We start from the raw sequence: 244,214 nt of genomic DNA, 5'->3' as shown, positions 1-244,214 counted from the left end.
TTTCATCTTCATCCCTTCTCTCGGGGTTCAGATCTTCGCATATTCACCATTTAAATTGCCTGTTGTCTGTTTGTAACCCCATTTTATGGCTGTCAAGCTCAATAGCAAGATTTTATTGTGTTCATGAAAATTCAAACCTAAAAAGAAAAATGTCAAAAGAGTTGAAATATTCACAGCACTTTTAGAACGGTCCTAAAGTGTGTGTGCATCTCCTGTGCCTTTAATGTATGCACAAGATTGCGTGTTTAAGTCCTTTCTGAGCTGGAGGGCAGATATTATAACAGCTCTCTCAGGGCTGCTTGTCTGGCTCTGGAAAAACACTGAATTACAGGGAACCACTTCAGGAAGCATCACTCGCTCCATGGCAAGGTGGAATGTTTATTACCTATCAGTCAAAAAACCTCTGAAAAACCAGCCTGTGGAGCGAGTAAACAGCTGAAGCCTCTTTGTTTGTTGTCCCGCACCTCAGTGAGTCCCACTCCGATTGTTTCACCTGGAAACCCTCTCTAATGGATGCTGGGGAAGCGTGTGCATGTAGCTGCAGGCTGAGGTTGGTTGTTTGGTATCGTCCCTGTTTCTGCAGCACTCTGCTCCTGTAAGGGTTCACATGAGTTGACTGCAGACTTTTCTTTTTCTTTTTTTTTTAACAGGCTTTCGCCTTGTTCTGGAACTCGGCACGCAAAAAACAAACCCGTTACCCCCTGAGCAAGTTCTGCACAACTGTGTGTGTGTGTGTGTGTGTGTGTGTGTGTGTGTGTAGATGAGTATGCCTAGCGAGGATCTGATCTGTGCTGATCTGATCTGAGTTATCTGTCTCAGTGTTGCATGAAATGCACAAGTGCTTTGGTGTATGTATGTATGATTAGCAGTGTCAGACCACTTGTATTTTTCCATTTCTTGAATTGTCTGATTATGTCAGTAATCACAGTACGGTCGGCTGGTCTAGAGTTTTGAGACTATTGTCTCTTCCGTATCCTGCAGTAGTTTCTTTGTCAGCCAGAGTCGAGGGAGTCTCACGTGTCGCTTTAGGTGGCGAGCATTAGCCTGTTGTGATTCCTCATGTTGACAACTTGACTTTCTGTCCACGTTACCTTCTCAGTTAACCAGTTGCACACATTTTGCAATAGATATAGTATTATAGTTTTAATATGGAATTTAACTGAGTTTACCTGGCTTACTTCCTACCCCAATGTAAGCCAAACCGGAAGTCCTAAAGATGTCATAGAAGGGCCAAAAGATGATGGGAACTTTTTAATGCATGCCACGCTTGAAGCTTGAAACAAGCTGCAATCCAGAGTAGCTGCCTGTCCAAGCCCTTTTTTTGTGTTCTTCTTGCTATTAAAGCCTATTTTCAGTATTATTAAACCTGGGAGGAGTTTGCTTTGTTTGAGTAATGTTAGGAAATAAAGTCCTGCTAGCAGTTCCTCTATGTACACAACAAACACAACCGGCGTTTCCTGCAACAACTCGCCTTTCACGAGATTTCAGAGCGAGAATTGTCCTTGAGCGGGACTTCTGTTTCTGGTTCAAAACAAGGGGTGTCACTGGGATCCTTTCCGTGATGTTGTTAGAAACCTGGTATAACAGTCTTAGCCTGTCGGTATCAAAAAGAGGCTTTTTGTCAACGTAGTTTTAATGGGCGTAATTTCCCCCCCGAAGGAAAATGTTGCAGCCGCTGCAGCTGGTTTGCAGCTGAATCCATCTACAGCACGGAAAACTTTAATTGCCTACTAGTCATTTCGACTCCAAAATATGTGAAAATAGGACCAAGGTTTATAAAAATACCAAAATGATCCTTTAAGTATTTGTTAGGGTTTCTCAATTCATCAATTAGTTGTTTTGTCTATAAAAAAACGTTGATCAGTGTTTCCCAACGCCCAAGATGATGTCCTCAAATATGTTGTTTTGTCCACAACCCCAAGATATTCAGATTACTGTCATGGAGGAGTAAAGAAACCAGAAAATAATCACATTTAAAAAGCTGGAATCAGTGGATTATTATTTTTTTTTGCTTAAGAAATTACTCAAACTGATTAATCAGTTCAAAAATAGTTGGTAGTAGCAGTAACTGTTTGTCAAAATAGTCATAATGAATAAACTTGGTAGTCCTGTAGCTCTGGGTCATCTTCTATCCCTATAAAACACATGACATTCTTCACCAGATTTCTTCGTGTTGTCCAGACTTTAGGTTCAGCAGCTGTTCAGTGGAAACGGAAGACATGCTCATAACTTTGATTTCCTCTGTGTGTGCTCTCATGTCTCCTTCAGTGACCGGCAGTGTGGTGTGTCAGTGTTGGACGGAGACCACCAGCAGCAGCAGGTCAGCACCATGAATATTTACGGCGCCAGTGCCAGCGGAAGTTGCAGCGGAAGTGCCGTCGGTGGTGCTGCCGGTGGTGCCGTGGGTGGTGCCGTGGGTGGGACAAGAGAAAGAGGAGGAGCAGAACATCACCGGGAGCAATGGCGGCGCTCCAGCGACCGTTCACGTGACTCCTCCCATGAGAGGGGAGAGAGTCAGCTGACGCCCTGCATCAGGAATGTCACCTCTCCCACTCGGCAGCATGGTGAGGAGAAAACAAATGATTAGACTTGATCACAAAGCCTGAGAGTTTAGTTGCCCAGCAGCTGTTTTTTGTTGTCCCCAAGTCTTAGCGACATGAAAGCTTGCTTCACTGGTCCCCATGTGTCCTGCCCTCTCCAACAGACCGTGAACGTGGCGACGGAGGCTCGTCCTCCAGGTCCTCCAGTCCACGCCCGCCCAGGGTTTCTCTTCCCTATTCCCACGTTGGAGGGGCCCTGATCGGGGGGCACATACCTCGGTCCCTGGGTCTTCCTGGAGCAGACCACCACTCCAAGACTGTAGGCCAAGGACTGTGCGATATGATCTACGTGTATGACCTCAGCGGTAAAGAGGGGCATCGCAGTGGGCTGAGACTGGGAGAAAGAGTAACGCTCATTGTAGACAATACAAGATTTGTGGTGGACCCCGCCATCTTCACAGCTCAACCTAACACCATGCTGGGCAGGTAATGTCTGAGAAATGGATCCGATGTAGGTGAATGTACCCTCTGTGGCGTCTGTTCAAAGGAGGATTTATGTTTTATTGGTGCCTTACAGTTCCCTATAGATGCACCACCTGACAGTTTATTTATTGTGAGACGTGAGTTTTCAAATCGTGCTATGCTGCAGGGTAGAACCTGTCCAGCATAATTCTGCAGGACACAGTTCGTACGGTATTATTATTGTTATTTCCCTTTTGGCTTTACTAAAGAGGATAGATATTTTGGACGTTTTTTTCAGTTCACCTTTCACCCAGCCCACCATCTGCCATTCCCAGAAACTGAAAAAAGCTTTAACTGTATTGGTGCTGAAAGAACAGCGCCCTCCTGTTTTGTGCCACATTCTCCTTTCATGTCCCAAAGCTGTTCCAGCCGACGTCTCGTTAAATTTGACCTGGTTGGTGTGGTATTTATACAGATGTGTGAATGTTGGTTATTAATGATTTGTTTAAATCATATCACCTTTTTATAATGAACAAATTATAAAGCAGTTGTGACTTTTATTTTTTCTATTCAAAATTACATCCATTTAAATGAGATTTGAAGAAACAACGTATTTGTCTTTTGTGATTGCAAAGAAGTAGTGAAGCCCCGTCATTAATGTGCCGTTCCAGCTTTGCAGCTGATAGCAGAGCAGATAGACGCCCGCAGCTGTCCTTTCGAATTTGATCTGAAACTTAATTTGTTCACCCACGATCACAAGTTAAAGAAATGCTTGTTTGTTGTTTTTCCCTCACCTGTTGTTTGTTTTCAGGATGTTCGGTTCTGGGCGGGACAACAACTTCACAAGACCCAATGAAAAAGGAGAGTTTGAGGTGGCTGACGGCATCAGCTCCACTGTCTTCAGAGCCATTCTGGTGAGAATGAGTTTTCACCCTGTCGTTGTCTCAGTATTGTTTTCTCTCTTGTGTGCTGTCCATCCCTGCTTTTCCCCTCTTCCCACGTTCCTACACTCTTTCTCTTCTTCCATTTCTCTCCCCCTCTCCCCGTCACCCCTACTCCCTTACCTCTCCCCACACCTTCTTTCTTCTTCCCTCACCTCTCTTCTTATTTCTCAGATCACTTCATCACCCTTCTTTTCTCCATCCCCTCTCTTTGGCCCAGTGAGTTCAGAACCCTTTTAAAACACAGACTGCATCTCTCAAAGTTTTATTCACTTTCTAATTCTCCTCCCACCCGTCTCCCTCCATCCATCCATTTGCATTACACACAAAATATTTCTTATTCTCTGTCCCTGGTCCTGTTCTGCCAGTCGTCTCTCCCGCTCTACTCCCTCCAGTCCATTGGTCCGTCGTTGCTGGTCGTACTGACGGGGATGTTTAGCTCAGACTTGCATGGAAGTTCTCCTTTTGTTTGGATTCTTCTGTTCAGCTATGTAAAGAAAAATATACAGGTGATTTGCCTCGTGTGTCCCTGACAGCAGTACTGGTTGGTTTGTCTGCATCTTGAAAAGGCTTTGGCAATAATTCACATGAACAGTTTTGCCAGACTAGAGCCCAACTTTTTTTTCTTTTCTCTTCACTTACATACTTGCATATCTTCTCATCACACATCCAAGTTTGGAGTTTAATCAGTATCCAGGGGGAAGGTAATTGTACACGATGATGTGTTTACCAGAGAAAATAACAGAAAATGGAACAAATGATCCCAAAAGAAAAATGTAGTCACTATAGAAAGAACACAAAGCCTCCCAGAGCTGCTGGTAACCCACAAGCTACACCATCTTTTTGTTTTAAGAAACACTGTTCAATTGATGTGAGATAAGAGTAAATAAGAGATCTGATATGAGAACTGCTCCATTAAAGATAATTTTTTGTGTCACTTACCAATGCGTGAAAGGTGGCTGTATAGAGGACAGCAGCTGTAGAAATCATATCCGTGAAAATAGATACTTTTTAAACCACTTTTCTATCGTCCTTCCTTATGACCAGAAAAACAGAAACTCCCGTACACTGCAGCCCAATCTAATCCCACAACAGTCCCGTAATAAGTACTACCTTCGCTTAAAAAAACAAAAAAAACAATAACAAAAAGGAGATTTGATTAAACCCCATGCTCATTTTTCAAGCTTTAGTTAGTGGAGTTGTATTGAGTTGCTTTATATTGTAAGATGTTTATAATCTTTGCTTCAAATGAAAAACTCTCAGTTGAAGCCACCACTGTTAGATTTAGAGTTGGAACTTTTTGGAACGCCCTGCCTGAGGAGGTGACGCTCACAGAGTCAGTAACCTCCTTTAAAACCCATCTTTATAGACCTGCTTTCATGTGATGTCGTCTCTTCATTAGTATTTATTTCTGTAGTGTAAGTGGTTTAATTTGACCCTCACTTTATCTTGCTTTATCTTGGCCTTACTAACTGGCTTCCTGCTGTTATACTCCCTTCTGGGTATCCTGCTAGGCGAAATGGCCATAAATGTTATCACAATAAAAAATGTGATCTATAATCATCACGAAATTTCAAATCAAAATCAAAATTAGTTCTTTCACGTTTATAGGCTAATTTGTGCTCGTGAGTGAAAGCTGAAGAAACCAGACGGTTAATTGTGGTTTTAAATTTAAATTTTTTTATTTTTCTTTATGGTCAGAACAAACATGTGAGGACAAACAGTGGATCACTTCACATATCTGAGGTAGAACATTCCAAACAATTATGATAAAGATCTTTTTCATTAAATATGCTAGAGTAAAATAACTTTTCACTGCCTTTTTCTTCAACAAAGTAAATATCTTAATAGAAAAATGAAGTGCTAATTTGTTTGCGATCCGGATGAATTAAAACAAACATTTATTGAACATTTGTTATATTGTTACTGAAATTATATTGTGATAATTATCATTATTGTTTTATTGCCCAGTCCTAGGTGCTATAACAAAATGTAATTAAAATATATAAAAGTTATTACTACAAAGTACGGCCTTGTAATGTAACATAGAAGTGAGTCAAAGGGTACCACTGTAAATCAGTGGTCTAGGATGACTTCACCAGGATACCCTCCCTGGTTCAAATGCTGCTGGAAGCCTTTGCTGCATCCTTTCCATACAGCACTTGACCGATAGCAAATAAATGAGTCCCAACTTAAAATTTCGTCATGCAATGCTTGCACACTGCTGAACTTTATAAAACAGACAGCTGAATTTGTGATGGAATTGACTAGAAAATGTGTTGGAGGGTTCGCTGGAAGAGAGGTGGGGCAAGCATCCCTCACGCTTAAGATAACCAATGAAGGTCGTCGCATTCTTTTTTAAAAATCCATCAGTGATGCACAACAGAAAACAGTCACATAACTTTTTAAACATTTTTTCCTCCCAGTAGTGTGAGTGTCACCCCTTCCTCGTGTTCACCAGGGGCAAAATATCGCTCCAAACAGATGAAGCCAGTTGAGTCAACACACAAACAGCTACAATATTTGAGCTGCTGTGGCGCTTTCAATCATATCATGTTTGCACAGTTGTCGTGGAAAGCCAACACGCATGAGTCTGTAAAGTGCTAAAAAGAAAATGGAAGTGATGCTGATAATGCTCATGAGATAGGATTGAAAGCTTCACAGCTACTTAATGGACCTTGCGGTGACATATCTTTCTCAACTGCTGTTCCCAAGGTCAAGACTAAACGTCGAATAGAGTGTTCGTTTAAAGCAGGGCATCTTACATTAGATTGTATTATGTGCAGTGTGCACAGTATTGTGTTACAAGGTCAAAGTCCTTCTATTTTTGTGCTCACTTATTTTCTGTTTCTTAGAAATATTTCTATTCCGTTTGACAGCGTGACTCAGAGAGGGACTCTTCAGTCAGACCCTGTGTAGCTTAAATATCTCCGATTGAATGCACAGAGGCCGCTTGCCAACACGTTCGCCCATTAGTGCTGACAGGAAGTTGCAGCAGCATGTCGTGGTGTTCATGGGAAAACAGACAGGTAGTGAGTGGAAATGCCTGTACAGGTCTGACGCTCAAATAAGCCCTCGCCTCCAGCACCGCATCATCTACTGTAAACTAAGGTTGTTTCTGGAGGCAAGCAGACAAAATATTATCTAATCACCACTTGGTCCGCAGTCCTCCGGCGTGATGCGAAAATGTTCCTGAAAGCATTCCTGGTCGGCCTTTTGTTGACACGTGGCTTCCAAAATGTTTCTGGCTCTCCGTTTGCCTCCACTCTTTGTGAGTGAATTACTGAAGGGCTAATAATGGTTGTGCCCTAATGGATCCTGGGATGAGCGTGTGCGCGCCCGCGAGCATTAAACAAAACCCAGGGACATGAGAAAGTGAGAGAAGTGCAGGCTGGGAGTTGAGAGGAGCCCGAACTGCTTGTCTCCGTCGCAGGCTGCGGTGTTTTGAGTAGAAGCTCTCCTGGGAAACGGCAGAGGCAGCGAGAGGAGGGAGAGTGACGTTCGCTTTTGCTTTCATCACCCTTTGCTCTCCACCCCCTCCTCCTCTTACCCCATGTCGCTCTCTCTCTCGCCTGTGACGTCCACTGGATTATACTTTCATCACTGCTCCCTCTCCACCCCCTCCTCCTCATCCATCTTGCTCGCTCTCTCTCGCTCTCTCTCTCTTTCTCTCTGCCGCCGTGTGAGTCAAGCAGCATCAATAATGGCGTCTTGTGTTTTCTCCCATGCTTGTGTGTGTGCGTGATTGCCCGCCATTCTGTCTTGGGTTTTTTGGGGTTTTTTTTTTTCAATTTGTGTGTGTGTGTGTGTGTGTGTGTGTGTGTGTGTGTGTGTGCTGCTGAAAATGGCAGGATTACTACAAGTCGGGGATAATCCGCTGCCCTGACGGCGTTTCCATTCCGGAGCTGAGGGAGGCATGTGACTACCTCTGTATCTCCTTCAACTACAGCACCATCAAGTGCAGAGACCTCAGTGAGTACACAGCCCCTGATGTGCGGCTTGCTTAGCTGTCAGGTTAACTGTCTGTAAGTGTGTAGAGCTGCTGACCGATGTAGCTGCTGGACTTTGGTGAGTGTGTGTGGCGCGGACCGTTTTTTTTTTTTATGGATGGATTTCTGCATCAGAACTCAACTGTTCTGGTTTTATTACTAAATGTGGGCATCGTTGCATATTTGATGGACGTAGACGTCTCCAAACTTCTTTTCATTTAGAATAAGTGAAAAGAAGTTAGTAATATTGTTGATAGACAGATATACGACATATACTGCAATGTAACCCTTCAGTCAGAACTAAAAGTATTAAATCAGTGTTTATCTGAATAGTGTAGTGGCAGGCTGATGTAGCGGTTTGTTTGCTTAACTTCGTATTTGACGCACCTGTGATGTGGCAAAACCCTTTTTATCAATCCTGCACATCACACCGTGATATAAGTGTTGTTATTGTGCATGGTCGTGCCTCTTGTTTGTTTCTCTGAGTGTGTCTGTGTGGGAGGAGCAGCTTCAGCTCACAGTGGCTGCTGTGTGTGTGTGTGTGTGTGTGTGTGTGTGTGTGTGTGTGTGTGTGTGTGTGTGTGTGTGTGTGTGTGTGTGTGTGTGTGTGTGTGTGTGTGTGTGTGTGTGTGTGTGTGTGTGTGTGTGTGTGTGTGTGTGTTAGGCTGTAAGTAGGTCATGATTAGCTGTGAGATTTAATGCTTGTTATGCAAGCACACAACCAACCAAGGCGAGCCGGTCTCCTTCTGGCACCAGCAGGATGTGGTTTTCGTGGGTTTTCATCATTAGTCGCAGCTTTATAGTGTGGTTCTTGTGGTTAATTTGAGTCGAATTTAAATCGGTTTCTGTTCTGGAGAGACCCACATCATGGCTCCACATATAAACCATGTTTTCTGTTTGTGTATTTTAAGAGTTTGCATTCAGGAGTTCATGATATCCGCATTTATTATGTTTAAGCAGCTCTGCACGGGCAGAATGTAGGTCATAAATGGTGCAGTGCTGCCTGAATATCATCAACTGTAGAGCCTTTCCACAAGTATACAGCCTTGCTGAGAAGGAGACTGCTAGTACATTGTAGAAGAAGAAAGGAGGTAAATTGGTGAGATTACTGCTTACAGGAAGCAAGAGCAGGGCAGACTGTGGATAGTTTCTATTTACTTCCAGAGCCCTGCTACCTTACTTGGTCACAATAAGGAATAAAAAATAATAAAACCAGTACCATTTTATGGTTTGCCCTGTGTTTCTTGGAAGTTGACAGTATGCAGTAATCAGTGATTTGGCTTGCTCAGAGCAGATTCACTCAACGTGCTCTACAGGTTTTTATTTTTTTTTATAAACAAAGTTTCTGTTTATACTTACTGACTCTCACTCTCTAACAAACACACTGAATGCATTTCCTTCCTCAGAAAACATTTTCAAAGCCTTGTTTTCTTTAAAAGTCCCCGTCTACTGGCTTTTTTGACACATTCCTCCATATCTTGGTGCATTAATGCCACTTGTCGATCAGTGCCCGTTGGCAGAACTGTGTGTTCACGTGACCCGCAGGCACGTGCACGAGAGCGAACATAACAGGGACCCACATGTAAAAGAATTGCACCGTAGTGCTGCTAGTGGTCAAAACATTATCAGAAGCCCCAGAACCTAAAATAGTACGTGGCTATCCTGGCTGAGGAAAAAGTAAACGGTGCAGCACCGTGTCCTACATCACTTGTCCTCTCCTCCCCAGGCGCCCTGATGCACGAGCTGTCTAACGACGGGGCCCGGCGTCAGTTTGAGTGCTACCTGGAGGAGATGGTGCTGCCGCTGATGGTGGCCAGCGCTCAGAGCGGAGAGAGGGAGTGTCACGTGGTGGTGCTGACTGATGACGACGTGGTGGACTGGGATGAAGAGTACCCTCCACAGATGGGAGAGGAGTATTCTCAGAGTAAGATTCTGTCATCATCACTGATGCTAGATCTGTTTATACAGCTCAGGAGACCTGTTTTGCTGGCAGCATGTCAAGCCTCCTGGCTGGGGGAGAGCCACCAGGAGCCACGTTAAAATGCCTTCTTTTATGAAAACCGGTTACAGTGGCAGGAACACGCCCCACAGCTGCTGCATTCTTCACACTTTGGCTTTCAGAATAGTTCTAACAAACTTGAAGGTGGAGTGATAAGATGTCTTGAATCACTTCTGAGTCCTCCAGCTGCACAGAGAAAATTCTCTCCAGGCTGTGTGAGCTGTAATAGTAACATCTGTGAATTAAATACAGAGAGCAAAGAAGAAGACACAAGAGCAGAGCTTTTTAGAGCTGGTTCAAAGGATATGTCTGCTGATATTGTGTATTTTTACTGACAACAAATCCCATGAAAAGTCCCAAACCATTGATTTTGTTAACAAGGTGTCTGTCACAGAGCTCCTTTGTTGTGAACAAACTATTAAAACTCACATCAGTGAGTCACACTGTTGCACCGGATGACATGCTTCTTTTATTACTGCAAAAACACACACACTAGTTAATTTTAAGTCAGTCCCATATATGTTGTCTGACTGCTGTAAAAAAAAAAAAAAATAATAATAAAAAAAATTTTTTTAAAACTCACTGGAGCACCAAATGTGAATTAATCCGCAGCTGAAAGTAGTCCCTAACAAATGCAGTATTTCTTCCTGTTTGAGTAGCGTTTCCAAAAAGCTACAGTGGCCTCCTGGTTTAGGAAATGACAAAACTTTTTTTTTTTTTTTCTTCAAACCAAGTGAAAATAAATATTTGTGTTTTTTTTCCAAGATGAATATCTTCAGTAGGAACAAATGGGCTTGACATCCACAGTGTTTTGAAGTCAAACAGTATAGTGTTAAGTATAAGTAACAGCATTATTGGTCTTATTATTGGGATTCGTTGCCAATCACAAATCCTGCTCTTCAAGACCGTGCTCACTTCAGATCACTTGTTGAAGGCCATGTGATGGGTTCATTGTTCAGTACTGAATGTCCCTCTTCTCCTCAACAGTCATCTACAGCACCAAACTGTACCGCTTCTTCAAGTACATAGAGAACAGAGATGTGGCCAAGTCTGTGCTGAAGGACAGAGGACTGAAAAAGATCCGACTGGGAATTGAAGGTACTCAGTCAAAGTGTTTTCTTCTGTTACTTAGTCTCCAAACCTGAAAGAAGTGTTAACAATCTGAATAATGTATGTAATAGTTACTGGGGGCTTTTGGTAGAGCTTTCTCTCTGCAGACAAGGACTGCATGTATTTAACAGTCTGGTCCTGGAATTTAAAGTCAGGAGATTTGGTTAATTCTCTGGGGCAATAATAATTGTGCAAATGGGTCATTTTACAAGAATAAAGCTTGGAGCACAATATTTCACAACTTGACACTTTTCATTTCTATAGAGGTTTGCCTTCAGCTGTATTCCTCCTCAGCAGCCCAGTGAACACAACACTGTCAGCCCCTGAGAACTTGAGTTGAAAAACAAAAACAAACCTAGAATGAAAAACATATTTAGGTCATGGAAGCAGTTTCACTTGTTAAAGGAAAAACACTGGAACTTTCCCACAGGGCCACTGCAGGAAACCTTTACTAAGCCTTTAAATATGATTTGGCAGCATTACATGTCTACACACAGGGGACGTCAACTCACTGTAAAAGTCCAATAGCTGAACCTGAGGCCAGAGTTTCCACAACACCACCAACAAAATCTTATTAATAAAATTTCAAATCCAAACACTTACAGGAATAGTTCGCCATTTTTGCTGGCTCCTGCAGATGTATCAGTCTGCCCTGTTTCTAGTCTTTATGCTAAGCTAAGCGGCTGCTGGCTCCTGCAGATGTATCAGTCTGCCCTGTTTCTAGTCTTTATGCTAAGCTAAGCGGCTGCTGGCTCCTGCAGATGTATCAGTCTGACCTGTTTCTAGTCTTTATGCTAAGCTAAGCGGCTGCTGGCTCCTGCAGATGTATCAGTCTGCCCTGTTTCTAGTCTTTATGCTAAGCTAAGCGGCTGCTGGCTCCTGCAGATGTATCAGTCTGACCTGTTTCTAGTCTTTATGCTAAGCTAAGCGGCTGCTGGCTCCTGCAGATGTATCAGTCTGCCCTGTTTCTAGTCTTTATGCTAAGCTAAGCTAACCGGCTGCTGGCTCCTGCAGATGTATCAGTCTGACCTGTTTCTAGTCTTTATGCTAAGCTAAGCGGCTGCTGGCTCCTGCAGATGTATCAGTCTGACCTGTTTCTAGTCTTTATGCTAAGCTAAGCGGCTGCTGGCTCCTGCAGATGTATCAGTCTGACCTGTTTCTAGTCTTTATGCTAAGCTAAGCGGCTGCTGGCTCCTGCAGATGTATCAGTCTGCCCTGTTTCTAGTCTTTATGCTAAGCTAAGCTAACCAGCTGCTGGCTCCTGCAGATGTATCAGTCTGCCCTGTTTCTAGTCTTTATGCTAAGCTAACCAGCTGCTGGCTCCTGCAGATTTTCACATCTTAATTAGCAAACAAGTGTATTTCCAAACCTGTCATATTATTCCTTAAACTCCAACAAGGAAGCTGCAGTTCTCCTTAAATGTTGTTCTGATCAAGGTTTGTTTTCTCCAGGCTACCCGACCTATAAAGAGAAGGTGAAACGGCGTCCTGGAGGTCGCCCGGAGGTCATCTACAACTACGTCCAGCGTCCCTTCATCCGCATGTCCTGGGAGAAGGAGGAAGGGAAGAGCCGCCACGTGGACTTCCAGTGTGTCAAGTCAAAGTCCACCACCAACCTGGCTGCAGCCGCTGCAGATATTCCCCAGGACCAGTTGGTGGTCATGCAGCCTCCAGGGCCGCAGGTGGACGAGCTGGACACTCTGCCACAGCCGCCGGGCGTCAACGACCCCCACCAGCCGCCGTTCGGGCAGGGTCCGGAGAACAACGCGGCCCCCCACTTGGCGCAGGGCTATGAGGGCCCCAACCAGCAGGCTCAGGACAGTCCGAGCCAGGCCGCGCACAGCCTGGCCCACAGTAACCAGCAGCACGGCAGCAGCCACACTCAGGCTACTTACCACTACGAGCCGGACCCAGACACACCGTCACCCTCGGCATGAGACTGGCTGCACACTTTATCCCCCACCCAACACCACCACCGCTGTGTTCACACTGACGGCAACTCGTGCTTTTATTGACACCGTCACACTGAGATAAATTCAGAGCTGGGAAATGCTAATGAACTAAAAAAATAACCAACCTTGACATAATTCTTCTCTGAGGGTTCTCCAGAGTGAGGTTGGTAGGGAAGGCGAGAAGCACAGAAACCAACAGCCAATAAGCACACAAAGTTCAGCCTTCCTCAGCTGACATTAAAACACGTCTGACCACTTGTTGCTTTCAGTGTGAACGCAGACCTTGTTCCCCCTCACCCCTTCTCGTTCTCCTGGTCCTCCTCCTCCTGAGTGGCAAAACACCACTTTGCCTTCTGTTGCACCTCTGCTGCAGCCATTCTCAGTCAGCACAGTGTCCGAATGAACCAATGAACTGTCCAGCAGCCAGGGATGGATGATGCACATCAGCAGGCTTCCTCACCCACCTCTGTTCACTCTGTTTTTATTTATCTGACCAAAGGAGACTTGAGTTACGTTCTGTATGCATGTGAAAAGAGCACTGTATTACATCATAATGAAGCGCGCGTGTTTGTGAGTGTTGCTGCTGGGATACTGTACCTCACTGGGAAAGTGGATTTCAGTGCCTCTTCAAATTCTTTTATTTGCGGGCTAGTTAGTAAGTCGGATGTGAAGATTCACTTTTTCCAGCGCATGTGAAGCCCTTGATGTAAGGGTTTTTGTTTTACACAGCAGTTTTTAAGAAAATGTTCCACTCCACTTTTGTTCTTTAAACCAGTCGGTTCAGTTCCTAGTTTACGTTGAGTCCACGTTCTGCTCCACTCCGTTTGCGTCCTGGCTGACCTGGTCTGAAAACTCTGCACAGGTTCTGTGAGCACACAGGATGTCAAGAGATGTTGAACACAATGGTTTTCTAATAAATCCTATTCACAATACTCTCTTCTTGAATGACTTTTACTTGGGGGGGGGGGGGGTCCTCTGGTGTCAGTCTGTCTTCAAAATGAGTGTGACTATTTATGGATGTGTCACTGTAAATCTTCTATAAATACACATTCTCACAACTGACACACTTTTCAGCAAGCCAGGAAGTTTTTCTTCAGGGACAAACATAATTTCATCATGTTTAGCAATAACCAACCAAATAGTTCTAAATGAATATGGCCTATACTGAGATTTAATTTTTTATGGCACTAATGTAATTTATTTCCACCTGAGCAGTTCCATTATTTTGTGTTGCTTGAGACATTCCTCCTCTCATTCCTCTTTATTACTACCATGTAGCAGGCATCATTTTGCTATTTGTCTAAATACTGGTAATGCACTGTGCTTTTAAGCGGTTATTGGTGAGAAGATGTGTGATAGATGGTGCGAGCCTGCACACAGCAGAATGACTCAGCTGTCTCTGCATCCCCGCTGGTGCAGCATTACTCGGATTACTGTTCTGTCCTGTCATCACATAAGGATGGAAGACATTCCTTTGTAGGACAATACTGTAACCAGATGTAGAAATATACACACAGCCAGCCAGGAGTCCAGTGCTCTGGCCTTCAGCAAGTTGATGTGGAATTTAATTTCATAGGAAGATTAAACAGATTACTACACAGTAGTAGGCCTTACCAAGAGGTGGAATTGAACCAAGGAACCGCTGGGAGTTTTAACTTTCAAACTGATGTGGGAGGTTTTCTAAAGGTTTGGCAACAAAAGAAAGAAATGTTCAGTAGCTGGAGATGACCTGACACAGGAATGGAGATGGGAGATTAAGTATGCATGAGCTTTTCACAAGTTCAAAGTGTATGCTCACGCTTTCAATAACTTTCTGACCCACAAAAATCAAAGCTTAAAAATTCTGAGACTGAATATTAAGCCACTCTGTAAGACTTTTCATCCTCTCGGTTCTTTGAGCATCAGGCACGTGTACACCCAGCTGCCTGGTTGGCGTCTTGTTAAAGCATCTGCAACATTTCCTTCAGCCTTTCACTGGGTGCTGACTCCAGCAGCTGGGTGGCAACATCATACAAAAATACCAACGGGCTGCACGGATTGGCTGGGAGAACAAATGAGGTTTAAACCTGAGTCATGAATCAGCATGTGGGGGAAACCTTCACCCACTGTAGAAAGTATTATGTGGAGCAGATTTGTATATGCCTGAAAAAGAAAAAACATCGTGGCACAGTGTATTGACAGAGACCAGGTCCATAATGACAGAAACAAATAATTTTATTTTAAAAATATTTCACTGCTGATACATACAATACACTCATCATACTCATATATATATTTGCATAAAGTATACTCTTAACATGATAATATTTAAAGATTTGATACATTATTGTCAGATGGGGAGGGGTATATCAACAGGGGGAACACTTTTGTAGTGTAGCGTAAAAACACTGAAACAGAAAACCACTAGAACAGATACAGAGGGAACCTTGCCAGCTGCTGCCTGATTGGAGGAAGACTGGAGAGGGGGCGGGGCCTGAGTCTGGCAGGTATTTTAATGTCAACAGTCCCGTTTCAATCCACCCGTGTACACTTCCCGTGCAATTTACACAGAGGTGAGACGGGAACTGCTGCAGCTCTTTGGCTTGCAACATTTTGCATCCCTGATTGGATAGGGCTGCCAAATGTTCAGCCACAACTGGTAGATTCAAGCCAGAGATTGAAAACGTTCTGCCCGCATCCAAAGAAAATGTGTTTGCCCAGTTTGTGCCTCATGTATGAACTTCACATTCAAGTCACACAGCCAAGCATCTATATTTCTGAAACATAAAACCCTGGCGACCTCTGGAAAACTTAGAAAGCAGCATATACTGCTGCTGAGATGTTTCCAGACTCCTCTAACTATAGGTATATAAATATCTATGCCTCTAACCATCTGGATAAAATAAATATCCTGGTTCCCAACCTGGACAGCATGCAGCCGCCTGGCCTTCCTTCCTTTTTTCCTGAAAAATTACCCATAAAGCATTTTCCCCATAGGTCACAATAATAAAAGAGACTCTTTCCTGAACTTTTTCCTAATTCAAGCTGGAAATTATGTCATTGCTCAATTTGTATGACGTAAACCAAAATGATAAGGTTTTATTATCAGTTACATTTGTCTATTTTAACCCTGCTGAAAACTTGAGCATGAAACAGTCAAAACTACAATCAAAATTTAAATTAGGAAAAAACATTTTCCTATGAGATCAGCAATTAAAACTAATCTGCATCAAACGGCACCCACACCCCTGAGGGTGCAGTTTGATCACTTGATTGATAGTGACCAAATAAACGCTGCTAAATCCTGATTGGTGCATGGGAGTATTTGACATGACCTTTTCCCAGTTGAGTACCACCCACTTCAAATAAGTAAGAAAAGCAATTTCTCATGTTATATACCCAAAACTGTAATAAGCTGATTAAGAAATTTACTATTTTCTTTTCATTGAAAACTGATTTTTTAAAGATGGATTAGGAAATTGTTGGAAATTATTTGTAATTTATTATTTACTCATCCAGATAGTTAGAAGAGTCTTTGAAGATTCTGGAAATACCTTCATAACACTGGGGAGTGTTTACACTGTAACTTGAACGTAAGGGTAATACAGGAGGCGGCACAAACTATGAAGTGCGTGTTTAATGTATGTAAAGTTCCTCTGTTAAACCTGCAGTGCGGAACTTTTGTTTCCCCCTTCTGACAGTCAGAATAATTATACAACACTGTCTACGAGCGCTAATGACATATACACTCTCTGCTGTTACTTAAAAATGTATTTACAATGCATATAGAATGCATTTTCAGTATATTTCTTATGTGTTTGCAAAATGCACTGCCTTTAGCAAGAGCGGTTTAGAAATGCAAAGTAAATCTTTGTCCTTTCTATTTTTATATACTTGAGGCTAATTTATATATATATATATATATATATATATATATATATATATATATATATATATATATATATATATTTACTATATTTGAAATGTTATATATATATATATAAACATTTCAAATAGGTTTAGTAAAATGTCTTTCAGGCAGGATCTTTGCTGGAGTACTTTTCTCAGACTTGCATTATTTACGAATGCAGTGTTGAAATGTACTATGGCCAAGTTCATTTTCTTTCCATACAGGCAGGACCCCTCTCAACATGTCCACCTCTAATCCAACTCTGACAACAAAAAGTCTGAGAGCAAGCAGAGAGCTGGCGAGGTGAAGAGGTCGTGTTGAGGATATTCATTATCATGGAGGAGAAAAAGGGACACTGAAATGAAGAATTCCATTCAGACGCTCCTGGCTGTCCCTCCTTGACCTGGTAGCTGTCACAGGACATGATTAGAGAATGTCGATCAGCTCTATCCCCGTTACAAAGTCCTAGTCTGCTGGATTACTGTCGTCTCAATCTCTACGACATTTATCTGTTTCTATACTCGCCCCGTTTACATTATAGCCCTCTCTGCTAACAAGGTAGTTTGCATTGACAGTGACGTGTAGCACAGTACATCTGTGTATTATTAAGTGCTAAACAGACCGGTGTTCAGACGACATATGCTGCCCTATCGAAAGATGCTACCTCATGTTCCCATTTCCAATCCCATAAAGTCATTACTCTCACAGTATTATGACAGTTTTTTTTAATTATAACATAATTTCAGGGGTAGCGTATTCTAATATACCCCCTATCAAATAATGCTCCCACTACAGAATCCTTTTATATACTGCCCCACTACTCACTCCATGTGTGCTGTAAGGAGATGGGGGGGGGGGGGGATACTATATTATGCCGTCTTAGACCACCTCTTGTGGGCTCATACACATGCGCAAGTAGCACATCTCGATAGGTAGCATTAACGGCCCTGGGCAGCATAAATCGACAGAACACCGGATTAAACAACTATACGTTCTCAGGACCTGTGCTGAACCAGAACACTGATCCAGAGTCAGCCCTCCTGTTGAGGGAGTAGCGTTAAGTGACTGACAGTCTGACTGCATCTTATTAAGTGCTTCATATGGGTGTCGAGGGAAGATGAGCAGGTGGAGACCCTGTGACCCAGACCACCATTTTTTTTTTTTACCTTAGCTGATGCTAACTAGCCTGCCAGCATGTGTTCACCTGTAGAAAGCCGCGTGTGAGGAGCAGACCTCAGTAAAATGGCAGTGAAGAACGTTTCCTCGTGGAGGAGCACTTGAATTGTCTTGGTTCGCAGTATAATTGCTCTCTTTTGAGACTGGAAAATGTCTGCAGAGACATCGAGCGCGCCGTAACAGCCACGATCGCACACCTGCACACTGAGCTGCTGCTCCCGCGAGATTCAATTAACCGCCTTTCCCCCCCAATAACAGTCCGCCTCTAAAGCCGTCAGCGCTTCATTATTTTTTTTTTGCTCCTGCTGAGTGATCGCCATCAACAGGGTTTTGCTGCTAAAATGTGTAGAACACACACACACACACACACACACACTGTAGAACAAAGCAGTAGAGGTCTTCACGGGTCCAGACAGTTTCCTATAACTGAACCGGGTCCAAATGATAATCATTGTGCTGTGAAGGGGTCCATTGTATAGCCTATGTGGATCTGAGCAGACACCACTGATCACATGGTGCATCAAATTATCAAGTACATCCAAAGGATAAAACGGCCTGGACACCCTGGACTTGTCTATCACAGGGCAGACACTGTGTACAGTATGTACTATGTTAGTCTGATTTCTTATATACTAAAAAACTAAAAAACTAAAGTAGTATACTACAGAAATAATAAATTAAAGTAGTAAGCCATTTTATACTAGCAGGAAATTATACAATAATTAAGCTGTTGGATGTCAAACTACAAGTGTTCTTTTTTGCTTTTTGAAGTGTTCCTGGAGCTGTTTCACCATCTACAATTAATTTAGATTTCTTTCTAGTTGTCAACTGTTCTTCCATTTCCTTTGTGCATTGCACTGTTGGAGAACAGTGTACATCAACAGCACACTGGGGGAAAAAAACGCCGGAGGGGATGATCCAAAATAAATTGGAGACAAATCAGTAAACTTTTTCGTGCCATTCATGCGTGCAGGAAGTGAGTTGGATCAGTGCTCTCCGTGGGTTGATGTTCTCTCTATTTGAGTATCAGGTCGCAGCGGGTCGGAGTGTCTTCATGTCCCTTTCAGCTCAGGTCTATGTGTTTTTTTTAAATTAATTTACGCACATCAGGTTAGGTCATCATTCTGGACGCGTGAAGACCTCTACCTAGCAGGTCATATGCATCACCGGCTGCAACAGCAAGAGCTTTATGAGTATTCTTTTTGGACAGCTTTAATTGATCGCAGCTTACTTCTTACAGATGTACTGCAGTAGTTTTACGCAGATCCGTTGTGTTTAAAATTAATGGAAAAATACAGAATCTGCTCTACACTTCTGGGAAAATATCATTTGGTGAGGAAAACATTCAAGTTAGTTAAGGAAACAGCAGCTAGGTGGCTTTTGTCATTACCTAAATGAACTGAAATACACCTGTGGAATTTTGCGGCTTGGGAATAAAGAACCTCTAAGAATCTTCCAAGCAAATCTTCGGAGGATAACTGTTGTGTGTGTCGCGTCCCATGTTAGAGGTCAGCTGGCTAAAACAGCCACATCCTACGATGAGACTTGAACGTACAGTTAAGAGATGCTGAGAAGGCTGCAGCAGGAGCCGGAAATCAAGTGCTCTCCGCCCAACACCATCCCACATCAAACTTCAACCACTGTCTGTGAACGCCTCAGGAGTTCTTTGTTGGTTCGGGGTCGGCCGTTGATGTGGCAATGACCGGGCCCAGAGCCACCGTTAGACAGAGTTCAGTCCGTCAGCAGACACTTTAGCACCGCAATCCTGTAACTTAAGATCCCATTCGCTGCACTACTGTTGGAGTAATGGTCTCTCACCGTGGCAATGTTAGGGAACGCCTCGTCTGCAGGCAACTAACACTGCAAAAAGAATCATCTTAACACATCACTGGGAGCAGGGTTTTTATATAAAAATCCTTCTGTCTGCTCCAGTGAAATTGAGGGTCACTTGTCCACCTACAGGGAATGATGAATCAAAAAGTAGGAGTGTAATCCGAACAGCAGTGAGAGCCTCGTCTCCCCTTGTGTGTGGTACTTTAAGGAAAAATCTTCAGTATTTGCAGCCTTCTCGATTAAAAAAAATCATTTGTTAAGATTGACATGTTTTTTCAGTGTAGTTGTGTACAGAGGGCAGGAAACATGGCAGCCAGAATTCCCCTTGACTGAACTCTCTCCATCAGTGGCTCTTGAGGGAGTCTACACTCCCTCCCTCCGCTTCCTCCCTTCAAACTTCCTCACAAAGGCCAAGGCAGGTCGCTGAAGTCGACGGGGCCGCCCAGGCCAGCGTCCGCCTCCAGCAGGGACATGATGACCGCCATGGCCGCCTCGTCGTTGCTGGGGCTGCTGGAACCGGGATCGTCCATGATGTCTATGCTCAGGTGGGAGTTGTCACCTGAATGAAGGACGAGTCGTTGAGAAAACGATGTTTGGGATGGAGAAGCCACCCAAACAAACATAAATATTCTGTGTTTGTGTCTGACTCACTCATGATGGACTGGTTGGAGTAGGGATAGCCCACAGAATCAGGTCCAGGAATGATCCCTGTGCTCGGCAGTTCGGGTGTGCCTCCGTTCTGAATCTAGGGACGTGACACATATATCAGTTTACTTTGAACACAGATCAGTGTCAGCCTGAGCCGAGCTTCACAAAGAACGGACCCTGAGGCACATGAGAAGGACATGTCAGTGTTACACGTAGATGCATCAGATTCTCTCAACACCAGCCAACACTAGCCTTCACAACCTTGTTGGGTTGTTGTTGTTGTTCTGGTAAAAACAAACCTGTCGTCTTTACACTACGGCTTTTTCAAAGATTAAAAGGACATTAAAAGACATATTATTGTGTTGATTAGTGAGCTTATACAATTAGTTACCTTTACACAGAGCCGGGCTTGCTGTTTAAGCTATTTAACATAGCAGTTTTGAGTTGGGAGCTCCAGTATTTGAAGCAAGATGTTCATGAATAACAAGGTGCGCAAAGTAATAAGGCTACACCTGTTATTCCAGTGTGTCAGCTACATTTTTAATCAGCCTTTCATATCTTCTGCTGCTAATCTCATTTTCAGTGAACACTAATTAGGCTGCTGCTCAAAACTGCAGTGTTTCTGCCTTTCTCAGCAGACAAAAGTGGATACTGAAGTCACATTCGATAAATTGCTATTGAACCCCAACCTTATGAAGGAAAACAGTGTGTGTGTGTGTGTGTTACCTTCTTGCCCCCTGGAGAGCAGGTGTCAGGTGGAGGGGTGCTGGTGATGTTCAGAGGGCTGGAGCCACAGCTGGAGGGGGAGGACCCTCGGATCCTGATAGACACACACAGATGGTTGCGGTGATTCCCAAATACATTTTGCATTTCCCCAACCGGGTCGTGGTTTTGCATTCCGACTTGGATAAGAGGTTCGAACATCCAGATCCTTAGACATGTGACCTACATGCAACTTATTTTTAACACTTGTGCAGGAATTTGTCAGTGTTGCCATGACAATGAGCAGATATTACATCTACCAGTGGAGAGAACTGGTTTACTTTTGGCACCACAGCAGCTGTCTGAGTAATCCTTAGCCTGGAGGATTCAGAGCTGAGCCGGAGCGCCTGCAGTGTGAACACCCTGTCCTATTTTACACTGAACTATTTATTTGTTTTGTCATGATTAGAAGTGATTTGATACAGAAAATGTCAAATATTCCCATAAAAGGCTACGTCCTGCACAATTTATGTCATGCAAGCCTTCTATTTCTGATATCTATCTATCTATCTCCTAAATTTTACCGTAGCGTCTCTCTGTCACCTCTTACACCATCATTCACATTAAACACTAGGCCATGGGGACTGTCCAGTTGAGGGTGAACAGACTTCTTCCTACCTTCCTTCCTTCACCAGTTCTGGGATTTAAAAAAAATAAAACAAGTCAATTTCATCTGCTCTCACCTCTGAATCTCCATCACTTCCTCTGCAATCATGCGTCCAATCTTGCCGGCTCCCGCTCTTGTGCCACCGGGGATGCCGGGGACCGTCTGCAGCGGCCTCCTTCCTCCGCCCACTAAATCAGGAAAAGGAGATTTTATTTATAGTGAAGAATAAATGCTGTTTTTGGATCGATCACACGTAAGGGTCTGGTGTGCATCGGTTTAAAGTAGTGTTTTACCCTCTGAGGTGAGAACACTGTCCATACTCTGCGGTGAGGCAGCAGACTGAGGGTAGTCTGATCCTTCCATCATGGGACACCTGGAGAGATCAACACACGTGGGAATGTTCTGATATTTCACAGTGGAGCGTCATCAGTTATAGAAGTTGTGAGCGCCCATGGCTACTTACGAGACAACAGTGTTGGTGGAGACGATGTACTCCACATCCTTGGTCCAGGGGTTCATGAAGCTGAACCATCGGCTCCTCAGCGTGATGAAGGAGCCGTCTTTGATCTTGAATTTGTAACAGTTGGTGTTGATCTTCTCTCTCATCTGCAGCACTGTGGACAGACCCATCAACACGGTGAGTAAAAACACAGACATATTGAAAACTTGCAGCGGCAGCCACTAGCCAGCAGGTACCTTGTCTGTGGCACTCTGCCAGGTGGCCGATGTCGTCTTGGTGGAAATACTCGTAGAAGGACGTTCCCAGCAGCTCCTGGGGCAGGTAGGCTAGGATGGCTGTGGCCCTGGAGGGACAGAAAGACAGAAGAAAGGCTGTGTTTACTTACAGCTGCTCGTGTGGGGCTCCTCAAAACAGTGGAAGAAAGCGAACATATTGATCTGCAGCAATTTATTTTTTACGGTCAGCATACATTAAAGCTCAGCTACATCCTCCAATTTTAGGACATGGTGTTGCCTTTAGGTCATTTAGAACAGACAGCGACTTCAAACCCCCAGTATACGCCACAGCACATAAACCCGTTTTTTCGGCCCACAACAAATCCTGACTACTTATTTTCAATAACACTGTGGTAAATTTATCAAAGCCAACTATAATTGCAACGGTAGAAGCGCTCCAGTGGCAGTGGGTGGAAAGATAAAATATCTAGCTAATTAGAACTGCCCTTTAAATGCAGAATTCCTAACACAAACAAGTAGTACATCTGTAGGGGACTAATCTAATCAGTTCTGATTAACAGATGATTAGCAGCATTTCATTTTCTGCATTAATGAATTGCCAGATGGTACATTTGTCATTTGAATGTCATCCAATAACACTGAACTGTCAGAGGTCTGCGTGAAAGCTTGTTGTTCCACTCTGGAAATTAAGTCAATGAGACATGAAAGGGTGGAGGGGGAATAAATAAAGTAATGATGTACACCGACAGTGGGTTTTTGTTTTTCCTTCTGCAGCATCAGGAGAAATGGACAGCTGATGCAGGGGAGAGTCAGAGTAAACCTGTTATGGAGTTTGTGGAGTCTTTGACAGGAGTAAAGCCCATGTCACCAACAAGGAGGAATAGTACTTGTCAAAGTCGAGGTACTAAACCAGTTCAGCACCAACAGCTCCTTATTTTAGCCTCTGTGTCCTTCAGTCCTAATGACACCTTTCTTATGTACAATAAATACAGCCGGATCCACTTGTGGTCACTTGTGGACCTGGTTGAACTATGATCTGGATGAGAATCTTCACAGAAACCTTAGTCTCACTTTGATAAACCCTGCTGAATGCTCCCCCGTGCATTTGTTGTTGTTTTTTTTGCATCTCACCTCTGGTCAACGAAGACGAATTTGCCGTCGATGGCGTGCCGGGAGACGTACTCTGTGGGCTTTACCCTGATGTCTGCCAGGCTGGGTTGGGGGACTATGTGGGGGTGCAGGCGGCCAATGGCCACCAGGCAGCTCAGGTTACAGCCCTCGTTGTCGGGCTCGTTGTCCTCGTCGAGACCCATCTTGGTGGGCGGCCAGCTCTTCAAGTAGCCCGTGCTGTGGATGGTGCAGAAGCTCTTGCGGTCCGCTGCAGAGAGGAGGAGTGGGGAGAGAGTCATTGTTAGAGGGTATAATTGGAAATGGACTGGGACCATTTTAGCGGGATGCCACCCCCATGCTGGGGGGATGATGATAGATTCTTACGGTTCAGTAAACTGAATCTGACAGGGGTTTCTTCATGACTATAAAACCAGCTCTGATTGGTTGACCACATCTAAAACTTTTGTAAAACAAGACCCAGAAAGCCACATATAAAAAAAATTGATGCTGTTTAAATCTACTGAGACATTTCCCCATTTAAAATCATTGAAAACAGATGAGATGAAAACACAAAATGCATGAACATGAAAGACAGCAAATACAGGCCCAGTCACTTCTGTTTAGTGCATTCTGACATTATAGGAACCCATCCTTAATCCATAAACACGTGACGGCTCAATTGTTCATTCCACTAAATAAGATATTCATGATTCATGTGTCACTTCACAACCACTGTACTGTGGAGAGTAACAATCTTCCCTGGTGGAAAAGGCTGCCTTCACAAAGGAAATAACCTTCACCATGTGCTGAGGTAAACAGGAAGTCAATAGGAAAATGCTCAGATTAGGCTCAACTCCAATGTACCAATAAATTACTGTCTTTACAGTCAGTAATTAAAGGGACCGTTTTAGGGCCGATAGTTTAATCTCCTTCATTTTCTTTAAAAAAGGCATGACTTGCTACATTTACGCCTAGCATGTGCAACACTTTTGGAAATGCTGCTGACCGTGTTTTAGCATTTGGTTTAAATGTGGATGGGCGGAAACTGACACATTTGAAAACAATGATAAAGACACCCACGTTGGCTTCCCCTTTGGTTCCCATCAGTCACTATGTGTGTTCTTCCCAGATTTGTCACGCCCCTATCACGTGACCCCTGCATCAGCCTCAACACGTCCGCCTTTTGTTCAAGTGTTACTTTCAGTAACAGGCCCACCTCGTCGTCAGTCCGAGCAAAGAAACCTCTGGTCTTACTTTTTTCGCCATTAGAGCAGACAATCTGCTTCCTGTTCACACTGGCACGTACATGCCCAGTGCAGGTGAATGGTCATGTGATAAACGTTTTCAGGCATGTTAATATGGACGGAGATTATTTCTTAAACAGTGCTCAAAGAATGTGTGTGTAAAGAGATAGTTTTGGTTTTAAAACATGGTTTTAAAATAAAACGTATTAGTGTGGACGTAGCCTTAGAGAACTTCATGGGCTTCATTGCATCAGCTGCGAGTTGGTATAATTTTTCTTCAGGAATAGAGAAAAACTTGTCTAAGATGCAGGAATCTGGGCACCCGGCGCTGGAGGATTTCTCTTTGACAGCCATATTGGTGGTTCTGCAGGACTGAAGTATAGCAGCTAATCAAGCTGGGGCTGTGGTCTTTCCTAAATAGCTTTCTCTTTAAATAACACTTTTCATAACTGGACGCACTTTCATTTTTTATACCGCATGAAATGAAGTAAATTTTTCCCCACTTTGAAACATGAAGCCTGACATCAGAGGGAGAATGTCTGTATGAAATATTTAGCTAAACACTAAAAAATTCAACATGAGCGGTGACACAGCTGATCTGGGTTGCGTGACTGTGCTTGAATGGCCTGCAAATGTTCTTCTGACTATAAAGACACTGATGGGGGGGAACTGGAGTGTAAACAAAGCAGGACGACATGCAGCCATATGTTTCATCTGCTCTCAGGCCACTGCAGTACGGATGACGCAATCCGCTGGACTGAAAGAGGAAGTGCTCCCGAACAGTCATAGCAGACCATGAGTTCACGATCTGAATAATTCAGGATGGAGCCGAACGCATAATGGCTCAACTGACACTTCAGTCGTGTACAGAGTAACTACAAGAGACGTCTGATTGCTGTTTAAATAACCGAAGTAGTTCAAACACTATGAAGCTGTACTACTGCAACAGAGGAAATTTACTGTTGACTGTGTTTAATTCAGAATTCCCTGTATGTTACCATTTGCCAGGACAGTCCATCAATGCATTGAGACGGCGTGAAGGCTTTCTTTCAATGCACCCAGAATCTTTAACTTTCAATCTTCCGACATGTTGTGTCCCCATCCCAAAATCAGTGTTTCTGCTACATTCATCACTGCTGAAAATCATCGTGTGCAGAGCTGACTCTGGGTGCTTACTCGGGGTGTGATGAGATCTCGTGCTGATATTTCTCATTGTCTCATAATATAGCATGGTGGAGTGTGAGGGTGAAATTAGCATAGAAGATGCCTACGCCACTTTTAAATCATTTGTTTTGCAGCATTTTAGGTACCCGGTGTAAACAATTAACGGCGACAGAGTGACAGACAAGACACGAACTATATGTAAGCCAGTGTTTCCCCACATGCAGACCCTACTTGAGTGGGCCCCGAAGTATATTTGGCGACCCATTTCAGGATTTTGAAGAGAAACACAGAGCGAGTTGTTATCTGGTATTGCATCACAACAAGTGGACACGATGCATATTTTATGGATAAGTACGGACCAGGTAAAGCAACAGTGAACACAGCAGTGCAGATGTCATTCGGTGCCACGTTGGTTTTGATCGACACATACAGGGAGGGAGAAACAGAGTCAAGGTGAGGTGTTTGCTGTTAAGAGACCAGAGGTGTAGGTGTGTGAGAACTGAAGGGAAAAGCAATGTTAGCAGATTTAAGTAGGGAGTAAACACTAAAATAAGGTGGAGAATGAAGTAGAATTAAAATGGTTAAATAAGAAATAACCTACTAGAAATAGAAATACCACTGATCATTCATTTTATTTGACATCACAGGATAGGATGTAAGCCGTTACCTTTTAAAATGCCTGCTTTGACGTCACAGTTTGGCTCCAGTCAGAAGAGCGAAGTCAAAACATTCAATGGCTTAACAGCCATAAATAGCGTGACTGGCGGTACTGTGTGAAATATTTTGTTTTTGACAGGCCAGCTTACTCAAATAAACGGTGAGTAAATAAATGTATAAATACATGCACTAGAGAGGTCAACTTCCTTGGTTGTGTAATGGTGATGCTTTCATGCTAACTGAGGTGTGAGTCCGGGTTCTAATAAGGATGTGCCTCTAAAAACAGAAAGAGGAACGCCAGGAAATAAGGACTAGAGGTAGAGAATAGCCCTTGATTGACACTCAAAGCTGAAATGGGGTGAAAGAACAAAACGAGATGCTTTGAGCAGCACAGAGCTGTTTCATGAGGGGCTGACGGGAGAGGCAGGGAAAGGGGGGGATTGTTGGTGCCATTTATTGGAAGATGTTTTAAGAGAACACTACTGTACCTTTTTTCTTAGAGCAGGTGGAGGGAAAGTCTTTATCCTCTACTTTGACAGAGGGCCTGTTGCACTTCATCCTGCAGAAAAACGACCGTCTGGCTCCAGAACAGAGTCTAGATGGGCCGGGGGTGATGTCTGTCTTCACTGGAAGACCAGCTGCACATGCACACATACAAACAGTTGACATAGCATCAATACTATATAACATTTGGTTACAATTTAAATAATTTCTCGTCAGAAGCCTTCAAAATAATATTTTTACTGTTGCAATGTTGGAAACTAAAACTGTCTAAAATTCTATTAATTCATCAGCCTAATAATCCATCCATCAGCCTGACACTGCAGCAGCCAAATTCAAGCGTTCTTTCTATGCCTCTATTTTAAGTCTTGAATGATGCCCATTTCACCAATTTTTCCATTAAGAAAATGTACCACTGTTGGTCCTCTATACAGAGGGCTACATATTGCACCATTCCCTTGACAAATTTAAAGCTCGTTTATCCCAGCGGAAAATCGTATCTTCATCATTATACATCTCTTGTACCAGAAGGTGAATCTTTGGCTACACTAGCAGAGGTATTTTTTGACACAAAATGTAAATTCAAATCACAACAACAGTTATCTCAAAACTGTGCTAACATTGCTTTAAGTCTTGTAAACAAAACAGCGCTATAGCATTTTAAAAAGACACCATTCAACCAACAGACAACACAAGCAGGTGCTGAAATTCACTCTAAGTATTTTTGCTGAAGTCATAAGGCAGCCTTGAGTTTGCTGTCAGCTACAGTTTCCCCGGTATCATAATGACACAACAGATTAAGATGAAGAAAACAACATCAGCCAGACTCCTGATTCTTTCACAGTGGATAAAGTTTATTTGGACTTGCTTACTTTTAGCGTCAATGAGCCGCTCTCGTGGGGCCGTATCGGAAGAGGACAGCTGCTCTTTGACCTTGGCAATGTCCTTGGGGTGAAGGTAGTCAAACAGGCTCTGACCTATAAGGTCGTTCTGGAGACAGCGAGTGACATGTGAGTGTGAGATAAAGAGAGAATAGAGGCAGAAAACCTAAAACTGCTATTACTACTTCTAATCCTCCTTTAATAATTTCATCTGGCAGCTTTTCTGGAAAACTGCAAAGTAACTTAAATCTTTAATTTAAAACTGAACAGCTGACACAGACAGAATTTCTAACTCAAGTAACAACGTTTTGAATTAAATTATTCATGTTGCTGAAATTCTGCTGACTTGTGAGAATCCTTCTCTTCTTTTCAGGAAATAAAAAGGTCACCACTGTGAGCTGCTTAATTTGCAGAGTGACTAACAAAAAAAACAGAAAACGTGTAAAATATGAAACACACTGTAAGTCCTTTGTGGACTGAGTGGCTTTAACTAGAACCTAAAATGCCTCAAATTCAGATAAACACCAGCCTTTTGTGTCCCTTTTTTCGCCAAAGCACAAATGCTGTCAGCATACCTGGCTGTAGTTGAGAATCTTGTAGACTGATTCAGAAACAAAGAGGATCTTTCCACGGTCACAACCAACCACAAACAGGAAACCATCAGCAGCCTGCATATCAAACACAGAAAACAAACACTGGAATAAATATGGGGCCTTCTTAAGAAATATGATGACTAAAATATGAATTATTTAGAAATTAGGATGTTCTATTAGGTAATAGAGAATGATTGAGCTCTATAATATATAGCTTGATGATTTCAGTACCAAAATTAGTAGACAAGACCTGGGGATTAAGGATAAAAATGAGTACTAAGTGTATGTACCCCTGACACTGTGTATTATTAAGTGTTGAACACCTAATAACACTCACCCTTAGTATCAAGTGCTTCAGTTCATCATCTGAGAGAAAGGAAGGCTTGTAGTTGGCCTCTGTGTACGGGTTGGCTGCACCTGCACACAGCAGTAAACACACTACTTACACCTGCAGGTATTCAGACTGCACCTGTACATGTAACAGCTCACACAGCTTGTAGTCCTCCTTGAGTGAAAGCAACTACATCTCTTTCCAAAGATCAAGCGATCACAACATATTATCTTCTCCAACTAACAAAAAAAAAAAAATTACAGGAGAACAGGGCTTTGTTATAATCGTTCTGTCAGTCAATTCTCAATCCATAGTGAAGATGACACATTTAAATGTTCTTGTTTTTGTTAATCCACTCCCTGATTCATCTCTAGCTCTGATCCAGTTTGTATTTACAGTAGCACATTACACAGCCTAACTATACCCTCATCCACTGAGCCACTCTCGTAGTTCATCCTAACCTCTGAGTGTCTTCATGTGCTGGACAGCCATGCGGAGGACCGTCAGCTTGTCTAGCTTGCGGGACATGGCGTTACAGGTGGGCACGAGTGACGCCAGCTCGTCGATGAAACTGTTCATCTTGTCCCTGCGACGCTTCTCGATCTGGCTGTGAGCCTCTCTGTGGAAGAAGAAGCACCAGACATTAACGGACCGTGATGTTGACGCTGATTATTCTCTCCCTTTTCCCATCTTGCTGGCATCAATCCTAATAAAAAGAAATATTGGCAAAAATCATTTCACCACAAAAACGGAACCCTGAACCGGCCCGCAGCAGGAATGCAAGATCAGGCATGTTATCCTTCAATGGGCTGCATTCTTGCGCTGCGGATTAGGTCTTATCTAACATGGTATAAATCAGCTAGCTCACCGCTACGAAAACACTGCTCTCTAAAGATGAAATGCCATTTTTTACCCCTTCAGGGCTGTAAGAACACATCCGAGGGTCTATCCAACTCATCTGTACTGCCCTCACTAGCTGCTTCTAAAAGGGAGAATTCTTTCCACGTAAGAGAAAGAGAGCTCGTCATTAGCCATTAGGGATGCTCTTACAGTCTCTTAGTCTCCCATAATGCTCGGATGTATACACTTCAATGTATAAAGTTTCTTATTATCAACGTACACAAAGCTCTCTCTGTCCCCAATCAGACAGAGCGACATTTAATTCATGTAAGAGAGATTAGAAGGCAGGGGGAGAGGGGGGAGAGAGAGAGAGAGAGTTTTGTACCTGGCATTCTTAATCCGGCCCTGTTGGTCACTGTAAAGACAAACAGAAATATTAGAGACTAAAAGGGAATGTTTCAGACAGAATTACCTTCGAGGTTTGAGGTTAAACTTTATGGAACAGGAGGTATTTTAAAGAGCGAGGAAGGGAAAGGGAGGCTAACCTCCCAGGTTCTATAACCAACCTCATTTGCTGGTTTACACAGCAACAAAGCTTATGCAACAAGGGTAATGCTCTGGGGTTATATCTGACTGTTCAATCTGATGACTGATGTAATACAAATATGACGTCGTTTAGATTAGACCTCTTCACACTCTCTCACACACACAGTTATGTAAAAGTGTAACAATGAGGAGAATTTCCACCCCACCCACAAACATGTACTTCTTGATTTTCCTGATCTGACCACATTAAAAGAAGAATTACATTTACAGAATTGATAATTCCAGTTCCTCTTTTTAGCTCAACTTTAAGTCTTGGTTCATCCAAATTTAATTTACCTCTAGACAGAATAAAAACAGGTCCAGTGGTTGACAGTGAGGTCTATTAATTAATCAGGCTACACCCACACTGCTACCTTTTTGTTTTAAAATGGAGGAGTTTTAAATCAAAAGCGATCTCCGTCCACACCAGCATTTTAGCTGCAGAATGGATATTTTCGCTATATTACAATATATATGTATAATATATTGTTTGCATGGACCGACAAAGACTGACCAGGAAAGAGATTTTCTAGAAAGAGATGCTGCTGTCAAAAAGTTTAAATGCCATTTTCCAATCCTGTGAGCACCACAAACAAAATAACCTTCACTGTATTGGTGTGCTGTCAGACATCTCAAGAGATGGACATTGGAAAAATAAAACCAAAACTATTTGCTTTGATAGATATCAGATGTATGTGAGAAATATGTGGTGAACCAACACTTTAAACAGGGAAATAAAAAGGGAAAACTGGATCATGTCAGCAGCAGGAAACAAGATCCGACTACAGTAAATACAACAATGCTGAAGATTAAAGAGGCTCGGTGGTAATGATGCCTGCTTACCTTCCTAGTTTATCTTTGTCTGGGTCCATGTCACTGAGGAGGAAAAGACCGGAGATATTCATTTCAACAGGAACATCAGAGAACATTCAAATAACTGCAACACTTCAGACTGCTTTTATGCACAAGGGTTGACTGGGTTCAGGAGATTTATTTCTGTTCAATATTTCATGCTGCAAAATCAATTGCGGGTCATTGACATTTCAGATTTTGATAAATTAAAAGTTGTGCTAAATCCATTAACATCGAGTCATGTTTGAACTTACTCAAATGAGAAGCCATCAATTCTGCAAAGAAACACAAATTAATTAAATTAGTTTCTGTCACCTAGGTATTGATGAATGTTCATTTCTAATGTGTCGTGTGTAAAAAGCAACACTGACTCTGTTTAAATAGTACACACATTCTTATTGGGACTGTGACTGTCAAAACTATTACAGGAGTCATTAACAGATTGTAAACTTTGGTTCTCTACAATCAGCCGTGAGGTTAATGAGGCCAGAAATGCTGCGTAGTCTGCCTTCCTTTTAATTTCTGTTGTTTTCTTTCTCTTTCCTCGCTGCATTCCGTGTCCCCTACTTTCTTTCTTTGTCATTTGCTTGTTGCCCTTTTCTTCTTCACTTTCCTTTCTTGGTTTTCATCCTCATTCACATGTCAATATTTCTTCCCCTCCTTCCTTATTTTTTTTCTCTCTATAGAGAGCCTACATTCCTCCTCTTCCAGTGGACCACCATGGGACCTTACTTTGGAAAAAATATGTACGGTAATCAAAGGCAAGAGACAACTAATTTTTTGATACTGATCTCTGACTCACACATACGATGATAGTCAATTTAATGTGATGTGAACACTTAAACAACACAATGTAACTCCAAGTCAATCACACTCCTGTGAAACTGTCCACTTAGAAAGCAACACTGACTGACAGTCAGTTTCACATGCTGTTGTGCAAATGGAATAGACAACAGGTGGAAATTATAGGCAATTAGCAAGACACCCCCAATAAAGGAGTGGTTCTGCAGGTGGTGACCACAGACCCCTTCTCAGTTCCTATGCTTCCTGGCTGATGTTTTGGTCACTTTTGAATGCTGGCGGTGCTTTCACTCTAGTGGTAGCATGAGACGGAGTCTACAACCCACACAAGTGGCTCAGGTAGTGCAGCTCATCCAGGATGGCACATCAATGCGAGCTGTGGCCAGAAGGTTTGCTGTGTCTGTCAGCGTAGTGTCCAGAGCATGGAGGCGCTACCAGGAGACAGGCCAGTACATCAGGAGACGTGGAGGAGGCCGTAGGAGGGCAACAACCCAGCAGCAGGACCGCTACCTCCGCCTTTGTGCAAGGAGGAGCAGGAGGAGCACTGCCAGAGCCCTGCAAAATGACCTCCAGCAGGCCACAAATGTGCATGTGTCTGCTCAAACGGTCAGAAACAGACTCCATGAGGGTGGTACGAGGGCCCGACGTCCACAGGTGGGGGTTGTGCTTACAGCCCAACACCATGCAGGACGTTTGGCAAATTCGCCACTGGCGCCCTGTGCTCTTTACAGATGAAAGCAGGTTCACACTGAGCACATGTGACAGACGTGACAGAGTCTGGAGACGCTGTGGAGAACGTTCTGCTGCCTGCAACATCCTCCAGCATGACCGGTTTGGCGGTGGGTCAGTAATGGTGAGGGGTGGCATTTCTTTTGGGGGCCGCACAGCCCTCCACATGTCCCCAGACCTGAATCCAATTGAGCACATCTGGGACATCATGTCTCGCTCCATCTACCAACGCCACGTTGCACCACAGACTGTCCAGGTCTGGGAGGAGATCCCTCAGGAGACCATCCGCCACCTCATCAGGAGCATGCCCAGGTGTTGTAGGGAGGCCACACACACACTACTGAGCCTCATTTTGACTTGTTTTAAGGACATTACATCAAAGTTGGATCGGCCTGTAGTGTGGTTTTCCACTTTGATTTTGAGTGTGACTCCAAATCCAGACCTCCATGGGTTGATAGATTTGATTTCCATTGATAATTTATGTGTGATTTTGTTGTCAGCACATTCAACTATGTAAAGAAAGGAGTATTTAATGAGATTATTTCATTCATTCAGATCTAGGATGTGTTATTTTAGTGTTCCCTTTATTTTTTTGAGCAGCGTATTTCTGCGTGGAACATAGCTAAGCTATCTAACAAGCAGCAACCAAGCAATGAACGTTAGCTAGCATTACCGCGTTAACATATTGGTGACGTTTATTGTGCGAGACGAGAGCTGTAGTTCACTGAACGGTTTTCACACAAAACTAAATGTACCTTTACTGTTTTATGACAAACGTAAACTTTCTTGAAGGACAAAATTATCTTTTAAATTGACGATCATATGTGTACAGGGCACAGTTCAAACAGGATCAAAAAACAAGTTGTCTCCCGCCATTAACTACCTTACATAATTCTTCCAAAATAAGGTCCCATGAGCTGGAAGTGAGTGACTTAGGCACTCTATTTTTGTCTTCCCTTCTATCGCTCCTTCCTTCCTGGTGTGCTTACTGGTAGTCGGTGGTGCTGCCCTTCCTCTTGCGGGTGTAGTCCATGCCAGGCGTGCTGATGGAGCTGGAGATGAGGTCGGTAGAGCCGGGGGACATGAAGTCAGTCATTGTAGACGAGATGTCCATCCTTTGGTCTGCCATCAGGTCATCTGCAGAGCAAAGACCAAAACCTCTCTTATCCTTACTATCTTAACTGTTCCCAAATGACTGGTCTGAATACAGTGGGAAAGAAATGGGTGGGGTACAGGTGTTCAGTAATAACTTACCATGGGCAGGTAGAAAACACCGTTTCTTTACATGGCCACAAAACGTTAGGTTTGCAGGCTTCTATGGCAACAGGTAAAGGAGACTCAAAAAGGACTGTCTCTCTAAATAAGTCAGCTAGACCCGATAGCACTCCGGTATTAATCATGAGGGTGCAAGTTCAAATATGTAAATAAACTGCCAACTAATCACCAAGTGTTTAAAGGCACAATATTATTTAGTCACACTCACCACAGATGTTCATCACAGCCTCTGTGTTAAAATCATCTCCTTCCATCCACTCTCGAGCCCTCAACTGTGAACACACAAAAACACCACGTTTTACAATTAACTGTCAGTCCCAGCGGGACGGGAGTCATTCTGAAACTGTGCAAAGAGTTTTGTTTTTTTTAAACACTGAAAGAAAACACAGACACACAGTTACAGTTGCCTGGACAACATGCAGCAAACATCATGCCATCTAGGTCAAATGTGGAGGCAGAATAAACAGGAAGCCACTATTGTTTCAGTTACTGCACGTATAGAAGTACAGTATGCCAGATATTATTTTCCAAAGAGATTTAGGCCATAGCATATCAGCTACATAAAAAACTTCAATCTAAATCAGTGTCAACATTTCAATTCATGTGGTATTTTCTCCACTGAACTTTATGAGAGAATGACAAGTAGGGCTGAGCATTAATATCTTAATTGTTGTTTTAACGATGCGTGAGCAGACATTATCAAGCAGGCTACGTCACTTACTTTGTCCGCGCAGTCACTGCGTCATGCAGGCAGCACACGTGTACTAAAGTTAAACAAGCCGAAAAATTCATGACTGAAGTTAAGCATGAGTGAACAAACAGCGCCAGCAGATAAAACACTGACACCGCCAGCCTCGCAATCTATGTCTTTAGATTGAATCGCTAGGCGTGGATCAACCTCACTCGCACGGAGGTGGTCTAGCTTTTGAAAAGACGGATGTTGCTCAAAAGATGACAATCTGCAAACTATGTTGAAAATCATGTTTTTACTTGAATGCTTCTGTTTCCATTAATGTCATTAGTAAGGAACAATTAATATCCTATTATCAAGAGTGAGCTAGTACAATATTAGACCGTACTAAACACATTTTTGAAGGATGCCAAATAACGTCTAATTATTGTTATTGACAAAAAAAATTCAGTTAATATCGCACACACCTAATGACACTGTGATCTTACTTAATGAAACCTTAAACCCAAAATGTACCTTTACCAAGATATCTAGTTTAAACACTGAATAACTTGACACCAGGCTGAAAAGTGGTGTTTCGCTGCCCTCTCTGGTTGAACATTTTAAGACGGTTTCATCTCTGACCAAGGCGTGTGCTCTGTTGTGCCTGTAACCAAACCCAAAAGTGATGTCAGTGTACTGACACACCCTGGAGAACACTTTACATCACTGGGCCAAGATGAGAAATCAGCAAAAATAAGAATTTTAGGAGGTATAAACAAAATTATTTAGTCCTTAACCTGTGCATGCATATAACTAAACTGGTGTATTAAAGCAATACATAACACGTTTGTTGTTTAGTAAAAGTAATCAGGACACAAAATATTTGCTTAAATTCCAGCAGACCTTTCCCTAGCACCAACATACTGCTGATTAAACTAATATGCAGAGTCAGTTGCCTCGTAGATCAGTCCCCAGTGTTGGTAAAAACTAGCCAGCAGCAAGGATTACCAATGGACTTTCATGGCTCGTCAGACTCAGATATATGACCGTATAATGGAAATGTACTACCAAAGTCCCTAGAGGCCATTATTGTGCAAACTTGTTAACGCTGCAAATACAACTAGCTGCCACCATGTTGTTTCCTTCTCAATCTTCTGTCCAGTTATGAGCAAAAAACTGCACAGCAGTTTAAGTGAATTTTTTTTTTTTAAAGTACAAAAGTTTTAAAAACATCTACAACGACAGTCTAGCTTCTGATATCAGTTACTCAGAATCAACAGATCGGATTGCAATGGTGCCAGAGGACATTATTCGTCTTCAGGAAGGCTAGGTCTCATTATTTGAACTTGGATGAGTAAGTACCAGAAATCTCTGTATTTTCTGTTAATGTATTCAACTCTCTGGCAGTTCTCATATGACTCAGACTGATGCATAAGATCAGTGGGCAGCCTTCCTTGGTTCAGCTGTCTGAAATCTGAGTAGGAATTGGGAACAGCCTGCACATGGAGAACAGAGCAGCTTTAGTTACCTGGATAGGAAACTGGAACAGGTCTCCTGGACGGGCCTGGTATAGTCTGGATCAGTCAGGTCTGCTCTGTTCTGATCTGGTCTCAGTCTGGTTTGATTCAGCCTGACCTAGTTTCATCCAGTTTGATGTGGTCAGTCTGGCCCGATATGATCTGATCCTTAAGCAGCCGGTGCAAGCCCTCTAGCCCTGGAAAGAGACAAAGAGAAAAGTCTGTTAAAGTCAAGCGCAAATCTAATCTTTCACACAAATGAAAAATAAAATCCATCACAAAATATGTATGCAACATCACAAAACTTGATTCAAAGCTAAATATGGAACACAAAAAACAAGAGAACTCCTTGTGTTCACTACTGCCGACCTGAAAAATGTCCTAAGTGAATCTGGGCTAATTGGATCATTTCCTGAATCTCCATTAATGTACAGATGAAAGCTAAAAGCAGAGGTTAAGTACCCCCGATTTTGGAAGTGTGTGAATGTGTTTTATAACCTCACAACCTGAAGTAGCGCTAAACGATTTAGGGAAAAAACCTAATTGCGATTTTTCTGACAGATATTGCGATTAGGATTCGATTTGCTTTTTAAATAAAAGTTTAATTAAAGTTCAATATTCACTGCCAGTCTCTTTTTTTTACGGAAGCCGCATCAAGACAAAGAATATGGGTGAAAGAATGGATTAGCACACGCTGTAGCAGGGATTGTCTGTGCTACAGAGAGAGCCGGAGGGCAGTGTTTTGCGGTGAAAAGTAGCTGCCTCTGCTCTCATTGGCTGGACGTGGATGTCGAGTCGGCCGACTCCTCCAGATATTTGGCATGCTAGATATCTGGCAGACGTCTGCAATGTGTCAGAAATGTGTCAGGGAGCCGTTTTCATGCGTCGTCGTGTAGTTCACACATAAGAATTGGCAGCCTGACGGTCGCCGAGCTGGGTGAAAAATGTTCAAGTAACACAAAGTTTAACAAACTATTTATTATATACTGTACATATTTGAAGACCCTTATATCTGTACACTCGGTATTGGCCTTAAAATATTGTCAAAGCCTTGTAAAATATTGAATCAGATGTTTTGACACATTGAAAACAGCTTTTAAAACACTGATCACAAAAAACTTTACTGTGATTGGTGCTTGTGTAGTTTTTGAACCAGGGATGGATTCACAATACACCAGCAGCACCCACACAACCCACACCTAATGTAAACAAGACTACTGAACAGTATAACTAGTAAAACAGAACAAGGGGTACGTGTTGTTCTCAGGAGGCTAGAAGGAGCACATATTGGCACACCTGTGCAGTGGATATATGCATCTTTCCACTGCAGAGGCTCCTTTACACAACATGGAGAAACTAGTTTAAGTAAGTGTATTGGTATTTATATTGTTATAATGACATTAGATAAAAAGTTACATTGTATACTGTTAGTGTGTTAATAATTATATAATTTTACTAAATGCATTGTCATTTTACGTAGTAGTATACTATATGGCTCACCACTAGTCTAACATTAATACCAGTTGGACAAAACAGCAGCTTCATTTTCATTCATTAAATTTGTGCAAGAAGAATGGCCTACATTGGTCTCTTAATTTGTTAATGCTACTATCTTGTCAATAATCAGAACCATTCATGCAGGAGGAGTTCAACATTTAAAAAGTTTACTATAGCACACCAAATAATTTTTATGTCCTGCCCAATCCAGTCTGTGATTTGTCAGTTGACAAAAAGAGCACATCGATTTTATGAAAAGTTGAACATGTTTCAACCATAAGACTGGTTTCAACAAAAAATCACCTGATATGGCTGAATATCCAGCTAGCCAAACCCACAACCTCCTTATCTTCTCCCTACTGTCTTCTGTCTCCCCTCTCCAGCTGCTGACATCTCTGTCTTTGTTTTGAACAAGTTGCTCAAGCGGCCACCGAGCAACCCGCCCACCGGGATTTGTCCCGGTGTTCCGGTAACTAGCTGGCTTTTTTTCCCTGTCAGAGTTTCAACAAATGATTGAAACCAGCTTCGCATTGCTTCCTGCCCGCTACACAGGGTGGGAGTGTTTTGAACAATTAACGTCGCGGTGCACAGCGGTCGGCGAGGGAATTATGGTAGGTTGTAGTTACTAGCATTGTGCACATCCACATTGTGCTAGTAAATCATATTTCCGGTTTGCACGTAACTATTTTTAGGGGCATAAATGGTCGCACTGTTGAGCCCTGGGGCGACAACGGAATTAAGTTGTAGCTGCACGAGTGTTTAAAAAGGGACCTACTACACTTTCTTCCACATTCTCTGGCATTTCAATAATGTTACAATGTCAGATGTTCATACATGGCCAAAGCCTCAAATAATGAGGTAAAAGTATTTAAAAGAAATCCCTGTGAGCCAAAACCTCAGATATCCCCTGTTCTGAATGATCTGTTTTAAACTGTTTTTTCTAAGGACTCGGTATGATGTCATTCCCAGCCAGATTTCCATATGGTCATTTGCTCCAGGCAGAGAATGCTGACCACGCCCACAAAGGAACATGCAGCCCCATCCCTGCAGACACCTGGTAAACACATAAGACAACAGCCAAACAGAAGACAGTGGGGTTTGGAGGGGGGGTCCCAAAGAGACAGGAGCACCTACAGCTTGTTTCAGACAGATACTGAAATTATTACCTGTATAAAGTGCCAGTATAAGAGAGAAAATTCTTCTTTTGAACTTTGAATCATGCAAAGCTGCCATAGAGGAGTCGCATAGCTACAATAAAGGGCTGGAAATGCAGTATAATAGGTCTCCTTTAAAACGGGACAGATGCAATACTTAACATACATTTTAATTGCCGTCTTCACGATTAGCTAATCGCGTTCTTTCAAAACGCAATTTCGATTTGAAAATGATTAATAGTTCAGCCCTAACCTGAAGTCGCTCCAACTCAGCCTAAACTTTTTTCCTTATTCGCTTTTTAATTTTTGAAGATTGCTGAGAAGACTAGAAGCCCATAATTGCCTCAGACAGCACTTCAGATGATTCTGACAACAGTGTCGGCCATAATACGGCCATATTACGGCTGTCAAGCTTTCCATTTTCGCATTCCATTTTCTATACTGTAGCTGTGTGTGTTTGATTTTATTACTGTATTATTGTGTTATTGTATTATTATATAAGTAAGCACATCGTGAGAATTGTACAACCCAGAGTCAAATCCCTCGTATGTGTACACATACCTGGCAATACCTGGAAGGAGCAGCACTGTTCTGCAGTGTAGAGCCAGTTAGCGTTAGTGTTATGTATGAAAAGGAAAAATGTAACAATCGGTTATTCCCTGTTTGCAAAGATAGAAGAGGAAAGTAAGGCGGACAGTTAGGATGAAAGACTAACTGATGTGTTTGCTTGGGTTCTGATAATTCTGTACCTTTTTCATGCCACTGGTGTGAATTTTACTGTCCTAAGCCATTTGTTTATTTATTGTGAAAATGTGTGGTTGTATCTAAAGTATTCTTGACTGTCTGCAGATGAAAATCTAGTAGCAGCAGCAATAGTATTAGTACACAGTGTGCAGCCATAGTTATCAGGTGCATGCATCTGTTTTCTAGTCAGACTAATTAGAGGCTAACTAATAAATATATAAGTACACAGTCTTGCATTCTTAATTATGTAAGACAACACAATAAAAACTAGTCAGAAGCTGTTACTGATTCCCCTCAGCGTCCTGAAAAAATACTTTGGTGGGCCACCTAAATGTTTAATATGCAGCCCCAACAAAAAGCAAAGCTGAAGAAGCACTGCTGTGGTAGCGGGAGGCAGAGTACTCGGTCAGGACAGGGTCAGTGAGCTCTTTTACTGGGACAAAGTTTTGGGCTAGAGGGGAAAAAACCACTATGTCATGATTGAACACTGAAAGGAACTGGTGCTAGAGTGGAAAGTGGGTCAGCCAGTCTCTATGGTCTCAGAACCAGCCAGCCTCAATTTCCATCCACCACCTACTTCATCAGTGAGTCAGCAAGCCATTCAATAGTTTCCCTGTTCTACACTCTGCACCCACTCACACAGCCATTAAGCAGGCAGCAAGCCTGTTCATGAACCAGGGAAACATTCAGGCAGCACGTCAGCCATTCAAGCTCCCAAATCACAAGCACTTCCACGCTGACCAGTGATGGAAATGAAAGGTGGGAAAAGATTTTTACTGATATAAGTGTCCATACCAATGAATACTCTCAGAGACTATTCTGACATTTTGAGAATAATGGAGCGATTTTGTGAAATCAAAGAACTGCTCCTTGTTTTTTCATTGGCAGAAAATATTAACAAACATAGTCCCATATGGATAAGGCTCCAAGCTTGTGCGACTATCCGACTGACTTCCTAGAGGTTTTGAGAACATTTTCAACGTCTCTTCATTGGACTAGGATGTGAGCCTTGATCATGAAAACAGAATAAAAGACAAAAATATATATAATTATTATTTGAAATGTATTTAAATTGTGTGCAACGGTGATATAAAGGGCTGTGCAGCAGAGCTATTCACCAATGTTGGCAGAGTGTACACAAATTTAGTCATGCTAGTTTGGCTCACTCTGCCTTGTGTGCTTAAAATAGCTATAAGCTTTCTGAAATGATTCACATTTTTGTGGTGCAGCCACGCTATCTGCACACTGAAGCTGACCACATCAAACTGAAGGCTGCCAACATCACTGGTGTGGTGTAGCTTTATTATCAATATATCAAAACAATAAGGAGAAGATAAAAATGTGAGTTTCCTGTATTACTCTGGAAACCCTCTGATGACCGCTCTTCCTGCCTTTATGTACTTAGCTGTTTGAGCAGTATTTAGTTTAAAAGGGTGTAAAAATTAAAATCCAAATGTTGTGATGATATCAAAGTCAGAAAACCAGTAACTATGTTAATTATACTTCAAATCAAATAATCAAAGCATTAATCAACTCACTGATTCAGCATGAAATTAGACATTTTTGCTGAGCAGCCTCTGTCAGATTCAGCCTCGTTAAAGCTGCATGTTTCAATACTTATATTAACAATGGATCAAATAATGGGAAAGGTGTCGCTCATAGTACTTAACCCGCAGAGAATTATCACCAGACTCTGTGGTTCCCCTCAGATCCACAGTGCGTTTTAGCGTCTTCCAGCTCATGGTTTGGTTTTACAGCATGCAATTTTACTGTACCGCTCTCATCAGCCCATTTCCAGCATCGTTTTGTGGTTGAGATGAACGGTTGGGAGATGTCTGTAAAATTGCCATCAGACGATGTCTATAAAAAACTTCACAACTTTCACAATGCCAAATCAACATTGTGATGTCTGTTAGCCATCGCGATGGATGATGGCATCGTCTGTCGGCCCAACCCTAGAATCAACTGTACACTACCTGCCAGCACCAAACAACTGGGCTTATGTTTGTTCAGCGGTCAGAAACGAAGACTATGTTGTACCTTTGGTGTACTCTATAACACCTTCAGGACATCAAATTCCTGAGAAAGGTCTTACGTTCTTCACACACAGCTAAATAGCTTCTTTAGTGCAATCTGCGATGCATCTCGGTTCACACTATACAATGATGCACCAGCCTAAGCGTTGTGCTTATCAGAGTCTACTGTACACTGGCTAAACTATGGCAGAGGGGCCAAACTGTGAAGCTTTATTTCCACCAAAGAAACGGCTGAAGTCGGCAGTGTGGGAGCATTTCGGGTACACCAAGTCTGACCAGGGCGTTACTGAAGATGACGGATCACCTGTTCAAAAACTTGCCCTTAAAAAGGTTCCTGCTAAAGGAGCGAATAACTACATTAAACTTGATGCAGCACCTGCGGGATCACTACATAGCTTTGAACGCCCAAGTAAAGGTAGGCCCAATACATTATATTGAATAACGTAGCAAGTTGGTAGGGACTTAAATATAAACATGTCACTTACAATCGATGACGTAGTGTTGAGGGTCGAGCTTTCAGTGCAACGTAAAACAAACGCTATGAGGCCCGTTATTTTCAATGGCTTGGTTTGTTGCTGCGTCGAGCAACGTGCACCGCACGACGAGCTCGCGCGCATGCCGCAGTCAAAGTAGTTGAACTTTAGCGCTGAGCAGCTTCCACGCAGTGCAAATCGCTTCTTTTCTGAAAGGGTCACTGAACATTTAACGTTACATCCTGTTGCCTCCTCCCGTCTGTGTTGAGAAAATGTTGCCAGGTGTAAAGCACTAACATACATCAGGAGCTTATAGACTTTCAGGACCATAGGCTACCAATGAAATGCATTTCAGTTAACACTGCACTCAGTTTCTTTCTATCACTTTCACTCAAATGTATGGATGAGAGTTGATGACAGTAACAGTTCAGTTTATTCCCCTCCTTTATAACATTTTCCCCTGGAGGATAAAAGTTAATATTCCCCTTATATTAACAATACTTACATATTATAGATATATAATTGTTAATGTAATTAAATATTAAAAATCAACTTAAGTCATTACTAGTGTTGTGAAATTAATTAATGCATAATAATCGTGAAACCGTGATTATTTCTCTGACAATAATCGTACCAACAAAATCTGTAATCGTTGCATCCCTATATCCAACATGATTACAACCACATGGATGTTCCAATCAGTGCAACTAAAATATGAAAGATTACTGATCAGTTTTATACAGATTAGTTTAAACATTATTACTGCAGCAATGTAGCTCACAGTAAGTGTTTCGGTGCAACTGTTGCCAACCTGACAGTTGCCTTAATGTCCACAGTGTCACTGTGTTATAAAGGACAGTGTAGCTTATGGATTTTATTCTGTGCTGAGGATAAATCCACAATGTCCGGAGCAGTCATGTTTAAGATCATGTTTGGGTAAAAACTAATACAAAAACTAATAGCCTATCTAACAGAGATTTCAATGTTTCTTAAGACATAAATGAGTTCAGATATGTGCTTTGAAATCGACAGTATGAATGAGGAAATGTCAGGTAGCAGCGTTTGTTGAAGTGAACCTCCTCCCGAGGAGGTTAGGTTCACAGCGTAAGATTCTGGGGTTACTAATCTAGGGTTTATCTGATCTCGGTCTGAAACTGAAAACCCAAAGTTTCCCTCATCTCAGGCTTAACATACTCAGAGTTATCAAAAAACCTGCTTTCTGAAACAGGGCCTAGAAGTCACATTTTTCATTACAACACCCACAGTTTACATCAGAAAATTCCCAATCAACGTGCTTCACTCAGCATGAAAGTTCTGCATCAGTGTTTCTTAAAACAAGCTCACTGTAAAATGCATCTGAAATGACGCTGCAGCTTCTGCAGAAGGTGGGCAGGGTTGGGAATCACAGGGCAACTGACAATAAACTCAGCATCAGTATCATAGCACAAGCGATTTTGTAATACATCAGAAGAAAATCATCTTTAAAACATCCTGATATCTGAGTGACTTGCATAACCATAGCAACCACAAGTACTACACCGTGTGAAATGATACAGGTGCTGATTTTACTGGTATCCAAATTTTCTGAATTACACACCTCTTCATCAGCAGAGAAACAAGCTGAAATTATGGCTGTCAGTACTACTTTATGTTTCTGTAGTATTTTAAAAAATTTAAAAAGACATTTTGGAAAGATTTGCAGATTGCTTATTTAATTAAGCAAAGCGAGAGGTGCCTTGATCCTCACAAGCCAATGTCTTTTTAAACTTCATGTATTATGTGGTTTATAATAGACTGTGGTGCAGAAACAGTGAGGCTTACATTGTCCTGTTATCTGTCAGTGATACTTGATGCACTAGATGTGAAAGTTTTTGAGATGTTCTTTATTTACTTTGGTATGTTAGTCCAGATGAGCCAACCCTCCCAGGATGTAACATGATTATGATTACAGTAAAATAATATATTACAGGAGTATGAGTCATCATGTAGCACTTCATTTCTTGATGTGGCTGTTGTTTCATGAACAATTAATAATATTAACGTTAACATATGGTTTTACTGAATAATTAAGTAAATATAATTTCTTAATATATCTATCTAAAGAAACCCAATTTCTTGACTTGCAACTCTTTGCCATCTCATAGACGACATCTTTTGTCCTCTCTCAGGAACCGTAGCTATACTACCCACTTGGATAGGGAAGGGGTGTGCAATTCGCAAGTCTCACCACTAGATGTCACTAAAACTTACACACTGAACCTTTAAGCTATTTGAGCCCGTTCTCATCTCAGGGTGTCTAATAACAACGCTATCAGAAAAAGTGACAACATGTAGTTATTACACTTGGTGTGTGTGTGTGTGTGTGAGACGCACCGGACGTGTCTCTGAGACTCTTCCGGAAGCATCTCTATGAGACGCTCTGGAGCATCCCGTAGAAACCAGAAGTGCTAGTTAGCTACGTTCATGTTAAAGGTGTTGACAGCCCCCTGAAGCCCGAACGCTTACCATCAGAAATGTTAGTACCTAAACCTAAGTCACTGACTTTATACATATCGACTGTATACATACAGCCTTACGGCCGATTTGCTAACAGGTAGGGTTGGCCTCCCTTGTGTTGCTGCAATGTAGCAAACGGGGGGGCGTTTCATACAGACGCTGAAGGGTACCTTTAGCGTAGGGCTGGACGATATGGCCAAAAATGTTATCACGATAAAAAGTTTCATATCTTTCGATATCGATAATTATCACGATAAATATCAAACCATTATTTCTTTTGAGTTTAAAGACTCAATCAACAATTGATGCCAAACAGTGGATCACTTCACAAATCTGAGGTTGAACATTAAAAACAATTATAAAAATCTTTGTCAACAAATATGAATGACAAAAATGAAGTAAAAGCTTTCCTCAGTCCTTTTTCCTCAACAAAAGAAACATCTTTAAATAATAACAACATTTATTGAATATTTATTTAACATTTATTATATTGTTATTGAAAAACAATATATTGCGATAATTATTGTTATTGTTTTATTTTCAAGCCCTACTTTTAGCATAAAGTCAGTTATGACGCATTGAGATGAGAATGCGTTGGCTCTTCTAACATGCATCTCATGCTCATGGACACAAGAGCAATGCTGCTGAGACATGTTGTGTTGGGGTTTTATATTCAGACATACTACGCATTACACGCACAAAAGAATTTTTCCTTCACCTCCTCTGCTACAACTCCATCCTAGGGGAAACACTGAACATTGCGTTATACCATTGCGACTACACTGCATTTTCACCATTTCTACCTTTGTTTGCTGCAACAAGGAAAGAAAGCCAACACAAGGGGTCACGCCATTTTTATTAAATACATGAAGTGCCAAAGAGTTTAACCTAATAGTTTTCCCAAAGCAACAGATCTCTGATTCATTTATGGGGCCTCAGTGTGCGTTTGATCTGTCCAGCCAAAGCATGTGGCCAATAATAGTGGCTTTAGCCACCTCTTATCAGGTATTAGAAATCATGACAATATCCTGCCGTGTTTGACTTGGCAGGGCTCCTTGTTTATTCATTACTGCCAATGCCGTGCACTCCTCCAGGAGGGCATTTAAAACTGATTTCCTGGATGAACCTCTAGATACATTACTTTTCTAATGTCGGGTTTGTGAATACAGTTGTTGTAGACTACAGGGGAACAAGGCAAGGCAAATAACGCTGTACAAGTGCAGCAGAGATGATTCTGGTTTAGATTATCTTCTGGTTTGATACTGTGAGGCTTCTTTGAAAGTGGATTCATCTTTACAGACTGTTAAAATAATCCCCATATTAAATAACAAATTGTTTTTATTTTTAGGGTCTAGGGCTGCAACTAACAATTATTTTCATTGTCAATTAATCTGTTGATTATTTCACTATCAATAAATTAGCTGTTTGGTCTACAAAATGTGAGAAAATGGTGAAAATGAAAATCAGTATTTCCCAAAGCCCAAGATGACCTCCTCAAATGTTTTGTTTTGCCACAACCCAAAAATATTCAGTTTACTGTCATAAAAGAGTAAAGAAAACAGAAAATCATTAAAAGTGGTCATATTATGCTCATTTTCAGGTTCATCATTTTATTTAGGGGTTGTACCAGAACAGGTTTACGTGATTTCATTTTTTAAAAAAAACACACAATATTTTTGTCATACTGCACATTGCTGCAGCTCCTCTTTTCACCCTGTGTTGACCGCTAAATTTTAGCTATGGAGTGATCTCACTTCTCCAACATTTTTGTTAGGAGTTGCACATGCGCAGTACCTAGTTAAGGACTACTAGCCAATTAACACACGCATTTTGCTGTGACGTCACAGAGAACAGAAAGAAACGGTTGGACTACAAACGAGCGGTTTTCAGGCAGTTCAGAGCAGAGTTTGTCGGAGATGGGAACTCCCTTTGGGCTTTTTCAATTTGCAAACCTGTTACATGCACAAAAAAAGAGATATAACTCAATAAAGGAGAGGGGAAAAGCCAAAAAGCATAATACCACCTCTTTAAGAAACTGGAATTAGAGGACTTTGACTTTTGTTTTTCAAATAATTACTCAAACCAATTAATCAATTATCAAAATAGTTGCCAACTAATCAATGAATTATTGCAGCTCTATTAGGGACAAATATTTTTTTTTAAATAACTGATGATCTCTTATGGACCATTAAGAATTTGAGCAAGTAAGAATATGTCACACGACAATTGGCATAGTTAGCTTGAGATTATCAGTCAAATCCATGTTGGTGATTTCAGCAGTTGGATTTCTGCTAAATTTCCAAACACTCTGGATAACTGTGCCAGAGCAACTGTGGTCAGACCTGCTGATGCGGGACCGGAGCCAGTGGTTTTCCATATGCCAGGAATGGCACAGCTGAAGGTGTTGTTTACGTTGATGATGTGTTTCACGTTTGAGTTCATCCAAAGTGAAGAAAGCACCTATCGCCTGCAGCTCCTCATCTAACAAGCTCACCACGCCTGCTGCTTTTGTCCTTTCTCACGTTTTTTTAATCCGCACAATTCAAACCTTAGTGTAAAGACTTAATTTTCCGTTTCTCAGGGGGTTTACATGCTAAACTATTTCTCTACCAAGACCAGTTGCTTGACCATCAACCTTCAGGAAGTTAGCTCATTATCACATCTAACTTCACGGCAAGCTAAATATGCCAAAAGCGTTCTCTCAGCAAAGGTATTTCCCAAAATATAAAATATTGTTTTTAGCAGTTGTTAGCCAGCTAGCCACGCCAGCTCACACAGTTTATGATTATAACCCTGTCGATGCCATTTCTTGTCCTCCCTACCCAAGTGAATTTTTGCCTTGCGAAATCTGTTCTGGTGGCAGTACAGTACAGTAAAGTGATCGGGACAGTGACTTTGGTTACATCAGCTTTTCCAACATCAAAATGTGCATGTTGAGGCCCAATCAGCCTAAATGATTGAAAACACCTGTGTGGATGTGCAGGTCTTGCCATTTTATAAATATATGACTCCCGTACCTAATTTACATGTCTTTTTCCTACCATTTCAATAAAACTTTCATCTAAAAATAAACATGGATTTTATATTTTTGATAATAATGAATAATAACCACTGATTAATATCATGGCTCACTAAGAAAACTGCTCAACATTTGCATCCCCAGTGGCAGTCACCGAGCTGAGTGATACAAGCTGCACCAGATATCACAATATTTTAAATAGCCTAAATTCCTCAGTATACAAAATTTGGCTTGATACATAGAATCTTTGAGAAGCAATCGTTAGTAATAAGAGGTGGCTAGGACAGGAAGAGACACTCATTTCACTCAGCAAGAAGAGTCTAATAATCAGTAATGTAGCCATTATGAGACCAGAAAAGGTTCATCACATTACGATAACAAAAATCATCCAGCTCTTGGGTAGCCCAGCATCCGACTGTAGCCTCATCATCACCAGATCTCACGATAGAAGAATACAACCTACTGCTACTGACAAAAACGTGTGCTTGTCATGCTTTTCAGCATGACTCAGAGTTTCCAAATTGGGAAAACTCATATACTATACATAAGTCATGGTGAGGCAGGCAGGCTGACCACAAGTACAGAAGAAGTTCTTAAAAGTAATTGAAATTCACAAGTCAACAGCCTTCTCTTAATTGTTCACATTTCATTAACCTTTAAAACTTGTTTTCCCATTGACATTTGCTGAATCATCACCACAAACTCCTGTTATCAAAACACATTCGTGACAACATCAGTCAGCGGTGATAAGCACTAGTGCAGGTTGCTACCAGTCTATGAGCAAAAATAACAACTCTTGTCAGTCCAAGTCTGAAGTTCACAGCGGACGTCTTTCCCGTCATGAAAAGATTAATGCATAAACTTCTGATAACAGCAATGTTGAGGTAGACTTGTGAAAAAAACCTTTGTACAGAAATCAGAAAGCACAAGTTGCACATTCAACAATCCTGCTAATGTAAAAGGAAACTCAAATCTCCGTGGGATGATAGTCAACAACTACCAGAATGTTTGAATAAAACATCCCAAAATGGAACAAAAACCAATCTGTGTGGATCAATGCTGGTGAGTATGAGTCAGAAAATGATATAACAATGAAAAGTAACTATTCCTTATCCTGTTGGGGACCTCCAGGAACTCTCCTCATGAACTCCCGTTGTTTGGTATCCCCCTGCTGCACATCATACAACAAAAGGCACTGCGAGTGTCACCAAAGCCCAATATCATCATCATCATCATCATCATCAATCAACCACTGCAGAGACTGCAGAAACCGAGCGCTCGCCACATTTCCACTGCCAACACTGTGTCACGATATTTCATAACCAAACATGAGCCTACTATCGAAACAACTATGGTCTCGGTATGGGTTGCGACCACACGTTACTGTGTTACTTGTAAAGCTGTGATGATGAGGGCTTTGAAGTTCTCGCAGCAGGGTCGACGCTATCGAAGGAACCAGGTGCCAGATACCCTCCAAGGCCTGTTTACACAGCTAGCGTGCTAGCATTGGATAGCATTGTTCACTTAGCCGCTCGCACTTAGGTCACGTTTAGTTAACATTTAACAAGCCTACGGGCCGGCACTTACCTATGCACGAGCTTCCTTAGAGCCCCGGTGATTGCTCACAACAGTTTAAGCTAGCCTGGCATACTGGGGGCGGTTTCCCCACCTTTTATCCAAAACAGCATTTAGTCCCGTTGACTAATATTAGCATACAGCTGCTAGCTAAGGAACGCTAACTGTCAAGACTTGGCCAGCGAGCTAACGTCCCTCCTCCTGCTCTAGAAAACCACACTGACATGACCACAGCGCTGGGAAAACATCGACGATATCCATCATGGATTAAAGCCCAGCAACGCCACCGAGATGCAATATCGATAACCCGTATGCTTGTTTTCATTGTATACTTACAGTCGGTCCGGTGAGATTAGTCTAGCCATTGAAAGCCGCTGGTAATATGTAATAGCAACCCACAGAACTGTGACATAAACGATTTTCGATCGGTGACCCAGTTTCTCTTCACCGTCATGCCTGTCGGACCACTAACCTAGTTTTTCAACCAATAGCGTCTGCGCTACCGCCGTAGGTGCCCTTCTAGCCAATCACACACAAGTTCAGGCTGGGGAAAATACGACGGACGTGCTGGTTGACCAATGACAGCCAGAGACGAACGGAATGCAGAGGCCACTTGTGTGTGACAGTGTGGAAGGAGAACACTGCATCACGAGTCAAGACCACGGTGGGCGTACACCACGAGCTGGCCCGCTGCCTAATTGCCATCAACTGAATTTTTATACTTTAAATGTATTTATGGGTCTCTTCGATGACTTATCTTGAATGTGGGCAACGTGCGATATAAAATACGATATATATTTATTTAATTATTTTTACTTTAAGTGTTTTGTAAAAGTCGGCTACTGTTAATCAGTGTAACCTTTTGAGGAAAAATGAATTTATTGTGTTTCTCCGCGTCTTTAGTCGGGTTTGTCACCAGTCAAAGGTGAGAATCATTCTAAAACTGATTCATCTTGATAGTAGTGTAGTGTAATGTTTTTTTAATGGAGACATCCTCCTCCATTGCTTGGGTCAAGTTGCATAGTTGCCTGCACTGTGCACTTTGGCGCCTCCTGCTTGTCATATTTATACCTCTTCCACTGTCCAAACATGCAAACACACAGTACATACTCTAATTTAAAAGGTCAAATGTGCACATATGTGATTTTCTTTGTCTTTTATGTTGTTTGTTTTTCATTCACGTGAAAACTGAGAAATACAGTAGAAGTGGAAAGTGGAACACACAAACACTATTTAGACATTCATGGTCGCATTTACCCACTAGGGGGCCCCCGTGACAATTTTTTTGTGTTGGCCCTCCATTGTTGTTTGTGGTAATTAAGTTAAACACATTAATTTAGGCACCAAAAATGCACCGTGTAAATGTTGCTACAATTCCCCTCTAGAAGACACAGAAGACAAGTTAATAATGCAGAACCTGCCTTGAGGCCTTTATCATTTGTGTTGATGCTTTAGTGGTATAATAATATGCATGCATTTGTTCCATCAAAGCAAATACAAAAAGAAAGCACTTAAAGGAAGGATGCAGATGTAAGAAAATTAAAGGTTACTACATACTAATGTTTTTTCCACAGACTTCTTTGCTTCCCATGTAATTTCATGTGGGTCAGGAATTCACTAGACCTACCCAACCGCATTAGAAAAGATGAGGTGCAGGTGAGAATAACCAACCGGGTTATCAATTACATTACTGGCATAATTGTCAGTTACTTACACTATCTCAACTGTAATATTTTTAGTCTTCCCTTGTAGTATTCTTATTTTAGTGGCTGTTAGCATATCCTGCCTCTTCCTTCTTGTAAAAAAATTTGTTCCATCTTGGAATAAATTTGCATTTAAGTTATGTCACATAAAGTAATTATTATTGTGGATGGATTTGCAATTTATATTTCAGACATGTTTTTATGTGTGTTTGTTGCCATTGTGATTATAAATCATTTTCAGGGATGAATTCCAAAATGTTGAGGCATTTTGTCTTCCATGGACAGTTCGCAGTGGGGAGTGACAGAATGATGCAGCCAGTAATTGTTAAATGCACAGTTGGATTCCACACAATGGGAGTGTGGCAGTTTTGTGCTGTTGTTTTCATATTCTAATTAAAATATTTAAGGGTCATTATCTCAGTGATTCTTTTGTCCTTCTGACAAAATTGTTCCCATGTTGCATTGAATCCCAGGCTACGTTAACATGTTGCACCATGTACTGTTCCTTCCTGTTTTACCAGAAGTGCTACTAGAAAAGTAAACAGAAACCTTTGATAACATTGTATTCCTTTGGGTCAGTGCATTGTGCTTTTCCTTTTATTTGTGTCTCATTACCACTTTCTTAATTTCATTGTTATTATTGGTTGTTTTGTTTTTTACTGATTTCAATCAGACCTCTTTCTTCTTCTTGAGAACTCTGACACGCGATGATGACAATGACCACTAGATGGAAGTGTTGTGTCATATGGAAACAACAGAGAATGAGAAAGTACAGGCCCATGGTGATTTTCTGCGCCACATATGTGGTAGGTTCTTAAAGGATCACTTCATCTCTTCTTGCTGAGGTGCAGTGAAAATAAGATAGGTCAACTAAATAACTTTTTTATGGAGTTTAATGTCTCTAAATACAAATTATCCAGCAAATGATAGTATTACCGCCTACATTTTGCTGCCTTCAAGTACTGTCGGATATATTTTAATTAGTTAATTAGGCCGGTCTATGAGGAATGTGTTGCCAACGTGCGATGTTTAAGACTTAGTCACAATATCAGTAGCATATTGAGAATAACAATAGTTTGAAATATCAATAGCACGTGTGTAATTTATAATTTAGTGTGGCATTTGAATATTGATTGCCATTGTGTGTAAATGGTTGACATTGCTGTCTGCTGGACCAGTAGCTACTGGATAATAGGCACTTATTGCAAGTAATTCATTTGATTTAATATATTAGGATCCCCATTAGCCTGATGCAAAAACCATCAGCTACTCCTCCTGGGGTCCACACAGAACACATAAGAGAAAAACTCCCTAAAACATAACAGATTAGAAAGAGGTTGTCTACATAGCCTACTTAATACACAAGCAACAGAATCATAAAATAAATATATTATGCACTATATTGTTTAATATGAACACAGTTTTCCTTTACTTGTTGTTTGAACCTAGTAATATCCTGAGTTTTAAAACTTAGAAGTGATGCTTTTAACTTCTCGTTATTGTTTTTATTTACATTAAAGTAACAGTCAAGAAAGTAGCCTACTTACATGGCACACGTTCACAGATATATTTATTGCGCACCATCAAACAATTTTAACAAGTGTTCCAATACTGATCTAATGACAGGCACTTCAGCGCGGGAGATATTACGAGGGGCTCGTGAAGGCATCGTGCCTATCACATGGCAGGTGATAGTTGAAGAAGCTCGCGCTTCAGTACGGCGCGGAGTACAGACGGGGGACTACTCTGCCGCTCAGAGCACCTTACAGGTGTGAGTGTGTTTTTATGTGTGTGTGAGGGGCGTGTGTGTGCGTGTGTCTGTGTGTGTTTGCGAGCTCACTTTATCTTCAGGTGTCTCCCGAAAACAAAATTAAAGGATTTAGTTCGATAGAGCCTCAGAGGAGTCGCATTTCGTAAGTATAACTGCATGACGCTAATTACTGTAACAGTCGGTTACACTTTAATTGTTGACCTGGCCAACTGCTGTCAGAAAGTGTCACTCAGATCATTTCTCTGGGGATTTCATATTTATTATAGTGATACTATAGGAGATAAGTTTAGTCTAAACTTATCGTTTGAGTTCAACCAACAACAGACGTAAGTTACATAAAACATATTTTGAAGGGGAGTAATGTTCGGCTGTGGACTAACGATACATCTTGAGTAATTGTCCGGTTTTAACATGAAATAGCAGTAAAAGTGATTTCATGGTTCATAGACTGTTGTCCACAAACAATGATTATATAGTTGCAATATTTTTATCTGCCCGTAATTGTGTGCTGTGGTGCCCAATACTGACTTTGCAGTATTGCAGTAGTACTTTACCCTATAGTTTAACAACCTAGAATATACTGATGATAATACTAGAATATTCCTGTGATAATGCTGCAGGGATGTGGTACTCAATAGTGACTTTATTAATCTCTATGGTCACCCAACCTTAAGTATTTCAAATTGCTCATGTTATCAAACAACATTTATTTGACAGGCACATACTGTAACATAGGTATACTGTGGAATATTTACTATGATCATTTATTTTATGGGCTGGCCTTTTTTTTCCCACATGACAAATTTGCACCCAAGCAACAATGTTCCAGGATAGAAAACATGGCACTTTTATTGTGACACTGGTGCCTTCTCTGCTTGCTCAGTCATGTACTGTCAGCTTGAAGCTATTAAATGATGTTTAGTTGCAGTGACACATGCTGTGTAATTGCTGATCATCAATCTCTGACAGCGTGAGTAAAGGAGGGAGGGAGGGAGAAAAAGAAGGGATGTTGATATGCTAATGGTAGAATATCAAGGCTGATGTGTAGCTCCTCTCTGCTGAAGCATCTGCTGCATCTAACACTGGAGATAGTGTACAACAAACACACACACACATGCAGGCAATCAGGCATGCATGCGCACATGCATGGACATCACAGAGAGGCAACTTGAGAGAACTGAAGGAGCCTCCTGCTGCTGAATACAGCAGGCCGGTGGCTCTTTTCTATTGCAAATCTCATTTAAAAGGGAGTGAGTTGAAAGGCATCATTGCCACTGACGACAGTGAATTGATTAAGGCTGCTTTGGTTGGCACTTGGGTGGCATTGGCACTCAGAAACAACAGAAGAAATAAAAACAGGAGCTAAAGTGAAGTGGTGATAGATAAATGAAAAGAGTATTCTTGTGAAAGTTAGAAAACAGATGCTTGTTTTGACAGTGTTATTAGGATACTTGTGAGTAGGTTTTAGAGCTATGTCTGTGCACATAGTGTGCAAGCACAGAGCACAGACAGAGACCCACACACACACACACACACACACACACACACACACTGGATCAGCAGATGATGGCACTCATCCCTATGATCAAAGCCGCTTGTATAATACCAAGAGCGGTGGTTTTCTCTGCAGCCATATAGGTTCAGATGATTGCTCTGTCATCTTAACTAGGGCTGCTAATCACACCGCTACTGTAGTTCACTGGTAGTAATCTGCCGGTCCCCCGATGGCAGGGAGAGACACAGAAAAGGACAGAGCTGAATAAGAGAAGGAGAGATATAAGCGAGATTAATGGCTATAAAAGAGAGAAGAGAGAGGAAAAGCAAAAAGAGGAAAAGGGTCGAGAGTAGGAAGACAAACTCAGGCTGTTAATCTACAAGGAATAATCCTCCGCTTGCTGAGGGAGTGGGAGAAAAGATAGTGACAGAGAGAAAAGAAAAAAGAGCAGAAAAATGAAATGACTGGAGTTTATTAGAGGTTATCTTTGGTTTGCTGTCAAGGGAGGGGAAAAGGGAGGAAAGGAAATGAGAAAAGGTGGTAGAGAAGAGCAGAGAATAGATGCTACTCAGGCTGTTTTCATATTTCTGTCAGAGAGAAAAGTAAATGAAAAGAATGCTACTTGGCCATTCTTGGATTTCTGGAATACAGAGAAAGTAAAGGAATGGATGAGTTTAGCTTTATTTGAGTTTTACCCGAAATTTTTTTGCTTATTTGACAGCCGACACTACGGTGCCCAAAACGTAAGGGAGGAGTTAAAGGTTTAACATGTGACAAAGGAAAGTACTGTGTTGGTGGAAATGCTTGTTAACGTATGAAAATATGCAAATATAATGCATGAGAGTGTCATGGAACTTCACAACAACTTTAATCCCTTTTTTTGAGCGCCGTTATTGTGCAGCCTGTGCTGGATGTGCTCCCTTTAATCCATACAGGCCTCTTGTTCTTTGAGGGAAGGAGGAGGTGGACCGATAAAGGTTTGAGATGACTCACTGCAAGGTGTTTGACTTTGTCCTGGTATTTACAAAGCTAAATGTGTTCGTAGGGGCATCATGAACTTGGCAATAAGGGAACCGTTTTTTAACGCATGTGTTTTGTAAGACTCAAGGGTGTCGGTTTGGATTCAGAAATGGGGAGGGGTTTTTATATTGATCTACCAAATGACATATTTTCATGGAATTGTTCCGCTTCTTGAACGTAGCTCAGTCTGAAGATCCTGTGGAGACAGATTGTAGTGAGGAAATAAAAAAACTGAAACCTTAACAGTGAAAAGGACATGCCTCGGTAAGACCAAACATTAGACCTAAAAAAAACAACAGCTTTGTGACACTCGTGATCACAATGATTGTTGAGTTGAATTATGGTAATAAAATGGTCGTTTTTCATGGTGTAGTGTTTTTGTATCAAGTGTGTTTTTATCCATGATCATTGCCCTGTGGTGCAGTTTATTCAACGCTTTTGTCCCTTGTCATATGAAATACCTGTTGTAAATACCATGTTTTTTGAACGCATTTCAGGCACCAGACATTTGAACTGAAAACAAAACTGTCTGGCTTTAAGAATTCTTGTAAAAGTTTACTGGGTCACTTTAATGCCATTTCACATTTCTGTTATGTCATATGCCTCCTGTGTTTGTAGTGTGTGTCTCTAGCCTAGTAACCCAGTAGCAGGCCCAAAATGTGTAGAATGTGTTCCATTCCATTCAGCAGCATGAAGTCAGGTTGTGCTTGTGTAGGGATGGATGAAAGAAGTGCAAATGTAGGAAGTTTGGAGAAACAAAACAAAAGATGTCCAGTTGTTGTATGACAAATATAAATCACCATTTGCTTATATTTATTTTTCTATATTACTGAACTGACCTACAGCCACACCATTTACTCAGACATTTCTTTTCATAAAAATAAGCTTCATAAGCTTCAACATATTTCCAGAATCTAGTGTAGCACCATTAAGACGTTGGACAACAAAAGTGACACCCGTCTTAGACCAGTAGCGTTGAAGGGGTTGAACAGCAGCTCGCGAGAGAAAAAGGGTTGGCAGGGGAGAGGACAGGAAGCTTAAAAATGGCAAATAAAGATGGAAAGAAGGGGAATTAGCTGCATTGTTAACAAATGAGTGGAGGATAAAAGCCTGTGTTATTTGATTTTTGTTTCCATCAGCTCTTACTCTCTGAGGAAAACAGGGAGTGATTGTGAGACTGTTAGATGACGTAGCACTTTAGGAGCAGAGCCAATAGATTATCACATATCACAGTTGTTAAATAATGGGCACTTTTCAGCATTAATGGCAAATGAAGTACGGGCTTTAAAAGGTAAGTATTCTCTGCTTTGGATACATTCACATGACACGTGACCCTTCCCTAAACAGCAGGGCGTGTGAGCATCGCTGTAGTCAAATCTATCTAGAAACAATATCAAACAGACCAGCTGACAAGCAGAGGAGAGAGGAGGTGAGGGCGGGGGGAAAAAAAGAACAGTTTAAAAGAGGGGCGGTAATAGGGGAGGGCGAGGTCAGTTCTAGATGACAACTGGAGTTGGGAAGAGGTGTCCAGAAGACAGTTGTGACAGCAGGTGAAGTGACTTTTAAAATTATGATATGTTGAATAAGATCACCAACATTTTGACTAAAAGCTGTAAAGAAAAAAGTTTTTTGCACAGCAGGAAAAAAAATTAGTTTTTGACATATAGTCTCAATCTGCCAGACCCACAGCACCTTCACTGAATGATATGCACTGCCAGAGCGGCAGAGAGTCTGCGAGATCATAGTGATATATCACTCCTTAGTAAATAGTGCGGGATGGGAAACATTTTGCACATGACTTCTGAAACTCCTGCTATTTAAGGTTGTCTTTACCTTGGATAACTTTCAGATGACATATCAAAAAACATACTCTAATATCTTCACACGGAGTGAACACATCTGCCTTGTTACACAATCCAAATCATTCCAGGATTTTCTAACAATTGGAGGGGGTGATGACGTGATAATGTGGTAGAGCTGATTCGCTGAGGTTTGTCCACTGACAGAACAAAATCTGCTTCCATTTAGATTTGATTTATTGTTATTGTTTCTTCCAACTTCCAACCATGTCATTTAATTGTAAACTGAATATCTTACATTATATATCGGCCCCTGGGCACCCTGCTCTCTAAATATCTGCATCGGCCATTAAAAAAACCTTTACCATTAGTAGCAATTTATTTATTTGCATGAACCCACTACAGCAGTCCACATCCAGGGACTGACTGACATATTATGTTGTGAAACAAACAAAATATTAGCTGATGCTAAAAATGACTTGAGTGAGCTTTGCTAATGTTGAATATTTCAGTTACTCTCCATAAATATAGGTTGTGTGTTACAAGGATACGATCCTCATCATACAATAGGGTTAGTTTAACTTGTCCGATGTCAATATTTAATCTGGATTTGATTTCAGTTTGTTATTTGTCTTAACTCTACTCCCTCTGTTGCAAGAATCTTCGCTGCATATGCTGCACTGACTGGTCTCTGTTTGGGTTTCAGTGTAGATAGCCTGGGGATTTATTCCAGGAATTTATAGATCTACCGTTAGTGAAGGTTTCTCATCTTTGTTTTACTGAAGCGTGTGGTGGAAGTTTGGAGAATTTAGCAGCACTAAACTAATGCAGGCACACCCATGCATACAGAGGAAGAACAGAAAATCAGGACGCCTAAATAAGGATATTACCAATCATTTTATCAATGGAGAGATCTCAGTTCCCTAAGCAAGAAGATTGCCGTTTTCAGCGGACAGATTAGTGTGTGAATTAGGAGGAAAGAATGAGATGTAAATGCTGTCCAAGCTTTTAATATTGTGTCACTGGCTTTTCTGGTTTAACTGAAACCTGTGGGTCTGTAGAAACATTCACATTCTCCCCCTTCAAATCAAAAAGAAAATCAAACTTTAAGGTGTCTGAATATTAGTACTCCCAAAACAGATGGAGTAGTAGCTCCTTTTTGATCCCTGATGCAGACTGGTGTGTCTAAAGCAACAGTTCTTCCTGTCTGTGGAGCAGCTGGACAACGTTATTTACTTGGGATTTGGATCAGTTTAGCTGAAAAGACGTGAGTTTGTGTGTGTGTGTGTGTGTGTGACTGCTTCTTGATGACATTTACCTGAGACCCTTAGAAAGACAAATACTCACAAAGCCTATGCTTTTGTGACTGTAACATTATCCTGGAAAGCGATCTGTCTCTGTTCTTGTCTAGAGAGCTTGTTAGCAGGTCGTGACTCTGACTCTGTGTAACTCTAGTCTGCTGTAGCCAAGGTGCCGGCCTCTGAGGCGTAGCACGCTGTTTTGTTCTGCTGTTCATGCTTGGCTGTCATTTTTACCACTCGCCTAACTTTTGCTTAGCAGTTTTTCAATAGCTGGAAAATCGTTCTTTGAAGACTCAGTGTTTTCCACAGGATTTGGAGAGACTATTGTGGGGGGGTCCGAGGCCTGAGAGGGTCCTGTAAAGTAAATTACATGTGTCCATTTACTTTAATATGTTTTTATACTTTCTGTGAATATCCAATTAATTATATTTTCATACTGTATAGACACCTCATTTTGAAAACCGGACGTTGTCACATGTGTATCCTCGCGCTAAATTCATCAAGTCCGACCCAATTTGAAAAATAATGTTGGATGTTCTCGTATGGCGTAACATGAAGACATCACAGCCTCTCTTCAGGTAGGACTCTCATACTGCAACACTTGTCTTTGTAAAGAGAGAAACTGACAGGATGAAGTCTCTAACCTGCCTGTCAGCTCGCTCTTGTCTGTTTCAGTGGATTTACCATAAAGGCTTGAATACACATGCACTCCAAATTCAGGTGCGGCTAACTTAATCGCCTCGTTTGTTGCCTTTTCTAAGAAGTCAGCCACAGATGATGTGGATGTGCTAGGAGACAATTCAGCAGAACAGTGTCTGCAAACGGCCATTTTTGCTTCTTTCTCGGACACTTTAAAATGCTTCCACACTGCCGGCATGTCGGTGTAATTGTTCTGTAAAATTTATTTGGTCTTTTGACTTACTAGGCCGAACACCGAAAGTGCTTTGTTTGCTATTTTCGGCTGATTAATTTCAGTGGCCAAACAATCGATACATCCCTACTGCACCCACAAGGCTGGTGGCCAAATTCTTTGAGCTCCACCTGAATCAGCTCCACTGGGGCTCCAGCGGGAGGTGGCACTGGCATTTAGCGTTATTATTACTCTTGCATGCAGGTCATGGTCTGATTTCTTAAGCTCATCACCTGCCCAAGGCATTTAGCTCTGCATCTCAAACTTTCCAGGGCTCAACATTAAGGATTAGCTGATTGTCCGGAGCAAGTAAAATGCCATGTTGGGCAAGTAAATCTAGCATCTCACTTGCCCGATTGGGCAAGTGGTAAAATTGTCATGTTTAATCTTTATAAATACAGTAAATGAATCAGAATCAGATGCAAAGCAGCAAACATTCTGTTAACAAAAATAAAAAATGCTAAGCACAAGTTAATGGTGAAAAGTACCTTGTTCTGGAAGTACGTGGAGCAGAATGACATCGGCATTAACAGATGTGTTCACTGTTGCGTTACCTGATATGTGCTTGTAAAATATCCACCATGTCTGCATCTTCTAACGCAATACCAGATAACGTCTCTCTGAGTTTCTCTGCAAAATGCTAAAATGCGTCGCCAAATATATACCTGGGTGATCCACGCAAGCAAATGATGTGGGGGATTTGTCTATAATTTTGCCAGGTTTTTTTAACAGGTTTTACAAATTGCTGGTGTTGTGTCTTCTTCACTCATGGTGAACTCCCACGCTGACATGTTTTAGTGTGTGTGTGGTGTGTGTGTGTGTGTGTGTGACAATATTCGGAAATGTGACATTGTTCTGCCCCGGTCACCATTAAGCTGAAAAGCCGATCGATCGGTGCATCTTTACATTTTACTTCTAAAATTTGAATTTGAGCTTTGGTTTTATAGTACACAATATAAACCCATATGTGACTTCACACACACACATACCTCTGAACTGCAGCAATAGCTTGTGTGCCTGTTCCTCCCACGATGCTTTGCTGTGTCATCTCATCAGCTTCAACACAAGGCAGAAGAGTCCACTATCTAACTGTCCAGTTCATTACTCACAGTGGCTCCCATTGGCTTTTTCCGTTCCCAGGTGCTGATTGGTTAGACCCAGCTGTCACATGAGGTTGTGACTGTCCTTAGTGTGTATGTATTAAGTGGTGTTGACATGTTGTTTTTACAGCACTGGCTTGCTGACACTGGTCTTTGAGCTCTCTGCTGGTTTCTATGCCCCAGGCCATTTTTCAGGGCTTCAAAATGAATTGCAAAATAAAATCTGCATCTGCTTTGGTAAGGCAGAACACACACAGCCTATTCCATGTGTTGCTCAGAAGAACTCCATCCTTCCCCTTTTTTTTCTGGGATAAGTTGGAAAGTAGAAAGATAGAAACAAATCACACACTAAGAGATTTAAAAAAGCAATTTCATGTTTTGTTGTTTTGTTATAAGGTTAATAAAGTACGGTTGGGTTTATTTGTTCAGGCAAGGAATTTATGTAACCAGGCACCCTGCTGTGCCTGGTTACAGAATAAAACACCAACACTGAAACATAAAGATCTTGAGAAGAGGGAGGACAAAAGGTTTTGATAACTTAAAAAATACAGCATATCCTCTTGGTGTTTTATCTTGAGACTTAGGGAAAGATGAGATGAACACTCAGTGGGACATGAGTAGACCTCTGTGCCACCTCCTCTCTAAAAAGTCTTGTACATGATTTTTGATAGCCTATAGCTACTTTTTAGTCCTTCATAGTGTGTTTTGGAGGCCCTTTCTGGAACAGAACAGAACACATGAGTGTTTGTAAGCCCAGTTTTTATTGCATTTAGATAAAGCCAGAAATGAGAAGTGCTCAGAATTGGTCCCTGTTTTCTCTAATGAATGGTCAGCTTTTCGACATACTTATTAAAGAACACTGGAGCTGCACCCATTGTTATTTTGAAATTAAATACTCAAACAGGACCAAACAGTGCTGTGTGTGTGTGTGTGTGTGTGTGTGTGTGTGTGTGAACATTTAACGCATAAACATGTACATGGAACAAATTCAAACAAATAACTGATATTACTGAAATAAACTTAACAACTGGCACAAAGCTGGAGACTGTCCTTTCTATGTACAAGATACTAAAACACTGAAATAACTGAGCAAAGTGAATACTGGGTAATTCTACTGGAAGCTTTTGCCATTAGCAGGAACAAACAGTCTGTTTTGTTAGTGGTTTAAAAGCTTCCAAGGAACTGAAGTAGTTTACATGAGGTTGAGGGCGCTGGGTGTGGATATGTGATGATATTCTATCTCGCAAACAGCTCCGGCCTTTGGCATCATCAGTCTAGTCTAGCCTTTCACACCAGCATTTAAAGTGAAAACTTGCAGCAAATTATCTTTGGTGAACTTTGACACGCACATTTGTTCTGTCCAAAACTGAGATAGCCGTTGTAGTTGCAGCCACAGTAGTTCGCGAGTCCCCTGAGAGTAGTTCCTACATCACAAAGCAAAGTTCATCCACATCATGTGTACAGAACATGCGGAAGAACTTTGCTGAGCCACACACAGCCCCTGTGACTGGATCATATATGATACAACTGAGCAATCAGCTGGCACATCTGTTATTTATTAGCACTGTTACCTGCTGCTCATGATGCTTTTTAGAGTGAAACTGACAGCTTGAAAGCTGTAAATGTGCCTTTGTGTTTCTTGCAGTAACTCTACCTTTAAATATAAGTCTTCATCATGTGTCAAAAAAAGTGGCTTCATGGACTGTACTATCTGACATGTTGTCCCGAGTTAGCTAATTAGCGACTAGGGTTGAGTAACAAGAATGGGTTCTAAGTCAGAATCAGTACCAAATTTCAGGAGATAGAGCAGGTTGCCTTTTAATCGGATGGCCGGCGCTTCAATCCCCGGCTCCTCCGGGCTGCATGTCGAAGTGTCCATGGGCAAGATACTTTGCCAGTATATCAATGTGTGTGAATGTTAGTTTCTGTTTGAGCACTTAGGCTCAGTGTGTGAATGGTGAATGCGGAGCATTTACATGCTCAGGAGATGGGTATACGATGATCTTCTGAGCAGTTTTAATCACCCACTGCAGAGCTCTCTGGTCCTGGGCCGTGTACGTCCCATGCCAGGTTGTGATGTTTCCAGTCAGGATGCTAAAAGCTAGCGAGGGAATTTGACCTTCTTAATACAGTCGTTTCTGAGCTTTCTTCACCAGCGTGGAGATGTGAGACGACCATGTCAGGTTCTCTGTGGTACTGATTCCCAGGAACCTGCTCCGCCTCAGCTCCACTGATGTAGACAGGAGTGTGTGTCTTTATCGCCTTCTTCCTGAAATCAATGATCAGCTCCTTGGTTTTGCTAATGTTGAGCAGTAGGTTGTTCTCTGTACTCCATTTCCTCCTGATATGAAGTCTCATCGTTGTTTGAAATCTGGCCGGTGGTGGTGGTGGTGTCATCGGCAAACTTCACAGCAGAGTTCTCTTCATGTCAAGTGATGCAGTCGTGGGTGTACAGCGTGAACTGGAGGGGGCTGAGCACCCAGCGCTGGGGGCTCCGGTGTTAAGCACTAGAGTGGAGGAGGTGAGTTTGCCAATATGAACTGACTGGGGTCTGTTTGTGAGGAAGTCCAATATGCAATTGCAGGGTGTTTTTTTTTATTTAAACCCAGAGTGCTGAGTTTGCTGATCAGTTTCATGAGGAGATTGTCCAGGCTGGCTAGGATGTTGTTCTTTATGTGCTAAAGAATCAGTTTCTCAAAGCACTTCATCAGAATGGGGGAACAGGACAAAACTTGAAAACCAGACAACTTGTGGACCAGTATGTACGCGTGGCTTGACCTGACAAACCTGCTCTCAACTGCCACTGCACAGTACTCTGCATCTGTGTACCTCTCTTGTCAAAGTAATTTTACTCTGGTCATCACACACACACACACACACACACACACACACACACACACACACACACACACACACACACACACACACACAGAGCCATGTATGAGACCTAACTAACGATCAATTGTTAGCGAACTAGTGAGATGAGGTGGAAGAGCCAAGTATGGTCCTGGAGATGTTTTTGTAAAAATCAACCATGGCTGGGTTTCATCAAACCTTTTTTGTTGTTGTTGTTGTAACGATGAACTCCAAAAAATATCCACATTGTAAGGATCATAAACCTTGGATTACATTTTTCAACCAAAGGCCGACCATGCACCCAACGGCCGTCACCCCACATTCATCTCACTACAGCAAGTGTCTGCTTGTATTGTAACTTTAAATAGCCAACATGTTAGTTTAACTCAATTTTTATTGTTAACACACTAACACCAGTTGGCTACCAAGATCACCAAGTGGTGAAAAAGAGAACACACAACTAAAGGAGAGGGGTAGGAAATGAGGGAGGGAGGGCGAGAGAGACTTTCAGGCTGAACTAAAGGACAGCACAACACAAGGAACATCCTCATCTTAAATGTCAGTGGTCCCGTCGCATTGATGTTAATTGGTGAAGAATCTGGTGTTTCTTGTTGGCTTGGCTCCACTGACACACACACACACACACACACACACACACACACACACACACACACACACACACACACACACACACAGAGTTGTATTTACCCTGTGTGACAGGAGGGCCTGGGGGGCTTAGGTCTGGCCTGTAGCTGGTGACACTAATCCAAACAGGCTAAGCCAAATGAGGAGGAATGGTAAACTCACACACACACATACAGAAGGGTGTGTGTCCCCCTCCCTCTCTTGTGTGTCTCTGTGTTAATGTTTAACCCTTCTTCTCAAACGCACAGGTTCACATGCATTCTGGCATTTCTTGTTCTCGCAGGTCATCCCCAATAATTGACCCTTGTGAAAGTTTGGTGATGCTGGAATTTCTAATGTCGACAGCGTGTTTGACAAGTAGGGTCACTCAATATTTAACACGTCGACACTCTGTTCATGTGTTATTGATTAATTCTGAAGAAATGTTTGTCATAAGCTTTCATCAGTGAGTTAAAGGCTAGTTGTGGTCACTGAAGGTTGTATTTTGCTTTCGCGTGATACTCTTACATAACTCTAAATACTTTTACATCATTTGCATATGTAATGTATGCACATCCAAATGTCTTGGCCAGATTCTGTATATATGTGAACACGCTGGAATAATGTTCCTAACCTTCTGTTCCTGTCAGGCAAGTTAGAAAACAAACTGCAGATGGAACATTTTCTTCTCATAGATCTCAACCGGTTCACTGCCTCACTTCCCTAAAATTTCCCTGTGTGTTATAATCAGGAATGCAGTGATGGGTGAACGCACCTTTTTCAACATGCAATTTAATTCGGTGTCGCGTGTCTTTAGTAGGTAGTATCAAACTGAATTAACTGATTGAGTTCAATTGACAGCATCTACAGTTTCTCAGACATAATTAAAAGAAAAGGGTCAGAATAGGAAAATCAAGCTCAAGAATATTTCCATGGACCTTTTGGGGAAGCCATAGTATTTAGCAATAGTAGAACAGTGCATTTACAGCTGTCTATATTTTAAACAAACAGGATGTCATTTATAGAATTTGCTACATTCTCAATGAAACAATGAATTCACAGACAAAACCATGGAGTAGTTATGAACCAATACTGTTGTCTGCTGGGAATAGGGGTGGGCGATATGGCAAAAATATCATTCGATTTATTTCAGGTAGGATCACGATTCACAATCTTATCACAATTAATTTTCATGTTGGTTTTCAAGACTATTTTGCAAGTTATTGTTTTACAAGAGAAAAATAACAACTTTGTTAATCGTATACAATGTAGACAAATGATTACAGCAAAGAACTGATTCCTTTTGTTCTTCTAACATTTTAAAGATTTTAATATACATTTTTTATTTAATTTTCCCATTAATGTGCTATTTGCTTCTGCATATTTAAAAACACAAAGACAGGAAGGGACTTGTTAATGTTGACTGGTGTTTACAGTAGCCAATAGCGCTGAATATGCGTTACGCCCCACCCCGTCTTGCCGGGTTTGGCTCTTAGAACCCCGGGGCCGTTAATAAAGGACAGTTAGCAGCACGGCAAACCGAGCTAACTAGCTACAGATACAGTTAGTAACGTTAGCTGTCTGTGGTTTAGCAAAAAGTAAATGTATCTGTGCATCAAGAAACGCTATCACCTCAGTTCTATATTCGCTGTTGGTCTGTGTGTACAGTCCCGTTTCTACTGTGCTCACTGGGAGGCTGCAGAGCTCGGCTCCGGTTCTGGGGCGCCGCTCGCTGACGTTATCCTGGCCTGTAAACCTCCAATGCTTGAGTAGAGGTGTGATGGTGCTCCAAAATCCCAGTCCGGGCTGAGTCAGCTATGACCACAAGGCTAACCGCAGCTAGTTAGCCGTGGATAGCAGTTACCTTAGCAACAAGTAATACTTTCTGTACATTAGCAAACTCCATAAACTTCAGAGAGTTGAAGCATAGAAGCCGGGGGATATGGGGAACGTTAATGTTAACTTTATGATGCCCAACAGTTACAGTGTTGCCTTTGTAAACAGCGGAGGACGCAGGCAGCAAGGCAGCTGAATTGTGATGTTAACAGAGCAGCTGTCAACTGCGTGTATGAGCCACAGAACTAAAACTGATGGATTATGCACAATCACTCTGAAGAGGCAGATGGTGGGAATAGTGTCTGATAAGGCATGACAGGACTTTGCGAAACATGATGGAGACTTAAGTTTTGCTAAAAATCCTCAGAATATTTAACTTTTCCATACAACAGTTAGTGCTGAAGGGGGAAAATCAATTGGCAACCATTCAGTCCAAATTTGTCTACGACAGCTGGTTCATAAGTTATGAAAGGGGACGTGGCAAAATAGTGTGTGTATTTGTCTGTCTATTTGTACATCTGTTTGTCTGGTTATGCACCTTTTTCTTATAGGCCACTCCCATTACCACACCCTCTTTTTGCCACTTGGCATGAACAGTTAATCAGCTGTCTTTTGGCTCATGACCAACCCTTCTACAAAATGTTGTGCAAGTATGAGAATCCATTTGGATGCCCCAACAAACCGACCCTGCTTCATCCCAAAATGATAAAAATAACTGGAAAGTATTTTAATTTGTCCTCATTGATTTGATCAATCATAAAATGCTAAGCTTCAGACTGAAACCTAGTAAAAAACTTTGTTGCTGGAAAAAATCCAATTTTCCAAAGCGAGGTTAGCCTAGTTTACTTTCAAGTTCAGACTACCTGGCTAGTTAGTTAGCCCGCCACTGTGATTATTATTATTATTATTACCCTTTGACACAAATGCAGGAAAAAAGTCTTCAATTGCAGTATGTTTTCAGTGTGGTTAGTTCCAATTGGCCATTGTCAAAAAGGTTCCTAAACACTAATAAGTATAGTTCATCCCATATTGTTGTCATTGATTCACCGTGGTCACCTGGCCTCCAGAGCAGCTCTGCCTTTGAGAAACGTTTATAGAACAAAAAGTGCGGTCTGTACTGAATAAGCTGTCACAGCATTGTCTTTAAAAGTGATTCTCAGGAGCTTCCCCACTGACTGAATGTGGAAATGAGTATGTGACAAAGTCAATTGTGTGTGCCTCCATGTCTCCATCCTCTTCTGTAAGTCATCTTGAAGATAAGTAATGAGCTATGCTTATGATAATAGTCCAGAGGCTAAGTGTCGTACATCAATCCGCTCAGTGTCAGCTCATATCAGCTCTGCTGTTTGCCTTTGTTGGAGGAGCTCTGTCTTGGGTTAAATCTCTTTACTACTTTCTCTTTACAGTTAGTTATCTCTTCTTCACTTTGGCTGTGCGTCTTTGTGTTTCTATCACTGTGTCTGTGTCTTTCTTACAGCACATTTAGACCATGGCCAAAGTGACCCAAATCTGATTTTGTTTTAGCCATAATTACTAATTTGGCTCTCTTTCTCTTTGTCCTTGCTATCATTTGCTCACAAATTCCCTTCCTTCCAACTTAAATCAACTTTTAAATGAAACGCTACCCTCTGTGGCGTTACACGGTTTCTTCCATATGACAGCGTGCTGCCTGTGACGTCATATTATTCTTTTGCACATGCGGGTCACTTCAGGCTGTGGACAGTTCACCATGGAGTCTGATATAGGCCATATTTAAAAAATAATCACAAAAATCAGATCTTGGAAATAAAATGGAATTGAGCATTATTGCCTGCAGTGTATCTTTAGTTGCATCATGTTTTAATATTTTAATGTTCATTACATCCCAGACCAAAGTTGCCTGAGAATCTAAGTGAGCTGAATGCCACTTGATATGCTTAGTGGTTTACTTGGAAGTCATTCATTACACAGGCTTTTGTCCATTCAAACGGTCAGCACAAACATAGTTCTTTTGCAGGTTTAATCTATTGATCTTAGCCGTTGGTGCCCTTGGGCAAGTTGTACACACTGATGATTACTATAGTCAAGCTGTTGCGCAACTGACATTGCAAGAATGTGGCAGTACTGGATACCCGCCAGGTGTGACTGTGTGTATACTGTACAATGGTAGCCCTGCAAACTCTCCTTCAGGCTGCTGCTACCGGTTTTAAGGTGTGCAGTCAAATTATGAGTTTATTCATCAAGGTGGTCATTTATTTTATAAGACTGCAATTCCTTTACTGTAATACATAAGCAAGTGAAATGACTAGGCAAGTTAACTTTTAATGAGAAATGAAATCCCAAGGAATCATTATAGGTTTTACACACCCCATTGTCCTGTCCTCACGCACAGCATTGGCACTTCCTTTTTGGCATGTCTAAAACAACAAGAACAAAACTCCTATATGATATATATGATGATATAAGAGAGTGGTTCTTTGCTGCAATGTATTTCTTTGAAGGTCAGACCATTATAATGGAAAACTCATGGTAAAGAGTAGAGGACTGTGTTGTGATGTGATATGGTTACTCAAACTTGTTTGTTGTTTCTCTGCCCTTCATGTGAATTTTGTCAACGGCACGCTAGTTCAGACATGGAAAGACCAACTCACTGTGTGCTCGGTGCACAGCGTTCTTGGCTGTTGTGTGTTATTATGTTCGAGGTTAAAGTCAACTTACCTCAGTTTACCAAGCCTTTTATTTCTTTCCATCTGACATTCTCTTTATGACTTAAGTTATTGGACACATTAATAACATCAGGCTGATGACAACTGTGGTGTCTTTTGAAGGAAAAAAGACTTGAAGTAACGTTTGAATGTTCACATTACTGTTTGTTACCCCCACGATGATCATTGACTGGAAGTCATGTGTTGTTTTGAGTTATGGTTCATTAGCCTCACTCTGAGGGCAAAATAGATTACAGCAGAAAATGAGAGCAGAAGTGAACAGGACTGACCGGAGTATAACACAGAGCACAGTCATGGAGAAAAGAATCAGATAATATATAGAAAACAGAGCCATATTCCCTTGAGAGAACTGAGCAAAGCAGAACAGAGTTGAATCAAATGCACTTTAGCAGGACTAAATAGGACAATAAAGAGCAGAGAAGTTCAACGCAGAACAGTACAGATGAGCACAGCGCTGGGAGTCACATGAAACTATATATTCCTGCTCCCCCAGCAGCCATGCATCAGGCACGGTTCACAGGTCACACACTACCCACAGTCATTCTCTAGAGAAGATAATCTAGCCACTGTTCAAGCCCACATATTAAGCTCTGAGATGATTTTTAGTAGCTTTTCTCTCTCTGTCTTTCTCTCTTCTGTGTCTGTGAGTGGGGCTGAGGACTGAGTAGCCCACTTATAGAGAGTTAATCTTACTAAATAATAAAGTTATGCTTCTTATTGTCTCTACAAAGCAGTCATGCTAGTAGGACCTGAGGTGTTTCAAGAGCAATTTCAAGCTGAGGAAAAGTGTTACATTATTATTGTAATTGTTCATAATATTTTGTCCATAACACTTTGTTTTGCTTTAATGGGCAGCATGGTTGACCTTAGTGAAAAGTCACTTTAGTCACTCTCAATCTTGTTTCCAGATGCAGCAGGCAACTGTTTTAAAAAAGCTCTGATAAACCTTTGTAGGCTACCTGACCTGACCAGCAGACATGTTAGCTGGAGAACATAGTGGAGCACTTAGCAGCAGATATTTTTCTAAGGAGTTGGTAGACACTGAACCAGAGCTAAAATGAGAATAAATATCAGACTCATGTAAATAGGAAATAGTTTTGCTAAGGTGTTAGCTATAAAAGCTTTATAAGGCGATAATATGTCAATGCTTACAGCCTGGCCTAAGTGATCATTGAATGCAGCTTTAAGTGTCTCTTTCACCTTAAATTTACACTTTGAACAATGTTCCTAAAAGCCATTTCAATTATATTTAGTGCAAGACATAAACAGCAACATTGCATTGCTCCTGAGAGCTAGTCATGACAACAGACCTTCTTCATTTTGCCATAGCAGGAATATCACAGGTGTAATTAATAACATTAATAATGGCTGCATTCCATTTAGGTGAACCAGCTGCAGGGTTCTGCAATTGTGCAGTCTGGCTTACTGGCTTACACTTAATGGAACTGAGGCATTGTTAATGCTATTAGTTACACTTGTTATACTTTCTCCTGCTATAACAGGTCCAAATCTGCAAAACCTTCTTTTAACTTGGCCATCAAGCTGTGGCTCATCTCCACTTGCAAAATGCTACGGGAAGACTTCTGAGCAGGTCTGAGAAGACTGCATTACTTTCATTCAGGTATCATTTCACTGGGTTTGTTTTTGGGTAGAATTGTATGCTATGTTTACTCAGTCTTTTAACCTCAAATGTCAGTAGCTCATAGCATTTATCTTTTTTCTTTTAAGCCTTTTCAAAATGAAACGCAGCCTGAGTTTCCTCAGCCTACTCTGTATGCTTTTCTGGAGTTCTGGCCAGAGACAAAGACTGATCCAACACTATTTGTACAGAAAGACCATTGCATAATTTTTCTTTGTTGCTTTATGCTGAGCTTTAGCATATTATTTGACTTTTCCATCTATTTGCTGTGTTTGCTGTACTCCTGTGTCTGTTGTCCTTGTAGTTGTTTTAGTTTTGTAAATAAATCAGGTTTGCTAATACTGAAGAAGAAGAAGAGTATTGCTCCTGTACATTAAACCCCAGCAGTTTCTAGAAGTGTATCAGATTGTTGGTGTGCAGAGCAGTGCTGGATGACAGTAATGTACTGAGGCCTTTGTTCCTGATGGAGCTAATCATGAAGCTGTTAGCAGCACAGCCACTTGGCTAGCGGACAGCGAGACAGCCACAGCTTCTGGATAGTTGCTTGCCGTCAGCTGTGGGCGGGTGAGCGCATGAACACACAGACAGTTTCCGCCTAATCACTCTTCCCTTTCCACTCATCCTCTTCTTTCCACTCACTCACTCACTCACTCTCTCCGAGGCTGGTGGTGAAACGAGTGAGGTTGGCGTAAAGCGGCAGACACTGCTTTGTTTTCTGTTCTCACATACAGTGTGTTTCAGGAAAAGATCTCTCGATATGACAGTTTGCATACAGGCACCTAGCAGATGTTTTATTTCATCACGTGGCACGTTCGTGGATAATAGGGCTGGAAAAGTGTTGTTCTGGGTGTTGATCATTGGCCGGCTGAGTGAACCACCTGAGTTTAAGTTAAGCATTGCAAACTAGGGCTATACCATCATGTCATGGACATTCAAATTCTAAATTAGATACCAAGATACATGACGTAATGCAGTATAAAAAGAAACTTTCTTATTGGTATAAATAGTACTTTGAACAAAATTACAACAAAATATATTAAGGTTTTGATAATAAGAGTCAAATTAAACTACACAATAGTTATTACTTACATATAATCTGCCACAATGACTATTTTGTAGGATATTCGCATTTAGTTTATCCCTTTAATACTACATGATTGTCTACAGCAAGGATCTGCAACTTTGAGATTTCACAGTAACATTTCACATTCAAAAGAAGAGGTAACGTTAGAGAACTTTGTTAGGCAGGAAGCCGTGTTAGATTCTTGTTCGGCTCATGTTTATTTACATGTGACTTCTGGTTTAATCATTTCTGACACGCCAACTGTAACTAGAGACAAGAAGTTCGCAAATATATTTAGAATACATCAAACAATATAGTTTAATCGCTCATTAATGTTAGAACTGCTTTACTGATAAACACGGCATTGGCTTTGTGGCTAACTTAGCAACGGGCAGCGTTAGCTGCTGTAAGTTATGTTTAATAATATTTAGAAGTAATGAACTAGGGGTGCGCGCGTGCAGTCGATATTGACTACTAGCTAAATACAGTGTGCTAGCCTCGAAAACCCAGCTGTATTCTAACATTAACTTAGCTCTTCTTATTAGCTGGGTCTTCGACATTGACAGCGTTGTGTTGGACAGATTTGTACAGCTGTGTTCATGAGGGAGGGAGGGAGAGGGAGAGGGAGAGAGCGAGAGGGACAAGCGAGGATGTGCTGCGCGAATGCGCTACGGCGCTCTGCAATCAAATACGATTTTAAATAGGCCTAATATAAAACTGACTGATATTGTGGCTGGCTGCCACAAATAAATGAACGTATTGGAAACATGATTTTTTTTATTGTGGTTATATAAATGTAATTAATGCGCTGCTAGTCCTCCATGTTAATACAGGTGTGTGCCTCCATTTGTGTGCGGCAAGCGGGAGAGCAAACCGTTTTATGACCACAGTGGAAATTTGTTTTTGAAAGGGTAAATGGCAATAAATATGGTTTTTGGACATAACGGTCTGGAGTTATTGGAAATGTTTGGCTCACACAAGTTGGAAACAATCCTATGCAGCCACCACTGAAATCTAACTTTACAAATATTAAAATGCTTATAATCTTATAGACTTCCCCCAAAAAATCTGGACATCCTATAAATGTTGATTTAGAATTCGATTGAATGAAGCTTCAAACTATCCTGTACAGCACCAAAGCTTTATCAGTGTTTATTTTTTCAGTCTGAGTGGAAGAAATTGTTGTGAAACTATCTGTTTCTGACAGCCAAGGCTATAGTGTTGATACCTGAAACCAAATGTGCTTGGACTGCAGGGTGCTGGATTTGAGGATCTTTAGTTAGCAGCTTATCCCTCTCACAGCCGGGGGCACGGGGCAGTGGGTGTTTGTATAGGATGTCTCTCTATCGATGTGTGTGGTGGTGGGTGGGGGGGCTGCAGAAAGGTGCTGACCCATCATGCATTGTCAGTAAACTGCTCTGTCAACATAGAAACATGGTTGACCTGCTCAGTTGGATGACAGATTGTAAAGGATAAAGCAGCAAATCCTGATTGAGGCCAACACATTTTTTAATTCATGCAATCGGAGCTCTTGGGCCATTTGACTTTCTCAACCCATCCAAATATTTTTTGTCCCTGTTCAAAGTTTCCAGCCGTAAACAAAACAGGATTTGATACATCCTATCAGCTACCTGAAAACTTTTTTTCACTCTCTGTACAATCTGCCTGTTGTGTTAACAGCGTGCCAGCTTCCCTTTTGACCCAGGAGAGAGAGCTGTCAACTCTGAGTCGGGTGTAACTGCGAAAAACGGGTCATGTTTGACAAACTAGTTTTTCTGCAGTGTATTTCTCTTCCTGGGAAAAGGTGTGTCTGTTTCTACAAATACTAAGACATGAATGACAAATCAAGGAACACCGACAATGTGAATTAACCTCAGGAGACGATCCTGCCGTTCAGTTTAACAGGGATTCTTGATAAATACCTGTCTGCATATAAGGAAGACAATGACATGATTAATATATAATTATTATTTATTTAATCCACAGTTGGCACCTGTAACATACTATAATCTATAGTCAATTACTCTTTTATTATTTGACTATACAGGAACAACACACTAATCTGTTTTTATACTAAGATCTTAAATAAACATCTTTACACAGTTCTGAAAACTGCAACATACATTTTAATTGGGTAACATAGTTGACACATCTATAGTGGCCCTGAAAGCTCAACGCACTGCAAATGCAACAAAATACATGCAAATGGGGAAATCTTTACCACTTTGACAACACATGGACTGCATTTAGAAAAAAACACTGCAAAGTGAGAAAGACACTCAAATACAGAAGTACAGCCCAACCAATATGGGATTTTTAAGACTGATATAGATTTTGATATTTGAGAATTTTAAAATCCGATATGTCGGCCAATTCTTTTGAGAAACACACAACATAAACAAAGATTATCCCTAACTTTTTTTTTTGTGTTGTTATGAGACCTCACCTAGATAATATGACGTAATGCAGTTTTAAATTTGAAAACTTTTTAATTGTTATAACTAATACTTTGAACAAATGTACAGATGATTTATTTTTTAATTGTCATTTATCAGCTGTTATCAACACAGGTATGATCTATCTGCAATTAGCTCATATCTGCTGATAATATCGGATTTATCGGTCGGGCTCTATATAGAAGCATACTGTAAGAAGAACATTTGTATTCTCCAAATGCGTTTTGTCATTGATTAATATGTTTCCTTCATTTTCTTTTGTTTTGTCTATTTGCATGTGTTTTCATAAGTTACAGTGCATTGAGCTCTCAAGAACACCATAAAAATCTCCATTTAAAAAGGTGTCTTAAGCAAAAGACAAGAAAAAAGTTTGTTTTTATTCCTAAACTAAATATTATGTGGTTAAAGACAGGGTCAACACATTATATTAAAGTTAAATTTTTTCTGAAACGATTCCATTCATTAGGCATTTCATTACCAAGATTTAATCCAACATCACGAGGAAGTGAACCTCACAGACAGATGTGCCCTCTCTGTTCACTCTCTTCTCTTTCCCACATGCGCGCACACACACACACACACACATCCATTTCCACACACATAGCTTTTGTACAGATTGTGCAATGTGGGAGACAGTGGACAGGATTGTTACAGTTTGTCTTGTCTTGTGTTTACATACACACAGTGTCACAATGATACACACATAGACATGAAAACCCTACAATTTCCTTGCTTACACACACTCTGTCTTTCTCAGAAACACACACACATAGAGACAAAGGCATTGTTGTCCTGTTGAGGTCAACTGTTGCCACAGTGCTGTTGAACAGAGTCAGTCTGTCACTGTGTCTGAATGGTGCAGTCACTCTCTGTCTCAAGACTAATATGGAGCCATTTATGATTATTACCAATAAAATTACCATTCCCATCCGCATCTGTACACACACATGCATCATGGGAGCAGACACATGCTTTGATTGAAAACTGTGAGAATGGCGACAGAGTTGTAATGACAGCATGTTACTGTAAATCCATTGAGTATGTTTAATACAGATTGCCAGTGTGAGCTGTCATGATGACTTGTGGCTGTGAAAGTTGGTGCTAATGTAGATGAGCATTAGGCTGCTCTGCAGGGGGGGGGGATATTCTCCCAAGGCGTCATTACGTCACTGTCCTTCCCCTTGATTTCTGCATGTTGATGTCTATTTGTCTGTAAGTCGGCATGACAGCATGACACAGGGATGAGAGCCTTGAAGGAGAGTTGACAGAGAAGGGATGAGTGCCAGCCAAAGAAGGGATGACAGGAAGGAGGATCGGTGTGGTGAAAAGCAGGAAACAAGGATGGCAGGAGATGGAGGGGCAGCCACAGGCAGCGATGATGGATGAAAAGTCAAACCTGCTTTGAGGAATAATCTGTGTGTGTGATAGCTCTCGGCTATATGTACGCTTTATTCCTGCCTGCAGTGGTGGTTTTCAAAGACACGAGTGCATGTATGGGTTACATGCGTATGTAGATATACAGTATAAGCGTGGAAATCCTTAAACTTAGCAAACAACCTAAGGTGTTGCATGAAACAGAGTTTTGTTTTGCAAAATTAAAGAGGCTTTTTGGACCTCTGTTGGTGACCAGTAGAAATTACAACATCAATAAAAGTTTACTCCTGCTCGTCCTTTTAAGTAATGATTGAGTCATTGGTATTGATCAGTAACCATATCCTCACTCTCAAATATTTTATGGTCATTTATTACCTGGAACAATAAAACAAATACTTACCTTTTAATCAGGAATAGCTGCAGAAACCATTACATATCAGTAAGTTATAAATTTCTGTTTCTCAGAGCAAATATCCCCTTGCTGCAGATGGTGTAACTTAATAGCGATTTTGTAGATATAGTTTATTTCTATCTTGCAGTGATATACTTGCTTATGTCAATGCCAAGTTCTCCTTGCTCTGGAAATTCTTCATTGTAGAAACTTATTTGTGAGTTGTGTCCATAGAAAGTTGCCAAGCGAATGAGATGCAATATCCTTTCCGAATTCGAGTTTGTTAGAGCATCCACATCTCCTCAGCTGCTTTATTATGTCTCCATGCAGGACAGGAGTGTACGCAAGAGTGCATCACCAGCTAAGTTGGTGGACTTTATCTACAAACCTTCACAGATGTTTCTTAGATACACTTGTGTAAAGCATGTCATTTTTCTTTTTCAAGTGTCAACATTATTTACATTCTCTACAGTATATCCAAAGATAATGTGCAGTAAGTTGGTATTAAAACCAATTTAAATTTTTTTCTTTTTCCACAGAACATCAGAACAAATCTGATATCTGATGCTTCCTGCCATTACCATGGAAACGGAGGCCAGTCACATGCTGGAGGCGGCGCTGGAGCAGATGGATGACATCATCGCAGGTAAAAAAAATAGGAAATAGCAGTGCAGTCTATGACATGGAAGTTGAAAAAATGTGGTCTTTATTTTGAGAAATAACTAATATTGGCTGTTGGAGTTTCTTGACTGAGAATCTGTGGGCGAGTGGAAGTCACAGGATCTCGCATGCTCTGGTGCAACATCCAGTATCATTCTCTACAGTCATATTGAAGTATCCCAGAAACCAATATCTGTACACAAACTGACTTCTCTCTGTGTCAGAATAGCCCTGGCTTAGATAGCACAGTGCTCCACAGATAACAGTGTCATTTGGTCAGTCACCGGCTGTCGGTGAGTCAAACTGGTTTGCTGTAAGGAGCAGTAAAGCCTCTAGGTGTCACCAGAGAGGCTTGTAGTCTCTTAAAATATGTTTCAAAAATTATTGGAACACTTAAATCACACTTCAGATCCAGATCAAAATCTTTACTCTTCATTGCAGAATTTGTTGAGAACAAAATGACGTAACAACAGTCAATGGAAATCAAAATCACCAACCGATTGAGGGCTGGATGCAAAATCGCACTAAAAATCAAGGTAAAAAAATTAAATCAGAGGCTGATCCAGCTTGCGTGACTTTCAGCACCTCATAATGTGATTCAGAAGTGTGTTTGGCCCCACCGTGCCTGTATGCTCTCCTGACAACATCTGGGCATGCTCCTGATGAGACAGCAGATAGTGTCCTGGGGGATCTCCTCCGGGACCTCAATCGGGGCATTCGTGAGCTCCTGGACAGTCTGTGGCACTATTTTGCAGCGTCAAATACACCTATACATGACATCCAAGAGGTTCTCAATTTGATTCAGATCTGGGGAACATGAGGGCCAGTCAATGGCATCATTGTCTTCGTCATCCAGGAGCTGCCTGCACACTCTGGCCACATGAGACTATGCACCAGCTTAGGGTCTGATGATGGCAGATACTGACCCTGCTGCTGGGTTGAAGCCCTTCTACGGCTCTCTCGCTCTCCTCGTGTAACAGCAACAATTGGTATCTCCTCCATGCTCTTGAGACTGTGCTGGGTAACACAGAATTTGAATTTGCCATCTTAGAGAAGCTACCTGTGCGACCTGAAGAGACTGCAGGTACCACCTCATGCTACCAGTAGTGACAAGGACACTAGCAAAACAGAAAACTAGAGAACAGTCAGGAAGGATAAGGAGAGAGCAACTATCTGTGGCAGTGTATATATTAATGCTGTATACGCTATATTAGTTATTAGCAGGATCAGAGTATAAATCGGCAGACTATGCTATCATCTTTTTTCCATATTTTTCCACCAGCGATCCGTTATCACAGCAGCAGGTGAGCCGCTTGCTTGTTAATGACGCAGCCTATCAAACAACTCAAACAGCCGAAACCAACATCTGCTCTACATTACCTGGTCTGTGCTTATCCACCGCGACTTATAACGTCATTTCAGGTTTTTAATGTTAATCTATATATACTTGTATTTTTATTTACTGTATACTTGTGTATGTATATAGACTTGTAGTCAAAGCGTTGTCAAGTCAATGGAGAATTAAGTAAGAACTGGGAACAAGCAATTAAGCAAAACGTGTCTTGATTGTTGTCACATAAATTACAACTTCAGAACACATTGTATCACACATTGTTATTATAATAACAATTTCTCAATAATTACTGGGTATTCTTCAATGACAGCATATTATGTACAGAATTATAATTATTAAGAGCATGCAGTTTGAAGCTCACTAGCTATTGGCCCAAAACACGATGACTTCATCGAGTGCTCTGAGTTTGCTCTTCCGGCTCTCAGTGACCACAAATAGAAATCCCATTAACGATAACATCAGCCAACCACCAACAAGGAAATTAGAGACAACAGAATTTAGATATGTTGGCTATATTGCATTCCATAGTTTTTTCCCTTTCTGGTTAAGCTTCTTATGGGAATACAAGTGAAAGCTCTACTGGTTAATGACTCTGATATCGGTATTGTTGTTGATGTGATTTGAAATAGTGCTACCATTTACTGTTTTTTGCAGAGCAGTGACTGCAGGCTAAGGCATTCAAAAAAGTACAGTACTGATATAGTGGCATCGCCACAGTATGTTAGGACAGAATAATGTAATGTAATTATAGGCAAGTGGTACCACGACAGCAAAACATAGCATATAATAGCTAGCAAGTAAATCCCAATGGATACTGAAATTTTTAGACTGATACCAGTATAAATATCTGAGTATAAAAAAATCCAATAACAGTTTTCTTGTGATTTATTTTTTTTCAATAACATAACATAAACAAAGTGTTAAACTATCCTTGTGCAGACAGATTCAGAAAGTTTTTGGAAAACAAGAAAAGAGTGATTCACAGACCCCATGAATCGGCCAAAAAGTAACTGCAGCGCCTCGTCTGTGGAATAAACAGAAAATGGATGAAATCCAAGTTGCCGCCCAGAGGCAGTAGCAATAAGGCTCAGCTCTGTGGTGTTTAGAGGCTTGAGCACCCCAATGTGTTTTGTTTTAGGGGAGCTCCCTTTTGCAGAAGGACCCTGATCAAATTCACACATGGAAGCTGCCCACCTCAGTCTGATCTGCTGGCCACTGAGCAGCTCCACTGGAGCAGTTTGGGTTAAGGGCCTTGCTCCTCAGTCGTGGTAAATGAGAGAGGGCAAGCCGGTCTGGGGTGTGAACCGGTGACCTCCTGGATTAATAAAAATAAAACAATCTCACTACAACACAAATCTCTCTAGCTATATCCTATATGTCTGTATTTTACTAAAAGTTGGCCCCTATGAGGCAGTTCCAGCAGTGGTGATCTATCTTGACCTCTGTAGAAAAAACAGTAAATAAATCACAGTATAATTTCATAAAAGTACAACAGATCTCCAAACCTGACACTCAAAACAACAAATGTAGGCTCCTGCTACAGTTGTTGTGCTGGAGCTGGAGCTGTAGTTTGAGTTCACGGTGTGTGAATTCCTCTGTGTGCTCTGGCCCAAATACACTGAAGTCTGCATAGATGGATGGAGAGGTGACTGGGAGAATGGGCTCATGTTCTGTTTGTTTCTAAAATCGTAAATTCTCGTATTCACTTTCCCTCAACCGGCCTGAAGTTATTTATTTATATAATGTGCAGTGAGTTAGAGCACAATGTTCCACTGTCACTGTTAATACTCCATCCTATAAGACAATGTTTTGGAGAGCAAAAGTTTTTTCATATCCTATATCCTTCAAATAAGTTCATACCTGGGTAAATAGCTAAATGATATTTCCTTCGTACATAGTGAAAACCCTGTGGATAAGATGTGATATTTCTCCGTTTATACTCGCGTGCACAAAGACTTAGCTTTGGCTTCCTCATTCACTCTCATGCTCAGTTGTACAGAGAAATTCAAGCAAAGGTTCTTTTTTGTTATGTGCTGTTTATTAATGTTGGACTCTATAAACTGAATGGAGACTCTGTAATGTGTAGCTGTTCAGAGTCACAATTATTTGAGTGCATCCAGATGTGTGTGTTAGTGTGCATCTTACTGTGTGTGTGTGTGTGTGTGTGTGTGTGTGTGTGTGTGCGCGCCAGGGAAATGATCCAGGTGACACATGGACATTTTGGAAACATTCAGGAGGATGCATGGCTCTGATTAAATTCTGCTTTCCTAGTATTTAAAAAGCCATTTAAGGTCCTCTTGCAAATTCTCTGGTAATACACCTAATAGATTAGTTTTGTATTGCAATAACGTTTCAGTTTTGAAGAATGGTATTAATAATCTTTCTGTGATGAGTAATTATCTCTCCTCTCCTCTTCCACATACTCTCCAGGTTCGAAAGCAGCAGCGGTGGAGTTTTCTAACAACATGTATGACCTTGGTTCTCCCGTCAGTGCTGGCCCGCTGCAGGTCGTTCAGTTAGCTGAGGACCTCAAACTTGCTTTGGAGCTCCAACCCAACCAGGAGGGGAGAGACAGCCTCAGAGCACAGTTACCTACAGGAACAGCACAGGCTCTCATAGACTGGCTACACACTGGAACTGTGAGTACATTGTGAGCTATGCTTCCGATCAACCTCCATCTTAACATGACATTTTGTCTTATTTGTAGTTTCAAGTTTGCTAATAATGAAGTCTTTTTAATGAGCAGTCAAAAAGGGAATTTGGTTCCAGTTTGTATGACATTATTTCAGCATGGTGGATTGTCTGTTCATTGTTGTCATTTTTTTTTTACAGTCTTTGGTGTTCATGTTTGTTTCAAACACATGAAGAAATAGCTGAAAATAAGCATCATTTCAGATTGTAGATCCTGCTCGGTTCAGTTTGTTATGCTCGGCTTTTCAAGCATGAGGAACTGTTTTCTTATTTCTATAAGGCATTGTGTGTTGTTGCTCTCTTCACTGGTGGTGGCAGATTATGTTCTCACTCTCTGTGAACCACGGTTCTCTTGAAGGGCTAATACTTGAAGTTTCAGGAGCTTTGTTTAGTTTATTCAGTGCCTCCTGAGTTTGAATGGCATAAATATGTGGCCTTGGCTGCATGGTGTAGCGTGTTCTCTGTGAAGTTTAACATTTTTTTTTTCTGATGTTAGCAGAGGCACTTCTTATTTCAGGGCAACTGCCATGTTTAAAACACTGGGAAACCCTGAAGTCATAGCTTAAGAAACCCACTAAATACTAAGTACTAAGTATTTGTGTTTCCCAGGCAGTACAACTATGCAGAGAAAACAGCACAGTGTCCAGGTTGTTTTTGAAATTAAAACTGAATGCAGAACATTCATTTTAACAAAACAAAAAGCCAATGCAGGTGTGCAGAAACAAGGTGCCAACTTATGAGATGAGATAATATTTTGGTTGCTCATCTACAGTTATTTAGCGTAACTTTACAAGTGTTCCCATTCCCATTGGCCAAGACAAACAAATAGGCTAGTTCAGTGTGGACCAAAGCAATGGACCGACCAGCTGACAAATATGTATTGCCACACAGATAGTAGGACTAAAAATGCAGCTTACAAACCTTTTCAGATTTTATATTTCAGTGTCAATAGCCAGAGAGTTTTTAGAGTTGCTTATTTTAAATTTGTAATGAAGCTCTCACTGTCCTTAGAGATTACACAGCTGGGTTAGAAATTGCACTGTGTGCTCAGTGTGCATGTCTCTGTGAATAAAAGTTGTGTTCACTTGCACAGTGCAGGATGGATTGCCTGGTGATGCACAAGTTATGTAAGTATATTCACTGTGATGTTCTGGAAGTTGGCGGTCTCTGAGAAATGGAGTCAGACAACATGCTAACCAAAAGAACCAGCTGTTTAATGTTGAAAGGCCTCTTTCCGTAGGGAATATTTATGTTTATAGTGGACAGTGTTTTTCTTTTTGCTCTTCTTTCAAGGTCAGAGTTATCCATAACTCATTAGAAAAGAGAGGCAGTGTCCATTCTGTTCGTTCACCAGTGATTAGAGCAGGGAGCTGGTTTCAGAGGAGTGCTAGTCCAGGAAACTGCTTTCATTACTACATTTTTCTACACCTGAATGGTCATTCAGTTTTACGCATCTGTATTTTTTGGGGAATTAATTTGATAAATGTTGTTGCACACCACGCCTATATGACCGCAGACATTTAATTAAACAACACAAAGTTGATCAAAACCAAACTACTGTTGTTTAGGTGTATTCTGCATAAGCATATAAAGAATACCTAAAGTCTACCGTGGTATAAATGCACTGCCTGTAAAACACAGGATAGAGGCCAGTAGAGACAGCCCGTCTTGTAGTGATACTGTATATTTGAGTGTTTACAAATGAATGGAAACAGTGGTAGAGCTTGTAGCTTTAGAGAGGAATATGAAAAAAAGTTTCTGTCTGTGACAGTTATCTGCCGTGTAGTGTTTTCACAGTATGGGGACAGTTACAGCGGGGTCACATAGGGTCCGCTGAAGTGTCAGAAAGAGAGAGGAGAGGAATTTAGCTGCTGTGCTACACAACAGCCATTCTGTGCTGCAATAGGTTGGCATGTCTCTGTGAGGATGAACTCAGGGCTCATTTGGTCTCTGTCCCAGTCTTACGCCAGCCTCCTCATCTATTCACCTGTTTCTTCATCTGTTCATTCTTTCTTTTGGGCAAACTGAGTTAAAACAAATCCGCACCACCATAAAATAAAAATCCCAAAATGCAATTGAAATGGATAAAAACAGTACAATGAACAAATAAAAAATAGTGGAACTTGTCCTGATGGAAATTGAGCTTGTTTTGAACTACAGAGGCTATATGACTGAGCTCAAAATACATAATGCATACAACAATACATCAGTCACCATGTTTTTATCGCCATCCTCATCATTACTATGACTCAGAGTCGTTTGCAGCTACAGTTGCAGTCTTTTTTATAGCGAGGGAAGGAGGGAAGGGACAAGAGGAGAGGTTTGGGACGGGTTCTGTTAAGTGTACCTCAGAGACACTATTACAACTCGACTATTATCAACTTCCTGCGCTGAGCTGCCTCCCTCACACCCTCTGTCCTGTGTGACCTGTCAGCCATCCTAGCTTCTCTGTTCAACATCGCTCACTATTTTCTCTCTCGCTCTCTCTCTCTCGCTCTCTCTCTCTCTCTCTCTCTCTCTCTCGCTCTCTCTCTCTCTTTTTTCCTTTGCTCTTTCTTTTTCACTGCATACTTCTTCTCTCCCCTCTCATTGCTCCTCTGCATGTTTGGACACCCTCCCTCTACTTTGACGCATGTCTGTTTGTAAATGAGGTACTTAGTGCAACAGTCAGGCACTCAAGGCTCTGGTAAGGGCATTGGATAGCTCAGGATTGTTAAAGGTAAGGTCAAACTGCCCAAACAAATAATTCTTGATGTTTTTAGCTAACCTCGTGACTGACAGTTGCTCTGTATTAGATAGACTAGAGGTTGTATTCCTATTTTAGCAAATGACAAATGTGATGTTTGACATTTCTGCAAGTCTCCTGTGTGGATTCTGTTGAATTCACTGACATACAGCTGCTGGTGGATTCAGAGTTTTGTTGCTGTTGATGAGTGTTGTCCTGCAGAGGCTGCTGTTTTCTGCTCTGATTGAGACGGTTGAGAAAAGGGAAAGTGGATCTTGGATCCAGTTCAGCAGTTTTTTTTAAGGCTCCTACATTCAACAGCAGATGTCTCACATGTTGCACACAGTCTCTGGCCCATCCACCATCCCTCCCTCTTTTTCTGCCTTTCTTTGTTTCTTACTTTGATTCTTCCAACTCTCTCTCCCCATTTCCTCCCCCTCTCTTATTTACTCCTCCCTTCCTCCATCATGCTGCCCCAATTTGTCTCTTCTAGTTCAGTTTTTTTGTGCTTTATTGCTGCTGAGCAGATATCATACAGAGGAGGGAGGTTCAGTTGATGGAGAAAAGGGTGATGTCCTTAGTGCCTGTGTTGTTTCCCTTGAAGCAATATTTCAACTTAATAGAAACTTTTTAAATTAAACTAGCAGGACTGCTGTCTTTAATAAACTATAATAAAGATTCACTGGTTTGGCATAGACTCATGCTCTGGTCATATGCACACCTCAGAATATACTTCTGGAAAACCCTAGAAGGATGTAGCAGTTCGTGGATTGTCCTAAACACCTAGGCCAGCAGGGCACCTGCCTGGTTTTACATTTTGAGTTGTACCATTTAAAAAAAAAAAAATGTATTCAACTCTATCGCTTAAATGTCAGTATTGGACAATTCAGCTAAATCTAGCATAACATTAAGAGTCAGCATTTCTTTACATCCAATGCCAGTGTTTTTAAAAATTTTCAGTATGATTAAGGTTAGGGAAAAGTTGCCCCAAGAGTTGTGGTAAACTACGGTAAGACAAAAAGACTTGATTAAGGTTAGTAAGAGATCATGATTATAGTTACAGTTCGCAGAATTGGAAAGGTGCTTTGGAAAAATTAAACAGTAAATTTCTTTCTTTCAGAAACTGTGCCTGTTGCCACGGATAATCCACAGGGTCCAAGAGACTATTTCTTCAGTGGAAAGCAGTTCCAGTGAAAATTGTTGGCATGTGAATTTCAATAGCAGATGAACAAAAGCCTGGCAGATTATGAAGGCAGCTTAAATGTAAGGTTGGCTGCTCCTTCTAGTCCTCATCCTGTCTACCTTCTCCCCCTTCCTGCTCCTCCCTGCTGACCTAGAGAAACAGGATCAAAGTCACTCGTGCTCTGCAATTAGTCTGCACCCCGTGGGCTTCTCTCCAGGGATACTCAATGGTGAAACACGCACTCACTCACAGATACACACGTGTAAACACAGGAAGCATCATAAGTGTGTTATTGGCAGGAAGTTGTGATCCGCTGTGACTGCTGCTCATTACTGCTGACCCAGAGACGTTAGCATGTCTTGCTAACGATGATGTTCCAGTGAGTCTGACTGAGAAGAGTTTTCCCAAACCTAGTTAAAGTGAATGTGTGTGTTTGCCCGTTGGGAACGACTGTTCAGCACCTGCTGGCTGACATGTTTTTTTCATACTAGCTCTGATTATCAGCAGAGTGGGACAATTTTACGCCATACACATTGTGGCTTTTATCATTTAGATTTGTTTGGCCACTCGGGGGCAGCGCAACAAGCTGTAAACATAACACTGACACATTAAAATATGTTAGCTGCCTGACGATTGTGAGTACAATATTCTAGAGCTGAAACGATTCATCGATAAAATCGATCAGAAACAGAAAGACAGACAAATGGGGGATAGAGAGAGGGAGAGCGGTAAAGGAAGATAGAGGGAGAGAGTCTCTCACCTGTGCAGACAAGGTTGTGAAGTCTGTGGCTGTAACTTAATTAAAGGAGAGCACAAGTGAAGGGGAGAGATCTGGTATAGTTTGTGTTTGTGCTGACATTACAGCCTGTTGCTTCTTTGTTCGTGTGTCTGACATCAGATGGTGCCGGTTTAGTGTGGGGGGGGGGGTGAGAGAGAGAGAGAGAGAGAGAGAGAACATAGGCCAAGACTCAGACACAAACAGATGACAGAGAAAGAAGAAAAACGGCAAACCCCTCCTTTCTGGGCCCGGCCATTTGGCTGTCAGATGGACCTCAGCAGGGAGAGAGAAGAAAAGGGGGGGGGGCGACTGAGAAGTAAAGAAAGGAAAAAAAGAAGAGAGGGAGAGTAGGAAAAAGAGAGGTGACTAGAGGTAAAAGAGGAGAAGAGGAAAAGAGAAGCGGGAAAAAATGCAAGTCGTCCAACAAGAACAGGGAAAGCGAGGAGGGTGGGGGGGGGGCAGCCAGACTCTGATGAAAGGAGAAATAAGTGTGAAAGTGACAGAACTTAAAGTGGGAAGAAAGTAGGGAAAGAGCAGTGCTTCTAAAGAAGGAAAGGAAAGTATTGTAGGAGGAGGGGGACAAAACGGGGTGGAGGGTGGGGTTGTCCCACTCAGAAGGCAGAGATCGTAAAACGCCCTCCTCCACAGCCGCGAACATCTCAGTCACACACAAACAGTCTGATAGAGTCGGACAAAAACACAGTGGAAATAGGCAGGGCAGCGATGGGCTGGGAGCATGGAGACTCCCATTGACTTCTACAGGCACTTTTCCTGGCTCAAAAAGGTGAGCGCTGAGGTTTAATTTGACTTCTCTATGTGTCTTTTTTTCGAAGTCGCATTCCTTTCGTTAAATTGATGCCTTGAAGGAGTTTCCATTATTATCTTTGGGAAAGAGAGAACAGCAATGTTTATAAGAAAAAGGGGAAGCTTCTCTGTCCTGTTCTTATTGTGTTATTTCCCAGTGACTATTTTCTGATGTAATTTCCTTTAGCTCAAGCTGAGCTGCATCCTCAACTTGTTGTAGTGTTGCTAGGGCGTGTGTGTGTGTGTGTGTGTGTGTGTGTGTGTGTAGGCACGCATCACAAGGACTGTGTTATCAGATTAGAAGTATTATCCATCAGCTGATTGTTGTGTTGACAAAGCAGTGTCTGATAGTGCTGGATTCAATCAGAGAGAGACTTGTGCCATGTGAGATCGTTGTTGTTGTTGTTAGGACATGAAGTTTCAGGAATAAGCGTCTTGAATTTGGGCTGTTTTTGTGTGTTGTCTTGGAGTCACATAAGCCGATTATTATAGATGTAAATCAGTGCCTTGTCAAGTCTGATGCCTTTACAATATTTATCTTAAAGACCCTAAAAGCTATGCTGATTTATTTTTTATTGACATTTTTTAGCATTATACAGTGACCTTTAAACTGTCCTTTACAGACCTTTGAAATGGATACCAGACTTTGAACTGTTTCAGGCTATAAGCACTTCTTACACTGAGAAGTGTGTAAAACATGCAGTGATCTCGTTTCAAAAACTAAATTAAGTCTGAGCTCCAAATCTGACTCTTCAAGGAAATGATTAGGTAAAAATTGTAATTTTTGAAACAAATAATCGGCCCGAAAATAGCGAAAAAAGGACTTTCGGTGTTAGGCCAAATAAATCAAAAGACCGAATAAATTTTACAGAACAATTACATTGACAATGTTGGCAGCGTGGAAGCATTTTAAAGTGTCCAAGAAAGAAGAAAAAATTGCCATTTGCAGACACTGTTATGCTGAATTGTCTCCCAGCACATCCACATCATCTGTGGCTGACTTCTTAGAAAAGGCAACAAACGGTCTGACCCGCTTTGAGTGTTTCTGTCACTCGTTTCTGAGAAGGCGATTAAGCTAGCCGCACCTAAATTTGGAGTGCACATGTATTCAAGCCTTTATGGTAAATCCACTGAAACAGACCAGTGCGAGCTGACGGGCAGGTTAGAGACTTCATCCTGTCATTTTCTCTCTTTATAAAGACAAGTGTTGCAGTATGAGAGTCCTTCTTGAAGAGAGAGACTGTCAAGTCTTCATGTTACGCCATACGAGAACATACAACATTATTTATCAAACTGGGTCGGACTTGATGAATTTAGCGCGAGGATACACATGTGACAACGTCTGATTTTCAAAATAAGGTGTCTATACAGTATGAAAATAAGATTAATTGGATTATATTCACAGAAAATATTACATGTGTCCATTAAAAGTAAATGGACACATGTAATTTACACTGAATGAAAACACTGAGTAAAAAGCATTTTGACAATTTTAATTTAGGCAATGGTAAAAAAAAATAAATGGAAACGAATGTGAAAAACCTTGTTCGGTATTTGCCAAATTTTTTCATTATATTCAGTTTCGGCCTCGGCCAAGAATTTTCATTTCGTTGCATCCCTAGTCTCTTTAATTGGCTTCTTCAGTTGTGTAATTCAAAAAATGTATTTCGAAATTTTGCCTTGGTCATGTAATGCTGCATTCTGGGTACTTTTTACTCTGTTATTCCAGTTTCTCAGATATCTAATCAATCAGGCCTGCAAAGCAGATGTCAAGCTATCAGCACATTCTACTGTCTGTTTTAATATACTGACGCAGCAGATTAATAGATAAGAGTGCAGTTGATTAAAACATGTTTGAGTCTGAAGTCTTTTAAGGGAGGTAATCTGCTTTCAGTGTATGGACTTTCTCTGACAGAGATCATTGTAATCTGTAAGTTTGTTTTATCATGTTATACTTGAGAACTGAAATGTCCCCGTGTGTGCGTGCATAAGCTTGTGCCAATTTGTTGCTGCTGTAGGCTTATGTGCCTGTTTGTCTGAGAGTTATCATTACTGTAGGACTTGGCAAAATGGTTGAAATCAATATTGCTATGTTGATCAAATATTTTCTAGTATCAATAAATATCTCAACATAACAAATGTATGCAACATCACCAAAAGAAAGTAATGTTCGCTGTTCTGGGTTAAATGTAAGTTACAGTATATATTGTAAATACAGTATTTTTACAGTGAAGTAGGTGTTGTCCTGCATGTTGTCATGCATTCATAGAGTCTGTATGTCATCAGGAGTCCCACACACTCCACTCCCCTATGATACAATTTGATCTCATAGCACTTAAAATGAATACTGTTCCCAAACCTTTACTTTTGTGCAGAGACACAGAACCTGTTCTTTATCTCTTCAGGGAAATAGTTTTTTACAGCTGGTTAGCTGCAAGAACAGTGTGTGAGTGCAGTGGCTTTATTTCCTGTCAGAGAAAAAGCCCACTATTGCAGCAAACATACCACACCAGCCACCACAGAAACTATCGAATACATCCTGTGGTTTTACAATGTGTGGTGCGCAGTAAACAGCAGTTTTTACCAGTGTTTATCACTGTGTGTAGCATGATTAAGTGTGTTTAGAGCATGCTTAACATCATCAAGAAAAATATCTAAACTGAGATGTGCAGATACAGCAAATGATAAAGCATCTTGAATGCCACCAGCTCGCCTTCAAATTAATTTTCCATTCTCACTGGGATGGTTAATTGTCAAGCTGTGCAGACATAAAATTGAATTGGGCCAGCTTTTAAATTAGATTAAGGGACACAGTGGTGTGACTAGAGAGACTACCTAAGTTAATGGGTTACACATGCCCCAGGGCCAAATCAAATCAGCACTCACCACTGAATTTAAGAGCAACTAGGAATTTAATTTAAGAAAATTTAGTTTCTTTCCACAGAAGCACTTTGACCAGTGTTTTACTCAAAAAAGGAACATTAGGTTTTGGATGCAGAGAAATTGCATAACTGTAGACAATATTGTCCTGAAGTGCCCTTTTAAATAGGTGAGAGCATTTAAGTAAAAGTGAAAACAGGCTTTATAGTGTAAGTACTGTATTTTTCCAGCAAAGTGACGGTTCTATAGAGCTTTATTTGTGAATCATTAAATGTAGGTGCTGTCCTGCATGTTGTCATGCATTCATAGACAGTGGGATCATATACAGCACTGTATGTCATTAGAAGTCCCACCCACTCCTCTGTCCAAATCTCAAAACACTGCACAGCTTTCAAAAGACATACAAATCTCTTCGTGAAGATGGCTTCACTTACAACACGTTGTTACTATAGACCTTCAACTACCGCCACTTCTCTAACATACAACCTGAGAAAGTACATAGAACAAGAAAGTGCGCAACATTGTTGATTGTATTTCCATCAGTCTTGGAAAGACGTCCACAAAAGTGCTAATGTGAGCAACCTAACTCTGCCCCAAACCCTTTTTCTCTCTCTCTCTCCTTCCCTCCATACCCACACAATCCACCAGGCGATGACAGACGGATAGAACCAGCCTGGCCTGGTTTTCTTTATCAGCCCCATAAAGTGCTGTGTTCAGTCAGATGGGAATATCTGAGATTACAGCATATTTCAAACACTTTCTGACTCCACCCACTGGGGTGATAAACCACCAAGTCATGCTGTGACACTATTGCAAACCTAAATATTACAAACTCTTTTTACATTGCTGTTTTTAGTACCTTTGGTGACAGCTAGTAAAACATTCAGTATCATTTTACTCTCTTTTGATCTCATACTTTCTTTCTCTCTTCCCCCCCTGCTTCCTTGTCTCTCTGGAGAGTTTACAGTATGTTAATAGGTTTAATGTGTCCATATGGCCAGCGTCAGGTGGCCCAGTCTGTATACATCCTCTGTACTCACTGACCTTAGCAGCAGACAGATCATCAAGGATTACATGCTTATTTTAGGGTCAGTTGTCTATGTTCTTTAAAAGTTGTATGGCTCACTGACATATGTTTTAAACTGTGCACTGTGTGGATGCTAACAAGCTAAAGTTGTACGTTCTGTGCCTTTTCTTCTCTAAAACGTAATATGGTCGTGAAATGTTACCAGGGTGCTAACCATCGCACTCCTTATTTTTGATTAGCACTGTTGGTGTTTTAGTACTTGAAGCTCATTCTGCAATTACTACATTTACTGTTCTGACTTAGCATCAGATAAGAGTTTCAGCTAAAAGCCTTAAATGCAGATGTTTACATTCGACTCTTCAAAACTGGGTCATTGTCATGATAGCAGGAAGGGCCACTTGCAAGCAATTACATCTACATTGAGCACATATTTTGGGTTCCAGGCCTTTTGTATCATGTTCTGGACTGTCAGACTATTTTAGGCAGTGTGTTTTGGCCATAGTTTAGACAGCAGTGGGGGGGGGGCGGACTGCTGACACAAACAAATGTATAACACATTCATGTGTTGATTATAAACAAGTAATGGTTGAGGTGATTGGTAGCTGCCATTTAACATGAGCTTTATTGTTAATACTAGTATTACTTAAAATCTGCCCCCCATAAATTCTGCCACCAGTGCTTTTGGCTAGTCGGTGTGGCTAGCTTTTTAGCAAACAGTTGCTTGATTATACACCCAGCAGACACATTAGCATTCATTTGGGCTTGTGTGTTTGTGGCCACATAATGACTATAAGCCCAATATTCACTCTTCTTTCAGTTATGTTTTGGTTTCCACCAACTCCAGAGGGAAATTTCTGGCTCTTTAGCTGCTAAAAGCTCCTATGCGTTCACCAGCTAGTTGTTAACTTTGTCTGTCAGATAGTGCAGATAGTGTGCTGTGGCTTTATCAGAGCTTTCTCGCTGAAAACAGCAGCCTGTGGCTGTGGCTGGAAGCAAGGTAGATGACAGCGAAAGAGAGTGAAGTTGTGGGCCATAAAACCAATTTGTTAAAACTCTTTGAAGAGCTGAGGGGAGCTGCAGCATCGGGTGACAATTTGTCACTATGAGCAGCAACTTTCACATTACACATTAGATCCATTGCTTATATGAAAATATTTATTAATGCAACTTTAAATTTCAGGTATGGTCTTATAATGAGAATGCTGAGAACCTGCTTGGATATTGTTGAAATACACTACATCACAAATACATCACCTGTGTTTTGTCCAATTCAAATGCATCAGTTCCTACAATATGTCTAAAATACTAATTTGGTAAGTTATGTGCAGCTTTAGGACCCTCTTGAAAATGAGATGATGCATCTCAAGAGGCTATCCTTTTATACATTCAAATTCAAGCAATAAAGCAAATCCAGTGTAGCTAGTGAATTTACGTGGCCAGTGAATATATGTGGTCTCATGTTTAATGCCTTCGACACTTGTTGTGATAATAACTGAGTGATGATAAAATATGTAACAAACTGCATCTAATATCTACTTATCTGTTCTTCTTATAAAGGCTAGGGGTGAAAACTCTATGTTACAGTTTGATGTGATAGCACTTAAGCTTAAAGGACAGACCTTTCTTAAAGCAAGAGGGCAGAGACCACCAGCATTACATATTTCCTCTGCCCTGAAGCTGAGAGAAGCATAAACCATCATCTTATCACATCCAGGCTTCGTCGCTGGATAATAACATTTCCTCTTTCTCAATTTCCCTGTTAATGGCAGCAGCAGGCTGAGGAGTCAAGGAGTCAGCATCCCTCAACACAAACACTCTCAAAAACGGGATAATCTGACTCTTTAGAAAGAAATGGAAACTGTACTGGCTACATCATTTAAGCTTTACATCATTTAAAATAGTTCTGCTTGATTTTCACTTTTACTTCCTGAGTTGCAGAACACATAATTCGGCCATAACCTTAATAACTAGGGACTTCAAAACTGGCAAAAGAGCTTCTGACCAAAAGGAAATATCTTGTTCATAGCGTTTGCATAAATACATATTACAAAACATTTGTAATTCTAGACCGAGTCTGACACAGCTTTTTCTCCCACTTGGCTGCGTGGTTGCTAAAGAAATATCCACATCTGCTTATTTAAGACATGTTCTGTTCGCCTCAGAATAGAAATGGTTTGGTCCCGTGAAAATCGTAACACAAGAAAAAAATGTTGCCATTAATATATATATTTATTTATTACAAGTCTTCATCATTTGCTTTGTGGAAAATCTGTATTTGAACAGCAACAGCTCTGTCAGCTCCTTGTGCGAGTCAGTCAGCAGTTTAGCTCAGACCAGTTCTCAACATGAAGCAGGGAGAGGGAGCCCTCATCTGGATCTCTTGCTGAGGTTTCTTATCCCAATCGAGGGTCTGAGGACAGAGGGTGCCGTGTGCTCTACAGATTGTGAAGCCGCTTGAGGCAAATTTGTGATAGTGAGCAATATAAATAAAATTTCACTTGACTTGAAGGAAAAGAACAAGCTAAACTAACTCACATTTAATTAAAATGAGTTGAGTGTTTAAGAGAGAAGTCCACATTAAAATGTCAAATTAATTACCATTTTATCTTGAACCATTATTATCTGGTTCCACAGTATAGACTTTTTTTCAATTATACCAAAGAAATGTTTATGTTTTCTCAAAATTTAAAAGCACAGTGTTATCAACATTTTTCTGGCATGAGCTGAACAATCATGATCCAGTCAGTCGTACATAAGCATACATTTGCAGGTTCTGGCGTAAGCACTTGTTACTCTGACAAAAGTACTAGTACTGAAACTAGAACAGTAGTTTCATACATGTATGGAGCACAAAGCCCAGATGAAACTAATGATGCTCGGTTGTTTCACCTCAGTTTTGTTTTTCCTGTGTCTTTTTTCCAGGTGAACCTGTGCTCTCCAGCCAACAATGAAACCTACCAAGAACGACTGCTCCGCCTAGAGGGGGACAAGGAGTCTCTGGTGCTACAGGTCAGAACTGTGTGTGTGTGTGTGTGTGTGTGATAACTGCGAGAGACACTGCACCACCAGTAAGTGTGTTATGAGTTTGTTCTGAGACTTTTCTCAGACATTTCAGATGAACTTTAAAAGTAATAAACTGGTATAAAGTGCAATATAAAAAGTCCGTCATTTGATTCTAGCTGGGAACTTGGGTTGCACATCATCCCCACTTGCTCCCACGTTTGCTGTCAGTCTCAAAGGCAAAGAACTCTGCATTAGGTTGAGTGGGACGTCTCGTCCTTTTTTTACTACTAAAAATTTTTTGCAAACAAAAAAATAAAGAGATAATCATCAGTTGTGTTTATTTTGACATCATTATTTGAATCCATGCTATGAGTAAATGAGCCAGGGATTTGTCTGGAGGGATTGGTGCCACACTGGAAAAACTTCTTAGTTTCTAGTCTGTAATCCTCGTGCTTTAAATATTTGTTATTTCATAACAAAACATGCCCGGACACTTTCAGACCGTCTGAGCATGTGTTTACTGACGACCTCTACAGTAACTATCAACATCAGCTCCACCGTGGTAAAGCAGAAGATTACATATTTCTGCGCTACCTGATGTCAACAGGCTCTCTCTGCTCTTAGATCACTTTAATAGCTGGTTCAAACAGCTGTGATCTCTACAATCTGCCTTTACTTTCCTCTTACTTAAATCATAGTATTCAAACTGCTCCTCCGGCTCTCCTGACTTGTGTGCGTGTTTGTTTTGTACTCCGGGTAAGCTTAGGTGAGTGGATCTTTTTATAATGATTAGTTAAAGTGCACCACCCACCTGGACGACTCTAGTTCATAAAGTTGTTCATAAAGTCCATATCTCACCACCGCCACCACTCACAAACACCTACTTGTTACACATTCCTCGTCTGGGACCCGCTGTGATTGGTTGATATGCAAGGTGACTGGGGCTTATTTTTCATGACGGAAGAGTTAACTGGCTGCTTCGAGGTTCTTTGCTTTACTTTCTCTTCACCTGCCTCTCCTTCAGCGTGTCTTTGTTAGCATATACACTGTCTGTGTTTAGTAACTGAGTTCCCTGCAGCCCAGTAGGGAACTTTCACCTCCATTGGTGTATGTGACTCAGCAGCAGAGCACAGAAAAGGTAAGAGACTTTCTCTTCAACAGTAGGAGTTTATACAGTCATGTCAAAGTCATACCATGTCTTTTAACTGCTTTGTGGTACTATATGCCCTTAAATAGTGGCTTAAAGCAGATTGATTATACATTACATACATAACTCATTCACATACTTTCATTTCGGTTCACTCACTTGTTTGGAAGCACAAGCTGCCAGATCATTCACTCATCTCTGTACCAACACATGTCCATGTTTTCTTTGTAATCTGGATTTTGATTCATTTTAAGGCAGAAACTTTGCAGGATATTCTTTATTGCCAGAGTGCTGTGAGACAGGATGTGGCTGCAGGGGTGAAAATCAGGGAAGCTGAAGTGACAGGGAATCAGCTGCCGTCAGAGGGATTTGGCATAGTTTAGGAGGACAGGAGAATTGTGTGTGTGTGTGTGTGTGTGTGAGAGATGTTTGGCAGGAGGTGAGTGTGTTGTCAGATTATTGTAAATGTGCAACGCATTCCTGAGAGACAGACTGCTGAGTAAATGTGTGTTGTTTTGGAGTTATGCCAGGATGAATGTGTGTTATTGTGTGACATAGTGATGTGGGTATGAAGTTAAATGTATAGTTCTGTCTGTGTGTGCATGAAATTTGGATAGGTGGCCAAAAAAATATATACCACTACATAACTGTGTTTTTGTTTTGTTGGGTTTTTTTGGATATGCGCTGGCGTTTGTGCATGTGTTTCCATGCTTCTGTATTTGTGAATTTGTAAGTTTCCATCTGCAACAACATCAGTGTGAGTCTGGTTTAATGCTGCATTCACACAATATCAGCAGTATGGGAAGAACAAGAAAACCTCCTGCCATGGAAGGGTTCACGCATTATTCCAAGATGCATTTGAATAACCTAAATTACCCTTAATCAGATTTTCTACATCTGATCAATTCAGCTCTGTGTCTCAATAGAGAATTAATGTGTCACCCATTAGGTAAGCGTTCTGACTGACCAGGTAGAGGCTCAGGGAGAGAAGATCAGAGACCTAGAAAGTTCTCTGGAGGAACACCGGCAGAAACTGGCCTCCACAGAGGAGATGCTGCAACAGGTAATACACGCACACACGCACACGCGTGCACACACACACTTGTAAAAAAACCTTGTAGCTATGTAATATCTCTGACACAGAAGCTGTTGAACAAGGCTGTAAACTGTTTTGAGTTGGAAAAAAATCTGCATATGTTAATAGTCTTGTTTAATCAAATGTGGGAGAGATCATTCACGAGCCTCCAGGTGGCTAATTAGTACTCCTGTTACTCTTGTTGGAAAGCCTTTTCAGTGTGGCACACTGGCTTCATGTTCTTTGATTAATGGTGCGCTGAGGAGCGTCACCAGAACACATTGTGTGTGTCCTTGAGATTTAACTAACATGTTTTGAAACCTGCAGTTTACATCCATGTTAACTTGCTAGCAGTCGTCTTCTTCACTTTCACGTCTTTTGTGGTGCATTGCTGCCTGTCTCTAAGTGGAATAGTGTGAAACCTTTGGCAGGCATGTATCGCATTGTCCGTGTGTTAGATTGTGGGTTTAGCCACAACATGTAAAATACTACTTCATTAAGACAAACTCACTACAGTTTAAAGCAGATCTTTTGATAGCAGTCATGTGGGATATCAGACTGTGGAACTGCTTAAACTGAGAGACAGCTGATCCAACAGTTTGATCATTCTGGCAATTAATCTAGCATTATGACCTCCTCAAACTGCATGTCAGATGGTAACTGATCTGGCAGAAATTTGTGGCTAAAATCAGGCTTAATCCACACAGTGTCTGCTCGGCTTTAGAAGAGATTAGAGTGTATTGGCCAATCCGGCTCCTGTAATGTGACTGTTCTGCCAGCAAGTGTCAAATTGAATTCAATTTGACTAATTGAGTCAATGTTTTAACAACTTAACTGCATTAATCTGCACATATTAAAAACATTACACATATTATCAAATGTCCTCAATTGCAAATGAAATTAAGATCACTGAATAAGGAAGAATTATTAACGTGACCTTTTTCTTTTAATTTAAATATATGGTAAGTTATTATTTGAATAAATGTCAAGCCATTCTCTCAAGTAATGGCATCAGCATGATCATTTTGGCTAGCTGTCAAACAGGATGTACACATAGACGAGTGGTTGAATACTAGTTTAAGTAAGGTGCTACTTTAAATGAATAAATAAAGGAGTGGCACATTGTTTCATTCAATCCATTCCAGTATGACTTTATACTGACTTCATCTGACTCATCACCTGTTCAGTTATGTGGTGGGTTTAATGCAAACAACAAGATGAAGTGGATTTTACAGGTCAAAGTCAACATTACACTGTGCTTCTTTATTTGTTACTAGATTAGACAAGGTTTGCTCTTAAAACAAACTGAGTTTGAAGGTGACCTGTTGGATAAAGGACTGTGGACAGTTCTGCTACCACTCTTTCATACTTTGTCAGTTAGAAGCATTACTATTGGCTTTGTATCACAGTATAGTGAGACCTAAAAAGTTGTGTTTCTGGTTCAGTAAGTTGTTGTTGAAGTAAAAAGGTCAACTTGAAATAATAGTGGACAAAAATTTGCTTCAATCAGAGCAAAGAAATAATGCATTCCTTATTAGGATACAGAGGCTTGATAAATGGGACAAACTAACAGAACATTATTAACAGGGCACTGCTGGTCAAGTCAAGCATGTCTGAAAGGTGACACCCGTGATGTGTGCAAACAAGTTAAGTCAATTTGTCTCCAAGGGAAACGAAAGTAACAATTCTTACAAAATGAACCCTATTACTGTAACATGGCTTTATCCTGAGAAGGGTACAGCCAGTGTTTACTTTAGCTTGCCCTTGCAGACACTCACTCAAACACACTCTCTGGCTAAAATGTTTTTTTGTTGCCATTTCAGTTTGTCCAGACTGAAATATCATAAACTATTGTGTACGTGAAATGTGGTTCACACATTTCATGTTTCTCTGCAAAACTAATGACTTTCCCAACAGCCTCACCTATACTGTTTAAGTGATAATTAGCAAATGCTAGCATACTAAGATGGTGAACATGGAAACTGTAAACTTGCTAAACATTAGCATGTTAACATTTTTATTGAGGGCATGTTAGCATGCTGATGTTTGCATTTGGCTCAAAGCTCTGCTATGCCTCAGTACAGCCTCTCAGAGGCTAGCATGGCTGTAAACTCTTCGTCTTGTTCTTAGGATCTTCAGCAGCTGAGTTCGAATTGTCTGAATGGACCTGTCTATTTATTGGTGGTAAAGAGCTGTAGTTCGACCCTGCTGTAGACTACAGGTCACGCTTCTAGTGTGAAATACTGAGTGTCTTTAGGTTGGTCCAGTTGTTTTACTTGACGTCATTAATGAGGCAAACTCATGAGCTCTGCCAGGCTGGACACAACAACACAACAGCTCTGTGTATCAAAGAATCAACCCTCTGTTTAGACTCCTCAACAGACTCTTTGTCCTTTTTTGTTGCCAAGACAGAGGATAAAAAGGCCACAGCCCCAAAATAAATGCCCCACTAGGACTGTAACGTTTATCATTTTTTATTCAGTTCTCAAAAGAGGCTCTTCTTTTTTTCTCTTCTCTGTTTTTCAGCCATTTGTAATGTAAAAAACTGACGTTGTACCATGTTTCTGAGCACTTATAGCTTGTTGCTTTATAGCTAACAAACTGTCATTTGTTTCCACAGTATGCAACCTTTCAAACTGACTGTAGAACTCCAACTGCCACGGCACCCGATCTTCTTTACAATCCTTCATGACTAGTTTTTATGACTAGGTGACTAGCTTTTAGCCGCACTGATCTGCAGCTATTGTCCCAGGTTGTGGTTGTGTGTTAGTGTATGTGTGTTTTTATGTTTGTGTGTAACACTGTCCCATTTCACTGCTAATGACTGCTGGTCAAATAGCTAATGTGATACGAGATGTTTGCTGAGAGGGATGATGGTGGGCTGTGGAGGAAGATAACAGTTGTCTGGCTTCTGGGTTTGTGTGTCTGTCGTATTGCCTTTTTTGACCTCCCAAATCTGTTCCTCTTAAATCTCTTCAATAGATAATTAAAAAGCAAGTTTGAAAGATTTAGAAGGTGAAAACATGTCTGCAGCAGGATGTCCTCCATCTGTGTCACTGTGTGTGTGAGTGAGAGAGAAGGGGGAAAGTAAAAGACAGCCATGTAATGTTATGTGTCAGGGCCGCAGGACTGCTTCTTGCTGTGGGAACCACAACTAATCCAACAGAAATAGTCCTTAGTCAGCGCGCAAACACACACACACACACACACACACACACACACACACACACACACACACACATACAGTGTTCTCATGCTAGAGGGGATCCGCCCACACATGTAGTCATAATGTGACTACATGTCCTATTGTGCCTTTATCTAGACAGAAATGACTGTATTGAGACATTTCTCAATACAGTCATTGGTTTACAGTACTGTGCTTAAAAATGTTTGCACGCACACACACACACACACACACACACACACACACACACACACACACACACACACACACACACAAAGCTTCAGCCAAGGATCATTATATTTTTTATGTCTTTGAAGATTGATATCAGTCATCCAGGTCAAGGTCAACTGGACATGGTTGAAGATACTTGAAGTAGGGCTGGATGTTTTGACCTAAAATCATAATCACGATTAATTGAACGATTAATTTTACCTGGATTACGATTAATGAACGATTATTGTTTTTGATTGCTGGTTTTTGTTTTCATAGTTCAATGACAATTTTTTTTACTGTAAATATGCTCAACTACTTTCTGCCGCTCTCACATTCGCTCATCCTTTGAAGAACGAGGAGGGGGAGACAGCCATGTGTTGAGTATTTACTGAAAATCATTAATGATCGTGTGAAATTTTAATTGCGGCGCTCATTCATTAAGCAGCAACAGCAGGCTTCAAATACGTTGATAGAGAAGCTGGGCGTACTTTTTTAGATTAACAGTTTATCGATTATCTAAACGTAATGTTGACGTGCACATAACAGGACAATGCACGTTTGTTTCTTCTATATTTTAATTGCATTGCATGTTTTCTTAATGTGCAAAACCATTCTAAAAGCATTTTCATTTGTTATTCAACTGCAAGCTATATTTCAGAAAGTTTTTTAACAAATTATGTTTACAAAGTGGTGGGGACAAAATCAGCCATTTAAAAAAGTGGTGAGGACAAGTCTCCAGCGTCCCCAGTGTAAATGACACCTATATGTGTCAATCACTAAATTCACAACAAAATTCTCATTAGTATTAAGTATCTCTAAAATAGGGTTAGCATTTAGCAGCTTAAGAGCCTGATTATAGTTAGTGACCACCAAAAGTAGCTACATCAGGTGGCCAGTAATGCATTAATGCTAATGTTGCTGTGTGTCTACTGGATGTGTAGATAGCCAACTGTTTGCTCACATTTTTCAATGTGTTTAAAGCTTGTTGCTTGGAAGAAATGCAAAAATCAATATCTAAAATAGCAGGAAGAGGCAGATTAAGGTGACCTTTCAACTTGCTGGGCAGATTTTGTTTCTTAAGAATGTTGTCACTCTGTACGGATGCATTTACATCTGGCTGAGATCCAATCACAATGAGACAGTGACCACCTCCAAATGTGGTCTGGCTGATCTGATCGCATTCCAATCACTACTTGTTCTGCATGCATTTACACCTGGCAGTCATTTTCCTCTGAGATCATCAACAAGAAATGTAATAACTCACGCATCTTGTTTGCCGCCATTGAAGTTTGAATTCTTTTTTTAAGACATGGTTGAAGGCATCAGATACACTGTTAACTACACAATGCCAAATAAATAAGGATTCTCACTCTAGTCTTCTAGATGTAACTTGATGTTTTACCCATTGCCTTCCTTAAAACATTTGTGAGCAGAACTAAGTCATAGTTAACAACTCTCTCCAATCTGGCATTTTTTTCCAAAGCCTCATTAAGAGCAGTCTTGATACTAGTGTACTGGACCTATCGACCGATATCAAACCTACCATTTTTAGGTAAAATCAAAGCTAGAATCAGAGGAGTACTGTCCAAGCAAGAGCTAAAAACGCTTACCCACACATTTCTTTCCAGTAGATTAGAATATCGCTATAGTCTACTCGCAGGGCTTTCCAAAAAGCTCTTCAGCAACTGCAACGCATTCAGAACGCGGCTGCCAGGGTCCTGATGAAAACTAGGAAATACGAACATATTACAGCAGTTCTAAAATCCTTACACTGGCTACCAGTCACTCAGAGAATTGACTACACAATCTTTTCACAAATTACTTTATGGCTTTGAGCCCAAATATATCTCTGATATGCTTGTGCAATCTGAATCTCCTATAACCTTTAGGACATCTGGGACTTACTTACTAGCTGTCCCAAGAGTCAGAACAAAACACGGTGAAGCAGCACTCTGTTATCATGACACAGAGACCTCACATCTTCCAGGTGATATAAGACAAGCCCTGACTCAAAACTCACAAAGTAACAGCTAAAAACTCTAATCTTCTATGTTCTTAATTTAATTCATTTCTGCATTACATATCTCTTGTATTGCTTGCTTGCCCCTTTGCACTTTTTTGAAATGTGCTGTACAAATAAAGTTGCCTTCCCTTGTCTTGGCTAATGCGAGGTGTAAATGGGGTATGGGTGTCGGTGAACAATACTTACACGGAGATCACATTGTACCGTGTGTCTGTAATTTTTTAAAGACTGGGTGTCTTTTAAAAGAATGTTATTTTGAAAATTACATTCTTCAGATATTAAGATATCAAGAGTTCTACTATGTAACTGTGTCATGTTTAACACCGTTCAGTTTTGGAGATGAGTGCAGCCTTTTAAAGAGACATATAAATGCTGTAGATAGGATGATAATTTGTCACATGCTGCTCCTCATAATTAAAGCAAAGCAAATGTCAGGCAGCTGAGCTGTGGGCCACGACCACAGAGTTCTGATAAATTACTTCTGAAGACTGCGGCTTATCCTGCTGTAAGGGACACCGGTGTTAGATTGCAAACTGACAGTCAGCTGCCATAACTAAACAGATTTGTGCGCGTGTGTTTGGTGTGTGTGTATGTGTGTGTGGCTGCTGAGCTGGAGTGATTATGGGGTTTAAGCTGTCTGTCTGTGGCTGTGGTGTTGACACAATTTGTTTACCATGTGATCTTTCCATTTGGACGGTATGGCATCCCTCGATGGTCAAAGAGAGTTAAAGAGAGTCTCTAATGTGGTTAATGCGGCATCCACACATCCTTAAAAGGAGATCTCAAAAGATTTATCAGCATAAGTTAGTATAACATAATTCTGTATAAATATTAAATTATGTTTTACGGATGGTAATGTGTGTTGGTTGTTTGGTCGGTTCACCACTTTGGTCCACGCAGAAATATCTTAGCAACTATTGAATGAATTACCATGAGATTTTCTTTGGACATTCAGAGGTAAAGGATGTGTCTTAATGACTTTCCTTTACCTCTAGCACATCCATGAGGTTGAGGTTTAAGAATTGTCTCGACAACTATTTTATGGGTTGCCATTCATTTTGCTGCAAACATTCATGTTCACCTCAGCATGAATTGCAAAATCTTTGGTTGACTTTTCATCAGCAGGTAAAACATTTAATTTGCCCAGTACTTTAGTTCATGACCATATACAAGCAACACTAATGACGTTCCTATCAGCCTTAGCTGTACTTTGTGTTTAGTGCTAATTGGAAAATGTTGCTAAACTAAAATGCTGACCGCCGTGATCGGCTAAACACAGCAGCCAGCATGTTTGTTACTGTGAGCATGTTAGCATGCTGTTGTTAGCATTTAGCTCAAAGCAGTGCTGTGCGTGTGTAGTGTAGTCTCATAGAGCTGCTAGCTCTAAACTTTTATTCTTGTTTAATAGCTTAGCTTCAGTACATCAAGGCCACATATATATAGTATATTAATGAATATTTCATGTCCCAGGCGCTAAATTTGCTTGCGTTGTTTTCTTTAGATCATGTAGTGAGAAAATCAGACATGAGAAGTCTGTAGCTTTAACAAACCAAAGCACCAATGATCTTGTTTTCATATGTTCCAGCTAGAGTTTGCATAAGAAACTGTGTAAGCAGAAAGGAAGGAGGTAAATCTGAAATAGAAGGTCCCTGGTTTTGGCTCTACTCTGGAAGTAGAGATTGTGTTTATGTATCTGTTTTAGTTAGATGGAATCAGTATATTTGGTATAAAATGGACAGCAAGAAGGATGAATCGGGGCCAAAGCTTTCTGCACCACCTGTAGCTGCTCTATCAAACTAGTGGACAAACTGTTTGCAGGCTCATTGTATTTTCCATTTCCCCTAAAAATGTTTATCTGAAGATGGATGTCAGAGGCTTAAATAACAATCAAAGGTGATATAAGTTGGAGTTTAGAGAAGAGGAAGTGGAATTAGAAGTAGTTTAGATGAGGAAACGAAAGCAACAGACACACTGGAAGTTGGTGTGTTTTGTGTGAGTCAGTAGAAACACACTTCATGTTCAGTGGCTAGCATACCCTCTCTCTCTGTCTCTCTCTCTCTCTCTCTCTCATTTAGGCACACTTTCTTTTTCTCTGTCCCATACCAAAGAAGCACAGAGATATATTAATAGAGTCCCTAACTCGCCTGTGTGTGAGTGAGTATATTTAGCTTAGCGGGGTCTGGGCCCCCAGCCTGGCCTGCTCTGTTAGTGTGGGAAGAACATTGCACCCGGTGGAGTAGCATGCTGACTTGCGTTGATCGCTGATATGTGTGTGTTTGACTTTTTCTGTGGGTGCAGTTTGTAAAAGCTTTTCAAGTGTTGTTTTCCCTGCATCTAACTTACAGTGTCTGTGTGTGTTTTTTCCCAGGAGCTGATGAGCAGGACCTCTCTGGAGACTCAGAAGCTGGATCTGATGGACGAGGTATCGTACCTCAAACTGAAGCTGGTCAGCATGGAGGACACAAACGCCAACTCACACCCACAAGATCCCACGGAAACGGAGCAGAACAAAGCCGAGGTATGTAAAGTCAACAAACACTGCGTGTGTGTGTGTGTGTGTGTGTGTGTGTGTGTGTGTTTTACAGAGCAAATGCTGCTCAACTTTTTTCAACAATACCAGAACTGTTGTTTAATGGATGCAGGAATGATTGACTGAAATGTGTCTTGTATTTAAGTTGCCATGGGCAGAGGACCCTGCAGCAGGGAAAAGTTTCAGCCTGTATTAGATTCACCTTTATTGTCATTATGCAGAGTAAAGGTACAGAGCTAATGAAATGCAGTCAGCATCTAACCATAGATGCAGAAATAGTGTTTTTACAGATGAGTGAAGTTATGCTGTATCCTATAATATGTTTAATGGCGTTTCCTTATACAGATATAATACAGTAAATGTGAATATATTAAAAACATATAGAAAAGAAGAAGAGGACAGAGAAAGTGCAGATGTAAGGATGGATGTACAGTATGAATGCATTTGGAAAGTATGCAGAGCATAACAACATAGACAGTATATAACCTAACATATGCACATAGGTTATATATACAGTTGGTTGATAGACAGTAACATTGTGAAACAGTGTAGAGGTTTGGTCTGCATATATGCATATGCACTATATTGCCAAAAGTTTTAGGACATCCCTCCAAATCATTGAATTCAAGTGTATAAAATCAAGCACCTAGGCATGCAGACTGCTTCTACAAACATTTGTGAAAGAATGGGTCGCTCTCAGGAGCTCAGTGGTACAGTGATAGGTTGCCACCTGTGCAGTAAGTTCATTTATGAAATTTCCTCACTACTAAATATTCCACGGTCAACTGTTAGTGGTATTCTAACAAAGTGGAAGTGATTGGGAACAACAGAAGCTCAGCCACAAAGTGGCAGGCCACATTAATTCACAGAGCGGAGTCAGCACATGTTAAGGTAAAGGTACTTTATTTGTCACATACATGTAGCAAGATTCATCCTCTGCACAGTGATAAGCGAGTTTGGTGTGGAGAACGAGACTGGCCTACACAGAGTCCTGTCCTCAACCCAATAGAACACCTTTGGGATGAATTAGAGCGTTTCAATGTTTCCTCTAGTTTCCTTATAGGAGTATCCTATAACACACATTATTTTGATCCTGTGTAAAGTTGATAATATGACCATACTGTATCTAACATGAGACGATTTTTGTATGATTTTATTATAAACCATTTAATATACCTCTCCCTTTATACAGTATAAATGGCTTTATTAGGCCATTATTGGCAATGTTGTGTTATTGCAATAATGAAACATTGCAATATTGGGTTAACAAGATTTTTTAGAGAGTGATAATGTTTATTTATAAGGTGTTGCATTCTGTCTATTAGCCAAAAAAGTGACATTCCTATCTGGCTATTGTATCTATAAACTGTTTCTCAATTAGACTGAAATATCATAATGTATGTAACATTATTGTGATATCATGTTACTGAGGGTAGATTTTTAGCTACACTAGTGGCGAAGATCTGGGGATGGCAACGCTGGTTTGTTTGTCACCACTTTGGTACAGAATGATATCTCAACAGCTAATGGATGGATTGTCATGAAATTCATGAATCAGAAATGTAATGACTTTGGTGATCCCTTACTGCAACTTTTTATCAAATGTCATGAGAGGGTCAAAATTTGAGTTGTCAAAAACTTGTTCATGGTCATATACCTGCAAAAATAATAGCACTAATAAGCAAATGTTAGCATGCTTACTTATTAAACAATGGTGAACATCAGCAGGTTAGCATTGTCATTGTGAGCATGTTTGTATGCTGAAGTTAGCTCAAAGCACCTCTGTGCTACGTACAGCCTCGCAAAGCTGCTACAGTAGCATGGCTGTAGTCTCTTTGTCTTGTTTTCATATTGCCCATCCCTAAAAACATGCTTTAGTTTTTTGATCCTGCATTCCTTTATGGGTAAAACAATGGCACTAACTAGTGGTTCAGTCTCCACAGCCCTATATGGCTAACTTTAAAAATTTATGCAGATACTTTTCCGTTGCTGTTGAAACGAGACATAATAAGACAGTCTTCCCCATTCCAAACATAAAATAACACATGCTGAAAAAGAGACTATTGGAAAATTTATCTTGTCTTCTGTGACCGAGCTGAAGGAAAACAATCACATTCCATCTGGGATTATGTAGGGACACATGGGGCTGCTCTTGTTACTCTTAGACATGCTGTATAATGATGTGTTTCAGTTTGTGTGTTTTCAGTGTTTTTATTGACTCTGAGCCAAAAGGAGTAGTAACAACATTAACCACTGGCTGCTGTGGCCTCAGTAATCCACTACAACCCCATTCAAAATAAGACACAGAACAGGACCCATTAGATATTTGGGAACACAGATTAAAATGACTTTTTGTTACAAAAAATATGTAGTATTCCCTGGTACATTTTAACTAAAAAAGGGCCTTATTATTATTATTATTATTACTAAAATGCTAAATATGCATGAATAACCATACCAATTTTCTATCGGCTAATGTAGCCACTAGCCTCCAGCAGCGGTGAGGACCGGGCTACATAGGTCTGGCGAGCTCACTTGTTTCTGACTCCACACCCCCTGAATTTTCTCATTTTCAAACTAAAAGTCTTCAGCGCCAGTTGACGCTGACTCAAGTGGCATCACTTCAGGCATCCAACGAAGGTTAAAATCAAGGGCAACTGTACTTGGTTGAAGATACTGGAAGACGTTTCATCCCTCATCCAAAGGACTTCTTCAGTTCTGACTGACTGGCAGGGAAACTCAGCTATTTAACCTCAGTGGGGTCGTTGGCCCCACTTCAGGCAGTTTATCCCTCTGGAGCCACAACAGGCTTTATGCAAATTTTATTCACATACACCGTAGTACTCACCAACAGCTGTAAACAGACTGATGTTAACAGCTCCCCTTAAAGTAATTTGGACCAGCGTTGAATAGACCAAACAACCCAACGAACTGACCAACCAACTTACCAATTGCTATATTTTGTCCCTGCTACTGTAGAGGGGAACAAAAAGCAAAATCCTGGATGATCCACAGAAAAAGCTGAAACTTGTTCTGGTTCTTTGTGCCACTCATAATAAAATGAAAAGTGGTTTCAGCTTTCAGTAGAAACTCCAGTGTTGGCTCCCATTTTCAAAACAGTCTGCAGTGTGAAGTTGTGGTAGTTGTTGTCTTTCAGGTTTAGTGTTTCTATTAAACCTATCAACAACACACATTGGGCTTTCCCACCACTCTTCAGCAGCACTATGTAAGCCTAAATCATCCAAAAACATCCAGTCAGATCTGTTGATGAAGGGTTATCCCAACACCATATTGCAACCAGATCTGTCACCCAAATAATAAACACACAAACTGTGAAAATGTGCCCCACCCCATCCAACTTCACTAGCTGAGGTAATAATAATGTGAATGGATGCGATTCAAGCTTCAGTGTCAAGGCTCTAAAACAAGCCAGAACACATTACACAGTCTCTCCAGACAGTTTTAACCACCAGCAGACGGCCTGCCAGACAGACAGCTGACACCAAACTATAAAGTCAACTCTACAAAAAATATTGTAAAAAGTCATATAAACATTTAGAGTGTTGAGTAAAGTTTTATGATCCTTAAAATAGAATACTACTGTCTTTTACTGTAAAGGCCTTTTTGCAATCTCACAAAGTATTTTTTGTGTTTGTGAGTTTAACAACATTTGAATCAAATCTGATTGTTTATGTTGCCACTGTCAATGAAAGCTGATCAAACCACACCAACACAGTGAGTGTTAAACCGTTACTAATTACATTGAAGGATGTTTTTTTTTTCAAAACTTTAACATTGACTGCTGCTGATTTAATCATGAATATTTAATAAATTAATAAAACATTGTTATTAATATTGAAATTAATAAATCAATCATGTGTAATGTTAGACAAATTTAAGATTTGAAATGAAGGTGTTAAGAAAATTCACAAGCAAAACTGTCAAAAAATTTGCCCAGCTACAGATATTGGCCTGTTAGAATTAAAATATTTTGCAGTGTACTCAACAAGGCCACCCTAAACACCCCACTAATAAAAACACACTTTTCCACACAGGATTTTTCTTTTCTTTTTTTTGTGGAATAGGTGTCTCAGATTCCCAAAACTGCATTTTATCCACTAGAAGTACAATACCCACCTAAGAGCACACTCCACCTAAGTCTAGCTGAGCAGTCTTTGCCTGTCTTCACTAGTTTCTTTGTGTGGACTTTGTTCATTGTGACATCCAGCTGCTCTCCACTGGCACCACAAGATACTGAAGATGCTGCTCTTGTGGTCGTGTGTGAGTGTGCGTGTGTGTAAAGCTATCACAAGGCATCCAGCACCCAGGGCCGTGCTTCGATTGAATAAACAGGATAGAGCGTTTTTGACACAGAAGCTCATGTTCTGAATACACACATGGATGGAGCATGATAAGCATCAGCGGAAGTAGACAAGAGAGGGAGCGGCGGTGAGGAGAGGGCTCAACGAGAGAGAGGGGACAGAAGACGGAGAGAAAAGGAAGAGAGGAAGCAGAGGGATAAGATGAGAGACAGTGACAGACAGATGAAAAGATATGAAATGACAGGATGTACTGTGGAAATATTGTTTTCTGCCCTGCAAGGCTCACACACAAAGTGAACATGCAGGACATCCACACTAGAAGTCCCTCAGGACCTAACTGTCAGCAACATCTGTGAGATAACCAAAGCGGGATCTGACTCTTCTGGTAACATTTTCTGCCTCTGCAAAGCTCATGTAGAAACAAGGCTGAACTTGAAAACACAAAGGAAAGGTATCTTAGCAGTTGATTTCACATTTTTTCCCATCCATGAAGCCACATTTGAAAATAAACTGGTAAAAATCCTTAAATGTATCAGTTTCAGTGACATGCAAAGAAGCACTTGTTGCTGTGGTGTTTTGGCACTGTGGATCACTAATGCTCATAAAAAGGGAACACTTAATCATCACAGTGAAACATCAATCGATCTGTCCAGTTAGGAAGCATAAGTGATTATGAATCAATGTCACCTGTTTTGCGACAAATATAAGTGACAACAGGTGCTCTGGAGACAACAACCCCCAGAACTGGGAGAGGGGCTATTACACAAGGAGAGTCTGGGGAGGCTTATCCATGGAGGGTCGCACAGACCTCCATGTGGTAGTGTGGTAGGATGAAATCCTCAAAACCATTGTCGGACCTTATGTTGGTGCAGTGGGCCCGGGGTTCCCCTGGTGTAGGACTATGCCTTGCCTCAGAGGTTTTTTATTGACTTTTATGTCAACAAATTATACAATGTACAGTTAAGATTATGAATTAAACACCTAATGTGCGTGTTCCCTTAAATTTTTTGAGCAGTGTGTAAATGTATTTCTGTGGTTTGGGATATTACTTATTATACTAGGAGATCTAGGAACATGAGCTTGACTAAACAATGTCAGACAGGGCAAGAAACAATCAAACAACCAGACAGGTTTTAAACAATCAACAGTTTAGACAGATTATCTAAACCAGTGGTTCTTTTTCATGTCAAGGTCACCCCCCTTTGTTCTGATTTTGTGTCACCAGTGTCACCCCTCCTGAAAGGACTTTTGCTTTTAGATGTTTTATTGCAGAAAGTGAATGAATTCAATGACCCCAAATGTCATATTTTCTATCATTGTGTTACTTTTGGATAAAATTATAGTGAAAATAATGATTTTTCTTTTGCTGGGGACCCCCTGGAATACCTTAATGGACACCTGTGGGTCCTCGGACCCCACTTTGAGAACTACTGATCTAAATCTCTTTATTTGGAGGTAAAACTGAAAGTACACCTGAAATTCCATAAATAATCCGTCATTGTACAGGAAAACCTGGACCCATCTGACCTCATTTTACCAGTTTTGCCAAATTCCCACATCACGGCTGTTAGTTTGTTGAGAATTGTTATTACCAATAGAAATGTTCAATTAAGACAATGCCCAAGTTGTAATAAACTGGAATTAGCCTTTAACACAGACATCTACAGTCATGTTAGTGGCTTTGTGAGACTATTGCTGAATAATGCTAATGTCAGCATGCTAACATAATGACAATGCTTATTAGCTGATGCTAAGTAGATATAATGTTTACCATGTTCACCATCTTAATTTAGTGTGTTGACATGCTAACATTTTCAAACTAGCGCTACACACAAAGGGAAAGTCATTTGTTTCGCACATATTTATTAAAAAGTGTTGAAATAATAATGGCACCAGAGGAAAAGTTAAGGAATCACCAAAGTTATTACATTTCATCCTAAGGAATGTCTTGACCAAATTGCATGGCAATCCATCCAATAGTTGTTCACACAAAACCACAAATGTCTACCTCATGGTGGTGCTAGATGAAAAGTCAGAGGATCATTAAAGTCAGTAGGCTTCATCCTCTGGGGACCATACATCGGTACGAAATGTCATGGTAATCCGTCATCTATCAATAGTTATGAAAGAGATATTTCAGTCTGGCCCAGAAATCCCATTTACAGCTGGCATTAACATACGATCTGGATCTGGATACTTTATCAGGTGAAGTAAAAACGCATGTTAATGCCAGGTGTAATTGAATGCAGAGCCCACTGGGATCAGAAAGCGATCGGATCACCATATTTGGCTCGGATCTCAGCCAGGTGTAAATGCAACACATCAAGTTGGCCAGATGCTTGCTAATTCAAGCAAGCCCAGCAAAAGCCACAAGTGTAGCAATAAATGGTCTGTATAACCTGCTCTACCTCCTGAGCCACAGCCACCCCTGTAAGTTGCTAGCAAGTCTCACAAAAAGTGAATGACATCGGTCCATGCTTATCTTGATCTGGGTTTGCCATTCCGCCTAACTAATTTGCAAGAGCCAATCACAACGTAGGCAAAAGAGAGATAAAAGGAACACTCGTTGATACCGGGTGTAAATGCAAAGGCCTGTGGAACAGATTTCATTATTCAGATAACGTATGCATATACAGATTACATGTTAATAGCAAGTGTAACCAAAGCAGTGAACTGACCGACCAAGCAACATTGCCTTCCCTAAAGCCGGGCCATTAGCGCCTAAAAATAAGACGGTGTGCAATTCTTAAAAACAATCACTGTCTTTCATTGCTGTCTATTGTGTTCTTGATCCTGGGAGGTAGTTTGAAATCATAATTGAGATCGTTGTTTGGTAACAGTATTCATTTTGTCAGGTATTTGTCCTAGAGAGAGGAGTTTTATCTGTGCACCCTTCTTTCACTGTCAGACTGTGACAGAAGTCACATGGCAGGCTCAGGGGCCCTTCACTAGTGATTTATTCAGTGAAGAAAGAGCTGCACTCATTCATTTCCTTTAGTCTGATTCAGGGATCACAAGGCTGCTTCTCTGAGCCCGAGGCTCCTCCACCTAAATCTCAACATCAGTCCTGCCTCTTTGTTTTTTATAGAGTTTTATCCACTGGCGATGGAGCAGTGGATAAGACACATGCCTTTGACATCCACCAATGTGTCCCTGAGCAAGACATTTGCTCCAGAGGCGCGCGACCTCTGACACATATTGCAAATGTAAGCCACTTTGGATAAAAGCGTCCGCTCAGTGACTAATTGCAACAGAGCTGTTTTAACATTGACAAGCTGGTGTAGTAATGAGATACTGTGTCTCGTCTTTTACACATACGTACACACCCAAATCCAACATATCCGATGTACAGCAGTGGTGTTTTACTTTGGTCACGTTACATTTGCAACTGACAGCAGTCTACATTTTTGTCAGCAAAGTGAGGGTGTGTGTGTGTGTGTGTGTGGTTAGTAACAGCTGCGAGGCTCCGGTCGGCTGGCAGGAGGAATGACAGGCATCCATTCTGAGCATTCCTGAGGGCCAAACACTTTCACCTCAGGAAACCACTCCAACACCACACACAAACTCACTGCCGTCTGGTGAACACTGAAATACTAACACCTTTTTCAGGAACAAGCTTTTGAAATTGTTGACCATGCATTTTTGGATTTATGTCACTAGCTTTGGAAAGGTTTCACAAGAGTTATGACATTCTCTGGCCATAGACATGATTTAAAACATTCATTTGTAGAAATGCATAAAAAAAACAATATGTGCATTCTACCTGTTCAACGTTGTTGTTCCTCTCTGTCTGTCTGCAGTACCTCTGTCTTCTCTTCCTGTCTCCGTTGGTCTAAATTCTGGGTCATCGTTCTGGTTCAGGGTGGGGCTATTATGGAGAGGTTTAAGAGCCACTAATGGTCCACTGAAAGACATGTAACATCATTTAGTGTACTCTGGGAGAGAACTGAGAGCTGTACTTTTTAACAAAGTCAGATTTATTGACACCATTGTGTGGAATCTGAGGCTGCCTGGTAGATATCTTCCTATGTAAAATATTGTGCTTCACTGGGATGTGAGTAACATGAACATCAGCAGCCACTAAGGGTGATAAAACAAAGAAAAGAGCTCAAACTTCATCTACAGAGAAACCAATAAAGACGACACACAAACTTGTTTTTAGTCCCACAAGTTTATGAACCCCTCTGTCTTTATCATGCATTCCTTCGGAGCACTGGTGGTGCACATCCATGTTAAATTGACCAGTGATCTCTTGGAAGCTCAGTGTAGAAACTATAGCCTGGCCGATATTGCATTTTTTATGCCGATAATGATAATTGGGAGTAAAAAAATCTAATAGAGATATAGTGTATCGGCCAATAGAATTATTATTATGACAGCTGTGAGTGGCTACGTTACAATGTTTTGAGATAACATGTTGTGCTTGTGCGAGTCAAAAACAAGATGTGGCATAGGTCATATGACAACTGGGCTTGTAGGAGTTTTCTTTTCAGTGTTTAACCTTTAACTACTGTAAATCAGTCCCATCAGACCTGTAAAAGGCCTCTGAAACAGATTTGTGATTTTGGCCACTCTGAATAAAAGTCATGCTAAAATAATGTGTTTGTATTAAGGGAGGCTGCTTTTGGGTTCCTCAAGGGCATTGTATGTTGCATTGTTGTGTGTCGTTTGACCTTCTGATAATAATGTAATGTTCATCTCCTGTCAGGAGCTTTTTTAGGATTCTTCCAACCTCCTCGTTCTCAAGTTCAAAAAGTTATTTTGCTTGTACTGATTTTTGTGTTGTGATGTTTTGAGTTTCCTCAGTAACAGCCAACAGTCATCGAGATATAGAACAGACATTCCCAAACACTGAGTAGATTAACAAATAAGTTCATGTCTGACCTCTCCTCTCCTCTCGCTTTTATTCCTTCCCCTTTTTTTTTTCTCTTTGTCTCACCAATTCACTCTTCCGCTGCCCTTCATTTGTCCTTCATCACTCCATCCCTCCCAGTGTGTGGTAAATCTCATCAGTGAGCTCCAGGAGCAGATGTGCAGGTTTCAGGAGGAGATCAGCACCCGCATCCAGGAGAAACGGGCCCTGGAGGAGAGGGAGGCCCAGCGGGGGGAGCCCGGAGGCAGCCAAGCCCGGGGCAACAGCCCTCCGGTCGGGTTAGCTGGCTCGAACCTGAGCCTGTCTGGCTCTGATGTCCGGATGCACAATGGAGGACAGACTGTACACGTAGGGAGACTTGATGGATGAACTCATCTTCCCCTCCTCCCCCATCATTTCTTCTCTTCTTATCTTCTACCTTTTTAACCAGTCCACACTCCATCCGGTATTTGGAAATTTCCACAGAATCAAACTAACAAACTCTCTTGTAGTGTGTCTGCAGAGTGTCTGTGTGTGCACTGCAGGATGATGGGGTCATGCTCTACTCTGGCTCTTGCCAAAATATAATCAGAGACTTTGATTGGTTTTCCAAATACTTCCATACATTTAATGGGGTGTTAAGATCATCGAAGCTGAGTCAGTGACATGGTAAAATAAGGAGCCCTACAATAGCTACAAGTAGCGTGACCTATTGTAGACAGGTAGATGGCATAGTAACTCAGAAACATTCTCTGCCCCCTCTCTCTCTTCAAGTATTTGAAGCATTTGGAAAAACATATTTCAGCTGCAGTCTAGATTTTGTCTTTATAAATCCTTTGAAATTGGGTTTTGGATCAGGCATTGTGTGTTTATTTGATTTTATGTGGTTTGCTTGCATGACAGTGGTTCCTCCCTCTACTAACAAGTTTACATCTTTCCTCTTCCTCCTACACTGACCAGGTGGATGGGTCATGTAACTGTTCCTATAATAGTATGTAATGCTGTACAAGGTCTCACTCAGACTATGGCAATGTGCGGCTGGCAGATGTGCAGCCTGGACAGCTTTCAGTCTTGTTCTGGGTCCTCAGGTTCATCCTTTTCCTGGTTGATAACTGCACGCTGTGGTCTGTTTCAGGAGGATCATGTTTCCTATATTAACCACTGTACTGTACAGCCCTGGAGACCTTTATAACTGCACTGAATGTGAACCTGACGTTTGAATTCCCTCCCATGTTTGTGTTGGCATGTGCACAGTTCAGTAATGTTGTTGATTCTGATATTTAGATGTGATTGATGTCATTTTCAGAGTTTTTTAGTTTTCAGAATTTCAGAATACTTGTGCACAAGAAGGTCGACTCACCTCTGTGACTGAATCTGGCTTTGAAAAGGACATATGAAGTAAGATGCTGTGTTTTGATTTTTCTGCAGGATTTGCTACAAGAAGTGAAACAGCTGAAGAGCAAAGTGGAGGAGCTGGAGGGAGAGAAATGCCAGTACGAGAGGAAACTAAGAGGCACCAAGGTAGTTGTTAAACCAACATGTCGCACATCAGCCAACTTGAACTGGTTACACAAATATACATAGAGGTCTTACTTTGTGTTTTAGTTAAATAGCCAAAAAACGTGTACTAGGAATAGACATTTTGGGAAACTCGCTTCCTCAACTATTTCCTCACTGTGAGGTTGCTAGGCAGCAGAGACTCCAGGAAGTTACTGCAACCATGTAAAACCACTACTTGTTGTTTTTGTACAGACCGATACTGGATTTTTGAGGCCCAAACTGATATCATTATTTGGATTCAATAATGATATATTAGCAGATAATGTTTTTTTAAACATAAACGTATATTTAAATTAAAAGAGTAAACTTGATACGGTTCCTTAGATTTTTCAAATTGTGTCCCAGATACAAACTACATTTAATAAGCTCTCTGTTGGACAAACTCTGTAATCGGCAGATTTATCGGTCTAGCACTAACATTATGTTAATGAGCATGGAGCATCAAACTCTGCAAGAAAGCAAAATGGCCTATTTCTCAAAATGTGGAATTATTACTTTTAGTTTCCAGGTTACAATTATTAAATGTCGTGTATATTAGAAAGGGAATGTATCGTTGTGAATGCAGAGCAGCTGTATGAACGGAGAGATCATTACATGTAGTAATACTTTTTTAAATTCAAAATAAGTCTGTGAAAGACTGAGCTGAGATTAGAAAACTAAAGTGGCAGTAAGTAATTTAATTTATGACTAACAACCAGCTATCCTTGGCCTGCAGCTGACACACGAGTGTATATTTCACATTTTTGCAGAGTGAGATGGCTGATTACAAAAACATCTAGTGAGGAAATGAAGCACCACTATGCCATGATGCAAATAAGATTGCAATTGTAAGATTATTATTTTGTCATGTGGACTATGTGAACTTCCGTCACCTTAATCTATTTAATTAAAGCTTGACACTTCTCTTACCTCGCTTACTGATCTAACCTGTTAAATTTCTCATTTACTTAAAAAAATATACTTATATATATAAGTTTGTTTTTCTTTAAATCTAAATCACTTTTTATTGAATCCAGGGTGTACCTCGCCTTTCGCCCAATGTCAGCTGGGATTGGCTCCAGCCCCCCCGCGACCCTGTACGCAGGATAAGCGGTTGACGATGGATGGACTTTTTATTGAAACTTGATTGAAGCCATCACCAGCAGCATTATTATTTTATACACATTTCCCATAAGTCAGCCTGAGATATGTTGTATTTTTAGAAAGTCTGAAGTCTGTGCTAGAGATTAAAATAATGACAAAAGCATCTCTGTCCTAACATATTGTTCGTTGGTTAATTTGAAGGTGGTCAAACTGCCATTGCTTTCTCTGTGCTTACAGTGCTTCCTTCCTCCTCTCCCTCCCCCACTCTGTATCTATATCCTCTCTTCTCTAATCCCTCTCTGCGGCTTGCTCTCTTCCCTTTTTTCCCCACTCTTCTTTCTTCTCATCTCTAACTCTCACCCCCCGTCATTACCCTCTTCCTGTGTCTCTGCTCTCTCTAGCTCTCTATCTCTTACTCTCTCCATGTGTGTTACCAGTCGCTCATGACCCAGCTGTCCAGCCTCAAGCTGACTGTGGAGCACACACAGCTGGAGAAGCAGCAGTGGGAGGAGCGCTGGCGCAGCGCACAGGTGCCTCCTCTTCCTCCTCCTCTTCTGCCTCTTGCTCTTCTTGCTTGTAGCTACTCCGTGTTTGTTGCTTTCCTCTGATTAGTACTTTCCTTACTCTGCTTTCCACTGTCCTCCTCCTTTTCTAACTTTTCCACACCAATGCTTATGCTTCTCCACGTCCTCCTCCTCTTCCTAATTTCCTTATTTTGTGCTTGCAGCTCTACTTTTCCTCCTCCTGATTGTCCTTGTTTTGCTTTTTTTTTGGTATTGTGATGGCTGAACTTTCCATACAAATCACAAATGTTCAAGTTGAAAGGAACGGGAGACAGTTAGAGAGACAGAGGAAAAAATTTGATATGAAACATTCTGATTTGACAAGAACAAGGTAGATGTCCTCAAATGAAGCAGTTTGCTTCTGATTGTCTCTCCCTTTCTGTCTCTTTTTATGACTGTTTGCATGGATAATGTAAATCAATATGATTGTGATGTGTATGTATTTAATTGAAATACTACCCAGATTAGATAATTATTGTGATTTATGGTAATTGCTCTGAGTGACGACCCCAGCAGGCTGATGCTGTTGTAAGTGTAATGGACTGTAGGCTCTGTAGAACTTAGTGCAGACCAAACTGATGGGAAATATGTCATTATTTAAGAACATGCAGAAAACCGTTCAAGCTATTGTCCATACCATAACTCTTCACCCTGTTCTGTATCTGCTCACTTAAATACTCTATTGTGCTTCTATTGTAGGCTTCTTTGGCCTTTAGGCTTTTATTGAGGCCGCTGCAAGAGGTGTTTGCATTTATAGCGGACCACTATTGTAAACGTGCAAGTCTGTGCACACACCTGTTTTCTGACACCTGTTGTCTGCAACTGTCTTTCTTCAGCAGTTGTGTTCCTAGTATGTGGTAATCTTTTCATCTTCAACTCAGATTAGGTCGTCAGAAATCAAGCCACGCCTTCTGTTTACCTTAAACTGGGTGCAAGTAAAATCACAAGCTCAAAAACTAGGTGACCAACTAAATTTAGCAGTTGAGTTAACCAGAGGTGCAAGTGCTAAATTGTGAGAAGTGAAATTATTTTGGGGGGGAGGGGGGAGCAATTATTCAGTCGCTAAGAGTAGAGAGGTGACAGGAATTCTTTAATCCATAAGTCTTGTGGGTTGAAGTGATGATAGGAGGAAAAGAAATTTCCCAGACACTGCTGCAAGAGAGACCCAGCCCTTACATATCAGCCACATGAGTCATAAACGCCACATTAGTAGAGATGTGAACTGATGATGGACAGCATCTCAGGTATGGAGGTTCCAGTGAATTGCACGAAACGTTTTTTAGCAAGTAGTAGTTTTCTGTCCTCGGAGGAGTGTCCCTTGTCCCAGAGTGCCGATGTAGTCTTGTATTGGCAGCTGTATGTAGATGGGTGGGTTTTTGGTTGATATGTGAGAAAATACACTTGTTTTTAAGAGGACGCTGTAAGTCCAGTTGCCTAAGACTTAAACTCCTTAGGTCCTCCAATGACCTGGAAGACTGACACAGTTCATAGACATGCACTCTGTCTTCCTCCACAGGCAGAAATTTCAGAGCTGCAGCAGCTCCTGGCCTCCAAAGACGCTGAGATCGAATGCCTGCAGACCCAGCTGCTGGCCAGAGGCGGCACAGCCAATGACAACGCAGAGAGAGGTACTCAAAGCTGACAGTCTGACCAATCACTTCAGATCCACATCTGTCAGTGCGGATGTGTGCGTGAGAGCCAGCGATATGCATGTCTGTCAACTCTGATTACTGTAACATCTAATCAACATGTCCCTCTTTCCTCTGCTGTATACTTGACTTGTTTTTGACTCTCTGCTGCCCTCTGCTGTAGAGGAGGTGTATATCAAGCAGCTGATTAACAAATGTAAGGCATGGTGTGCTGTTGGTCTGGGTCTAATTTTTTAACCAAACTCCTCTGCCTGTACAGCCACTTGATTTTTCAGTTTTTGTCATAAGAAATTTCAAGAATTTATTCTGTATATTGTTGTCAACTGTGATTTTGGCTCAAATCTCAACGAACCCGAAACATAACCAGCAAGTGGTCACTTTAAATTTTAAGCGAAGTACTCTATTTACTTTAAATTTAACCTTAGTAGTGTGTTAATCGGGTGACTGGTGGCAGAGTGTTTGGTTTCAGATTGGACCACAGCTTAGTTTCAGTTTGTGTTGGTTGTAGTAAACATTCTAGCTTCACTTAACCAAAGTGCAGTAAGACTCTACATCCTTTCAAAACTTCTGGCTGGCAGTGCAACATGGAGTGTACATACTTGAAGGGTATTATCCCGCTTATACTATGGCTAACAAAATGCCATATGGCTGGACCATTTGCTCTCAATCTCAAGAACGGAGAATAACTCTGCAGCCTGCTACGCAATGTTATTGGAGCAGAGATAATGTTACACAGTTACAGTTATGTTACTCTCCCTCTCTTTCTCTCTCTCTTACCCAGACTGTCTTCCTCTGTCGCAGACACAGGCAGCCACTTTCTATCACTGTCTCTCTGTCCCTCTCACCTGTGACTTCTCCTCATCTCCTTATCTTCTTTATCTTCTCTTTTGGTCCTCTCTCTTCTCAGGCTACTACCTTCACCTTAGCTAGCGTCCTATTTGGATGTGGATGCCCAGATTCACACGCATATCAAAAATTTGCGTGGCTGTCATTAAGAATCTATTTATCTCTTTCTTTTTTCATAACACTAGCTCCAAGCTTTTTAGCTAAGCGCTGTTGTTGCTGTCTTTACCTACAATCAAATAAATAAATAAATAAATAAAATACTATAAACCGAACACCTGCGTCATAGGTGTCCAGTTATACTGTCTTCTCATCCACGCCTTCCAGCCAATGAAAGTCAAGAATTCTCAGTGGCCGTGGTATCAGTGCGTATAAACCTCTATGTACATCAGTGCAATCTAACATCGGATTTTAGCTTGAGTCTCTTTTGGTTTGCCTGGGCTCCACTGCAAATAAGCCTAAATCTTAAAGGGCTACTCCAGCAATTTTGTATTGTGCTTCCATAAGAGAGGGTGGCTCACCAGAGAAGGAAGAAAGGAATAGTCAACATCAATGCAGTAGTATCTGCAAGATTTCCTGAGATATAGTGCTTAGTATGGGTCACACTCCAAAAACACTGGTTCCCACATTTCCCACAATGCAACCATTAGCATCTTTTTCATTCGACCCTCCTTACCAGATAAGCTCCCACGTTTTTCAAACACCAGCCCAAGCTGAGATGATCCTGATGACATAATTTGGGTTATTCTCACAGACTTGTCAATGTTCTGTCAAAGCCACAGAAGACATTAAATGTATATACTCACAGACAGAGTCCTAAACTGACCTTTATGTGTAAAAATTGGTGGAGGACCCCTTTAAGAAAAGTTTCTGTGTTTGAAAGGATATTGAATTACATCTCGCCCAGGTGGTGTGTGTGTATGTGTGTGTGTGTGTGTGTGTGTGTGTGTGTGTGTGTTTTGTGTGCATATTGTGTTGCTTGAAACTTATAGGAATCCAGAGGAGAACTCTTGTGTTGTGTTGGTGTTGGGACCGTTGTTACACACAACACTGGTTATATCGTCATAAAAGCTGCAGTGTTTGTCCCAGGTGATATGTATGGGGAGTCGCGCTGTCACTGTGTATTTGTTTTGCTTGTTTATTCATATTAGCATGGCTGTCATGTCTGTCACCAACATTGCATCAGGTGCTCTAAATAAACAGGACATGAGGTTATTTTGAGTCCAAAATAACATGTAACGTAAATGTTTCGTTTTTCTTTGTTAGACCAGGAATACCAGAGGTTGAAGGTGGGGATGGAGTCTTTGCTAGCTTCAAATGATGAAAAGGTAAATTAAACCATTTTCATGTTATGAAAGTTTTCTTACCTATCATTTTACTTGATTTACAAAAGCCTAACTCTTTTGTGTCTTGCTGATAACAGGATCGACGTATAGAGGAGCTGACCATCCTGCTTAGCCAGTACAGAAAGATGAGGGAGGTCATGGCCCTGACACAGGGTGAGAATTACTTTTCTTTCCTGAAATATGAGTTTTCAATTTAACAAACACTTGACAAGGTACCTTCCTATTTTGTAATGGTGCTGTAATATTTGCTTTTTTACGATCCAGGGAGTAGTGAAGAGGAGCTGAGTGGCAGTTTAAGACTCAGGGCCGTCACACACAAAGCACACTCTGATATCCTCAGGTCAGAGGTAAGATGATGAAGTATATGACCTTTTATGCAACCTCTAACAAAATGATTTCCCCCTAAATGAACTCTTGATATTTTGCCTGAAGAACTGGAAAAACAAAATCATGTTTTGTCTCTGCATAGATGTCATCAAGAGGGTCTTCTCCACTTATGTTATCCTCATCTCCTTACCAGAGAGAATTGGAATCAAGGTATAAACATTCAAAATACACATGCACGCAAACACATCTCACTACTTGCTTTAAATCTTAAGCCCTTGTGCACCATCTGTTGTAGCATCCAGAACTCTATGGACACATCGTTGGTGTCCACTGGGGACATAAGCTTTGTTAATGGTTCATGGTAAGTAGAAGCTTCTTGTGTTTGTGTGACAGTGCAAATGAAATGTCGCTTTCACTCAACTCAAAAGTGTAGGCAGTCATCATATGTGTGCTAAGTTAAATAGGAATGATTTGGTTTGGTTTATTCTCCCCAGGCATCAGCGCAGGTTGCTGTCCAGCAGTCTTGAAGAGTTGCAGAGTGGATCCTTACAAAAGGTTTGCTAGTACAAATCAAACCATTAGCTTGTTTATGAACGCTGGTCAGTAACTATAATCTAATTTAATTAATCTATACATATAATCCAACCTGCTACATCTGCTGCTGCTTCTTAAATACATGATCAACATGTACACTAACTTCTTCTTTCCAAATAAACTATGATATACTTTTAACCTGATTGTGTGATTGCTAACCTGCTAACTTCGTGTGTGTATGTGTGTGTGTGTGTTCGTTCCTCTCTCCTGTGTCTGTTTGCTATAGGCTGTAGAGTTCCAGCCAGTTGAAACTGAATCAGATGTAGGGGCAGAGGTACTGATCTGCTTCATGACCTCACATAACCTAACCTTCACCTAACCCACAGAAACAAACACAATGTACATTTATACTTTATGTATGACTGTTCGTGCTTCTTATGAAATACCTACAGATATACCTTTTTTTAAACTGACTATTGATACTGAAATGTAGATTATTTTTTCTTATAATCCATTTAGAAACTAAGATTAACCAGGTAATACTATGAATGTAACTTGTTGTGAGATTTTGTGTTGTGTAGTACAGAGTGATGTAATGCTCCACGAGCCCTTTGACCTTGTGTTCCCAGTGTGACTAGCACAGTTTACAGCTGATTTTTCCCTCTGAGTAAAAGAAAAAATGTCTCCTATGCGATCACAGCCCTTGTACTCATTCACATATTCTTTGCTCCACAGATATTTGTGCTGCACACATAGCCAAACACACACACGCATGCATAAAGGGCCAAGACCCACCTGAATTGGCTGTCAGTAGTGCTCTGCGTCATGGGTGCCTCCCAGCTGTTTCTTTCTGCTGGCCTTTCTCCTCTTATTCCTTCAGAGCCCTGGTGACTTTGATGCCTGGTCAGATAGTGGCATCATCAGACATTCACCCTCTAAAGGACACTCTGTTATGCAACAGAGCAAAGGAGTTGGACTCCGCTGTTATCTTATGAAAGATATTTAGATGAGACTGGCTAGCCTGTATAAAGATGAAGAGGAAGTGTGATATACTAAAATATACATACAACTCTGTAAATCAGTTGTTTCAGAAGCTGATAACTACCAAAAGAAAAATGTGTCCAATTTAGTCAAACTTCAAAGTTATCTATTAACATTCATCTAAAGCAGGAATAAATTAATTTTGAATACTTCCCTATAAAGGCTAGTAGGCTTCTGTTGCCATTCTTTCATCACATATTATGATAATTTATTTTAAATTTGGTGCTGGATACCTACAGAAAGTAACGCACTGTTTTGTTTTTGATACTCTGCAGAGTCCCCACATGGAGTTGAGCAAGTACCAGACTCTGCCGGGAAAACTAAAAAGTAAAAAGAGCGAGCTGAGGGTTGAACTGAACGGCGACAGAGAGGGAGACGGAGAGTATTTATCTCCTGTCCGGCTTTCTCCTGTCCACAGCCACGACCAGGACTACAGTCTCAGTGAGTTTCTGTAGTTGGAAAATTTGTCTGTATTTTCACCTTTTAAAGCAAATTAAAAAGCTAGCCAGTAAAGTCTGTGGATTATCCAGAGTAAGTGAGACACTGGGCCTCATGTAAGAACTCTTGTTTCCGTTTTTCAGGTCTAAATGCACATACTTGGGTTACCCTGTGCTTTCATTGGATACTGCTCTTTTCTTTTCTCAGACTCATTTCCAAGGTGCCCCAACTACAAATGCGTCCAATTTTGGGCTACGAGAAAATTCGAGCATGTTTTAAAACTGTTGTAGCATCTGGAACACATCTCTGAACTGCTTGAACTAAAGGACCCATGCTGACGGGCAACAAGCACAGGCTGTCTGCCAGCTCGAGGGTTAAGTCTTCGATCAAAGAACTTTGTCGGAGACAGGTCCCGATTACCAATACTGCTAAATTTGTTCTCTTTCTATTTCATCTCTTTGTTTTCTTCTAATGATTTCTGACTGCAGAACTCGCCTCTGTAAAATTCTTTTACTTGTGGGTTTTTGTCATTTATGCTAATGAACACGTAACGATCAGGTATTCTATGTTGAAATGAGCAATTTATAACAGTTTTGTACAGGTAAGAGAGTTTGGTGTTTCTGACTGACTGTATTGGAACACTCGTACGAGAAAACCTCACTGAACAAAGTAAAAGAAGTTAGAGATAAAGACACAAAAATATTCTTGCCTGAGGCCCACTGTTTCTGAAAGAAGACGCTGTTTTTCAAATGTCATTTCTCTCTGCTGAAAGCACCACAAATTAACTTCCATTCACCTCACTTGTGTAGAAGTCTCTAGCAGACAAATTGAAATTGATACTGTCTACATGAGTAAATACCACAGAGGTTAGGTGGGAAAATATGTTCTTGAACCCTTTTAATGTACTAACTAATTCAATAAGCTGTAACCGATGAATAACACTTTGTCAACTAACTTTACTCCAACTGCTTCCTTTTTTGTGCCCTTTCTCCCTCTCGCCTCCTCCTGTCTGCTTTGCTGTCGGATTGCTCTCTTCTCTGTTTTCATTCTGGCTGCAGTTCGCTGCAGGAGTGCCAGTGCTCCGGCTTTGGGTACTGTATGCTCACACAGAAATTCAAACACTGGAACACATTGGAAATACGCTTTCAGGAGAATTGAGTCACTTCGCTAATGTTGTTGCTCTGAGTCTGAAATCATAAACAAGCATCTTCTGAAAAACAACATTCCCGTCAGATATCTCCTAAACAAAAACGAGATAGACCCCGTCACAGCCAAACCTCACAGGTGAGCAGAGTCAGGGTAGCTGTATTCACCGAGGATCAAGCTACTCTAAAGCCGGGATTATTAGGACTCCCTCATGACTCAGAGAGCTGTCGGAGATAATGCCCGACTCCCTCGCATCAACATTCACTGAAACACACACACACACACACACACACACACACACACACTTAAAGCTAATAGGCATATAAGCACACAGCCACCCATGTATCGGCCTACACAGAGCAGGAGCTAATCAGAGGGCTGTGAGAGGGCAACGAGTGCAAGCTTAAGGATGTGTGCAGTTCAACTAGCTTAGACATCCAAAGTAAACAAACAGGGATGCAACCTGACATCCCCCTTTGCTGTCACTGCCTCACCCAGCACTCTCTCACTGACTGTCTAAGCAGGATGCCGCTGAGAAAGAGCAAGTCGAGCAAGTGCTCAACGTAAACAGGTGTAGAATAAAAACACGTCTACATGTAATGAGGTGAAGTTTGTTCTAGCACCAGGGGGATTTTCTTTTCAGCCTCTAGGTTTTGACTAAGGGGGATGTTTCAGGATGTGACCTCTTTAGGTCATCCTGTTGGCCCAGCTGACCTGTCGTATCCAGCTTGTACACTGACAAGCTTCAAGGCTAACAGAAAGCCACCCACATTGTCAGTATCTGTAGAAAAAAAAAGTTTCAAACAAGCAGACTTAATCTTGTCTGAGTTTCTGGCCCACTTTGGAACCCGCCTGAGGCTTGTAGATTTGCATGTTGCTGCTTTACACACTTGACATGAATACAACATTCATTGTGGAGATAAAGAGGGTGTGACTAATGGTCGCTTCTGCTTTCTGTCTGCTTGCTTTCTTTCCACTTCACTAACCTCCTCTGCCTCAGGATCTCCTGGGAAACATGACCTCTATGATGTTGGTGGGTATTGCATCTCAACCCCAGTGTGTCATTCTGTTTCCATCCTGTTGAGATCAGTGCGCTTGAAGTCAGCTGACTGAATAATGTATCCAGGGTGTACCAGTAGCTGTTGCAGTGTGAGTGGATATAGCATAGAAGACAAATCAAATAGGCTTCATGGGAAAAACTAACTGAACTATTAGGTGCATTGTTGTATTAAATGACTGCCAAGAGTCTCTGTACAATTTCCATCACATGGTGGGCACTGAATGACCAGAAAATGATAACCTGTTGCAGCACATGTTTTGAAGTGTCATTATGACACTGTGAAGCTGGGACAGTTCAAATAAACATAATGATCTAAAACTAGTGATCTGATACTCTATAAGACAGTTATAATTAAAAGCTGCGTTTATTGATTTTCATTGGACATGTGGTGGAAGTTAAACAAGCTAAAATTGTTGACAACATTAACATCCTTTTGTCATGTTTCCGGCCACCTGATGAATGTAAGTCTAATATTCAGTCTCTTTGAGCTCTGTTTTGGTTTCCACCAACTCCAAATATCTAGCTAGTCACTAACTGTGTCTGTCTGCTGTTTCATGCTGGTCAGGTAGTGTACAGTGGGTTTATCAGAGCTTCCTCACCAGGAAACTAAAACAATGACACAAAAGGGGCAAAAAAGCTGATAGAGCTGCAGAGTTGATAAATCTCTGTAGGTCTCAGAGTCACTTACAATGATAATATAAACCATATTGATTAGTGCAGCTTTAAAGTTGCAGTGCTTTTCATGAAGCTGTATGTTATTACAGCACGACAGCACGACATGTAAAATAGGCTGCCAATGTAAGAAACAGGACACGTATGCTCTGACTTTGAGCTGCATGTTTGTGGTCCATGCCAAGCCAAAGATTATTCACTCTGATCCCAGATTTGTCTTTACTTTGCTGAACAAAGTATCAGTGCTTGTATTCTTGTGTTTTTGTCTGGCAGGGGGTCCAGAGAAACTAGAGGAGTGCGTTCTGTCAGACCAGTCCCCTCTGTCCTCTGGAGTGGACTCTGGACAGCAGTCCCCTGTCTCACCAGAGAACAGGAAGAGTCAAAGAGGCATTAAGAAACTCTGGGGGAAGTATGTTTTGAAGTTGACTGTAATTGCTCATTAACAATAGCCTTTACTGTTTTACTTTCACATAGCCACATTCTCTCAGTCTCCATACTTTTCCAATTTTTCCTTCACGCGCTCAAAGCGTTTTGGTTGCCCCCAGGATTCGGCGCAGCCAATCAGGTAGTCCTGCCCAGCTTCACGACCCCGAGCTGGGAGAGTTCAAGAGGGGAGGCTTCAGAGCTACAGCTGGACCTAGACTGGCCCGTTCAGGGAACACACGGTATAAAAACACAAGATGGCTTATTTCAGGCACCATTCAGTTTCACACAACAGGTTTTATCTCAAATCTCTGTTAATCACAGAGAGATTTTAGTGGAGCACTTGCAGCCTCAAATGTCTACTGGTTTAGGACATTTGGCATCATGGGACATTCATGTGCTATTTGATTTGAAGTAGATGAGCTGAAATATACAAAGACTCCATTGTGATCCTCCAACACAAAATAGTGTTTAACCTTTGCTGGAGTCCACACTGTAAAACACACTGTATGTGGTTCCAGGTCCACTAGTCTCATCTATTGATTTATTATTTTATATAATCTTTCTTCTCACCATGTCAGAGACCTGAAGACGCCCTTTTCTAAGTGGAGCACAGAGCAGGTGTGTGACTGGCTTGAGGAAACTGGACTCAGTCAGTACTGCATCCCTGCTCACCACTGGGTCACCAGCGGTCAGACTCTACTGTCGGCCACCACGCAAGACCTAGAGAGGGTACACACTAACACACACACACACACACACACACACACACACACACTGTCCGGCTCAGTTGGTTTACCTCACAAAATATTCTTCCATTCAGCCTGTCAAATATTTTCCAGTTCTACCTGTCTGAGCATTGTTGCTGTGTGTCAGTCTGTTTGGCATTTAGCTACGCCTGTCTCTGCTTTTCAACCTGCTGGTTAGTTTCGCCTTCAACACTGTCACATTGTCCACCTCAGACCCCACAAACCTCTTCATCTCTCTCCACAAGATCATTTCAATTAGATCATTCACTCTAATGCTGGTATATTTTTTCTTTCTCAGGTGAACCTGTAATGCCATCTGTTAGATTTATGTAACTGTGACATTATAATTTTCTCTCACTGTGACGCCAGGAGCTGGCAATGAAGAATCCGCTCCACAGGAAGAAGCTCCGCTTAGCCATCAAGACGTTCAGCAGCAAGCAGCCTGAGAAGTCTGCAGAGCTTGATTACATCTGGGTCACTCGTATGTACTGAAATCACACTGAAATAAAACAGTCCCTGACAGAAAATCATTCTGAGGTTCCCTCACATAAAGACTGTGATATTTTATGTTCCAAAGGTTGGCTCGATGACATCGGCCTTCCTCAGTATAAAGACCAGTTTAATGATGGAAGAGTGGATGGGCAGATGCTGCAGTACCTCACTGTGGTGAGTTTATAATTATGATGTGAAGGTCAAATAACTGCTAAACTGCAGATAAGTAAAATTGGGCAGTATGCTTCATTTTTTAGAAAATACAAGAATATGAAGCTCTTGTTTAGGAGTTCCCCTGGATTACAGTCAAAAATCTTGCATGCAGTGATTATATGCTCACTTTCTCTTTCCCTTGATCTCTGTCTTCTCTCCACCTCAGAATGACCTGTTATTCCTTAAAGTGACCAGCCAGTTGCATCACCTCAGCATCAAATGCGCTATTCATGTTCTCCATGTTTCCAAGTTCCACCCTAACTGCCTCAAACGGAGGCCCAGCAATGAGGTAAGTAGGTGTGTGTGTTGTTTAAAAGAAGCGCTGGTCTGTACGCAAGTTTTAGTTTCTTCAGCGTTCAGTTTCATTGAATCAGATATCTGACAAACTCCCAGAACACTTGAGCTCTGCTCCAACTCTAATTTCTTTTAAATCTTTCAAACTTTTCTGTTTGCATCTGTCTTGTTAAATAACATTTTGGACTGTTAATTCACTGTATGTGTTCTCCTGTTTGAGAAATGCTTAAAATGTGTGAAGTAAAAAATAATAAAGCATGTGTGTTTGTGTTTCAGAACCAGTTCACTCCCAGTGAGGTGGTCCAGTGGTCCAACCACCGAGTCATGGAGTGGCTGAGATCTGTGGATCTGGCAGAGTACGCACCAAACCTGAGGGGCAGCGGTGTGCATGGGGGGCTGGTGGTGAGTACACAATCTCACAATTTGAATGAATGGATGAAAACGCTACAGAAAGCATCCTAAATGTGTCTCTCCTCTCATAGATGCTGGAGCCTCGGTTTAACTCAGACACTCTGGCCATGCTGCTGAACATCCCTCCTCAGAAAACACTGCTGAGACGCCACCTCACCACCAACTTCAACAACCTGGTGGGAGCACAAGCTCAGCAGGAGAAGAGGGAGTACACTGAGGCAGCGGGGTACACCCCACTCAGCATCACAGCTAAAGTCAAGGTAAGATAATACAAGCACAGGCACCATTATACAGCTTGGAGTAGAAGAGAAAGTACTCAACAATGCAGCATTAAGAGAGCACACACAAAGTTAACCCTGCATGTGAGAGGGAAAGCACCTCAATTTGAGGTGAAACTTTGGTGCGTCAGCTCAGTTTAAGCTCTAAACCCTTCAGTGTGTTTAAGAATGTGAGTGCAGAGTAAACCCGGGACTGCTCTGCTCCTCCTCCCAGCTTTAAGACCCAGCCTCTGCTCTAAGTCCCTCTGTGCTCTGCTGAAGAAAAATGAAAGCATAATCCACCCGAAAACAGAATGCACACTTACTGGTGACCCATTTATGACCTTGGATGCTTAATTTTTAAATTTCTTATGCCACTCCGTGAGCACTAAATATTTATGAGGATGGGTTTGTGCACAAATATAACCTGGAATGCTAAATAGACTGTAGATCTAAAAAAAAAACAAAAAAAAAACACAAAAATGGATTTATTTGTTTGTGTGGATTTCCTCCCAGAGGGCCACCCAGCTACCAAGTGATATCCTATAGTGCTTTGTGATAATATCACAGTGGCTTTAGTCAGCAAGAGCAAGCTTAGAGGACACATTTCTATAAGCTGCTGTCTGTTGTTGCCTGGTATCACTCATTACTCACATGCGCTGAATGCAACACAAAGTATGGATATAAGAAAACACTGCATACAGATGTGATGTTTACAAGACACAGAACAAAAGACCCCCTTTCACCTGCAAGTAACTTAATCTGCAGTATTTGTCTTTTTAGCGACATTTGAGGTGCACCCTGTTTGGGTGTTCGGTTCAAATAACCTGGCTAACATGTTGGTTTGTTTACAGCCTGACTGCTTGATGCTCTTGGACTCCTGTTCCCACATTTCATCAATATGATGCCTATGATCAACATGATTTCATCAGTTTGATGCCTACACTGTTTTTATAAGTGATAGAACTGACTGAATTATTATTAAGTGATCATATGTGAATCACGGCGTAATTCTGTAAATTTTCAGTCCTTCCGCCTGAGATTCAGAATAGTCATCTAACATCAGACAGTCATATCCCTTTGTCATTTCTGTTCACTGCAGCCGAAGAAGTTGGGCTTCTCTAACTTGACTCACCTCAGAAAGAAGCGGCCGGATGAATCCACGGACTACGTCTGTCCAATCGAGTCGTCCTCGCCTCAGTCAGGACAGTCTGCAGTGAACGGGGTACAGGTGCGGCCCTACGCCGGCTTCAGAGGCCTGAGCCCCATCTTGGACCGAGAGCCAGACCGGCCCAGGGACCAGGTGGGCCTCGAAGACGAGCTGAAAAGCTGATCCATTCCCATGACCACAAATGTGACAACAATATGGCGATACCGTGTTGTCACACTTTCCATCAGCCAATCAGCTGCCACTGCTTCTACTACTTTGCTTCCTTTGCTTGCGGCCCATAATACCTCAGCCCATTCCCTCCCTGCTCCTCTAATCCCCGCCCATCAGCCCGACCCCGTGCCTTACGTGTGAACAGATTCAGAGGCGTCCACATGAACCTGCCTGACTGTTTTACAGTCACAGTTGCTTGTCACGAAGGGTGTACTGAGACGATGAATCAACACACTTGAAGTATTTTGATTTAATTTCCAGATGCCTCACTAACCCGACTTCAGCCTCAAACCTGTGCCATGATCTAACTCATCATGAGAGAACACATCAACTCTCTGGACTCCAATCACTTCCTTTAATCCATGCCGTATATTTGGATATCATTTGTACAGTATTAAGCCAACGTTCTAACATTTGTGCACCACTATTAGATGATTTTTTTGTGTGAGTCGGTCATCACATCATTTACAACTTTGATTTGTTTAATACAGTTCTGTCACATGGTTGAGATGAACTTGTGCAATATTTGCATAATAATATGGAGGGGATTTTATTTAATATTTATGTCATTGCAGAGGAAATGATAAATAGCATGTTTCATTTGAACCTGAGGTGGTGATTTTGTACTGTTATTTTCATATTTGCTGTAATAGTATTTTTATAGTAAAGAAAATCCTGCTCCACTAAAAGAAGCTTACATGTGGTCATGTAAATGTAAAAAGATTTATCAAATCATTTAATAAACAAAATCATACGTGTGTAAAGTTGATTCCTTCTTTCTACACAAAAGTCAGAAGTAAAAGAACACATATTTTGGATGAACATATAAGGGGTATATATTTTCTACTGTATTTTTCTTATTAAATTACCCCCAATCACCAAGATAAAGAAAAACAGATGTGGTATAAAATGATTTTTATACTTTGAGACAACTGACAGAAAGTAATGGACTATGCTCTATGTGGAGCCACAGTGGACGGCATGCCTGAGTAACCTGCATCAACCGCTAACCTGCTTTCATCATCATCATCATCACCCTCACCATCATGGCTGTTTATGACACCAGCTTCCCCTCTCTGCGGACCTATCTGAGCCAAGGTGTCTGCTGACCATTACCATGGTAACACTGTTTAAAATGACATTGGAAGTGCATGTTTGAGCTCAGCATGCAGCTGCAGGTACAGTCCTCATTGCTCCAGTCAGTAATGTATAGTACACTTCTGCATACTTACATGAATGCCAATATGATTAATTAATGTGATTAATACTAATGCCTAGGAAAGTCATTGTTTCACTGAAAGTAAGTCTGTAATCGTGACTTGTAATGGGTTCATGAGGCCCTGTGTGTGGTGTGTGTGTGTGTGTGTGTGTGTGTGTGTGTGTGTTGCAGATGGCGATCACAGAGGGTACCATGTTGCAAATAGAAGCTCTTTCTGAAAGCATCAACAACCTCACAGTAAGCACCAACACATACAAGCTGCCGGTAATGACTTGCGCAGCTGATTCACTTACCGAGTAACTGCTGCTCATTGGTTCTAACAGAAGTTTGAGTCACTCAGACGGAAAACTCTGGAGGGAGGAACAACATTAAAACACCACAGATCTGTTGGAAATAAGAAAGTAATAGAATGACTTCTAGAGTGAAACCTGCTCACTGGTACATTATTACTTGTTGTATCTGGCAGATGCCAGCCTTGGTTCTTTTGCTCCTTTTCTGTTTGCTGAAGTCATCATTGAACCCTAACACATTGGATAACAAACATGTGAAACTACTTCTTGATAGCTATCTAAAGCAACATCTCCAGTGAACCAGTTGAGCCTTGAGATCTTAGAGAAAAAATATTACCCTTAGAGATTAATTTCAAAGTGAAGGAACCCATAAGGATAAAATCATTTTTAGCTTACAATATTGTGAATTAAACCATTCATTTATTATTTCAGAAACAATTAAAACATTTTAGCTTCCCGTGATCCTAAAAAGGCCACAGGCCTACATTAATCAAACTGACTGATAATGAAAAGCAGGCATTTTCACAGCAGAGATGTCATAGCACAACAGGTTAAATTATAACCTTAACAATGGCTGCATTCTGTGTAGGTTTGGTAAGAAGAGTTAGATAAGAAGACTAAAATGAAAATATGTAGGTGTAGCCGTTAGCTTAGCTTAGCATAAAGACTTCAAACGGGCGTAAACAGCTAGCCTGGCTCTGTCTAAAAGTGAAAAGAAATCCATCTAAAGCTCACTAATTAACATGTTAAATCTAAGTTTGTTTGATCCATACAAAAACCTAAGTGTTAAAATGACAATTTGGCATTTAACAGGAAGTTAAGTCCCGGGCAAATTTCTTGACCATTCTAGAGTATCGACCTGTTGGTTTATTAGCCAAAATGTAGAAATATTCTTCTATATTATTGCTTAATATACAAATATTTTACTAAAATGAAAAAAATTAAGTACTCAATTTACAGAACGGCCCTTTTCTGCTGCTAATGTTATAATATAATACATTAGCGGATAATTTTTTATGTGTTAATGTCTAAGCAACATTTTGTTTGGTTGAGGTGGACCTAACTGTGCTACTGCATATTTAATTAGTTCCACCTGTGTTTTCCTGGTATAAGTCAGAAAATCTGCTGTGAAAAAGGCCTAATATTGCTTAACTCTGCAATGAAGCTGGTGGTGCTCTGACTTGGGATACGTTCTCCTCATACATCCCTGGAATGATTTCCAATACCAAATGAGGCCTTTGTTGACACTCTTTCCTAATGGTGCTGTCCAAATTAAACCACAATAAATCCTTGTCATAAACCTCATGTTGCCTCAGTCAAAGTTTACTCTTGAAAATACAACTTGCTCAGTTTATTCTGTTTTGTACCACAAAGCAATATGACGCAAAAGACCTCTTCATTCGTTTACAATATCTTCATATATACTAAAACGAAATGTGGTAACTGATCCCAGTTCAGTGGCAAACACCAGCTCCCAAGCTCTCTAACCCATTACCACTCCCATGATGCTTTGCTTCCAGTTCCTGCTCAGCCAAGATGAGCTGCGGAAGGAGCTGAGGCAGTCTCAGACGGCACTCGTTTGAAGGACAATGACCCGACGCCGTTGGCTCACTAATGCAATCAACCACAGAGACCTGTCGCAACCAATCTGACATCTGTACTGTACCTCAAGCCCCGGCCTAACACTGCAGTGTGGAGCTGTTACATGTACTTCTACTAGCCGCTGATACCTCATGTAACACCTAGAGTCACTCTGCAGTCACACTGTAGATACGGTGGGCCAAGGAACACCAGTGGACTTACACAATGTGGAAAACAATCATCACTCGTCATTTACAAATTTCTTTATCAGAATTTCTACAATAATGAACTGTTACTCATTAGCCATTTGGGGCATTTTGTTTCACTGACTCCCTTGCTCTCTAACGATCATACTGACCGCTGTGTACTGTATAGAAGCTATCCCTTGTTTCATGGCAGTCATATGATATGCGTATCATTTCCTTTCATGGAATCTGCGATGAAAGACTGTAGCACATATGTAACAAATGAAGGTTCAACCGCTTGGAAAAAGTAGCTAGAAAAAAGGGTCAAATTGAAAATGGATGGATCGATGGCAAGGAAACACACACACAACACGTACACAATGACAAATGTTTTCATTTTGAAATTAAAAGACATTACCAGCATATGTAAAAACCAGTTATTTTGTTAGAACTGTTAGATCTTCTCAGAGGAGACAGTGTGTGAAAAGGCTGAATGGGACAAAAACAGATTTAATCCATGTTACTTTGTTAAAATAAGTTACATTATTTCAGTGGGGAAAGATTCAGTTGAACATTATTTCTAGTTTGTTTGGTCTATTAGACTCCATTAAAGTGTCTTCATTAAATGCAGGATATATCAGGGATAGGACAGATTTGGTCTGGAGCACTGGCACTGGTGGTCGTGAAATGACAGCAGCTGTGATGACCGCTCCTCTGCCAGTCTACAGATCAGTTTGAAAGACAAAATCAGTGATAATGTAGTTAAAGTTTAGCATCCAATAACTAATCGGTGCATAAAATATGAGACCTAAAGTTATTTGGTCAGGTATGGTGATGTATGAAATGTGTGAACGAAATGAGCTGTAGCAGCATGAGAAAGTGGAAATGATGGCTGGAAATGTACTTCCATTAGAGCCCAACCAATACATCGTATAGATATTATCAGCCAGTATTAGCTTAGCACAGATAGTGGACATTGGTATTGGTGTGTATTCCCTTTTATAAGTACAAAGAAAATGCAGTCCAGATATATTTTAGGTAATTTAAAACAGTGTCACCATTACATAGTTTGTCCACCAAAAAGCACTGACGAGTTTATTTTAAACTCTGAAATGTTCCACTTAGTAGATATCTTAGTCACAATTCTAAATAAATAAAGTACTAATCACTATTTTTATTTTAAAAGTGTATCAAATGAATGTGTGTAATGTGGAAGTGGTCGGTGCAGTGACGAGCCAACAGAGAATTATCACCCGACTGCAGCTACCTTTGAGCTTTTTACAGTGCCTACAGAAGCTCATCATACCCTGTACACTTTTTGCTTTTTGTAATTAAAGCAAAAGCTGCCACTAAGAAGTATTGACTCATGGGACTCACTTTTTCAACTCTGTTATTCTGGTTTTCATTTCTTATTAGGTTTCAGGACTGTTGCCTTGTTACGTCATTTGAATGTGCAGAATATGTAAATAAAGCTGAAAATATATATATATATATTTTTTTATATATAATAGGTTTTGATTTCAAGCTGAAAGACAAAAAAAGTGAATATTTTAAAGGGGTATGATGATTTTCTGTAGGCACTGTAGCACCTTTTAGTTCCATTGTTTTGGTTTTACAGCCACAGCAGGTAGCTGGTTGTCATGAAAAAGCTCTGACTGTACGCTAGCTGGATTGTACCAAATGGCAGACTGACAAAGTTAGATACTGATAGCTGGTGAACATAGTGGCACATTTAGCACCTAAAGAGCCAGACAGAGCTAAAAGGAGAGTCAATAACGGACTTTCTTCAATTGGACATTCATCAGGTGAAAAGAAATGCTACTCCAAATGAATGCTAATGCTGGACCCAGATGTGTTAACAAGTCAATGTTCAGCTGCCCCCAGAAACATGAATTAATGCTGCTTTAAGGATACGGAAGGAAGATACGTACACTCACCGGCCACTTGATTAGGTATACCCGTTTAATTGCTTGTTAACACAAGACAACTTGCTGAAGTTCAAACCGAGCATCAGAATGGGGAAGAAAGGGGATTTAAGTGACTTTGAATGTGGCATGGTTGTTCGTGCCAGACGTGAGACGAGGAGAATGTACTAGCAAGGTGTACCTAATAAAGTGGCCAGTGAGTGGATCAGCCATAACATTATGACTACTGACAGGCGACGTGAATAACACTGATTGTGTCGTTGCCGTGGCACATGTCAGTTGGGTGGGATCTGTTAGGCAGCAAGTGAACATTTTGTCCTCAGAGCTGATGTGTTAGAAGCAGAAAAAATGGGCAAGTGCAAGCGCCTACAATGGACACGTGGGCATCAGAACTGGACCACTGACCAATGGAAATAGGTGGCCTGGTCTGATGAATCACGTTTTCTTTTACATCACGTGGATGGCCGGGTGAGTGTACGTGGCTTAGCTAGGGAACACGTGGCACCAATATGCACTATGGAAAGAAGAAAAGCCGGAGGAGACAGTGTGACGCGTTAGGCAACGTTCTACTGCCATTTATATGGATGTTACTCTGACACGTACCACCTACCTCAGCATTGTTGCAGACAACATGTACATCCTTTCATGGAAAAGCGGTGACCCACACTATATTAGGCTTGTGCTCATAATGTTATGGCTGATGTATTTATGTATGTGTATGTGTTGAATGAACATCAGCCAATTTATCATTATTGTAATTTGTAAACTTCACAAAATAAGTCATGTGGGTTTCCATGAACGTTCAACAATTTTAACATAAAAACTGTCTGTACCAGACAAACGTAATTTTTTGTCTGGTATCAGCACAAATGATGGTTCATTTGACCCTGTTCTCCCCTATTGTACCGTATATTCTTTAGCACTAATCAGTACCAGCAGAAGTAAAAATTAAAACCTACTTTTACAAAGAGTGTCAATATGACTGCACAAAAGAGCAGCGTAATGATACTGTAGGGCAGTGCATTGTTATGTTGACGAAATAAAAGCACCATGACAGACTGGGTCTTCTGAGTGGTAAACCGCTAATGTTATGGGATTTGGCAAGTAACCTCAGGCTAATATAAGAATATACAGTATATGCGCTTACCTGCACATACACAGTAAACCACACTCTTTATAAATTTCAAGTCAAACTCCTCTCTTCCTCTAAAGTGAAATTACAACAGAGAATCAAACTAAAAACTCCTGATCTGACCTACATGTCCTAATTTGCAATGCCTTCTGAAGGCAGACAGTTGAGTGTTCTGTTTACTGATCAAACCCTTCAGGCTTAACCCAGTCCTCAAGCTGCTGTTGCTGCCACCACTTAACTGGTAAGACTAGTCCTTTGTTGACTTACCTAAAATTTAACAAGTTTCAAACACCACACCCATGCTAACACTGTCGACAGGAAACCTGGGGATAGAAAATCCTCTTTATTCTACTGAAAGTTTTGCACATGACAAGAGACTGAACACTGAGCTTCACGTACACCACCATACACACACACACACACACACACATAGACACTGTGTATCTCAGCAGGGCAGAGGACTGGAGCGGAGGGCAGCTAGTGGACTTGGAACTACAGAAACTCCTAGACCCATCCTGGTGAGTATCTGGAATCATTTATAAATCTTTTTGATAGATATCTTATTTTTATTGTACGCATAGTAGAGCATGGAAAAGTAATTTTTTCACCTTGAAGTGAAAAACGGGACCATAGCAGTGGTTCCATATGGTGGGGCAACATTACTACAGATGGTGGTTTTCTTTTGTACTCCAAGAACACAACTATCAAAATACTAGACTCAACTTTTACTAACCATATGTTCATTTCAGATTACAGTCTATGTTCTAATCTGTATCTTTCCAGTGTATCAGGGAGACCACTCTCTGATCTCCCACCCTCCATCATCAGTCCACCATGGGAGAGACCATCAGCAAACCCACTTTTAACCCCTTCCAGAACTACAACTTCCTCTCCTCTTTCAAGCGTGGCTCCCCCACCAGTCCATCCTACCATCGGTACAACTCCCCTCAGCCGAGCATCTTCTCCACGCTGAGGAGGCCTCCCACCGCCAAACCCAACGATTTCATACCTCTATTCAGCGACTGCATCTCTACCGCCTCGTCCAGAACTCAAGAGTACCTCCTCTTCAAGGACCCGGAAAACAAGTTCCATCCAAGCCCTAAGGTGCTCACTCAGGTAGGTAACTTTATACTTCCAAAGAACTGAAAACAGCACCTCTTTAGAGCTTCAAAACATTGAACATTAAGTGGTCTTTAAAACATCTTGTCCGCCAACAGATCTTCCTGATGACCTACATCTCTCAGAGCATCAGCCTTAACATGACAGACACCTTCAACTGCACAGCCATGACGCCCGAGCAGCGCATCCTCTTGGGCGCTGACTGGGTCTGGGCCGTGTTGGAGAAGCCCACCAAGAACCCTCGGATCCAGATCGTCGTGCAGGTCCTACACCTGCCCGACAGGGAGGACGTCCCCCCAGAGGCTTGCAGTGAGACCATCCAGATGGCCCAGAAGGAGTCCAGCAACAAGACCATGTACGAGAGGGTGGTCGACTTCTCCACCTCCATCGGCAAGGACTGCTACGCCCTCTTCTTGTTCTTGGGGAAGAAAAACGACAGGGGGAATATCTACGGCGTGCTCAGCAACAACTTTGAGGCGGCCATCGGGAAGTGCAAGATTGACAGAGCTTTTATTGAGAACTTCTTCAAAGGCTCGAGGTATCTCCATACACCTACAGGAATGATGCAGGCCATTGTCACCAAGAAAGAGGGAGAACCTCTCACCCTCATGATTAAATTCAGCTGAACCAAAGGGACTAATGTAATATTTAATGGCCAACAACACAATACAGTGACACAGTGTGGTAAACTTTGTGATGGAGATGTGGAGGGTATTGATGTATCTCTTCAGAAACAAGCTCCATACTTACTAAAATGTTGAGTTTACTAAAATGTTGAGTTTGATAAAGTAGAGCCTTTTGAGAGAAAATTTTGGTTATTTTCAACCTATTCCAGGTGTTGATGGTGAATCCTACAGGTGTGTCTGTATACTTTCTGCTGTTTACTTAGAGTGCTGTTTCCTAACAGCTTAAATTAGAACGCGTCATTTACAAACATTTGGAAACATACGGCACAGCTGAATCATACCATTTCAGTTAGTCCCTTTCTAAAATAACATTACATGGTGCTCAAGTTTTAGAGGGCAAGGTTCACAGCAGAGTGCCCTGTGAAGGACCTGTCCAGGGTGTACCCCTCCAGTGTGACAGTGAGCCCATGCAATATCAACAACAGGAAACTAAAGCCGCTAAATGGAATTCAGCCATCATTCATTTCATTACATACACCTTTGGTGAGCCCCTGTCCTTTCTTCTTGCGCCTCTGCAAAGTTTTCAAATACCTGCACAAGTAATGACATCCCCATCAGCCTCAGCTGTACTTGGTTTTGTGCTAATTAACAAATGTTAGCATGCTGATGCGCTAAGATGAAGATGGTAAACGATAACTTTTGTATGTTGTTTGTATGTATCACTGTGAGCATGCTAATGTTAGCACTTATCTGAAAGCACAGCTTCATAGAGCTGCTAGCATGGCTGTACACTCAGTCTACTGCTTTAGTATACAAACTGATTAAAAAATGCTTTGAAAAATAATGTAACAGAATCATTTCTTGTGGTGATATCTAACTGTTTGACCCCACAGTATTAACTCTACTTACAGTGTAGGGCTGCCATTTTCACTAGAAATTGGGGGGGGGGGGGTAACATTCAAACTGCAATAACCTGTTTGAATTCAAAGTCTACAGTCTGAAGGTGCAACAGACAACCACGACTACTTTACCTTGTGGTCCAGCAGAGGGCACTCTTTAAACTCACTATGAGCTTGATCTACTGCATGCCCTGACCTCAGTAAACTATGCTCATAAACAAAAATGGAGCAAAGCCATGCTGATCAGAGTATCACAACACCAAAGATCTGAGAAGTAGTGAGTGGAAATATTTGGGGTTCTACAACATAGATGTCAAAATAACCAACAAAGATAACGCTTCTTGCTATCTGAGGACTCACCTGCTAACTGCAATGGAAGTGACGCAGTGGAGGCACCAGAAACTAGTCAACTGTACAGACATGTCTGAATTCCTTCTCATAGTGCAGTTGTATGACACCACACAGTGAAATATTTAAGATGTATTTATTTTCAGATAACACTGCATACAAATATCCAAAGCAAAGGCATGTTTAACAAAACAGTAATTATATCCTCAGTTTCTTCTTCTTCTAACCACAGCTTTACAAAAAGGTACAAAAAACAAGACAACACACCATATTAAAAACTAAGAGTGGCATTATATTTTGAAGGAAATGTTCTGCAGCCTCATCTTTAAATGATAGAGGACACAGTTTTTATTGTAAATTCTTCCTCAAACGATCTTTACGGTCCAAAATAAAAGCAACAATTACAATTGTACTGCTTTACTGTAAACTTCAAAATCCATTCTTGTGAGCGTCAGGAACATTATCTTCACTCTGCATATGTCAGGAATGTTTCAGAGAAAGAAATGACAGTAACTATATGTTATAGACAGATTCCATCATAGTTCATCCTTCATGTTGGTTTCTTCTTTGTGGCTTTTACGCTGACATGCACACACAGCGGTGTGGTCGTCCGGCTGAGGCACCAGCTCCATGTCCGCATGGCGTGTTGGCTGTCCCGTCTGCCGCTCTGAGTACATGTGCAGCACTCTGTAGTAGTAACAGTACAGTCTGCTGGGCTGCAGCAGCTCTCTGGCCGCTGTCTGGCCCGCTCTGGCAATCTCATGTGCTTCAGGGTCATTCTCTTTGGCCCATTTGATTTTCTCCAAAAGGTCAGACAGGTTTCTCTTCACGGGAACATAGTGAGTACCTGCTTTAAGATGGCTGTAGAAATATTCATAATACTGCGAGTCCTGCTTCAGAACCAGACTGTTCCCGAGCATCAGGTAAGGAAACCGATACGCTGCCACCGTCCCATCCACGTTCACCTGGTACTTGTACTAAAAGAGGCAAAATATTATATCCATAATTTCTATATGGGAGGATAAGGATAGGATTTATATTTGTCATATTTGTATAGCATTTATATTTATTGAATTGTTTTTAGCTGAGGTTACTTGTGACCACAAAAGGAGAAATCATATCCAAAACAGAGAGACAAAAAGTCTAAATCTACAAAAGATTTATTCACTTTTCCTCACCTTGAAGAAGTCAAAGAATCCAACAAGCGATGCTTTGCCTACGTGTTTCTCCCGGTCTCTGAAGAAGAACCATCCCGTGATGCCCGCGTCCAGCAGCTCGGGGTTTTCCTTGGACAGAGAGACCAGGTGAAGACGCTCCTCTCGACTGTCCCGGCCGCGGAAAAACGCTCGATCTGTTTTGTTCATCCACGGAGGCCCTGGAAGAAAGTGGTCCAAATGTTACCCCAAACAAAGCTCCAAGTGACAGAACTTTTGTTTATAATTAGACCTATAAAGATTCTGGATGAATAAAATAACTTGTGTGTACTTCCATAAAAGCTACTCATTATTTGTCAGGGTTTAACTTGTACTATAAGGACGCATTGAGGCTGGGGTGAGGGCGGCTACATGTCCTGACTCAGTTAATTCAAATGTATCAACTGCCAGTTGATAAAATGGACTGCAAGCAGAAAGAAATGTGTGTCCATTGATATATTTCCCAATTATTAAACAGTACAAAGAGCATCGTAAGAATTATTGATTTATTAATTTGACCTTTTTTTAAAATCACGTTAGATTCTTCTTAAATTCTGGTCAAAATTGTATTGATAAAAGGTAACAAACACACTTCAAAAAGCACTGTCTTTACAAATAATTAAAATTATACAGTTATAAAGAGTGTACTTAACTATTTGTGTCCCTAAATTGTCCACAAAAGCGTTGGTACATTTTAAGGCTCCACTGTAATATTATCAAATGTGAAACAGCACCTGTTCTAAAATAAAAACCCACTTTCTGTCTTAGTTGAAGCTAGTTTCTTTAAAAGACCAACATGACCCTGGAAAGAAAATCATTTATCCAGCATGAAGCATCCGAACCATTTCACTAGACATTGATTGAGTAGGATCAAGTTTTGCCCGTCTTGGATGGAGAAGTACTTCACTGAAAAGCAAATTACAGATTAATAAAAACCTCTTATGTCGTAGTTCCACAACAATAGGTCTTTGTATCGTCCCTATGTAGGGGTTACTGCATACGACTCTCCACGTGATTATTTATGTACACTGTGAAACCAAGAGGACCCAATACTGAACCATGTGGCGCCCCCTGGTGGACGCTTAAAATGTGAGCGAAAAGTCCATTCAATCTGAGCTCTAGTTTCTCAGTTCTGCCAGATATATTTGAAGAGATGATACAACCGAATCCTGACATTTGGGATCTCAGGCAAAAACAGCCACATAACTGAAGCCAAATATACAGTTCAACTTTGGACCACTACTGGCATGTAGATTAGTGTTTCTGAACTGGAAGAGCCCATAAACCCCCAGGCACACTCAGAACTCCTAACTTGTCAGTCACAGTGAACTGGATTTAGAACAGTGCAGATTACCTTTATCAAGGTAGCACAGGGACAAATGTATGAACTTTGTCACCATTAACTGACGGGTGACAGACGCATACATTCAATGTGTGAGCTTCTTCACTTCTCAGCTACAGCAGGCCTCACAGCGGTTTAGGAGTGAGTGTGTGGGTTACCTGTGTTTCCCTGGACAGACAGCAGGTCATTGGTGACACCTCTCATGGTCTCCAGAGTGGAGTGTGTGACCTCGTAAGTGGGGAGGACAATGTCCCGCGTGTCTGTAGAGCCACACCATGAAAAGACTGGCACAGCATCGGCCTTCCTCGTCTCTAACGGCCAGTCGCCAACATTGATGTAAAACTCCACATCAGGCACACTCACCTTCAACAGCAAATCAGCAATCATAAAATGCCACACAGTCTCTTTGCAGTAATACTGAGATACTACCTGTAGTAAAAACATGCAGCAACATTTTGATTCTTTAACGTCCCTAGAACATACATACAACCTTACCTTTCTTGTAAGAGAGAGCAGCATTTCATCAGAGAACATCTTGAAGTCGGTGTATTTCCCCAGAGTGCGGCGGTACAGCTGGTTGTTGATGATGGCGTAGTGAATGAGACCTCCTCTGTTGGTGAATCGGTCAGGCACTTCCTGTCTGAGACGCTGCAGGTCGACCGTTGGAAAAGATTTAAAGTCCGCCAGAATCTGAGGCTCCTCAGCAGGACACTGCATGACGCTCTGCCAGGCGGAAGCATTGCGTTGTGGACAGTCGCAGTATTCATGATATACTGGACCTGGGCAATAAAAAGAAAATATCTGAGGCTGGACAGACGCACGTTGCGCAATATTACCACATGGTTCAAAGCATCTGGTGTGCTTTATCAAGGAGAGACTGTGATGTGAAGTGAAGCACGATAGCAGATTGGCCTCCCCTGATAATGATGGTTAAATAACACAATATTCATTTAATTTGCATGAGAATGAGGCTCAACGAGGCTTCATTCTAAAGACCAGCACACGTTCTGGTGGTGCAGGGTGGGGATTCATTTGCACCACAGCCCTTTAGTGTGTGGTGCATGTCTGTCCGCCATGAAAGAGGGATCCTTCCTGAGATTTCTTCCCTGTTAAAAAGCATTTTGGGAGAAATTATTCTTATCCGTATCTAGGGTCAAAGTACAGAGTGTTGTATGCTGTAAGTGTGTTTATGAATGCATGACAAACCTTGGATGGTGTAGGGGGACTTGGCAACAGCAGCATCTTGGTGGAGGACTTCAACCTTCAGGCCCTTCAGCACAGTCCCGTAGAGCCGGTACCTCACCAGGAAGGACCCGTCTCCTCTGTCCAGAGGTGGGGGGACGTGGATACGGATGTGCTCCCCCTTGTCCAGCGGACTCATCTTGACTCTAAATGTGTCTCCCCCTAAACATCATGTAAAGAACATTTCAGTGACATGTATGAATTGATTTCATCTCGCTGCAGGGCTTCAGTCACCTGCCTGGCCCTGATCCATGACCCTGTTGGCTGACCAAAGACTTTTTTGGATGAATACAAAGAGCTCTGTTCACTGTTTTGAAGTGAGACATTATGAGTAACGTTATTAAACTATTGTGTGTTTAATACTCACGTCTCGTCGACAGTAACACGAACAAACCACTGTTGAATGTAGCTATATTAAAATCTGATGAGTTTAGGGAAACCGTTAGCTTAAAAAATATGATGCACCCAACAACAGGTGTTATGCAGAGTTTTGCATGCACCTCCAAATCCTGCTGTTAAACGCGATAATATTTGTTGTGGGGTTCATCAATGGCGATAAATTATTCTACGTATATATTTTATGAACGTTTAGAGTCGTTAATAATTTATTACACTAAGTAAAAGCAGCAGTAAAAGCACCGGCGAGGCGCAAGCAATTCTCTGCAGAAATTCTTCGGCACAACACCGGGAAATGAGCTAACGTTAGCTACTTGTCAGCAGCCGCTCTGGTGTTTCACTGACGGTATGTTTTACACAATGACACTTGTAGCGCATACCGTGTTTGTGGTCAGATTACCTGGCGATAAAGTCAGGTTTTCTCCCTTTGAATTGACCGCCTGAATAAAGAAGTAGCGGACTGGTAAAACTACGTCGGGATTCAGCCCTGGACCCCAGATGCGACATCTCTCTGGAGCGATCCATTCACAGGCAGACACCGTGAAGTTTATGCTGAGAAAAAACACTAGGGCTATAAACCTACAAAATAAACCTGTCTGAAAAGGCTTAACTGCGTCTAGGCCACGCTTGCACACCATATTGCTCCAACAGCTAACTGCTAGACGTCTAAACTTCCTACAAATTGACTGTAAAGTTTTGATAGAAACTCCTAAGCCGACATGTTGGCGAAGAGAAACACGCCCATTATCCGGTGATGCCTTCAAGGGTTGTCGGAACTGTTGGATATGGATTGTGACGCCCCACCACAGACCTTAAAACACCACTCATGGTCTATTTACTCCTGACATGCCTGGCAAAATACTACAAAACACATTTCCATGGCAATTTAACAGGGATAACAAAAGCAAGAATTATGTACTACCTATACGTTTTTAATCTTGGGCTGCTATGTAGTACTGTAGTTTGTTCAGATGTAATGGTCCTAGATGAAATAACTTTCCATACAGTAAATTAAAAAGAATGTTAAACGTTAAAAGTGGGAAACGTGTGTATACTATTAAGTTCATGTTAGATCCAGTTCTTATATTTGGGTTTACAATAGGTTATAGAACAGTCAGAACATTTTGCAGTTTTGCACAAGTAAATTGACAGGACCTCTGGACAAACTGTAGAACTGCAATACATTAGTTGTTTTGACATCTTTATTTCAAAAATTACATATTGGCCTAAAAAAGCGATTAACTTTTAAGGTGACAGTTGTGTTGTACAAATGGTAATCACAGATAGGATGTCTGATGATATACTGTATGTAAAAGTCCATAGAAATTGTCATTGCAATGTTACGGGGTAATATTGATGACAATTGTTTTGATACAGGTTTGCACTGTAGTTGTTTTACCGTCACTGACATCAAAAATCACACATGCTTAAATGAAAAGCATAAAGGTATACACAGTACACCTGCTTGTGATTCTGGATAGTATTAGACCATCAACAGTGTTGATACGGTTACTGTTGGTAGTGATTGAATGATTACAGAGACTATACCAGTGTTAGTTAATCTTTAAACTAATAGGCAAAAATGTTTTCTGTTCTGTGCCCCAGCTTGTCCAGGTTTGGCAGACAGGCGTATTGGATCATCGGTGGAGGACCGCACAGGACAACAAGGACATCAGGAGACGGAGCAGGGAGGTGGTCCTTGATCATGTCATACGTCACGAACCCTGAACTGTAGCTCCAATCTTGAGGGTAAAACAGGAGAGAGAAAGACAGATATGTCACAATTAGCGGCTCAATATCGTATCTTTTCTAAAGCCATGAAGTAGAGTTCACGTCTTCACGCAGTTGTTTGCCATATTTACAGCCAAAAATGTAAAAGGGTTTCCATCCTGCCTGTGTGCTGATATAATGTGGCAGGATTTAACCAACAGCAGCAGCGGAAGCAACAAAACTGCTACATCAATGGTTTAGTCACCAGAGAAGCCTGTCTTTGATTCCCCCTTTTCACTATCACTTTTAATCTATCTTTCCTTTGTGCCTGAGCAGAGAGATGCCCAAAGGTTAAAGAACCTCTCTTTTTCCTCACAGAAGAAGAGATGGGACATTCAAAGAAAAAATTTAATTAAATCAATAAAGAAATTAAGAACCATGGAGAGGTTTGTGCAATTTGTGCTTTCATCCAGAGATAGTCATCTCTCCCTCCAAGGCAACCAAACAATGGCATTGCTAAAGAAGAGCAAATACACCTCTTCTAATGAATAATGATCAAGGACCGATGTGTTTCTATTCTGTGTGGAACTAATGACAGACAAGACAGAATACGAGCAGTGTTCGAGGCTGTCACAAGAGAGATTATGTAACAATATTACGCTCATTAATCTCTGCTCGCTTTAAGGATTATGCAAAGGAAGACATGAGTGTTTTGCTAAACTACTGTAACACCTTGTTGAAACAATCTCCCTCCTCTGCCTGCAGGGGTTTGTTTGGTTTGGTTTCCCACTCTGAATATTCAGCAGTGAAACCAAAGGACCAGGCTTTGAGGCTGATTTATTCAGCTTCTTATAGCCTGGCACGCTACAGTATGTCCTTTATGCAGACATGATAAAATTAGTCATAGTTATATATAGTTTTTCCATAAATTCCACATAAAGTTGTGCTTCACTGTGTGATGTAGGTGTAAGGTATGATGTTCGGTATGTAGCACTGCTTATCTAGTTCTGTTTTGAGATACTGACATTGACAAGAAAATCTGAAAACAAAGGACGCTATACTGGAACTCTAAAGTAGATTTAATCAACCCCATTAGTAGATTTTCCCCTTCTTAATTAGTCATGAAGACACCAAGACACAAAGTCCTTTTAAAGCTAAATTAATGGGTTTTTTTCTTCTTCTTTTTGACCACTTGGGGGCAGAACTCGGAAGTTCGACATAAAATGACCTTAAAGCTATTAACTATATATAGCTTATTAAGACATCCAGCAGATACACAGCAACATTTGCAACAATGAGAAAATATCTGGCTCTTTATCTGCTAAATGCTGCACTATGTCCACCAGCTACTTGCTAACTTTGCCTGCCTGCTGTTTGCTGCTGAGCAGGTACAGTGGATTTATTTGAATGTCTGTGCAGAAAAAAAGCTGCCTGCTGGAAATGAGATTGATGAGAGCGGTGAGACAGAACCAAAACAGTAAAGTCGCTGCCTTTTAACCAAAACAATTGACTGAAACATATTTAAAAATCTCTGCACAGCTGAGGAGAACTGTAGTGTTGGGAGATAATTCTCTGTGGGTTCATCACTACATGTGACACACTTCACATTACACATTGTCATTTGATCAATTGTTAATCTAAATGTATTATTATATATATATTAGTGCAGCTTAAAAATTTAGGGGTTTTTTTGCATCTTGATGCATTACAGTGCCAAGGTTTTTCAAAATTAGGTCCACATCCAACCTCTCTTTTGGTCAGAGGTAATATTAATTAATTAATACTATAGTTTTCACTCCCTGGCCTGCTCAACCTGTCATAAGAAACTCTGGAAGCTTAAGCTGTTTCTGCTAAAACAACAGCGCCTGTTCTGGGTGTTAAAATGCTACAGGGGGCACTTTTAACACACAGGACAGCGTATATTGAGTGGGGGTCCATCAGGCACCCTGTTATTAGGTCCATAGTTGAAGAAATGCTGCCTTACCCTGCGGAGGTTTGTCCAGTGTGAACCAGAGTTTAACTTTGTCAGGGTGGTTCTTCTTCACCTCCTCCAGCTCCTCCCTCAGTAGGATGTCTTTCTCAGTCTGAGAGGCAGCAAAGTGAAAGAGATTTTATCTCTCAGACTACTTTCCAGTTAAGTACAGTAATATTCTTTAACAACAACACATGAGGAAAGATTTCCCAACACAATATGGCACACAGAGCTGACCTGGTTGGCAAATATGAGAGAGCACTTGGTGTTGTCAGCGGGGTCTGAAGTGATGCTGCGGATTAACTGCAGCATAGGAGTGATACCTGCGATGGTAAAAGACATTGAAGTTAGGCTCAGAGGATGGCTCATGTCTAACTGAGGGTATTATGTGGAGGTACAGTGTTTCCTTTTCTCATTTTTCAATAAAATTATATTGTCAACAGTGAGGCTGCAAAGCAAATATCATCAAACGGTCCTGGAAGTTAAACTACAGGACAGCTTTGGGTGTAATCTATAAGAGAGAAAAGCCACAGTATACTCGCAGAACTCTTCATCTATATAACGATGAACATTTCATTCTGCAGAGATTTCAGCTTGCTGAGCCTCTGTGATGTTCTTCTGAATAAAGTAAAATAATTAATGTACATTAGACTGATGAGAGTTTAAAGAAATGTAAATGAACCTGTTCCACCGGCGATCATCCCAACGTGCTTGAACTTCCGAACTTTCGGCTCCGACTTCTTGTCTGGTCGGATGGCAAACTGACCTGATTAGGAGAGAATAAGCCTCAGCATGAGTATGTGTTGTGACAGTCTTATTTTGCACCACAGTGACATCTGCTGGTGACAGAAGCTTGCTTTCTGTTCTCTCCACACACCATACCATTTCCCTTGTACACCAGCAGTCCATTGGGTCCTCTGAAATCAATGGCATCTCCAATAGCCATGTTGTCCAGGTACTGAGACATCTTCCCTCCATCTGGGAAGGAAGGGTGGGAGTTCTTGTAGTACACCTGGGGAAGTTACAAAAAGGACAGTAACTATTTTAGTTTCTTTTCTTATCTTAGCTTAATATGTTGGCTTGTCATTGCCTGTGCGGGGCTTTAAAGTCACCTCTTTGCATTGTTAGCATAGCTAATAATAGTTTGTCCTACTAACAAGAGGATATGGCAAACGTGTTAACAAACAATAGCTTATTTACACATTGTGCAGACAAGGAGCAACATTAGCATTTATTTGGAGTCATGTTTGATGGCCAAGGTCCAATATTCACTCTCCCTTTAACTCGGTTTTAGTCTCCGCCAACTCATGGGGAAATATCTTTAGCTGCTAAATGCTCCACTATGTGCACCAGCTAGTCGCCAAGTGTCTGTCTGCTGTTTGGTGCTGAGCAGGTAGTGCACAGTGGATTTAAAACTGTGGCTGGTATTTATCCTCTTGTAGCATGACACTTGATCTGCCTTTGTATTTTTTGAGAGAGAAATACAATACTTTCTCGTGAGAAAGTCATGACACTTTATTAAGTTATCCACCTGACAACCAATATCCATGGCATCAGTAAAGGACTCGTTAGCACTAGTAAAGCCTCTAAACAATGTATAAACCCTTTCAAAAGGGTTAATAGACGGTGGTGCCGACCTAAGATGTCAAGAGTGGTAGACAGCTGATACCTGCAACACGCTAAATAACCCACACAAAAATATCTGCTGTTAACGTACTGTATGGGCCAGCTTATGTTTGTGTTGTTTTGTGCTCCACCTCAGTAATGTTAATTACCTTGACCACAAGGTCGACATATCCCTGGTCCTCATCACTGGAGACTGGAGTGTAGGCCCTGACCACCAGACTGCCGTTCACCTTGGCTGACAGGTACACATGCTGACCTGGTGCAGAGGACAGAGAGGAGGACAAGCAGGGAGGACGGGTAAAGTGGTGGATTTGAGAGAAAGAGAGGTCGGCCAAAAATGTGGAAGCATGGGAGAAGCATGAGCGACTGTCCCCTGATGGAAACACAAGCTGTAAGCTCTTTTAACAACTTCTCTCACCTCCACAGTGTTCTAAAGAATGAACGGACTCTAATGAATCTTTAAAATACCAGCATGCTATATTTTGAAAGAGTGACTTTTTATTGCTCCATATCCTGCTTGTTTGACCTAGTATCTGTTGATGTGTTGCAGTTCAACCAGAGGAATCCCTCAGAAGTATTATAACCAGAGCAAGTGATCTCATCTTGTATTCTCATTTACAGACATATTTCAAGAGACTTTCAGGACATGCCAACACTCAGCATGTATAAGGCTAGAGATTCATAGGAAGAGATACAAAGTACACACATAAATACTGTGTACCACATAAATACTATGAAAACTTTGCTCAGATATAATGTACTTCCCAAGATATAAATGTTAAAGCATTAGCAGGAAATCTGTCTAGTTTGGAAGTATGTTATCGGAGAAGAGAGGAGAAGTCTGTTTCCGTACCTACTGGCAGTCCAAGGATATGAGTTGCAGATGGAAGGCCAAACCGAAATTTCTTTGTGTCATGACTGATTTCCTGTACAAAGACACACAGGTTAGAAAAAAAATACACAAACAAAGATATAGTGTATACAATATAATTCTTGCTAGCTTGCGAAATAAATATCTGGAGACTTCAATTTGAGACTGGGTGGTCTTTATACAGTATATTTACTTAATGTACTGTAGGGAAATAAAATTATTATTATTATTAAATATCAGGCTAACAGGAAACATGCTGAGTAAATTAGAATCTAATTGAAAACATAACACTGATTTTTTTTACCCAACCTGGAACATTACAGCATGTTAAAATAAATGGTAATTTCACCGACAATTTTCTGGGGGTAGAAAGTAATTCAAATGAAAATTTGTGACAACTTGTTGGATCATCCAGAATGTGGAAAGAGTGCTGATTTTCAAATATTCAAATCTCATTTTAGCCCATTAAGACATTATTCACATTGTTCTAACTGGTGTGTACACTACAAAAGATGAAAATAACACAAACCATGACATTGTTTAATAAGACATTACACTAAAAACTGTAGTTGGCCACAATCATATGAATTCACCTGAAGTGTTTCACTCAGGGTTTGGCAGTTCAGTACAGGATGAAACATGAACACAAACTGGATTATGAACGTGTGTACATCTCATTTTCCACAGCCAGTTAGATGCTATATTTTTCCATCACAGTACTGAACTCACAACATAGACGTTGAATATTAAGTTGGTACAATTAAGTTTGAATGTGAATGTGTCTGCAGGAAACTACAGATTCTTTGTTAAATGCGTGTGCAGTCTACCTGTTTGTGTATAAGGGGAAGGGGGTATTTGACCATGGAATCTTGCAGAGTTAAAGGCATCTTCTTCTTCTTCTCTCCTGCAGAGCCTCCCAGGATGAAGTAAAGCACTGACACCACCACTGCACAAACGCCCGCCACCACCGGGATCATCTGCAAGACAAAGATCACATACAGTGTCGAGACTTACAGTGCACAAAGCTAACAGTCAAGGTTTTGTACAAAAGCAATAGTTTTCCATCAGTGTTTGTTTTAATTTGAGGGAATGAAGTGAAGTTCATTCTCACCAAGGAGTCATCCATACTTTAACATGTAACAAAGTGAACCTTCTACACACACAGCCTGAGAGACCAGAGTCCACACACAGCCAAGGAAGCAATAGCCTTCACAATCTTTCTCTCTCCCACACACACACACACACACACACACACACACACAGTGAAAGGCCTCCAAAGGGGGAGTGGCTTCCCACTGGGGGAGAGGTGACACAAAGTCCAAAGCACCAATAGGAAGACAGAACTCACCATGACACTACATAGTACAGAGGTGGTGCTCAGGCAGTGAGGAGCAGAGACCTGAAATCACACCACTGAGAGAGGGGAGGAGAGACACACACAGATGACATAACAAGTACTGAGGGTGAAACATTTTATTCTTTGCAGAGAAGAATTGATCAGTACATTTTCAAAGATGATACAGTTGGATGATCAGAAACATACAGCTTGCTTCATTTGTAAACAATTTGCATCTTAATATGACACATGACAGAACAGTCTGTCCTCAAGTTAATGGACAACTTTAACTGTCCTGAGAAAAAAAGGGGAGCGTGGGTTCTTTTTACTGGACAGTGTTTGAGTGAGTGCAAAGTTATAAAAAAAAACCAACTTCCATAAAAATCCTTCAAAAAGTTTTTTATTCTACTTGTAGAATCACCATGTAGTAAAAACACAATCATAAACTTATCTACAACGGCATATAACAGATAAAGTACAAAGTGCTCTACAGAAATCACTACAAAGCAACTACAAACATTAAAAGCATAAGACACCTCTCACAGTAAAAATAATAGTACCAATTTATTTTAAGTCCCACAATTTATAATTTATAAGCAGCATGCAATGTTAATAATTGGTTTATAACACACTATCATGTAGTTGTACAAATATAATACTTGAATTACTTGCAATTTTAACTTCTTAGATACAGATATATTTTATATAGTACTGCAGATTTACTATATTGTCCTTATCTGTTTATATACACAAACCTCTACTCCTGGGTGGCCACATAAGTCACTGATAAATACATTAACAAACACATATATCTGCTTAAAACTACATTACAATGTGCCGCGAACCATTTTATAAATCCTCAAAAGGGGGACTTAAAATATAAATAAAATATATAAAATTAACGAGATGTAAGGTAGATCCATGATGCTAACACGCATGTGTAACTTTTACCATATCAACTTATCATGCCAACATTTGCTAATCAGCACTAAGCACAAAGTGCAGCTGAGGCTGATGTCATTAGTTCTGCAGGTATTTGGTCACAAACCAAAGGATTGGACAAATTGAGTGACCTGGTGATGGTGCTGGATAAAAAGGATCACCATTGTTATTACAGTTCATCCTGACAGGGACATGAATGTCTGTACAAAATTTCATTCAATCCATCCAATAGCTAGATCCCTAGAGTTACAGTCAACTAGAGTAAAGTAGTTAGCAAGTGAGCAGAGAAGTGGAAATAATGAAAACTAATCGATAAATGGTTGAATCGTCCAGCTTATGCCACTGAAGTGTTAGTAGAACGAATATGAACTTGACCAAACCAGCAAAAAAAAGACTACAATTTCAGGATTGCTATGTCCTGTAAATAATATCAAAACTATCCACAACCATGTTTACACATCAAATCCTGCTCAGCCTTTACGGAAAACAAATAAACTAAACAAAAGAAAATCTTTACATCACTTTGGTAAAAGTGTTAAATCCAGGGGACCATTACATTCTAAGGCCATTCATTTATATTCCACAACATCTACCTTCAGCATAACTCTAATCATAACAATGATCCTTGTCTGAGCTTCATACACCACCAGAGTCATTCCACATATTACAGACTTTGAAATGTATTTTTGTCTTGAGGCCTTCTTCCTGTGGCTTACAACCCAGTCCCTGAGGCGTCTCCATTGTAGTCTTCATCATCTGAGCCCATGTCCTCTGAGGTCTTATTGTTGTCCACATCACCTCTGTGGGACTGGGATCTGCTGCTGGCCTGCTGCACAACTGGGTCTGCTACATCCAAGTTCACTAAAAAACAGAATTATGTAGAATTATAAAAGCAATGCTGTACAAAGAGCCAGTCATTATCTCAAAACAAGCCCAGACAGGATACAGCAGAGGCATGCTGAACATGGCCCCCTCTTATTACACATTATGAATAACAATTCTGAATGTCAAACATCAGACCCCTAATCACGTCTAATATCACAAGTCTCTTTTTTTTTGTCACCTAGAGTGCACAATACAGCAATGATTGTTTAATTTTCTTTCATCATTTCGTGCGAACTGATGGAACTGCATAAACCTGAGAGGCAAAAGTACATCACGCATCTTATGATTGGTTCGGTTCCAACCAACAATGTTTGCAGGTTGGAACAAGATTGTAATTGGTCTGCACTGAATGTTTCCTATATTTCTGAGCTTGTTATTTGTTTAGTTTAGACAATCAATATTGCAATATAGAAAATTACCCAGTTACGTGATACTAAGTAGCTCCCTGTAAGTTATTTGTTACATTTTTCACAATAAGGGGGAGAAAGATCTTTGTTTTTGTCATGCAAGATGTCTCTGATGCTGCTTTTAACCCTACTTGACAGGAGTAATGTAGAAAAAAAAAATCAACAGGCCTATTTTATAGCAGAAAGTTTGGTTTGTCAGGTGTAAATGATAACATGGTCAATGGCTCTGTTTCATTGAGTGTCCCAGAAAGCAATGTCTGTAAGTGAGCATGCACAACATGCACAGCACCCTGGAACTGGCTCATCAACATTAATATTATATTCACACCTGTGCTTTTTTTCAGCTATGAGAAGACAGACTGTCTGCTGTGAAAAAGGTCTATAAGGAATATCTATTTATGTACTTGAACTCACTCATCTCTTCCAGCTGTGTTCTTGTTCCCCATTCCTGAGTGCTGCAACCAAAGTAAACACAAAACCAGTCTAACAAAACAGTGTGACTCTTATCCAATATGCTACCATACCACTTCATATTAACCTGATCGTAATAAATGCATGCAGAAAAACACACATTATTCAGAGTAACATACACTAATAACACTGGTTTCACTTCAATTCCTATAAACTGCCACTAGAGGGTGTGTACAGACAAACAGCCTTCTATACTGTATGACAATACCAACAGTTCCCTTTCCCATGTAGTTTTCAACTGACACCAAGGGTTGTTATTGTAAATATAGAAGATTTCTGATATACTGTTTATATCATAAACAACCTAATTGCAAAACACATGTGATACCCTTTAACCCTCTAATATTTTTTTCTCCAGATGTCTAAAAAGTATTTTGATAAAACAATCTAGAAGGACTGATCAGCTTTTAGTTGACCTGATTATAATGTGTAGACAAATGCAACCTGTGAAAAAGTATCACAAGTAGACAGACAAAAAAGTCGGTACCCATTGTTACCTCTCCTAAATTATTTTATCAACACTAACTTGAGAAATTAATCATTTGACATTGAACCAGAATAGTGAGTTGAAAATAATTATATGGAGAAATAAGAGTTAAATAATGCCTTGTTTGGCCATACCACTGGGTATGTGCTGGATCACTGTGAGATAGTCATCTCTGCCTGTTGGATGTGTTGTGTCCACTGGCATTCTGACAGGCTAGTAAAAAACAGATTTTTTTTTTTCTGGCCTTGTTCTTGTGTCAGTAATGCAATGCAATGCAATATGCTATCATTGTTTCTGATTGCAGCAGTGTTAACAGTTTGACGAGCATTTGGATACAACTGAAAGAGGGGGCAGACTGATGGCTTTAGATTGAAATGACATCACCTTGTTCTGCTGAAATCTTAAAGGGTGTAAAGACTAATTTTTCATGATCTTGTTTGGCTGATAAAACTCATTGAATCCTGTACTGACACAGGTTATTATGTATGACGTTTTGCCTGTATACACTTCAGGCATAATAGTGTTGATGGTAAACCACATGATGAAGAGGTACAGTTGGGGGAAAAAAGCTACAACAAAGCAGTATCACAGTCCCAAAGGAACTTAAAGACAGAAAGAAAACAATAAGTAGACAGTAGAAAGCAACAAGTCTGATGAAGGAGGTTGTAGAGACAGAGCAGATGACAGCAGACAGAAGAATAAACTACCAGAAAAACAGATTTTTTTCCCGTTGTGACTTTTGTAGGCAGATGGTGATATTTTTGAATCAAAGATGCAAAATATTTTGTGCATCCACTATCTTTAACTTTGACTATTTTAAATTTAAAAATACTCGTAATATGTCATCCATCTCCTTCCAATTGCAGTCGCACGTAAAAAGAATGTAAACCCTTTGCAATTACCTGGATTTCTGCATGAATTGGTTATGAAATCTGATCTGATCTTCACCTAATTCACAACAACGGACAAACACATATGTTTTCATGTTTTTATTGAACCCACAATGTAGGATGGAAAAAGTAAGTGAACCCCAGGGCTACTGACTTCTCCAAAAGCTAAACGGAGTCAGGAGTCAGCCAACCTGGAGTCCAAACACGAGACTGGAGGTGTTTGTTAGAGCTGACCTTCCCTATAAAAAAAAACACAGCAATTTTAATTTTGCTATTCTCATGTAGCATTGCCTGATGTCAACCATGCCTCGAACAAAAAAAAGATCTAAGATTAATAATTATTAACTTGCATTAAGCTGGAAAGGTTACAAATGTATCTCTAAAAGCCTTGATATTCATCAGTCCACAGTAAGACAAACTGTCTTTAAATGGAGAGAGTTCAGCACTGTTGCTAGTCTCCCTAGGACTGGCCGTCCTGCAAAGATGACTGCACAGCGTAGAATGCTCAATGAGGTTAAGAAGGATCCTAGAGTATCAGCTGAAGACTTACAGAAATCTCTGGAACATGCTAGCTTCTCTGTTGAGGACTCTACGATACATCAAACACTGAATAAGAATAGAGGACATGGAAGACATCACGGAGGATGCCACTGACATCCAAAAAATTAATAATTGCTGCACGTCTCAAGTTTGCAAAAGAACACCTGGGTTTTCCACAGCACTACTGGAAAAATGTTCTGTGGACACATGAAACCAAAGTTCAGTTTTTTGGAAGGAACACACTCTATGTGTGGAGGGGGAAAAAACACAGCATAGCACTCTAGCAACATCAAAACCTCATCTGAACTGTGAAGTATGGTGGAGGAGGAATCCTGGTTTGGGGCTGCTTCTCTGCCTCAGGGCCTGGAAGGGTTGCCATCATCAACGGAAAAATTTATTATTTAATACGGAAAGTTTATCAAGAAATTTTGTAGGAAAATTTAAGGCCATCTGTCCGCCAATTAAAGCTCAACAAAAGATGTATGATGCAACAGGACAACAACCACAAGCACAGAAATAAATTAACAACAGAATGGCTTCAACAGAAGAAAATAAGCCTTCTGGAGTGGCCCAGTCAGAGTCCTGACCTCAGGCCCGATTAAGATTCACACAAGATTACTGCTAAAATAAAAACGTTTTTTTTTTTAAAGAGCAATGGTCCAAAATTCCTCCTGTTGGTTGATCACGTCTTATCTGCAACTACAGGAAACGTTTGGTTGAGGTTATTGCTGCCAAAGGAGGCTGAACCAGTTATTAAATCCAGGGGTTCACATACTTTTCCCACCCTGCACTGTGAATGTTTACATGGTATATTTAATAAATACATGAAAACATTTAATTGTGTGGAGTAGATGAAGATGGATGAAGATCAGATCACATTTTATGACCAATTTATGCAGAAATCCAGGTAATTCCAAAGGATTCACGTACTTTTTCCTGTGACTGTATATTGCTAAACATGAAAAGGCTTTTGAATTAGCATTTGGTACACTAAAACTCTACACTAAAAAGGATGAACTAGTTTGTTAGTTTTTATGTATTTATATAATCTTTTTGTTAAGACTACTAATAAAACAGTTGTTACACTTACTTTCACTAATAAACAAGCCAAGACTCCAGGAAGTGACTGCGCCAAAGCAAGAAAAGTTGTTAGTGTTGCTGATAAGCAGATTTTATAATCTTTAGACAGAGCCTGGCTAGCTGTTTCCCTGTTTTTGTGCTAAGCTAACCTGCTGCGTGCGTAAATGTAAATGCTCCGTACTTGTATAGCGCCTTTCTAGTCTTTTCGACCACTCAAAGCGCTTTTACACTACATCTGCATTCACCATTCACAGCCGCCCAGCTATATGCGTGTAGCTTCATATTTAGCATAAAGATCTGTGAGTGACATCCATCTTCTCATATAGCTCTCTGCAAGAAGGTAAACAAGTGTGTTGCCCAAAATGCAAAAGGATTTCTTTTAAAGACTTCCCCAAGACAGCCAGTGAAATACTGAACAACTGTATTTCTTGTGTTCTTATCTTCGTGCTGAACCTCTCTCTCTTAAAGTAGCTGAAAAGAAAACGTTTTTCCCCATGGCGACATGGACTGAACAGCTTGCACTTAAGTGTTTAGTTTGCAGGACTTTTTTTCTCAGAAAATACTGAGATAAAAATAGAGGAGAGAAAAGAGCAACTATTTGGTCAGGATTTAAACAAAAATAATGCTGAATCACCTCACCCTTGAACCTGTCATTAATTTTGTTTTGTTAATTTTTTAGTTTGCAGGGCTAAGTGTGTCATTCTGCTTCTCATGTCTCATGCTTTAACTCCAGTGTTAAATGTCCCATAAACGTTCTAAATCCCAGTGATGCTAGCTGCCAGAAAGCGCTGCTAAAACTGCAACAAAAAGACGGTCTACAAGCGGTTTCTCCCTACAATGTTTTCCTGTTATGTGCATGTAGGGAGCATGAGTGATAAATTTTTTCCCCTTCCTAATGTAATCTTAATTTACTGAGAGAGTTGGATGAGCCACTGGGAGCACCATCCACTGTCGAGCACTACAGCTTCAAAGCAGCAGCTGCATTTTCAGCCCCTTGCTTAAGGACTCAAGGTGAGGAGAGTTACCATTCTCTTTCTCCACCCCATTTTCCTGGGGACCCAGGTGTCACTGCCCTCTTTCTAAATCCACAAACATTAAGTGATTACATTAAAATGCATAAGAGGCAGAAGAGAATCCAAATATTGAACAAACCACCAACCATCTGACGTTACGTGTCGCTGTTTAGCTGCCAAATCATTTTGGAGACCTCTCAGACCGTTTCTTCGACTTTTCACACGTCTTGTGTCCTGATCATAGAGGTCTGCAGAAAACCAGGGGAGGCAGTTTTTGTAGAGGGAAAAGTTGGGAGATTTCATGAGTATTCATTTCTGTACAGATTTTATCTTACTTTAAAGTTGTGTTATTTTCAGTCTGATTCACTATGAAGCTCACAGACATTAAACATACACACCATGGACATACCTGTATGGATGATGAATGTTAGTGAAGCACTGAAGCCCCTATGTGTGATGCTGCTGTCGGATGTGAACTGAAGCACCATGACGTTGTGGTAGGACAGGACAGGAGGAGGGATACTTCCACCACACAACACCACTACACAAGACAAACATTGACAAAATAAACCTCTTTTTGCTGGTAATGTTAAGTCATTTTTAAATTTGAGAATAACGTAACAGAAGATATACAGGGAGACAGACATAAACCAAGCAGGGCAAAGAGAATGAAAAGCTAGTTCAACAGAGTTTAGGAGAAAGTGTTTTTGAAAGAGTTGTGCCACCCAGACGTCCATCATCCCTCCCACCTATCTCCTCTGTTCCTTCTACATCTCCCAGGACGGTGAGGGAGTCATACAAGCATCCGTCAGACTCCTCCAGGTGAAAATCAGAAAAGTCAAGCTGTAACAGAACACAATAATCAGCCTTTGATTACTGATTAGCGTTTCAGGTTATTTTGATTCAGCAGAAGATTTTGTGCATCACCTTAACAACATGCCCCTGTGGAGCATAGACAACCCAGCGGAGGACACAGTCATTACTGTAGAATTGTGGGTAATTTAGGCTGTGGACAGCAGTCTGATCCTCAATTAGAATTACTGTCCCGCATCCTGATTGTGCACACACACACACACACACACGCACACACACACACACACACACAAGAGAAACAAGCATTACTACCCTTACAGAATAATAAAAAATAAATAACAAAACACAAATACACACACTGACCTGCAGACTGAAAACAAAGGACACATTATTAAAAGCTGAGTTCATCCTCTCCTCAGCCTCCTCAGTGTGTTTGTAACTCATTATTGTGTCATGGGACATCTGCTCGCGCAAATCCCAGGTTGCTACGAAATCAACAGACATAGCAACGGCTAAAACTGTGCATGACCTGTTCATACAGTGTGTCCAGTTTCAGTTAAGGCTCACTGATGGACACAGCAGAATGTATCAGCCTGTGTATATAACTCAGCATTTCATGCTGAGGTTCATGTGCCTGTGTACTGTATCCGTGTGTCTGAATTGTGTGTGTGTGTGTGTGTGTGTGTGTGTGTGTGTGTGTGGTGTTTCCCACCAGGATCAGAGTGTCCCTGGACGGCACGGTGCCTAACGACAAAGCCACTTCCTGCTCTGTTAATGTCAGAGGAAAAGACAAGTGTTGCATTCGGGGAATTCATGAGCACTGGGCCAGGAAGGACACTTCCACAGAAAATACCTGGAAAAACAGAGAAAATCACAAAAGAGGATAAAACATATTATAGTTCAGTATGTGCTGTGTGTGCATATATATATTCCATTAATGTCTGGTTAGGTGAATGATTCTCACAAGTGTTTTAACTTTTGCTTGTGTTAAGTACTGGTACAATTTGTAAAACTAGTTATTTGGCTCAATCAATCATATGTGTGCATTAAATTTTTAAAATGAGGGCAAGAATGTAAAAAATCCTCTGCTTGACAACAGTTTTTGGCTGGTTGAAAGGATTTGTTGAGAAATAGCTCCAACACTAATCTTAAGAGACGCTGATAGGTGTATTTCTTTCACTTTGGACACATCCTGACTAGATGTTTCCCCCTGCCGTCAGTGTCCTGACCCCCAGTATTGTTCTCCTGATCTCACTCTCAGATATAGAGCAAATACATGTTTTTCCTAAAATGTTGAACTATTTATTAACTGACACATGACCAGAGGTCCTGGGTGGCTCTGCAGCGTCTGATAAATGTTTATACAATCATGAAGGGCAGTCTCATTGTGACTCACCAAAAGGCCTGCGAGTCCCTACTGAAACAGTGAGGCGATCGTAGCGGCAGTAAGAGTCATTCTCCAGATCAAAACGATCAAACTCCAACAGAATACTGTGACGAGGAGGAACACTGATGCTCCACACACACAACCTGAACAGACACAGAGATTGAAGTTATCCAGGGTAGTTTGCCCATGCTAATTTGATTTACAGATTCATTTATTTTCCTTAAATTTCTTGAATGATATTATTTTTATGGCAGTTAGGTCACAATTATAACCATTTGTTATCACTCACTGGTTGTTGTCATAGTGATCACCAGGGTGGGCAGGGTTTCTGATTACTCCTACCCTGTCTGTTACAGGTCCATCTCTCATACTGCAGAGCTCTGACAGACAGACAGACACACACACACACACACACACTGCATGCATCAAAGAAACATTGTGAAATATAGATGAATAAGAGTTGCTATAATGAGGAAACAACAACTCACTCGATAATGTCGTTTCCTGCTGCTGCTCATCAGCTAAAGCGAACACATACACAAAGAGAATAAAGAAAAAAGTCCTCATTAATATCAAACAATTGTTATCAAATTTCATATTAATAAATAAACATCTTCTGGGAGGACTGTGTGCAGACACCCAGAGATGGGCAGCTTTTCAATTAAATGATTTTAAATACATATAAATAACTTTTTATTGTTTTGTCAATTGTATTTTGCTGGGTAGAAATTATATTGTATGCTTGTATTTAAAATATTAAATTATTTCATTTTATTCCCAAATAAGACACATTTTTATCCCCAGGTTTAAACTGTAGATTTTTATTTTTACAACACTGGACTAATCCCAGTCTTTGGCTAAATGCAAGTCAATCACGTGGCACGTCCTGTCAGGTCCAGCAACACGCTCATTTGTGTTCCTCGTGACCAGTAGCTTGAGGAAAGAAGCTGTTTTGGTGTTTGGTGCAAATCTAATGACACATAAAATACATCGGAAGAAAACAGTAATTAGCAAACACGTGAGCTTGAGAACTGGCAAATATAGTTACTGGCTATAAACCACCCAGCATGAACCCCTGAATTTGCAGCCTCCCACCTCCAACACATCCTGATTGGCCACTTCAAAACCATGAAAGCTCATATTTTCAATGTAGGGGGTTTAAGGTCAGAGCCATATTTATCATAATTTACAAATTACTTGAGCCACTCCATCCTCTATAGCTGACAGAGTGCAGGGGGGATGTTTAGTTGGATTTGTTGGTCTAGTCTGCCTGGCTCATTCATCTTTTATCTGGCTGAGGTTTGTGCAAGTTAGAATATGTGGCCCTGACCATAGCTCTCAAATATCAGTAGCCTAGCTGTGTATTGATTAACTGTCCATGGTGCTAAAGTAGCAGTCGGATTTGTAATTATAATTTCGTCTTGGATGCTCCGTATTTGAATAGCGCCTTTCTAGTCTTTTCGACCACTCAATACACTACATCTGCACACACACACACACACACACACATTCATACACTGATGGAACAGCCACCAGTGGCAATTCAGGGTTTAGTATCTTGCCCAAGGACACTTTGACACGCAGCCTGGAGGAGCCGGGGATTGAACCACGACCTTCCGATTATCGGGCAACCTGCTCTACTGAGCCACAGTCACCCATGGATGGATCTATAATATTCTCTAAACTACACTAATAATAAATAAGAATATAATACTCAATTCTATACTATATTGTAGCCTATACACTCTATTAAGCAGTGTCCCCTCCATGATCAAAGTGACAAGTAGCAACGTGTAGTCATGGGTGCTTCCATTGGGCCAACTCACCGTTCAAAATGAACAAATCCCTAACTGCCTACAGTATTCACTGATACCATACAATGTAATATTAAAAACTAATTACCAAAGCAATTTTAAGTTATTATTGTGTGAGGCATGGCCACTCATGACATAAGATAGGTCACATTTTACAAATACTAAGGGGTGCATGTAGACAGCGATCTTAGCTAGCATGTTGCAAACTATTGTGCACATATCCAGCTGGCCAGACATTTTTCCCAGTAGTTGGCGGAGACCAAACACTGAGCTAAAAGGAGAATAAATATCAGACTTAAATTTGTCAAGGGACCAGAAAAGCAACTCCCAGTGAATGATAATGTTGCTCTATATCTGCTGGATGTGCAAACAAGTTTGCTTCACTTCATAAGGTCAGCATGCCAATCTTGTGTTGGCCCTCTAGTGTCCAAAACAATCAACGTATGCAAGTTTAAGATCAATTAAGGGCTTTAGTTTGGTCAGACAAGCTGTCAAAACTTCAGCAAAGGGTCAGTTGAGCCTGACACAACACAGACATTCAAGATTTTTCATCTGAAAGCCATTAGACACATTATCGTCACTTAATAAATTGTTACTGTGTGTTATAGTATTTCATAAACTACATAATAGACCCCAGATACAAATGAAGCCAAATACTGACTTCTGAAAGACAATCAGCCTGAACCTGATGTTTACCTTATCTCAACCTACCCTCTCTCAGTTTACGCTTAATCCAGGACAGCAGCAGCCGGACATCAGTGAAAACCCCGGGAGACCCTCTTCGGGAAGGGTGGCGGCTGCTGTTGTTTCCCCAGCTCCGACCACATCCCTTCCCCCAGGAAGTTACACCCAGCGCTACCCAGTGACCACCACCTGAACCTGCAGGACATACCAGAGGACCCCCTGAGTCCCCCTGGAGAGAGGATGAAGGGAGGAATCAATGGATGAGCAACAACACTGCAAAAACCTATTTAAAGCTACTAAATAATGGGATTTCTTCAAAACAGATGACTGATTTGTAGTTCGCAGGCATTAGTGAAGCATCGCTGCTTTCAGTAGCACAGATTGAATAGGGTGCTTGAACTAAATGGAGTGTAGAATAATGGCAAAAGAGGCAGTATATTTCTTTTTCTACCTGGCAGGCATCTTTCCCTCCTCTCTCAGGTCCGGCACACAGAACTGTCATGGCTGGCTGAGGCCTAGCTGGTCTCTGGTTACGAATTGAACTTTTGACAGTTTGGAGAACGTATTTGCATTTGGCTGGGTCCACCAAGTCTAACTGGACCTCTCTCAGTACCGCAGGAAGACGACCCTCTAAGGAAACAGTAGAATACAATAGAACAAAATGAAAGCTCAAGTCTGCTTTATAAAATTTTGGCGGGAGTGAGAGAACACCTTACTTTCCTTCATCCTGCCCCATCCGCCCACAATGCAACTGGTTTCCGGTGGAATGTTGTCATCAGGCAGAGGCAGACATATTGGCTGGGCATGGGATCCTGTTGAAAGAAAATCCCTTACCAGTGACTTGACAAAATGTGATCAACACTACAGGAAGGGCTCACCGTAATCTAAGAAAACTAAACCATAACAATCGTCAAAATGAAAACCTGCCCAGTTGAATGTGTTGATCCAACTCCATTAGTGCTATGTCGTAGCTCATAGGCAAAGCATGATTGTACTTCTCGTGGACTGAGACAGACTTGACGAGAAAGACCTGCTCCTCTTCATCATCCACTCTCCGGTCAAATTCTCCCACCAGCACTCTAACACCACTGAGGAACTCTCTACACAGAGCAGAGAAGTATTGATGTTGTATGTCCATTCAATGAACAGTCAACATCAGGAACAAGCATTATGCACATGTGGCACAAGAGCAAAAGAGTTAATGGGACTATGCAAGTAAGTAACAACAGTACTTAGAGAGTGATGCAAAGCAGTGTGCGGCGGTCATTATCCAGCGATCAGACAGGATGGCCCCTCCACAGAAATGAGAGCCCCTGTTCTGCAGTGAGACCTGAGTGAAGAGAACACAAGCTTTACAGAAATTTAATGTTTACACACATTAAAAATATAAATGCAGACATAAGCCTGTTGAAGGACAAGAATCTGGATGCAACTGATTTTGTTAGTGTCTAGTGTTAGCATGCTATTTTAGCATTAATCTTAAAGAACAGCTGAATTCCTGCCCATAAACTAGCGGGCCCCAAGTTAGATGAAAAGTCAGCGTCCTCTGGGGCTATGAATGTCTGTCAAATATTATGGCAAACCAGATATTTCACTCTGGGCCGTCCAGCAGAGCAGATAACATTATCATTGCAAAGGTTTGGCTAATGATTTTCTAAGGGCTCATTTTGGTATACCTTCTTCTTTTGCCTTTTGCTACATTTGCTGTCGCATTACAAAAATGACCACTTTAGTGATACATGCCTAGGAATGCACAAATCATCATGTAAATTTGTATCATGAACAATGGATATATTTTTGTTAAAAGTGTACAGCCCAATACAGCTGAAGTTGTTGATGTGAGATGCTAATAAAATAATTGTTTCCAACTCAATGATCACAAAAGGTTTTATATTATTAAATGATAGATAATATTGGCAAAAATGGCATAAAATAAAAAAACACATTAACTGTGCAGCCTTGCTGTCAGAGTGGAGCAAATAAGTAATATACTGCCACATTTTCATGCACCTGAATGTCAAGTTTGAGTACTCCATATGACTGTTCAGTAAGTTTTTTAACAAAACAGTGATGATTCCCCTGCCAGTTGACCACACTTGGCTGTGCATTTTCTCTGGTGCACAGAAAGTAACAGATACCAGCAAGTAGATAAATAGAAGAAGTGGTTATTCTGCATTGGTAATGTGGCAAAAACAGGGATGAACAGAAAACCTCAGAACCTCAGCAAATGCAATCTCAGCACACAAAGAATAGGAACTAACTAATTTGAAGAATGGTAGACTACTGACTAGCCATGGATGTGATCCATATGCAGCCTCGGCCCCTCCGACGACCCTCGCCATGGAGCTCCACACCCGAGGAATCCCACACTTTGACCCTGGCAGACAGGGTGAAATCTACTTAGTCTTCTCACATTCATTCTGTTCAGTGTTTTGACCACATAAAAATATTCATTAAAGAACAAGTAAGTTCATATCTACCTTCTCCTGTTTGGTGTCCACTTTTTCACTAACCTGATTGAGCAGCATCGATGTCGGTGTGTACCCAAAAGCAGAGAGAGAGCAGAGTGGCAATGGTCCTCATCGCTAAGACACACATCAGGAATGGTCCTACTAGGAAGGCAAAACGCTTTATAGACCCGTGTGTGTGTGTGTGTGTGTGAGGGGGTACTTATTAACAAGCCAGTAAAAAGGGAGTGATTGAAAGTGTTTGCACTCTCAAGGTCAACTGTGGTGTGTGGAGTTTTGTGCGTACCACAAAAAGAGACAAACAGTCCAGTGGCTGTAAAACAGAGAAAGAGAAACAGTCATAAAAGGCAAACAAAAAACCAGGGAAGGCTGACGCAGATGCAGGAAAAGAAAAGCAGAGAAATAAAATAGAAAACCTTAAATATTTGGGGGGGTTTTATATATATTTTTGACGTGAAAAAGATGGAGGAAAAAGTGATGCATTGGTATTACACCCGTTGCCGTTTCCCCGGGTCAAGAAGCTTGTTGTGAAAGACTGAAAATACCAGACAACCTGTGGTGGTCAGCGTAACCTTTGAGGCAAAGCTTTATAAGATGGGATACAGGAAACTGAGCCCTTACCACATTCAATGTATGATTGAACTGCTGTGAATCTGTGTAACGAGAACAGCCAGTGTGGCCAAAGAAGGCAAGTGTCTGTGTTTGAGAGGTTTTTAGAAAAGCTTGGGTTTTGAGGTGAACCATGGTTTTCTGTCCAAGCTATAGAAAAAATCTGACCTCTGAAGTCATTTTTACTTACCAGACAGCAGCTCAGTGTGAAGCAGTGTCGCATCCTTACCAGTTGGATAATGGGTCACTTTTATGCACCCTTTCTACAAGCAATGCCTCAGTCAGCAAGCTACAACTACAAATGTCCAAGGAGAGGCATGGTAGATATGAGGTGCAGAGGAGTACAGGCAGTTTATTCTGCCAGATTCTGCAACTACGTGTCTGTTTTGAAGGAGCAAGAGAAGGTCTAGGGTGTGGTTATAGATCATAGTAGTGATCCACAATATTCTCACTTAACTGGTGTTTCTGGACTACATTTCCCTGAGGTGATTTGTCACACGGGGCCAGTACCTTGGTGCATTTTTTCATTTAATCTTTTCAGATCTGTCAGTGAATACAATGGGTGAGGTACTTGTGATGGTGACAGGGATAGGTAAGGTAGGATAAGTTCACCCAAAAATCACATACAAAACCCCCCCTCACCAACCCATATTTATTCAAAATGTAGGAAGAAGTAGTTCCAATGAAACAAACACTTTATTATGGCTTCTTCTTAAATGCTGTCAGCCAGTGCAGTTGCATTTTTCCTATTTGACAGCTGATCCATTCAAACAGCCTGGATATGGAATTGATTTTATTTCAGTCATTAAGTTTTCATGTAAATGCAGTGCTGTAATGCTTCTTAGACTCTCTTCCACTTAGAGAAAGTTATACATTATCAGCTTGTAAAGTTGTTGTGGTAGACTTGTTAACAATTGCTTGTTTGCACATCCAGCAGATGCAGAGCAACATAATTCAGCCTTGATCTTGAGTCGTGTATCTGGCCACCTGACAGTGGTGGACAAAGCATTCAGATCCTTAATACTAATACCACACTGTAAAAATACTGTTACAAAGAACTGTATTGAACATTTTAAAGTAAAAACACGTAAGTGTAATAAGAAAAAAGTAACTTTAAGTATCAAAAGTACTCAACGCACAAGTCCCATGTCACTGTTTGAGGTATATTATTTCATTAGATTATTACTCATTCTTGTAAAAGCCAGATTTTACTGCTGTAGTTATTTAGGTAGAGCTCATTTTGAACAATTTTGTATCAGACTGACTAATTATTTTATTAGTTGCAGTCCAATGGATCAGATTTTTCTCCATTAATTGACTGTAAAAATTAGAAATGCTGTCACAATTAAGGGACACCTTCATAAAGCTCGTTTTGTCCAGCCAACAGTCCAAACCTTATTAACACAACATTCAAGTTATTAAAATTTAAATTTGTGAAGCTGGAACCATGAAGTGTTTTTGCATGAAAAATTACTAAAACAAAATAACTGCCAGTTCATAGTTTAGTTATAACTTAAACTACCCAACAAATTAACTTTTTTTTTTACTCTTTATGGTTTGTGTGTAAAAAGCTTAGTTTGTAAACTAACTACTAAAGCTGTCAGATAAATGTAGTGGGGTAGAATAGAAAGTGGCATGAAAAGTACAGGTACCTCAAGTAAAGTACTTGAGTAAATGTACTAAATCCAATATTCACTCTCCTTTCAACTCTTTTGGTCTTTACCAGCTCCGGAGAGAAACTCGTGGCTCCTTAGCTGCTAGATGTTTGACCTTCTTCACCACTAGCTAGCTGCTAATTTTGCCTGCTTTTCTTAATTCATTTGAGCCACTGTTAACATCAATATTTATTGGTTCAGCTCTGCAGTATCTGTAGGTACTGTAAACCTACTTGAACTGAACTGCACATAGATTAAACCACCATTGTGTTGGCAATAAAGTAGCAAAATGGACAGCTATCTGCACAAAACTTATCCAGCGTATTACCCTCACATTAACAGATATACAGTATAGACGTTCAGTGAGAGCATGTTTCTGCCTCTGGGCTCCCACTCTAAGCCCTATAAGCCCCTGGTTCCTGTTTATGTAGCCCTGTGGCCCCGGCCCCACTGGGTGTGACTCAGTGCTTGGCATGGTTGCTGGGCCACAGTTACTATGCAGCTGTTGCCAGGTGTTCCAGAGTGGAGCATAAAGCATTAAGAGAGACCAGCTGTCAACAGATCAACCATCACAGTCAAGGATCACCGCCTAGAGTCTTATCTTTTTTAAAGCTGCTAAAGAGAAATTGTCAGACTTGTTCAGACAGGTCATCCCTCATACATAAACTCAGATTAGTGTGAGGGCATTTGTCTGGCTTCACTCCAGAGCATCAGAGAGTTAGAAAGGCATTTAATGTCCATGAATTCTTTATGTAAAGCCGGAAGCAGCAGTGTTATCAGTGCACTTCATTGTTCAAGTCAACGTACTCGAGCTGCGAAGATGACAAAACTTGCTATAAAATAACCGATAGTGAGCTAAGTGTAAGACGGGCATTCATGGACAAAATCAGCTAGGTCTTTTCTGTTCACATTCAGGGCTCTATTACATGAGGTTCGTTTCCCCCCTATGTAGATGCCCCGCACCACAGATGGGACAGCATCCTTCGGTTTTTAACATTAACTACCCATTAGTTACTATTGTGCTTGCATGTTTCTTTGTGGTACTCTAATCAGTTACACCCAGACCTATGTGCATGGCATCGCAAATGGAAGCCAACTATGTCCCAAATTATGCAACTTACACAAGTGTTACGTGGAAACTTGAAGCCTTCAGCCTATACACTGGGGATGGACTTTTACATTGAATTAGGACACATTATGCAACAAAGTTTTTAAAACCGAAAAATTGGGTATGCATACATTATGGCTTTAAGGGGTGAGTATTTTAAAAGTAACAAATCTTCAGAGTTTGTGTTCTTCCCCCCAGTATTTACTGTCAAATTGGGATCTTTAGTTTAGTACATCAGCGTTTACTTTCATGAGCGTTTTAATTTGTCTTCTCCGAGCAGAAATTGCTCCCATGAGTATAAGGCATTTTACATGTATTTATCTATATTTCATATTAAGATGTAGACACATGGATCCATCTATTGGTAAACATTTATTCAATACTGTTTTTTATACTACTTTGCATCAATAAATCTTCAGATTAAACACAAGTGCATTCATTGTTTCTTTTGCTAATTCTCAACTTGTTTGTAATACACTATGCGTTTTGTTCGAGTGGAGCTCAAACTTTACAGTTTATACATAAAAATCCAAATTGATTTGTTCCATTTTAGTTTTAACCCACCAATATGTTTATATTAGCATACACCATAAGCTATAATGAGTTTACATTGTAGGGCACTCCAGTTTTCTAAACTGAGGTTTGATGGCTTGCAGTGAGAAACAAAACCTCTCCAGTGTAAAACAATCTCCAGACACAATCTGCAGCTTTAGCTTGCGTGGCAACCAGAGTCAAGTTGAGGGCAACCGATCAGACAGCATTTATGTGAACGAGTAATCATGTTACCTCTGTGACTAAACTTGTTTAGGGACATCTTTTAGAGATAAGGACTTTAAACAAAACATTACTCCCAAAAAAAAAAAAAAAAAAAAAGGTTACCATGGCAGTGTACTGATAACTAAAACCAGAAACGCTACCCTTCTAGTCATTTCTAGAAATGACACCGAGCCACCCAAAATGAGGACAGGCCAAACCTTTCATTCATGAGTAGAGTATAATCCTGAATGGCAGCATTAAATTTTAATGGAGCTGTTTAATAGCTTCCAGATACAGTGTGTGAGGACATATGGTTCATGCACAACAGGAAACAGGTCAGATGGACAGATTAAAACTAATGGTTCATTTGTTTCACTGTCAATCATGCTGTCGCTCCCTGGTTGAGTCTCAAATAGTGTTACTTCATTTGAGAGAAATCAAACGTCTTAATCAGGAAGAGGATTAAACTCATTTATTCATTTTTTGGTTTACAAACAAAAGGCACCCATTGATTTATTGTTTTTGGAGTTTCACATTGACAATAACTGTGGCAAGAATTTTCCTTCTGAAATCATACTGTTCAAAATAGGAGAACCACATGAACACATTTATAAAATGAACATGGACACTAACCAGTCTGAATGCAATCACAACCTCAGAAGAAAATGTGTTAGCATTCTAGCACAGCCCAAGCATGGTGTGTTGCCATGTAAAGTGAGTAAACATAATCTTAACCATGACAAAAAGTACAAACAAAACAGTACTTCATGAGAACAGGAATGTATGAAAAGTTTTTAAATAACACTAAGAAAAGAGCTTTAAATCCAACAAAACCCTGATGGGAAAGCAAAATACAGAATTATATGCATAAACCGGTTAAAGTGCCAAATCCAAATAGCCACGATCCATTATTCAAAATGACAAGTTTCCTTAAAGGCCCTGTGACTATTTTATCAAATCAGCTTTTCTACTAGGAGACAGGTTTCCACATGGCCGCAACACTTTCTGCCAAAGTTGGAATACTTTGAGTTATTTCATCTGAGATTTTTTATATTTGTATTCATGTGTAGAAAAGGGCGGGACTTTGACAGTGTTCTGACCGGTCAATCAAATTTTGGTCAACCACACAGTCTTCGTGGCATTCCTGATTGTTAAACTCTGAAATACTACGCACCAACATTACCAACACTAAGGTAAGCAGCTGCTGGCTGTAGCTTCCCATTTCAGAGACAGGAGGGGCATCAATCTTTTGTCTCTGCAAATAAGTGCATTTCCCAAAATGTCTTACCATTCCGTTAAACTCTGATAATGGATTAGTCAAATATTTAACTAAAGCCATGTTTTCAGGAGCTTTCTGTACTTTTAATAATGGATCAATGGGACTATTTAGGATTAGTTCCAAAAGGAGTTAATGCTGATGTTGATGCAGTTTGTTGAACAAACCATTTCTGATTCAGCAGTTCATCGCTCACTCCTCGAATCACAACCGCTTGAAGAAAACACTGAATTAGAAACCACTGCCCACCCCTCCCCCCAAACAGGAATATGACAGCCATTCAGCACAAAACAAAAAAAACTTACTCATACAATCAGAAGGAAATACAACAGCAAAAAAAAAACCAAAAACACAAGTATCTCACGGCACTCCAATGAACAAACGCGCTTAATATTCAAATTACAGGCAATTACAGTATTGTTAATTTCTCGTTTCAGGAGTCAGGAAGGTTCTGCCTGTACAAACACATCAGGCTGTGTTATTCTATTACATTCAGAGAGGGAAAAAAGTACACAGAAAAGTCAAATGACAAGCAACTTAATTCAGCTATGAACATACTGCACTTGGTTTACGTTATTTTAAGTATTTACAGCAGCTGAAGTTGGTTCAATAAGCTTGATCAGTAAAATAGCCACGCAATGTCATTAGCATAAAAATACATCTGTTTTGTTATATTTTTAAGTCTACCTAAATAGAGCTGTACACAAAATTAGAAAACATAGATCTGATTGCTCTTTTCACATTGTTAGAATTTGAAAAAAGTTCAGGCACAATTCACACTTGCACACATCTTTCCAAAAGGGTGTATCTTTCAACCAAGTCACATGATCCAATGTAAAATGGCTCATGCGGAGAGAGTGAGAAAAAAAAAAAAAAAAGAAAAAAAATTGCATTCCTTAATAAATCCAAGACATTCACAGGACGTACATGAAGGCGTGTGATGTTGCTATGGCCCAAGATACTCTGACACATGCAAGCACATCAAAGATCAGCACATGTCACACCACGCTTCTTCAAACATTGCAGTGTGCTCGAGAAATAGGTAACAGACAACAAATATGACATGGTGCACAGGTAAACCTCAGGTCGGACAACTTATGCCAACAAGGGTAAATTCCTATAACAAAAAGAAAAGTTTAAAAACTGATTTGATGCGAACATGCAAGCTCAGCTCATGTTACGAATTCTGTGAGAAGCCAAAATTCCTGGTCTAAAAAGGCAAACTTTTTTTTCTTTATTTTTATTAAACGGAGCAGGACAGAACGATGAAGGCAACAGAATGGTCCAAGAGTTTACCAGCAAGTTATAAAACCACATGAGCACAACTAAATCCTGCATATCTGTATTTACAGAAGCAACTAAGATAGCAAATGAACATGAAAAACTGACTTGAGCTACCAGTTAGAGCTACCTGAAGTTTAATGTACTAAAAAGACCAATGAATACATGAGTCATCCCCTACAGTGTATATCCGTGACTCACTATGTCAACCAGTACTGAAAGACTTTAAACTCACACATAATGAAGCCAAGTGTGACAAAATTTCTATTCAACTCTACCTGTCTCTTCCTCTACTGAGCTACGAGTCTGTTAGCTAAGAGGTATTTTTGGCAAAAATAGCTTTTAGACTGTCACAAGACTTGAGGGGGGGGGGGACCAAAAAAAAAAAAAAAAAAAAAAAAAAAAAAAGGAAGCAGTAGATGAAGCAGCTTTATTTGAAAGATTTGCTGATGCAAGAATAATCAGGTTTGTAGGCACTGGACAAAACCATTGTATTCCAATCTACCTTGTGCTTGGACAGAAATAGCCACTGCAGTCCACTGGGGACATACAGGAGTGCACAGAGAGCGCATCTTTGCCAAGCAGGAAGAGTGAAAGACAGCCAATGACAACTCTTGGTGGCATTGGGACAACCCCCCCTCCCCGCAAAACCCATGCAATATCAATTCTTTACACCAAGCCGGCTTTGGTCTTGGGGGATGTGGGGGGGGGTGTAGTCCATGTTTTGCCTAGCAAGCAAAATTTTTGAAACAAGTTGTTTTTTTTTTTGTTGTTTTTTTAAACATTTCAATATGCCTTAAGACTGACATTAACCACCATGAAAAATAATTTGGAGCCATGTTTTCAAGTGACAGAAATATAACTTGGATGGCGGTTGGAGTGGTCATTTGCCATTAAATGATTACATTAACAGAAGAGGAAGCCTGGACTGGCAGATCATCATTCAACGCGTTGCAAGCAAGCAGCCAGGCGAGCAGACCGATAAGATGGAGCAGGTTTGGGTGCTCCCGGATCCTAAAGGTCGCGGGAGTGAAGTTGGCACCTGAGGGGGGGCCGAACTAACTGGAACTGCACAGAATGAGGGCGTGTAGTCCTGCTTCTTTGACTAGTCCAAGTGCAGTTACTCTGAGCATTGGGAGATAAATCCATGCCCTGTGTTTTATGAAGTGCTAGAGATGGCATTAGATCGATCCGAGATATGCGACATTTAGCCCGCTGTGGACTCCAGGCACATCCAGTAGCTCAGTGTTCATGGGTTTAATGGTTCCATTTAATCCTAGTGTCGGGGTAGCTTTTTTTTTTTTATATATAAATACATGGTACCATTTTAACGGCTTTCAAAACAGGCACCTCTCATCATCCACAGCCAGTGTGTTCCTCATCTCTTCCCCCCGCACAGTGTCCCAGGCTCATTATCTCATGGTGGAGGAAGCTCTGAAGTAGGAGAGGAATTTGAAGCAGAGGCTCACCACAAAGTACCAGATGTTTCTGGCCATCTGGGATCGGGCAATGAAGACACGCCAGATGAGCACCACCAGGACGGTGTTGAAGGTATAGCGGATGTTCCTCAGCCTGGGACACAAGAGACACAATTGAGACAGAGCATAGACTTCAAAAAGGAGGACTCTAATTTCAGGAGTGCCAGGGTGAACATAAAGAGTGTGTGTTCAAAACTCACACATCCAGTTTGCCTTTTACAGATGTTAAATGTGCTCTCCCCTTTTAATTCCTTGAAAAATTCTGCTTGCTAAATTATTCACATGAGCTTTGTTAAAGCTCAGGATTACTGCCACTGTGCACTCACTGATAATCTGAACAATTTGTCTGAAAAAAAAAAAAAAAAAAAAAAAAAATTAAAATCTCATTCTGACCAATGCGATCGACAGTGGTTAATGGACGGATGAACTGAAGTACTTGTAAGTCAAAAGAGTATTTAAGTGCTTATGCAGAGATCTACTATATTGTGACCTAGAGGATATAAAGCTGCCTACTCTCTATAGAGAAATGCAGCCGTCTAAGAGCTCATCATACGAGTATTTCTTTGTATTGGCAGCAGAATTTACCCAACCCCAATTCCATAGGCTTACTTGTTGAGGTGTTTGCGTGCAGCTGGCAGGCCCGACAGCTCTTCATTGAGGACATATTTTTTGGTGCCCATACAGTAACTTTCCATGTACTCTGCCCAGTGCAGCTGACGCACATCAAAATTAAACACCTACAAAAATAAGAAAATTGTAACAGACATTTATTAGAGGTAAACATTTTAGGTGAACAAGGAAAGTAACACATCACTCCAATCTATATTAATCTAAAAAACCTGGCATCTAGACAGCCATGCGACCACTGTGCCTACAAACACATTTTATAACATGTTTATTTGCATATGTGCCAACATGCACACAGATGTAAGTGTATCTCAGACATGCTGCCACCATCTGCTCCATCTTCAACCAGAGGGGGGGGGCTAAACAAAACCAAACAGGAAAGTGTACTTCTATGTTAAGTGTCTACAGTTACATGGAATCCATTGTTTTTAGGAGTGCTTTTCCTACTGACATGTCAAAAAGTTAATTTGACTAGGCAAAATGTTTAATAGAAAAAAAAAAAATAATAAAATAATAATAATAATATCTAAATGGGTTAATGGTTGTCTGCACAAGTATCTAATAAAAGACAGTGAGGGACAGACACTGAGCTCCAGCTGGCTTTGGCCTAATTTAACCCCCAGTGATGTCTTCCACAATGAGGGGAAAATAAAACATCATTGCCTGGGAGATAAAAGGCACAGTGGCACATTGTGGTTGGATCAGTGAGGTGGTGTTTGTGTTGCCTTTCAGTCACTCAGGGAACTAAAGTTCTGAATGCCCAAGCAGCCCGTTTCTTTTGGTGGGAGAAGGCACAACAAATTTAAAAAAAAAACAGTTTTAACAGAATATCTTCTAACACTATTTTAGACTTACGAGTAAATACACAGAATTAGATAGTCCAATATGCTTCTATCAAGAGAACAAAGACAAAATGTCTGTCTCATATTACAGGAACAATCGGTCCATTGTGTAAACAGGATTTTAAGTAGCAGTCCCAGTCCACCAGCATGCCCTTCAGAAATGCAGATTCCTCCAGTCAGCTCTCCTGAACAATGTCTCCGTTCACTACAAACTGACGTCACTATTGAATGACTCATTTTATTGTAGCCAGCCTACAAGCAGACATTAACGCACTGAGTGGTAAAAATCTTTGTAAAAGTCTGTCATGTGTGGTGGGGGTGGACATGGGACAACTTGAGGATAAAGTGTGAGTTATGTGAAGCAGATAGTATTTTCCATTTCATTCTTATCTGTATAATATCTACCTTCTTATCCTCGGGGTTCATCTGAGAGATTAGCATGGCTACGTTGTCAGTGTTCCAAACCCAAGAGTGACTGGTGAAATACTCCAGGACCATCATGGCTTTATGGAGACGAGTGATTGTCTTCATCATCCTGTGATAAACATGCAGTGAAGGGAAGATGCAATAAAAAGGGGGAGGACCATGCGAAAAGATGAACATTGGAATGATGAAGAAGGCGATGGTAGTGTAGGGTCAGAGAGAAGATGATTGGCAAAACAGAAGAGGGATGTTTCAGGAAGTGCAGCAAGGAGTGTGACAAGGTAAGGAGTAGAGGTGGCGGGATGAAGAAAAATTGGGACAGACAGAGGAAGGGGTGGGCAGGGAATATGGGGAGGGCCAGAGGATGAATGAGCGGGACAGGGTTCCATGGTGTTGGAGGAGGAGAGAGCAGAGGTTAAGGAAACTACAAAGATAAACACCAACACAAGCCACAAACATGCCTTGGTAGCAAAAGTTACACATGAACTGTAATATACGCCAGTGAAACTGTCCCCTGAAAACCATCTCAAACTGTTCAGTTTTGGGATTGTGCTGGACCATTTCTTTGCTGCTAGGGAGCTAGAGGTCACCCCCCCCCCCCCCCCATTACCAGTCTTTACGCTAAGCTAGGGAGCTGCTGACTGGAGCATAATTTTTACCATACAGAAGTGAGTGGCATTGACCATCTTATTTAGGATGCGTGTTTCCTAAAATGCTAGACTGTTCGTTTAACGTAATTACCAAAATGAGATACATGGTTTTCATTGGACAGAAACAATGTGCAATTTCAGTTGCATGGGATTTTAAAAAGCAGCCGAGAAGAGTGTTCATTCTTTTGTACATGTAGTTCATTAATGTCTAAATGTAAAGCATTAGTGTACACCAACACTGTTCTACAGATCTGGCTCAGAAATGTTCATGATGATTCACTTTTCAAATCTTCCAAATAGTCAAGAGGGTTGTCCAAACTTTGTCATAGCACTGTAAGTAGCCAGGTCTGATTCCTCCCCTGTGGACAGTGACTGATACAAGTCAGCTGAGGACTAACTGGATTTAATCTGTGTGCAGGCCAGGAGGACAGATCTACGATTGTAAAATGAACAGATTTACAGACCGAGTCAATATTTTACCCAAAATATTGAAAACCCACACAAAATGAATAGTCTGCTTTATAGTCCAAGGGACACATAACTTCCTGTGTATTCACTTTTGTCCTCCTGTTAACACAAGTGAATCCAGTTTCCATACTTCATTTCTGTTAGTTCAGATTTAGAGGATGGTAATCAAAAAAAGATGATCATTCAATTCAAGTTAAAGTGCCGTGGTAGCTGCGGTGAGAATGTAACAGTACCCAGTTACTGTGAGGATCAAAAGAGGGCGTCTTGAGCCTTCAAATTGCACATTTTGTAGTTTAGTGAATTTTAAACTTAAGCCATTTTAATTATAAATAAAGGCCTTAGTCCAATGATATGCCTGTTACTGTTAGTATGAAATGCTCTTTAAATGGTTACACTAAACGAGGCAGACTGGGATGACTCAAGATTCCTCCTGTGAAGGCGAATGATTCAAAGGCTGTAACAAACATGCAGCACACAGAGGCAGAGAGAATCATTGCTTACAGCTGGTGACATACCCAACTAGGACCAAATCACACCCATAGAAATGTGAGTTAGCTACAAAGCCAAATTAATTTCAGACTGCTATTTGAAACTCAGCAAATGAAGCTGTTGTATTGTGGAAGGATGCTTGGCACTGCAAAACATTGAATGTCTGAAATACCTGTGGCTTGTAGTAAGAGAACACAAACATGTTCAGCTTTTTTTTTTTTTTTTTTTTTTTTTTTTAAGTGACCAAGAAGTCCCATGGTGCCTCAGGATTTTCCATGATTGGATGAGAAGTGTGGGATGACAATGGATGTTCACAGCATGGCTCGTTCACAAAAAGTCTTCTGAAGAGTTTTAAAACAAAAAAAAACCAAACCCGGATTTCCAAAACAGCAGGAGGTGAAAACATGCCTATAGAAGCCAAGTCGTGTTATCATGACACTAACAAAGTCCAGTTGATGCCATGAGGTAAAGTCAAGACACGGCAAACATTTGTTTCTTCCGCCCTGCACCCTTGTTCCCATTATCCCACATAACCAGTCAGTAAAAAAAAAAAAAACAAAAAAAAAAAAAACAACACAGTAGGAGAGGGAGGGCTTGTGAGAAAGGTGGGGGCTGACTGGCAGGGGGGAAGTGCAGTTGCAACCTTACCGGGGCTTGCGGCATGTCAGCCTGAGATAGCAGTCATACACCAGGGCTGGCAGCGTGTGGCTGACAGTGGTCCAGTACTGATTAGTAAAGGGGTTGGAGCGCAGATTGACATTGGGCCTTCTGAAGGCCTGCTCTAAGGGATTGGTCTTGAAGGTCATGTTTATACAGTACTCTGTAGGAGAGAGATACAGATATGACAGGACAAGGAGGACACAGAGGACGAGATGAAGAATGTGCGTTTCCTCCTCCTACCTATACTAGGCAAGATGCAGGCCCTGTGTAATGCTAGAGCTGTAGATCTTTAAGTATCTGGATTTTAAAGGAGAGACAGATCCAGTTCACGTGAGAATTCAACTGCTAGCAGAGGTCCCCCCCCCACCCAAAAGGGCCAACACCTGGGTTGGGGTCACAAAGACATCTTAAGACTGAAGTCCACCTTAGTCCATTTATCAGCTGGACTGAGATGACCTTAGTGCTGACATTTTGGGAACCCAACTGAGACAGTAACACTGCAAGTAGCAAGATGTAAAGAGTGCAGAACCCATCAGTAACCCCCCTCTATGTGCAGGAGAGCAGCTGGGTTATACATTCTTCAACGTCAAACAAAACTGCACACAAGCATCATGTAACACATTAGCGTTGCAGCTTCGGCATTAGACTACTACACTACAAGAAAAGTGACAGGACTAAAGCAGCAGACGTGTGCGCGTGTGAAGGGTTTTTGGCCGTTAACAGCAGAGGTGTGGCACGTCCGAGTCGGCGAATAGGTTACCTGGGCTCTCGTCCAATCAGCCTGAGGTACAGATCATAGAGGAAGGCCGGAGCCTTGTGGCTCACGGCGATCCAGTACTGATTGATTAGGTGATTGGATGTGAGATTAACATTGGGCCGACGGAAGGCCTGCTCAAGGGGATTCCTCTTGAATGTGGATATTACATGGTACTCTAAGAAACAGAAGGTTGTTCAAAACAAAAGTCAGCAGTTAAATACATTTGCTGCAGCTAAACCAAATGTTAGTAGATTTCCTGAGTATTCAAAGTGCTTCATGAGATAATTACAATATAATGCACACCCAACACAAAACCAAAATACAGCTTTAAAAAAAAAAAAAAAAAAAAAAGCCGGCAAAGTACGGCAGTAATTATTTTGCAAACCAATTTCAATGTATATAGCCGTTTGAGCTTTTGGTCAAGTCACACATCTAACCTCAGCAGATGGACAGTTATCACGACATGTACATGAAGTTTCCATTTCTGATGTTTTGTCAACTCCTGTTGCCATGGTCAGTCATGAACCACTGCTTTTAAGCCAAAATGGATGGGAAATCGATTTAACAGTTCAAAAATGAATTTTTATTTCAAGCATTCTTTGTCAAAATCTGGCACCTACATTCTCATAATGCAAGTAGACCGCAGACAGTTTGGTTGACGATTGGGGTGCATTATGCTAGTAGTGGCTAATGTAGTCTAGAGCCACTTGCAGAGATGAGCAGCAGGGCTACAGGTTAGGTTCCCCAATTTTCAAATTTGCGTCATAATGCAGATGTAAGGAGTTCCCCTTTAAAGTGAGATGGAAAATAGAAATTCGAGAATATACTAATCCATTAAATAGGGCTTTAACTTTAAATCTCAAAATAGTATTTGGTGCTACGGGCTATTGTATTGATAGCATGAAATTGTACGGTGTTCCAGTCATTCTGTCCACCCATTGAAGCCAACAATGTACAATGAAACATATCTGCGCAGAGTGGTACTGCATCACAGTACAACTTGAAATTGATGCCACTGTTTAGACAGCAGCAAGTATCGAGTGTGTTTTCATCCTGAAGCCAAGATGAAATTTTTCAGTCTTCCTGTAACCATTTGAAGGTTTGAGCCAATAACTGGTAAAAATGATTAAGCCTACCTGTGTGTACCAGTTTTTCCTAATGCAACCGTTTGCAAAAATCACTGCACTTTCAGTAACAGCCCTATGTTTTACTCCATGTAGGTCTATAATCACTACATTTTAAGTTTACAAAAGAAAAAAAAAAAAAAAAAAAAAAAGAGCTCTTTGGGTGTGGCAGGCAGTGGATCAGATCACAATCAGGGTATGTCATTAGATGAAACGTTTACACATAAGCTTTCATTGTCAAGGGGCTTTATAGAGGCTGTGTTCAGGTAAGATAAGAGACCTACCGACTTCCCCCCAGTGAAACGGGTTGATCCCTCCGGTTGTGCAGTTGTAAACCAGGATGTTTTTAGACCTATGAACATGGAGGGAAGATTTCAGAGTAAATCCACTGAATTTTACTTGAAAAGTAAAATCCATATTGACCAGAAAATCATGTTTGTGTCTTTCAAACCTGTTGACTGACTGTGACCCAGAGTACCAAGCTGCAGCCAGTGTGGCGTTGATCACCACGTCCACAGGCACCAGGTCAGCCACAGCATCATTGGATGCTCTCATCGTTCGCAGGATCCCCTTACCAGCCTAGAGAAGGTGAAGGGAAAGACTATTAACACAAATGATAAAGTCTATAACCTTCAAAGTAACAAAGAATGGCTGGTGCCAACTACAACATGACAAATACATTTATTATGACCCCAACTTCTGGACTAACGGCACAGTCAGACCAAACTTTGCATTCCCATTCATTTCTATGTAGAAGAGGGCAACCCATTCAGATGTTTACATTCTGTTTTACTGCACTGCCACATAGTAGGTTGTGTCTAGATGGTAACCCGAGATCTGCAGAACTCTTGCAAGATTTCTACGTGTTGACGACTTATTTCAACACAAAACATGATGCAAAGTATTTTGATTTGGAACTACCAAGTGTAAGGATGGTGCCAGAGGTTAATGTTACATAAGTTGCATAAGCTCCAATTTTGTGGATGTTGCTGTATATAAACCACCTAAACAGTTTAGTACTTACTGCAATGAATATTCCACTAGGTCCATTGAAGTTATCAATCCAACCCTGAAAGAGCGTTCAGAGGAAAGCATAAAATTAGTACTGAAACAATTGACCGAAAATAAAATGTTTCTTGATCAACTATTAGTCAATTTTCAAACAAAAAGCAATTATAATACCTTTAGCCTGTAGTAGCAGCTTGATATTATTCTGACATTTCATAGACTAAATGATCTGTACAAGGAACCATGTTAGATGCAACCCTGAAAACTGACATCTCCATTTCAGATAGCAGCTGGCTGTCAGCCAATTTCTACAGGGTGACAGCCCCAACGCACTCGAAAGACTGTCCTGCTTTCAACAGATACTGGCCAGGAGCAAAAGGTGTGCAGAGCATCTTTACCACACATTCTTCAAATTCCTACTCCCACCACCACAGGTCAACTACTCCAAAACCCTGTGTTGGCAGCAACAGAGGCAGAGTGCTTTCAGAATTTGATTGAAATCTAGATTAGGTCCTGAGGAACAACCAGAACAGATCTGGACTTCCTTCACATCAGTTTTACAGCGGCAACGGTGGTTTTCAATACAGATACATCCCTTTTCTTGTGTAATTGTTTTTTTCAACATGGCCTTGTTCTAAGAACCTATATTTTGGCCTTTAATGCATTAAAAATCTCTACTGTATCATTTATGGGTGGGAATCTCTGGGTACCTCACGATTCAATTGCAATTCAGAAGGCTGCTTTGTGATTATAAAACGATTATTGGTGGGGGGTTTTCCCCCCTATGCAATTTCTGGATAATTACTTTGCATCTTATTTGTACATTAAAATCTAAAAGAAACGTCACCTCCTTAGCTTAAAAAGGACCATCTTGCTTCCCTAGTTTACGCCAACCACAGCTCCTCCTGGTCACCACTTTCTTCTCTTCACTAAGCAGTTTTCAGACTCTTCTGAAAAACTGAAATATAATTTAACTAGTACCAGGATGTACAGTATGTGTACAGGACAGAACTGTACACCAGTTTTACTTGTACCAGATGTCCTCAACCTTGGACGAGTAAGTAGTAATGGCATTAACATTAAGTTACTGATTCAGCTGATGTTACATAGCAGCTGTAAAGTGAAGGTGGTTCGCGCTAGCTAACCACCTTCACTTTACAGCTGTTGGGGAAATGACAGACTTAACATTCACACTGACCTGCACTGGGCGTTTACTGCCAGATCTCTAATGACTCCGCTAACTTGCCATCACTCTGTCGCACTCTCATTCACTCGCCCACTCATTTGCTACTCACACAGGAAGCCAGCACAGTGTTGAGTGTTACCATGCTTACACAGCACGATAGTGAAAAACACAAATTGTGCACAGATATTAATGATAGTGTTAAATTTTAGTAGGGTGGTAGTAGGTTATTCATTCTGCAGAGGTGGTGTGCACTGGTCTCAGTTGTGCACACCACAGACTGTCTGGGCACTGCACTTCTGGACTTAGAGTTCTGCCTTTTGCGTTCCATCAACGTTACGTCCGCATCGTGATGCATCTAAGAATTTTTTCCCCTCCCACCCCTAGTTATTCAGCAGATGGCATACTTTTTTTAAAAACCGGACAAAACAGATAATGACAGACCCCGACACCCCCAGCTATGATTTGTTTTTCCAGCCTTTTTGTAAATTTTAAACTGCATCCAAAATTTTATCTAGGGTACAGCGAACAATTCCTATTCAACAGCAATTCTCTCCCTAACTGAAGGTTAAAAACAAACAAAATCATGAAACAGCAATGAAACACCAAAAGCCCGAATCACTCACTGGGAAGGGCTCTTTCCAGCTTGCTCCTACTATGGATGGTCTGATGATGGCTACGTTAAGGTCTCCAGCCTCCTGCTGCACCAAATACTCTGCCAAGGCTTTGGTGAATGTGTAGGTGTTGGGACGCTTCCCGATCAGTTTGGGAGTCAGAGAAGACACCAGATCATCATCCATCCAACTGCATGAAACAAGATAACACAAGATTAGTCTTGCATTTTCTACATTTACAATAACCAGCTCCAGCACCAATGTAGAGCGCTGCATGCATCTTCAGTCCTATCAAATAAATATAAGACTAAATGTCTATTGTTAAGCTAACATCAGCATGTTACATGCTTACAATGGTAATGGTAATATGCTGATGTTAAGCAGGTGTAATGTTTACCATGCTGACAATCATAGTTTAGCAAGTTATCATTTGCAATAAACAATACAGCTGTGGCTGATGGGAATGTCATTCATTATTAGTGTAGTTAGGCATAAACCAAAGTTTTAGATAGATTAGAAGCAACCTGATGACGGCCTTCGTGTCAGATCATTCAGAGGGAGATACGAATGTCAACATTTTACGGTGCTATTAAATTAATATGCAACAATTTCGATCATTTCAGCAATTTAAGAAAAGTCAAATTTCTGATTGAGCTTAAAAACATGAATATTTTCTGTTTCTTTACTTTATAAGCGTAAAACCAAATGTGTTTAGGTACATTCTACACTAAAGGGGGGGGAAAGGGCATAAAGACCACCACATTTTATACATAACCTCAGAATCATCACCCTAATTGTTACTCACTGCTGGCTTCTAACGCTTCACTAATCTAGTTAAGACTGGCAGGCTCTACATTAGTGCTACTAAGCTGTCATTTACTCTACAGGTCATGGCTAAACTGACCTGGCACCCTCAGTGCATTGCTGACAATCTTAATCCTGCCCTTGCTTTTTATGCATCTAGCAATAAGAAATGAAGAATCCTTTTAAAAACCTCAACCATAATTCCATGCTTCTGTACACTAAAGACAACAGATCTGTATAGACAAGGCCATCCAAATCCAAAAAACAGTCGCCAACAGTTTGTTGAAGTAGCCGTTCAAAAGTCCAGATCAACTTACTCCAGGGTGTCAATGAGTCTGCGGTAATCTACGGGGGGAGGGTAAACAATTTCCTCAATGAGCTCCCGGTCACAGTTGGCATAGGCTGTGGAGATATGGATGAAAATCTCCAGGTGCTTCATCCTGTGGGCCAACGCCACCATCTTCTGGGTGGCCAGGACATTCAGCTGCATCGCATCTCTGAGAGGGATTAAAAAAGGGAACAGACTGAAGTTTGACATTCAGTGGACAAAATGACCTGACCAAATAAGAGTATAAGTGATCATCAGGGTGCGGGATAGTTATGTTTTGTCATTCTGCATTTGCAAAAACTAGAGACCGAATGTTCTGGCATCTGTGTGAAGTACAAACATGTGAAATGAGCAGATAGACCCCAAATCTCAAGCTGGGATGTGGTTAGCTTAGCTTAGCATAAAGACTAGAAACAGCTAGCTTGGCTCTGTCCCAAGTGGGGAATTTAGTTTTACAACCACCTCTAAAACCTTACCAATACTTAAAGTTACATTGTGGAACCATTTCGTGGCAACCATCGGCAGTAACTGTGCGCAGCATCCTTGTGTCTTGTCACAGTGAGGGTGCCACATTTGGTACCTTCAAAACCCACAAAACCAGTAGTCACTGACTGAATCCAGCAACCCATGCAATAGCCAGGGATGCTGCACAGAATGACTTGGTGAATAATCATGATAGTTTCAGCACGCTGTATGTTAAACAAACAAGATACATGCTAATGAGCTTCAGGGTGTTGGTGGGCATCTCTTTCCCCTTCGCACAGCGCCAGCTAGCAGTTTCCCCTGCTTTTAGTCTTTATGCTAAGCTAGAGCCAAACATAGCCTGACTCCAGTTTCGTATTAAAACGTGACTGATTCTCATTTAGCAAATATAAAAAACATCCTATACAATGACTATACAAATGCTTTAAAATTAATTTTACTGCAAAAATATTTATCAGCAAGTAATCTTGTTATAAGAGTAAAATTAGTTCAGTAGAAACACATGTGCCATTTTCCTGCAGAAGAGGTGATTTAGGGAGCTTTGTCAGGTATCAAGTATCGCTGTGTACAGGAAACAGTGGGTACTGTCAACACGACTGTTTTTATTGTCAAGTCCAGCAACACCCATAATACACATTCTCCTGCCTGATTATTGTTCTTTTGACAGGGTAAACAGACCTTGAACTATTAATTGTACAAAGAAGGAAACACATTGTAACTTAACCATGTTTAGCAAAGTGCCATTAGAGAGAAATAGCCAAGAAAGCAAGGGACTGTACATATTGCCAAGAAATTCATCAGGAAATTAATTAGACAAAACAAATTGACAACTCACTTGAGTGGCTCATTAAATCGGATGGTAGCGGCACAGTGGAAAACGATGTTAATGTTTTCAACCAAGATGCTCTGATCCTCTTTACTCAGATCCAGCTCTGGCTGTGTGAGGTCACTGTTCACTGCTACGATCTTCTCGGCAAAGCCTGGCTGCTCGTCTTGCAATCTTTCAAACAACTGAGTGGGGAAATCAAGTCAGTATGCCTTTCATTGGACTCGTAGTGTACAGTTTAAAATTTCAGAATACATGCTTCCATTCCCTTGCTTACTGTTGGTAGCATGAGTCACTTTCTATTCCTCCTTCCTACCTCAGTTTCTAGGTAAGAGGCGCAACCTAATCTTTAAAATAAGCCTGTTGCACCGCAATCATGGTAGGTTTCAGAAGTAAACATTAATTTTTTATAAACCTGTGCTATAACTTTACTAAGCCAACTAATAACCAAAGTAAAATAGAAATAGTCACTACAGGTGCTGGTCATATGATTAGATTATCAAAAAGTTGATTTCAGTAATTCCATTCAAAAACTGAAACTTTGATATTATATTCATTCATTCCACACAGACTGATATTTCAAATGTTTATTTCATTTAATTGTGATGATTAAAACTGACAACTAATGAAAATCCCAAATTCAGTATCCCTGAAAATTAGAATATTACTTAAGACCAATACAAAAAAAAAAAAAAAAAAAGGATTTTTAGAAATGTTGGCCAACTGAAAAGTATGAACATGAAAAGTACAGGTGCTGGTCATTTAATTAGAATATCAAAAAGTTGATTTCAGTAATTCCATTCAAAAAGTGAAACTTGTATAATGTATACATTCATTACACAGACTGATATATTTCAAGTGTTCATTCCTTTTAATTGTGATGATTAAAACTGACAACTAATGAAAACCCCAAAATCACTATCTCAGAAAATTAGAATATTGTGAAAAGGTTCAATATTGAAGACACCTGGTGCCACACTCTAATCAGCTAATTAACTCAAAACACCTGCAAAGGCCTTTAAATGGTCTCAGTCTAGTTCTGTAGGCTACACAATCATGGGGAAGACTGCTGACTTGACAGCTGTCCAAAAGACGACCATTGACACCTTTTTCACAAGGAGGGCAAGACACAAAAGGTCATTGCTAAAAGAGGCTGGCTTTTCACAGAGCTCTGTGTCCAAGCCCATTAATAGAGAGGCGAAGGGAAGGAAAAGATGTGGTAGGAAAAAGTGTACAAGCAATAGGGATAACTGCACCCTGGAGAGGGTTGTGAAACAAAACCCATTCAAAAATGTGGGGGAGGTTCACAAAGAGTGGACTGCAGCTGGAGTCAGTGCTTCAAGAAGCACCACGCACAGACGTATGCAGGACATGGGTTTCAGCTGTCGCATTCCTTGTGTCAAGCCACTCTTGAACAAGACACAGCGTCAGAAGCGTCTCGCCTGGGCTAAAGACAAAAAGGACTGGACTGCTGCTGAGTGGTCCACAGTTATGTTCTCTGATGAATTAAATTTTACATTTCCTTTGGAAATCAAGGTCCCAGAGTCTGGAGGAAGAGGAGAGGCACAGAATCCACATTGCTTGAAGTCCAGTGTAAAGTTTCCATAGTCAGTGATGGTTTGGGTGCCATGTCATCTGCTGGTGTTGGTCCACTGTGTTTTCTGAGGTCCAAGGTCAACGCAGCTTGTCTACCAGGAAGTTTTAGAGCACTTCATGCTTCCTGCTGCTGACCAACTTTATGGAGATGCAGATTTCATTTTCCAACAGGACTTGGCACCTGGATTTTCATTAGTTGTCAGTTTTAATCACCAGAATTAAATGAAATTAACATTTGAAATATATCAGTCTGTGTGGAATGAATGTATACATTATACAAGTTTCACTTTTTGAATGGAATTACGGAAATCAATTTTGATGATATTTTAATTATGACCAGCACCTGTATATTGACATGATTCTAGTGAATTTCCAGTGAGTTGAAACAGGCCTCTGTAAAATCATGTAAAAGTAGAGAAGACAGCATGAGAGAAAAGGTTTCATAACATTATGCAAGTTTGACTTTGACATGTGGAATACATATTAGACGTGTGAGAAATTCTTATGAGTAAATTCTTTAGTTATAGACAAAACGTGTTGTGAGGTCATAGTTACCTTTGACCAAATTTTATCCATTCATCTTGAAGATGTTAGTGCCATATTTGAGTTTCTTCTGGGTCGCCACCAACAAATGACACATCTGCTCGGGGAGGTGTACGTTTTAAGTGGCATCTTTGAGCTATGGTACAAATTACAGCACAGCTCCTGCACTACGCTCAAAATAACCCAGTTCACGTAACTGGTGCAACAGGCCTCTGCCTCACCCCCTTCCTCTAGACACTGATCAGATCGCCCCCGGTAGCCCACTTCTTACCTTGCAGTTGATCATGTCAGCGATGCGGGCCTGAGGGCTCTGACCGGCTTTTGACCGGACCATCACATAGACAGATTTGACTCCTGGGCAGGACCTCAGGAGCTTCTCCAGCAGCACCTTTAATAACAAACAAGTAAGAGATACAAAATCATATTTTCCTCTTCAGACTGTTTAGTTGACACTAGGCACTGCACACCTCTTTTAGTTGTAACCTCCTGCTTTTGTCACAAGTGCAGAGAAAAAAAAAAAAAGAATGTCATCATGCATCTGCTGTTAAACTGAGAAATGTTCTTACGCTGTCAACTTAACGCCTGCATAATACCCACAATTCAGCATACAATTAAAGTGTCAAGCTGTGGTAGGTTAAAATCTTGTGTAGACACTTCCTGTGTGCATTATCACTGTCATATCGGAGTGAAAAGAATCCTCTCCAAGGGTTTACAAACAGGTTCCCTCTTCACTCCCCCGGTAGCTTACAATGTTGGGTTTAGTCATGCCCTACTGGCTACTTGCCTATTTAACTTCAGTTGTACCTTGCCCATGAATCCTGTTGCTCCAGTGATCAGCACAGTCTTCCCCACATAGTATTCTGGGATGTTCACCATGATGTCTGCAGTCCTGTTAACTGAGCCCCTCAGCACCACTCCACCTGCACAGACATGACAGAAATACAATTTACATTTTAAATTTTTAAGAGGTACATACGTAGCAAAAAGTCTCCGTTTTAAAACGAAAACGCAGCAGTGTGGATAGGGCCTCTGTCTGTGGCAAACATTACAGCAAAAGTAAATCATATTGTGATGCATCGACTCCATGCACTACTGTGTCTGGCCTTATCAGTCAGATTGCGTTTGTTTAAGTATGATTGACACTGCATAGATGATAACCGGCCATTCAGGAGATAACTTATCTAATCATTAACAGCTATTTACATAACTACTTAGTACTGCTGAACTTTTCTGTGTATGAGTTGAAACATGTTACCACCCTCCTGGAATTATTAATGTCAACAAAATCATTGTGGCATGCAAGAACAAACCGCAATCATTTGAAGTGATCCAACACAGCCACTAAAAATGTTAATTATCTATTCATTCTCCTGTTATCTGCTGAATGACAACATGCAAAACAATGACTCATTTCTCTGCACGACAGACTGCTCATGAGATAGTTGGTCACAACAGCTGACAGGATTTCCAAAGACCTCTTTGCAATCCAAATACTTTAGTCAAACAGAAGAGTTCACAATTACAACCATCGGGGATTATCTGTTACACTACACAAAAAAAAAATATATATAAAAAACCATGTCAGATGTTTATTTGGACAATAATCCAATATAAACTACCTCAGACTTTACAGCGCTATCCAATGTTAAATGGGGATTCTGTCATAGCCTACTGTTTGAACAGCATAACTGCTCATTTTGTTACAGTAAAACCTGTTACTCAGCTTTGCATACAGTCAGACCAGCGTGCAGCGTTAACTGGGCATCTCAAAAATTGCAGGTTGGTCAGGGGTTAAATTTACATGAACCTTAATTCTTATTTTGAGAACAAGTAGCTTGAGAAGGGGAAGACAAGTCTCCGTTCCCATTTCTGACCAGCTTGTGTCAAGCGTTTGGCTGACAGTTGAAAGCAAGCCATGCTTCATTACCACCAGCCTGAACGAAAAAAGTAAATACTGTGAATTCTGCCATCACAGCGCTTTTGTTCCTACACAGCAGTATATCCAAAATATCAAACAGTGAAGAAAACTATTGAGTGAAAAAGAGACTATTTTGTGCTACTTTCTTAATGTTGAGTATTTTCCTATTGTCCTGGTTCAACAATGCAAAGCACTTGTAGCTTTGTTTACCACCTACGTTTACCACTATGCTCTGGACACCAGCTCAGGCCTGGCTGATGCTGCAGATGTACAGTTTGCTGCATCACAGCCTGTGCCAAGTGGCCTGCTCCAGCTGTATGCTGTCAGACCCCGCTGTGACTACAGCAAACCTGTAGGCAGCTTGTGAATGTGAACAGTACTCTAAGAAAAAGGAAAATAAAAGGCACAAGAAAAATCTACCCTAGTCTCAACATTTCTTAAAAGTCAAGGTTTGGATGGGAGTCCATGTTAAAATGCATTTCACCAACAAAAATTATCCTGACAAGAGAAAATGCAAGTCAACGCTAGTCAATAACACGGTTTGGACTTCTCTGCTTAGTTCAGGTACTCATTGTCCTACAAGTGGAAATTATTCTTCACTAAAGATCCGATTTGATGTCTGGACTCTTAGCTGTTACATCATTTTTTAATATTGTAGAGAATAATGCCTTCTATGTGCATTTATTTGGCCATTTATCTACATATACAGTCAGCACTCATGCTGTGCTGAAAAGTAGAACTAAGGTGAGAAAAATAAATGTTAACGACTTAGTGGAACAATCTGTTCTTCAACCAATGGAGACAGGGCCTTTATCAGGGTGTTTTACACAATGGATATTAAAATTTGGAATAATATATAATTGTGAAGAAAAAAAAAGGGGGCGTGTTTGACCAGTACCAGCTCAGACAAAGAACTTTGGGTGGCGTGAACTGTGGTCTGTGAAGGCACACTTTAGACAAAGTACTTCAACAAAATCCAGTTAAAGTTCCTAGGTATCTGAAGTGGTTCTAGTGTTCTTGTTTAATGTCACAGGTTGAAAGTTGTTAGGCCACAGTATGTGCAAGTATTCAATCATGGGACGTTCAAATAGGGCTGGACAATAAAATAATTATTGCAATATAATTTCAACAATATAACAAATGTTCAGTAAATATTCAATAAATGTTTGATTCACTTAAATCATACCTGAATTAGGACTTAATTTATTTAATAAAATGTTTATTTTGTTGAGGAAAAAAAAAGGACTGAAAAAAAAGCTTAAACCCACAATTAACCGTCAGGTGTCTTCAACTTTCACTCAGGAGAAAAATCTGCCTTTGAACTTGATACTTATCACGATAATTATCGATATCGAAAGACATGAAACTTTTTATCGTGATAATATTTTGGGCCATATCGTCCAGCCCTACGTTCAAGCCTTCCAGAGAAAGTGTGAGGTCAGGGTGTCTGCTGTCCTGCACAACACCAGGTGCCGCTCAATTATAGTGTCTTGCACAGATTATGCCAATAATATCAAGACAGAATGAGACTAATCAGGTGTCTGTCAACTTCCATGTGTTAAGCATTGGTGCATGTGTGCTTCATTTCACAAAGATAAAGAGCAATGAGCAAACACCAGATAAAAATTTGTCTTCTGTCCAGGATGTGTATGCAATTTGATCTACATGCGACTACAACCGTATTTTATTTCTTGCATATCTGTGTGTCTGAGAGGTACACTTAAAATGACAGAAACTAGCCCAGAGTGACCAGGCTGCAGATCCATTCATTGGCAGGACTAAGCAGAGGCTCATGTTTCCTCCCTCCACCTTGTCTACAAAAATCAAGTGTGTCCATATTTGAGAACAGCAAGATGTTACAAAAGGAAAGAGGGAAACTTTTGGATCTTGTCCTAAAAATTAAAAAACAAGAAAAGGTTATAAAAAGCCCAAGCCGGTGTCCTGTTTAAGTCACTTCATTTGTGTACACATCAGAGCGAACGGTGCAGAACTGGGACAAAATAACAGGTCAAAGCAGCTTTCCCTCTGCAGTATTCCCTTACTGGAGAACCTGGCTCTGTCCACTACAGATGTCCTTTAAAGCTGATCAGCCAAGACTGAAACTCTAAAACCTTGTCTGTATGCTAAAAACCTCACAAACCTGCTGTGGCCTTTGATCAAGTGTCTGTCAAAGAGCTACTGTAGTTTACAGTCAGACAGCAAGTTGATCCCTGCTGCCACATCTCCACTCTAAATTATTGATTATGCATTAGACTGCTTAAATTGAGCCCCTGTGGCTGAGGTTTAAGTGTTAAACATGAAACTAAGGTTTGACAATAAACTGTGTCAGGAGGAAACACCCTTCTTGATTAATTGTGAAAACCCATTGCCAAGTAAAGAAAAAAACGTTTACTGTGCATTCAGACCAAACGCGAATTTACTCCATGCAACGCTATACTCGCGGGGGTTTTATTGCTGACATCCCTGGTGTTCACACACACGATAACAAGAACACACACAACTCGCCATTACTACAGCTGTATAAACGCAAAGTAAACATTGTGCTTTGATTAAAGAGCAATAAACGGATCAAACTGATGCCAAAATAACTACAACATGATGCATATTTGTCAGGTCTGTCAGCAAGCCAACAACTTCTAAAATGTTTGTTTTCTGAATGGAGTTCGGACCGATCAGGGCTATGCTATGTTAAATTGGTCACAGTAAAGTACAACGATCGCTAGAATAAAGTTGCATACAGACGTTTTCTGAACTCACCAGGTAGTTCAACCTCCTCGCTTTCTTTTCTCCCAGCAATGTCCAGTTTTGTCTGTTTTTTTATATAAATATGAAGTAGTGCCAAGCGACGCTAACAACAATGGAACCGGATGTGCACGGAATCTAGCTGCTAAGAAGCTCGAGTGAAGATAAATCAACGTTGTAATCCCAAAAACTAAAGTAAAAAGCTAATTTAATAAAAATCAGTTTACTCTGAGCTCCTCCCTTGAGGAAACGGCGTAGTTGTCAGAGCATAATCCAGTCTGACCACAGGTGTTTGTCCGAAAGCTAGAGCGCTGCTCCTCTCGCGCAAGTTTAGCAGCTCTTCAATCCCCCGCTCTGCCCGGCCATCTCCACACAACGCTCTGAAGCAGTCGGTGACGTAGGGACAATCTCAGCGTTGATAGGCTATCGCGACTCAGGGTCACGCAAATTCCTTCGCGTTGCCGGCCCCGCCCCCTTCGTGCCGCCCGACAGGAAATGCTCACTTCGCTTTTACTCTGAACGCACCATTAGTAAAGTTTTTCAAAAGGTTTCCAGCCTTTGTTGCGAAGACAGTCACTTAAATCTCAAAGTCACGCAAAACACACAAGTGCTGGCTCTCATCTCTTCTACTTAAGTCATCCCTGCACCTACAGGAAAAATTCATCCAGCAGATTAAATACATTGATGCAAGGCCAAAAGTGTGCCTGCCTGCCTGCCAGTCACTAAATAGCCAGACCTCTGAGGACAGACTGTTTTTCCTCTAATGTACTCAGAAGAGATCTGGATGAGTTTGTGAAGCATTTACACGCCAATGTTCTAACAACTGATAATGAAAAGCAATCTATATCCAGTAGTATCAAGTCCACCACACATCAGAAATGTTAGATTACACACATTTACATTTTACTAGTAGAAGCATTTCTCCATGCAGCTTCCAGCTAAATGCAGCTGATCAGGTGCTTCTCAATAGCACAACCGTTTCAACACTTCTGTGTCTTCATTCAAAACAGACATATGCATGAGGGAAACAACATATATAGTCAAACTAAACCAACAGAGTTTAAATATCTGGATAAGGAATCTGAGGGTGGGAGTTGCCATAGTCTGTGTCAAAGTGCCACCCTAGCAGAGACTTTTTAAAGATATGTACAAACATCCTTTGAATAAAAATTTGAGGAAACATGACAAATTCAGTTCTTCATTTGTGCAATAAGTGTGTTCAGAGAGTGAGGCCAATTTACCAAGCAGTAACTTGATGTCGCCACCTTAAGTATTTTTTTCCCCTATTGCCCAGAACTCTGATGATGATGCAGAACTGTGGTTAGTCTGTTCATAAATGTTGTTGAAAAATGGCATATTGCTGTGTTTTCAGTACGTATTGCATTCTTATGTTCAAATATGCAAATCTTTAAAATTCTTTGTCTGACAAAACCAGACCACAGGAACATTTAGCATATAGACAACATTTGTGTTGCTACAGTTAAGGAACCCCCCCCACCCAATTGTGGCAAGTATTCAGTCTTACTGTCACAATTTGTTGACTTCGTGGATTAATAACCAAAAGTATGAAACCCTGTTCAATCACAGTTATCCAATGACAACTGTACATCTGGGTCAGACTGACTATATAGGGTGTTTGCCTCATGCCTGAGTCCATTTTGACTGTGATAAAGACACAGTGTCAACATTGGTCTCTTTGCACTATTCGATGTTGTGAATTAATCGGTGTGCTTCAGTAACTTACCCTTTGTCTTCTTGACATCCACACTTTACTGTCAGTTATCTTATACCTGAGGAGGAACTGCCTGCACACCACGCACGTTAACCGTAATAATCCGATGCATTTGGGCAAAGCAGATGCGTGTTAAAAGAGGCATATCAGAGCGAGCAAACCAGACTTTAACCTAACAGGCAAACACGAAGGCAGCAGATCCCGTGATTCTCATTACACACATTATTATCAGTAACCACTCGCCGCCCATTTGCACAGTGGGCGACGCTTCAAACTACACCGACTGTTTGGCTTGGCAGCCTTTAATGTGACTACCGCAAAGCCTGGGAGTATATTAAAAGTGAGGCCGCTCAGCTAAACCCTCGCCTTAAATTAAAAGTGCCTCCTATGCTGCTAGAGCAGCCAGTCTTCCTCGTGTGCTCAAACTACCAGTGGGGGCGGGAAAGAAAAAGGAAAAGAACCATTGAGAATTAAGATTTTTCTGAACACAAGAGCTCCATGGTGGTGAAGGGGGTGCAGTGGGGAAGAAGGGAGGGGTATTGCGAGTATACAGTAAACGCCTTGTATAACTTGACTTGTATCTGCGTATCTTCGACACTAGCGTACAGTTGTTATAAGCCACCCCTCCCTCCTCTTGGCGCATCTCTTCCAACACGCAGTCACACCACCAGTTAGCGCTTTGAAAGCCGGCAATGAGCTCCACGGTTCAGTACGCACAGAGCTGGTACGGCCCGTGGACGTAATGCGAAGGGTGTACTTACCCGAAATGTCGACGTGTGGTCGTCTCTTGAACTTGGGAGTCTGTTGCGTGGCGGAGCAGCTGCATCTACTGCTACAACCGACAGAGTGGAGACTCAGCAGGAAGCCAGCAGCGTGATAAATGAACCGCCGTGACGTCAGCGGGTCCGGCACAGATAGGCTGAAGAGGGAGGGCTCACTCCTCCGGACTTCAGGTCGACTTAATAGAAACTGCGTCAGGGGACCACTGGCACTCACTGGGATTTAAAAAGTCTCGGTGGGTATGAAGCTCTCCACATTTAGTCAGGTGATCAACAATGTGCAGTGAATATGTCAAAGTTAGGGTTAGTTATGAGTCAAAAACATAACATAACATGTTACCTGTATAAATGAAATTTAGGGGGTTTGCTTTGCTACTACAGCCTTAGCCTACTTGGTCTGGTATGACCATAGCTTCATCATATTAGCAAACTTTTGATAACTTAGATATTGCTAACTTACATTATTCAGTCACTTTGCTCTATGCCTCTTATCTCTACTTGTGCTACAGTTACACTAAAACATGTATCATTTACCATCCTTTAATTATCACTGTGTTCAGTATTACTCTCAGAAATTAGAGTAATACTATTGGCAGACGTAATCCTCTGCACATGACCTGTCACATCTCCACTTCATTTGTGGTATCAGTGTCTTCATCAGGGGTAGTTATAGCCACATTACATTAACCTGTTAGGGGCGCCTGTGTAAATATTTGCTGATGAGCCCCCCTTGACCTCCTCAGCCGTCTGTGAAATGTTTTATACAGAGGCCCAGAAACAAAACCAGCACTCCTTTGCTGAAATAAACTGGCCCAAAAATGACACCTTAAAATTTTATTTTGACACAGGGCTTAGCTAAAAGACAATAATGCCAAAACTGCCTTAGATGATTTGTGCAAAGAAATCCTTTACAAGTGTGCAAATTACTAAAACCAAGTGACTTGTACTGAACTTGTGACATGTGAGGCCCCAGTGCATTTGCCTACAGTTGTAAATGACTGTACAGTATATGCAGGAGAAAACCAGCACATCCAGAGGAAAGCCACCTAAGCACAATGCGTTCCCACACAATAAGGATCTAAAAATCAGGACCTTTTAAACATTGAGCCAGCATACTGAGATGCACAAAACCTGTTGGATAAAATGTACAAATTTACATTTGGATTTGGATACATTTTGGATGAAAACTATAGTTCCTGATCGCAATGAAAACCTTAAAAGAACTTTAATTAATTTACAGCTCTGGCTGGTGTCTTCACTATAGAAAAGGAGAATGAGGCTCATGGGTACAGTGGTAAACAGAAACAGCATGATTTGTTGGGAACAAAGGTTAAACAGGTTTAACAATTTAATAACTAACCTAAATCTGCACTAATGAAGTAATTCAAGAGAATTCATTTGTTTGCAGTAGGAAACATACTTCTTAAACTTTCTGCTTCTCCCACTTCCCAAGTTCTTTGCACTGGTGTCCATATGCTGGAGGAGGGTATGAGCAATTTTAGCAGAAGTACAGGATCTTTGTTTTTTTTTACACAGTAAATGTTGTTTAGACATTTTGCTTTATAAGCAAAGGGGTTCCAATGCAAATACAAACCTGTCTATTTAAAATATATGTGAAGAAACAAGATTAATAAAAACAAAAATGTAAAACTTGAAAGATAAAAGAAGATTCATTTTGCGTTACAGTGTTGACAGAAGCCTTTAGATATCAAGTCTCTGTGTGGAAGAACATGAATCCAAAATCTAACTTCATATGCAAGTCAGCAGTTTTCTACAGTTGTACTATTTGTGTGTGTGACAGAGAGAGAGAGAGTCTGCACTTCAATCATGTGGCTATGAGCCTCATCCTGAATATTTCCTGGTGTTATTTCTGGGTAACACTTCCTGACACAGAAAATAGATAAAAGTCTAGTGACCTCTAGTGGTCCATGCTATATTATGCTGCTGTTTTCATCCACTGAGCAAGACAATAAATTAAGCCCATCTGTGAATCTGAAAATACCACAATAGTACTTTACTTTGTTCTTAGTCAAAACTCAATGCAAGTCTTTTATTTCCGTCATGATATGCAATACACATTGGTTGTAAGGCATAAATAATACAGTGCAAGTCCTGTCCTGAAGCAACATCCTTTTCTTTTATAAACAGTTGATCAGCAGGGCCATTCTTTGGTGAAGGTTATGTTAAGTATAGCTCCTGGACAGAGTTTTGTATAACTTCCTCGTGCTCTCTCCATCTCCAGTGCTACTCTCCACAGACAGATCCACGTCTGTGAGAGAGAAAATATATATACACACACACACACACACACACATTATGCTGTCTGATGTATGTTACAGATTTTCAACAGTAAGATTTTATTTCAATTTGAAAAAAAATTGTAAATGTACACTATGTCCACTCTCACCCGTGAGGTTGGCAATGGAGGTCGTCAGCACAGGGGCAGTGGTCACGGGGACCCTCCTGGTCCCAGGCCAGCATGTCCATCAGCAGGTTGGGGTGGCTCAGACAGGACTCCCCTTTCTCTGGTTTGGGGTTACAGACTGGAAACAACAGTTCTGGAGAAAGCAGCAGAGAGAAAAATAATTTTTGTCCAAAACTGTCTTTACTTTGCCTGTTCAGCCACAGTGGACACTGTATCACTGCTGATCACAATCACTGCCCAGTTCTTGTTGTGACACACAAGCCAAATATATGAAAGCCCATTTCAGATCCTCAGGCCCAGGTTCACAGACATAAAGACTAGTCTCACACAAAGAGCATTTTCCCATGGATGTCTCCATGTCGTTTTGTTTTAATCTTTTTGGAACAACTGTTTAGAAATGGCTTAAAGGTGAAAAAGTAGCAAATTTGGAATGTATTTATATGAACCACCACAGATTATTAGTATTATATGCAATTTGGTTTTGACTGTCAACATGAGAGTGTACAAATGTTTCTTCCACTCGTAGTGCTTCCATGGTAATCATTCAGCTGTAATTGGGTATAGCAGCTAGTAATGTTTTCATTACCGTTTCCATTTGAGACTGGATGGCTTTTATACAGTATATTTGGCCATGTGCTGTATATTTATGAGGCTATACACTATGTTTGACTGTAGTTTCATCAAAGCTGGACAGATAAGAAAAAAAAACTATAAGCGCAACTTAACACCTTGCAAAGATTTGATTTTTGCTGACCACAATTGATCTAACATCTCGCCCTGCTGCAGTGAGGTTCAGGTGTACTCCAGGACACTCTGACATTTTGGTTTTATGGACCGAGGTGTCCGTTACTATGAATCTAATCCATAGCCCACCCTGTTAAAAGTTTTCATGTGGACATTTTTTTCAATAGAAATCAGATCCAGTGTAAACTGTTGATTATGAGGTTTTAACCCCTTGATGCCTGAATTTATTTACAATAAAAAAAAATAGTGTTTTCATTTGCTTTCAGGTTGATGTTAAATTAAGTGGAAATTGTTAATTTGACTATAGAACATTAAAAAGATATAAATTCAGGTATGATGTAGGTATGATGCAAATTAGTGACAAGAGGCATAAACGAGAAACCAGTGATTGCAAAAGGTTCCAAGGTACGTATCGAATATGCATAAACAGGCATTTGGGGAATACAAATGCTATCTCAGCTGCAGTCTGAAAGGAAGAGGTATGATGCGAATTTGTGACAATCAGCGTTAAGGGATTAATCTGAGTAACCAGAACACTGGCTTTGAAAAGACATATGACTGTTGTATATTTTTTAAAATATATTTAATTTAAGAGGCACAAACATTTCATTCACCTCCACTGCATTGGGGCAGACATAGACACCTACAAAACTGGGCAAATAAAAGCTTCCATAGTGGCTGGTTATGTCTAGAGGTCAGTGAGAAAAATATGTATTTAGTAATTTAAATGTGTTAGTTAGTAGACCCAGATTCTCTTCAATATAAGAGTAGTAATTGTAGAGAGCAGATCGTTGATTTCAGGAAGAAGGAGATAAAGACACACAATCCTGTCTACATCAGTGGAGCTGAGGCGGAGCAGGTGAACAGTTTCAGGTTCCTGGGAATCAGCATCACAGAGAACCTGACATGGCTGTCTCACATCTCCACGCTGGTGAAGAAAGCTCAAAATCTATCAGCTGTATTTCTTAAGGAATCTTAAGAAGGCAAAATTTCTGTGCCATGTTCTTGTCAACTTTTATGAAGGGGCAATAGAAAGCCTCCTGAAGATCATTGGTACCGATCTCCCGAGCATCAGTCATATTGGTGAGGTGAGGTGCCTGTGCAGAGCCCAAAGGATACAAAAAGACAGTACCCACCCAGCCACAGCCTGTTCACCCTGCTGCCTTCTGAGAAAAGATACAGAAGTATCTACTGTCGTACTACCAGACTACAGAGCAGCATTTCCCCCCAAGCTAACAGACTCTTAAGCTCAAATTCATCCTCAGCACTTTAACATTTTTATAATTTCTTCTCTATTAATGTATTGTGTCTGCTATGTAGCAGAAGGGAGATACAAAGTCAATTTCACTCTATAACCATTACATTGTTACATTGTGACAAAATAAATCTACCTACTGTATATTTTTTGCTTATCATGAGTAGCATTAAGGGAACTACAACTTCATCTCGTTGTACAACCCTGTGTTGTAATATTCTAAATAAATCTACCTTGTAACAACAAATTGTAGGAGAACATTTTTAAGCAATGTAAAAACAATCAGCATAAGAGAGGCAACAGATGATAAAACTGTGCTGCTATAAAATATAGTACACTATAATACTATAGTGGTGCAATAGATCAAAATGAGAGAAAGAACAGGGAAAAAACAGACATATCTTGCAGCATGTACATACCGTTACTCTGCATACAGAAACAGGTTAGGTAGGTCAGTTTTGTTTTGTGTTTCCGGGTTTTTCTCTGGTGGTGTCACTGTTAAAGCTCACCTCTTTGAAAGGCACAGCAGAGGTCCGACCTGCAGTCACTCTGACCCTGACAGATGGTTCCCTCTGTTCCTTTGGTAGCGTTGACCGTACACTGGCCCCAAACACACATCTGATCTGAGCAACACTCCTCATCCTTAGTGCAGGGCTAGGTGGGGACACACATTCAGATATGCAAACAAGTATGTAAAGCACACATGGTTAGTTGCCACATTCTTTCATGGATCCTTTTTAGAAGTTCCTGTAATAGGCACTATGTGCAGCTATTTAACAATGCAATATTTATGATATTTAATGCTGCTTCACTGTACAGGATTAACAATTTTACTAGCATTGTTATATTATTTTTTGCATTGTTTTGAGACACTTTGTCATGATAATGCATATTTCTATGACTTAATATTGATTAAATTGGTAGCCGCTACACTTAATTTTTCATTTTGCAGCAGTAATGGGTTGCTTTACAGAACAGAGATGAAAGAGGGTGATGATGTATTCTGATGTGTATATCTTGTATGTCTATATGGGGTGGTGATGTCGCAGTGGACGAATCCCACTGTGACCTTTTCACCATTGTGTCCCTGACCAAGACAATTAACCCCTCATTGCTCCAGAGGAGTGCGACCTAACTGACTTAATGAAGGACAAGGAGTACAGGCATTACATTTTTGACAGCTTTCGACCTATTAATCAAGAAAAATACCTGTGCTGACGATAGACATATTTAACAACAGTCCAAACAAACCGTACTAACCGAGCAAATGCACCGGGGTTCGTTTTGACTGGTTGAGGTGTGAAAGCACTCTTATTTTGTCTTGATACTTGGTAGGTGGTAAAGTACAGTCTGAGTTGATCAGCTGAAAACAGCTACTTGCTGTAGCTGGAAGCGAGTGATGACTAAACAACAAAGCTGAGTCATAAAACTAAAACAATTAGCTGAAAGACACCGAAACAGTCTGTAGACTGTTGTAGACTGGTGGTTCGTCACTATGAGCAACACCTTTGACCTTGTCATTTGATCCATTGCTTTAACTAAACAAATAACCACAATAGACATCACTGACACAATCCTCACCATATCTGTTACTATGCAGGGGAGGCATCTGGAGTTTTTTATCTCATACAGGCAGTATTTCAGGTCACCACAGTCCTCATTCACCATGCATTCCTGGGTTGAAAGATAACAAGTTACACACATAGTCAGTAATTAAAAAACGGATTGAACTAGAATGTAGAACAGGATTTGTGTTCATTTAATCAACATTTTCCTGTATCACAGTTGTCCACTACACCCCAATTTAATGAATGTTTCTGCCAGCCATAGTCCATCTCCATGGAAACTACGTGATGGATGATATCAGTAACATCTGAATTATACAGAACGGCTACATCTCAAGAGTGTTCTCTTCTCCCTTTCTTGCTCCACACTTTATTTCTTTCCTTGGTTGTTGATAAAACATTTCTTGGTACATGGCAAAGAAGGACAAATGTGAGACTGGTTTTGGAATGCTAATCAGATATTTGATATTTAGCTTGACTCTTTTCCAGTGGTCAGAGGAAACAGCGTCTGCCAAAAACAGTGCTGGTCAGCTGTTAATTCACCATTTTTTTGGTCTTTATCTTGTGTGTGCTGCCCATGGGAAATCAGCAAAGAGAAAAGCAAAGTATCTGAAACAGCATGCATCACGGAGGCTGACTTGACTGTGTCGAAGGCAGAGACAGGATCAAGAGCCTGACAGCAGAATCTGTGTTATTAAGCACGATTACTCATAATGATAGACACAAAGCATATCTGCTAGCAAGTGCATCTAGTTCTCTGCTCACTATGTAACTATGCGTCTCTGATGGTAAAATCTTCCTTTCTGCTCAGTCCCACCTCAAAGACAACTTCCTCCCCTTCTGAACACATGGTCTTTTCAGTGGAAATAACATGGAAAATATGTAAATATACACTGCTCAAAAAAATAAAGGGAACACTTAAACAACACAATGTAACTTCAAGTCAATCACACTCCTGTGAAATCAAACTGTCCACTTAGGAAGCAACACTGATTGACAATCAATTTCACATGCGCAAATGGAATAGACAACAGGTGGAAATTATAGGCAATTAGCAAGACACCCCCAATAAAGGAGTGGTTCTGCAGGTGGTGACCACAGACCCCTTCTCAGTTTCTATGCTTCCTGGCTGATGTTTTGGTCACTTTTGAATGCTGGCGGTGCTTTCACTCTAGTGGTAGCATGAGACGGAGTCTACAACCCACACAAGTGGCTCAGCTAGTGCAGCTCATCCAGGATGGCACATCAATGCGAGCTGTGGCAAGAAGGTTTGCTGTGTCTGTCAGCGTAGTGTCCAGAGCATGGAGGCGCTACCAGGAGACAGGCCAGTACATCAGGAGACATGGAGGAGGCCGTAGGAGGGCAACAACCCAGCAGCAGGACCGCTACCTCCGCCTTTGTGCAAGGAGGAGCAGCACTGCTGCCAGAGCCCTGCAAAATGACCTCCAGCAGGCCACAAATGTGCATGTGTCTGCTCAAACGGTCAGAAACAGACTCCATGAGGGTGGCATGAGGGCCCGACGTCCACAGGTGGGGGTTGTGCTTACAGCCCAACACCGTGCAGGACGTTTGGCATTTGCCAGAGAACACCAAGATTGGCAAATTCGCCACTGGCGCCCTGTGCTCTTCACAGATGAAAGCAGGTTCACACTGAGCACATGTGACAGACGTGACAGAGTCTGGAGACGCCGTGGAGAGACTGGCGTGGAGAACGTTCTGCTGCCTGCAACATCCTCCAGCATGACCGGTTTGGCGGTAGTAATGGTGTGGGGTGGAATTTCTTTGGGGGGCTGCACAGCCCTCCATGTGCTCGCCAGAGGTAGCCTGACTGCCATTAGGTACCGAGATGAGATCCTCAGACCCCTTGTGAGACCATATGCTGGTGCGGTTGGCCCTGGGTTCTTCCTAATGCAACACAATGCTAGACCTCATGTGGCTGGAGTGTGTCAGCAGTTCCTGCAAGAGGAAGGCATTGATGCTATGGACCGGCCCGCCCGTTCCCCAGACCTGAAACAATTGAGCACATCTGGGACATCATGTCTCGCTCCATCCACCAACGCCACGTTGCACCACAGACTGTTGGTGGTTGGCGGATGCTTTAGTCCAGGTCTGGGAGGAGATCCCTCAGGAGACCATCCGCCACCTCATCAGGAGCATGCCCAGGCGTTGTAGGGAGGTCATACAGGCACGTGGAGGCCACACACACTACTGAGCCTCATTTTGACTTGTTTTAAGGACATTACATCAAAGTTGGATCTGCCTGTAGTGTGGTTTTCCACTTTGATTTTGAGTGTGACTCCAAATCCAGATCCATTATCAGATTTCCATTGATAATTTTTGTGTGATTTTATTGTCAGCACATTCAACTATGTAAAGAAAGGAGTATTTAATGAGATTATTTCATTCATTCAGATCTAGGATGTGTTATTTTAGTGTTCCCTTTATTTTTTTGAGCAGCGTAGTAATAATAATAAACCTGTGCTGATGTCAATATGCACATATTTGCAAATATATGGATGTTTTTTTTTTCTATAGCATTTGCCGTGAGATAACATGTGATTAAGGCAACCAAAACATACTGGAAACTACAGAGGACCATACTACCTACCTACCCTGCAATTACCTTAATACATGCCAGATGACTTCAACTGTTATTAGCCTCATATGTCTAGCAGCAACTTAAACCTTTCTTTAAAAAGATTTTCCACAAATTACTTTGCAAAAAAGAAAAGGAGAAAGAACAGTAACATAGTCCACTCACTGAGCGGTCAAATCAACCAACTAACCAACCAACACTTATGCCGTTGTTTTGCACATAAATTATTTTGATTTGTCATAAAAGGCATTGAACACCGCCAGTTAAAGGACTGAGCCCATTGGAGATAATTTGTCAGGCCACAATTAGACCACATTTAGCACAATTTCTTCCAGCTACTTTAAGCTAGTTGTAATTGCTATAGGTTTGGCTGTAATCCATCACAGACACTCTACATGCAGGGGAAAATAGTCAGTACTACAATGCTACACCCCCCCCCCCGCCCCCCCTTCTAACAAATTATATTACTAATTTTATTTATATATGAAAAAAGCAACAAATGTATTTCTATAGATTATGCCAGTCCACGCGCTCTCTTCTTCGCTGGTGGTTCATTGGCTAAGCTAGTGCACAACACAGCAGTGGTCAGCGCACACTGTGGACAGGGATAGGAAAAGACACTTCAAAATGTATCTTGTTACAAAGTACAAAATACCCTTCAAATAAATGTATCAATAAAATACAAAATACTGGTGCCAGAAATCTTTAAAGATAAAATGCATGTATTTTGTATTTTCTAAATACAGGAAAATACATTTGTAACACTGGGCAATCTGTCACAGTTTGTCTCCCTGTCATTCCTCTCCAGCCACATTTCTATTTCCCCAAGACCCTTCAATCCCCTTTCCCTTCCATCCACCAGCTGACCACTTTCCCTCATTTCCCCATCATGTGACTGTCCCACCCATCTTCACACCTGTTCCCACTTCCCTCAACTTCTCTGCAATTGCCTGGTGTTCCCCATCTACCCCCTCACCTGCATCTCATTCCCTAATCAGCCATGCTGGAACCATGTCTGGTTGTATTTAAATAAATCATTGATCTCCTGCATTTGAGTCCTGCTCCTGTTGTCCAGTTCACACAAGTTGTGAAGCATTCTGAATTTGTACAACATGTCAGAACGTTCAGATTTATGTAATGTACACACGGCTCTTGTGAGAGTTTGAAACCTACAGGAAGGTATAATAGGAAGTGGAATTCAATTTGTAGCTTATAAGGTGCCTTTGAGAACAACTAGCATTTCATAGGAACATTTGTTTAAGAACAATCACTTTCTGGAAACTAACCAGCCACCATAATAACAGTACGCACTGGCTACCTACAGACATCTATAAAGCATTAACATTTCAATCACATTTTTAGCGTATACTGTCTTTTCATCTTAGAATCACAGGAAATAAAGGTTTACCAGGTATTTTCTATGAAGTGTCAAGTCAACTAACTTTATAGTGAGTTCCTTCAGTGTAATTCAATTGTGACTCCATGTACAGGGTGAAATTTCTATAGTTAGTCATTTTAGAGGAGCAGACCTTACCCTGCCTGGCTTGCAGGCTTACTTGCTTCCCTGGTATTTTTTTTCCAGCTGCAAGCTCTATTAACATAACCACTTTCTGTACAGCTGCCAGGAAAGCAAAAGATCAAAACCACCATTGTAAAGTAAAATGGCATCCAGGCAGCAAGCAGCAATAATGACCCCAATCCAAGCTGCCTCTTGTTGGCTAAAACTATGAAAAGTATATGTTCTGGTCTGTGTGCTGGATGATGTCATTCTTTATAAAACGAGTTGAGACAATACAGCCACAGTTTTAGAGAGCACTCCACCTCTCTGTCTCTTTTTACAGACACTATGAATATTTACAAAACTGAGGGAAAAAGTTAATGTAGAAACATTACATTTAAATAAAGTGCTCTGAATAAGTTGACACAGTTTTAAAAAATAACACGTGACTAATGCTCACTGGAATGTGATAAAACACAATGACGACTCCCACCTTTATCTGTATCTCCAGCAGGCTGCCTTTAGAGAGTCATTACTGCTAAAAGAGAAACATTTGGTTTAAAACTGGGGCAGTCAGATTTTGCTTTTCTCCCGGAAAACAAAACACACATTTCCGGAATCCTGAGTCAGAAGGACATCAGTTGGACAAGTAGATACAATGCGTTACACTGCTATTTACTCAAAAAGCCCATTCTCATGACAGCTAAATCTCGATCAGCTATTTGTGTTATTTCTAATCAATAGGCATCAGGATGGAGTGAAACCAAATTATCAGGAAACGTAGGCCTGAATGCAATGCCTAGAGTCTTCTAATTACTCACACAGACCAGACAGGGAAGGCAAAAAACTTACGTGATCCACACTGTTCCACTGGCCAGAAATCTCCATATGGATTTGTGAAAGATTGATCTCTCCTGTTTTATTATTAGTCTCCTATGAATGATAAAAATGTGGTCATTTGTATCAGACCTCAAACAGATATTTATGTAATATTCATGTGTCAGGAAAAGGTGAGAAATACATTAACATTCTAAATCACTTAAAAAACAATCACAGTCTTTGTGTTCTTTATATGTTTCACTACAGCCCATTCTTAGACCCTCTCAAAAATGTAAAAGGATTTATAAAAAATACACCCTTTGAAAGATGGAAGGATTTTGTCTGAGAGTTACATATTTTGCCATATTGTCAAAAGTTAACCCTTACCTTTTCAGCTCTGTCTAGGACCTGAACGGCTCTGTTGCCATCCTTTATCATCTTCTTCGTCTCATTGTGGTAGTTAGGACGCAGATCCAGTGACGTTAAAGATGATTTAGCACTCTCAGTAGTTATCTGTCGGATTAAATGTTAGCACACATGTGGAATCCATTCATAAATCTTATATAAAATGGTGTACGTGGCATTTCCATTATGTCCATACATTAATTCCATGCGGGGAAGGAGGGGTATGAATCCTCAAGGTGGCTACAACTGTGGACAGTTTCTTGTTAAACAGCCTGCTCTGGATGATATAAATCCCAATTTCTTGGATGGCATGAAGGGAAAACTTCCCAGTAGTTCACAAATGATCAAAACCAGACACTGTCTGCAGTCTTATTAGACCAGTTGAAATCCAATTCCAGGGGGAAATGACAGACCTTCTCAGTTACATACATAGGCTATATGGGATTATTGCCATACCTTTTCTTTAATTTAATTAACTGGACAATATCCATTTTGAGCAGCTTCTATTATGATAGTGAAGTCTATTAATAGTATTCCTACGTGGTGTGTCAAACATAAAGCAGACATGGAAACTGTGTAGTGTTGCAACACATACCTAAGCCTGGTCGTCACAATTAAGCTGACCACCAAAACAGTTTAACGTGATGTGACTGACACGGATTGTTTCCACTGTTACAAACACTAGATGGATGGCAAGTTGTTTGAGCTCTCTGTCACTCTCTCCACTGAAATATACAACTTGTATGAATGAATAAAATATGACGCAGACCTGGTCCACAGCCTCCTCCAGTATGTGCTGGGTGTCCTCCATCAACTCCTCCACCTCTCGGAACATGTCGTTCAGACTGACCGGGACCCGCTCCAGGGTGTCCTGCAGGATCACTGCCCCGCTCCGCGCGGTGCCGCCGTTCGCCCACGAGAAGCACAAAGTCAAAGATACCGACAGTAGCATGATACCGGACATCTTTCCTTCTCTTCCTCCTCTTAGCAGCTGCTGTCTGCCAGTCTACAGAGCAGCAGAAAAGTGTGACGCACGGAGGGCGCACAGCCGCACACAGCTGGATCCGTTTTATTTGGAAAGTCTGAGGAGTGGTGGTGGCGGGCTTATAAACTGGAACGAATCAGGTTTAATGGCGAGTAAAAAGTTCAAACTGCATGACATGATGAGGTTTTAAAAACGACGTGCTTACTTTAAAATGCATGTTAAAAAAGATCAATAGCTGTTGGCAGGGGTTGCCAGATGTGATCTGCAAAGGGACGTTTATCACTATGCAATCATTATACAGGTCAATGGAGTTGACAGAAAGAGGCACGCAGTTTCCCCATATTAGGCTAGGCCTATTCCTATAAAGTTTTGCACAAAAAAAACCCAATTTTTGTCCCGTTAAACTTATGAGGAAAGACATGGAACCAATATCAAAAACTGATAGCAGAAATGTTTTATGTTATGGTGTGCTGCTTACTGTAGGATACAATTCTGTTTCTACTCATAGCAGTATTTAAGCCACTGATGGATTGATCAAACGCATTTGTATTTAATCCTATTTATTGTGTTTTTCCTGTCTTGATTTATTATACTAGGGTAGATTGTGATGTTATATAAACATAACGACAAACTACTGCAAATGATGCCTTGGCAGTTCTCAAATTGTAAAGAGTTGTAGTTACATCTGAATACCAATAGATGGCCTTATTTTATGCATAAGAGGACCTCTCTCATTAGAGCTAGTCTAAGAGGTCTCATAGCCTTTACAATTTGAAACAGATCAGGTATATGACCTCTGACACTTCAATTCAACATTTCATTGTTCACCTGCTTATTCAGAAATCTCCATCATGTGGAGATTTCATACTTAAATCAATAAATAAATACTGTCTCTGAACTGTTTGACCTTGAGAGGAAATTTATATTGTCCTCTGAATCAAAAATTGGCTAATGTACTGAACTTAATCGACACATTACAGGTGAACACAGTCAAATTTGTGTCTAAAACATCACAATCACCACATTGTTATGCAAAATTGGCGTTAACTCATTAAAATGCTCTAATTTGCATACATTTGGCACTGCAGGCAAATGGGATAAACAAAATAAGTAAAGTTTATCACCACAGAACTTCCTCAGTTAAAGACTTACATCAAGAGTCTTTTCCCTGAAATGTTATGTTTAAATATGCAGACTAGCTTGTTTTGGTTAATTCAGAAGAAATCTTCAGATGCAAACAGATGGAGGGTTGTAGGCATAAAACAAACACCATCCAAATTTGATTTTTGTAGTGTTCTTTCCATTAGAGTAAAAGAAGACATAGAAGAAAATATACCAAAACAAAATGTCTGTCCACCTACCTGCTTCCTGATTAGTGGAGTGCCATTTCCTTTTAAGTGTTCATGATGTTTGCTTAAATTTGCAAGTCTGGGGGTTATACCATGGAGCTAACCTTCTGTTAGAATCAAATGTAATTTGCATTGAGCATTCAGAATTATCAACAAGATGATCAATTCACCAGTGAATGTTTAGAGTTGTTACAGAAAGACATCTGAGGGCCATCCAGAGCAGCTGTTGAGCTTTCCACCAGGCAGGCCCTTGTTCCCTGATGCTTCTTTATTATCTCTTATAGGTATAAGGAAACAAGATGTAGGTTTGTAAAAGTCAGAGAAGTGCAACATAGGATGTCCTCTCAAGGCCTGCTGGATATGCATGAAGACATTGTTTGCCTCCTCTGACCACTGAAGTTGGTTGGGCACCTTGAGACTGATTAAATCTGTAAGCAGAGCAATTCTGTCAGAAAGATGACTCTGTGGTACCAACCTGACATCCCCACAAAGCCAATCAGGGGTATGGCTTTATGTGTTGTCAAGTCCCTTCAATATGACTTTCAAAATAAGAGATGAAATATGTCAGAACGTGTACATCATCTAATATGCACCTAATGCTGTGTGGAACTTATTTATATTCACGTGCATGATAACTTAAGTGCTGAATAATTGCCTAACCCCTTTTCTTGTTTGGCTGCTAATGTGTGCCTTTGTAATTCAGTTTAATATATACGTACTATGTATGCTGCGGTCCCTTTCTGCTCTTGCTAACCCATGCAGTCTGGAAAGATGGCTGATTGTGTAATTTGCTCCATAATAGCAATGTTGCCTATTTTTTAACAAAACCCCATTAATTTTATTAGAGCACATTAGTGTAGTGTGCATTTGTCCAGCAGGTGGCATACACTTTGTGTAAGTCAAGGGCCCTAGCACTATGCCTCTGCTCTTCACAGAGTAGGCTGTTAGAACTGCCAGAGACAAGCCACGGACAGTTTGTGCTTAGCCTATGTACATAGATTTGACTGCCATACAATAACTTACAGAATGTCGTCAGAGAAAAACAGTTTGAAGCACTGGAGTGGGGATATGATATCACAAGATATTAAAAAGTATATTATCTCTTCAGCAGTCTGTTGACTCAGTGGTACCTGAATCCAATTGAGAACCTCTGGGACGTTATGTATCGGTGCATCTGACACCAACAAAGCAATGCCACAGACTGTCCAGGAACTCACTGATGCCCTGATTCAGGTCTGGGAGGAGATCACCCAGGACACCATCCGCCGTCTCATTGGGTCCATGCGTTGTCAGGAGCGCACGTGCGCACAGGCACGTGGGACACACACACACTACTGAGTCACATTAGAGTTGCGGTGATGAAAGTCACGCAAGTTGTGTTGGCGCACATTTAAGTTGTTTTGCACGCGTGTTTCGGGCGTGCTGTTTACTTTTGGCTTAAAATAATTAAATAAAATAAAATAATAAACTTTCAAAAGTCTGAACTTAACGTCGGATATGCCAATCCATTTATTAACATAACAACAATGAGAATAACAATTTATTCAATAATAACTTAACTCAAGTCAGTCTCCATAATTACACGCCGTGCCTCACGGTCAAAAACCATGCACCTCGCAGTGCACCACACCTGCACTAATTACCCCATGTCTTAAGTAGACTTGTGGCTGCACACAGCGCTAACCCATGGCAATACACAGAATGGCTCCAACAAGTTGGATCAGCCTGTGATTAAAATTTTTGATTATCAGTGGTATTTTGAATCCAGCCCTCAATCGGTTTGGGATTTTGGTTGCTCCTTAACTTCACAACAAATGAACTGGAGCAGTAATTGGGTACTGTGGTGTGCATATCATTGTTTGGTTTACCAGACACTGAATAAATGGGAGGCTATCAAATATTCACTGCATTTCAGTAAAAATGAAGAGAGACAAGAAGCAAATGATGATCCACTGGTCACCCATCTAACCTCAAAAGTGACGTCAATTCCAATGGGTGAGAAGGTGGTTGTTGAAGAGCAGATGTTTCGATCAAGAAATAGACTGAAGCAATACCTGCCAGCAAAATTAAAGAAATGAGGACAATATATTCGTCTTTGCTGGCTCTGATGGTGTCCTGCACAAACCCCTGCTATCAGCAGTGGTTGCCTTAAGCACCTTCATTATCAAGGCAGCTGCGTCAGCTAGTCGACCAAGCATGCTGAGAGGAGAGACAGTCTGGCCTAGCGTCTGACTGTCACCTTTGGCTTACTTCACTTCAGTAATTGACCATTTTATGACCTGGGGAAACCTGTGTCATAGTACTCCTAAAATTCCTTCAAAATATTTTCTGCTTACACTGGCTCCGCAGGGAATTCCCTGCACTGGTTTTGTTTGTGGCAACGGACCACCAGGCTTCAACTTGATGTGTGATGTTGAGCTGAAGAGAGCAGGACGTGGATCTCTTGAACAGAAGAGGGCAATGATTGGACAAACCACCTTGCACATTGTGAAGTGGTACAATAACAGCTAGGTAACTCTTCTGAATGATTACACTGGAGCCCACACAGACGGTGAGGTACCAGGTACACCAAAGACCAAGCCAAGTGCCAGAGAAAAGGCTTCTGCCTTCTGGTTAGCTGCATGTCAAAACCAAAGGTCAAAACTATTCTAATGCTGTAAGCTTTGGTGAAACAGCATATGAAGCCGCTCAAGAGGTATTTGGTCACTTTGAAAGAACTTTAGCAAATTACGAGGAGGAACTATCTAACTAACAACATTATTTATCTGTATGACAGTTTATTTGTATCCAGGCAGTAAGTGACAAAAGAGAGAAACCACACAGTGTGAAAATAATACTAGATATTTTAATAAGTAAATTAAGCAAAAATATACAATTGTCTGTCAGATCAGTGTGTATGCAGTGTATGTGTGAGTGGAGTGTATGGGTGTAAAACCTGGGGCCGTCACACCTTGTGCCTGTGTTTGGGTAAACTGTTTGTGTCAGGTGTTCACCTCTTGCTTTTACCATTTAGTTTTGATCTGTGGGTTCTGTATGTTTGGTCCATGTCTCTGTGTCTAATCCTGTCTCCTGTTTTAGTCCAATTTTAGGCGCATTGACATAGAGATACCACAATAGTCATGGAAATAATGCCAATATGCTGCATTTGCTCAGTCATTCTGAAACAAAATATAACAAACAAAATATTGAGAAACGTGTGTGCTTTTACATAGCATTCCTGCTTTCCGGGTTACCTCCACTGAGGCCAGCTATGCCGCGGCTGCCTGAGCTCACCCCATCAATTTTCAACATAAAATACCCATAGTAGAATCACAAAAGTGACAAAATCTAAACATGCCAGCAAAATCAGGCAGGTAAAATGCTCTAAATTAGAAATGCTCCCTGTGGGATATGCAGCCTGAAGATGGCGGAACAAAACAGGGTCAGAGAAAGCAATGGAGAAGGGTAGAAGCACAAAAATGTCAAACAAGTCAATGCTGAGACACTTCCAGTGGACGTTGACACCGAGCTGGTGACCTAATAAAACCGTTGCACAGCCAGAGTCAGTGGACTTTCAGAGTTAGACCATTAAAAAAAGAAGAAAGAAAGACCACAACTTGGAACACAACAGTGTTGAAACTTCATTCCTGTTCCAGCATGCCGGCTTTGGCTTTTCACACAGACATCGCTCCGCCTCTGTTGATACCAACATTCACAGCTCAGATTCGGATCAAATCAAATGATTCCCCTGAATTGTATCACCTGTTGTTTATACGCCTGCCTGCATATGTGTGTCTTCTGCCCAGTAAATTACCTGAGCCCAGTTTCAAAAAGCAGGTTCAACAAACTGTGAAAACAAACTCTGAGCTGTCAAGGGTTTTCGGTTTCAGAAAGGACGATCAGAATAAGTTCAGTCAACTCTGAGTATGTTGAGCCAGATGAAAGCGCGCGAGAGGATGAAAAAAAGACATCATCAATGGAGCTCCGATACTTCAGTTCACCATGGCAAAGGGTAAATAAAGGCAGAGCCTCCATTTTAATCTGGTGGAGCTAGAAATATGAATGCTGCCAACGTGGACCATGATTGGCTCTAAAACCCAGGAGTGGAGGAAGGATCAATACGTAAACAATATTACATTTTACACAGCGTTGCTCATTCATCATTTACCAGACTGAAATTTCCTTAATGAATGATAAATAGCTGGAATTCTCCTACAGCCTGTTATTCATTTTAAATAGCTACAGGCCTGTTTATTCAGCTGTAACCTGACGGAACTAAATGCCGGTGGCAATAACTGAAAATGAAAATATTAATCAAACAGATTAGGAATAGTTTACGCTACTCATGGACCTGTTATTGTAAAGTGACAAACCGACTCAGTAGGCCTTTGCCTATTAATGATTGTTTTTGCAATGTAAAATGTGTCTAGGTTCAAATTGACTGTGAAGTTTTAGATGTCTGTTACATTAATAAAATATTGCTCATTTCTTATTTTATGAAATGCTGTCAAAACAAATTCATCATTCCACTATCAGCAGATAATGAAAAACTTACTTTTAAACTACATTTATTTGTTTCAGCTGCATCACAGTCATCCTCACACAGAAATATTCACATCATATCCAGCTGATAACTAAGATAGGAATGTTCAATCAATGTGCGACTACAATATGAAAGGGGACTGTTCATTGATCAGTTTTATACAGATTAATACTGCAGCACCGTAGCGCACGGTAGGGTAACATGGGGTAAGACGCCCCCCCATGGTAATTCTAACAAAAAACACAAAATGTCACATATTTGATTAAATAGAAATGAATTTGTCAACTCTGGCTATTTATTTTATTTTAAAATATGTTACCCAAAGCATAGCCTTCTTAAAGATATAAGAAATATCAATAAAATGTTCTTTAATGTGTCAGAAAATAGACATTAAGCTTAGGGGGACATCTTTCCCCACTAGCTGGGAAAAATGCCTTAAATGACTGTAAGGTAATGTGGCAAACAAAACAAAACGAAATATCATGACATAAAGACAGACACACTGTTGTTACTCTAACAAGGCCCAGGCTGTGAGCTTGGTTGTGGATGACGTATGTCTGGAGTGTGTGTTGTGAGCTTGTTGTGTTTGTCTGTCTCTGCTTGGCTCTCTCCCTTCAGTCTGGGAGCTTGGGGGTGTGTCTGCTGCGGGCTCTGCTCACACCTGAGACTCATCCTCATCAGCGCATCTGACATGTGTTCCACAATCAGCCACGGCTTAAGACGGAGACTCAAACATCCAGTCCCTGCTGGATTGTTGATTAATCACACGTATGTCGTGTTAGCGCCAGCCTGCTTAGAAATCTGTTTTGCTTTTCAAAGAATTGCTTCTCCCTCTGCTTCAGAAAACGTCTGAGCCTCAGCAAGCCGCCAGCCAGAGAACCCTCTGTTCCGCCCACAGCCTGGTCCCTCCCCGTGTTTCCCTCAGCCCAGGATCTGGAAGGGAGCCTCTTCCTCTGCCCCACTACTCCCCTGCACTAACCTCTATTGAATAAACTGTGTATTCTCAACTTAGATCTGCGTTTGGGTTATCTCTGCCAGGAAATTCTGACAGTTACCTTTGTGTCAACGGCATTTTGACATTTCTATGAAATGTCTGGGGGTTTTTTTTGAGTTATTTCCTTACAATGTTGATAGTTTGACAAATTTTTTGACAAATGGCTTAAGTTTATGCTCAAAGTTGCTTAGTTGTTAAAAAGGGGTGGTGACGTATGACTATAGTAATTCCATGAGTCATACGCCCTCTAGTGTTGTGTCGTTCAAAGAGCATTTCGTTCATAAGACCTAATCATGTGTATGAATCAGGAGGAATGGGTTGTCTCAGTGAGTGATTCGTTCATTTTCACGCATGTGTGAAGGATGTTTGACTCTTACGTTCACTCGTCACACGGCAGCTGCATGAGCTCCGTCAGCACAGGAAACAGAATTGATTAGTTCACGACTCTCAACTGTAGGGCTGTTTCTCAATACCGAGTTCGCCAAGTTCGGACTTCTGTACTTTAAAGCTCGGACTTGGCAAGTTCGGTTCGGGAGTACAAACTCCCAGGAACGGGAGCACGCAGTCAGTGTTCAGCAATTGGACTTGTTGCGGCCAGACCCGTTAGCATCTCCAAAAATGTCGTAGCATTTTTAAAATTAGTTCTGTCTTGAGAATTCAACCATATATTTGGAGTTTTAACAACTATATTCTCGCATTAAAAAACTCTTAAAACTACTATATGTTACACAAGAACAGCAGTATTATAACTTACAGTTGAAAGTTTTCTCATCCGAAATTTCCGTTTTTTGGCGGGAAATGCATTCTGGGATATCTGGCGATCCGAAGTCCACACAACTCACCATCGATGCAGGCTCTGCAAAATGGGCGGAACGAGAACACTTCTGGGTATTTGACTGTACTTGGCTAGATGCGGACTTTTGAATTGGAACAGAACTTTGGCTGCAACTGATGACGTTTCACAAGTCCACAAGAACACAAGTACAGACAAGAACACAGATTGAGAAATTTTTATTAGTCAATTGCCAATTTCTATACAGAAACTGCAATAAGGTTAGTGTAGTGATAATGTTGCATTCTGCTGCAATTTATCTTAGCTAGAAATTTAAGCGAGTTAGAGTAGAAAAGAACACTGTATCACTTGGAACAAGTTACCCATGGCCGGAATTACAGGAATTGGGTCTGTTTGGTTTGAAAAAAAAACTGTTTTTTTAGGTTTGTCCTGCTGGTACATGGCATAAAGTACACTGAAAACACATTTATGCACTAACCTGGACTGCTATTTTCTATAGGGAGCAAAAAGCAACTAAAATGACAAAATGGTTAAAGGAACATGGAAATGTGGGGCAGAAGGAAAAATGGAGAGGGCATAAAGACTGAAGGAAAGGCATGGACAAACAGTAGCACAAGACAAGTAAACAGGAACGGCACAGAGGACTGAAGGAAAAAAAGTCCAGAAAAGAAGGAAAAGGGAAAAGTTTAAATGAAGACAACAGGGACAGGGTGGGAGCTCTGCATTTCACTATGCTGGAACAGAAAAAAGATGAGATAGAAAGGAAGGAGGTTTTGGTAGCACTTAAAGGGCTCCAATAAGGATCATGTTTGCAGGCAGGCGCGAGGTCAGGTGAGTAGCAACGTAAGAAACACTGTGAGGTTAACTTGTGGGCAGAAGGAGAGCAGGGTCTGGAATGATAGCAGATGTTAGTCGACTGATAAAGAAGATGAATTCAATGACTTCTCAATCAAATGTTGACTGACTAACTGACTAAGCTTCATATAAAGATCACATTAAGAACCAGCTTAGGCTGAAGTATGGTGTTTCTAACACAGGCCACCGTCCAGGTTTTGGCATCTGTAAGAAAAATACCATTGGCAGAAGCAGTGAGAGAGGTTGATTAGGGCCAGTTAGAGGAAAGGTAAGAACAGTATTAATTCTTTTGGAAAAAAGATTATCAAGTGACAAATGTATGAAGCTGTTTTGATGCTTGTTCAAAAGGTAAATATAATTTTTCTAATGTTGTTTTAAAGTGAAAGAGATGCTCTTTAAATGTCTATCACCAATGAAATGGAGAGACATGGGCTTATCAAATGAAGAAGAAAGACTATGTGGAAAAATTGTTACATTTTCACAATGGAATAAAGATTTTACAAGAACTGTCTCCAAAAGTCTCTGGTTTCTCTGACATAATAAACTTTAGATTTGAGAGCTCTAGGTAGAATAAAGGTTTCACAAATCTGAAACTATGTTTGATTGAAGCTTTTGCCTCTGTGGGAATATCTAGTCCAGATTTGAGATCTCTAGGTGTAGTGGTTTTGGATCAACCCCTGATCTAATAGGGTTTACATGCGAAAAAAGCAGTGAAATCGACCTTTAAAGCATTTTCACAAAAAGAATAAAGGTTTCACAAATCTGAAACTATGTCTGATTGAAACTCTAGCCTCTCTTGGACAATCTAGTCCAGATTTGAGAGCTCTAGGTATAGTGGTTCTGGACCTGGTCTAATGTCGTCTGCATATGGAGAAAAGGCAGTGAAATCACCCTTTTGCCATTTTCACAAATAAAATAAAGTTTTTTTCAAATCTAAAAAATTGTTTCAGACAGGTTAAGGCTTTGCCTAAAATGCATAACAGCTTTCACAGCAGTAAGAGGTGCAAAAAACAGAGATTCGGTTGCTCAGCAACGGAAGTTAACTTTCACTTAAGTTCCCCTTAACTGCCGAATCGGAAGCTAACTTCAGCGTCGTGTTAGCTAGCATAGTTAATGCAGAAAGTCTTCATTTTATTTTTTATTTTCCTCCTCTTGGTTTAGTGTTTTCATTTTCATTATGGCATCTGTGTGCGGTGCCTGTAATCAGTGGTTGGACGTATTGGGTTGGAGAACAGATGGGTCTGGGTATCTCTGGATAATCCGTAATTCGTTTGTAATACTAAAACGAAAATACCGTTTATCTGTTTTTTGTTTCAAAATGAAAAACCAAATAACCGTTTTTGGTGTCAGAATCAAAAAACGAAAAACCAATTAAACCGTTTTTGGCGATTCATTTTATCGTTATTCCTTTTTGAACAAAGAATGAAGAGAGTCTCTGAACTTCAGTCAATTCATTTTTCGTTATAAACCAGAAACGGAAGTCAGGTGGTCTATTGTTTTTTTGGAAGTGAAAGTAACCGGTAAAACCTTCACAATAAAAGTAGCCCATGTACCATGTAGTTAGAAAGTTGATTTTAGACTAACACTAAACTGAAATTAAAGCTGCAAGCAGCGTTGGGCGGGCCCTCGCACTTGTAGCGCGTCCGGGTGTGAGCCGGCCGAGTTGCATATTCTAGAGCTCTGCCGGTGCGGCTGTGAATTTGCTACTCGGTTCCAACACTGCATGAAGGTGTTATATGTCTCTTCCTGTGTCACCTATGTGAAGCTACATAGCACTTGCCGCTATGAATATAAATCGGTATTGGTGTGTAGATGTCTGCGGGGTGGGAGAGTTATCAAGAGTTATCTTCAATGCCTTTAGAAGGCACAGCACAAATTTGAAGTCGGTCGGACTAAATCCCTAGGAGGAGTTCGTTAAAGTACGAAGTGGGTAAATCATCCAAAATTTGACGTAAAATTCAAAATGGCCGACTTCCTGTTGGTTTTAGGGCATTGCTCCAAGAGGCTTTTTTGTGCGTCTGGACAAGATACACGTACCACAGAAAATTTGCTGCTTCGTTAAAAGTTACTTCCTGTTGCCAGCAGGTGGCGCTATGACTGTGGGTGAATGTCGGCATGTACATGTGTTCAGGGCGGGACTCTCGTGCATTGACGAAAACTCGCAAATAGCACAACTTTTCATCGTCAATGCCTTTAGAAGGCACAGCAGAAATTTGACGTCGATCCGACTAAATTCCTAGGAGGAGTTCGTTAAAGTACGAAGTATGTAAATCATCCAAAAATGGCCGTAAAATTCAAAATGGCCGACTTCCTGTTGACTTTAGGCTATGGGTTCTTGAGGCTTTTTTGTGCGTCTTGATATGATACATGTCCCCAGAAAATTTCGTACATGTAGGTTGAACGTGAACGAAGGGATAATCTTTTCCAATTTTCTAGGTGGTGCTAGCGAGTCATTTTGCCACGCCCATGCGCGAAACCCATAAAATACAAAATTTTTCACCAGTTCTGACATGTTTGCAAATTTTGGTGAGTTTTCGAGTATGTCGAAATGCCCTGTTGTCACTTTCAGATATTTACATCATGATTCATGGTAACCACACCTTGTAACTGTGGCTCTGTTTTTGTGGATTTGGATGATGTCAACTTGTGTATTTTAATACACATTTATATCATATACAGTAGGCTTCTGTGTACAACAGTACAGTGAAGCAGGGCTCTGCAGTGCAACTCTTTCACTCGCATATGCCCTTAAATGATTTACAAGCACAGTGGGTTAGTGAAGACTAAAACCTACTGCAAATATTGTTATAATGTTGTGGTTATTACAGTATATAACAATAGTAATTTATACTAGTTCCTCCTCCAGGCTGTGGTTAGAGCCTCTGCAGTGGACAGATGTAGATTTAGTCAAGTCTACAACATTTGTAGGCCTATGTCGACGATCAGATCCAATAGTCTACTGGTTTTCACATCATAAAATGGTCATTGCACACAAGGAGAAGGAGCTCAGGCATAGTATGTATATAATACATTTTTATAAATTAATTCTGTGTTACTTGAACATTTTTGGACTACTGTCGTCCTTAGAAAGGTTAGCGTAGCTCTACAAGCAAATAAGCAAGCTTGGGAACAGATCCATGATATAATCTCTCATTTTAACCCATTGGAATTTTAAACAGAGCATTTCTTTAAAAGAGACACATGCGTTTCGACTGGAAAGGTGATTTATGAAACATCAAAATTGATCAGGTTTTGGGCAGTTTTAACAACTGCACAAGCTCAAACAATACTAAACCAACAAGATGTAAAGGCCAATGCTGCAGAGACGCTAAAGGATAAAAACTGTTACAAAAGCACAATTGCCACCAGAATGTCCTGACACCACCACCCACAGGTGTGCTGCACCACCACCTAAAGACAACAAGTCACACACATGAAACACCACACAATAAGGCTCAGTTAAAGGTCCACCCCCCCCCCCCCCACAACAATGGTTGTTATCAAACTCGAACCATCGGTTAATATTTAGTTTTATCAGAGTTATTAAGCAGCTAGCTATCAATACACAAACACAGTAGTTTTTTGTTTGTCTTTTTACCAAAGGTGTCTGGGGCCAAACTCCCCTAAACAGATGAGAAAGTCTGAGTACATTGTTCAGTCTTCTCCAGAGCAGCCTTTACTGCCAGTTAACAATCTGAGGGGTCATCAGTCAGATGAACACCAAGCTTTATGTGGACATTAAGCCATTCATTCACAAACACCTCAGAAGAGAAACCTTCTGGATATTCCCTCTGTCACATCACAGAATACCAAGAGCAACTTCTAGTGACATTTTCTCACATCTGATACAAATGGGCAAACTCAGAGCAGGACTGAGTTCTCTTCCTTTTAACATATCAAGTATGTCTCACAAAACAAGCAACACGCAGCATTGAATCAAGCCGTCCACACACATCCCTCACAATGTCCTAATGTTGCAACATGTCTGCAGGGATAAAGATAGAACCACATTGACAGTGCTGTATGTACAATTGAAAACAAATTGTAACAAACACAAAACCCAACAAATGATCAGAAACATTAACTCAATCCAGTTACCATCGCATATTACACTCAGCCTCCAGGAAACAGATAGGATGACCAAGTAAACAGCAGATTTCTCCCCAATACTCACCAGGTTTCACACATAAGTAGGCCTACATAACTAATGAGAATTACAGGCTGCATTAAAAATATTTTATCTACTTAACTAACATAATAAGTATATGACATTGGAGAAAAATGCAAAGGAAAATAAAAATTATACAACTCTACAGATTTGTTTTGGAAGAGTTTTGTTTTGACACATAACAGTAGATGGTGGAGGGAGTTTTTAGCAGCTATAGCAGCATAGAAAGAAAAGCTGGAAGGTAGGTGACGTTCTGAACACCCTTCAAACTCAGTGATTAGCTTCCTTTGGTAGCAGTGCAGCCTTCTCTTTGATATAAACACAAGTCAAAAGGTCAAAACCTTATTGCCTTTTGGTGCCACAGAAGGACTCTTGCACAGAAGGGGATAGAGTGACCTCTGCTGGTTGAGCTACCACATAGCAAGAAGGCCTATAAAGATGTTAGGAAACTAAAACATGAATTAAATAATATAAACTTAAATAAACAGGCTAACTGCTATCCTAAGCTACATATAACATTAGTTCAATTGTCTTAATCTGAAGTTACAGGTCACCAATGGTCTTACAAATGTTTAATTCTCCCTAACAGCCTAACAGTTATTATTTTATTAGTTATTGTTTTTATTTCAGTTAGCTAAAGTGTTTTTTTGCAAACCCAGTGCTACTTTAGTTTTACTAAAAAAACGTTGTTTTAGTTTAGTTTTAGTCTAAAATCACCTTTCTAATTACATGTCACATGGGCTACGTTTATTTTGAAGGATTTAACTATGCCTTCCATAAAAGGAATAGACCACATGACTTCCGTTTTTGGTTTATAACGAAAAATGAATTGACTGAAGTTCACAGACTCTCTTCATTTTTTGTTCAAAAAGAAATAACAATAAAATGAATTGCCAAAAACGAAAACGGGCCAATTTTAATTGGTTTTTCCTTTTTTGATTCTGACACCAAAAATGGTTATTTGGTTTTTCTTTTTGAAACAAAAAACAGATAAACGGTATTTTCGTTTTAGAATTACAAACGAATTATGGATTATCCAGAGATACCCAGACCACCAAGGTACGTTTTAACCGTTAGTTTTTTTCGTATAATTAACAAAGGCAATTCTGGGCCCAAAACGAAAAAAAACAACATTCAGTTTGATTTTTTTTTTTTTTGATTTTTTTTTATCAAAGCAAAAATACGAATTTATTACTCAATATTTCCTTTCATTGGTGGGTGGGACATGTGCTCCATCATTTATCTTTGTACTTAAGGCTACTTTTCAAAATTAAGGTTCTCCCAAAGAATTTCCATTCCTGCTGTGGCTCTCCCTCTTTGCCTTAAGACAATGCAATGTCTCCACAAAAATATACACAGTAAAGTGTTGTCAATATTACAAAGATCGATGCCATCGAAAAACAGCAAGCACACGAACAGGATTTACAGAAAATGACCAGCAGGTGCCGCCCTGCAGCTCCCTCAGCTGTGATCACCTGGAGCCACTTAAGAAAACAGAACTTCACTGAGTTCATCCTGCTGTGTTTAAAGACTCATCACACCTGATATGGTCGAGTCTACTCAAGACTGCCGACATTTGAACACATGGCCAAGTGGCCATGGGTTCGAACTGGGAACACATATATGGGTCCTGCATATAATTTTATGGGCCAAGTGGGCATGGGTTTGAACTGGGAACACATATATGGGTCCTGCATATAATTTTTATGGGCCAAGTGGCCATGGCTTTAAACTGGGAACATATATATGGGTCCTGTATGGCATATTTATGGGCCAAGTGGCCATGGGTTCGAACTGGGAACACATATATGGGTCCTGTATGGCATTTTTATGGGCCAAGTGGCCATGGGTTCGAACTGGGAACACATATATGGGTCCTGCGTATAATTTTATGGGCCAAGTGGCCATGGGTTTGAACTGGGAACACATATATGGGTCCTGCATATAATTTTTATGGGCCAAGTGGCCATGGCTTTGAACTGGGAACATATATATGGGTCCTGTATGGCATATTTATGGGCCAAGTGGCCATGGCTTTGTACTGGGAACACATATGGGTCCTGCTTGGCATGTTAATGGGCCAAGTGGCCATGGGTTTGAACTGGGAACACATAAATGGGTCCTGCATGGCATATTTATGGGCCAAGTGGCCATGGGTTTGAACTGGGAACACATATATGGGTCCTGCATGGTATATTTGTGGGCCAAGTGGCCATGGGTTTGAACTGGGAACACATATATGGGTCCTGCGTGGCATATTTATGGGCCAAGTGGCCATGGGTTTGAACTGGGAACACATATATGGGTCCTGCATATAATTTGTATGGGCCAAGTGGCCATGGGTTTGAACTGGGAACACATATATGGGTCCTGCATGGTATATTTATGGGCCAAGTGGCCATGGGTTCGAACTGGGAACACATATATGGGTCCTGCATATAATTTTTATGGGCCAAGTGGGCATGTGTTTGATCTGGGAATGCATATATGGGTCCTGCATAGCATATTTATGGGCCAAGTGGGCATGGGTTTGATTTGGGAACACATATATGGGTCTTGAATGGCATATTTATGGTCCAAGTGGGCATGGGTTTGAACTGGGAACACATATATGGGTCTTGAATGGCATATTTATGGTCCAAGTGGGCATGGGTTTGAACTGGGAACACATAAATGGGTCCAGCACATAATTTGTATGGGCTAAGTGGCCATGGGTTTGAACTGGGAACACATATATGGGTCCAGCATATAATTTGTATGGGCTAAGTGGCCATGGGTTTGAACTGGGAACACATATATGGGTCCAGCATATAATTTGTATGGGCTAAGTGGCCATGGGTTCGAACTGGGAACACATATATGGGTCCTGCATATAATTTTATGGGCCAAGTGGCCATGGGTTTGAACTGGGAACACATATATGGGTCCTGCATGGTATATTTATGGGCCAAGTGGCCATGGGTTTGATCTGGGAACACATATATGGGTCCTGCATATAATTTTTATGGGCCAAGTGGCCATGGGTTTGAACTGGGAACACATATGGGTCCTGCTTGGCATGTTAATGGGTCAAGTGGGCATGGGTTTGAACTGGGAACACATAAATGGGTCCTGCGTGGCATATTTATGGGCCAAGTGGCCATGGGTTTGAACTGGGAACACATATATGGGTCCTGTATGGCATACTTATGGGCCAAGTGGCCATGGGTTCGAACTGGGAACACATATATATAATATAATAATAACAATAATAATAATCCTTATTTGTAGAGCACTTTTCAAAAACAACTTACAAAGTGCTTTAACAAGTGTAAAGAATAATACAAAAAAAAAGATAAGAGCATGAAAAATTAATATAAAATTAGTAAAATACAATAAAATAAAAGGGATAAAATAAAGCCAAATAAGATCGGGAAAAGCTCTCCTAAAAAAGTATGTTTTAAGAAGGGACTTAAAAGAGTTCACTGACTCATATGGGTCCTGCATATAATTTTTATGGGCCAAGTGGCCATGGGTTTGAACTGAGAACACATATATGGGTCCTGCATGGCATATTTATGGGCTGAGTGGGGATGGTTTTGAACTGGGAACACATATATGGGTCCTGCATGATGCATTCATGGGCCAAGTGGGCATGTGTTTGATCTGGGAATGCATATATGGGTCCTGCATGGCATGTTTATGTGCTAAGTTGGGTTTGAACTGGGAACACATGGGTCCTGCATGGCAGAGGCGCAAAGTAACTATTTAGGCCTATTGATAACTTACTGTACAATTTTTAGTAACTCTACATGTAGGCTAATCAAGCATGTTGAGATTGAGTAATTGTAACTCAATACATTTCAAGTCACGCTAGTCACCATCTTTTGCCAAAACAATCCATCAGTCATTTTCGTGCAGAAAATGAAAAACGGAACTTCCCAAAAATGTAAAAAACATCAAAATAGGTCAACGTTTACGCTGTGTTGAATAATGCTGATTAGTGGACTCTCAGAAAGGTTGCAGGCCTACCGTAACACTTCAAATAATAGCCCAGTCCCAGACGCCTGTCCCTTGGGGCAGAAACGCATATTTACACATAACTAGGGATGCTCAATATAATTGGCCGATATTGGCTTTAAAATTCAATAGCGGTAACCGGTATAGGTTTTTGAAATGGTTTAAAATGACTAAAGTATGTCATTTTATATCTTTTTGGAAAGCTCGTTTCCTCTCAAATCGAATGCAGACAAAATTTGAGTGTTGCTGTAGGTTGTTGGCCAACCACATAAACACAGTAGAGTAAATAAATTCTTGAGCAGGGCAGATCTATAAGCCAATGAGTGGAATGAGATGAATTTTTGTTCTTGTGTGGCTATTTGAGTTAAATTTCAGTTTACCTCAGTCAAAGAAATGTTCAGTTGGCATCTTCTCTCGAAGGGGTAGTAAGCACCGCACCCCAGTTAGCCAACCGGTTGCTGGCTAGTCCTTCAAAACATTCAAATCCCCAGTATCAAGTGAGTCATGGAACAGTGGGCAGTAAGCCTATAAAGGATCATATGTTTCGGTGTATCAGCTAATATCGGTACCGGAAATTAAGCATTGGACAATATTGGTATATCGGATATCGATACAAAATCAATGTCAAGCATCCCTACAAATAACCCTAAACGGTTATTCACATCGTACCTGTCCCAATTTGGTCAAATAAAACTCCGGGATCCAATTACAGGTTTTACGGTATTTAATTTTTTAAGATGATCGAGGCCAAATAGCTCACAGACAGCTAGTCTCTTTATGGACATGAATATGATGTATTTATTACCTCTTAGGAAATTGTAATTCAATATTTGTTAGAAAAGGACTTGCAGGAGGCCTCATTACTTCTGTGTTGTCCTTGGACCAAGGAGTAGCATATGTTTCTATCAAGGTGTAGCATACACCAACAATGACTGATTGGCTGTAAAAGGTACAGTAGATCTGTTTGAGAAAAAATGAGGGAAAAACACTTGTGTATCTTATCAATTATTAATGATTAATAGATTGTTGTGGTTTTAACTTTTGGTAAAGGAAAACCAGCCCTAGTCTGGAGAAGTGACGGTGACATCAGTGGTTAAAAGTAACTTGCTCTAGCTGATTAGTTTTTTTTTGTTTTTGTTTTTTTACAAATTGTACTTTTACTTGAGTATTTCTCTAACACCAGTACTTTTATTTGTAATAGAGTAATAGCAATACAGCAGTACTTGCACTTGAGTACAGATTTTCAGTACTCTTTCCACCGCTGCCTGTTATGCACACAACACCTGATTAGGCTGATTCATATGAAGCCAGCGAAGCAGTTAACGTTTGTTAATTCTCTCACATATTTACGAATTTTACTGTATTTAATTGTTATTCAGTCAGGCAGTTCTTAGGACATCTATAAGGGGCCTGTATGCAAAGGCCTTGTTTCGCGCTCAAAACGTTAACGGTCCATTCGGAAAGCACCGCTGCTAGCTGTCACTTCGAGGAGAAGAACTTCACACCAGACATTCGTGAATTCACATTCACAGAGGTAAGTTTAAATATTATGTTGCCAGAAAAATAACACTGCAGATTGTACAGTGGTCTGTAATTTTTGGTTTGTGCTGTTTAATCTGATGTAGAATTTAACCAAAGGGAAAAACAGCGGGGGAGGTTGGACAATAATTCATATATCACGAATCACGATATACTTTTAATAACGGTGATATGAGCTTTAAACACATTTCCGATATTTCGATATATGATTACAGCGTTTCACAGACTGGCGTTCATTCATCCGAGCAGAAAGAGCTGCAACACATTGACTACGTTTACATGCAGCCAATAACCCGTTCAAAACCGGAATATTAGCAATAACCCGGTTGTGCACGGCCATGGCTACGTGAGTGATGACATACACCACAGACAGGAGCCCAGCAGCAGTCGGCTGTGAAATTCCGTAATCATACTGTAATGTTTATGGATGTTTATGCTGAGCACAGCTAACAGAAGTCTCCTGCCTGACCTGCCCTCTCTGTTGTAGTAATAAAGATTTCTTTTTTTTGGTGGTCCAGCGTTAGTGGCAGGGGACTATACGTCCTCGGGTTGCATACACATCCAGGACGTTATGTCTTAAACAGTTTTGAGTGTATTGGATGTGCATCAGTGCATAAGGATCCGCATGTCATTCTACATGATCCGATGTCTTAAAGTGAACGTTGTGTAATAAACCACAATGCGGTCTGTGCCATCAAGCAACAAAAGAAAAAGAGATTAAAATTCACTTTTCGTTAATAGCTTTAATAAGGATTCATTATAATTAATTCATACAATAAGATTTTAGTTGCCTAAATCTAGATACTAATACTAAATACTAACACACTAATTTAAACTCATTTCTCCTCCATGTTGTGGAAAGATGCAGATATCCGCAGGTGTGCCAATGTGCACAGGAGGTGCGATCACTTGCAACACGTATGCGCGTCTCATAACTGAACTCGTATGCCTCTCAGAAATATAGGCTATCTATATAAAGATTGCAAAGTTCAAAATTAAAAGAAATAGGCAACTCTCTGATTGTGTAATCTGAATGTGCTTTTTTCCACCCCCACGTTGCTTAGAGGCTCGGTACGATCACGCTGACAAAATAATAATTAATAATAGGCTAATAATATTGCGTGTTAATTATTTTGTCAAATCATTTTTATACGAAATCAATGTTTCCCACAGAATTAGATTCTATTTGTGGTGGTTGGGGACGGGGGGTTGCATAAAGGACAAAAGCTTAGCCGGAGGCAATATGTATTGTAAGCATGTTATCAATAACCTTCATTGGAATATAAATGTACATAAGCTTAACAAGAAAATTAGTGTACGCAGGGCAGGCTTAGTAACTAAAACTATTCAACTCCAGGAATTTAGGTGCAGACACCGAAATAGTTTTTTTTATCACGGTCACCATAGATTGCATACTAATACCCTTTTCCTTTTGTTATTAAGACACTTTCAAGGCTGCTCGCCAAAAATGTAAAAAAGCGGAGGCAACGTCTGACTTACAGACAGATGGTGATGAAATGCCTACAAGGCGAAAAAGGAGGTAATGTAATATACAGAATACAATGTTTGTGGCGTTGCAGAATTTCTGGCATTAAATGACAAGCCCATTTTTTTTTTCCTTTAACCTGTACTGTTTTTTTTTTACCTTGTTTCTAGCATGTGATATTTTCAGTCACTTTTTGTCCTTCGGGAGATATTTTGCTTCCATTCCAGCAAAACGGTAGAAGTCGGGGCCAGAAACATTTCAGCCTAAATAAAACATTATCAGTGACAAAATATTTTCTATTCACCATGCATTGCTAGTGCTATCCCTTGATGACTTGAACATGTCATCCAGGCATTTTTAAAAAGATTTGTCAATACGAGCTGATGACGTCATTGCTGTTTGCCACCACATAATTATTTTATTTCAGCCTTGTACACTACATTCATTGCTAACTTTCTACTGCCAGTTTAGTACAATATATCAGAAGTGACGTCATCGACGTCTCACAACCCAAAGCTATCTAGATAACCTCAGGCTAGTTTGCAAAATTTTTTAAAACTCCTGGAAGACAACCAAGCCGCTCCAAAGTCAACGAGGAATAGCACTAGCAATGTATAACTACATATTGGTGAAAAGAAGACGTGTTGTTACTGATAATGTTTTATTTAGGCTGAAATGTTCCTGGCCCTGACATCTACCGTTTTGCTGGAATAGCACTCAGTGAGATGGATGTAAATTTCTTGCAAACGACAGGTGACTCCAAACTTCTCCGGGTGAGTTTATGAACTTATTTCGTGCTAGAAATAAATTCCAGGTTCAGAAAAACCATAGGACCATGGGAATAAATCATAAAAAGCAATATCGATGCCAATATTTTAGAGTCCAAAACTAGATCAGTATGCCTCTAACGAACAACAAAAACTGCTTTTTTCCCAGTGTATTCTGTTGTAAAATTTTAAATGTATGTTTTTAACTGAATATAGAGCACCAAAACCCCTGCTGGCTTCCAGTGAGGAGGAAACGGACATTGAGGGAGATGTCTTGCCACCTACCCCTCCCGAGGCGTTTGCGTCTAAGAAAGTGAGGAGTGCAGGTGAAGCCCGGACAAAAAACAGGGTTAGTGATTAAGTGTTTGAAATGATTAAGTGAAACGAGACCTACAAAAAGGAGAATTTTTCAGGATTTTTCTCCATATAATGCACTTTAGTGGGTACCAAACGGTTCAAGGTCCAAAAGACAGTTTCAGTACAAACTGCAAACTGTTCAAAGGGCTTTAAACGACACCAGACGATGAATAAGGGTCTTATCTAGCGAAACGATCGCTCATTTAAAAACAAAATAAAAAAGTTTAAGTTTTATAAGCTCAAATGCTCGCCTTGCTCTGTTCTGTGATGCGCGTTCGTGACTCTTTTGTTCGAACTCGTTCATCAAAAAGGAACAAATCTTTTTCCGAGTCATTTCATTCGTTGAATGAACCAAATTACTTGAAAAAAGATTTGTTCGAAAACGACCTTGAACTGTTTGGTACCCACTAAAGTGCATTATATGGAGAAAAATCCTGGAATGTTTTCATCAAAAACCTTTATTTCTTTTCGACTGAAGAAAGAAAGACATGGACATCTTGGATGACATGGGGGTGAGTAAATTATCAGCAAAAGTTTTTTTAAAAGTGAACTACTCCTTTAATACAAAATACACTCATGGCGTGGTGGATGCTCCCTTTTGTCTTTGGGCTCTTACAGCCCTCTCCCCTCCACGGTCACGTGCGCCGGTGAACCACTTCCCCAGTGCCATTTCCACTTGCTTGCGGTTCACACTTTGAGTAATTGCATTACTCTTCAGTGCACCTAAAAACAAAGGAGCATAAGTCAATTTAGCAAGGTTCTTTTTTGCTCCAACTTGCAACTCTTCAAATCATTCAGTAGATTAAAACACATTTCCACATGTGGTAAGCTAAAATGTTTGCCCTAGGGTGACATTTAACATGGAGTTTTATATACCTATAACCCTTTTTCCATTATATGTTGAAATTTACAGTAGCCTCAAATGCACACCAGATTTGAGCGACATTAGAAACCATTTTCCATGAATATATCAAAATTCATGAATTCTCCCGAGGCGACCCCTTGGTATGCATTATTTTAATGCGCCAGGTCGTTTTATTACTAGTTAGTTACTAGTATTACTAGTGTGTTCTAACTTACAGGAGCACTTTTGTGTCCCCACAAACAACCGTATCATTTAACTTCGGATAAATAAAAGAAAGGCCAAATACAAGTTTCATTGAGCAATTAAAAAACTGAATTTACAATAGAAAACTTCAAAAAGACGCAGATCTTTGAAGCACAGCTTGCCCATCCGTCCAGTCACGTTGTACTGCTGTTGCAGTTCTGGCACCATTAGGAACTTCATCATCCTCCTGGTGGCATCTTCTAGTGAGGAACCCCCTATGTCTGCAACCATGGCAACCTTAAGAGTAAACAGTAAGAGCACAGTACATTCAAAGTCACAGGAAGAAAACGCCATATTAAGTCAGAAAATATCATAAAATATTAAAATAAAAAGCCGTCAATTTCTGAGCTTGTATTTGGGTATGCTATGCATCGCGACAACATATAGGATATTGCTAGGCAAATGTGTCAAAAAAGTGTCAACATATTCCTGTATTTCATTTTCTTTGCAACATGATGGAAGGACACATTTCCGGCATGTGTGCTATAAGCAGAGACTCACACACAACTCACGAGTATAAGTATAATGGTCTTTATAACTTGTCTATTTAGCTAAGGACTGTTTTTTCTGATTTAAGATTAGTCAATGCAGCAGTGAACTGATGTTCAAGTTTACTTAAGTCATTTCATTGGGACTACATTTAGGTGAAAAATGTTGTAGCAGACATGGTTGACATGGTTTGTTATACATTTACAAAGTTTTGAAGCAACCTGGCATGGGACTTGAACTCTGCAAAGTTTAGTGATTCATTAAGCATGGGAAGGATTTTGTCAGAAGAAAGAAAACACAGGAAAACAAGAAGATCTGGCCCCCAAAAACTTACCACTGCAGACATGAATTCAGGGTCTGACAACTTCTCATTCATGGCGATAACGTCCTCAACGTTGGCCAGGGGGAAAACAGCGCCATCCGGTATTGCCATGACTGGCATGGAATCTTTTTTGAGCAGTGCGTTTAGCATCTGCCCATGCAGCTTCAGTGTGTCCTTCACTTCTTCTAGCAATGTCACTAATGTGATGAACATTGCTCTATCAATGTTTTGGGGGGCTAAAGTTTGGCCACGCAGTAACTGGGCTGCTCTGTGGCCAGGAGACGGGGTGGGGCTGCCGTCAAGTAGGCTCATGCTGAGGCCACTTCTGGGGGACCCACAGGGGTTTCTCGGGGTCAGACTCTGTCTTGCTGGGCTGACCCTGGTTACCTGGTGACCAAATTTGGTGACCAAATTTACAATTTGTAAGCATAAACTTTGACTTTAAAGAACATTTCAATACCTCTAAACGAAAACAAAAAAAATATAAATACTATGGCAGATCTACAAGCTCATAATGCATTGTAACATCAGGCGTTGTGAATTCGCTCACCCTCCCAGAATCGTTGGGGCTGCTCCCCCCGCTGGATCCGCTCCTCCTGCGGGAACCCGCTCCTCTGGGATCTGCTCCGCCCCCCGGTGACATGGGCGCTGCTTCCCCTGCGGGATCCATGGGACCTGCTCCTCTGGGACCTGCTCCGCCACCCGGAAACTTGAGGGCTGCTGAGTCCCCTCTGGGACACACGAGGGCTGCGGCTTCTCCTGCGGATGGTCCTCTGCACAATTTGGAAGCAGAAGTACAGCATTAACACCATTTCCAATATCCTAAGAGAAAGAAATACCGGTAACACTGCAGCAAATTAAAAACACAACACTACCATTAAAAAGTTATATATATAATTAGTGCTGTAGCGGCGCGTCGATGATGTTGACGCTTCGACGTCAAAATTACGTCAACGTCCTATTTTTTGCGTCGACACTTCTTTATTTATTTATTTTTTGCACGTTCCCCGCGGTACAGCTTGCCACACACACGGGAGAGCGAAACATTGCAGAATAGAGGACGAAGACAACTAGAAGTGAATGTGCTTTCTATTAAATGAATCACACGCAAACCCTTAACAAAAAAAAATAAAAAATAAAAAATCACTTGCTGTGGTTTTGGAATACCACAGCAAGTGATTGGGAGCACTTCGACTCGGCGCATATATATTGATGGACTCAGCGAAGTAATATCATCACTCTTGAGAGGGAGAGGACTTTTCACGAGTGATATTACTACGCCGAGTCGAAGTGCTCCCAAACACTTCCTGTGGTATTCCGCCATACATTATAGTTATCCACTTTACACGCTTAGAAAAGCGCAACGTTTTATTTTGTGTCACCATCCTTGGTCGAGTTACTCTACTGGTGTAACTGTATTTAAATAGGGAAAACGTGGAGGTTTTTAGTCGCTTCTCTGCTGGGCCCCTATTGAATGAACTGGGCTAGTTAAGTGCATCAAAGTGTCTCGCGCGCCAGAGCGATTGAGTGCATGCACTGAGACGAAAAAGGTATGTATCAACTCGTCTTAGTAAAGGGAATAACATACTTTAATATGAAAAAACGGTGGAGTATCCCTTTAAAGTAAAAATTAATTAAATCCTGACCATATGCTACTATATCTACATTCTCATTGAAGGAGGGACATTTTCATTTCTCCTTTTTGTAGGTCTCGTTTCACTCAATCATTTCAAATCAAACGCCTCGGGAGGGGTAGGTGGCAAGACATCTCCCTCGATGTCCGTTTCCTCCTCACTGGAAGCCAGCAGGGGTTTTGGTGCTCTATATTCAGTTAAAAACATACATTTAAAATTTTACAACAGAATACACTGGGAAAAAAGCAGTTTTTGTTGTTTGTTAGAGGCATACTGATCTAGTTTTAGACTCTAAAATATTGGCATCGATATTGCTTTTTATGATTTATTCCCACCAAAATGAGTTTTTTTTATTGTATGTGGCTTAAGGCATTTTTCTAACAACTGCCATATTTGAGGTAAATGAAAAATGGAAATTAAAGGAAAAGAAAAAGTTTTTTTGAACCTGGACCTTATTTCTAGCATGAAATAAGTTCATAAACTCACCCGGAGAAGTTTGGAGTCACCTGTCGTTTGCAAGAAATTTACATCCATCTCACTGAGTGCTATTCCAACAAAACGGTAGATGTCAGGGCCAGTAACATTTCAGCCTAAATAAAACATTATCAGTAACAACACGTCTTCTTTTCACCAATATGTAGTTATACATTGCTAGTGCTATCCCTCGTTGACTTTGGAGCGGCTTGGTTGTCTTCCAGGAGTTTTAAAAAAATTAGCAAACTAGCCTGAGGTTATCTAGATAGCTTTAGGTTGACAGACGTCGATGACGTCACTTCTGATATATTGTACTAAACTAGCAGTAGAAAGTTAGCAATGAATGTAGTGTACAAGGCTGAAATAAAATAATTATGTGGTGGCAAACAGCAATGACGTCATCAGCTCGTATTGACAAATCTTTTTAAAAAATGCCTGGATGACATGTTCAAGTCATCAAGGGATAGCACTAGCAATGCATGGTGAATAGAAAATATTTTGTCACTGATAATGTTTTATTTAGGTTGAAATGTTTCTGGCCCCGACTTCTACCGTTTTGCTGGAATGGAAGCAAAATATCTCCCGAAGGACAAAAAGTGACTGAAAATATCACATGCTAGAAACAAGGTAAAAAAAAAACAGTACAGGTTAAAGGAAAAAAAAAATGGGCTTGTCATTTAATGCCAGAAATTCTGCAACGCCACAAACATTGTATTCTGTATATTACATTACCTCCTTTTTCGCCTTGTAGGCATTTCATCACCATCTGTCTGTAAGTCAGATGTTGCCTCCGCTTTTTTACATTTTTGGCGAGCAGCCTTGAAAGTGTCTTAATAACAAAAGGAAAAAGGGTATTAGTATGCAATCTATGGTGACCGTGATAAAAAAAACTATTTCGGTGTCTGCACCTAAATTCCTGGAGTTGAATAAACATGAAAAAATATTGTTTACCATTTATGATGACTGATGTTGGTTCAGACAAAAGACAATTGAATATAGAAATCACAATTTTACAGCCTAAATTTGAATTTGATTATTGGCACTTATTGAAATTGATGTCTTATTGACACTGAGCTAGATAGATGACAGACAAAGTATTTGTCAAATTCAGAAAGAACCTCTTACCTGCCCATCCAAGTACTCTGATGGAGTATTTCGGCCACGATTCCTCTGGCTTCTGTCGGTCCTTCACAGCCTTGGTTACATTACGGCCTGATGGCCAGAAACACACTCACTGTGTTCTTCGGTCATCCAACAAAGCTGGAATTATATCCACCACAGCTTTGCCATCATGGTTCTCGTCAATAAACTCGACAATACAGTACAGGGACACGCTGCAAAGTTCATAATGGTTACTGATTGTGTAATTGGACAAATGCAACAGCTCCATCCTGCAATGGCAGAAGTATTAGTCTCTCAGTTAAATCTGTGACCGACACACCGTGCAGCTGGTGAGACAGCCGTGTCACTGTTCTAATCCCCACACACGTTGAGTCAATAGGGTAGTTGTAAAAGCTGTCTTGTTTTTCATAAAACTGACAGACTGCATGCATACCCCTTGATACCAACTCAACAATGTTCCGAACCACAGCAACTTTTCCCTTAACATTAAAACAATTGCTGCCTTTACGACGTGAAATTATATTGCCATCATGTCTGTACTTCATGTACTGCATGCGGACAGGAACATCCGGGAGAATCGGCCATGAGAAATGTGGTTGTAGAGGCTTATTTGCCCTCTCTTTTCCACTTTTAAGGGAGAGTGAACGCTGTTTTTCACTGAGACGCCTTACGAGTTGTTGAACTGCTCCTTGGGGCCGTCTCACCATCCGCTTCATAGTCCCCAGATGGTTTTCGAAAGGGAAACATGACACGTTGTCTAGGGAACCAAATTTTCTGGCATCATCAGCGAGATGGAAGAGTGAGTGGGTGTTATAGACTAGCTGCTCTGATCCATATATCTGACCAAAATTTGTCACATAACATTTCAGTAGCTTGCCTGCATATTCACAGTGCTCAGAGCACAAGGCTGGACTGAGAAGTATCCTCATTGCAACTGAGCGTATCATAAAGTTTTTGTACAGCCAGGCATCCTTTCAGTACCACAGGACCTGTGTACAACAGAAACTGCCGATATTCAGTGGCCTTCCAATTTCTGTATTCTCTAAGTGACCTTGGCTTACGTGAAAAATTCTGTGGGAGATTTGCTCTGATTGATTCCAAGTGATCAGAAATCATGTTGATTGTGGAAGAAGAAAGACGACTACTTAAAGGTCCCTTGGTCCAAAGATGTACAATTTTTCTAACATGTCCTAAGCATACCAAATGCATATAGTCAAGGACAAAGCTTGACACCATTCTAATCCCAAGCTCTTGTAGCGGGGAGACTATATCATTATGGTGATGTTCACTATCGAGCTGCTGATCAAAGATCAAGTCTGTTCGAAGCAGTGCAGTCAATTCTGGAAACACAACTGTACCTAAATGAACCCCATACTCAGTGCATCGCTCGCAGGAGCTGTAGCCAGTGTGACCTTTGATGCATTTCAAGTAGGCACGAGCAGGTGCATCACAGATAAATGCATCTGGAAGAGCAACATTGTGATGTCTTGCATTGTATTCTAGACCATCATGCATTAATAGTTTCAACTCCTCAATGAAATCCTTCACGTATTCATGAACCAATTGAGGCTTTGTTGGGCCTGCAAACAGACCAATGACACATTAGCTCTGGGAAGTTCCTTGATCTTAACCAGAATAGGCCATAACTCCTGTTGTGAGCTGCCTGAGAGGGGTATACCATCAATGTTGATGCGCAGTGTTATAGTGTCTACTGAGGAATGTGCTTCCTGTGACAGGGCTGAAACAATTGCGTTAGACACTCCAATATGGCAGTAGCATCCAGTTCCGATGTCTTTGATGTCGTAGGTTGTTGAGGTTGACAAAAGAGTTCTTGGATCTTTTGGTAACTCCAAGCCACATTGCACTAATAAGTGCAACAGCTCTGACAGGGCACTATGTGAAATATTGTGATTTACTGACCAGTCTCCCAATTTCCTTCTAATGTCACTAAAGCTACAAGGGTCTGATTTTTCAACTGTGCTTTCCGAATCAGTCTGATAATTTGTGGCTTCAAAACTGTGTTTGGAAACAACTTCAGAATGTTATTCTTCATCACTTTGAGATGTCCACAGATCTGCTTGTCATTTGAATTGTTACTTCCATGAGACTTAAAGTCTTCCTCTGATGCATTGAAATCCATATTTGTTGGCACAATGTCCTCGTCATTATGGCAGCCTTCCAAATATTAGCACTTCCAAAGTGCTCCTGTACTTTCATTTTAACACGTCTTCGTTTAGTCCAATGACTGTCGTCATAATCCATTTTTCTTTTGGATCTGTAATAGACAAAGCTTTTATACTTTATAAAACTGACAGATATATTGAGGTGTTTAAGTTAAAGACCTGCTGACTGTCACACACGTGTGTGTGAAATTAATTGTGGCTCAGATAATATATTCCAATATCCAAAGATTGTGACTCATCCCTAATCTGCGATGGTCTGTTTAAAGGGGTCATATGTACGATTGTGGCCAAAACTGATACTATAATCAAGTTTAATTGAGCAATAGCAGGGTTTTTCCTTGGCCAAAAAAGGGAAATGAGAAATGAGAACTTTTGAAATGAGAATCCTGGCTAAACAACTGTGATATAAGTTAGTGATATAAGCATTTGAAATTAACATCATTTGGCAATGTCTTGTAACATATCAGGAGCATTTAAAGGAAACTTTAAGGTCAATGTATGGAAACGTACGCCATATTTATAAACAACAGGGTACACCTCCTTCTGTCGCTTTCCTGTCTGGCAAGACCTTATTGAAATTAGACAAAAATTGAGCAAATCAGTGTTCAACAGGAACTTTCAATCAATAGAAAAATAAGTAACAAATGAACATAAAATAACCAGCTTACATGACACTAAGGGTGTGTGTGTGTGTGTGTGTGTGTGTGTGTGCGTGCAAAACCAGCTGGTGAAAGTCTGATGTGGCAGGCTAAATATCCCAACCCGTGCACCTGAAGGGGGATGCAGGCCGTTTGTGTATGCGCACTTGATAACTTTGGGACGTGCAATTGTAGGGCTGGGCGATATGACTAAAAAAATTATCATGATAATTTTTTTATATCAGTCGATATCGGTAATAAAATTTTTATTTCTTTAAAGTTTAAAGGCAGATTTTTGCTTCTAAGTAAAAGAAAACCACAGATAAAACCGGGCCGACATAGCCTATATCGCCTCACTATCATTGCAAAATGTAACTTTATGGTTTTTGGTATTTGTATGAAAAACAGTAGCCTAAATACATTATTAAATACTGTAATTATATTCCATTTGTCCTTTGGGGTAATTCCAGCGTTATGGATGTGACATTTGAACTCATAATGACAGGTGAAATGTCTCAGAAAAAAAAAACTTCTTACAATATTTAAATTGGAAATGCATATTCTCAGAGCACCCAATCTGGGGAATTGACAGGCAAAATATGTTTTTCTAAAATATATTTAAGCACCCCCAAAAAAGGAAAATATGCATGCGTTATGGATGTGACAGGAAATGACAGAGTTTTTGGTATACTGTTCGATTTCCTTTAAAGTCTGTGAACTTTTAAATCCAATGTATAAATATTACTATTACTATTCACATGATGAAGGGGTCTTCGCTGAACATAAAAATATCAATGTTTAAAATATATATATTTTTATGAAGTGTATTATGAGGAAAAACCAACGTTATGGATGTCACAAAAACCCTGTTATGGATGTGACGCGTCTGAAATACATAGAATCTGTTTGGAAAATCAACAATCAAACCATCATGGCACTTTTGTTGACGCATAATGGCTGTGTTTTCACATTAAGAAGACTGTCTGGAATGATTCTGAAGATCTTAACTAGTGAATAAAACCTGAGCTTGAATGACAGGAAGCGTGAGCGAATTAGAGGGCGCCGTTTCGCGCCTAAACCAATCAGGTTCCTCGCGCAATTGCTGGACGCCTCTTGACTAGGACGTGAATATAGGCTACTATAAAAACACAGAAGGAACATTAAGAAATATTAACATTAAGTAAAATGTCTTCAGTAATAGAGACTATTACGGAAGCCAGTCAAAATTAAAATACATTAACAATTAATGTTTGTCATATAGGAGTTCAAATCACAGGTTTCCTCCACAGTCAGGTGAACATGGACATTATTGTCCGTAGATGTGAGTCACTAGCAATCATGTAAGCCTACGTTCTTTGTGTCTAAATGATTGCACGGTATTCGGCCAGTTTATGGATTTTAATGAACAGTCGCGAGTCCATTTTTTTCTAAATAGCGATAAAAACTATTGCGAAATGACGGTGTTTCCATTAAACTATGCTATGCGACTAAAACGTCATTTTTTTCCCTCTCGCGATCAGTCATTCCAAAAATCATGGCAACGGACACAGCCACTATCACAGCCACTGCAATAGACATTATTATATTATTACTGATAAAGAGACGTAGGCCTAAGCGTGTTATCCAAGCATTAATGGCAAGGAAAGACTCTTATACTGTGAGCGGCACATGTGAGGTGTTTTCTCACTTATTTCTGCTTCGAGGTCTTGATTGTGGCATTTCTTTGAGGTTTAGAAGCCAGTATTCCTGTATTTGGTCTTTTATGAATTTAATAAATGATTCTGTCTCGTATTCTGTCCAAACACACATTTTGGGGATCTATACTTTACTGGAGTAATTATTTTTCAGCTGACTTTTTACTTCTACTCCTACATAGGCTATTCACGCGATTATCTGTAGGCTAACGTTACTTTCTACTCCTTACATTTTAATACATAGCCTCCTTACTGTTATGGCATTTCGGCTTGTTTTCATTTCTGCTTGACATTGTAAAAAAAAAAACAAATAAAACCTATCCAGATAAATGATTGTGGTTGGATGAGAAGTATACGCATATACCATTCCGGTTTGTACACGGTGCATCACACCTGCAACATTGTTGCTATTAGCTATATCAGAACTCTCAAGTGTCACGCATTGAAGTCTTTTGTATTTATCTCGCGTAAAAACTGTTTATAATATATTTAATATGCCACAGCGCCCAAAATGTCTCTGGCCGCGCCGCTCTCACTGTGGAACTGGCAGGAATCAAGCGCGTCTCTCCTGGAGTTCTGCAGTCGAGCCTGCCACTTATCAGCCAATCAAAAGAAAAGAAAAGTGCTACACAATAGCCAATCAGAAAATAGTACTATTGTATCTGGGTAAGATTTAACGTAACAACAACAAAAAAAATTATATCCTGAAATTGTTCACGTGATTCTGTCACTCCTGCTGCCTGTGTTCAAAACTTGCCCTGCTATATAACTGAGCATAGTACATACCAAGAAGGTATCAATCAGGATTATGAGTTATTTTTATTTTTTGATTAATCACTTTGATGAATCATTCAATTTGACAGCACTAATGAGTATATAGACAAGAACCATACAAGGGTTTTTGTTACTAAGCCTGCCCCGCGTACACTAATTTTCTTGTTAAGCTTATGTACATTTATATTCCAATGAAGGTTATTGATAACATGCTTACAATACATATAGGCCCCTGTGCCTCGGGCTAAGCTTTTGTCCTTTATGCAACCCCCCGTCCCCAACCACCACAAATAGAATCTAATTCTGTGGGAAACATTGATTTCGTATAAAAATGATTTGACAAAATAATTAACACGCAATATTATTAGCCTATTATTAATTATTATTTTGTCAGCGTGATCGTACCGAGCCTCTAAGCAACGTGGGGGTGGAAAAAAGCACATTCAGATTACACAATCAGAGAGTTGCCTATTTCTTTTAATTTTGAACTTTGCAATCTTTATATAGATAGCCTATATTTCTGAGAGGCATACGAGTTCAGTTATGAGACGCGCATACGTGTTGCAAGTGATCGCACCTCCTGTGCACATTGGCACACCTGCGGATATCTGCATCTTTCCACAACATGGAGGAGAAATGAGTTTAAATTAGTGTGTTAGTATTTAGTATTAGTATCTAGATTTAGGCAACTAAAATCTTATTGTATGAATTAATTATAATGAATCCTTATTAAAGCTATTAACGAAAAGTGAATTTTAATCTCTTTTTCTTTTGTTGCTTGATGGCACAGACCGCATTGTGGTTTATTACACAACGTTCACTTTAAGACATCGGATCATGTAGAATGACATGCGGATCCTTATGCACTGATGCACATCCAATACACTCAAAACTGTTTAAGACATAACGTCCTGGATGTGTATGCAACCCGAGGACGTATAGTCCCCTGCCACTAACGCTGGACCACCAAAAAAAAGAAATCTTTATTACTACAACAGAGAGGGCAGGTCAGGCAGGAGACTTCTGTTAGCTGTGCTCAGCATAAACATCCATAAACATTACAGTATGATTACGGAATTTCACAGTCTGCCGTTCATGGCGCAGCCGACTCAAGCCGGAGTGCAACTTGTTCTCAATATACATGATGCTGAGCACAGCCGACTGCTGCTGGGCTCCTGTCTGTGGTGTATGTCATCACTCACGTAGCCATGGCCGTGCACAACCGGGTTATTGCTAATATTCCGGTTTTGAACGGGTTATTGGCTGCATGTAAACGTAGTCAATGTGTTGCAGCTCTTTCTGCTCGGATGAATGAACGCCAGTCTGTGAAACGCTGTAATCATATATCGAAATATTGGAAATGTGTTTAAAGCTCATATCACCGTTATTAAAAGTATATCGTGATTCGTGATATATGAATTATTGTCCAACCTCCCCCGCTGTTTTTCCCTTTGGTTAAATTCTACATCAGATTAAACAGCACAAACCAAAAATTACAGACCACTGTACAATCTGCAGTGTTATTTTTCTGGCAACATAATATTTAAACTTACCTCTGTGAATGTGAATTCACGAATGTCTGGTGTGAAGTTCTTCTCCTCGAAGTGACAGCTAGCAGCGGTGCTTTCCGAATGGACCGTTAACGTTTTGAGCGCGAAACAAGGCCTTTGCATACAGGCCCCTTATAGATGTCCTAAGAACTGCCTGACTGAATAACAATTAAATACAGTAAAATTCGTAAATATGTGAGAGAATTAACAAACGTTAACTGCTTCGCTGGCTTCATATGAATCAGCCTAATCAGGTGTTGTGTGCATAACAGGCAGCGGTGGAAAGAGTACTGAAAATCTGTACTCAAGTGCAAGTACTGCTGTATTGCTATTACTCTATTACAAATAAAAGTACTGGTGTTAGAGAAATACTCAAGTAAAAGTACAATTTGTAAAAAAACAAAAACAAAAAAAAACTAATCAGCTAGAGCAAGTTACTTTTAACCACTGATGTCACCGTCACTTCTCCAGACTAGGGCTGGTTTTCCTTTACCAAAAGTTAAAACCACAACAATCTATTAATCATTAATAATTGATAAGATACACAAGTGTTTTTCCCTCATTTTTTCTCAAACAGATCTACTGTACCTTTTACAGCCAATCAGTCATTGTTGGTGTATGCTACACCTTGATAGAAACATATGCTACTCCTTGGTCCAAGGACAACACAGAAGTAATGAGGCCTCCTGCAAGTCCTTTTCTAACAAATATTGAATTACAATTTCCTAAGAGGTAATAAATACATCATATTCATGTCCATAAAGAGACTAGCTGTCTGTGAGCTATTTGGCCTCGATCATCTTAAAAAATTAAATACCGTAAAACCTGTAATTGGATCCCGGAGTTTTATTTGACCAAATTGGGACAGGTACGATGTGAATAACCGTTTAGGGTTATTTGTAGGGATGCTTGACATTGATTTGTATCGATATCCGATATACCAATATTGTCCAATGCTTAATTTCCGGTACCGATATTAGCTGATACACCGAAACATATGATCCTTTATAGGCTTACTGCCCACTGTTCCATGACTCACTTGATACTGGGGATTTGAATGTTTTGAAGGACTAGCCAGCAACCGGTTGGCTAACTGGGGTGCGGTGCTTACTACCCCTTCGAGAGAAGATGCCAACTGAACATTTCTTTGACTGAGGTAAACTGAAATTTAACTCAAATAGCCACACAAGAACAAAAATTCATCTCATTCCACTCATTGGCTTATAGATCTGCCCTGCTCAAGAATTTATTTACTCTACTGTGTTTATGTGGTTGGCCAACAACCTACAGCAACACTCAAATTTTGTCTGCATTCGATTTGAGAGGAAACGAGCTTTCCAAAAAGATATAAAATGACATACTTTAGTCATTTTAAACCATTTCAAAAACCTATACCGGTTACCGCTATTGAATTTTAAAGCCAATATCGGCCAATTATATTGAGCATCCCTAGTTATGTGTAAATATGCGTTTCTGCCCCAAGGGACAGGCGTCTGGGACTGGGCTATTATTTGAAGTGTTACGGTAGGCCTGCAACCTTTCTGAGAGTCCACTAATCAGCATTATTCAACACAGCGTAAACGTTGACCTATTTTGATGTTTTTTACATTTTTGGGAAGTTCCGTTTTTCATTTTCTGCACGAAAATGACTGATGGATTGTTTTGGCAAAAGATGGTGACTAGCGTGACTTGAAATGTATTGAGTTACAATTACTCAATCTCAACATGCTTGATTAGCCTACATGTAGAGTTACTAAAAATTGTACAGTAAGTTATCAATAGGCCTAAATAGTTACTTTGCGCCTCTGCCATGCAGGACCTATGTGTTCCCAGTTCAAACCCAACTTAGCACATAAACATGCCATGCAGGACCCATATATGCATTCCCAGATCAAACACATGCCCACTCAGCCCATAAATATGCCATGCAGGACCCATATATGTGTTCTCAGTTCAAACCCATGGCCACTTGGCCCATAAAAATTATATGCAGGACCCATATGAGTCAGTGAACTCTTTTAAGTCCCTTCTTAAAACATACTTTTTTAGGAGAGCTTTTCCCGATCTTATTTGACTTTATTTTATCCCTTTTATTTTATTGTATTTTACTAATTTTATATTAATTTTTCATGCTCTTATCTTTTTTTTTGTATTATTCTTTACACTTGTTAAAGCACTTTGTAAGTTGTTTTTGAAAAGTGCTCTACAAATAAGGATTATTATTATTGTTATTATATATTATATATGTGTTCCCAGTTCGAACCCATGGCCACTTGGCCCATAAGTATGCCATACAGGACCCATATATGTGTTCCCAGTTCAAACCCATGGCCACTTGGCCCATAAATATGCCACGCAGGACCCATTTATGTGTTCCCAGTTCAAACCCATGCCCACTTGACCCATTAACATGCCAAGCAGGACCCATATGTGTTCCCAGTTCAAACCCATGGCCACTTGGCCCATAAAAATTATATGCAGGACCCATATATGTGTTCCCAGATCAAACCCATGGCCACTTGGCCCATAAATATACCATGCAGGACCCATATATGTGTTCCCAGTTCAAACCCATGGCCACTTGGCCCATAAAATTATATGCAGGACCCATATATGTGTTCCCAGTTCGAACCCATGCCCACTTGACCCATACAAATTATATGCTGGACCCATATATGTGTTCCCAGTTCAAACCCATGGCCACTTGGCCCATACAAATTATATGCTGGACCCATATATGTGTTCCCAGTTCAAACCCATGGCCACTTAGCCCATACAAATTATGTGCTGGACCCATTTATGTGTTCCCAGTTCAAACCCATGCCCACTTGGACCATAAATATGCCATTCAAGACCCATATATGTGTTCCCAGTTCAAACCCATGCCCACTTGGACCATAAATATGCCATTCAAGACCCATATATGTGTTCCCAAATCAAACCCATGCCCACTTGGCCCATAAATATGCTATGCAGGACCCATATGTGTTCTCAGTTCAAACCCATGCCCAATTGGCCCATGCCTGTCCCTTATGGGGCCCATGTAATCAGCTCGTATGGGCTTCCTATGTGGGACTCATACTACAAACCTACATGGGACCCGCTGATTTCACCCAGGCAAAGCCCATGCCCACACAGTAACCATGGAACCCCTACTTAACCCATCTGGGCCCCACATGTCATTGCTGGCTGGGATGTGATTTTCAAAACTAGCCTTGATGGCAGATTCAAGCCAATAAGACTAAAGAGCCATATCATATTTTAATATTAATTACTATTGCCCAGGTTTAATCAAATTTGCAAATAAAACAGCTGCTTTATGGAAACATGACGCCAATGTGCCCCTGAGCGTGCGACCTCTGACATGAACAGCAGCTGTAAGTCGCTTTGGATAAAAGCATCAGCTAAATGAATAAATGTAAACGCAATGAACATAAAGCCAAAAAAGAGAACATGATAAAATCTGATCTACTCCACTGTGTCAAAACAGCAACCAGCTTTTGTTAGTTTTAATAAAACACCAGGTAGTTGCGCATTAGACTGAATCCCCTCTGTGAGCGTGTGTATTATTATGATGGAGAACCCAAATGCCAGTGCGTCAGAGATGAAAAATGGCGAAGGGGCAAATCTTTATAAACACCTTCACGGCGTGAAGCGCAGTTGCGTTTGGGGCGTGTCCAACTCCAATTTTGCTAGTTTGACGGCAGAAATAATTGTGTTGGCGCCGGGCGCGTGGTTCAAAAGAGTCGTACTTAGTCTGTGAATAAGTCATGGGTGTGTAGGGCATAACATGCAATACACCAATCAGTGTCATCTCCCTTTCAAAGCCAGGTGTGCTTGTTATTATAATAGCGTATGAATGGCGCATTATGAAAAAAAAACAATTGACTGATTGAATTGCAGACTCACAGCAGAGAGAAGATATGGAAACAGCCTAAGTGTGGATGTGATATAAAAACCACCTCTGATGATGAAGCCTCTGCTGCTCTGCAGTTTATCAGTGAAGTGTCGGAACTCCAGTCTGTTAACAGACAGACGCTGTCTCCTCTATGAACCGTCTGGATTTTCACTGTGCTGCGTTTATATATACTGTCAACCGGTTGTGGGTCACATCTCCCACACTGGTTTATTTATGTTGTGTTTTATTGACGTATGAGTGTTTTCTTTAACGATTTACTTTCATGATCAGAGAGGCTGCTGTCGGTCATTTTAAAGGTCATGTGCGCAAGTCACAACAAATATAGTGGGATATTTGAGCAGCAAAAAATAAAAAGGCTGAAGTCATTAACTTGACATGACAGGGCAGAGGAAACTGTAGATGAACTAGAATTCAACTTTTAGCTTCTGAAATAATTTTGATGCTCTGATGGCGCTCAGGACTGATCAGGAGGACGGCTGCTTACCTCCAAACCGTTTCTCTGGATGAACCTGGACTGTGTGTCAGAGATTGTTGTTTAAATAGCAGATTGTGGCCCATGGGAGTGTTAAAATAAAAAAATTGTTGGCGCATTCCTATTTTGAAGCAACAGAAAGCGACTGTACCATTGACCAAACGGCAAGTCAACGGCAAAGTATTATTTGTTTTTTTGGGGCGCATTACTCCACTTTACGCATGAGGCACAGCAACAACTTAATATTAAAATCTCCCAAGAAGTGACAGGATCGGTCAGGATCTAATGTTAAATGATGTTCTGTGTTCTTCTCGCACACAGTCCAGTGAAACTGGAGTAAAGCAGCGTCCTCCTGATCAATCCTGAGCCCCCTCAGAGCGTCTAAATTATTTCAAAGCTAAAATTTGAATGCTCTGCCTTCTGGAGAGTTTCCTCTGTCCTGTTATGTCAAGTTTATAACATTTTTTTTTTTTTGCTTCTTTAATGCCCGACGATATTTGTTGTGACTTTATTGCGCACATGGAAACGTTTTAAATGACTGACAGCAGCCTCTCTGATCATGAAAGGACATCATTAAAGAAAACAACTCATTCCGCAATAAAACACAAAATAATTAAACCACTGCAGGGGAGAGATGTGACCCCCCAACCGGTTCATCATAGTTTCTAATAATGCAGGGTAGTGAGGATCCAGATGTTTCATAGAGGAGACAGCGTCTGTCTGTCTATTAACAGACTCCAGTCTGCTTCACTGATAAACACAGAGCTGCAGAGGAACATCTGGCTTCATGAGACAGTTTTTAGATCGCTGTGAATCTGCTGTTCAATCAGTCACTTGATGTTTTTATACTGCGCCATTCATCCGCTATTGTGATTGCAATGCGCTGAGGTGCAACCGCACTCAGATCTGATTGGTTTGTTGCATGTTGCGCCCAAAACACGCCACGCATTTAGATCGTTCAAACTGGGCCCTGTTACTGCGTCTTACTTCTCACTCACCCTTCCTTGGGCTCACATTAGTCTGTGCGACTTACTGTGTGGTTATTGTGCGATTTACTCTGTGATCAACTTCGTGGCTTGAAGGACGTGACTGGCGGGGTGCCGCTGGCAACTTATCCTCACGCGTGAGGTCGGTGACTCCGTGGAGGCGGCATTCCTGATCAGTGGAAGCCGGTGTGGTGAGTGACGGGCTACCAACGTGTGTGCTTCCCCAACGCGGTGGGAGCCGTGGAGTCTGTGTGGCCTATTGTGTCGCATCCTATGTTTGGTTACTTTATATAATTTGCATCATCTTTTGTGTGGGCAGAGATTATTTTTTGTTGATTAAACGTCTTTTTGTTTTGATTAAGAATAAATATATTAACTTATTAACGTATTCAACCAAGGTACAAGTTTAATAAACACAAATGACAACGTAGGCTAATAGGCTACGTTATTTACAATTAAGAGGTGGTGTGCCTTGACGTTCTAGTTTTAATTGCAAATCTAGTATAACCGGAACTGAGCTTGATAAGATACGATATAATAGAATATACGATTTAGTCTTATTGGGTTGCATCTACCGGTATTGATGGGTAGAGGCTACTTGTGCTAAATGATGATCTATGGCTACAAAGGTGCAAAGCCCCCTTTTTTTGTTTGTTTTGTTTTTACTCTTTACACTTACAAATTTGTTCAAACTCAGTGGAGCTGTTTTCTTAAGTGGCTCCAGGTGATCACAGCTGAGGGAGGTGAAGGGTGACATCATCAAAGGCATTCGACCTTTGATGATGTCATGACATTCAAAATTAAAAGTAAAAAAAAGAATTTAAAAGAAAACATTCTAACCTTTGGGACTTCTTTAGGTCTTATTAGAAACTTGTTAACATTCAAAATTCAGAATGGGGATGTGGTTAATAGTCATACTTAATAAATTACCGTGATTCCATTTGTCAACTCAATTGTCACAAAGTTTCCCAAATGGACCCTCACGGTAGAAGATCAGGTACGCGATGTACAAAACATTCACCATTTAACAAATAACATTGTGTGACAGGCGCCAACGAGGCTGCGCAGTGATAAAAGCTCAATAACCGACACCGTACCTGAGGTCACCGGTCCGATTCAGCACCGTGCAGTACATACTCAGGAGCAGCCGGTTACAGTGGTGTCATGACCTGGATAAGGATTATGTTCCCGTTTGGACGGAAAAATGAATTGCAAGGTATTGCCATTGTCAAAAACGTGACACGGTGTCAATGTAGTCGACACTTGGCATCACTTGAATGGGGACAAAGCGGACCGTTGGCGATGTTTGGGAACACATGTTACACCTGTTTAAGGTGTAGGAATCTGGCCAAATGACCTCAACGAGGCCTTCTGAACCGTGAGGGTCCATTTGGGAACCTTTCTGACAATTGAGTTGACAAATGGAATCATGGTAATTTATTAAGTATGACTATTAACCACATCCCCATTCTGAATTTTGAATGTTAACAAGTTTCTAATAAGACCTAAAAGAAGTCCCAAAGGTTAGAATGTTTTCTTTTAAATTCTTTTCTTTACTTTGAATTTTGAATGTCATGACATCATCAAAGGTCGAATGCCTTTGATGATGTGTGTATAAGACCCAAGTGTTGGTTTAGTTGCAGTTTTTCTCAGAAGATCTCTTCCTGCTAACACGACAGCACTGGTAAGAAAATAAGCTTGTGGCTAAAAAAATCATCGGTTGACCTCTGGCCTCCCTGGTAAAAATAAT

The 244,214-nt window shown here is 40.7% G+C and overlaps 9 protein-coding genes across 38 annotated transcripts in view; 3 read left to right on the top strand and 6 right to left on the bottom strand.

The window, feature by feature from the left end:
* The window catches only part of LOC119893669 (BTB/POZ domain-containing protein 10-like), a 19,110-nt gene extending 5,186 nt beyond the window's left edge, over positions 1 to 13,924 (top strand). For all 3 annotated transcript variants that reach the window (XM_038705973.1, XM_038705972.1, XM_038705971.1), the window contains exons 2-8: positions 2,269 to 2,564; positions 2,705 to 3,026; positions 3,814 to 3,916; positions 7,795 to 7,915; positions 9,659 to 9,856; positions 10,919 to 11,029; positions 12,493 to 13,924. In XM_038705973.1, the coding sequence (XP_038561901.1) occupies positions 2,330 to 2,564; positions 2,705 to 3,026; positions 3,814 to 3,916; positions 7,795 to 7,915; positions 9,659 to 9,856; positions 10,919 to 11,029; positions 12,493 to 12,977 (1,575 nt within the window). In that variant the 5' untranslated portion in view covers positions 2,269 to 2,329 and the 3' untranslated portion in view covers positions 12,978 to 13,924. The remainder of the gene's footprint in view (positions 1 to 2,268; positions 2,565 to 2,704; positions 3,027 to 3,813; positions 3,917 to 7,794; positions 7,916 to 9,658; positions 9,857 to 10,918; positions 11,030 to 12,492) is intronic.
* A 4,943-nt stretch (positions 13,925 to 18,867) lies between these two features.
* Positions 18,868 to 60,356, bottom strand: arntl1a (aryl hydrocarbon receptor nuclear translocator-like 1a). Of its 5 annotated transcripts, XM_038705611.1 has the most exons (21): positions 49,687 to 49,842; positions 36,368 to 36,553; positions 34,375 to 34,438; positions 34,146 to 34,206; positions 33,881 to 34,028; positions 31,616 to 31,636; positions 31,353 to 31,385; positions 30,310 to 30,339; positions 29,546 to 29,703; positions 29,091 to 29,170; positions 28,736 to 28,828; positions 28,152 to 28,269; positions 27,267 to 27,416; positions 23,735 to 23,981; positions 22,604 to 22,710; positions 22,371 to 22,521; positions 22,201 to 22,280; positions 21,984 to 22,095; positions 21,265 to 21,358; positions 20,542 to 20,635; positions 20,292 to 20,449 (listed from the first exon to the last, which is right to left on the bottom strand). In XM_038705611.1, exons 5-21 carry the CDS (start codon positions 34,018 to 34,020, stop codon positions 20,292 to 20,294), a joined length of 1,866 nt encoding a protein of 621 aa, XP_038561539.1. In that variant the 5' UTR covers positions 34,021 to 34,028; positions 34,146 to 34,206; positions 34,375 to 34,438; positions 36,368 to 36,553; positions 49,687 to 49,842. The 5 variants fall into 5 exon arrangements, with proteins under 5 accessions (XP_038561538.1, XP_038561539.1, XP_038561537.1 ...); XM_038705610.1 differs by lacking the exon at positions 34,146 to 34,206 and having other exon boundaries at positions 18,868 to 20,449; XM_038705609.1 differs by lacking the exons at positions 34,146 to 34,206; positions 49,687 to 49,842 and adding an exon at positions 60,339 to 60,356.
* On the top strand, positions 52,756 to 129,090 carry ppfibp2b (PPFIA binding protein 2b). Of its 18 annotated transcripts, none has more exons than XM_038705590.1 (29): positions 52,757 to 52,966; positions 75,933 to 76,039; positions 79,838 to 80,046; positions 92,418 to 92,504; positions 94,595 to 94,708; positions 102,509 to 102,658; positions 111,986 to 112,213; positions 113,273 to 113,365; positions 114,925 to 115,017; positions 116,567 to 116,678; positions 118,809 to 118,870; positions 118,966 to 119,041; positions 119,153 to 119,235; positions 119,358 to 119,425; positions 119,511 to 119,576; positions 119,710 to 119,770; positions 120,036 to 120,083; positions 121,066 to 121,231; positions 122,287 to 122,319; positions 123,375 to 123,407; positions 124,380 to 124,515; positions 124,652 to 124,771; positions 125,111 to 125,261; positions 125,648 to 125,759; positions 125,856 to 125,944; positions 126,150 to 126,272; positions 126,554 to 126,679; positions 126,760 to 126,948; positions 128,048 to 129,090. In XM_038705590.1, the coding sequence occupies exons 2-29, from the start codon at positions 75,958 to 75,960 to the stop codon at positions 128,276 to 128,278; spliced, it is 3,141 nt and encodes a 1,046-aa protein (XP_038561518.1). In that variant the 5' UTR covers positions 52,757 to 52,966; positions 75,933 to 75,957; the 3' UTR covers positions 128,279 to 129,090. The 18 variants fall into 18 exon arrangements, with proteins under 18 accessions (XP_038561526.1, XP_038561518.1, XP_038561517.1 ...); XM_038705589.1 differs by having other exon boundaries at positions 124,634 to 124,771; XM_038705593.1 differs by lacking the exon at positions 52,757 to 52,966 and adding an exon at positions 76,495 to 76,589 and having other exon boundaries at positions 124,634 to 124,771.
* A 604-nt stretch (positions 129,091 to 129,694) lies between these two features.
* Positions 129,695 to 136,542, top strand: rep15 (RAB15 effector protein). 2 transcript variants are annotated; one of them, XM_038705613.1, is made up of 4 exons: positions 129,695 to 129,782; positions 131,356 to 135,176; positions 135,442 to 135,774; positions 135,876 to 136,542. In XM_038705613.1, the coding sequence occupies exons 3-4, from the start codon at positions 135,493 to 135,495 to the stop codon at positions 136,401 to 136,403; spliced, it is 810 nt and encodes a 269-aa protein (XP_038561541.1). In that variant the 5' UTR covers positions 129,695 to 129,782; positions 131,356 to 135,176; positions 135,442 to 135,492; the 3' UTR covers positions 136,404 to 136,542. The 2 variants fall into 2 exon arrangements, with proteins under 2 accessions (XP_038561541.1, XP_038561542.1); XM_038705614.1 differs by having other exon boundaries at positions 129,698 to 129,782; positions 135,108 to 135,176.
* A 1,227-nt stretch (positions 136,543 to 137,769) lies between these two features.
* Positions 137,770 to 142,563, bottom strand: poglut3 (protein O-glucosyltransferase 3). Its single transcript, XM_038705239.1, has 6 exons — positions 142,224 to 142,563; positions 141,392 to 141,589; positions 140,681 to 140,964; positions 140,344 to 140,548; positions 138,829 to 139,025; positions 137,770 to 138,627 (listed from the first exon to the last, which is right to left on the bottom strand). Exons 1-6 carry the CDS (start codon positions 142,459 to 142,461, stop codon positions 138,187 to 138,189), a joined length of 1,563 nt encoding a protein of 520 aa, XP_038561167.1. The 5' UTR covers positions 142,462 to 142,563; the 3' UTR covers positions 137,770 to 138,186.
* Positions 142,564 to 143,007: 444 nt separating this feature from the next.
* LOC119893238 (NADH-cytochrome b5 reductase 2) lies at positions 143,008 to 149,258 on the bottom strand. Its single transcript, XM_038705241.1, has 9 exons — positions 149,114 to 149,258; positions 148,830 to 148,979; positions 147,985 to 148,057; positions 147,281 to 147,387; positions 146,388 to 146,517; positions 146,188 to 146,271; positions 145,743 to 145,828; positions 145,518 to 145,617; positions 143,008 to 143,565 (listed from the first exon to the last, which is right to left on the bottom strand). The coding sequence occupies exons 1-9, from the start codon at positions 149,126 to 149,128 to the stop codon at positions 143,393 to 143,395; spliced, it is 918 nt and encodes a 305-aa protein (XP_038561169.1). The 5' UTR covers positions 149,129 to 149,258; the 3' UTR covers positions 143,008 to 143,392.
* A 463-nt stretch (positions 149,259 to 149,721) lies between these two features.
* Positions 149,722 to 164,075, bottom strand: LOC119893236 (ovochymase-2). 4 transcript variants are annotated; one of them, XM_038705238.1, is made up of 18 exons: positions 164,019 to 164,075; positions 163,506 to 163,532; positions 163,265 to 163,363; positions 163,040 to 163,128; positions 161,984 to 162,081; positions 161,679 to 161,851; positions 161,468 to 161,563; positions 161,203 to 161,381; positions 160,779 to 160,980; positions 158,742 to 158,774; positions 158,543 to 158,633; positions 158,263 to 158,396; positions 157,579 to 157,719; positions 156,981 to 157,105; positions 156,803 to 156,896; positions 156,463 to 156,594; positions 156,200 to 156,301; positions 149,722 to 151,141 (listed from the first exon to the last, which is right to left on the bottom strand). In XM_038705238.1, exons 3-18 carry the CDS (start codon positions 163,347 to 163,349, stop codon positions 150,993 to 150,995), a joined length of 1,923 nt encoding a protein of 640 aa, XP_038561166.1. In that variant the 5' UTR covers positions 163,350 to 163,363; positions 163,506 to 163,532; positions 164,019 to 164,075; the 3' UTR covers positions 149,722 to 150,992. The 4 variants fall into 4 exon arrangements, with proteins under 4 accessions (XP_038561166.1, XP_038561165.1, XP_038561163.1 ...); XM_038705236.1 differs by lacking the exon at positions 164,019 to 164,075 and adding an exon at positions 151,987 to 152,027 and having other exon boundaries at positions 151,004 to 151,141; positions 163,265 to 163,532; XM_038705237.1 differs by lacking the exons at positions 163,265 to 163,363; positions 163,506 to 163,532; positions 164,019 to 164,075 and adding an exon at positions 163,232 to 163,250.
* A 7,241-nt stretch (positions 164,076 to 171,316) lies between these two features.
* far1 (fatty acyl CoA reductase 1) lies at positions 171,317 to 192,115 on the bottom strand. Of its 3 annotated transcripts, none has more exons than XM_038705218.1 (13): positions 191,961 to 192,115; positions 185,612 to 185,727; positions 185,079 to 185,195; positions 182,678 to 182,853; positions 181,349 to 181,528; positions 180,240 to 180,417; positions 178,447 to 178,491; positions 177,874 to 178,001; positions 177,707 to 177,774; positions 176,302 to 176,473; positions 173,257 to 173,386; positions 171,992 to 172,119; positions 171,317 to 171,476 (listed from the first exon to the last, which is right to left on the bottom strand). In XM_038705218.1, exons 2-13 carry the CDS (start codon positions 185,681 to 185,683, stop codon positions 171,317 to 171,319), a joined length of 1,554 nt encoding a protein of 517 aa, XP_038561146.1. In that variant the 5' UTR covers positions 185,684 to 185,727; positions 191,961 to 192,115. The 3 variants fall into 3 exon arrangements, with proteins under 3 accessions (XP_038561146.1, XP_038561147.1, XP_038561148.1); XM_038705219.1 differs by lacking the exon at positions 191,961 to 192,115 and adding an exon at positions 191,212 to 191,362; XM_038705220.1 differs by lacking the exons at positions 176,302 to 176,473; positions 191,961 to 192,115 and adding an exon at positions 175,530 to 175,701 and having other exon boundaries at positions 185,612 to 185,683.
* A 1,881-nt stretch (positions 192,116 to 193,996) lies between these two features.
* On the bottom strand, positions 193,997 to 204,348 carry dkk3b (dickkopf WNT signaling pathway inhibitor 3b). The gene is made up of 7 exons (XM_038705221.1): positions 204,055 to 204,348; positions 203,268 to 203,393; positions 202,914 to 202,994; positions 197,984 to 198,076; positions 196,912 to 197,056; positions 194,386 to 194,536; positions 193,997 to 194,247 (listed from the first exon to the last, which is right to left on the bottom strand). The coding sequence occupies exons 1-7, from the start codon at positions 204,247 to 204,249 to the stop codon at positions 194,223 to 194,225; spliced, it is 816 nt and encodes a 271-aa protein (XP_038561149.1). The 5' UTR covers positions 204,250 to 204,348; the 3' UTR covers positions 193,997 to 194,222.
* Between the last annotated feature and the right edge of the window lie 39,866 nt (positions 204,349 to 244,214).

Source organism: Micropterus salmoides, unplaced genomic scaffold (genome assembly GCF_014851395.1).
Source record: "Micropterus salmoides isolate LMB-PRFRI ecotype aquatic unplaced genomic scaffold, ASM1485139v1 Ms_hic_scaffold_8, whole genome shotgun sequence".
Classification (NCBI taxonomy): domain Eukaryota; kingdom Metazoa; phylum Chordata; class Actinopteri; order Centrarchiformes; family Centrarchidae; genus Micropterus; species Micropterus salmoides.
The sequence above is the reverse complement of the archived record's forward strand: the minus strand, read 5'-3'. Positions and strand labels throughout refer to the sequence as shown.

Excerpts from the sequence above, each read along its gene's own strand:
- arntl1a (XM_038705609.1), bottom strand. The coding sequence starts at position 34,420 with ATGGAAGGAGATGATTTTAACACAGAGGCTGTGATGAACATCTGTG. Across the intron at positions 29,171-29,545 it reads GCACATGAAGACACTCAGAG|GTGCAGCCAACCCGTACACA; the intron begins GTTAGGATGAAC and ends TGCTGTGTGCAG. Across the intron at positions 23,982-27,266 it reads CACCTGCTCTAAGAAAAAAG|CGGACCGCAAGAGCTTCTGC; the intron begins GTACAGTAGTGT and ends TCCTCTCTGCAG.
- ppfibp2b (XM_038705589.1), top strand. The coding sequence starts at position 75,958 with ATGCTTCCTGCCATTACCATGGAAACGGAGGCCAGTCACATGCTGGAG. Across the intron at positions 94,709-102,508 it reads CAGAGGAGATGCTGCAACAG|GAGCTGATGAGCAGGACCTC; the intron begins GTAATACACGCA and ends GTTTTTTCCCAG. Across the intron at positions 116,679-118,808 it reads CAATGACAACGCAGAGAGAG|ACCAGGAATACCAGAGGTTG; the intron begins GTACTCAAAGCT and ends TTTCTTTGTTAG.
- rep15 (XM_038705613.1), top strand. The coding sequence starts at position 135,493 with ATGGGAGAGACCATCAGCAAACCCACTTTTAACCCCTTCCAGAACTAC. Across the intron at positions 135,775-135,875 it reads GCCCTAAGGTGCTCACTCAG|ATCTTCCTGATGACCTACAT; the intron begins GTAGGTAACTTT and ends GTCCGCCAACAG.
- poglut3 (XM_038705239.1), bottom strand. The coding sequence starts at position 142,461 with ATGGTGTGCAAGCGTGGCCTAGACGCAGTTAAGCCTTTTCAGACAGGT. Across the intron at positions 140,549-140,680 it reads TGCTCTCTCTTACAAGAAAG|GTGAGTGTGCCTGATGTGGA; the intron begins GTAAGGTTGTAT and ends TTGCTGTTGAAG. Across the intron at positions 139,026-140,343 it reads GTCTGTCCAGGGAAACACAG|GGCCTCCGTGGATGAACAAA; the intron begins GTAACCCACACA and ends ACTTTCTTCCAG.
- LOC119893238 (XM_038705241.1), bottom strand. Across the intron at positions 148,058-148,829 it reads TTCCCCTTATACACAAACAG|GAAATCAGTCATGACACAAA; the intron begins GTAGACTGCACA and ends GTCTTTGTACAG. Across the intron at positions 145,618-145,742 it reads CTCTCATATTTGCCAACCAG|ACTGAGAAAGACATCCTACT; the intron begins GTCAGCTCTGTG and ends GCTGCCTCTCAG.
- LOC119893236 (XM_038705238.1), bottom strand. The coding sequence starts at position 163,349 with ATGTGTGTCTTAGCGATGAGGACCATTGCCACTCTGCTCTCTCTCTGC. Across the intron at positions 158,634-158,741 it reads GCAGGAAACGACATTATCGA|AGCTCTGCAGTATGAGAGAT; the intron begins GTGAGTTGTTGT and ends TCTGTCTGTCAG. Across the intron at positions 156,897-156,980 it reads CACAGGGGCATGTTGTTAAG|CTTGACTTTTCTGATTTTCA; the intron begins GTGATGCACAAA and ends GTTCTGTTACAG.
- far1 (XM_038705218.1), bottom strand. The coding sequence starts at position 185,683 with ATGGTGAACATCCCAGAATACTATGTGGGGAAGACTGTGCTGATCACT. Across the intron at positions 176,474-177,706 it reads GTTTCACTGGGGGGAAGTCG|AGTACCATGTAATATCCACA; the intron begins GTAGGTCTCTTA and ends TCTGTTTCTTAG. Across the intron at positions 172,120-173,256 it reads TGAACCCCGAGGATAAGAAG|GTGTTTAATTTTGATGTGCG; the intron begins GTAGATATTATA and ends TTATTTTTGTAG.
- dkk3b (XM_038705221.1), bottom strand. The coding sequence starts at position 204,249 with ATGTCCGGTATCATGCTACTGTCGGTATCTTTGACTTTGTGCTTCTCG. Across the intron at positions 202,995-203,267 it reads TCCTAGACAGAGCTGAAAAG|GAGACTAATAATAAAACAGG; the intron begins GTAAGGGTTAAC and ends TATCATTCATAG. Across the intron at positions 194,537-196,911 it reads CTGCTGTGCCTTTCAAAGAG|AACTGTTGTTTCCAGTCTGT; the intron begins GTGAGCTTTAAC and ends TGCTTTCTCCAG.